At 39.9% G+C, this 288,358-nt stretch overlaps 2 protein-coding genes across 4 annotated transcripts; one reads left to right on the top strand and one right to left on the bottom strand.

Annotated features, from left to right (window-relative positions):
• The first annotated feature begins 312 nt into the window (after positions 1–312).
• LOC126248123 (ras-related protein Rab-21) lies at positions 313–132,619 on the top strand. Of its 3 annotated transcripts, none has more exons than XM_049948808.1 (5): positions 313–485; positions 32,013–32,140; positions 32,306–32,438; positions 75,263–75,418; positions 132,522–132,619. In XM_049948808.1, exons 1-5 carry the CDS (start codon positions 443–445, stop codon positions 132,602–132,604), a joined length of 543 nt encoding a protein of 180 aa, XP_049804765.1. In that variant the 5' UTR covers positions 313–442; the 3' UTR covers positions 132,605–132,619. The 3 variants fall into 3 exon arrangements, with proteins under 3 accessions (XP_049804765.1, XP_049804763.1, XP_049804764.1); XM_049948806.1 differs by lacking the exon at positions 132,522–132,619 and adding an exon at positions 80,236–80,961; XM_049948807.1 differs by lacking the exons at positions 313–485; positions 132,522–132,619 and adding exons at positions 561–677; positions 80,236–80,961.
• LOC126248124 (coatomer subunit zeta-1) lies at positions 126,580–161,888 on the bottom strand. The gene is made up of 5 exons (XM_049948810.1): positions 161,632–161,888; positions 156,557–156,802; positions 153,728–153,861; positions 127,798–127,888; positions 126,580–127,512 (listed from the first exon to the last, which is right to left on the bottom strand). Exons 1-5 carry the CDS (start codon positions 161,647–161,649, stop codon positions 127,465–127,467), a joined length of 537 nt encoding a protein of 178 aa, XP_049804767.1. The 5' UTR covers positions 161,650–161,888; the 3' UTR covers positions 126,580–127,464.
• Between the last annotated feature and the right edge of the window lie 126,470 nt (positions 161,889–288,358).

Raw genomic sequence — 288,358 nt, forward strand, 5'->3', positions numbered from 1 at the left:
ATATCTTCAAGAAAACCAAAGTATATATTTGAAAGGAGTAAGCCACGGTACCTCCCGCGATATATATAGAAATAAAGGCACATGCTGTGGGCATACTGACCCTAGAGACACCTATTGGATTTATGCACGACCAAACTCACATGCTAGTAATCCGAATACCCGATGCTAGTCTGCCCCGAAATGTATCTTCCATCGCTGTCTCACACAAGGAGGTTACAATTCTTATAACATCGATGCCACCATTGTGAATTATTATCGCTGGCTCATGGATTATCGTTGATGCGAATCAACTGGCAACTTTGACATTGACTTGTTTACCAGTAGGGGCAAGACTGTGCCCGTATGTCAAATGTGTTGTGTGTGTTAAAATGTAATTGCGTTGTACAACTGTTATCAATTAACAATAACCAGAGGTTGAAGGGCAGTGTGTCAGCTTTCCAAAATGAAAACCATCGAGGCGAAAATCGTGGTTTTGGGCGCTCAAGGTAACATGATATAGCCTTGTGCTTATGTAAGACAGTGGCATAAGAGCATTACTGTCTGAAATGTCTTTGGAATTTTCTGGAAGTCCGTGATATTCGTATTACCCGTGACATATGTTAACTAACTGCACAGCTACTAATAGATGACTCTTTTCTTCGTGGTTAGAAATTAGAAATACTTCTTGCAGTTAAACTGTACGTTGGCCACTATAAGAATATATGGAACTGATTGTTAAATTTACCATATATAAATCTGAGACATTTCATTGTTCGTGCGTTTGTTGATACAGTAACCATCAAATCTCACCACATTTTGACGTAACTACTGTTTGCACGTAGATTGAGATTCATGCAACTAACCTTGAGAGCAACAATTTGATAGTATTCCCTCATCCCGCTTCTTCATCTTTTAGGATTTCGTAGATATTTTCTTTTGCTGATCCATCAGTACACTGTACTTTGTGTGTTTCGTTTCTTTCAGTTGCCCATGACATGCGAATTGTTCCCACTTTCTTTTCTGTGGCATTGTGGAGAACTAATGGTGTGATGTAACTGCCAACAAAGCTAAATACTATGCCAGCTCTTATTATTTCCTGTTGTACGAGATTTCAGTTTTAATGTGACAGCTATGTGTACAGGAAGTATATGTTCATTTGGCTTTTTATCCAAACTCCATATGGACTGAGGAGCACACTTCCCAACTGGGAGAATTTTGTAAGCTTCTGGGTGTAATAATTGAAAAGTACTGATAGAGGTGGCACACTGATTGGGACACGCGTGGCATATTCAGGAGGACAATGGTTCGAAGCTGCATATGGGCATCTAGGTTTTTCGTGAGTTCCCTAAATCACTCCAGTAGAATGCCAGGATAGTTCCCTTGAAAGAGCATGGACGATTTCCTTCCACATCCTTGAACCATTAAGAGCTGGTGCTCAGTCTATCTTAATGTCAACGAGATGTTGAATCCTGATCTTCCTTCCTTCATGACAGGTGCCTATGACTCTCACCTGAGGAATCTGAGGATAACAACAAACAGGTTGAGCTATGTTAGTGCATATACTAAGGGAGCTGACAGGTCCTGTCTTACTGTTCTGTGTGAAATATATGTGCCAAGTTTTGAGACCATCCCTTACAATATGCTATCGTTCCTTATGCCAAGACCCATGTTGATAGTGTTATTAGTGCCATTGTTTATACAATTCATTATTATTCATGCCACTATTGATAGGTTGTTTAAAATCAAAGCATGCAGCACCACTCTTCAGGAAGAGTGTATAATAATTCTTGATGTAACAGGTACAGAAATTAGTAGCCAGGCATGTAACCACCATGTTAGCTGGCAACTTTACAAGCCCTGGTTTATTTTACCTGTTATACTAAGATTACACTGTTAAAGTTGTCTTTATTTTTAAGTAAATATTATTTTATTAATACAGATTCACAGATCCAAGTAAGGAAATGCTTTTTTGAACAAGTAGTGAACAATACCATGCAAACTGTCAGTTATGCTAAGTGACACTGTTAACAGCTTTTCGTGAGCTCTGCATCTTCATTACAACTATAATGCTATGTAATAACACATATTTTAAGTATCAAAAATATTGGAGCCTCCATGGAAATATGAGGGTTTTGGACAGGGACATTGTTATTAATGCCATGAAACAGAACTTACTGGTCAGTGGTTGGAAAATAGGGTGTTTTTCAGCAGGGACATAAAGTACAGAATGTGGAATGTATAGAAAATAGTTTTGCCATGACACATTTATTGTCTTATCAACTCAAAAACTGTCAACTTCCAGTGTGACTTACAGGTTAGTGTGTCATCCCAAGCTTCATTTTAAAAAAAAAATTAGGGATATAACTGGTCAGAGTGAGATGACAGTAAGCAAACTTCGCCACATCCCTCTGCTGCTTTGTATCTTCTTATATAGGGTCTTCAGTTTTTTTACTGCGTACATTCACATGTATGACATGGAATTGGCTCTAATGCAGAAATTGCTGGGGAAAATAGGGAAACGCAAAGAGATGCCGATCATCTGCTCTGATTTCATTGGTGCTGTAGAAGTAATAACATAAACAAAATGGAGAGAATAATTCTGAGCTTTTAAGACCATTTTTTTTTAAATTTATGGACTAAATGGGTGTGGGTTGGTGGGTAAGTGTCAGATTAAAAATCCAAACATACAGGATTGGATCTCCAGTCCTTTTTTGGATTTTTTGTGTGTCTAGTATAGCTTTTTCATCTTTGGCAATGATTTATAATATGAAAAATGCCAAGTGGCATCATGGTTTTTAATCCACAGTAAACTGTAGGTCTGCCTTTATGGAATATTCCATAATCTTTTGGGTGTGCATCCAGGACAGTAACATTTCATCTTGCAATTTTTGGCTGTTGACCATACAGCTGTCTTCAAGGTGCCTCGCCTCAAAGATTACTGTACGATTGACACATGAAATTTCAGGCGATGAAATATTGTTGTTCTGTATGCATACCCAAAAGATTATTGAATAAGGCAAAGATCACTTCAAAGTGGACCACACCTAGTAAAGTACTTTTGCTTTCGAGGCAACCTTTGTTGTGATAACAAGTTTACATTTGTAAGAGTAAGGGGTATCATTCAGGTGAGGATATTTAAGGATACAAAGAAGAAATGTTTTATCGCCACTGGATACTCACGATGAGAACACACACACACACACACACACACACACACACACACACACACACACACACACACAGAGAGAGAGAGAGAGAGAGAGAGAGAGAGAGAGAGAGAGAGCAAAAACTGAAACAAGAAAATGTCTGCTAAACTTCATACCCCAACCATGTCTAACTTGTGGAATCAGATATTGGCGTGATGCTCTAGTCTAGCTCAAAATGTGATTTCCCATGGACACTGTTTTGTTTTGCAGGAAGACCGCTCCAAAGTGTGTGTTTATCATATGTCACTTTTGGGATACTATATTTTAAGATTGTTTTATTTGCTGAGTAGGTCAGTTCCTTATTTACTTAGGGATATAACTCGATTTAGCTGGAAGAGGAATACATGTAGTCCTTATATAATCAGGCCACATTTATAAATAACTGAAGAGAGATTTTACTGTCTGTAAAGGCTCTAGTTTTAGATTTGAAATTAGACACACCATGCAGCAGAGAGACCTCTCCTCCTGCAGCCCTCCCAATAAGTTATTGAAGTTTGTTTGTCCAGTAGCTGTCACACTGTGTTTTTGCTCCGTAAATGCTCAGTGGAGTCACTCAGTTTGTCATTACATATTCATCATTGGATTCATAAAAAACCATGTTTGTGTTGGAGTGCCTATCAGTAATCAGTGTGTACAAGAGATGAGAATACATAATGGATTGGTTTTTATATGCACCCTTTTTGCTATTGCAGTCAGTGGGATGCTACCTGTTGCCACTGATTCGTGGTTTTCAGTCCCCTAAGCTCAGGACTGTATATCCTCATCCTGAAATGAATTTAGATCATAATTCTGAATTGTTGATCAATTCCAGTCCCTGTCTCTTCTACTTGATTATGTGTATAGGTGTCACACATTCAGTAGCTGAAAAATTACTGTTACAGTTAATGCTCTCCAGTTCCTCTGTAGTCACATGTGCGGACCTGATTGCACAATTATTTTATATTTTTTAAAATTTGTAATATATCCTGACTAGATTACAAGGGAAATATTGACCTTGCTGACACCGTGCATATGCTTTGATTTGATATCATGAAGTTAGCAGTCATAAACCGCTCGCTTAAATACAATATGCACAAAATATGTGCTGCAACAAGAAATCACATTTGTTGGCGTCACTAATTCACAACCAGACTGCATTATTTCATTCTAACCTATATTTCAGTATGTGTGAGAGATCAGTGTCACAATCCCTATGTTTCCAAAAATTAGTGCGTAAGGAAGTAAAATAAATATTTTAAGTATTCTGTTTTGGCTCTGTGCATGTACAATGTCACTCACTGCATCATATCATCTGTTCATGTCTGGTATCAGTAAGTTCACTGCACATGTTACAGATGTATATTATGTACATCTGCGTAGATACTCCACAAGCCAGCATGAGGTGCATTGTGGAGGGCACCCTGTAAATGGGAGCATGTAAATGTGTAACACTTTTTCTCTCTCTCATTTTAATATTGGAGTTAATATAGGGTTAGACGGAACATTTTGTCCCCCCCCCCCCCCCAAAAAAAAAAAAAAGAAAAAACAGTATACAAAAATAAAGGATCAGCTGAACCTGCTGACAACAGATGTCAGCTTCATCCCATAACATAATCAGGTGACATATGACATCATGTGTACACAAACAGAAAGAGGACATAACACTAACAATAATTCTTTTCCATCTATATTAGTTTTTGGAATGTAGGTTATGTGACATACTGATCTGTAATGTAGCGTGAGGTCTACGTTACACTAATAGTTGACAGTGTAGTTGAGTTGAAGTGGTATCAAACACTTCAGTTAATTCAAAATAAACAGCTTGTTTCTATTGAGGTATGTTAGATCACTGTTAAATGAGGTCAGGGTTTTATGGTTCTAGCTCTGCTTGCAGCTGTTTGTCGCTGGCAAGAGGACAGTCATAGTTATGTGAAAAAGAGTGGCTCAAATCTAGTAAAATAAACTTTGAATGTTTGTATAAACGGACCACTCAACAGTGGCATGTTTCCATCCAATCATTCAGACAAATTAAGATAATTTTCTTTAGTTTAGCCTCATATGAATCGTAACCCTTTCAAACATGACTATTTCCTGCATCATGAAGACACTGTATTGTAACTTAGTTGTTTGCATACTGACCTGAGTATATCCAATGGTTTGACTGGAGATATGCGCTCTATTTTGAGCAACAGTTGGGTGAATATACCACAGGTTTTAAAATTTGATGGGGAAACATGACTTACTCTCGCATACATAAAAATTCTATGTGTGGATTGCACTTTAATTCTTCAAATGATTAACACATTTCGGCAGACTGCCATCATCAGGTATGTCGTAAGACAAAAGGGAATAAACATGGGATACACATTACTTCACATATTATAAGAAAGAAGCTATACTCACTGACTGATGAAAGACACTTGCAATGTACATACATGACATGTGCACACCGAAAAATTGTATTATGTCTAGTAGTACACGGTCATACCAGGTATAAGAACATGCTGGTGGTAATGTCACAGATGAAATATTAAACTGTACATTGTGTTTGTAACACAGAGAAAGTGCACTATAATTTGAATATAAGTATAAGATGCTCAAACAGAAGTAAAATACAATTTTCATCAAAATATAAGTTCGTGTTTTCAAACTTCAGTAAACAATAAATAATACATACCTATAGATTAATTCATATACATGTACTTAGACTTTGTAAAAAGTTAGCAAATGAATTTATGTATGGATTAGATAATATGAGACACCTTTACAATAAAGAAATAAAACGTTTTTCGTACAAAACAAAATATCTGTACTTCTGTACTGCACTGAGCCCTTGAGTCAAATTGAGGTGCTACTCGCAAGTGTAGGTAACGGTTAGTTTCCTTTTTTCACCCTTAATTTTATTTTGACACTGTCTACTAAATACAACTTTCCTTGTTAAAATTTGTTTGGTTTCCCCTCCGTGCTTTTAATGTCTCTTATTTTGTTTCATTTTGTATGACAAATGTTTTATGCCTTTTCATAGTAAAGCTGTCTCATGTTCGTGTAATCCTTATGTAAATTAATGTTTAAAGTTTTGTGTCTATGAATTTATCCATATCAATGTGTTACTTATTGTTTAATAAGTATGTAAACCCAAATGTAAAATACATATTTAATGTAATTTGTATTTTACTTATGTTTTAGCCTGTTAATCTTGTAATAAAATATAGTGCACTTTTATGTGTTAAGAGTGGCACCTATGACTTTGTTATGGCAAATGTGCACCTGTACTCTGTATGATCATTTTCTGTTTTATATAATATGATGTACTGATGTTTTGAAAGTTTTTGGTATGTATGTCTCTTACCTTATACTGCAAGTTTCTCTCATCAGTTAGTGAGTACATCTTTTTAGTGATATGCGAAATAATGTTTATTCTGTGTTTTTTCTTTTTTACGACAGACCTGATGATGGCAGTCTGCTGAAGCATGTAATCCATGTGAAGAAATAAGATATAATCTAGACAAACAATGTTTGTGTCAGTGCATCATGGTCGCAGATCTGCTGATAGGCTTGCTGTCTTCTGCCTTATTCCCATATCATTGGGGCTTACTCCTTACTATTTTTTTTTTATACTGGCAGTCAGCCTGCCACATGTCTGTGGAAAGTTACAATGCTTTTATCCAGTTAATCTTCATTTCATGTAGTACTCTTTCTCTCATCCCCCTCCCTTCCTTCCCCCAAGATTCAAATTATAACATACTATTCAAAAAATTACTAATGTATTTCTGTGGTACCCTACCACAGTAACATTATTTGTAAGGAAAGGCTTCTTTCATCAATTCACAGACTACATAAGCCACATTCAGCGAGGGCTCTAATAACAAAGCAGTTGTGTGCCCTAAATTATCATATATCCAAAAGGATGTTAGTGCAGTGTTACAAAAGTGCTTTACAATGAAAGAAAATTACACTGAAGAGCTAAGGGTACAGCTGCCTAATATCGTGTAGGGCCCCCGCGAGCACACAGAAGAGCCGCAACACAACGTGGCATGGGCTTCACTAATGTGTGAATTAGTGCTGTCAGGAACTGACACCATGAATCCAGCAGGGTTGACCATAAATCCACACGAGTACAAGGGGTGGAGATGTCTTCTGAACAACATGTTGCAAGACATCCCACATATGCTCAATAATGTTCGTGTCTGGGGAGTTTGGTAGCCAGTGGAAGTTTTTAAACTCAGAAGTGTGGTCCTGGAGCCACTCTGTAGCAATTCTGGTTGTTTGGGATGTTGCATTGGCTTGCTTTAATTGCCCAAGTTGGACGGTATACACAATGGACATGAATGGATGCAGGTGATCAGACAGGATGCTAACATACGTATCACCTGTCAGTCATATCTAGATGTTTCAGGGTTCCCATATCACTCCAACTGCACATGCCCTACACCATTACAGAGCCTCCACCAACTTGAACAGTCCCCTGCTGACATGTAGTGTCCATGAATTTGTGAGGTTGTCGCCATACCCCTACATGTCCATCTCCTCGATAAAATTTGAAATGAGACTCGTCTGACCTGGCAACATTTTTCCAGTCATCAACAGGGATTAGTTCTTGCTCCACTTTAGCCTCTGCATTTGCAGAAATACCAGAAACAAAGTTAAGGAAATTTGGATACACTGATGACTGGGTACTTCAACAAAAAAAAGGAAAAAAAAAGAAACAGTGACTACACTCAAGTTGTCATGATTTATGGAGGTCCCCTGGACATTAGAAAAGGCAAGACATGGTTCTTAATAGGGTGTGAGTCCACTACAGGCAGCAGCACATGGTCTGCTTCATGCTATCATGTTGACCACAAAGTTGGCAAGGAGTTCTTGTGGCAGGGCATTCCATTCCTCCATCAACATGGTTGACAACTGCTGGATGGTCATTGGTGCATGTGGACGTGCTATAATATGTCTCCCAATGCATACAAACATGCTCAGTGGGATTTAAGTCAGGAAAATGGGCTGACCAGCCACAAAAATGAAGTCAGGCCTAAATGTTACCCTGAAAAGATGCACATGTTCAAAGATTTGGCTGTCAGTATGCCCATGCAACATTATGCTTCCCCACACCATAACACCTGCACCAACAAAACAATGTTCCTGGGTGTATTAAGTGTTCACACTTCTTGCAATATGAAGGTATATGCAGAATCACTACTCAGACTGAATATGCTCTCATCCGAGGACATGGGACGTCACTCCTTGAGAGCCCAGTCCATTTGTCCTTAGCGCATTTGCAAACAATGGTGCCAATGTTCAGGTGTCAATGTACGCAACATACTGGTCACTGGGTGAAGGAACCACCCCATGCAGTTACCATGTCACTGTGGAGTGAGAGATTGCATGCCTTGCGGTCCTGTTGAATGTGGTCGCAGTTGCACCCACTGTTCCACGTGCCTCTTGCACAACATAGCAGTCATCTCCTCCCAGGGGTTTGCCGCTATTTGGCAAGTTCGTGCTTGGCTACCACAGGGCCCCAGCCATTGTACCACATTTTCCCTTCCGTGCTGCATGTCTATCTTCTTGCTATTCTTTTTCCCCTCCCTTGGGGAACGTGTCTGGGATATTATTGGGAATGTTCTGCATTCTGTTGCTGATCTGCAAACAGTCTCAACTTTCTTTTTTTCTCATTTTTCCTTTCTTTGTTTCCCTTCTCCTCTCATTCCTCCGCTTCGATGTTTGAGGATCCTCTTTTTTCTTCTTCCTCGCTGTTCTCTCCTGAAGGCCAACCCACTTGTCTAACATGTAAAAGGTAACTGGGTAACACGTAATTCCCAGCCCCGGATCGACAGATAGCGTTCGCGTATACCCCCTGGTACAGGCCAGGCCCAGGGAGGGGTGATTGCCTGAGCTGTAACCTTCCCAGATTGCCCATTGGTCCTTTTGTCAGGTGATCTGGAGGTGTGAACAATCACATAAGGTGGGTGTGCCCCCTTGTATAGGGGGGCCCCAGTTGGAATGAGCATGCCGTTGGAGACGCTGGCAATCTTGGGGATTTCCTCGTGATGAGTCACTCATCCTCTCCATCGATGTCGATGAAACAAAAACATAATGAGGCTACCAACTTGAAGACGCTTCCCACTGCACCACGGTTCATTGTGGTATCACGTACTGAAGACGGCCAGTCCTTCGGCACGTGAAGTACTCCCAGTCCTTTCTTATTCAGAAAGGTGTTGATGCCATTGCTGGCCCTGTGAAATCCTACTCTCATTTACAGAATGGCACTTTGATTTTGGAGACGACTTCTGATGCTCAAGCACAATTACTACTTGCTGTCTCGCTTCTCCACGGCTACCCTGTTTGTGTCGAGGCACATAGAACTTTGAATTCTTCCTGTGGTGTATTTACACCAGGCTGCTTGACGGTCTAACCGAGGCTGAAATACAACCTTACCTCTCTGATCAGGGTGTCACTGTCATTCGTCTCATGAAAAAGGTCGATTCCTCCTTGGTGCCCACCCACACTCTTTTCCTCACCTGTGACAGGGTGGTGCTGCTGTCAAAGATTAAAGCAGGCTACAAAATCATCACAGTCTGGCCGTACACTCTGAATCTGATTGTCATCGGTTCAATCACACTAGAATGTCTTGTTGACACCCGGGCAAATGTGTAACCTGTGGCAGGTATGCACATGAGGGCGAATGTCTGCTGCCTCCTCCCCATTGTATCAACTGCAATGGCGCCCACGCTGTTCCTCCCAGGATTGCCCCGTGTATCTAGATGAGCGAGCTGTTAAAGAGATTCTGGCAAAGGAAAAAGTGCCTTACCCAGTAGCTCGCAAGGTACTGGCTAGTCGCAAACCCTGTGTTCTCCCGTCTGGAACTTATAGTTCAGTTCTTGTTACCTCTCGCTCCATGAAGGACATGGGTACACAGACATGTGACCTCAAATTTGGCTCTGAGGTTGTGAAGTCGTCTAGTGTCAAGGTAGCATCACCATCCCCCCGTCCCACTGTGCAACAAACTGTCAAACTCTCGCCTTGAGGGGTGAAGCTACCCACTACACAACTGGCAGGCAGGAAAGGCCAGAAGAATTACTCCCGAGAAGACTTCCTCTGTCCCTCCAGCCAAACACCACCCAAGTCTTCCTCTACCCAGAAGGGCTTGAAGAAGCCCGCTAAAGACAAACGGTCTTTCCCTTCACCAACTCGAAGTTCCTGCTCGACGGTGTCGCCATGTGGTCGCTTAGCCTGGCCGGCCTTTGTCTTACCGGTGCGCACCACCAACTGTTTTTCGTTGTTGGACTCCACCGACCAACTGCACAAGCACGCCAATGCTTGTGTGGATCCTCCTGCTTCTGTGACCTGTAGTAGCGACTCTGCACTGGCTGTCCCTCGGGGTCACTGAGTTGACACCTACATCTATTCCTCCTCATGACTGTCCTCCAATGGAACGTTCGCGGCCTTCGTTCCCACAAAGAGGATTTATGGCTGCTTCTAGCATCCCATTATCCCCTTGTACTTTGCCTTCAGGAAACGAAATTGCGCCCTCAAGACTGCTTTGAGCTTCCACATTACTTACTGATTCGTTTTGACCTTCCCCTGAGGTCGGCATCCCATCTGATGGGGGCATCGTGCTGCTTATACGGGATGACCTTCATAGTCAACCCATCTCCGTGACTACCTGTCTTCAAGCTGTTGCCATTCACCTCTTCCTTCCCCACCTGACTTTCTCCTTCTGTGCCATTTATGTACCCCCATCCTTCGATGTCACCAGGGCCGACTTACTTCGGCTTATTGGGCAGCTTCCTCCACTGTTTTTGCTACTCGGTGACTTTAATGTGCGTCATCCCCTTTGGGGTTCTCCAGGACCTGCCAGAGAGGTGCCCTCTTGGCTGACATTCTAAACCAACTCAACCTCTTCTGCCTTAAAACTGGTGCACCCACTTTCCTTTCTGACTCTTCACAAACCTATTGCCATTTGGACCTATCCTTTTGCACTGCCCAGCTTGACCATCGTCTTGAGTGGTCTGTTCTTTCTGATGTCTACTCAAGCGACCATTTCCCGTGTGCTTTCTGTCTGCTAACTCCTACCCCATCCGTATGTATGCCTAAATGATAGCTTACTAAGGCTGACTGGCAGCTTTACTCCTCCCTGGTGACCTTTGCAGAACAAGATTTCCTCAGTTGTGATGACCAGGTGGACTATCTCACAAACGCTATCCCTACTGCTGCAGAAAGTTCCATTCCTCTTTACCACGTCGTGTCCCAGTCCCTTGGTGGAGACCGCTGCAGGTTTGGGGGTTGGAATAGGCCCGCGGTATTCTTACCTGTCGTAAGAGGCAACTAAAAGGAGTCTCAAATGTTTCGGCCTATACGTGATGGTCCCCTTTCAGGTTTGACCTCCATATTTCCAAATTCTTCTGAAGAGCGAGCCAATTGGGGAAGGGTGCCTTACATGGTGCATTGTGTCCATCGTGCATTGAGACCTTTAGCCAGCTTTCTCGTTGTCGCATTGCCATCCTGCTCGTTCTCCATCTCTTGGTCGAGGATACATTCCTGGGTGCGATTTCCACCATGCACTTTGCAGTGTTGCTTTTTGCGGAGACGACGACCATATACTTCCTTGCACCTAATATCGAGCACGGTAGCTGGTCCGTTGTGGTGAGGCCGCCATGTACCCTGTTGGTTGTAGCCCCCTGGCAACACAGGGGTCGCTCTGCTGATGCCTGCACTGTTAACTCCCCATGTATGCCAAGGAGTAGACGCCTATCTCCCTGGGGCATCGGGACTCCTGGCAATGGCCATCCTGCCAGGTGGCCGTTGCTGAGGCTGGGTGGTGCCTGTGGGGACGGCCCTTGGTTGGAGTGGGTGGCATCAGGGCAGATGACCCGCAATGAAGCGTAGTACAGCATCTCTTGCTGGTGGCCATCTGCCAGCAGTCTCTGAGCGTTCTTGGGCTCAATTCAACGCTCAGAAATATGATCCCAAATCGTTCCCCTCCCTGGCCACACTGTGGGAGGAGTGTAAGGCTCAGGATGGCAGTGACACTTTTCGCCCCGGTTCCTAGTTTGTACGAGAGCTGACTGGGAGTCTTTCATGTCAACAAAGCCTCAATTCTTCGCAGAGCATTTAGAGAACAAGTTTGGGGTGGTGGAAGGCTTGTCCAAAATGCACTCTGGGTTAGTATTAATAAAAATGGTGTCCTCTGCCCAGTCACGCAGGTTACTTGCTTGTGACAAGTTGGGAGGTGTTTCAGTTATCATCACACCCCATGAGAGTTTAAATATGGTCCAGGGTATTGTTTTCCATAGGGACATTCTTTTGCAGTCTGATGACGAGCTGTGCGCCAATTAAAACATCGAGGTGTTCATGACGTCCAGCATGTTCATCGTGGCCTTCGAGGGAGATACATTACCGGAGAAGGTCAAGGTGATGGTCTACCGCTGTGATGTCAAGCCCTATATCCCTCCCCCAATACGGTGCTTTAAGTGCTGGAAGTTCTGCCATATGTCTTCCTGCTGTACTACCACCCTCACATGTCGAGATTGAGGATGCCGATCACATCCCAATACTCCATGTGCCCCGCCTCCCATCTCTGTAAACTGCGGAGACCATCATTCACCTTGCTCGGCAGACTGAAGGATCTTACAGAAAGAGCGGAAAATCATGGAATATAAGACCCTGAACTGACTGACCTATACTGAGGCTAAGAGCAAATATGAACAGCTCCATCCTGTGCGAATGACTTCCTCATACGCAGCTGCTACAACAACCGTGATAGCCCCCTCAGTTCAGCGAATTCCAGTTGGCTCACCGAGCCATACAACTCCACATGCCCCCTTGCCCATTGGGGGCACTACCCACCCTGTTGCTCCTGCACCACCTACCTCGGGAGCAACCCCCCCACCCATCAGGGACGTCCGTCTTTGCTTCTAAGCCGGAGAAGCGTCCAACTTCTTCGGATCCTCTCGCTTGCAAGGGATCCCTTGGGTCCCTCCCTCCCAGATTTCCAGGATGACGCTCAGCAGTGGCATAAGTGCTCACAAGAAGCTGGTTGTAGGGCTTCGTGATCCTCCTCCATCCCGGAAACTTAACCAGTGAAGCCCTCCCAGCCAGTGAAACCCAAGGAGCAGCGAGAAAAGTCCAATAAGAAGACCTCTAAGACGAAGGAACTTGCGGTGGCACCCACCTCACTGCAACTAGAAGCTCTGCGTTTGAGGGTGAGGTAGAGATTCTGGCGTCTGCGGAGTACCTAGATCTTGCCGGACTCTGACGCAATGGATGTCACTCGCACAAGTACTCAATCGGTGGCAGCAGGTGACCCAGCGGCGTAATCTGCCTCCTCAATCCCTTCACAGCTTTCTCGGCCATGGACACTCTTATTCTCCAGTGGAACTGCAGCGGTTTTTTTTCCATCATCTTGCTGAGCTCTGACAACTTCTCAGCCTTCACCCTTTCCTCTGCATTGCTCTTCAGGAAACTTGGTTTCTGGCGATGTGAACCCCTGTCCTCCGTTGCTATCGGGGTTATTATAGGAACCGGGCAGCTTATGAGAGTGTATCTGGTGGCCTCTGCATCTACGCCCTTCACTCCCTTTACAGTGAGTCTGTCCCTGTACACACACCTTTAGAGGCTGTCGCTGTTCAGGTGTGGACGCCTCAGGCTGTTACTGTCTGCAGTCTCTATCTTCCACTGGATGGTGATGTCCCGCAGCATATCCTGGCTGCACTGATAGCCCAATTGCCACCACTTTTTTTGTGGGGTGGATGACTGGCAATAGGCTAAGGCACCATCGTTGAGCAAGTATTGGCCCAGCTCGACCTTTCTCTTTTAAATAATGGTGCCTTCACACATTTCAGTGTGGCGCATGACACGTACTCAGCCATCGACCTTTCGATCTGCAGCTCTAATGTATTACCATCTATCCAATGGAGTGTGCATGACAACTTGTGCGGTAGTGACCACTTTCTGTCACTTCCACAGCATCACTCTCCTGGGCGCCCCTGCAGATGGGCTATGAATAAGGCTGACTGGGACTTGTTCACCTCCATTGCCACTATTGAGCCTCTTTCCAATGATGACATTGATGCGGTGGTTCACTCGGTCACGACCGGTATCATTACTGCCGCAGAATCTGCCATTCCCTGTTCTTCTGTGTCCCCTCGGCGGAGGACTGTGCCTTGGTGGTCGCCCGAGATCACTGAGGCAATTAAAGATTGCAGGTGGGCTCTCCAGCATCACAAGCGGCATCCCTCATTGAAACACCTCATTGCCTTCAAACGGCTTCCTGCGCGAGCCCACCGCCTAATTCGCCAATGCTAGCAGGAGTGCTGGGAAATGTATGTCTCCACCATTGGCCTCCATACCTCTCCATCACAGGTTTGGGCCAAGATTAGGCGACTCTATGGCTATTGGAGCCCCGTCAGTGTACCTGCACTTTCACTGAATGGAGCAGTCTGTACTGACTCCGATACAATTGCAAACGGCTTAGGGGAGCATTTTGCTCATAGCTCCACTTCTGCGAATTACCCACTGGCCTTCCACTACCTGAAAGTTCGGTTGGAACGTTGGAGCCTTTCATTTCACATACGCCACCCTGAATCGTACAGTGCTCCATTCAGTGAGTGAGAATTCCAAAGTGCCCTAGCCGCTTGCCCTGGTACGGCTCCTGGGCCAGATTGCATCCACTATCAGATGCTCTAACACCTCTCGGTGGACTGCCAGTGACGCATCCTAGACCTTTTCAACCGTATCGGGGTTGAGGGTGAGTTCCTGTCGCAATAGTGGGAAAGCATCGTAATCCTCGTGTTGAAACCTAGCAAGAACCCACTGCGGGTGGACAGCTACCGCCCCATTAGCCTCACCAACGTTCTTTGCAAGTTGCTCAAATGCATGATGAGCTGGAGGTTGAGTTGGCTCCTTCTGGCTTAGGGTGGGTTCCATAAGGGCCGCTCTGCCACCAATAATCTGGTGTGCCTGGAGTCTGCCATCCATATGGCCTTTGCCCACCGTCGGCATCTGGTTGCCATCTTTTTTGACATGCTGAAGGCATACGAAAGGCGCAGTCTTCGGCTGTTGCGCATGGCTTCCAGTTTTTGGCTGCCAAGACCTGTGTTATGCATTTCTGCCGGCGACGCACTGTTCACCCTGAACCGAGGCTTTATCGTGACGGCGAACCTCTTGCTGTGGTGGAGACACATTGGTTTTTGGGATTGGTTTTTGATACCTGGTTGACTTGGCTACCTCATATTCGGCAGCTTAAACAAACTTGCTCGTGGCGTCTTGATGCTCTTCGTTGCTTGAGTCACACCAGCTGGGGTGCCGATCGGTCTACCCTTCTACAGTCGTATCAGGTGTTAATTCAGTCCCATCTAGATTATGGGAGCCTGGCTTATGGTTCGGCATCCCCTTCCGCATTGTGGTTGCTGGACCCCATCCTTCACAGCGGGATCTGTTTCGCCACTGGAGCTTTCTGGACAAGCCCTGTCAACAGCATACTTGTGGAGGCAGGTGTCCCTCCATTGCAGTTCTGGCGCCAACAATTACTGGCCGCTTATGCTACACATGTTTGTAGCTTGCCCAGGCATCCCAATTATCGTCTCCTGTTCCCTCAGTCGGTTGTCCATCTTCTGGAATGGCGGCCCCGGTCAGGGTGTACAATCGCAGTTTGCGTCAGAGCCCTTCTCTCCGGGCTTGAGGTTTTCCATCTTCCACTTCTTTTCTGGGCCCCTCTTCGTATACCCCTGTGGTGTGTGCCCCGCCCATGCCATCGGCCGATTTGGCATGGAGCCCGAAGGAGCACAGAGCCCGAAGGACTCAGTCCCTCCTGAGGCCCTCCGCCACTGCTTTCTATCAATCCTTGCCACGTTTCAAGGTTCTGACATTTCAATGGTTGCTGGTCATGTTGGTTATGCTCTTACTCTGGGGGATCATTATGAAAAACTCATTGACGGCTGGCTGCAGTGTTTTCACTGCCAAGCTGGTCGCCATCTCTCGCGCCCTAGAGTATATCCACTGCTGCTCAGGTGAGTCCTTCGTTATCTGTAGTGATTCCCTGAGTGGCTTACAAGCTATCGACCAGTGTTTCCCTCGCTTTCGTCTGGTGATGGCTATCCAGGCGTCCCTCCATACTCTTGCCCGTTGTGGCCACTATGTGGTCTTTGTGTGGACCCTGGGTCATGTAGGCATCTCGGGAAATGAACGTGTTGACACGGTGGCCAAACAGGCTGTCAGTGCACCAGCCTTGGAGATTGGCCTTTCAGAGAGTGACCTCAGGTCAGTTTTGCGGCAGAAGCTACTTCGCACCTGGGGTGAAGAATGGCGCGCCCTTCCTTCACCCAACAAACTTCGGGCCATCAAGGAGACTACCGGTGCGTGGCGCTCCTCCATGCGAGTCTCTCACTAGGACACTGTTGTCCTCTGCCGGCTGTGCATTGGCTACACCTGGATGATGTACAGCTATTTATTGTGCCCCGAGGACCCACCTTTATGTCGCTGCGGGTCAGCTTTGACTGTGGTCCACATCTTGTTGGATTGCCCACATTTAACTCCGCTCAGGCAGACGTTTGCACTGCCTGGTACGCTTCCTGCACTTTCGTCAGAGGACGTTGCGATGGCAGATTTAGTTCAGAGTTTTATTTGTGCGGGGGGGGGTTATTGCTTGATCTAAGTGTTTATCCTTTTTATGTGTTGAGTCTGGCCTTTGGCCTATGATTTTAGACTGGGGTTTTTAGTGCGTTTCTTGTTGGCTGGCTTTTCCTTTTTTATTTCTATGGTCGGCCAGCCACTGTCACACTCGGTGTGATTTCAAGGTCTCTGTCTGTGTCTTTCTTGTCCTGTGTCGTCTCTTGTCATCTCCATTGTTTGTTTTTATTCCTTGCGGGTGTTTCAAGTTCATGGAAAAAGGGACCGATGGCCCTAGTAGTTTGGTCCCTTCATTCCCACAAACCAACCAACCAACCCTTGGTGGACTGAGACATGCCACAATGCAATTTGCGCACAGAGACATGCTCTCTGAGTTTTTAACCGCCACTCTACACTGGAAAACTGCATTCATTATAAATAGATGCTTGCAAAGTGTCGTCGAGTTCTTCGGGATAGCAAAAGATCTAGTTGGATTTCGTTCTCTAGTTCTTTCAACAATTTCACACCTTCCTCTGTTGTGTGGGCCAACCTCCAACAGCTCTCTGGAACCAAGATCCATTCCCCCATTTCCGGCCTGACAGTAGGTGCCGATGTCATTGTGGATCCTGTTGCTATCTCAAACACCTTGGGCCGCCATTTTGCGGAAGTTTAGATTCCTTCCCACTATCACCCTGTCTGTATCCATAGGAAATGAGTGGAGGCGGCTTTGGCGATACCCTTCTCTTCTCCGAGTCGTGAGTGCTACAATGCCGCCTTCACTATGAGGGAGCTAGATCATGCTCTCAGTTCATCCTGGTCCTCCACTCCAGGGCCAGATGCTATCCACATTCAGATGTTGCAGCACCTCTCTCTTGCAGGCAAGTACTTTCTGCTTAACACATACAACTGCATCTGGGCTGAGCGCACATCTCCTGGATACTGGCATGAAGCCACAGTCATACCCATGCCTAAGCCCAGTAAGGACAAAAACTTTCCTTCTAGCTACCGCCCCATCTCTCTTACCTGCTTTGTTTGCAAGATGATGGAACATATGATTCATGCCCGGCTGATGTGGTGGCTCAAATCTCACAGTTTACTCATGAATTCACAGTGTGGATTTAGAGTGCGGCGTTCTGCAGTGGACCATCTTGCTACTTTGTCCACCCATGTCATGAATGGTTTTCTGTGGAAATCCCAGACTGTGGCTGATTTCAATTTGGAAAAGGCCCACGACACCTGCTGGAGAACTGGTATTCTTCATACTCTTTACACGTGGGGCTTCCGTGGGCACCTGCCCTGTTTTCTTTGGGCATGTGTACAAGACTGAGTTTTCAAGGTGCGTAGGGTTGTGCTTTGTCAGACACCTTTATTCAGGAAAATGGCGTGCCTCAGGGTTCCGTCCTGAGCATCATCCTCATTGCTATCACCATTAACCCCATCATGGCCTGTCTCCCGCTGGGCGTCTCTGGCTCCCTTTTTGTTGATGATGTTGCATCTATTGCAGTTCTCCACAGACCTGTCTCACTGAGCACTGTCTTCAGTGCTGTCTTGATCATCTTCACTCCTGGAGCATCGCCAACGGCTTTCACTCTTCCAATGACAAAACTGTCTGTATGAATTTCTGGTGGCGCAAATGATTTCTCCCACCATCTTGGGCCTGTTGCCCTTCCGTTAATTGACACTACGAAATTCCTGGGTCTCTTGCTTGATAGGAAACACTCTTGGTCCTCCCATGTCTCTTACCTGGCAGCCCGCTGTACACAGTCCCTCAATGTCCTACGTGTCCTCAATAGTACTTCTTGGGGTGCCGATAGAACCACCCTCCTCCGTTTGTACCAGTCCCTTGTCTGTTCGAAACTCGACTATGGGTGCTATGTTTATCCATCTGCACGCCCATCTCTCTCACGCCATCTCAACACTATCAATCATCGCAGCATCTGTTGAGCCACGGGTGCCTTTTACACCAGCCCGGTTGAGAGTCTGTATGCTGAAGCTGCTGAACTACCATTGTCCTACCGCTGTGACTTCCTCCTCAGCAGATATGTATGCCATTTGTCTGTCATGCATGGCCACCCTTCCTATGCCTCCTTCTTTGATGATTCCTTAGATCATGAATATGTGGCTCGTCCCTCTTCCCTGTTACCTCCTGGCGTCCACTTTCGCCACTTGCTACTGCGGCTTAACTTCACACTGCCTGCAACTTTCCCCTTGGGTGTGAACCCTTCACCGCCTTGGCTTTGTGAAGCCGCCCATGTTAACCTTGACCTTCATTCGCTTCCTAAGGACACTACTCCAGCCTCAGTCTATCGCCTCCAGTTTCACGACCTTCACATGGAACTTGGCGATAGTACCTTTGTAAACACTGATGGCTCTCGGACTGACAGTGGGACTGGGTGTTCATTTGTCACTGGAACCCGTGTCTTTCGATATCGGCTTCCGGCCCACTTCTCAGTATTTACAGCCGAGCTTTTTGCCTTGTATCAGGCAATGGAGTACATCCGGCGACACAGCCTTCCCAATTGTGTCCTCTGCTCAGACTCACTCAACAAAAGGTGGTGTCACTTTGGCACCGCCAATGGTCCTCCCTTCACGGGAATAAGCTTCGGCTTATTAAGCCTCTCCAGGTGCCTTGGACAACCTCCTCTCGGCCCTCCCGCCGAGAGGAGATTATTTTAACTCGGCTGCATATTGGGCACTGCCTTTTTAGCCATCGTCATTTGCTCAGTGGCGCTGCCCCATCACTTTGTACACATTGCGCCCAAATTTTAACTGTCCGCCACTACCTGCTGGAATGCCCCTTTTTTTACTAATTTGTGTTCCATCTTGGGTTTCCCATCTGATTTATCAGCTGTTTTAACAAATGACGCGCGGGCTGTCGCCCACATTTTCCTTTTTATCCGGTGAAGCAATATGGTGAAGGCCATTTAATTTTTAGTTTCAGATCTCCATTTTTGTGTAGTGGCATTCTTAGCCCTTTTTCCACGTGCCTTGTTTAGATGTATCCTATTCTTTCCATTGGGACTGATGTATAGTCGTTTCCCTTGTCTCTATGTTTGTGTTCTGTAGTTTCGACTTGGGCATGTGTGACCCTCAGTTGTTTTTCGCGCCCTAAAACAAAACAAACGAACCATAGCAGTCATCTGCTATTGTAGTTGACCAGGGTCAACTGCCTCGGGTTACTTTCATCACACATTGCTCTTCTTCCAGTCTCCTAATGATTCTTTCCTCTTTGAAGTTGTCCACATGTTGTTTCTGGGCCATTTTGTAACGAAGAACACCAGCACAGTGCACCATAACTGCTCGCTGATTGACACACACTGTCTTTTCCCACTTGCCCCCTGCAGGTCTGGCAGTTAGAATAGGCCAGAGGTATACCTGCATGTCATAAGAGGCGACTAAAAGGAGTCTCACACATTTTGGCCTTTATGTGATGGCACCCTGTCATGTTTGACCTTAATCTTTCTAAATTTTTCCGAAGAGCAAGCCAATTGGGAAAGGCCGCCTTACATGGTGCATTGTGTCTTTCGTGCATTGAGATCTTTAGCCCAGTTTCTCGTCGTGGCATAGCAGTCCTGCTCATTCTCCCACTCTTGGGCGAGGACACCTTCCGGGGTGTGTTTTCCACCATGCACTATGCAGTGTCGCTTTCTTCACCGACGATGACCGTGGACTTCGTAGCACCTCATATGCAGCATGGTAGGCAGTCCGTTGTGATGTGGCCGCCATGTACCCTGTTGGTTGTAGCCCCATGACAACACAAGGATCGCTCTACTGATGCCTGCGCTGTTAACTCCCCACATATGCCATGGAGTAGATGCCCATCTCCCTGAGGCAGCGAGAGTCCTGGCAATGGCCATCCTGCCACGTGGCCCTCACTGAGGGTGGGTGATGCCTGTGGGGAGGGCACCTGGTCAGAGTGGGTGGCATTAGGGTGGATGACCCACCATAAAGCGTAGTACGTCATCTCTTGCTGGTGGTCTGCCACAAGCAGTCTCTAAGTGGGCAAAGTATAGCTCCAATGCTAAGAAATATGACCCCAAATCGTTCCCCTCCCTGGCCACATCATGGGAGGAACGCCAGGCTAAGGATGACAGTGTAGCTTATTCGCCCAGATACCTCGTATATACGAGAGTTGATGGGAAATCTTTCATGTCCATGAAACCTCAGTTTTTTGTGGAGCATTTGGAGGACATGTTTGGGGAAGTGGAGGGCTTGTCCAAAATACGTTCTGGGTCAGTCTTGATAAAAACAGCATCCTCTGCACAGTCACGGGCATTACTTGCTTGTGACAAGTTGGGGGATGTTTCTGTTACCATCACGCCCCATAAGAGCTTAAATATGGTCCAGGGTATTGTATTCACAGGTACCTTCTCTTGCAGTCTGACGATGAGCTGCACGCCAGTATAGAGCAGCGAGGTGTTCACTTCGTCCAGCAGGGTCCGAAAGATGAGGAGGTTGCCACCGATGCCTTTGTCTTGGCCTTCGAGGGTGACACATTGCCCGAGAAGGTCAAGGTGATGGTCTAACACTGTGACGTCAAGCCATATATCCCTCCCCCGAAGTGGTGATTTAAGTGCAGGAAGCTCGGCCATGTCTTCCCGCTATACATCCAGCATCACATGTCGAGATTGTGGATGTCCATCACATCCAAATACTCCATATGCCCCGCCCCCCATCTGTGTCAACTGTGGAAGGCATCACTCGCCTTGCTCACCATACTGCAGGATTTTACAGCGAGAAAGGAAAATAATGGGATACAAGACCCTGGACGGACTGACCTTCACTAAAGCTAAGAGGAAATTTGAGCGCCTACATCCTGTGGCTATGACCTTTTCTTATGCTGCCGCTATGAGAACAGTTATCACCTCATCAGTTCCTCACATTCCTGTCGCCTCTCAGAACTAGAAGACTATACCTGCCCCCTTGATGGTGGTGGTGGCGGTGGTGGTGGTGGTGGGGGGGGGGTGGCACTTCCCTCCCTGTTGCTCCTGCACCACCTACTTCTGGAGCAACACCACCCCTCCCCCCCCCCCCCCCCCTCAGCGGTCAGGGATATCAGTCCCCACTTCTGCGCCAGAGAAGTGTAAGTCTTCTTTGGCTCCTCTTGCTAGCAAGGGGTCCCTTGAGTCACTCCCTTCCCAGGTTTCTGCTAGTGAGAAAGTTGACACCCACCAGTGGCTGAAGTTCCTAAAAACAGCTGATCATAGGGCTTCACACTCATACTCAGCCCTGGAGACTGAATCAGTGAAGTCCTCCCAGCCAGGGAAACCCAAGGAGCAGCGAGTGAAATCCAAAAAGAATGTCCCCAAGACCAAGGGAATTGTGGTGCCACCCACACCACCGCTACCTACAAGCTCTGCATCTGCGGATGATGTGGAGAGTCGGGCGTTTGCTGAAGACCTAGGTCTAGCCAGACCCTCAGACTCAATGGATGTAGACTGCTCAGGCGAAAAGTCGGTAGCAGCAAGTGACCTTGAGGCATAAACTACCTCATTGAATGTTCTATGCCTTCCCAGTCTCACGATGACTTCATCCTCCAGTGGAATTGTGGCGGTTTTTTCCACTGTCTGCCTGAGTTACAACTGTTAAGCTTTACACCTGCTTTCTGCACTGCCCTCTGTGGCTATAAAGGGTACTACAGGAACTGCAGCAACTATAATCGAGTGTCAGGTGAAGTTTGCGTTTGTCCTAAACTCAGTCTGTAGTGAAATTGTGCCCCTTCACACCCCTCTTGAAGCTGTGGCTGTCAGAATAAGGACGACACAGGAAATAATTGTCTGCAATGTATATCTTCCTCCAGGTGGTGCAGTATTCCTGAATGAATTAACTGCACTGCTTGATCAACTCCGTAAATCTTTCCTACTTTTGAGGGATTTTAACACCCATAACCCCTTGTTGGGTGGCACCGTGCTTACTGGCCAAGGCAGAGGTGTTGAAACTTTACTGTATCAGTTCAACCTCTGCCTCTTAAGTACTGGGGCTGCCACACATTTCATTGTGGCTCATGGTAGTTGCTCGGCCATTGATTTATCAATTTGCAGCCCAGAACTTCTCCCATCTATCCACTGGAGAGCACATGACGACCTGTATGGTAGTGACCACTTCCCCATCTTCCTGTCACTGCCCTGGCATCAGGCCCATGGACGCCTGTCCAGATGGGCTTTAAACAAGACGAACTACAAACATTCACCTCTGCTGCCACCGTTGAATCTCCCGCAAATGGAAACATCGATATGATGGTTGAGTAGTTGACTACAACAATTTTTTCTATGGCAGAAAACACGATCCCTCACTCTTTAGGGTGCCCCTGGCGTAAGGCGTCCCTTGATGGTCGCTGGAAGTCGCTGAAGCAATTACGGAGTGTTGGCGAGCTCTACAGCGGCATAAGCAGCACCCTTCCCTGGAGCACCTCATAGCCTTTAAACGGCTGCATGCGCGCATATGCCAGCTTATCAAATGATGGAAGCAGGAGAGTTGGGAGAGATAAGTCTCAACCATTGAGTGCCATATGTCACCTTCCCAAGTCTGGGTAAAAGATGAAACGTGTTTCTGGGTACCAGACCCCAACAGGTGTTCCCTCCCGGTGTTAACATAAATGGCGTGTTTTCTACCGACACAAACGCGATTGCCGATCACTTTGCTAAGCACTATGCTTGAGCCTCTGTGTCAGAGAATTACCCCCCCCCCCCCCCCCATCCTCCTCCTCCAGCCTTTCGCACTCTCAAATGGCGGCTGGATGGGAAAGTCATCTCGTTTACTACATGCCACAGTGAATCCTATAACGCTCCATTTACAGAGTGGGAGCTCCTCAGTGCCCTTACACATTGCCACGACACAGCTCCTGGGCCAGATCGGATCCACAGTCAGATGATTAAACATCTCTCATCTGATTACAAGTGACATCTCCTTGTCATCTTCAACCAGATCTGGTGCAATGGGGTCTTTCCCTCGCAGTGACGACGCTCTACCACTGATAATGTTGTGTCCCTCGAGTCTGCCATCCGAACAGCCTTTTCCAGATGCTAACACCTGGTTGCCATCTTTTTTGATTTACGAAAAGCGTGTGACACCACCTGGCGACATCATGTCCTTGCAACATTGTACAAGTGGTGTGTCTGAAGCCTGCTCCCGATTTTTATCCAAAATTTCCTGTCACTTCGTACTTCTCCTGTCCAAGTTGGCGCCTCCCATAGTTCCCCCCCCATATCCAGGAGAATGGTGTCTTGCAGGGCTCTGTATTGAGTGTGTGTGTCTTTTTAGTGGCCATTAATGGTCTAGCAGCAGCTGCAGGGCTGTCCATCGACCTTCTCTGTATACAGACGTCTTCTGCATATTGTACTGCTCTACAAGTACTGGTGTTGCTGAACGGCGCCTACAGGGAGCCATCCACAAGGTACAGTCATGGGCTCAAGCCCGTGGTTTCCAGTTTTCGGTTGCAAAGTCATGTTTTATGCACTTCTGTTGGTGTCGTACCGTTCATCCAAAACCAGAACTTTACCTTAATGACGATCCACTCACTGTAGTGGAGACATACTTATTCTTAGGTGGTGACCCACCTCAGTGTTGGTGCGGCACCCAGCTGACAGTGGCCCATATCTTGGTGAGCTGACCTTCTTTGGCTGCCCTGCGACGGACTCTTCAGTTACCGGACTCATTGCCATTCATTTTAGCTGACAAAGCCTCATCAGCTAATTTAGTTTTATGTTTTATACGTGATGGTGGGTTTTATCATTCTATATAATTTTTAGTGCCTGTCCTTTGTCCCTTTGTGTTCTGCACTCTAATGCTTTTAGGGTGGATGTTTTAATGTGTCTCAGAGTGGCTGGCTTTTCCTTTTTATTCTCATGGTCAGCCAGCCACGGTCATCCGCTCTCTTGTTTTTACCCCTTCTACCTGTTTCTTGCTTCTCTCTCTAGTTTTCTTTTCCTGTTTTGTCCATAGTAGTTTTGGTTGTCCTTCTGTCGTTCTTCTGGTTCTTCCTTTCTCCTGTTATTGTGCTGTATGTCTCCTTTCTTTTCTTCTTTCCCTTGGGTAATTACTTTAAGGGAACAAGGGACTGATGAACTCTCAGTTTGGTCCCCTTCCCCCTTCCTCCCCCTCCCCCCATTTTTAAAACAACCAATCTTTTCCCTTTCCTGCAACTGCCTCATGTTGTAGGGTTAGTCCCATTTGGCACTACAGTTATGCTGACCTTGCACCACGTGATGTCCAACTTTCTGTGCATGACTGAGAGACCTCTGTCAACATGCTCCCACATTTTCATTCATTTCTACCAAGTTGTTTGTATATTATGTTACTTTATCTCATTCTTAAATTTTGCAGTGCAATGTACTTTCACAAATGGAGACTCATGTCAAACACCATCAAAATGAAGGTTTCCCTTTTGCATCTAAACAATAAACTCACCAGAGGAAAATTCAACATACAGTTTTAAAGCACTATACTTAGAATAAAAACACCAAAGTACCTGGGAGTAACCCTTGTAGAATTCTTTCAGAGAGCATCTAACAAAAACAGTCAAAAATGTGGAAACAAGAAACATCATCATTCAAAAGCTGTGTAGTACAACTTGGGGAGCATCTGCATTACGTCTCCGTTCTTCTTTTCTGGGTCTTTTCTCAGCTGCTGAATATTGTGCACCAGTTTGGCTAAACAACTCCTGTGCACAAAAGATAGGTGTCCAACTACAGAACACCATGAGAATAATTGCTGGTGTTACGAAGTCAACATCTACAGAATTGTTGCCAGCACTAAGCCACATTCCAGCCCCTAAACTACAACACACAAATGCTTTCACAAATGAGTACCAAAAGATAATGGGTAGCAAAATCTATCAAGATGTTGATGAATTGGGCCATAAGACTCTGCTTTAGATGATCACCGACAATAACAGCAAGGGGCACTGTTGAATATATGTTCAGCATTACTAATGCACAGACTCAAGAATGGACTGGGCATCAAAGTGATAATATGTTGTGTAACACCCAAAAACCACCTGGATTTGACTTGCCTCATAAAACATCAATACTAAACAGAATTACAACCCAACATAGCAGATATGCATATTTTTTACACAAATAGGGTAAGCAATCATTCCTACTTTGTGATTGTGAAGAACCACAGACCATCACAGAAGAATGCTGTACCAGATCATACAATGATAGAACAGAAGACTTCCCACTGGCAACTCCAAAGTCGATAGAGTGCATAAATGCCCTAGATGTTTATAAGCTTTTAAATGGTATATGTTGTGCTCTTCAATCGTATCCATTTTTTTTCCCTGTGTTTCAGAAAGCCATACGATTAATAAAATAAATAATTGTAGTCTTCCAAGTGATGAGAGGTAATTTTTCAGACAGTCCCCAGCTGGAGGCAGTGCCAGGACAAGGAGTGTTGGCACTGGCAGGGGTTAAGGGTTGAGGAAGAAGGCTGTGGATATTCTCAAATCTGGCTTGGAGCAGTGATTCTGCTTGCCTTATCAAACATTGATATTGCCACACATTCTCTCAAAATTTGCTAACTGTGTTCATGCTACATGCTAAGAGTAAGATTTTTTGAGAGAGAGAAGACTTGTCTTAATGCATGATTTCATGTTTTGTAATGGCACCAATGGCCATGCTGTTGAGTAGCCTAAACCACCACCACCATTGAAATTTTGTTCTGCTCTCCTCCCATCACACACTATTCAGTGGTATGTGGCTGACGATCACAAGCAGCCACATCTCTACCTGAATCCACCTTCAAAAGCAGTTCTCAAAAGAAAGCTGCTGATATTTTAAGAATATGGTGAGAAAATTACAACTCACTTTTGATATGATTGCCACAGCTACAGGATCTGACACACTGTATGTCCTATGGTCTATTAGCCGTAGGTCATGAAGAAAAGACAGTGCTTGGTTTGTTTCAGTTCCAAATGTGTTTCATGCAACCACAGCTTGATTACGGACATATGGTTCAGCGAAGTCTAAACATTAAGTTGGCTGAGTGAGCATTTAGCATCAGCTCTGTGCACACCCTTGCTACTGAGTACAGTGATCCATCATTTGCCTTGAGATGCACAATTTGCATTTGAACTGAGCCTACCAATACCAGACATAAGCTTTTGACTCATAACATAACAATGATGTGATGCCATACCTGGACAGACAGACAGACAGACAGACAGACAGACAGACAGAACAGTGAAAATATTTTTATTTTGCATCTAGATTATTTTTTTAGACTGTAGATTTTGGTGACAGTTTGATTAGTAGCATTGCCTGATGTCTGGGTTAGCCTGAAAGATAACAGGTTGGTTTTGAGTTGGCGAAGCCAACAAATGTGAATACGGAATCATGACCTGTGGTGAGACAAACTTTTCTGTGTAGCCAAGGTGTAGGTTTGGTTGAAAGGTGACAGTGTGGTTGTGAGATGGGAAAGTAGTATTGAGTAGGGTCAGTGTCGTAACTGCTGTCTGCGTCACGTCTGTTGTGCAGTGAGCTATGTTAATTTAAGTATTAACTGTATTTTTCTTACTTGTCACTTCTTCTTCCACATGTTTTTGCTTTTAGGAAGATTTAATTGTCGAGTGCTAGTAATAGTGTTCCATAGATTTCGTGTTTGTTTTGAATACAGTCAGAGAGAGTCCCTTTAGTCAGCCATAGCGCCAGTAGTGCTAGTGCTAGTGTTTGTTTTCAATACAGTCCAGAGACAGGTGGTGCTATTTTCATTTTTTTTCTACAAGAAGTGTCTAGTAACCACAGTTTAGTCAACTATCAGCCACCTTTAGTGAATTAGCAGTCTAGTTAAAAGTTAATTAACACTCTACAGTAAATTGATTTCTTAGGTTGGATAGGATGTGTGACTACTGTGTACAGATGCAGGAGGAGCTAGCCACTGTTCGCGAACAGCTGAACGTGTTGATGGCCGCGGTCAGCCGTCTTCAGGCTGCGGCCTCGGATTTTAACGGCAGTGGGGAGTCTGGTGCGTCGCATGGTACACCCCAGGTGTTACATGCTTCACCCACTGTCCCTGCTGTTGAAACATCTTCGCGGGTACCGGTCGTGGTTGGGCCACCCTCTCCCCAAGGAGAGTGGCGGGTTCAGCGGTGTTCACGGCGCACGAAGTGGAGGGTCAATGTGGAGGCTGGCCGTGTGGCATCACTCGCTCTACCTGTGAGTGGACATGTGGCCACTCCTTCAGCAAGGTCTGAGCAGGCACACGGGGGGAGGGGTTTATTAGTTATTGGGAGCTCCAACGTTAGGTGGGTGATGGGGCCCCTTAGGGAAATAGCGGAAAGGTCGGGGAAGACGGCCAGTGTTCACTCTGTCTGCTTGCCGGGGGGTCTCATCGCAGATGTGGAGTAGGCCCTGTCGGCGGCGATAGAGAGCACTGGGTGCACCCGACTGCAAATTGTTGCTCATGTCGGCACCAGTGACTCCTGCCGTCTGGATTCAGAGGTCATCCTCAGTTCGTACAGGCGGTTGGCGGAGTTGGTGAAGGCAGAAAGCCTCTCTCGCGGGGTGGAATCTGAGCTAACTATTTTTTGTATTGTTCCCAGAACCGATTGCTGTCCTCTTTGTTTGGAGCCGAGTAGAAGGCTTAAACCAGAGGCTCAGACGATTCTGTGGAGATCTGGGGTGCATATTGCTCGACCTCCGCAATCGGGTGGAGAACTGTAGGGTCCCCCTGAATAGGTCAGGCATGCACTACACGCAGGAAGCGGCTACAAGGGTAGCGGAGTACGTGTGGAGTGCACATGTGGCTTTTTTAGGTTAGAGAATTCCCTCCCTAGGCCCGACAAGATGCCTCCTCAGATGCGGCAAGGTAGGAGTAGGCAAAATGCAACAGGGAATAACAATATTAATGTGCTAATAGTAAACTGCAGGAGCGTCTATAGAAAGGTCCCAGAACTGCTCTCATTAATAAACAGTTACAACGCCCATATAGTACTAGGGACAGAAAGTTGGCTGAAACCAGACGTAAACAGTAATGAAATCCTAAACTCAGATTGGAATGTATACCGCAGAGACAGGCTGGACAGTGAAGGGGGAGGTGTGTTTATAGCAATAAGAAGAGCAATAGTATCGAAGGAAATTGACGGAGATCCGAAATGTGAAATAATTTGGGTGAAGGTCACGGTTAAAGCAGGCTCAGACATGGTAATTGGATGTCTCTATAGGCCCCCTGGCTCAGCAGCTGTTGTGGCTGAGCACCTGAAGGATAATTTGGAAAATATTTAGAGTAGATTTCCCCGCCATGTTATAGTTCTGGGTGGAGATTTTAATTTGCAGGATATAGACTGGGAGACTCAAACATTCATAACGGGTGGCAGGGACAAAGAATCCAGTGAAATTTTTTTAAGTGCTTTATCTGAAAACTACCTTGAGCAGTTAAACAGAGAACCGACTTGTGGCGATAACATATTAGACCTTCTGGTGACAAACAGACCCGAACTATTTGAAATAGTTAACGCAGAAAAGGGAATCAGCGATCATAAAGCGTTTACTGCATCGATGATTTCAGCCATAAATAGGAATATTAAAAAAGGTAGGAAGATTTTTCTGTTTAGCAAAAGTGACAAAAAGCAGATTTCAGAGTACCTGACGGCTCAACACAAAAGTTTTGTTTTAGGTACAGATAGTGTTGAGGATCAATGGACAAAGTTCAAAACCATCGTACAATATGTGTTAGATGAGTATGTTCCAAGCAAGATCATAAGAGATGGAAAAGAGCCACCGCGGTACAACAACCGAGTTAGAAAACTGCTGCGGAAGCAAAGGGAACTTCACAGCAAACATAAACATAGCCAACGCCTTGTAGACAAACAAAAATTACGCGAAGCGAAATGTAATGTGAGGAGGGCCATCCGAGAGGCGTTCAATGAATTCGAAAGTAAAGTTCTATGTACTGACTTGCCAGAAAATCCTAAGAAATTTTGGTCTTATGTCAAAGCGGTAGGTGGATCAAAACAAAATGTCCAGACACTCTGTGACCAAAATGGTACTGAAACAGAGGATGACAGACTAAAGGTCGAAATACTAAATGTCTTCCAAAGCTGTTTCACAGAGGAAGACTGTACTGTAGTTCCTTCTCTTGATTGTCGCACAGATGACAAAATGGTGGATGTCGAAATAGACGACAGAGGGATAGAGAAACAATTAAAATCGCTCAAAAGAGGAAAGGCCCCACTGGACCTGATGGGATACCAGTTCGATTTTACACAGAAGGAACTTGCCCCCCTTCTTGCAGTGGTGTACCGTAGGTCTCTAGAAGAGCGTAGCGCTCCAAAGGATTGGAAAAGGGCACAGGTCATCCCCGTTTTCAAGAAGGGATGTCGAACAGATGTGCAGAACTACAGACCTATAAATCTAACGTCGATCAGTTGTAGAATTTTGGAACACGTATTATGTTAGAGGATAATGACTTTTCTGGAAACTAGAAATCTACTCTGTAGGAATCAGCATGGGTTTCGAAAAAGACGATCATGTGAAACCCAGCTCGCGCTATTTGTCCACGAGACTCAGAGGGCCATAGACACGGGTTCCCAGGTAGATGCCGTGTTTCTTGACTTCTGCAAGGCATTCGATACAGTTCCCCACAGTCGTTTAATGAACAAAGTAATTGCATATGGACTCTCAGACCAATTGTGTGATTGGATTGAAGAGTTCCTAGATAACAGAACGCAGCATGTCATTCTCAATGGAGAGAAGTCTTCCGAAGTAAGAGTGATTTCAGGTGTGCCACAGGGGATCGTCGTAGGACCACTGCTATTCACAATATACATAAATGACCTTGTGGATGACATTGGAAGTTCACTGAGGCTTTTTGCGGATGATGCTGTGGTATATCGAGAGGTTGTAGCAATGGAAAATTGTACTGAAATGCAGGAGGATCTGCAGCGAATTGACGCATGGTGCATGGAATGGCAATTGAATCTCGGTGCAGACAAGTGTAATGTGCTGCGAATACATAGAAAGAAAGATCCTTTATCGTTTAGCTACAATATAGCAGGTCAGCAACTGGAAGCAGTTAATTCCATAAATTATTTGGGAGTACGCATTAGGAGTGATTTAAAATGGAATTATCATATAAAGTTGATCGTCGGTAAAGCAGATGCCAGACTGAGATTCATTGGAAGAATCCTAAGGAAATGCAGTCCGAAAACAAAGGAAGTAGGTTACAGTACGCTTGTTCGCCCACTGCTTGAATACTGCTCAGCAGTGTGGGATCCGTACCAGATAGGGTTGATAGAAGAGAGAGAGAAGATCCAATGGAAAGCAACGCGCTTCATTACAGGATCATTTAGTAATCGCGAAAGTGTTACGAAGATAATAGATAAACTCCAGTGGAAGACTCTGCGAGAGAGACGCTCAGTAGCTCGGCACGGGCATTTGTTGAAGTTTCGAGAACATACCTTCACCAAGGAGTCAAGCAGTATATTGCTCCCTTCTACATATATCTCGCAAAGAGACCATGATGATACAATCAGAGAGATTAGAGCGCACACAGAGGCATACCGACAATCCTTCTTTCCATGAACAATACGAGACTGGAATGGAAGGGAGAACCGATAGAGGTACTCAAGGTACCCTCCGCCACACACCATCAGGTGGCTTGCGGAGTATGGTTTTAGATGTAGATGGCTTCAGTGAAACCCAGTATGCTGCCTGCCCGACACTATTGCCTACTGACCAAGTGACCCTCAGGAAAACTTAACCAGTTGTGGTGTTCCTTCTTCCAGCTGTTGACATGAAGTAATTTTAACATGCTTTCCAATAGAGGTTTTTACTATAGCATAAGTGTTCCATATCCAGTAAGAAGACAAACCAGTGTCTGATACATAGATCATATGGACTTCCATATGAAACATTTTAATAACCTTTGTATTAAATCTTGGCCAGAGAAAACGTATGATTTACTGCTAGACGTGTCCTCTCTTTTACATGACATTGATATAAATGTGACGTGGTTTTAAGAGTTTGCCCTATCCATTGCCTCTAATGTGCTAGGAAATTTTAATGTTGTCTCAAGATGCCTAGCTCATTCTTTGTTGGCCATTAATATTAGCCACATGGTCATTTTAAAATATTTTAGCAGTTCCAGAACCTTACTCAAGCCAATTTTAGATAGAACAACTGCAATTTGCTTTATTACTGTGAGAGATGGGTGGAGAATGGATTAACCTCAAAAAATTTTGCCAAGGGTACCAATAACGGCTCTGCCAAGCACCTTAATTGCACAGTAATGTAATAATATATTTTTATGTTCCAGGTGTAGGTAAAACTAGTATGGTTGTCAGATATATTGGTAAAATGTTCAGCCATCACATCAGTCCAACAATTGGAGCATCGTTCTTCACATGCAAAATAAATATTGAAGATACAAGAGTAAAGCTGCAGGTATTTATTTAAAATTCAACAATACATACATCTTTTTTCTCAGTTTTCCAAATGTATTGATACACAACAAATACCCCGCAAACATTTTTGCAGATTTTAAACCTTTCACAGCTGCTAAAAGTTTTACTTTCTTAATTTAATTACATATTTGTTTCCCACTCTAAGGTTTGGGACACTGCTGGTCAAGAGAGATTCAGATCCATGGCACCCATGTACTACCGCAATGCGAATGCTGCCCTCCTTGTGTTTGACATCACACAGTATGACTCTTTCTTGTCTGTCAAATCATGGGTGAAAGGTAATTTGAACAATATAATAGAAAATATGGATTTAACTATCATGCGTATTTTGCATCACAAAATTTGAGCAACAGGATATGTGGATCTCACTGAATTAACACTGCACGCAGGGCCAATATTTCAGCATGGCAGTGCGCGCCCTTATACGAACTGCCTTTGAATGTCTTCAACCTACCAAGCTATGTACATTTAATACCATCACTGTCCAGATTTTCCTCGTGAAAGGAGTTTTGCTTCTGTTTCGATAAACACCTGTCAGTACTCGTACAGACCTCACAATTAAAGGGTAAACTGGCTTGGAAAATAGCAGGAAATTTGAAGGGGGGAGGCACTGTCATGAGTGGTAAAATACTAGTAGTTATAGGGTTCAGAAAAGACCCTTTTTTAGGGTAGGGAGGACAGGAAGAAATCAAAGTTTTAAGAGAGGTTAGGATTGAGACCAACCTTCAGTTTGAGAAAGAAACCAAAAAACCTAATTCTAGCTTATTACATCCAGCATAAACAGGTGTTGGTTGAGAATTTTCAACAATCAGCAGAAATTTTAACTCAGTCAATATGAAATGTCAGCTATCTTTATTGCATCAAAATATTTGAGGACTGAGAAAAAAAATTAATAAATCAAGTATCTGCATAGATTAATTAGTCCTCAAACCCAGCTGACATAATCTGCCTCTCTGTACATCATGTGACCTCTGGTATAGAACTTGAAAGTGTTACAGGATTTAGGTTAGCATCTCACTTTTGTAGGGCAGAAATGGAGAAAGGAAGAGTTGCCATATTCATCAGCAACTGTCATAAATTTAAGAACATAGACATTCATAAATTTTGCCTATAACAGCATATGGAAGCATGTGCAACAGAAGTAGAATTTCATAAAAAATCCTTCATAGCATTAAGTGTATATTGAGCACCTGCAAGTAATTTTAATCTGGTCATAAACCACCTTGAAGCTGTACTGGCCCATTAAACAACCAAAATCAAAGAAATAGTGGTTGCTGGTGACTTCAATGTAGATTTCCTTAAATACTCTCCCAATAAGAACTTATTTGAGTTAGTAACACTATCATTGAACTTAATTCCCACTGTAAAGTTCCCAACTAGGGTAGCCAATTGCTCACAGCCATTGATAATATCTTTATAGAAAAGTCCAATGAACAAAATTAGATTACAAAACCAATAGTCAATGGCCTCTCAGACCATGACATGCAGTTCCTTCTGTTACATGTTAATACTGAAAATGATATAAAATCTGTTAAATCTGAACTCAAGAGGGTAATCAATAAGCCAAAAATTATTTTAGGACACTCCTCAGAGACATTCACTGGACTGATGTTTACAGTGCTCATGGCATGAATGAAAAATATAACACTTTTCCTAATAAAGTGCTTACCTTATTTGAACACTGTTTCCCCCCAAAACTAAACAAGGTTAGAGGAAAGTCTATGAAGAAGCCGTGAATTACTCAAGGAATAGAGGTATTTGGTAAAACATAAAGAAAACTGTACCTGTCAATCCAAGAAATACTGCAAACTATTAAAGACTGTAATATGGATATCAAAGCAAATATATTACATTTAAAAGATAAGTCATATCAGATAACAAAGACAATATGGGATATAGTGAAGGAGACCGGTAGAACCAGACATGAAGAGGGGCAAATAGCATTAAGAATAAATGATATAATGGTGACAGATGTGTATAGTGTTGCAGAACTTTTTAACAAACATTTTATAATTGTTACTGAAAAGATGGGATTGTCAGGTTCTGTAGATGCTGCCATGGGGTACCTCAGACCAGACATTTCAAGTAACTTTCATAATATGAATTTGACCCTCACTACCCCAGCAGAAGTAATGTCCATCATAAAATCTTTAAAATCGAAAACTTCTAATGGGTATGATGAAATATCAGCAAAGTTAATTAATGAATGTGATTCTGAGTTAAGTAATGTATTAAGCTATCTGTGTAACCAGTCGTTTATCAGTGGAATATTTCCTGAATGGTTGAAATATGCTGAAGTTAAGCCATTGTTTAAGAAGGGAGATAAAGATATAGCATCAAATTTCCATCCAATTTCACTTTTGCCAGCATTCTCAAAAAATTTAGAAAAGGTAATATACAATCAGCTTTATAACCATCTAATCACAAATAACATACTGTCGAAGTCACAGTTCGGATTCCTAAAGAGTTGTGAAATTGAGAAGGCTATCTACACTTACAGTGAAAATCTACTTAATTCATTAGACAAAAAATTGCAGGCAACTGGTATATTTTGTGATCTGTCAAAGGCATTTGACTGTATAAATTACAATATCCTTGTAAGCAAATTAGAATATTATGGTGTAACAGGAAATGCTGCAAAATGATTCAAATCTTATATCTCTGGTAAGAAACAAAGGGTGGTGTTAGGAAAGAGACCTGTATTAAGCTATCAGGCACCATCCAACTGGGAACTAATTACGTGTGGGGTCCTACAAGGTTCCATATTAGGGCCCTTACTTTTTCTTGTGTATATCAATGACTTTTCATCAGTAACATTACCAGATGCTTTTTTTTTTTCCCCTGGTGATACAGACATTGCAATAAATAGCAAATCAAGTGTAGTCTTAGAAAGATTGACTAATAATATATTCAGTTCAGTGCATTAATGCGATCTTAGTAAATGAGTGTTGTAAAATGATCTTTTCATATAGTGTTCATTAAAGAGAGAGAGAGAGAGAGAGAGAGAGAGAGAGAGAGAGAGAGAGAGACAATCATTCCACTTTTGGACTGGTGGAAGGTACATTAGCGTATTTGTTTTAGTTGTAAATATTTGTCATGTATTATTGCTTTCTGCTCTACATCCTGGAGGACCTCCTCATTACGGATCAATTGGAATGAAAGTAAATCTAATCTAATCTGTCATTGAGACTGTCCAGTTTCTTTCAGCAGTTGCTTCTGAAACACCAGTCTTAAGCGTGTTGTTTCTTCATTTCGATTAAATTTGTTTTTAATTATTATGTTGAAATTTCTTTGTTTTCTATCATAAAAGTTGCTGTAAATTGAGAGACATCTTAAAATTGTTGTAAGTGAATGTGAACATTAACGCAAGTGAAGTAATGCACAATATGTAACTCATCAATTAAAAAACAACATTGCAAAATCACCAAAGCCTGTTGTAATGAATATTTGTTTCCAGATAATAAGTTTTGGTCTAGAAACCATCACCACCACATGCATATACCCAAAACTACATCAGAAGCATTGTTTGGCAAATTATTGCGGTGAACTACGGTGTGTGTCACATCTGAACATTTTCAAAGATATATAAAATGTACATGCTACAAAATTCACTGTTGTCGTATTTGTGCATGATATGAACAAAATTTCTCAAATTTTTCATAAAACAGACATGTAAATATGTTTCCAAACAGAATTTAAGCTGCACATGAACGCTACACTTTAGCAATAAAACCACACTTTTCAACAGAGGAGATGTATATATTGCTCAGTGTGGAGATCATACTTGTCACTGTATTGGTCAAACAGAACAAAAAATTGGAATTAGGCATGATTAGCAGCGCAAGGAAGGTAGTGGCCAATGCATCTGGAGATACATAATGTTTATTTGTCTAATTAAATCTGTTTTTTCACATGCCCGTGGGGGAAGGATTTTACTAGCAGTTGCATCACACCATAGCCCATATCAACTGGTGTGGAATAAATATGTGCAACCACCAGTGAGGTCCTACAAGCCAACTATCAATGTACTGACATCTGCATCTGCGTCAACTAATTTACAAAATAAGGACGGCGCAACAAAAACATGAGCTAACTCTGATTGTAGTAAATCATTTTAAGATGGAGCATTAGACTTTACAATGAGTATTACATATTCACATGCCAAATAACCTTTTGTAACCTTCTGTGCCTCCTGCCACTGCTGCCACCTCCACCACCACAATCACACTGTTTGGGCTTTGCACAAAAAAACACTACTTGCACTTCATTTGGGGCAAACTGCTGTCCTCTCCCGTAGCTCGAGTAGTTTACAACAACAAAATTCTTAGAGTGTGCACGAGAGCAGCACATGTAAAATGATCACATTCATTTGACATTACTTTTTCTTCTTCACTTTGATATAGATGGTTCCTGTGTTCCACCATTTGAGAACAGTACCATCATAAATATAGTCATTTATGTATTTGGGTTGTCATATTCTCAGCCTTCTACTCTTAAGATTGTGGTACCAATTTATTACCCCGTGTTGAGTATAACAAAGATGAAGTTGAGAGCTGTTATTTCATATCTTTTTATCTTCATTCTCAGATGTATTTATTGAGTTTGTAATTGCCATATTGTATATGCTTGGAATAGTAGTGTCCACCTTCCACCCCTCCTGCAGGCCCCAGGCGTTAGAACAGGCAGAGGTATTCCTGCTTGTCGTAAGAGGCGACTAAAAAGAGTGTCACACCTTTTACCCTTTATGTGATGTCCCCCTGTAGGGTTTGACCTCCATTTTTAAAAATTTTCCTGAAGAGCGAGCCAATTGGGGAAGGGTGCCTTACATGGTGCATTGTGTCCATCATGCATTGAGATCTTTAGCACTTCATTCTTTCTCATCATGGCATTGCAGTCCCACTCATCCTCCATCTCTTGAGTGAGAACACCTTCCTGGGTGCATTTTCCTCCACCCACTATACAGTGTTGTTTCTTACACTGACGAGAATCATGGACTTAATAGCACCTCATATCCAGCATGGTAGCCAGTCCGTTGCGATGTGGCAGCCAGGTACCCTGTCAGTTGTAGCCCCCTGACAACACAGGGATCGCTCTGCTGATGCCTGTGCCATTAACTCCCCACATATGCCAAGGAGTAGGTGCCCGTCACCCTGGGGTATTGGGACTCCTGTCAATGGCCATCCTCCCCCCTGCGGGTCCGGGGATAAGAATAGGCCCGAGGTATTCCTGCCTGTCGTAAGAGGCGACTAAAAGGAGTCCCTCCCCCTCAAGGGGGTAGTTAGCGCCTGCATCCGGATACGGACGGTTCCACGACCTCTATTTGCGGTCATTTTGCTTTTTCACTTCTTCTCGTTTCTTCCTTCCTTTGGTTGGTTCCTTTCTTTGCTCTTCTCCATCTCACTGTCTTCCTTACTCTTTCCCTTGTCTTCTTCTCCTTGCCTTCTCATTGCCTTCTTCTCCTTGCCTGGTCTGGTCTCCGCCTCGGCGTTTGAGACAGTCTGTCCTCTCTCTCCCTCTCTCTCTTCTTTGTCCTCTTCTTCCTTCCTCCCTGTGCGCGCCTGAAGGCCGACCCACGCATTCGCACGCGTAGCCGGTGACGGGGTAACGCGTAATTCCCCGCCCTGGGTAGACAAGTAAGGCACGCACATACCCCCTGGTAAAGGCCAGGCCCAGGGAGGGGTGATTGCCGGAGCTGATACCTTCTGACCATGCCGATTGGTCCCTCCGTCTGTTTCTCGGGAGGTGTGACCTGAGGTGTAAACATTCACCTAAGGCGGGAGTGCCCTCTGAGAGGGTCCCCACAAGGAAGGAGCGCGCCATCGGAGACGCTGGCAATCATGGGGGATTCCTCCGCAATGGATTTCTCTTCTTCTCTCTCGACTTCTGCCCATAAACGGAAATTTGACCAGCCACCAGTGACAAAAGTACTACCGCCTGCCCCACAGTTCCTCGTAGTTTCTCGATCTGAGGATGGCAAGGATTTTTCCTCTGTCAACCCTTTCGTTATCCAGAAGGGCGTAGATGCCATAGCCGGATCTGTCAAGTCGTGTACCAGGTTGCGTAATGGTACCTTGTTACTAGCAACTGAGAGCGCCTTTCAGGCACAAAAACTGCTTCGGGCCACACTCCTGTACACGTTCCCTGTCCGGGTGGAGGCTCACCGCACTTTGAATTCGTCTCATGGTGTGGTATATACTCGATCACTCGACGGATTGACTGACGAGGAGATTCAGTCTTTCCTCGCTGAGCAGAGCGTGACGGCTGTCCATAGGGTCATGAAAAAGGTCAACAGTGACCTTGTTCCGACCCGAACACTTTTCTTGACCTTTGAAAGTGTTCAGCTGCCGTCGCGTATCAATGCGGGCTACGAGATTATTTCTGTTCGTGCCTATGTCCCGACACCTACGCGCTGCTACCAGTGTCAGCGTTTTAATCACACTCGCCAGTCTTGTTCCAATGCGGCTCAATGTGTCACTTGTGGCAGGGATGCCCATGAGGGTGACTGTCCACATCCGTCTCCTCGTTGTGTGAACTGTCAGGGTGACCATGCAGTGTCCTCCCGTGACTGTCCCATCTACAAGGAAGAACGCTGTATCCAAGAAATTCGGGTCAAAGAGAAAGTGTCCACCTCGTCTGCTCGCAAGCTATTTGCTAGTAGGAAGCCCACGCTGCTCCCAGCGGGAAAATACAGTACTGTCCTCGACTCTCCTCGGACTACCAGGGAGGTGGCGACACAGACATGCGATCTGACCTTCGGCACCACGGTCGTCCGTTCGGCCAGTGCTAAGATCGCGCGGTCGATGTCTCCTCTTCCTCCAGTCACCCCCTCCAACACAAGCCCCTTCATCAGCTTCTGCCAAGGCGAAGACCCAGAAATCAGATGCACGGGCCTTCAAGAAGGAACTGTCCCGTGCAGACTTCCTACGTACCTCGAACTCCCAGCCGTCGACCAGTACTTCCACTAAAAGACCTTCCAAGAAGGCTCATAGGAAGCACAGTTCTCCTTCTCCGCCACGGCGCATTTCTTCTCCTGCGCCACCCAGCGGTTGCCACCCCAGACCGTCATCCGTTTCGCCTGGCTGCACCGCTGGTAGCCGAACATCTGGCCGTCCACCGGCGGAGGAAGCTCCTCCTCCCGGCCATCTTAACGAGATGGCCGATGAACCTATAGAACCAATGGACGATGACTGTCCGCCTACTGATAGCGGCGGCAGTACTTGCTCGAAGCCAGGCCCTCAGTGGCCTTCGAGGTGACCCCTTCTTTCATCTTCCTTTTCTTCTCATGATGGCACTTATTCACTGGAATATTCGCAGCATTCGCTCCAACCGAGAGGACTTGAAGTTGCTGCTCCGCTTGCACCGTCCGCTCATCGTAGCCCTCCAGGAAACGAAGCTACACCCATGCGATCACATTACCTTGGCACACTACACCTCTGTGCGTTTTGACCTACCCCCTGTGGTAGGTATTCCAGCTCATGGAGGGGTTATGTTGCTGGTCCGGGATGATATTTACTAAGATCCCATCACATTGCACACTGGCCTGCAGGCAGTTGCCGTCCGAATTACTCTCCCCACTTTTACATTTTCTATTTGTACTGTTTACACTCCATCGTCGTCTGCCGTTACCAGGGCAGACATGCAACTCATTGCTCAGCTACCTGCACCATTTTTGTTAACTGGAGACTTCAATGCCCACCATCCCCTTTGGGGCTCTCCAGCATCTTGCTCGAGGGGCTCCCTGTTAGCAGACCTTTTCAACCAGCTCAATCTTGTCTGCCTCAATACTGGCACCCCTACTTTTCTTTTGGACACATCTCGCACCTATTCCCATTTAGACCTCTCTATATGTACTACCCAACTTGCACGCCGGTTTGAGTGGTATGCCCTTTCTGATACATATTCGAGCGACCACTTCCCGTGTGTCATCCATCTCCTGCATCATACCCCCTCTCCGTGCTCAGCTAGTTGGAACATCTCCAAAGTGGACTGGGGGCTCTTCTCTTCCAGGGCGACCTTTCAGGATCAAACCTTCACAAGCTGCGATAGTCAGGTCGCACACCTCACGGAAGTCGTTCTCACTGCTGCTGAATATTCCATCCCTCACACTACTTCTTCTCCACGTCGCGTACCGGTCCCCTGGTGGACCGCAGCATATAGAGACGCTTTACGTGCTCGTCGACGTGCCTTACGCACCTTTAAACGCCACCCTACAGTGGCAAATTGTATCACTTATAAACGATTACGTGTGCAGTGCCGTCGTATTATTAAAGAAAGCCAGCTGGGCTGCTTTCACAAGCACCTTCAACAGTTCTACTCCTTCTGTTGTCTGGGGTAGCCTGCGCCGTCTATCTGGCACTAAGGTCCACTCACCGGTTTCTGGCTTGACGGTCGCAAATGACGTCCTTGTGGCCCCTGAGGATATCGCCAATGCCTTCGGCCGCTTTTTCGCAGAGGTTTCGAGCTCCGCTCATTACCACCTGTCTTCCTCCCCCGAAAACAGGCAGAGGAGGCTAGGCCACCTAACTTCCGCTCCTCGAATCTTGAAAGTTATAATGCCCCTTTCACCATGCGGGAACTCGAAAATGCACTTGCCCGGTCACGATCCTCCGCTCCAGGGCCTGATTCTATTCATATTCAGATGCAGAAGAACCTTTCTCCTGCGGGTATAGGTTTCCTTCTTCGTACTTAAAATGGCATCTGGATTGAGGGACATGTTCCCGCATGCTGGCGCGAGTCTATTGTTGTACCGATTCCTAAGCCGGGGAAGGGCAAGCACTTGCCTTCCAGTTATCGACCCATCTCACTTACCAGCTGTGTCTGTAAAGTGATGGAGCGAATGGTTAACTCTCGTTTGGTTTGGCTGCTCAAATCTCGACGCCTACTTACCAATGTACAATGTGGATTTCGTATGCGTCGCTCTGCTGTCGACCATCTGGTTACCTTGTCGACCTTCATTATAAATAACTTCTTGCAGAAGCGCCCGACCGCGGCTGTGTTCTTTAATTTGGAGAAGGCTTACGACACCTGTTGGAGGGCGGGCATTCTCCACACCATGCATGCATGGGGCCTTCGCGGTCGCCTCCCTCTTTTTATTCGTTCCTTTTTAATGGATCGACAGTTCAGGGTACGTGTGGGTTCTGTCCTGTCGGACACCTTTCACCAGGAGAATGGGGTGCCACAGGGCTGTTTTGAGCGTCGCTCTCTTCGCCATAGCGATCAATCCAATAATGGATTGCCTCCCAGCTGATGTATCAGGCTCTCTTTTCGTGGACGATTTTACCATCTATTGCAGCGCGCAGCGTACATGTTTCCTGGAGCGCTGTCTTCAGCGTTCTCTTGACCATCTTTACTCCTGGAGTGTCGCCAATGGCTTCCGTTTTTCTGCCGAGAAGTCGGTCTGTATTAACTTCTGGCGCTACAAAGAGTTTCTCCCACCGTCCTTACGACTCGGTCCCATTGCTCTCCCATTCATGGAGACAACAAAATTTTTAGGTCTTACATTTGACAGGAAACTTAGCTGGTCTCCACATGTGTCTTATTTGGCTGCCCGTTGTACCCGTTCTCTAAATGTCCTCCGTGTTCTCAGTGGTATGTCGTGGGGAGTGGATCGAACCGTCCTACTTCGCCTATATCGGTCGCTCGTCCGCTCAAAGCTGGATTATGGGAGCTTCGTATACTCCTCTGCATGGCCGTCCATCTTACGCCGCCTCAACTCCATACAACATCGGGGTTTACGTCTTGCGATCGGAGCATTTTATACTAGTCCCGTCGAGAATCTTCATGCTGAAGCTGGTGAATTGCCACTGCCCTACCGGCGCGATATACTGCTACGTCGGTATGCCTGTCGGCTACTGTCAATGCCCGACCACCCATCTTATCGTTCCTTTTTTGATGACTCTCTCGATCGTCAATACAGGTTGTATGTCTCTGCCCTGCTACCCCCTGGAGTTCGCTTTCGTCGCCTCCTTCAACACCTTGATTTTTCACTTCCTGCAACCTTTAGAGTGGGCGAGAGCCACACGCCACCTTGGCTCCAGGCTCAGGTATGCGTTCACCTTGACTTCAGCTCGCTCCCAAAGGAGGTTACCCCCGGTTCGGTATACCGCTCCCGTTTTGTCGAACTTCGTTCGAAGTTCATTAATATGACCTTCATTTATACAGATGGCTCTAAGACCAATGACGGGGTTGGTTGTTCTTTTCTTGTCGGGGCACAAAGTTTCAAATACCGGCTCCATGGCCATTGTTTGGTCTTCACAGCTGAGCTCTTTGCCCTCTACCAGGCTGTTCTTTACATCTGCCGCCACCGACATTCTGCTTATGTCATCTGCTCCGATTCCCTGAGCGCCATCCAGAGCCTCAGTGATCCGTATCCGGTTCACCCTTTCGTGCACCGGATCCAACGCTCTCTTCAGCAGCTGGTGGACGACGGTTCTCCGGTTAGCTTTATGTGGGTTCCTGGCCATGTCGGTATCCCTGGGAACGAAGCTGCAGATGCCACGGCCAAGGCTGCGGTCCTCCAGCCTCGGACAGCTTCTTGTTGTGTCCCTTCATCAGATTGTAGCAGGGTCATTTGTCGGCGCATTTTATCGCTGAGGCATGCCGATTGGGCTGCACTTACGGACAACAAGCTTCGGGCCTTGAAACCTCTTCCCGCGGCTTGGACGTCCTCCTCACGCCCCTCTCGGCGGGAGGAGGTAGTTTTGGCCCGGTTACGAATTGGACACTGCCGGTTCAGCCATCGCCATCTGCTGACGGCTGCGCCGGCGCCGTTCTGCCCATGTGGGCAATTGCTGACGGTCCGCCACATTTTCACGTCCTGTCCAGATTTTACTACACTGCGTCTTGATCTTGGCCTGCCATGTACTCTCGATGCCATTTTAGCGGATGACCCAGGAGCAGCTGCTTGCGTTCTTTGTTTTATCAAATTGACCAACCTGTCTAAGGACATTTGATTATGCTGTTTTTTTAATCCTACGCCTGTCGATCTTTTATCGTGATTTCCCTTTTAGTTGCTGTTTTAAACTTGTGCCTCGCGGTGCATTCCGAACATAGTCTGGGCGCTAATGACCGTTGAAGTTGTGCGCCCTAAGACCACAAAAAAAAAAAAAAAAAAAAAAAAAAAAAAAAAAAAATGGCCATCCTCTCAGGTGGCCTTTGCTGCAGCTGGGTGGCGCCCGTGGGGACGGCACCTGGTCGGAGTGGGTGGCATCAGGGCGGATGACATGCAATGAAGCGTAGTCCATCATCTCTTGCTGGTGGTGAAACACCAGCAGTCTCCAAGCGATCACAAGCTCAATTCAATGCACAGAAGTACAACCTCAAATCGTTCCCCTCCCTGGCCACACCGTGGGAGGAACGTCAGGCTAAGGATGGCAGCGAAACTTATTCACCCCAGTACCTCGTATGTACGAGAGCTGATGGGGCTCCTTTGTCTTGACGAAGCCTGAGTTTTTTTGTAGAGCATTTGGAGGACGAGTTTGGGGAGGTGGAGGGCTTGTCCAAAATGCAGTGAGGATCAGTCTTGATAAAAACGGCATCCTCTGCCCAGTCATGGGCATTACTTGCTTGTGACAAGTTGGGGGATGTTTTCGTTACCATCACTCCTCATAAGAGCTTAAATATGGTCCAGGGTATTATATTCACAGGGACTTTCTTTTGCAGTCTGAGGACTAAGAGTTGCACGCCAACTTCGAGCAATGAGGAGTTCATTTCATCCAGCGCATCCATCGGGATCCGAGGGCTAATTAGGATGCCACCAGTGCCTTCATCTTGACGTTCGAGGTTGACACATTATTCTGGAAGGTCAAGGTGATTGTCTAATACTTTGTTTACTACTGCGATGTCAAGCCATATATCTTTCCCCCAATGTGGAGCTTTAAGTGTTGGAAGTTGGGCCATATGTCTTCCCACTATACTTCCAGCATCACATGTCGAGATTGTGGACATCCATCACATCACAATACTCCATGTGCCCTGCCCCTACAGGAGAGCATCATTCCTCTTGCTCACCAGACTGCAGGATTTTACAGCGAGAAAGGAAAATCGTGGAATACAAGAACCTGGACTGACTGACCTACACTGAGGCCAAGAGGAAATTTCAGCACCTACATCCTGTGGCTATGACCTCCTTTTATGCCGCCGCTACAAGAACAATTGTAGCACCATCAGTTCTGTGAGTTCCAGTCAGCTCTCAGAGTTGGAAGATTACACCTGTCCCCTTGATGGTGGGGGCACTTGTCTCCCTGTTGCTCCCACACCACCTACCTCGGGAGCACTCCCAACCATCGGGGACACCAGTCCCCCACTTCTGAGCCAGAAAAGTGTAAGTCTTCTTTGGCTTGTCTCACTAGGAAGGGGTCCCTTGGGTCTCTCCTTTCCCAGGTTTCTGCTAGGGAGAAAGATAACACCCGCCAGTAGCTGAAGTGCCCAAAAACAGCTGGTCGTAGGGCTTCACATTCATCCTCAGTGCCGAAGACTGAATCAGTGAAGTCCTCCCAGCCAGAGAAACCCAAGGATCAGTGAGAGAAATCCAGAAAGGAGGCCCCCAAGACCAAGACAATTGTGGTGGCACCTACACCACCAGTTCCTACAAGCTCTGCGTCTGAGGATGAGGTGAAGATTCTGGCATCTGCTGAGGACGTAGATCTCGCCAGACCCCCTCAGACAATGGATATAGCCTGTTCAGGAAATAAGTCTGTGGCAGCAGGTGACCCAGAGGTGTAGACTACCTCATTGAGTGCTTCATGACTTCCCAGTCTCACGATCACATCATCCTCCAGTGAAATTGCGGCTGTTTTTTTTTTTCTACCACCTGGCTGAGCTATGGCAAGTGTTAAGCTTTACACCTGCTTTCTGCATTCCCCTCCAGGAAACCTGGTTCCCGACAATGCAGTCCCCTGCCCTTCCTGGCTACACGGGATACTATGAGAACCGTAGCGAATATAATAGTGTCAGGTGGAGTTTGCATTTATGTCCTGAACTCGGTATGTAGTGAACCTGTGCCCGTTCAAACTCCTCTTAAAGCTGTGGCTGTCAGGATACGGATGACCCAGGAGATCACTGTCTGCAATGTATATCTCCCTCCAGATGTTGCGGTACCCCTGAACGTATTGGCTGCACTGATTGATCAACTCTCTAAACTTTTCCTACTTTTGGGAGATGTTAACCCCTTGTGGGGTAGCACCATGCTTACTGGCCGTGGCAGAGATGAAACTTCACTGTCTCATTTCGACCTCTGCCTCTTAATTACTGCGGCCACCACATATTTCAGTGTGGCTCATGGTAGTTACTTAGCCATTGATTTATCAATTAGCAGCCCAGAACTTCTCCCATCTATCCACTGGACAGCACATGATGACCTGTGTGGTAGTGACCAATTCCCCATCTTCCTGTCACACTCCTGGCATCATACCCAGGGATGCTGGTCGCTGGAAGTTGATGAGGCAATTAAAGAAGATCGGTGAGCTACTACAGTGACATAAGCAGCACCCTTCCCTAGAGCACCTAATAGCCTTTAAGCGGCTCCATGCCCGCATTCACCTGCTTATAAAATGACGGAAACAGGAGTGTTGGGAGAGGTATGTGCCCGAGCGATTTGCCCAAGCGCTTTGCCCGAGCGCGTCCACCAACGGACTGTCTTTCGCCGGGGGCACCCTAGAGAAAGAGGGATTGCATTTTCCACCGCAGAAATTATTGTTGTAGAGACCTGCTCAATCACAATATTGATAACACCACGTGGGGGAGATTCAATGGTGACAGCAGTGGTGAAGGCTACCCAGTCTGCCTTGTTTAAAGCCCATCTGGGTAGGCATCCCTGGGTATGATGCCAGGAGTGTGACAGGAAGATGGGGAATTGGTCACTACCACACAGGTCATCATGTGCTGTCCAGTGGATAGATGGGAGAAGTTCTGGGCTGCTAATTGATAAATCAATGGCTAAGTAACTACCATAAGCCACACTGAAATGTGTGGCGGCCGCAGTAATTAAGAGGCAGAAGTCGAAGTGAGACAGTGAAGTTTCGACATCTCTGCCACGGCCAGTAAGCATGGTGCTACCCCACAAGGGGTTAAAATCTCACAAAAGTATGAAACGTTTAGGGAGTAGATCAATCAGTGCAGCCAATACGTTAGTAGACGATCACCTTGACCTTCAAGATTAATGTGTCAACCTCGAAGGCCAAGATGAAGGCACTGGTGGCATGCTAATTATCCCTCGGATCCCGATGGATGCGCTGGATGAAATGAACTCCTCATTGCTCAAAGTTGGCGTGCAACTCGTCCTCAGACTGCCCGGGCGCTCCGCCCGGGCGCTCCGCGCCGAAGAACTAACCCTTAGCCTTTCGCACCCTCAAACGGCGGATGGAAAGGAAAGTCCTCTCGTTCACTACATGGCACAGTGAACCATATAATGCCCCATTTACAGAGTGGGAGCTCCTCAGTGCCCTTGCACATTGCCCTGACACAGCTCCTAGGGCAGATTGGATCTACAGTCAGATGGATAAACATCTCTTGTCTGATTACAAGCAACATCTCCTTATCACCTTCAACCGGATCTTGTGCGATGGCATCTTTCCATCCCAATGGTGGGAGAGCACCTTCATTCCAGTGCTAAAACCCTATAAAAATCTGCTTGATGTAGATAGCTACCAGCCCATCAGCCTCACCAACGTTGTCTACAAGCTGCTGGAACGAATGGGGTGTCGGTCGTTGGGTTCGTTCCTGGAGTCACGTGGCCTACTGGCTCCATTTCAGGGCAGCTTCCACCAGTGACGTTCTACGATTGATAGTCTTTTGTCCCTCGAGTCTGCCATCTGAACAGCCTTTTCCAGCCGCCAACATGTGGCTTATGTAAAACATACGACATGACCTGTCGACATGATATCCTTGTCACATTGAATGACTGGGGTCTCCGGGGCCTGCTTCCAATTTTTATCCAAAACTTCTGCTCTGTACTTTCCGTGTCCAAGTTGGTGCCTTTCATAGTTCCCCTCATGTGGCATTCCACGAGGTTCCATATTGAGTGTATCTCTATATTTAATGGCCATCAACGGCCTAGCAGCAGTTGTAGGGCCGTCAGTCTCCCCTTCTCTGTATGTGGATGGCTTCTGCATTTCCGTATTTCTCCTCCAGCACTGGTGTTGCTGAGCGGCACCTACAGGGAGCCTTTCACAAGGTGCAGTCATGGGCTCTACCCCACGGCTTTCAGTTTTCAGCCACGAAGTATTGTGTCATGCGCTTTTGTTGGCGTCGTTCCATTCATCCAGACCCCGAACTTTATCTTAATGGCTATTCACTCACTGTAGTGGAGACGTATCGATTCTTACGACTGGTTTTCGCTTTTGACGCCAGATTGATGTGGCTACCGCACTGTCGTCAGCTTAAGAGGGAGTGCTGGCAGCACCTCAATGCTCTCTGCTGCCTGTGCAACACCAATTGGGGTGCAGATAGCTCTACGCTGCTGCAGCTCTATAGAGCCCTTGTTCAATCCAGCCTTTACTATAGGAGTCTGGTTTACAGTTTGGTGGTGCCCTCAGCATTGCGTTTCCTCAACCCAGTGCACCACTGTGGTGTTCGCCTAGTGACGGGAGCTTTTAGATCGAGTTCACTGACCAGCATCATGGAGGCTGGAGTCCCTCCATTGTGGATCCAACATGCACAACTGCTCGCCAGTTATGTTGCACACATTAATAGTTCTAATGAGAATCTGAATTACCGTCTCCTTTTCCCACCTGCGGCAGTTCATCGCCCGCATCGGCGGCCCAGGTCAGGGCTCCCGATTGCAGTTCGCATGCGCTCCTTTCTCTCAGAACTGGAGTCCATCCCTTTACCACCTCTACTTGAGGTCCATTCACGTACACCTCCATGGTGTACACCTCAGCCCCATTCACGTACACCTCTATGGTGTACACCTCAGCCAAAGCTTCGTCTGGACCTTTTGCATGGCCCTAAGGACTTCGTTAACCCCGCCGCTCTCTACTGTCACTTCCTCTCGATTCTTGATGTGTCCCAGGGCTCTGAAGTTGTTTACACCAACAGCTCAAAGGCTGAAGGTAATGTTGGCTTCAGTGAATTCGCTGCAGAGCTTGTGGCCTTATCTCATGCACATCAGTACATCCATTCCTGTTCTGGTGAGTCATTTCTTCCTTGTCCTGACTCCCTTAGCATCTTACAAACTATCGACCGGTGCTATCCTTGCAATCCTTTGGTAGCGAACATCCAGGAGTCCATCTCTGCCCTGAAATGGTGCAGTCTTTCAGTGGTGTTTGTGTGAACCCCAGGACACATTGGAATCCCAGGCAACAAACTTGCTGACAGGCTGGCCAAAGAGGCTACGCAGAAACCTCTGCTGGAGATGGGCATTTCTGAAACTGACCTACGTTCTGTCTAACGCCGCATGGTTTTTCGGCTTTGGGAGATGGAGTGGCATAACAGTATGCGCAACAAACTGTGTGTCATGAAGGAGACTGTGAATGTGTAGAAGTCTTCCCTGCAGGTTCTTGCAGGGAAGCAGTTGTCCTTTGTCAACTCCGCATTGGCTATTTGTGGCTCACACATGGTTACCTCTGTCGTCGTGAGGACCCACCTCAGTGTCATGTGGCTCCCAAATGACAGTCATCCAGCTCTGGCTGGACTGCCCACTTTAAGCTGTTTTGCGGTGGACTTTAAACTTTTCCAGCACCCTACCTTCGGTGATGGATGACAATGCCTCAACAGCAGCTTTAGTTTCATGTTTTGTTTGTGAGAATGGGTTTTATCATTTGATGTGAGTTTCAGCGCATGCGCTTTGTCCCTCTGTGTCCTCCACCCTAGGGCTTTTAGGGTGGAGGTTTTAACGTGTTGCAGAATGGCTGGCTTTTCCTTTTTTTATTCTTATGGTCAGCTAGCCATGATAATTTTCCTCTCCCTGTTTCTTGCATCGCTCTGTGGTTTTCTTGACCTGTTTTGTCCATTGTAGTGTTAGTTGTCTTTAATGGAAAAAAAATGAAATGTGAATCAATTTTGTTGAATGTATGGGGGAGGGGGGGGGGGTTGTAAATGTTACTTTTTAAATTGTTTTTGTTTCAGTCAGTACGAACTTTGTTGTAGAACCCCTTATTTACGTGTGGTAATAAAAATTCATTTAGACAGAATTAAGTACATTTAAAATTACTTGAGCTTAGTCAACCCTCTCATGCTGATAAATTCACATTAACTGATTAAGAATATTTAATTGAGAATTAAATCTTTTACATATTACGGCCTTGGCACACATTTTCTAAATGCAGTGGTTTTTTTAAATATTTACTGAATTCTTTCCCGGCGTTAGCTATGGAACACAAGACTGTCTCTGTTAGCAGAAAATGGTTAAATATTGCCAAGCCGATGTTTAATTATCATTGATAAAACACACTTCACTATACATTTAAGTTACACTCCTGGAAATGGAAAAAAGAACACATTGACACCGGTGTGTCAGACCCACCATACTTGCTCCGGACACTGCGAGAGGGCTGTACAAGCAATGATCACACGCACGGCACAGCGGACACACCAGGAACCGCGGTGTTGGCCGTCGAATGGCGCTAGCTGCGCAGCATTTGTGCACCGCCGCCGTCAGTGTCAGCCAGTTTGCCGTGGCATACGGAGCTCCATCGCAGTCTTTAACACTGGTAGCATGCCGCGACAGCGTGGACGTGAACCGTATGTGCAGTTGACGGACTTTGAGCGAGGGCGTATAGTGGGCATGCGGGAGGCCGGGTGGACGTACCGCCGAATTGCTCAACACGTGGGGCGTGAGGTCTCCACAGTACATCGATCTTGTCGCCAGTGGTCGGCGGAAGGTGCACGTGCCCGTCGACCTGGGACCGGACCGCAGTGACGCACGGATGCACGCCAAGACCGTAGGATCCTACGCAGTGCCGTAGGGGACCGCACCGCCACTTCCCAGCAAATTAGGGACACTGTTGCTCCTGGGGTATCGGCGAGGACCATTCGCAACCGTCTCCATGAAGCTGGGCTACGGTCCCGCACACCGTTAGGCCGTCTTCCACTCACGCTCCAACATCGTGCAGCCCGCCTCCAGTGGTGTCGCGACAGGCGTGAATGGAGGGATGAATGGAGACATGTCGTCTTCAGCGATGAGAGTCGCTTCTGCCTTGGTGCCAATGATGGTCGTATGCGTGTTTGGCGCCGTGCAGGTGAGCGCCACAATCAGGACTGCATACGACCGAGGCACACAGGGCCAACACCCGGCATCATGGTGTGGGGAGCGATCTCCTACACTGGCCGTACACCACTGGTGATCGTCGAGGGGACACTGAATAGTGCACGGTACATCCAAACCGTCATCGAACCCATCGTTCTACCATTCCTAGACCGGCAAGGGAACTTGCTGTTCCAACAGGACAATGCACGTCCGCATGTATCCCGTGCCACCCAACGTGCTCTAGAAGGTGTAAGTCAACTACCCGGGCCAGCAAGATCTCCGGATCTGTCCCCCATTGAGCATGTTTGGGACTGGATGAAGCGTCGTCTCACGCGGTCTGCACGTCCAGCACGAACGCTGGTCCAACTGAGGCGCCAGGTGGAAATGGCATGGCAAGCCGTTCCACAGGACTACATCCAGCATCTCTACGATCGTCTCCATGGGAGAATAGCAGCCTGCATTGCTGCGAAAGGTGGATATACACTGTACTAGTGCCGACATTGTGCATGCTCTGTTGCCTGTGTCTATGTGCCTGTGGTTCTGTCAGTGTGATCATGTGATGTATCTGACCCCAGGAATGTGTCAATAAAGTTTCCCCTTCCTGGGACAATGAATTCACGGTGTTCTTATTTCAATTTCCAGGAGTGTATTTGAAGGAACCAACAAATTGTTAAATTTCAATGTTAACTATCCGCCTATGAATGCACAAATGTGAAACTAGTAATAAATTCAGTCAGTCTCGGGATCACTGTAAAAGAAAAACATTTTCTTAATTCACTGATAATTTTTATCTGCTCCCGATAGGGGTTTGGTTAAATTTTTCTTAGCGGAACAATTTTTTAAATGTGCCGCCGCTGCAAATCGTTCGGTCGCAGCACAGCCTAGCAACACCAGCGATAATTGCTGAAAATGCTGAAAATTCTTTAAAGAAATATTATAGATGACTTGGGCAGCTAATTTACATTAGTAATACACACTTTTGATAAATTACTATGTATTTAGACCACAACAATAATTCAACTTACATTAGTTTGTAATTTCTCCTCTAATGGCGGCTAAATCTAGATACAGACAAATGAAGTCTACCCATTCATAAAATGCTACGTCACAGGTTCCTCTCTCTCTCTCTCAGCTCTCGAGGAAGAAGACAAAGAATGCACACTATGTATTCCTATTTATATCACTATCAACCGTTAATGTCTCTGCAATCTGCGGCTGTATTTTACGTTTTTGTTATCGCAGATATTGACACATTTCGTAATTACATTATGAGTGTAGAAATATTACAATCATAAATACATCGAGAATATAATTACAGAAAATATTACAATAATAACGAATGTCCTTTATACAAAATTAAATAATATTTTTTGTTAAATAATTACAGTATATACAAATTGCTTCATAGCGGCGTATATAGTACAATTAAATTTTAGTTTATTAATAGTGTGTGTGTTGCCAGGGAACGTTACATGTCCTCCTGTCGTTCTTCTGGTTCTTCCTTTCTCCTGTTATTGTGCCGTACATCTTCGTTGTTTTCTTCTTTTTCTTAGGTAATTGTTCTACTGGGAACAAGGGACCGATGACCTCGCAGTTTGGTCTACATCTACATGGTTACTCTGCAGTTCACACTTAAGTGCATGGCAAATGGTTCATTGAACCATTTTCATGCTACTTCTCTACCATTCCACTCTCGAATGGCACATTGGGAAAAGGAACACCTAAATCTTTCCCTCCGAGCTCTAATTTCTCTTATTTTATTTTGATGATCATTTCTCCCTGCGTAGGTGGGTGTCAACAAAATATTTTCGCATTCGGAAGAGAAAGTTGGTGATTGAAATTTTCTAAATAGGTCTCGCCGCAAAGAAAACCAACTTTGTTTCATTGACTGCCACCCAACTTGCGCATCATATCAGGGACACTCTCACCCCTATTGCGCAATAACACGAAACGAGCTGCCCTCATTTGCACTTTTTCAACGTCCTCTGTCAATCCCACCGGGTAAGGATCCCACACCGCTCAGCAATATTCCAGCAGAGGACAGACAAGTGTAATGTAGGCTCTCTCTGTAGTGGGTTTGTCACGTCTTCTAAGTGTTCTGCCAACAAAGCGCAGTCTTTGTTTCGCCTTCCGCACAATATTATCTACACTCCTGGAAATTGAAATAAGAACACCGTGAATTCATTGTCCCAGGAAGGGGAAACTTTATTGACACATTCCTGGGGTCAGATACATCACATGATCACACTGACAGAACCACAGGCACATAGACACAGGCAACAGAGCATGCACAATGTCGGCACTAGTACAGTGTATATCCACCTTTCGCAGCAATGCAGGCTGCTATTCTCCCATGGAGACGATCGTAGAGATGCTGGATGTAGTCCTGTGGAACGGCTTGCCATGCCATTTCCACCTGGCGCCTCAGTTGGACCAGCGTTCGTGCTGGACGTGCAGACCGCGTGAGACGACGCTTCATCCAGTCCCAAACATGCTCAATGGGGGACAGATCCAGAGATCTTGCTGGGCAGGGTAGTTGACTTACACCTTCTAGAGCACGTTGGGTGGCACGGGATACATGCGGACGTGCATTGTCCTGTTGGAACAGCAAGTTCCCTTGCCGGTCTAGGAATGGTAGAACGATGGGTTCGATGACGGTTTGGATGTACCGTGCACTATTCAGTGTCCCCTCGACGATCACCAGTGGTGTACGGCCAGTGTAGGAGATCGCTCCCCACACCATGATGCCGGGTGTTGGCCCTGTGTGCCTCGGTCGTATGCAGTCCTGATTGTGGCGCTCACCTGCACGGCGCCAAACACGCATACGACCATCATTGGCACCAAGGCAGAAGCGACTCTCATTGCTGAAGACGACACGTCTCCATTCGTCCCTCCATTCACGCCTGTCGCGACACCACTGGAGGCGGGCTGCACGATGTTGGGGCGTGAGCGGAAGACGGCCTAACGGTGTGCGGGACCGTAGCCCAGCTTCATGGAGACGGTTGCGAATACCCCAGGAGCAACAGTGTCCCTAATTTGCTGGGAAGTGGCGGTGCGGTCCCCTACGGCACTGCGTAGGATCCTACGGTCTTGGCGTGCATCCGTGCGTCGCTGCGGTCCGGTCCCAGGCCGACAGGCACGTGCACCTTCCGCCGACCACTGGCGACAACATCGATGTACTGTGGAGACCTCACGCCCCACGTGTTTGAGCAATTCGGCGGTACGTCCACCCGGCCTCCCGCATGCCCACTATATGCCCTCGCTCAAAGTCCGTCAACTGCACATACGGTTCACGTCCACGCTGTCGCGGCATGCTACCAGTGTTAAAGACTGCGATGGAGCTCCGTATGCCACGGCAAACTGGCTGACACTGACGGCGGCGGTGCACAAATGCTGCGCAGCTAGCGCCATTCGACGGCCAACACCGCGGTTCCTGATGTGTCCGCTGTGCCGTGCGTGTGATCATTGCTTGTACAGCCCTCTCGCAGTGTCCGGAGCAAGTATGGTGGGTCTGACACACCGGTGTCAGTGTGTTCTTTTTTCCATTTCCAGGAGTGTATGTGGTCTTTCCAATTTAAGTTGCTCGTAATTGTAATTCCTAGGTGTTTAGTTGAATTGACAGCCCTTAGATTTGTGTGATTTATCGTATACCCAAGATTTATTGGATTTCTTTCAGTACCCATGTGGATGACCTCGCACTTTTATTTTTTTAGTGCCAGTTGCCACTTTTTGCAACATACAGAAATTCTCTCTAGACCATTTTGTAATTGGAATTGATGGTCTGATGACTTTTGTAGACAGTAAATTACTGCGTCATCTGCAAACAGTCTAAGGGGGCTGTTCAGATTATCACCTAGATCATTTATATAAATGAGGAACACCAGAGGGCCTATGACACTGCCTTGTGGAATGCCAGATATCACTTCTGTTCTACTCGATGATTTACTATCACTACGAACTATGACCTCTGAAAGGAAATCACGAATCCAGTCACACAACTGAGACGATACGCCATATGCACGCAATTTGATTAATAGTCGCTTGTGGGGAAAAGTATCAAAAGCGTTCTGGAAATTTACACTCGTGCTCAAAAATTAAGGATAATTGCAGAATGTGGTGCCACGGAATGTGGCACTACACAAAACTGGCGCGAATAGCACAGGCACATAGGGAACACACATGGCATAGATCTGTAAGTCCACGGTATTGGTGATAAGTTGAGAAAGCCATCTGGAAACACATGTGCTACAAAACGCCTCTGTTTCCTGCGCATGTACCCCGACATCGATATGGGATGTGATCACCATGCACACGTACACAGGCTGCACAACATGTTGGCATACATTGGATGAGGTGGTCGAGCAGCTGCTGGGGTATAGCCTCCCATTCTTGCACCAGTGCCTGTCAGAGCTCCTGAAGTGTCCTAGGGGTTTGAAGACGTGCAGCGATACGTCGACTGAGAGCATCCCAGACGTGCTCGATGGGGTTTAGGTCTGGAGAATAGGCAGGCCACTCCATTCGCCTGATATCTTCTATTTCAAGGTACTCTTCCATGATGGCAGCTGAGTGGGGCCACGCGTTATCATCTATCAGGAGGAAGGTGGGACCCACTGCACCCCTGAAAAGGCAGACATATTGGTGCAAAATGACGTCCCGATACATCTGACCCGTTACTGTTCCTCTGTCAAAAACATGCAGGGGTGTATGTGCACCAATCAAAATCCCACCCCACACCATCAAACCACGACCTCCATACAGGTTTGGCATTTGGTTCCTGGTTCACACCAGATGAAAACCCGGCAAGAATCACTGTTCAGACTATACTTGGACTTGTCCGTGAACATAACCTGGGACCACTGTTCCAATGACTATGTACTGTGTTCTTGACACCAGGCTTTACGGGCTCTCCTGTGACCAGGGGTCAGTGGAATGCACCTTGCAGGTCTCCGGGTGAATAAACCATGTCTGTTCAGTCGTCTGTAGACTGTGTGTCTGGAGACAACTGTTCCAGTGGCTGCAGTAAGGTCCCGAGCAAGGCTATCTGCAGTACTCTGTGGCCGTCTGTGGGCACTGATGGTGAGATATCGGTCTTCTTGTGGTGTTGTACACTGTGGATGTCCCGTACTGTAGCGCCTGGACACGTTTCCTGTCTGCTGGAATCTTTGACATAATATTGAGATCACACTTTGTGGTACACGGAGGGCCCATGCTACGACCTGCTATGTTTGACCAGCCTCCAGTCGCTCTAGTATTCTACCCCTCATAACGTCATCAATATGTGTTCTTTGAGCCATTTTCAACACACAGTCACCATTAGCACGTCTGACATCTGCACATTTACTCGCTGCACCGTAATCTGACATGCACCAACACACCTCTGCATATGTGGACTGCTGCCAGCACCACCTTGCGATGACCGCAGGTGAAATTTCTTTCGTGAAGGAATTAAAGAAAATTGTATTTAGTAACTCCGCTTTAGTGGCACCATCATCAGTAACATTTCCATCGCTATCGCACAGTGACTGTATTGACTTTTTTTTGCCGCTGGTGTACTTTACATATGACCAGAATCTCTTTGGGTTTTCTACCATATTTTGAGACAATGTTTCATTGTAAAAACTATTAAAAGCATCTCGCATTGATGTCCACACTAAATTTTGAGCTTCTGTGAAACTTAGCCAGTCTTGGGGATTTTGCGTTCTTCTGAATTTAACACGCTTTTTTCGTTGCTTCTGTAACAATTTTCTGTCGTGTTTTGTGTACCATGGTGGATCAGTCCCGTCTCTTGTTAACTTATGCGGTATGAATCTATCTACTGCTGTCGATACTGTATTTGAGCCATATCTGGTCTACACTTACATAATTAGCTTGGAAGAAATGGAGACTTACTCTTAGGAAGGCATCAGACAGAATTTTTATCTGCTGTTTTAAATAGATATATTTTGCATTTATTTTTAGTGGTTTTGGTTGATATGGGTTTGAGCCTCGCTACAATGACCTCGTGTTCACTAATCCCTGTATCCGTCATGATTCTCTCTATTAGATCAGGATTATTTGTGGCTAAGAGGTCAAGTGTGTTTTCGCAACCATTTACAATTCATGTGGGCTCATGAACTAACTCTTCAAAGTAATTCTCAGAGAAAGCATTTAGTACAATTTCGAAGATGTTTCCCATCTACCACCGGCTTTGAACATGTATTGTCGCCAACAGATCGAGGATAGATAGAAGTCTCCACTAATTATAACTGTTGGAGGGGGGTACATATTTGTAATGAGATTCAAGTTTTCTTTGAAGCGTTCAGCTATTATATCATCTGAATCAGGGGTCAGTAGAAGGAGCCAATTATTATTTTGGTACGGCTGTTGAGTATAACCTCTGCCCATAGTAATTCGTAGGAACTATCTATTTCAACTTCACTACAAGATAAACTACTACCAACAGACACAAACACACCACCACCTACTTTATTTAATCTATTCTTTCTGAACACAGTTTGTGCCTCTGTAAAAATTTCGGCAGAATTTATCTCAGGCTTTAGCCAGCTTGCCATTCCTATAACGATTTCAGCTTCAGTGCTTTCTATCAGCGCTTGACACTCTGGTACTTTTCCAACACAGCTATGACAATTTATTACTACAATACTGACTGTTGCTTGGTTGATTCCCGTCATTTCTTTGCCCTCTACCCTTTGAGACTGGAGCCCTTTTTGATATTTCCCAAGACTGTCTAACCTAAAAAAACCGCGCAGTCCATGCCACACAGCCCCTGCTACCTGTGTAGCTGTCTCCTGTGTGTAGCGGACACATGACCTATTTAGCGGAACCTGAAACCTCCATTGATGTCATGGGTCACAGCAGAAGGGTGGAATCAGAACTTCTGGTACCGACACTTGTCAATGATTTGTATTTACTTTGACATAATTGGATGAGAAAGAGGTCAGTCAGGATCAAACTGTGAGCTCCCCTTGCTGCAGCCACTAGAAGGATAACATCATAGTACAAGGGTGAGTCAAATGAAAATCTTAAATTTGTAATAACAAATCAAAATTTTGCACAGTTATCCTTTAAGTTGGCAAGCATGCTACAAACAGCATGCAGAATGGCCTATAGGTGGCAGCATAGTGCAGATGCACACATACCGTCGCAGTATCAGTATAAACATGGCTGCCCCACTTCGACTTGCACCAGGGAAGAACAGCGTTATGTTATTCAGATTTTGCGTAGTGAAGGTGTGAAACCTATTCAAATTCATCAACGAATGAAGGTTCAGTACGGTGATGCATGTTTGTCACAGCAGCAAGCCTACAAATGGAGTAGTAAGTTCGCAAATGGTGTGACTTCAGTGGAAGATGCTCCTTGTCCAGGTCAGGCACAACGAGTTGAGACTCCACAGAACATTGCAGCAGTTGAAGCCATAGTGAAGGAAAACCGCCAAGTGACACTGAATGCCATTGCAGCATGTTTACACATTAGTCATGGGTCAGCACACCACATTGTGCATGATGTGCTCCAGTTTCACAAAGTGTCTGCAAGATGGATGCCACGGCAGCTGACTCCTGAAATGAGAGAATTACGTGTTGATGCTTGTGAAGAACTTCTTCAGCGCTTTGAATGAGAAGGTGATGGCTTCCTTGCAAGAATTGTCACTGGGAACGAAACCTGGGTTCACTTCTACCAACCGGAAACGAAGAGAGTGAGTAAGGAATGGCGCCATTCCTCATCACCAAAACCAAAGAAGTTACGAACAGAACCATCAGCATGGAAGGTTATGCTGACTCTCTTTTGGGATTAAAAAGGCGTCATTTTGGAGCATTACATGTGTAGAGGGACCAGTGTCACCAGTGCATCATACACAGTTCTCCTAAAAAATCATCTGTGACCTGCAATCAAATCAAAGCAACGTTGATTGCTGTCAGCAGGTGTCTTTTTGCAACAATCACAGACCTGCATTTTGAGTGTCTTCCTCATCCACCATACTCAACAGACCTTGCCCCAAGTGATTTCCATATGTTTGGACCACTCAAAGACGCAATGGGAGGAAAGTAGTTCTGTTCTGATGAAGAGGTATGCCATGTGGTGCATGAGTGAGTGGTTGCATGGACTACCAAAAGAATTTTTTTCCAAAAGAATTTTTTTCCAAAAGAATTTTTTTCCAAAAGAATTTTTTTCCAAAAGAATTTTTTTCTAAAGGAATTTATGCAATTAGTAAGTGCTGGAGGACTTGCATTGAGTGTGGGGGAGATTATGTTGACAAGTGATACAGCTTTGTACCACTTCTGTACAATAAATAATATTTAAAACAATATTTAAGGTTTTCATTTGACTCACCCTTGTAATACTGTGCATATGCTTATCTGTCCGAATGGCTGTGCATCTTAGTGTGCAGCTTTTGGGATTCGAGAAGGCATTCCAGTCCCCGATTGACTCTGCCCAGTAGATTAACAGCAAGGACACCTGGCCCTAACATTGCCAAATCCAAACAATTAACATTCTAACCCAAGGAAGATATGGAATAATACCCAGCAAAAAGAAGACTGTGCTCATGCCTTATGAAGGGGAGATGTATGCGAGATGTGACTACAATACAGTCAGAGATGAACCCCTGGCAGCTGGTAATGCTTTCAGCTGTGAAGCATAAATGACTTGGTGAAAACAATTGTCACCTATAGAGCAGAAACTACACTGAGGCATTTCCACAGAGATGTATACAGAATAATTAAGTTAGAGAGATCCGCTTCAGTTATAGTAATATTTGTTCAAACCATGGCCAGTTTTGAGATTTTAATATCCCATCTTCAGTTGTACGGAATTACAGTATGTGGTAACACATAATGTACAGTCAGGCCAGTCAGTGGCTTCTACACCATTATACACTGTTGGCGCCTGCACCACAATGTGCTTCCAGATCTCCAGTGTAGCCGTCCACACAGTAGTGGTTTGCGTTCCTACCATGCGGCTGCCTGGCAGCGGACGGTTTCTGCCAACATGCAGTGATTGGAGCTCTTGCACTGGCTGGCCCGACCGCATGTTATGTGTTACCAATTACTGTAATTTCATATGCCTGAAGATGGGATTTTAAAATCCTGGATCCAGTCATGGTTTGAAAAAATATTATAACTACTAAAGTGGATCTCTCTAAATTAATTATCATGCCTCTCAGTCGCAGGTGTCGTATGGAACAAACCTTGTGTATACAGAATAGTGTTACGTGGTTGGTTGAGGTAGACAGGCGAAGCAACTGTGCCGAACCCACTGCAACTCTCTGGGGCCTTATTTAGCTGACCCTGCTATACATGCATGTACAGCTCACAGCTTTTAATGTGTAAACTTTCACATCCAGAAACTTAACACTCGTTAATATATTTCAGGCAGTTATGCTGTTGTCAGATGAATTTTTTACTTAAACCCAGTGCTTAATGAGGTGTTCGAACAGCTGAATTGGATTTTTGTTTCTTCTGATATTGCAGAACTATTTAAATATTGTCTCACGACCATGTGCTTCAAGTGGACTGATGAGTTTTATGAACATATGGGTAGCGTGGCTAAGGGGGGCCACCTTAAGCCAGGTGATAGCAAATCGCTTTATGGAAAAATTCAAAGAACAAGCATTAGGCACCCTTGTGATGTCGGACGGCGGAATAGATCTGTGGTTATTTCATGCCTGTCTTAAGAGACAACTAAAAGGAGTCTTGTATGTAGTGAAACTTTCTTGTTGATGTCTTGGCCTTTATTAGGACACACATCAGTTTTAGCTCATTTCACAATCTTTCCTTCAACTTTTCTTCATGATTACTTATGGCCCCATTTTAGTGTTTGAATTCCACCTTTCAAAATTTCTCAGAAGTGTGGTGCATTTAAGGAAGGACTCCTTATGTAATGCATAATCTGTCCACTGTGCGCTGTGATCTTCTGCACTTCCTATTGAGTGTATGGGATGTATTTTTGCACCCAAAATGCAGCATAGTAGCCAATCTATCATCTGGAGTCATCCTGTACCCTCACAACTGTAGCACTCTGACAGTGCAGGAATTGATAGCTTAGCTGTAACCTCCCCATGTGTGTTGAGAATTAGGTGCCTGTCTAATCAGGCCACCGGAACTTTGAGAAGTGACTACTATGCCAGGTAGCATTTCCGTGGCTGAGTGGCACCTGTGGGGAGAGCATCAGATCAGAGTTTGTGGCATCAGGATGAATGATTAACAATGAAACTGATCCAACTCACCCATGTTGGTGGATGTTTCAGCATGGCTGTATCAGTGGATAGAAAGCAAGATTTAATGGAAAGACTTAAAGCCTCGTAGTGTGTCTGTCTTTGGCCACACTAAGGGATGAAAGTCGGGCAAGGAGTAATGGGGGTGGACAGTTTGACTAGTTCTTGGTATGCTCCAGAACTCACAGACAATATTTTGCAACAACAAAGTACTGTTTTTCATTGAAAATATTGATAATTGGATTGGAGAAGATGCTGCAATAGAAAAGCCAAAAAATGGATCTTTGTTGACACAACATTGAATGCTAAACAATGACAGGCAGCACTTCCAGTCTGTTACAAGCTCAGTGAAACACGAGTTACCATCTTTCCTCATAAGAAACTCAACAGGATTCAAGGTATCATCCTCCATTGGGATCTGACACTCCACATTAACTTAGAATAGTGTGGTGTTCATTTTATTAGTCAAATCCAGAGTGAACCTAAGGATGGTTAGGTGGACACACGAGCTTCCTTCCTAACCTTTGATGGAAATGTTTTGCATGACAAAAGTTAAGGTCATGGTGTATAGGTTGATGTCGGGTCTTATTTTCCTCCTCCTATGAGATGTTTTAGGTGCCAAAGGTTTGGACACATGTCCTCCCACTGCACCAATGAGGCTACTTGTGGAACAAGTGGAAGGTAATGCATGAGGGCTGCACTTGAGAACAAATCCTTCCTCATTCGTCAACATGTTCAGTCTTAAAGAGTGAGAAGAAAATCCAGGAATATAAAATACTTGTCAAGATGCTAAGAAAAAGTTTGAATGACTCCATCTGATCGGTATGATGTCTAACTTTGCAAGTATTATGCCAAAATCCACACCTAGCAAGATGACAAGGTCTCAAACTGCAACTCCTGTCCCTAGCCACATGTCTGATCCTGTTTTTCAGTTAGGGTAGGGGACATTAGCTCCCACAACCCCTAAACCCACAGCAGCAGTGGTAAACACACCATTAGTGCAGCAGAAGATGCCTCATCCTCCTCTGACATCATCAGGGCACCTATCAAGGTGCCTCCCTCTCCGCACAAAACAGACGAGTAGTCTATCACCAACCAGTGGTTGATGGAACCTGAGGCTGTGGGGGTGTACAAAACAGCTGTTCTCATCTGTCTCAAAAGTCAAGACAGGAAAATCCTCATAGAATTAGAAACCTCACGGAGGCAAGGATAAATCAAAAGTGAAGACTCCCACATTCTGATGGAACGTGACTCAGCAGCAAAGTAATGCCTGCTTCAGTTTCCTGTTGGCTACTTTCTCAGATCCCTGTCCGACATTCCTTCAATGGAACCTGGTTGAACTCTGTCAATTAATGGCTATTTACTGTGCAGTTGGTGTGACACTTTAGGAAACACGGATCTTAGAAATCCAACACCCTATTATTTTCAGCTACAGACCCTACAGTGAAAATCACATTTATGCGTAGAAAGCACCTGGAGGAGTCTGCGCGCTCATACACTCACTATTAGTGAGCAGGTGCTGCTGACCACTGCGAAGCTGTGGCTGTTTGTATCTGCCTGTCAGTTAGGTTAACAGTCTGTAATATCTGTCTACCCCCAGACAGATCTAGGCCATATCATGAGTTGGTGGAGTTGGTAGAACAGCTGCCTCGATCTTTCTTCCTACTGGGGGACTTCAGTGCTCACAGTCCTCTGTGGGGGCAGTGGAACCACATCTAGCAGGTGCCAAGTAATAGAGCAATTAATTTCAGAACTGGAGGTCTGCCTACTTAACAATGGCACTGCAATACATTTCAGTACAGTCCATGGAACATACCAAGCCATAGATCTTACTGTCTGCAGCCCTAGCATCTTCACCCTTCATTCAATGGTCCACCTGTGGTGACCTCTGCAACAGTGACCACTTTACTATTACTCAGACCCATGACCAATGGAACATGCACCACGTTGGCCCTTTTGGAAAGCCAACAGGCAAGCTTTCACCTCCAAAGCAACTTTTGAAACCATTCGAGAAAAGGATATCGAAGGAGTGGTACAAAATACTATTGACACAATTATGCATCCTGCAGAACCTATGGTACCATGTTCTATCCTGCCAGTAACCTGTGCCATAATGTATGAAGAAATAGCTGCAGCTATCAGAGAGCATTGAAAGGCAATCAAGTGACAACCTTCTGCAGAACATTTAATAGCATTCAAGAGACTTTTGATGCAGGCATGGTTTTTAATACAAAAGCACACCCATCATCTCAAGTATGTACTAAATGCCTCCACATTTTTGGCCACCCATTGTACCCAGTCATTCTTGCCATCTCCCTCAATGGCAACATTTCTACTGATCCCATAGTCATTGTTGAATGTTTGGTGGCACACTTTGCCAAAGTTTCCTCGGCAGTAACTGCCATCCTAACTTCTGGAAGTGCCTAGCAGAGCAAAACTACTTATTGTTCTGTGCACATGGCCTTGAAGCATATAATGTTTCATTATTGGATGGAAATTCCATATCACCTTAGCAGTGTGTCACAACACAGCCCCTGGATCCAGTAAAATACATAATCAAATTCTTAAACACATTAGCAACAACAGCATAAAACACATCCTTCAATTTTTCAATCTAATTTTGCAGGAAGGGGATTTCCCCCCCCCCCCCCCCTTCCTCAATGGCAGGAGAGTATTATATTATCCCTATTCTGGAAACCAGGAAAAAGACCCTCAGATCCTGACTAATTATCAACCTGTCTCTCTAAGGAATGGACTGTGTAGATTATTCAAACGGATGGTCAACCAGTGACTGTGTTCATGCCTGGAAACCAGAGGGCCTTATTGCAATTTCAAAATGTCTTTAGGACACTCTGCTCCCCCACAGACCAATTGATTCATCTATAATCTCCAGAGCACAATGCTTTCACATATCACGAACATCTGCTCACTGTGTTCTTTGCCTTGTAGAAGGCATACAATAGCATCTAGCACAGACCACATGACTCTGGACTTTATCCTGCCTGGGCTACGGATGCATTGCTTACGGGTTGGCAGCTCCATCAGTACTGAGCATGTTATACCCTGTAGAATGCAGTGGTTTGTGGTTGGCAAATGGAGCTTTCCGTACAAGCCATGTTGATAACCTATTGGGGAAAGCTGATATCCCGCCATTGAGGATTCGATGCTAGCAATGTTTGGAGAACTATGTGGTCATAATGTGTCAGATGCCTACCTGTCATGGTTGTTCAAACCTTGTTTCACAACCAGAAATTCAGACTGCTTACTAGTCGCCCAAAAATGTGTAGGCAGATAGGATATGGTTGGAAGCTCTATGCCAGGACCCATAGTTGGCCCCCCTCTTTTCTGAATTTGTAGTGTTCCCTCTCAGCACTCCTTGTGGTGTGTACACTGTTCTGTGTGTCAGATGGACCTCTTTAATGGCTCTAGAAAAATGCTGATCCCAGCATTTAAATGTACCTGTTCTGTTTGGTTCTCAACAATTACTCAAATTCAACATGTATCTACATGAACGGATTGAAAGTCAGTGACAGGGTCGGATTTGCTTTTGCGCACGAAAGGGCCGTGAGAAGTGTTCTCTGCCAGGTGCATGCAGTGTATACACTACAGATTTTGTTTGCTCTACAGCACTTTAAAACTCCCACCACAAAAGACTCCCTGGTTTGTAGCAATTCAATGAGCTGCTGACAAGGCATACCTCACAAGGTAATGGTCCAACCTGATATTTCGAAACCCACCCTGAAATTTTCTATGTGGAATACAATGAACGAAATGCACTGGCTAAATTTTAGTTGCTAAAACATACTGCAAGAAGCTTTTAAAAATTGTTGAAGTTACTCATTTTTGTTCCACAAGGAACCACTTATGACAGTGGTTTGTTCATCCCTTCCTGCCTAGTGTATGATCAGCCGTGATGAGAACATAGTGCTAACGTATCTGGAATGACACAAGTGAATTTGAAGCACCTAAATCGCTCAAAAATGGCACATATCATTAATGTTTTGAATAAGAGGGAGCCGTATTGACATCTTAACTGTTGCATATGTAATTCTTACAAAAGTGACTAGCAGAGGAAAATAAATTGAGGCAGTGTTTGATGTTACATTACAGGCGACTTCTATCAATTGACTTTAATTTATTGAAATGACATATTTATTACACACAAATAATTTTATAACAATTCTGATAGCACAGTTCTTATGATCATTTTTGTATGATGTATATTTTAGTGACAGTGAAACAGTTCCTTGTTTATTCCCCATGGTAATCGCAATAAAGTGAATTGTCATTTGAATGATGAAAACATTTTCCTTACACCAGGCACACCTGACAAAAGAAGAATTAATACTTTCAGGCACATCACAGTAATTACTAATTTGATTTAGACAGAATTGTGATGGCCATTGATCTAAATGGTTCAAATGGGACTTAACTTCTGAGGTCATCAGTCCCCTAGAACTTAGAACTACTTAAACCTAACTAACCTAAGGACATCACACACATCCATGCCCGAGGCAGGATTCGAACCTGCGACCGTAGCGGTCGCGCGGTTCCAGACTGTAGCGCCTAGAACCGCTCGGCCACTCCGGCCGGCACCATTGATCTGCTTATTGTGCTGTTTACCAAGCATATGTAAAGCAGTTGGTTAAATGTACCAATGCAAATGACAGAAATTTAAGGATAATGTCCTCTTGATAAACCTCAAATAATGTTGAGCACTCGGAAATTATATCATCAGACAGTTTCCTTAAAAATAGTTTCCACAGTCAAAAGAAATCCTTATATAGAGTCACATTGGTTGTTCTGGGTGGAATCTGAAAAAAATCATCAGTCATTTTGGCATCCTGAAGGACAGAGGTATCGTTATGTCCAGGCCAAAAGTCCAACAAAAGCAATGAATAAATTTCTGCAGCTCGTTAGAAACAGTTTTGAATAAAATGTTAAAAATAATTATTTCCTATTTGTCCAGATTTTGATAGGCTGTTTATAATACTTTTGTCACTAAACAGTCCTTCTTTTTTTTATTTTTGCTCCTAATATCTTGAGGTCCATGAAGACAGATATGAAGCTACCACTGCAGTAATTCACCCACAGTTATCACTGTCGTTGTTGTTTATGAATATGTCATAGCATTCAACGATCACACAATAGGCTCTGTCATTTTTCACATCAAAATGATAAAGTAAGATTTGCTCGCAGCTCTTTTACAAAACCTGACTGATCGGTGTTAAAACACAACAAATGTTGGGATAACAGCAAGCTTCATCTTCACTCTCAAGAACAGCTCTACATAGTTCATATCTCAAGAAAACTCCTCTGAAGAACTGTTGCTCCTGTTATTTATCTAAGTTTAAGGGTTGATGTTGGAGTATTAATAGGAGTAACGGGACTTTGTGGCCAACATGTACTGTAGGTTTTTTGGAAATTTTTATTTTTTCCCAACAGTTTGGAGTTTTTCATTTTGACATTTATTTTTTACTTCATGTCAGTCTTTTTTTTTCCATTTATATGGTTCATGGTCATATTTTATGAAGAAAATCCGGGTTTCCACAATGCTTAACATTAAGCGTTAAACACAATGAATATTAACTCAGTTTAGTCTCCATTGTTAACACTTATGCTACTGCAGAAGCAACTGGTAATTATTATGTATATTAAATGCATTGCAAATTTGAGTGAACAGTAACTACTGTTTCAGAGAAACTATCAATGAAAACTGAAATTCCCTTTTCAAAATATGATTATGCAGAGTCGTGCACAGTTCTCTAGTCACCTGGGCAGCTATGAATTTGGCAGTTTTCAACATTTAAAAAAAAAAGAAAAGAAAAAAAAATACTTGCAGGGCATCTTAGCAGCTAAAATTTTGACAGGATCATTATTTTGGTGTCTTCTTCCAGTATAAAAAATTTCAGGGCATGTTTCAACATGTCGGATTGTACCATTCCCATTTCTGTGCTACTCAAAAAACAATTTGGTAACTAACATCCAAGACCTATTAGTTGACCACCTCATCAACAGTAAAACAGTTACATGCTTCTAGATACTGAGCCATGTCAGTATTCCAGGAAATGGACTCACTGGCAACGTAGCATAAGAAGTAACCTCAGGAGATGAACTTGAACTCAGAGTACTGGGCACAGACTTACGGTTACGGTTGCAGTTGCGACATCACATTTCGAAAACCTGGATATGGAATTGCAGGCTACGATAACCATCAACAAGTTGAGAGTAATCAAGGACACTACCAAGGCATGGCATAGTCCTTTTTAATTCTCTTGGAAAGGTGCCATCATACTGAGTCGGCTGCGTGTCAGCCACATCAGAGTTATCCACGAGTTCTTCTTTTGTGTCAAGAGGACTTCCCTCAATACTGCGGTGGTAGTCATCTCACAATTGCCCATATTCTCACTGTGTGTGTCCAGCTGCTGATTAGAGATGAGCAATTTACCTGTCTACCTCAGTTACTTGTGGACGATGGGTTAGCAGCTGCCCAAGTCCTACATTTTCTGAGAGAATTCAGTTTTTGTAACAAAATGTAATGTACCTCCACATTTGGTGTATGGGGTGGCTTTAAGTGGAGTATCTCTCACTGCAGCACATGCCCCAAGTGGCCTCAAGCTACATTCTCCCTTCACACTATCGTGCATTATTAAACTTTTGTGTACATATTTTATTTACCCAGCTGTTTAAGCTAATGAAGACTTAGACTCTAAGTGCCAAAGTCCTGAAAATGAGAAAAGAAATACTCATAATTGCACTATTAATGCATTTTATTTGAAACTTAAGCATATTATGGATCTTGTTCCCAAAGGATATTACAAACATTGTGCTGTAACAGCATGAAAAACTTACCGAAAGTGGAAATGCAGTGAAAATCTCTAAGTGCCACAATTCAGTACTCAGCAAAAAGACAGTAAAAATTCATTCATTCTGCTTTTGTAAAACTATATATGGTCACTATTTGCCAAGTACTGCATCATTTCAATCAAATGTTACTTATTTTCTTCACATATGTGACTTGTGACATCCAGGGCAGGTAGTTGCATTTTCTTGATGTCCTGTCCTGTACTCATACATCCTCTCTCAAAGTAGTGATACCTTCCGAAGTGTCAATTTCACTCAAGCTTCTCCTGGTTTTCACTCCATGAGGTTTATGTTTGTGTAACCATAGCCACTGTACTTTGGATATGTTTAGATTTGTCGTTTTTGTATTACAGTCTGATGCTTTCTTGAAATCTAAGAAGTGAGAGGCATTCATATTACTGATGATGATAAACGGCTTCATTTGCTGTATCATGTCTTTTACATCTTCTGGAACAATACATTTGGTAACTCAGGAATAAACATTTTGTTCAGTTATGGTGTAGGTTAGCAATCAATAATGATACCTCCCGAGCTGGACAAACTTTTACAGGAATACATTTATTACTTGAACTTATGTATTCATTCCCTCCATTTTTCAGATTTTCCTTGTTGCTGCCACAGTACCTTCTCCTTTAATTCATCATTTCTTTCCACTCCAGCTGTTGTAAATGTCTGCTGCCTCCACCATTTTATCTAACACAGGAGTAAGTTTGTGTAGAGCCTTTCATATGTTAAAAGCAGTAGCTGTGAAACCGTATGCCATCTGTTGATTATATTTGGTACTACATTTTCATTTGTGGCAATTTGGGCCTTTTATACATTACTGGGCTTGTCATGTAGCTCCTATTTCACACAAAAATTTGCAGTTTCATATTTTGGCACTTGAACCTGTTTTATTTCAATGCTTCAGTTTGCTCCATAGTCTGTACTGTCTGCATTTGCTCACCCTCGTTTCAGTGTCTCACCCCAATGACCCTTCTTGGTGGATCCTTCAGTGACCAGCTAGAGTTTTAGCTGCCTGGATGTTATCTCATTTTTAACTCTCCTGCGAAAGCTACTGTCATGCGTATTTTCAAATATGGTGACATTTCTCATTTAACATCTTCCTCTGTCATTTTCCTGTGGACCAAGTGACTGATAACCAAGTAGTTTCCTCCCTTTAAACCCTTAATAATAATAATAATAATAATAATAATAATAATAATAATAATAATAAATCATCGTCAACAACAACAACAACAACAACAACAAGCATTAGTAACTGCCAACAAGAAACTGAATACATGATTCCATTACATGGATGATAAGTTTGTGTTGTGGAGACATGGCTAAGAGGAACTAGGTCATTATTGTGTGCATCTCAGTGAGATTAATCCAAAGATTCAGTTCAGTGTTGAGGAGGAGATGGTATACAGCAAATTACATTTCCATGATGTGCTAATCTTCAAGAAAGAAAATGGTAGCTTTGGCCACATGGTATATTGCCGCGCACAGGTGTGACTTACACAGAGATTCAAATCGCCACCCACAGCAGATGGGAGGTGTTATCAAAACATTAGGTGGCATCGAGGTACATCCGTGAACCAGAGCTGCTAGATGTGGAGTTGGAATATCTGACCAATGTGTTGCTGAAGAATGGGTGTTTGTCTGCTGGGATAAAAAGAGCATTAAAACAGTCACCAAAAGATCATAATGATGTACAGGTGTCTGCAGAGCCTTTGGTTTTCCTGCTGTTCATTAAAGACGTAACTGACCACATACAAGATGCTGATGAAATATAATATCACTGTAATCTTCAAACTCGCTGTACAGATACAGGAACACCTAATGTTGGCAATGGATGCTTGTAAACCACTGTAATAAGCAGGAATTTATGGGATACTGTGTAGTTGTAGATACATGTTTGTGGATACTACTAAAAAAATGGTCAAAAAATAACAGGAAGAACACAAGGGCAATTATAGATGGGGAGAAATTGACAAATTAGCTGTTGCAGAACATGCTTTGCAGCCAGAAGACCAGTGGATTCAATTTGATAAGATTTAGGTACTGACAGTCATAAGCAGATACTATAAAAAGCTACACAGGGAGGTCAGAGATTACAGAACACTTCAGTAACTTTAATCTGAATGAGGAGGATTTGACACTACACAGTATCTGGATCCCAGTGCTGGAGAAATGGGTACCAGTCTTCCACCATGGGGTGACAGCAATACCGGATGACAACAACTGACAATGGCTAACTGCACTCAAGTTTTCAAAGCATGTGATGCCATGCCTTGGTGCTGGAGCACATGGAAACAGTGTGTGCATCAGACCTTCAAAAAAGCTAAAACTCTTCTTGGAGTTGTCATCTGCAGGCAGGAACAAACATTGTGTTTCAAGAAGAAATTCATCTGACTACAGGTAATATCCCAGGATATTTTAATAAATCTGAGCTCACAACTTATCACAGGACTGAGTATTTTGAAGAAATATGCAGATCTCTGTGGGGCTGAGGTCTTCACACGTAAGCCCTGTTTTAACTTATGAAGTAATAACAGATAAGTATTGATTTGAAAAGAAACTGGAACCTGATGTCATGTGTGTAGTAAAGGGGTGCTTTCATTTAAGGGAGTGTCTGTGAGTAGGATAATTTATGTGTGTGTCAGTACAAAAAGCTTGTAGTGACTGATTACTTAGGCTGCACATTAGACTCCATTTGTGTAGTGGTGGATTTTTTTGATGTTAAGGTTGTTAATTTGTTAATTATCATGTAGATGCACTTGAATAAGGCATTTGCAGACTATTGTGGAAAGGATAGATTGCTACTCACCATATAGAGGATGTGTTGAGCTGCAGACAGACACTACAAAAAGACTACTTAACATGTTAACTTGTGATCTGTTTTAGTAGTCATTTTGTTGTGCCTGTCTGTTATTTAACATTTCCAACTATTTCCAACCAATAGCTCAAAACATAGTATTAATACTAGGAATAAGAACAATCTACATAATGACCTAAAATCACTTACCTCTTCCAAAAAGGATTCAATATTCAGGAACACACATTTTCAATAAAGTGCCAGCAACCATTAAGAACTTGGTATCAGACAAAGCACAGTTTAGAGTTTGAAAGACTTTTTGATAGGCAACTCCTTCCTCTCTATAGAAGAATATTTTGAGGAGGACTGTTAGACTAGCTTAAGTAAAAATGTCTATTAGATTTCAGTTTTGACAGCACTTGGTTACAACAGACAAGATTAGGTTTTTTGTGTGTAATAAATGTATTAAAAGTTGCATTACTAGGTTTCATTCTCACATTATATTAATTCTGTAAATATTAGCTGTTCCAGTTTGCTGTAGTGTGTTCACATATTTTGACAATCTCCTGACAAATCATTAGGGAAGTGAGTATTATATTTAAATGTTTTATATTTTTTTGTATTATACTTCTGACTTGTTCTACATCCATGAGAATCCTCTCATTTCTGTGGCTGTGGAACGAAAACTGAATCTAATCTAAACTAATATGCTGTGTGATGAGTAGCAATACCTCCTTTCATGATATTCTTGTAATTCCTGCATTTTCTGTTGTTGCATTTGCAGAATAATAATAAATAAAGAGATTTGGTATGCCAGCTGTAGGAATGTAAACAGATTCTAACACACATTTATTTTCACAGAGAAAAGGCATTTTGGGCCATGGCTGTTAAGCTCAGTTGCTCTTTCCAAATCAGTCTTGCAAAATAATTGTCTTTGCACCACTACTAATGAAATAATAAAATAACAAAATATTCATTCTGAATTAAAATCTCCCAGGGTATTTTTTAGTTATAGTTACTAAGAAGCAACCATAACATTGGTATAACAGAAATGCGTCAGTGTTTGCCATTACCAGGTGGTGTGTTCGATAAGCAGGTGATGAGGACTTGAGAAGCTGCATACTTGGGACAAGAACATGTTAGCAGGCAACAGGTTTGTGGTCAGTGGCATGTTTGCTTGTGGTCCAGGCAGGAATGAACTTCCAGCTTAGCAGCCTCCAAGCTGTTTCATCAAGGCTAGTGTTGAAGTATTTATCCTGAAATTTAGCAGTGAAGTGTCTGCTGTCTCTACTCTGTAGTCTTGGACTAAAGCTCTACCCTAGGACGATCTCTCTTCTAGTGTTCCCCAAAGGTTTGTATGGGCTTGTCCATGTATTTGATTGACCAACTGACGTTTTTCTTTTCACCAATAGAATTATTTTAAAACAATGTTCATAGATGTTGTATTCTGCCCTCTGCATTCTACACAAAAAGGCCACACATGCTCACCAAGAATGTCTTTCTCAGAAGATATTCTTTCATTATATCAAGTTGTGCATTCTCAGCTACCTGCCAAAGCACCAAATCCTGTGGCCATGTCCTTTTGTCATCTTTACATTTGAAAATCAGTGCTTTTCTTTTTGCAAATGCCTGCTTTTGCTCCAACCCCTAACAGTAGAGCTTCCACACACACACACACACACACACACACACACACACACACACACACGGTTGTGGTCTAGGCTCAGACGATGATTTAGTTTGTTGGAAAGCTTGGGAATGTTACCAGTTTTGTTTGTATCCCTCTTGATGACTCAACGCCTTGACTGTATGGCGAGTTTTACCTTCAGGATGTATTTATGCTGCCACATCAATGCTCACCAGCATTGGGTTGCAATGATGATAAAAAAAATACTGAACCTTAATTGCACATATCGCTGCTTGCCATGATTATCACCACATGATTATGTAAAAATGGTTTGTGTTTCACACTGCGACCATCACTATGTCTCATAAAGTGTTAAGCCGTGCTCGGCTGCTCCATGATCACTCTGGCAGTGCTGTGTTTCACTGTTCCTCATCACACCGATTCTTGAAAAGCGTACATCTACATCTCAGTCTACACCTATACACCGCAAACGACTGTGAAGTGCATGGCATTGGACCATATATAAGGAATGGAGCATGGGAAAGATGACTTCTTAAACATCATTATGCAAGCTTTAATAAGATTAATCTTACCTTCACGAACAGTGCAAGATCAATAGGTAAGGAGCTGTAGTAACTCCTAGATTCTTCATTTAATAGTTATACTTGAAATGTTGTAAGTGCTCTTTTGATAGATAGTTTTTATGCATAAGGTTTTTATGCATTTTGATGTTGATTTCTCATTATCAGATATGGGACCAGTGTTACTGCTCTTCATTATTTACTTTCAATCTCTGCCAAAAGTCTTATTTGGTATGGATCCCACAGACTTGAGCTATATTTAGGATGGGTCACATGAGTGTTTTATAGGCAGTCTCCTTTGTAGATTGACTGCGTTTTCCCAGCATCGTACAAATGAAACCACTATATGAGGACAGTAATGTTTTGAGATTTACAAGTGATGATTTTAAAGAGGCACACATTTCGGCCATTTGTGGATGCAAAGCTATCTGGGACCAAAGGCATATGGATCATCATAACCACTTCATTAGGTGTAATAATTTTTGGAAATTTGTTCCTCTGTTTCTCCTTACTTGCTGTTTTCTTTTTTTTCATTAGAATATCAGCACAAAAATTTACAAGTGGCAGATATAGTATATGAAGTAGATGTGGATAAGAACAGACAAAATACTACCTCAGGAGGAGTAGGTTTATGAATTTCTCTTAAACAGTAATGGCGTTAATAATTTTGGGATTGAATCTTCATATCTAAAACTATTATGGTTCAATAATAATTAAAATAAACTGGAAAATATGTTGAGACATTCATAACTGTCTGAAAAAGTGATCTGGATAATTTTTGAAATGTTGTTAGAACTTCTGAAAGTAATTGCTCGCTACTGTGGATGGTCTACATTTAGAGTGCATCCATACCCCTTCTTTTTTCTCATTTCAGTGACCACATTTTAGGCATGAATGAACCACTACTGTTGTCATCAGATGGTTCATAGAGCGTGGTTTTTGCTTCACACACTTCATGTAATCCACTCAACAAATAACGTGAATTGCTGCAGGGTAAAGGTTCCCAGTGTGAAGCAAGATGCCTGTGTGACTATTGAGCATTGATGTTACAGTGGTGAGGCTTCAGTGTAAATGTAACAGGGCTCTCAGCCAGCAGTGAGATGTGATGTTCCAGCAGCAAGCTGCCACCATAAAAGTATCTTTACCCCTTTTATTTGTATTCCACTAAGGAGTTTACATTACCATATCACATTTTTATATTTACATTTACTCAAACCTTCATATATAAATTCATTCCCACCTTCTAATTCATTTTAATGCTATTTCTCTGTGATTTTCTCCATTTATTGATACTTTCTATTAACACAAAACAATACAAACATTCTGGCCTTGTGTTCTATTCTATTGGCCATTTAATCATTAACAAATTTCATCATATCCTGAGATGGATCATTCCTATACTGGCACTGTCTCTGTCAGACTTTATACTTTGTCTGGAATTGCTTCTTTTGTCTCTGCACATCTCTCTTCTACTCTTCCATCAAGTGTTACAGTAACCATTGTGGTCATTATTGTGGACAAATCTTTGTGTACCACTATGTTTGCCTTGGGGTGCATAAGCCAGAAAATGTAACATTATAGCATTGCACCAATCTTGACCAGACATCTTTCAGTCTAGATGACCTGCAAGAATGAGTAAGTTTGAGGCATTAGGTGGCCAAAGTCAGGCTTGAATGTGCTTCATACTTTCCATGAAATATTTTAAGTGTTACAGCTGCTTGCATGAAATGCTCCAGTTTGTTCCTGACGAATTCCCCTTAAAATCTTGGTACACTGTATTATTTGTGAGGCTGCCAACCATGTGCATTATTCACTGTCTACAATTGCCAAATTACCATCATCCTCTATTCCTCATTGATTCCTTCAATAAAAAAATATGCCTAGAGACCTCTGAGGAACACTTTTGGATTGACATTTCTGTTACACCTGTATCTTGGCAGAGGCATTTCAGCTGCTGACGTGTGAAGAAGAGTGTACCTATTTTCAGGACTGTGCTTACAGTTTGTTCAGAATACTATCTTTTATCACAGATGCCTCTTGTTTCTGGCTTCTGATCACCTCATTTCATGCTACATTAATTAGTGCAAAAGCATTGTTCAGTTGACTTACATTGGCTGCAGTTTGCATATTTATATCACTTGCTTCTGTCATCACCCTCTACCCTTTTCAACCCCCAAGATGTGCTCACTTTCTCATCATTGGACTTGCTTTATTCCAAACATGTCTTTTGGAAACTCATGCATGAAGACTGGTTTGCTTCAGTCCTCCATGCTAGTCTATACTGTCCAACCCGTGTGCTTCGCCCTGACAACATATTTCCTCATGTATAAATTGCGTACTTTCATGCATTCTATAATTTTGGTGCAGTTATGGTATAATGGTGACCAAGATCAAATTGATCATGATTGGTTGTATGACCTGTAATTGATACCTTTCTTAAATCATGAGGATGGTGTGTTCTTGACCTAAACTGGTAGTTTAATAAAGAAGGGTCATACAGTAATTGTCATATCATGATTTTCTAAGACAGTTCTCTTCATTTCTGTGTGACAATGATAATTATTAGGTTAATGACAGTCTCCAAAATAGTGCTTCCTTTTTATATGTACTATTCTAATATGGATGATGATAGAAAAAGTTATGATTATTATTTTTGTCTGTGAAATACTGGATTTGTAATTACTTATATCCTTGGTAATGTCTATGCTGACTCATTCCACATGTCAGCAACAAAATCTCAGTGTAGATCCACAGAATATGTAGAAACTTTAATAGTAATTTTTTTTTTTGTGGTTTATGAAAATTGGCCAAAATTTGCCCATTCTGTGTCCAGAATTGCAGAGGAATGTTGATGAACCAATGGTGTTGAGTGTTGTTGGGAACAAAATTGATCTGTCAGATGGGAGGAAGGTATCTAAAGAAGAGGCCTCCGCATATGCAGAGTCTATAGGTGCACGGTACTTTGAGTCATCTGCTTTACAGGATGAAGGTAATATTTTGTAAAATTTTCACTACATTAAATTACTTGCAATCCAAATAATTATAAATAAGTTGCCCAAATGTATTTAAATATCTTAATTTACAGTAATCATTTTGAAATTGACAATGCTTTCTTATATTCTATTAATTGTAATACATGATTCTTCTAATTTTTAAAAATTTTGTGCAATAATGTAGGAAAAGTACAAAACTGCAGTTTTAAATTTTCTAGATCAAAATGTGAGTTGCATGTTGAGAAATATACATGTTGACAATTTTTCACAAGTTTCTATTTGTCCCTTCAAAATTTCACAATAAAATTTTAATAAAATATTTCATAGTCACGTAAGACATTCCTGAAAATTTTGGTTTGCATAAAAGGAATATACACTGCTACCCACCATCTGCTGCTGAGAACACACATTAAAGAATTTTAAGTTTGTTAAGTTTGTTTGTAAAATAACTCATTAATATTAATATTGCTAATCAAATTGTTTAAACTATCAACTACATTGCTTCAAAGGGAAGTGAGGCAGGACAGTGACATATGGTACAATACGTAGTTAATTGTTCATGGATTGCTTTCTTAGCTTTTTAATGTCCCATGGCAGAATCTCTCTCAATGCATACACAGAATTTATAATGTTGTTAGCACTTTTAAGACTGAGAAACTCTTGTTAGATCTCATGTATAGGTATTAGGCATGCAGTTTTTGAGCTTATCCTGTTGTGGTGTGATATCAGTCAGTTGTAACACTTGTGCCATCAAATCCTTGGGTAACAGAAGAAATATTGAATTTAATTGATGAAAGGAGAAAATATAAAAATGCAGTAAATGAAGCAGGCCAAAGGGAATACAAACGTCTCAAAAATGAGATCGACAGAAAGTGCAAAATGGCTAAGCAGGGATGGCTAGAGGACAAATGTAAGGATGTAGAGGCTTGTCTCACTAGGGGTAAGATAGATACTGCCTACGGGAAAATTAAAGAGACCTTTGGAGAGAAGAGAACCACTTGTATGAATATCAAGAGCTCAGATGGCAACCCAGTTCTAAGCAAAGAAGGGAAGGCAGAAAGGTGGAAGGAGTATATAGAGGGTTTATACAAGGGCGATGTACTTGAGGACAGTATTATGGAAGTGGAAGAGGATGTAGATGAAGATGAAATGGGAGATAAGATACTGCGTGAAGAGTTTGACAGAGCACTGAAAGACCTGAGTCGAAACAAGGCCCCGGGAGTAGACAACATTCCATTAGAACTACTGACGGCCTTGGGAGAGCCAGTCATGACAAAACTCTACCATCTGGTGAGCAAGATGTATGAGACAGGCGAAATACCCACAGACTTCAAGAAGAATATAATAATTCCAATACCAAAGAAAGCAGGTGTTGACAGATGTGAAAATTACCGAACTATCAGTTTAATAAGTCACAGCTGCAAAATACTAACGCGAATTCTTTACAGACGAATGGAAAAACTGGTAGAAGCGGACCTCGGGGAAGATCAGTTTGGATTCCGTAGAAATGTTGGAACACGTGAGGCAATACTAACCTTACGACTTATCTTAGAAGAAAGATTAAGAAAGGGCAAACCTACGTTTCTAGCATTTGTAGACTTAGAGAAAGCTTTTGACAACGTTAACTGGAATACTCTCTTTCAAATTCTGAAGGTAGCAGGGGTAAAATACAGGGAGCGAAAGGCTATTTACAATTTGTACAGAAACCAGATGGCAGTTATAAGAGTCGAGGGGCATGAAAGGGAAGCAGTGGTTGGGAAAGGAGTGAGACAGGGTTGTAGCCTCTCCCCGATGTTATTCAATCTGTATATTGAGCAAGCAGTAAAGGAAACAAAAGAAAAATTCGGAGTAGGTATTAAAATTCATGGAGAAGAAGTAAAAACTTTGAGGTTCGCCGATGACATTGTAATTCTGTCAGAGACAGCAAAGGACTTGGAAGAGCAGTTGAACGGAATGGACAGTGTCTTGAAAGGAGGATATAAGATGAACATCAACAAAAGCAAAACGAGGATAATGGAATGTAGTCAAATTAAATCGGGTGATGCTGAGGGGATTACATTAGGAAATGAGACACTTAAAGTAGTAAAGGAGTTTTGCTATTTAGGGAGTAAAATAACTGATGATGGTCGAAGTAGAGAGGATATAAAATGTAGACTGGCAATGGCAAGGAAATCGTTTCTGAAGAAGAGAAATTTGTTAACATCGAGTATAGATTTAAGTGTCAGGAAGTCGTTTCTGAAAGTATTTGTATGGAGTGTAGCCATGTATGGAAGTGAAACATGGACGATAACTAGTTTGGACAAGAAGAAAATAGAAGCTTTCGAAATGTGGTGCTACAGAAGAATGCTGAAGATAAGGTGGGTAGATCATGTAACCAATGAGGAGGTATTGAATAGGATTGGGGAGAAGAGAAGTTTGTGGCACAACTTGACTAGAAGAAGGGATCGGTTGTTAGGACATGTTTTGAGGCATCAAGGTATCACAAATTTAGCATTGGAGGGCAGCGTGGAGGGTAAAAATCGTAGAGGGAGACCAAGAGATCAATACACTAAGCAGATTCAGAAGGATGTAGGTTGCAGTAGGTACTGGGAGATGAAGAAGCTTGCACAGGATAGAGTAGCATGGAGAGCTGCATCAAACCAGTCTCAGGACTGAAGACCACAACAACAACAGTACTCCAGATACACAAATAACTTCATATGCCCGGGCTAAGGTAGTTGAGCACAGAACTATTGAACATGTTATCTGCAGTTCAGTGAAAGTCAATGTTCAACCTTATGTCATTATACTTGGACAGTATCCTCAGGACTGGTTCTCTTAGATATGAGAAAAAATGAGAAAATAAGTACATAGGTTTTCATATTAGTCTATTATGTGATTTTTTTTTTTGTCATTTCTGGTTTGTTTCCAGCAGACATTGTGATTTTAAACATTTTTGTGTTTGTTTATATATGAAAATTAACTACCACATGAGCCAACCCAAAACTTCGTTAATCAGTAAGATATTACACACTTTTGACATAAAACAGACTTTGTATACTTCCATGAAAGGATGGAAATCTGTCAGTGTAGGTACACAAAGAAATTCTGTAAAATTATTTGCTATCTCACAGCAATAAATCAGATTGTGTATTTGAAAAAGTACTGCAGGGACACACAATGATCAGTCTTATGATGGCTGTCCGTCATGGTAGTAATGCAGTGATTGATCACATTGTGAAATACTTGACAACTTTCTGCTAGCAATAAACATTATTGGTTATGTCTTGCAGTGTGCTTTATGATACCACTTGCATTAGAAACTATAATATAGAGATAATTATTCAACTGGAGCTGTTATCTAAATGTTTCTTTTACATTGCTATGAAGACACATTTATAGTGAGCTAACAGAGATTGTGTTTGCTTAACTGACTATTTCAAGTTTGACAAAGAATCAAAAGCTTTCACAAATTGCTTAATGAATGTTATTTTTATATGTAGAAATGGGAACAAGAATTTCTCCTAATATACAAGTAGCTACACTTCAAATTTCGTTAAAAAACTATGAACTTGTCTTGGGTTGGCCATTCAAGAGTTTGTTCCGTAGTGCCTTCCAATATACCTGCTGTCCTGTGAGCAGAGATGATGATGATGATGATGATGATGATGATTTCTATAATCTTTTTTTAATTGCGATGAATGAAAAGTTAGAATTGCTGTGTACTTCTCCCATTATGTAGAACAGTTTCTAAGCTCTTTCAGTAATTTTAAATGTTATCAATTGATTGTATTATTGGGGACACTTTCTCCATATAGGTGCCCAACATTGTCAGTAGCACAGGGTGAATAAGTGAGAGTATGTCTGTCTGGTGCATCATTCTCTTGGATACAGCATCACTTTCATCCATCACCCTCAGTATCTCATTGTTAATACCTCCTCATTTTATTTATTTAATATTTGATCTTACATTAAGTTGTTTTTGAAACTAAAATGTTATATTCTGTGTGCCCTTATAAAAGTGCTCATGATCAGTGTTCTCATCACATTTCACTGTAAGGCATCATGTTTTGTAGCGTATGGCACAGGAACCTTGTTAATATGTGCAGCAATCCTTCAAGTTAATGGAAGGCCAGGTTAGTCAGAAACACATTTTCTTCCCTTAATGGTGGTGAGGCACGCTGATGACATAAAATATTAATTTTTAAAGTGATTACTTGTTCACACTAGATCTGAGGCAGACCCAACTTTATCTGTTTCACGCTCCTCTGTATCAGGCCTCAGTAGTACACCTGCAAATTTCACAAATGACCTGAAGTGCCCATTCTTGCCTTGGTAAATGACATGCGTGCCAAAATATTTCTTGTAGGTTCATCAGAAAACGTTTACTTACTGAATTCTGTGTTTAACTACTTTGCTGAGGAATGTTTGAGGAATTGAGAAATTGTCATTATTTTGACTCTGGGACAAAAGATGAAATGTGTAAAACTGTAATTATTTAAAATGAAAATTTCATTGCTGTATATACTAAATGAAAGTATTTTTTTTTTTTTAATTTCAAACTGTCATCTTTTAAGAACAGTACAGTGTAATGTTTGATGAATTACACTCTTCATAAAATGTGGCTAAATCTAAAATGTTAACAGAAAAAGAATTAATTACATGTCCACACTATTATTCGTTATAAAGTCAGAAAGTATTGCACATTGTGGTGTACTATTCTTGCACATTAAATTTCAAAGGAAATTAATGGAGATAAATAGGGGTAAAGTCAGTTCTCGTGTACACTTTTGATATACTGTACGTACATTTTTGAGGAAGATTTTTGTTTCAGGTATTGAGGAAGTATTTTTGAATACGGCAGTGGGTCTCATACGTCTTTGTGAAGACTCCTCATGTTCCAGCCTCAGAGTGTATGACTCCTCAGAAAGAATGAGCCCACGGACCAATGTTTCTCATGATCCTGCTTCTCCACCTTCACCACCAACTGTTACTCAACCGATAGTTCATACAGATGTGCCTTTTGTACCAGCACAAGCTGAAGTAGAACGTTCTCCTTTCTGTTGTTGAATGGCTTCAGTCATGTTGCATTTTATTGTAATCAAAATGACTGATTCTACATGGTTACCCTAACATTTCACAAGTACGAAATATTAGTGAAAACTGTGAAGCAAAAAGCATTACAATAATGTTGGTTAGTGACAGGAGTAAATGTTGAATGGCATAATTATATTACTGTGAATATAATTATCCCCATGACAGGTATTTCGTATAGTGACACAATGATTAATAGGGAAGAAGAATTATTCATATGTACATGAATTTACATTTACACTTGTATTTCACAAGATACTGTGCAGAGTGTGGTGGTGGTACATACTGTACCAGTATATTGTTGAAGTAGATGAAAATTTGGGTTCTGATGTTTAATTTAGTGTTCATAATATTTTATGAACTTTTGAAGATTCAGTATTCAAAATGCTGTTTGAAACAATATTTTTTATAAAATTTAAGAAACACTGCATTTAAAATGCTTTTTATGACTATTTTATGAGATTACTAGATTGTTACTACATACATAGAGTGAGCATTTGCCCGATTGCTGTTTTTATCAGTCTTTAAACATTAATAACAAGTCTTATGATGATAAAACTAGTGCCAGATTTTTTTATAGATATTACAGAGAAGGGATCATAGCTGTTTCTGACAAAATTACATACTTTGAATTCTTACAGCCTGTGATGTTATTATTTGAACTCTTCAGTTTTCCTGTTTGCAGAAACAGACCTGTTATTTGAGAGTGGGCTTTTATCATCACATAATGTTTCAGTGCCTCTTGTAAACAACTATCTAACGTTTTTTCTCATATATTATTAAGTAAACTTGGCAGCTATATTTGTGATATGTAAGGTAATTGGTTGCTGAATTCCATTGGTCAGTTGATGATCATTCTTTGAACAGTGTTTAAGAATAATATATCGAAATGTGTAAGTGTATATATTGGGATAATGGAATCAAATGGAATTGAATCAATAAGGTATAGAGGTAACATAAATATATGAAAGAAATGTTTGCACATCCTGTGACAACTGTAAATGTCTGGGATAACACAGAAACTTTTCCTTTCCCTTCAGTTTTTGTTTTAAAGTCTCTTAGGGAGAACATTCCAGCTCATTTCTCCATTTTGGTAGTGTTTCCTATTCAACAGTGTTAAGTCTACCAGATAGTCAAGAAAGACAGTTAATTGTTGGATCTCTTTCGATATACAGATTAAGAGAGATAATGCATGCTTTACATTATGTCATATAACATCACATTGCTTATAAAGTTTTCTTAAATTATGAGGTCTTTACAGTAACACCAAAGACTTCAAATTTAGCATTTCAGTTTTGGCATATGGATATCTATTATTAAACACTGTTTTGTTAATTCTTTTTCATCATGCATTTCACGTTAACATTATTATGTTTTGTTGTTAAAATAGTAAACCTTATTTCTTAGCTGTACACCAGAGATGATTCTCAAAGAAGCTAATATTGTGTAGTTGTACTAGGAGATGTCCTTGATTTATGTGACTGTTTAGTTACATATTTTTTATCCTTGCCTGTGTTTTATGGTAGCAACAAATTGTGTAAATCATTATTCCACCCAGATACTGAAAAAATCCTTAATTAACTTTGTTAACAGTCATAGTTACTGGGGACATATTTTGGTAATAACCCTTTCTTGCCATTTGAAGTTGTGATGGTCATTATAATGCAGTTTTAACTTAATGCATGATGTCCACAGCTCATGGTCTAGTGGCTAGCATTGCTGCCTCTGGATCTCAGAGTCTCGGGTTCGATTCTCAGCTGGGTCAGGAATTTTCTCCTCCCAGGGACTGGGTGTTTGTGTTCTAATCATCATTTGGGAAAATGGTGAGACTGGACTGTGAAAAGATTAGGGATTTGTATGGGTGCTGATAACCACACTGTTGAGCACCCCACAAACCAAACATCATCAGACATCTTAATGCATGATGCTTGAAGTTAGATATGCAGTGATTACTCATATTCTGGTCTTCCTTGTTACATCAATGATAAGAACCAGTCCAGACTGATATGCTAAGAATAAATCTCCATGCAGAAATGAAATTTGATTTTAGTATTTAAAGTAGTTACCAATTAAATATTCAGCTTGGAATTGTAAAGACACCGCTATTGTTGTGTTTCAGAATTTCATGAATCATTGTTTCTGATTCATTGCCTGAGTAATATAGAAACAGAGTGTGAAATTACCATCATACCATCATTTTTCTAATGCTGTGGTAGGAGACAATTATTGAACACTAACCTATTCCAAAGGGACTTCTGCAGCTTGACCATATTTCTTCACTTTTATGTTAGTTGGTATTGCAACTTACCATGATCTTTTTCAGCTGCTTTATGATGCTATATGCTCATTGTGTAAGGATTGCATTCATGTTGCAGCATTTTTGAAGAGAAATATTCAGTTGTCTCTGCTTTTTCAGTTGGCACATTGGTTACACATTATGTAGTTGTAAGTAATGGCCATGGAAAAGGGTTAGAGTGGTGCAATATAATGATTAAATTCATCTGAGTCTGAAAGTGCATATTTGGACATTTGTATTTTGTGTGTTTTAGACTGAAGTCTTTGCTTTTATTAACTTGTGTGGAGTTCATGGAGTTCAGTCTCCACTGTTCCTCTCTGAGTAACCTGGCAGATTTTTGTGTGTGTGTGTGTGTGTGTGTGTGTGTGTGTGTGTGTGTGTGTGTGTGTTTGTTATGAATGTTAGAATGAAGCACTTCTGGGTGAGTGAGTGATCATATCATCATATTTTAACTTTTTGGCCACTACTGTTATTTGTGACTTTCATCACAGTCATGTTTTTCCCGTAAGAATATTGCTAAAAATGTTGAATTGTGTAGGGAAAGGATACTAAAAGATATTCTAAAGTCATAAGTATGACCATTTGTTTGGGACTGTTATATAAAGCCTTGCTCAGAATCTGTGATATTTTTGAGAAACATGACTTTCACTATTTTGACCACATTGTGAACCACTAGTTACTACTAAGACAACAGAACATGTCAGTGTATTCTCCATTTAAAAGTAACATGCAAAAACTCCTTACAGAATCATGCATTATGTAACTGGTCAGAACATTTGATTAGTTGTGTCCCTGGGAAATTTTCCAGCGCCAGTGTTCTTTCACTTTCTGATCAGGATTTGTTCTTATATTTTTATAGAAACTACACATATAGGCAGAAAAGTTGCTAGATATTCATAGTGTCAGTCCCATTTGAGATTGGCAGAGTTTCACTATAGAAATAAAATATGTTAATGCAGACCCACCTTTACAAAATACAGTTATATTTTTAGAAAAAAGATTTTGTCATAAGAAGATAACTGCAATTTAAATAAATATTATATACGTTTTAACTGCCACTACTGTCTTCCATTTAGAAACTGGTTACTGGTTCTCATTGAAGCCCATCTTCAGACCTGACACGATAACAAATAATGGAAAACTGAAAGACAGTCATAAGTAAAACTTTCAACAACTTGAAGGTTAGTTTCAACATTGCAACACTGGACTCGCATTCAGGACGATGATGGTTCAGTCCCACGTCCGGCCGTCCTGATTTAGGTTTTCCATGATTTCCCTAAATCATTTCAGTCAAATGCCGGGATGGTTCCTTTGAAAGGGCACAGCTGATTTCCTTTCCCATCCTTCCCTAATCCGACCTGGTGCTCCATCTCTAATGACCTCGCTGGCGACGGGACATTAAACACTAATCTCCTCCTCCTCCTCCTCCTCCTCCTCCACCTCCTCCTCCTCCTCAACACTGCATTGCTTTACAGTGTTTAATCCAATTGGAAGTGGTATGCCCTTGTCTTCTTCCAAAATTTGAACTGACTTAAAAAAGTTAGTTTTAGGGTGATTTGCAAATTAATGTTGTCTCCAGACCACAGTAAAACTTGAAATTATTCACATTTGCGAATTGTGGGTAGATATGGGGGTGGGGGTGGGACCCAGCACCAACTGAGGATCGACCTTCGTAACTTCTAATTTGTAGTCTCGTACTTGCCCACTGAGCCACACTTAACAATGTTACAAGAACCTTCAATTACGTAAGCAATAACAATAAAAAATCCTATCATAATTATGAACACATCACTAGCTATAGTAAGTAGCCAGGTGCGACACTTTGTCATACATGTGGTTCGAGGCAGTTGGATGTTATATATTTAATACTTTTCAACCTTTGTAATGTTTGATACACCACGTCAACTGTCCCATTATTTTCTTTAATAGATCTAAACGGCAAGTCAGCTGGAGATATCTTTGGTGATTGCTTTGATTGGAAAATGCTGGTTTTAAATGATTCTGTATTCTTTCCTTTCATATTTGTTTTTAGTTATGTTCCATTCTCTACTTCTGTTTCCTGGCAGTATATAATCACCGTGTGCTGAAATATTTCCTTCAAACTCAAAAAGTGAAGATTTGATTGACTGTGTACCAACACTGGTTTCATTTCTTTTCAAGAGTCTTACATGCCGTGATAGACATTCTATATTCTTGCCTTCACTTGCTTTGTCACTATTTTCCGACGCTGTATTCAATGTATTCCTAGTATAACACTGTTATTTGTATGTGGAACACAAACAGATCAAAGCAATGACATTAACAGTATTGGTTGAGAAAAAATAACTATTTCATTGTTACCCTGTAAAATGTTTTCAGTTCAGAGTCAACACAAAAAGGTTTCCATATTTACACTTGGGATGTATTGACTTACACTGTCAGTCTCAATGGGAGAAACATAGTAAGTTTTCTCTCCCACCCCCCCTCCTGTCCCTCCCCCCTCCCTCTCCTGTCCCTCCCCCCTCCCTCTCCTGTCCCTCCCCCCTCCCTCTCCTGTCCCTCCCCCCTCCCTCTCCTGTCCCTCCCCCCTCCCTCTCCTGCCCCTCCCCCCTCCCTCTCCTGCCCCTCCCCCCTCCCTCTCCTGCCCCTCCCCCCTCCCTCTCCTGCCCCTCCCCCCTCCCTCTCCTGCCCCTCCCCCCTCCCTCTCCTGCCCCTCCCCCCTCCCTCTCCTGCCCCTCCCCCCTCCCTCTCCTGCCCCTCCCCCCTCCCTCTCCTGCCCCTCCCCCCTCCCTCTCCTGCCCCTCCCCCATCCCTCTCCTGCCCCTCCCCCCTCCCTCTCCTGCCCCTCCCCCCTCCCTCTCCTGTCCCTCCCCCCCTCCCTCACCTGTCCCTCCACCCTCCCTCTCCTGTCCCTCCCCCCCTCCCTCTCCTGTCCTTCCCCCCCCCTCCCTCTCCTGTCCCTCCCCCCCTCCCTCTCCTGTCTACACACACACACACACACACACACACACACACACACACAATACTGCAAGTAAGGTTCACTTTTGCCTCACACTAGTTACATAAAATGGTATCACTCTTTTAAGGTATTCATAGAATAACTTATTTTGGCCGTTCTTTCTGCTTTTCTGCTTACCAGTTTAGAAGTATAGGATGGTTATAATTCAGCTTTTGCCATTTGAGAGGGCCCTCCATGAAAAATGAGTGATGGTTGTGCAATGAAATTTTGTGGAAACATTTGTAAAGAAATGTGGAAAAGAATTTGTGAATAAACAATTGAATGAAACACACAATTTTCACAAGAAATGGTAACATCTGTTAATTACCTACCATGTGTACATTCCAGGTGACAAACATTGCTCAATGTGATGACAGTAGGTATTCACGAAAGTATGGAACAGCACTAGAGATACCGTTTTATAATTGGTCGTAGCACCTTCTGAACCGTGGACCTAAGAATGTTCAGCTGTCGTGGCACAGCTCTTGCACTTCTTGAAGATCAGATTGTGTCCAGCATTCTCAGCCATGGCAACAGTAACTTCAACAATTTATGGCTTAATTTGCCTTTGGCCCCTCCCAGCGGCAATTCCCAAACTGCTAGTTAATTCGAACTTCTGAGTGGTGATCTTCAATCCCAGTGTGGAAAGAGGACCTCTCCGTATTCCTTCAGTGCATTTATACTCATAAAGTGCAGCAGTGCTATTGCTGCTGTTTCAATAAAACAGTTTTATGAGTAAAGCCCTGCTTGTCTTGTCAGACCCACATTGACTGACTGCATCCGATGCTTGTGTTTCAACCCTGAACCACCATAGTACCAGTACCAGTACCAGTACCAGCACCAGCATTTAATGGCAAGTTGTGACACTGACTCTGCCATCAACACAATTCCTGCAGTGCACAGCCATTCCTGTAAAGTTTGGTAATCACATGCTAAATAGTTTTCCAGTTAAAACAGCTCAAGTAGTGAAAGTTTAATTACGCTGTCCAGTCACATTGTGACCACCTGTCAAAAGCCTGAATAACCACATTTTGCAGCATGGATCACAGCGAGATGTGCATGATGAGTCAGGGAGATTCTGGAAAATACTGACTCCAGTGGTGTGGCTAGCTGCATTAGGTTTCTGAGTTGAGAATCTCTGGCACAAACAGCCTGATTGAGGTAGTCCCACAGTTTCTCAATTGGGTTCAATTCCGGATTGTTTGGTGGCCAGAGGAGTACGGTAAACTCATCCTTCTCTTCAAACCATGCATGTAAACTGAAAGCAGTGTGACATGTTGCACTGACCTGTGGTATATGGCATTGTGCCGAGGGAAAGCAAACTGCATGTAAGGGTGGACATGGTCCCCAAAGATAGAAGCATGAGTGTGTTGCTCCATTGTGCCCCCCAGAATGACAAGATCATTCAGGGAATGCCACAGAAACATTCCCCAGATCATAACACTCCCTTCTCCAGCCTGGACCCTTTGATTTCAGATGTTTCATGCCATTCATACCATTGGCCATCTGCCTGATGGAACATTAAATTTGATTAGCTGAAAAGGCCACCTGTCACCACTTACTAGACGTCCAGTTGAAGTATTAGCAGCAAATTCCAGCCTTAATGGCTGACAAACAGCAGTCAGCATGGATGCATGAGCCAGGTGCCTGTTATGGAGGCCCATATACAGCAGTGTTCGCTTAATGGCCATTGAGGAGACACTATTGGCAGCCCCTTGGTTCGCCTGGGTGGTCATTTGCCCAACAGTTGTGTGTCTGTTTGCCCATACACATTTCTGCAGCTGTCTTTTCACCCCATCAGCTATGGCCCATGGTGCACCACAGTTGCATTGGCACCAGTTTTCTATTGAGCCTTTTGCCATACACGGTATTCTTTAACCACAGTGGCATGTGAACAGTTTACAAACTTAGCCGTTTCGGAAATGCTTCCACCCTTCGACTGACAGCCAATGATCATGCCCCATTGGACATCAGATAAATTGTTCCATTTTGGCATTACGACAACAGCTGCACTGTTTCCTGTCTCCCCCCCCCCCCCCCCACTTTCCCCCCATGCGCTTTATGTACCCTCCACTGCTAGTGCTGCCACCTGCTGTCTGTGAGTGGTTATAGCACATTGACATCAAAAATAGGTGGCGGTCACATTAATGTGTCTGGACCATGTATAACTACTGTGTACTGTTGCTGCGTGTCAAAGGTGTTGAAAAATTTATGTTGTGAATGGATCAAAAGTTATGAGAAAGGGGGGGGGGGCTGTTTGTTGACAACAATTTTAAGTATTTTTTTTTTATTTTTTTTTTACTAGCCAATATTCACAGATCAGGTTTTAGTTGCTTCAGTGAGGTAACCCTTTAGCTTTGATCCCCAATTGTGGTTAAGCCTTGTTAGTGCATCATTATCCTACATGGCAACAATGCAGAATTTAAGTGTGGGTGGCTTGCTGGTTTGAGACATGCAGGATAGATACTGTGCATTTGTGCAGTTTAGAGGAACTGCTGTTGGAAAGATTCTGTATTGAGTCAAGAAATTGTTGTTATACTTGACCTAATTGTGACAAGTAGTTTGTTTTGCAGATATTAGGCATCATTGCTACAGAATTTGACACAGTCCTGTTGATGAGGATGTAATAATTAAATGTACCAGTCACAGGACTTGTGTGGGAAAGGGGTAAGTACTCTGGATAAACATTTTACTTCAGGGTTACTTGCTGGTATAGTACTTACATGATCCAAGGTACTAAGCAGTGGTGATTTTAAGTGTTGATGACACTGTTAAACTGGCTGTGTAGCAGGATGACACATAGAAAAGAGAGGTTTGTGACTAGTACCCGTTGTCTTAGATACAACTCTGTCCTTAACACAAAAAGAATTAGTCAAATCTCTGTTGGGGAGACATGATGAAGCTGTTAAAGTCTATTGTGGTACTTCATTGTAGATACCTTTTTGTGTTTTGTTGCTAGTGTTGTAGGAGCTACTAAGTTAATTGGGAGGGGGGGGGGGGTTATTATTGGGAGATTCTAGTGTGTGATTCTCTCTACATTGCATCATGTGAGTCTAAAATTCTCCTAGGTTTGAACCTTCACCAGTTCCTTGCTGGCTGCTCTTTCCACTCCTGTATCCTTGCTCCTATACTGCATTATTTTAGTCCTTTTTCATCATCTTTTATTGTTTACATTCTGACTGATACCACTTCCTCTCATCCTTAGACCTCTTTCCATTCACTGTTTTGTTCATGTTTTTCGTGTGGTTCTCTTTCTGTATGTGTGTTTAAAAGTGCCACTTTCTTCCCCTCCTATTGCCAGCTACCTCTTTATTCCTGTCTCACCCTGCTTTCTCTTCTTTCTGTGATATTCTAAGTAACTTCTCACACTCCAGCATACCTCCCTCCTCCCTTTCTCCTTTTACTTGTCCCAACTTCCACCCTTGTCGGCTTAGACTGGAACATGTAATTTATCATTTTCAGGAGTGGGAGTACATTTACAGGTTTAAACTTCCTGGTCTTGAAAAGAATTGAAATCTGAAACTTTGGCAGTGATCATTACTTGCATTTGTATCTCCCGGTGAGCACTGTCTTCCAGATAAGTGGTACTTTGCCATTGTCAGTTACATTCCACCTAAGATTTCCTTATACTGTAGTAGGTATTTTGTGACTTATTTGTTGTCCTAAATAATTCATAAAGTGCAGTATTAAAGTGTTTTTATCTAATATTGTTTTTTGAATTTTTAATTCTTCTCATTTTGTGGCTGTTACACTATAATATAGCATTATATATAAGGAGAATTATTGTTGGTGAACGAAAACTGTTGTGGGCGAATTAAATGTAATACTGGGCAAGTATGTGCTACAGCAAGAAACTTTTAAAGAAATCTGAGAAATTAAGTTATAATTTGTTTTAGTGTATCTCATTCCCTTTGTTGCTGGTTTTTGTAACAGTCAGAACTTCTGTGAATAATTTATCTTTTTTATGAAAGTTGTTTGTAGATCGATATAGAAATAAATTGTGTAGTTTACCTTGCATGTCTCTATTGATGAGTGAAGTCTTAGCACTCGTTTTTCTTTAAATGGTATGTCTTTGTTTTTGTGTGACAGGTGTAGTATGTACAGTGTCTAAGACTAGCTCTATGTAAAGTCATTCGAAAAAGTCAGTTGTTTGAAGAAACTTGTACCTTGTATTTGTTGATCTTCAGCTCAGGTTTTTAGTTTTAACCCAGGATACATTGTAGGAATTCAAACAAAATGTGAATGACATATTCCAAAACTACTTTGGGCAGCTGTTTCATTGTTTCTCGGCCAATGCAAATGCGTGTTAGTAAATAGGCAAGTGGACCACTTTATAACAGTTCAGTATATGTAATTCAAATTGCAGATATTTTTAACACTGTCTACTGTTAGCAAACACTGTAATGGCTTTTGAATGATTAAGATGTCAAGACATATTTGGCAGCTGGTAGTTGTTAAATCTTGTGGCTGGGATTGCACATTTATCTGTAAATAAATAAAATTTACAATTGAGTTACTGGTAAATAAGCCAAAAAAATATTTAAAAAACCATTTTGTTTGCTTGTGGTTTATACTTAAATGTTACATAGACAACATGTTGCAAGTTATTAGTTTTACTGTGAGCTTATGCATGCTGTTAGCTCCTGTGGACTTTTTATTTTGTTGTTACACCAGGTTTTGTGTGTGTGTGTGTGTGTGAGAGAGAGAGAGAGAGAGAGAGAGAGAGAGAGAGAGAGAGAGAGAGAGAGATTTACCACACCTGTCTGAGGACTTAAGGCAGTTGGTCCATAATTTATATATTTCACGTAGGCCATTATTATTCAATTAAATTCATTTTTAGATACTGTAATCATATTTTGTCTCAGTTGTTCAAAAGGTTTAAATGTTTTTGTGTGGTGTACAGTCTCTTTGCTGCTGCTCAAGTACCACATACCCGTATATTTCCCAAACATTTTATGTTTCGGATCTTTCACTGAGAAAAATACTACTGCAGTGCTCTCATAGATCGGGCAAAGGTCACTGATGTAAAGCAAATCATAGCCGGTAGGGGGGAAAAGGCATCAGCTATTTTCAGCACAGGATTTAACAACATGCTTGCTGGTCTAGTTGTATACTGTTTCTTAATAGCTTCCATTTGCTGTGACTGGAAACTGAAAGTTGACTTCTGTTAGGTAGGATGTCACTGTAGTTTTTCTAATGTTAGCAACTACCATAGCATGTAACTGATGTGATTTATGAGACTTAATGCCTATTTACAGGTGTCAGATCTGAAGTTAGAGAAAGCTATTACTGTCAAATGTTATAGTAATTAAAAAAACTATTTGAAGGCTCTGGCTCACATTTGTAATTTTGTGGATTGTAAGTTACAGAGCTACTCTATATTTTCATACAGTAGTTTAGGAAAAAGAATGTAAAGAAAGCTGCAGTCTCAGAGACTGAAAAAGTCCTTGTTTTCAAGGTTGAAGAATACGTATAACATTTAGTCCAGTGTAATATTTTTGTGTTTTTATAAGTGAAATGTATAATACTCAAGGCTTTGGCCATCCACTAGTGAAGAGTTTTTGAATAGATATTCACACTATATTATAGAATTTATAACAGTACAAATGTTAAATACACTAAACATAATTTGTATTTTATACTTTTTTATGTGACTGAGGTTAATGAATGATATTTAACTGAAAAACTGTTGGTGAATATTGTTGCATGTTAGTGGATGTATGTTCTAATATCTTATTGTTTGTCCTCCACTTGAAGGAAATAAAAAGTTATTTCTCCTTGCATAATTGGTCTTTTTATAAAAGCAAATTTCATAATTACTGTTTTCCCTTAACATTTTGACCTGGAAGGTTGTAAGATGGAGAACAAATTCTGCATTTTTTAAAACTGAAATTAAACTGTGTTGCATTACTTATTGAACACTCCTTTTTTGTATCTATTTCCTCCACCAATCCTATCTGCTATGAATCACAGACTGAAATGCAAGATTCAAGAATTGGTTGAAGAGGGTTTTGTAAACCATCTCTGTTTTGAGTGTATTATGCTTTCTGAGGATTCTTTGAATGGATCCCAACCTGGCAACTGCCTTACCTGCAATTAGTTTTATGTAGTTGTTCCATTTAAATTGCTCAGTACACATAGCCATAGATATTAAGGTGGATTCCAGTGATAATCCTGCGATTGTGTAATCATACAATAATTGGTATTTCTGCCTGTTTATGTACAATACATTACATTTGTTTGTGTTAAGCTCAACTGTCAATTCGTGCACCAAATATTGATTTTCTGCTGGTCTCTCTCAATTTCATTACAGTTTTCTAGCATTGCACCTTTGTGTATAATGGCAAAAATCCTCATGGTACTTCCAATGCTATCCACTATGCCAGTTATATGTATATTGTGAAAAATAATGGCCCTGAAACTATCACTTCATGCTAATAGAATGTTTATTAAGCTCACATAAAAGTACACATGGAAATGAACTTCCCACCATAAGTGTGTGCTCACAGTTATTTGTACATGAGATGTATGGAAACCACAAATGTTAAATAATTGCTGAAGACAGGAAATGAACAAATGATCTACTCATAGCCAGCCACTGACTAACTACAATGTGATGGTAGACTGTGCTGAACATTCGCTATTCTCTCCTCCTCACAAAACAACCACCTCCTGTTCCTGAGTGGACAATAGCTTCCTGGGTCCAAATCCAGTCATTGCTCCTTTGTATGGTGGGACCAGTAAATCCTTGCATATTCTGATCACGTTGTCATGTCATTGTCACTGCAACATTCAAATGGAGTGTACAGACCACACTCAATATGGAGGTGGCCTGTATCAAGGATGGGAGAGGAATTGGGTTGTGAGTGCCTGAAGAAAGTTTAGTTTGATGTGAAAACAGATGATTAAAATAAACTTGTGGTATATTCTGAAACTTACAGAGCACATGAGGGCTCATCCAGGCTGGACTGTAGAGGCGTCCATCAGTCTGGATGTTTGCAAAGTACGGAAATAGGAAGGAGAGAGAAAACTGGTTCATTTGAACTAATTGGTGGCTGGTCAGTGACAGCAGGGACGGAGGCAGATTTCACGAGGCCGTCTGCTCTGTCAGAAAGCCGGAAAGAAACTCAGGACTTGTGCTCTGTCTGGAAGCTGGACCACAAGAGAGCAAAGTGACTGCATTCTGCTCTCCAGAAGGCAGCCAGTAGCAACCACATGACAGCTTTCTCAGGCCTCCCATTGGCTGATCGGTGGCATTGGCACCTTTAGTGCATCCAGCAGAGGGCTAGAAGCATACCCAGTCAATGGCTTTTACCAGAAAGAACCACTTGTATCCTGAAGGGACAGGCCTGTTGGTCACGTAGGCTCTGCGAGAACTAATACTATGTTTCAAGCCTGTAATGTGGTTGCAGCTACATGCATGAAAGAAAATTTTAAAGTCTGAATAAATTTGCAATAAATTACACCTGATAACCGTAACTGGCTCGGTGCCCTGTACAATCCTTCCCTCTTTCATAACATCCAGGATAGTGAGGGTGTGACTCTTGTGGGGGCTTAATGCTCTGGGAGTGATCTTTTACAATTGTTTTCATTTAGTGTGAGAGATGACTTACGTGTAATCATGTTTATCATATTTCATCATATATGTAAATAGCAAAATATTAAATATTCAAATTTTGTGCAGTGATGTAATATGCTTAGTAAATCAGATTGTTCATAGCAATTGAAATCAGCATAGGATTGTAAAATAATGATTACAGTAAAATAATGCAATGAATGTTGATGAATCAAAACAATTTCTCTTAATAGTTTATGGTTACAGTGCTAAGCTTGGTGTAGTAAGAGTAGGTGCTGATGGATCTTAATCAGCGTGATCTTTAAAGAGATTTGCAGATGCCCTTAGAAGTGTATAGTTGATTGTGCTGTCTGGCAAATATTAATCTCATTGCCACATTATGCCAAAATATAAAATGGATTATTAACACAACAGAATACTTAATTCTATGATAATCAATGTATTTAGGTGACAGACACAATAAATCAGCCTTCCGCAAATCTTTTAACACCTGGCTTGGATTAGAACTGGATTAAATACATTTGAAAAAGATAAACACAGTAAAATCTTGCTACATCCTCCATCTATTATTTACAGCTAGCAGTTTCATGAAGTTCCACAGGGTACGAAATACTAATACAATTTCAGTAACATGCAGAATTCAGTTAGCAAGTTGAAGAGATAGTGTATCATAAAACACATGGAAACCTTATCTATGTCAACCTGTGTGAAATAAAGAAGTACAAAATCTTTTCTTATGCTACATGGCACATCTCCATTCAGAATAATAGAAAAAATCGTAATTGCTGGGTACAAGGTGGTGATTAATGGCATTAGAATGCCAGTAACTTATACTCTAAAATAATAGTGGTTAAGTACAGCTATAATAAAATAACTTATGAAGAATAAGTAGATTTCCCTATATGAGGGGGGGCAGTTTTGGTTTTAACATTAAAAGACAATGCAAATAGATCCCAAGGTAAACACAGTTCAAAATAGTAAGTTTAGTGGCTTTTTTATTAAAGGAGTTCAACAGCAAGACTACAAGACAAGCGTACTAACCGGACACTGCAGCAAGTGAGGAGTGATACACTAAAATTTTGGGTGTAAAGATGAGACAGCAGAACTGGTACAGCCAGAAGGGTTTAGCATAAACTACCCTTCTTAGGGAGAAGAATAGCGTTGATGACAACAAAAGGATAAGAATCAGATGGGGGCGGCAAAAATATGAACTATGTAGCCATGGATGGTGGTTGTGTACCAATATTGGCACAACAGACGATTGTGCTCTGGGCTTCTCAGTAGCATGAAGAAACTGTGCCATCATAACTTGTCCAACCACTTTCCTGTTTGGCACAGGGAAACAACACAAAATTAAAATAAAGTAATATAAATGAATGTAAAAACTGTCAAAAGGATAGGTAAAGAAGGTAAAACAGCTTTTCTCAGCTAACTGTACCACACTGTTACATGATAGAAAGATCAAGGGTTTAGTGGAATTAGTCTATACAGTAAATTCACAAATTTCTAATTAGACTGGTTACAGTTGATAGTTTGTATAGCTTGGTTAATTGTTACAAATGACATTCTGTAAGAGAAATGCTTTTAAAATGAAATAATCGTCTCGGTATATAACTCTGATGAACAAAATATTGGGTAATCAAAACACAAATAGGGAATGGAGTAGCTTCCAATCAGTTCTGAAAGCACAGAACATTCTAAAGCTTGTCAAAGTATTGTCACAATTAAGATAATGAGAAACCACTAAAGAATGTGCTATCAATAATAATTGTAAAAATAACAATAGTAGTTTTCTAAGTACTCGGTATGAAAATGTTGTTAAGGATGGCTTGTGTTTTGAGGCTAACATTTTTGGGCTTTGCACATTGGAGAAATATCTTTACTTAGGTATATTGATCCATGTCACTCAAATTTACTGTCTTCAATTGCCCTAAAATAACCCATTTGTTTGGAAATGGCAGAGGTATCTCTAATTGTTCCAAACAGTTGTCAGGACTGAAGGTCCACTGTTGCCTTAATAACTGTCTGCCTCTGGAAATATTTTGGAATTTAAAATCTGATTTTGAAATCTCTGTCTTATCATGGTGTACATTATTTGAGAAACTCCTGTGGGTCTCTTTCCTGTAGGCCACTTCCTTTCATGATATTAAACCAAATATTAGCAATGATCAAATTAAGCTTTGTGCAAAATTCTACCAGGCAGCTTCCACTTTCATTCCTTTTCCACAGTCCATGCTCTACTATTTTCTTTCTCTTTCTTTTCCTAATATCAAATTCCAGTCACCCATTCCTATTAAATTTTTTTCCCGTTAATTATCTGAATAATTTCTTTTACATCATCAAACCTTCTTTCAATCTCTTCATCATCTGTAGAGCTAGCTGGCATATAAACTTTACTACTGTGTTGGGCATTGGCTTTGTGTCTATCATGATTGTAATAATGCATTCACTAGGCTGTTCATAGTAGCTTACCTGCCACCACACTTCACTAATTCTCACGGTATCTAACTTCTACCTATCAGTTTTCCTTTTTAAATTCTCTAGCATACGTACCTGATTAAGGGAGCTAATATTCTACACTCCAACCTGTAAAATGCCAGTATTTTCTCTCCTGATGACAACATTCTCTTAAGTAGTCCCCACTCGGATATCATAATGGGGGACTATTTAACTCCAGAATACTTCATCGAAGAAGATGCCATCATTAAACCATACAGGTAGAGCTGCATGTCCTCGGGGAAAAATCATGGCTGTAGTTTCCCCTTGCTTACAGCTGTTTACGGAACCAGCACAACAAAGCCATATTGGCTAATGCTGCAAGGCCAAATCCACACTGTTGCCTTTACAACTACTGAAGAGGCGGCTGCCCCTCTTCAGTAACCACGTGTTTGTTTGGCCCCTCCACAGATACTCCTGTTTTGTGGTTCCATGTACAGTATGGGTTTTGTTGAGTATTGTTGAAGCATGCAAGAGCCACCCCACCTCAGCCAGGTACGTGGTTCATGGGGGACATTAGAGTAATAGAGAATGAAATTGCAATTTAATTATATTATTTGATATGTCATCATGACACGATGTGTGAACAGTACAAAAGGCATTATTGTTGCACTATACATACATAGAATATTACTAAATTATAGTGATTACAGGATTACATACCAGACTGCAACATATTGGAATTTTGAAGTGTATACATGGGAAGCTTGGGAGAAATTATTCATTTCAGTTTGATTTACATCACTGAGGTTAAGTGTCTTCAGGGACTGTTGTCACTGAAAGAGAGAGCTGCAACTGAGAAATGTTTCTAATGTGTGGTTACTTGCTTTCAATTTACCCAGTAGAACTGTTAATAGGGGAAACACATTTTTCGGGCATGTTGCATTCTTCTTTTTAAAAACATGGTTGCACATGCACAAACATCCAATTGCCTGTGAACTTTATCACCTAGCACAAGGTGGGAAATGCAGAAAAAGGTTAAACACATTTACACAATTGCATTCTAAAGAGGAGCATGAAGGCTTCAAATTGTAATCAATGCATTTTATAGCTATTTGCGGTCTCACTGCAGAAAAGTGGGCCTCAAACATTCAGCTAGATATCCAGTTAGGATTTTCCACAGTTTTCTCATATAATTTATGCCAAATGGTTTCTTTTAAAAAGACATAGCCTGGTGTCTTCTCTCATTCTTGCCGTACATAGGAATGAACTCAGTCTCTGTTGACTGTGACGCTGATAGAATATTAAACACAAACCTCCTTTCCTCTAGATAAAAGTGGTGCTTCTGACCACCTCAGACCACACTACCAAATTCTGAAAATGTGAAATTTGCATATCTGCATTACACACTAATCTAATATTGCACAAAACTATAAACAAAATCAAAATAAAAATTAATATAGCTTCACGGGGAAGAAAAATGTAACTAAATGGGATGCAATGAAACAACCAAATGACTGAGAACTGATATTGCATCTATTGAAGTAACTATGGTGTCAGGCAGTAGGAAACTCCACTTCATCTACCAATGTGGGAAAATATTATCTACTGCTAACAGTGCTCAGAAGCAAATAAGTAGTTCTGATTGTCTCAGAGTGTTTTTCTATGTATTGTAGCAAATTCAGGGCAATTCAGATACACATCCAAGTCACTTGTGTTAAACTGAACTTGTTCCAAGCTTGGTTGTTTCCTCACATAGGGGACAGTGGTGCCGTTACAGGAGAAGAAACCCTTTATATTCTTGTAGATTATTACTACTTTGTGACAGCAAACTCAGGTGGAAATGCATTTGTGCAGAAGGGTTCCATTTGATATCTATCATTGTTTTCGTTGTCCACAGCATTTAGATTTCCTAAAAATTTATTACTGTTAAAATGAATGTGACAAATGATTATTGCTATGATGGCTTGTTTTCTGTCCCCACTTCAATCACCCTGATTTCCTGCATTATTTCTTCCATGACAGAGACTCAACTTTCTGTCACAAGTAGATAGTAGCCATTGCTATTGACAAACTCTTCACTGTTGTTCATGATCTGTGATCTGTTGGTCCCTCCTCAAACACCCTCCCTCCCTTCCCCCCCCCCCCACCCCCATATATATATATATATATATATATATATATATATATATATATATATAGTGTGAAAACAATGGAGTAGCTGAGTGCGCAGAAACCATTCTGTATTGTCCTAGTAAAAGTTCAATTTGAAATAATCTCATTGTTGATGGAATGTGAAACCATAATCTTTCTTGCTTTAAAAAAGAACTGGGCATGAAAAGAATATGTAATTTGTTCAAAAAATGTAAGTCACTGTTTGAAGAGGGGCTTATATCTCAAACTAGTTGTGTCTAACTAAATTGTTAATTCAACAAAACCCTACCATGTGAAGTAACACAATGGTTAAGATAATGGACTCCCACTCTGGAGAACAGCAGTTAAAATCCTTGTCTGGCCATCCAGAGTTAGGTCTCTTATGCTTTCCTTACAATAGCTCAAAGAGAATGCTGGGATGGATATAGCAGATTTACTTATCCACTCATACAAAATCTGAGCTTGTGCTCCATCTCTTACTAGCTCATCATTGATAGAATATTGAATACCAATATTCTGTCCAACAAACTGTATAAATTAAGAGGATGAATCATAAATAAAGTCAACACACCTGTCTCAGTTGATAAATACACATTTTTCCCAACCAAATTCTTTAAAAATAACTGTAGTTGATGACAGTGTTAAGGCTGTACATAGAACAGAAAAATTGACAAAACTGTAAACAAATTAAAGACATTGCATAATGATCCTCATTGGATGATACAATGTTGAAAAACATTAGAAAACTCTCATGCAAGGAACCATTCACTGAAGGAGAGGACCTGTGACACTGGACTAAAGGCAATGTGCACTGAAAAAGGCTCCTAGGACAATGGAGAGGCTGCAATATTTAGGCAACACTTAACACTTCATAAACTTTCTGTATACAAATGCTGTGGGGGGTGGGGGGAGGTTTGCATTTGTTCGGTGTGCGCACTCCACATCCAGATCCCACACCCAGTGACCTACTATGAATTTCCATTAACTGTGAACTGGTTTTCTGGCTTTTGATATTAGTCTAAGAACACAGAGCAGGAGGGATATTTACAGAATACTTGTGACCAGGAACTAGATGAAAGGGTTATAACAAAAGGCATCTGATTGGGTAGTGTCCAGTAGAAATTACTACTATTAAACTAATTCATAAAATGTTCTGTGTTAAGCAATGAATGGGAAGGGTAAGAAATACCATGGAATCAAAGTTGCCACAACAACTACTAATGCTTTAGGTGTAATATCACACCTTTTGTATTTTAATTCTGGAAGTGGTAGTGTGTATAGAAATTCCCTAAGTCATAGGAAGGGTGTTGGTCAGTCATTAGACAACCATGTGTGAGCAGGCAGTTATAACCCAGCTTCTGATTAGATGTTCTCCTCTGTGGGCTGATCATACCAATTCAGCTGATTTCATTTCTGAAAGAATGGCTGCTGTCCATATCCCTTCATAAGAGCCAGATTTCAGGTTTGCTACCTACAACTATGACAGGATCATTGCCAAAAGAGTAGCAACATAGGTGAGATACTCATAAACCTAAACACTGACCAATGTGACTCGTCCCAAGAAAGTGTCTCCTAGCTACAAACCAAGCACAAGTGACCTTAACATAAGGTGAGGTGCTGTGTTCAGTAAGCTAGGATTGCATAGATGACGTTACAAGGCTACCAAGCCAAGCAAACCTCCATTAGTATGAGTGGTGAAGCATGTATAATCATAATTTAAAGTTGTGGCTGTGTGCTATTGATAATACTCTTGTTATGGGAGGGAGAGTAGGCCCAGTAGTATGCAATGTAGTGCTGTTGGTGAGTAATTGTCGAGTTTGACAGTGGTACAAGTTGGGTGTAAGTTCAGAATGTGCACATATAAACCTAATGCAGAGATGTTTCATTAATAATGGAAAGAAACATGCGAGACTTGTGCCTCTGGTATTACAACATATAAAAATATAAAATAGTATAAGTCATGACAGACATGTAAGTTCATAATGAGTTCTGACTTGTAATAATCAGCCATATCATGAAATAGTTAGGTAGAATTCAGTAGTTAAATTCTACAGTGTCTATGAAGTACTGCTATACTGGCACTGAGAATCATTACACTGATGTGCTATACATCCAAGCATTCACACAAAGTATAAAAACTTTAATTATGGAAATGTGACAATGAACCAGCAAGCTCACCATATCTGACTGTATAATGGGAAATATTTCAATGAAAGTAATAAGTTTTTGAAAACATAATGTAATTGCATAGATAAAAAATCTACTCGCCAAGAAGGTGCAGGAAAACACACTTGTAAAACTTAGTATGTATGCAAGCTTTTGGAGCCAGTGGCTCCTTCTTCTGACAGAAGGGTTGAAGGGGAAGGGAGAGGGGTGAAACAAAAGGACTGGTGAGGTATAGAATAAAGGGCAGAGTTCAGAAAAGTCACTCAGAACCCCAGATCAGAGGAGACGTACCGGATGGGATGAGAAGGAAAGACTGATTGTTGGAGACTGTACTGGGCAAATTTTGAAAACCTGAGAGCTTAAAGGTGGAAGAAAAGGTAATATGCAAGACAGAGATTACTGCTAAAACATTGCGCATGAGTTCATGAGAGTGAAAAGCTAACTGCATTCTACGTGATGGAGGTAGGAGGAGAATGGCGAAAAATGGACAGGTCAGAAAATGTAAGATGTAGAAAACTAACATGGTGTGAAGAAAGGAATAGTTCCTATGAAGAAATGCTGAGACCAAAGAAATTAACATAAATTAAGGCCAGGTAGGTGGCGAGAACCAAGGATATGTCGTAACATCATTTTTCATCTGCGGAATTCTGAGAAACTGGTGTCTGGGTGAAGAATCCAGATTGCACGAATGGTGAAACAGGCACCAAGGTCATGACTGTCATGTTATAGTGCATGATCTGCAACAGGATATTGTTTGTTGCCAGTATAAACCCTCTGCCTATGCCCACTCAACCTAACTGATAATTTGGCGATAGTCGTGCTGATGTAACAGGCCAACCTGTGTTTACATAACAGCTGATATATGACGTGTTGTTTCACAGATGGCTCTCCTTTGCATTCTTCCTGCTCACCTCAACCAACTTTATTCTTAACAGTTACTTCACCTTTGAGGGTCAGACATACAAACAGATCAGGGGTATGGCTCTGGGTAACCAGGATGGCTCCTTCCTATGCTAATCTTGTCATGGGTCACCTGGAGGGGGCTTTACTGGGATCCATAAGCCTTCAACCCCTGCTTTGGTTTAGATACATTGATGACATTTTTGCCATTTGACTCATGGTGAGGCTGAAGCATTCTCTCAATTAAATTTCACATGATCCTATTCTGAATCCTATGCCACTTTCCTTGATGTTGATCTCATCCTCACCTAAGGCCAGCAACACACTTCTGTCCACATTAAACCTACTAATGAACAACAGTACTTACATTTTGACAATTTCCAACCTTTCCATGTCAAACGTTCCCTCCCATACAGCTTTGGTATTCGAGGCAAACATATTTGTTCAGATGCAGACCACCATTATCACCTCAGCCTTCACTGGACATAATTATCCCACCAGCCTAGTTCAAAAGCAGAGTTCTGGAGCCATCACATCCAATCCTAGTACTGCTGATTCCTCAAAAAAAAAAAAAAAAAAAAAAAAAAAAAAAAAAAAAAAAAAAAAAAAAAAAAAAAAAAGACATCGTAGGAGTACACCACTTGTCACCCTGCATTATCCTGGTCTTGAATGTATTAATCAGCCACTTCGAAAAGGCCATGACTTCCTTAAATCATTCCCTGAAATCAGGTCCATTCTGTCTGAGATTTTGTCCACCACACCTAGAATAGCTTTTTGTCACCCTCCCAATCTCTACACTATCCTTGATAGACCCTATGCTCCTTCTGCACCCATTTCCCTAGCCTATGGCTCCTACTGCTATGACTGTCCCCACTGCAAGGTCTTCTCTATGCACCCTCCTACCACCACCTATACCAGCCCTGCAACTGGAAAACATACTTGTGTATTATCAAAGGGAGAGTCACCTGTGAAATGACACATCGTACACTAGCTCTTATGTAAACATTGTTTGGCCTTTCACATTGGCATGATTACCATCAAGTTATCAATTAGGATGAATGGGCATAGACAGAGGGTGTATACTGGCAACACACAATATCCTGTTGCAGATAATGCACAACAACATGACAGTCATGTCCTTGGTGCCTGTTTCACCATATGTGTAACCTGGATTCTTCCCCCAGTTTGTCAGAACTCCACAGGTGGGAACTGATGCGACAACATATTCTTGATTCTTGCCACCCACATAGCCTTAATTTACATTAATTTCTTCTGTCTCAGCATTCCTTCACAGTAACTACTCCTTTCTTCACTCGATTTTAGTTTTATACATCTTCCATTTTCTGATCTGTCTGTTTTTACTGTCCCCTCTGCCACCTCTATTATATATAATACATTTGCTTTTCACTCTTATTAACTCATGCCTGATGTCTTAGCAGTAAGCTCTGCCTTGCATATTACCCTTTCTTTCACCTTTAAGTTCTCAGGTTTCCAAATCTCACCTGGTGCCACCTCCAACAGTCAGTCTTTCCTTCTTAACCCATCTGGTAGGTCTCTCCTGACCTGGGGTTCTGAGTGAATTTTCTGAACTCTGCCTCTTTTTTCTAAACCTCACCAGTCCTTTTCCTTCACCCCTCTTCCTTCTCCTTCAACCCTTCTGCCAGAAGAATGATCCACTGACTCCAACAGCTTGCATATGTAATACCTTTTATATGTGTGTTTTCCTGCCCCTACTTGGCGAGTAGATTTTTTTATCCATCCAATTACATTATGTGTAATGTGGAATGGCTTATGCTGTGAACAATGCAGTTAGAAGAGTGTAATTTGCCTCCAGAATAGGTTTACAATATTTGCCACAATTAGTGACAATTATCTGTGAGTATATTCCATGCCATAGTGAGTAGCTATGTATGGAGTCTGAGTTGCAATACATTTGATTGTACCAGTGATGTATTGTTAAATGAAGCTGTAAGCTTAAAATATGTGCTCAGAAATGACCCATGATTGAAATTGGCCAATTGCATGGGTAATAAAAAGAATACAGCCTACTAGGACCATGTTTTCATTCTCAAAACATGTTAAGGCTGTGGACCCCCACAAAAATAAAATTTTGAAATGTTTGTAGGCAATTTCAACTCACTGTCAGCATCTGTAGACAATATACAGGGCGAACCAGAACTCCACCAATAAACTTTCAGAGGTCATTCAGAGATACCATTTGAGTATTTTGGTATAAGGGCCCTACAGTCTCTAGTGGCTCATTATAGAGTACTTGCATTTTGTTTAGCTGCTTGCCCAGATTAGCTTCAGATCTGTATTGCATTGAAAATAATGCATAACGATGCAAATGTCGATGATGTGTGCTTTGTGTCTTCCTTGTAATCAAACTTGTTCCATTCACTTATAGCACTTATTTTTGACAACAGTAATGCTCACTTTATTCTTGTTCCTCAAACTTGCATTCAGTAGGCCTGCTCAGTTCTGTCTTGGGTTTGTTTTTCAAGTTGTGTTAGTTTTATGTAACAATGATTCATAGCATTATGGATAGGTTTAGTGATGAAGAGTTGGCTGATATGCTCCTCACACATGAGATCATTGAATGCAATGGAAGAGTGGTACATAGACAATATTTTGAGTTGTTCCCATAACAACAGCTACTGTATCACAGTACTATGGCATCTGATGGTTATTTCACTGTTTTGAATTGTACATTTTGGTGTTTGCATATTACATGCTTTTTCACTGTTGTGGAGGTCTTTTCACAAGAAAAGAAAAGAAAAGAAAAGAAAAATGTTATTGCAGTAAGAAACTGAATAAATCGTAATTGCAGTATTACTCTGTAACGAGCCACCAAAGACCATAGGGCCCTTATACCAAAATACTCAGGAGGTACTCCTGAACAACCTCTGAAAGTTTGTCAGTGAAAATGCAGATGTGGCTCTGTAACACTTGCAGTGTGGTGGCAGAAACAAGTACTACGTCACCACATCTCCACTGTTATGCCATCCAGAAATTTACAGGAGACAGTGCTGTGAATTTATAATTTCATAAAAATTAGTGTTGATAATAATGACATTAGAGGTGTTGTGTGCACAGGTCATTGCAAAGATCATATACAAAAGATTATGCCACTTGCACCAACAGCCAGAACATAACATGTTGAAGAAAGTAGATAAAATATAGTGGATAACCATAACTTCTGCAGGGTTCCACTAGTAACCCCCAACCAGCATGGAGGTAGCAGTGCAGTGTTGATACAGCTTACCAACAAACTACGATATGGCAATGCTGCACCTGAACAACACAGGATGATGTCAGCAATTTATTTGCCAGCTAGCATGTGGGCAACAAAAATCAAGGAGACTGTGAAACATAAGTTATGAGGTTTTTCCTTATTTAGGGCCAGCAGTGTAATATATGTCTGATAATGACATGATTGTTAGAGTAGATACACCAAATAGCTGCATATAATAAGTAATCTTTATTTACGATAGACTGTTTCGGCTTAATCGTCATTTTCAAGTACGTCTAGATTAATGTGATGTCCATACTGCGTTGTTAGTGGACTGTTTTGTAACTGTTGCTGCTTTAATAAGATCGTAAATGTTGTCAAGATTTTGAAATTAAATGTTAATTACAATGTGACAGCAGTTTGACAACATTTATTATCTTATTAAAGCAGTGAAAGTTACAAAACAGTCCACAAATGATGCAATACAGACATCACATCAATCCAGACATACTTGAGAATGGTGATTAAGCTGAAACAGTCTGTCATAAATAAAGATTACTTATTATAAGCAGCTATTTGGTGTATCTACTCAACAATAAGTTATGAGCTGTAGCACTGCAGTAGTATTTCTAACGGCCCTCAGAGTGAAATTAACAGACACTGCTTGACTTAATGAAATGTGCTTTACTGTAAGCAATAACAGTTAAAATTTATTATGCATTGTTGGTGCATATTTATCATTTTTAAAGAGCAATAGCACAGCAGTGGTTGCCCTTTCTTCAAAAGAAACTGTTAATAAGCTACCTGCCTAGTAGGTTTAGGAAATGTTATAGTAGGCACACTGAACAGCCAGAACATTATGACCACAGATATACTAGTGGTATAAACCCATTCAGGTGATAGCATTGTCACCTGATGAGGAATAACAGCTACTCAGACACAAGCATGGTGCATGTAGTATCAGTGCGTGTGCTGTCTGTGTGCAGAATGGGGAAGGTGTGCAATCTATCTGAGTTTGACTGAGGGCAGACTGTGATGGCCTGGAGGCTCTGCATGAGCATTCTGGAAACTGCACAACTTGTAAAGTTTTCAGAGAGTCCTGTGGTGGCTGTCTTCAACACATGGAAAAACCAAAGTGAAACCATGTCCAGATGTTGTGGGGTTGGCCAGCCACCACTCATTACAGATGTCAGACTTATAGGCTGGGCAGATTGGTAAAACAGGACAGACAGTGAGCTGTGGCAGAACTAACATCAGATTTTAATGCTGGGCGCAGTGCACTGAACACTCCTAATGATGGGCTTCCACAGACGTCGACCCATGATTGCGACAATGTTAACATCGCAACATTGGCACCTACTGCTGATATGGGCACATGACCATGAGCACTCGATGTTGGTGCAGTGGCAGTGTTGCATGCTCTGATGAATCCCAATACCTTCTTCGTCATGCCAATGGGAGGGCATGAATCCATTGTTTTCCAGGGGAACAGCTCTTTGACACCAGTACTGAGAGATGGAGACGAACTGGCGGTGGCTCCACTATGTTCTGGGGAACATTCACCTGGGCACCTATGGGTACAGTGGAGCTCATGCTAGGCACCATGATGGCCAAGGAGTATCATATCTTGGTTGCAGATCACATACATCCCTTCATGATGATCATATTTTGCAACAGCTGTGGCATTTTTCAAACGATAAAACAACATGTCACAAGGCCAGGAGTGTGATGATGTGGATCGAGGAACACAGTGGCAAGTTCCAGATCTGAACACAAGGCATCAGAGCTCATCACCCATCTCCACAGAATTTATGGGAATTGGGTGAGTTGTGTGTGCAGATGCGGTACCAACACCCTCCAGCGAGCTACCAAGGCTTCATTGCTTCCATGCCATGACACATCGCCACTTTTATCTGTGCCTAAATGGGACATACCAGTTATTAGGTAGGTGGTCATAATTTTTCTAGCTGATCGGTGCATATCCGCATATTATGTAACTGTATCAGTTGTTTTGCCCTAATGAAATGGAATTTTGGCATCACAGCTCTGTCAGTGTTGAAGTTTTTATTGCTTTCTTGTGTAGTAAGTGTCAATAATAGACTGTTTTATGTTAACTGTCCAAGATGGCAACTAATGAAGTAAGTGCAGTGAGCAGATCAGTTGACAGTAGAAACAGAATTTATGCCTTTTTGAATGTGTTTCCATTCATTCTGGAAGCATTTTTTTTCCATTTTGGTGTTGGTATCTCAAAAACATGCTTTTGAAAGGATTATTCAGCTTCATGAGGTTATGAAAAAATGCTGTCCATAAATTTGTTGTTTGACATAAAAAAACAAAGAAGCTATTAGACAATAAATCAGAAGAATATGGGCAATGAGGTATTAATTTGAAGTTGTTATCTGTAACATAATCAATTGTTTGATGTGCTGTGTGACAGCTGGAATTATCACAAAGAAGAATGATGCAACATTTCAATCGTTTTTCTAATTTCATTGATGACTTGTGGCTAGCAAATTGTTGTGTGTTAGTCTGCATTATCTGCTCTTTGATCCTTTAAAGCAGAGGTGTACAGATTTGCTAGTACCGCAGGCTGCAAACCCCTTGCTTTGACTATGTAAGGGCTGCAGGTTCAAAAATATCATGCCATGAGACAAGTCATTAATCTGAATTGGGATTCCCTGTCCCAGTGCTCAGCTCAAAAGAACTAAGTTCTACAAGGTCCCTCTCTTTCCATTTTGGCAAGGAGTGAAAGATGAGTAAAAAAAGTGACAAGAACAAATGGTGAGGGGTGGGCCACCATGACTTCAATGCTGGGTCATATGCGGCATTGGTCTGTGGATCCCTGATCTAGTTGTGGGTCTAGCTTTGCTTCATCTGGAGGGAGTGGTGGGAGGGGGGGCAAGAAAATCACTATTGTACCCACCAGTGATTTGCATTTCTTTCCAACTGGTCTTTTTCTTTGCACCTGACCAGCATATTGCCTTTGATACCGATTGACTTTCTTTTTAAAGGACGTCAGCCAGATGTTATGACAAAGTGCAGTGACTGTAAATGCATTGTATCTATTTCCTGCAATAGCTTTTATGTTAGCAGAGTTTCTAATAAAAAGTAACTGTTGATACACCTATTTTCAGCAGACAAATTTAATTCTCTTTTAAGAGCTAGCAGATCTTGAGATCTTAGGCTGTAGTGAGAACTCTGCACAGCAGATTTTTAGTGTTTGTTTATTCTCCTTGTTCATATTTTGCATACATTCCAACCTCAGTAGCACCACAGCTGGGTGATTTCCTCTTCTGTGGGCATCTGTTTGTACTTCCTCAGTTACTCCTCACTGTTTTGTTCATGTTTTTCAGATCTTATTCAGACTTTTTACACAGTACGATGTGGGTAGAGACTGTGCTCATTGTGAGCAGACACTCGGAGGATTGGTTGCTGTCCGTGAACAGCTGGTGGCTGCATTGACCATGGTCAACAGAGTTTTTGCTACTGCTGAAAGCTGTGATGCCATCACAGTGCCAGTGATGAGACCTGCAGGTTGTTGCTGCATCTTTGCATATGCAGCATCTGAGAAATTCATCTTCACTCAGGAGTGAATGGCACACAGAGGCAGGTTTGCATGTCATTGGGTGGAAGGTGAAAGTGGACATGGGACACACAGCTGGCTCCTTACATCTTAGCAACAGCAGGTATGAAGCACTACCCAGTGTTGACAATACTTCTGAGCAGGCACAGAATGCATCTCCTGTTGGGCCAATGGCTGATTTTCCTGCCCAGTCCGGACAAGCACAGAGAGCATGTATGATAGTCAGTCATTGGGAGCACCAATGTTAGGCGGATCATGGAACCCCTCAGGGAAGTAGCATGCAGGGCAGAAAAAATTGGCTGTGTGCACTCGGTATGTTTGCCAGGGGGAGGGGGGAGGGCGGTGTCTTGTCTGTCATGTGGAAGAGGCTGTGCCAGCAGCTATCGATTGCACTGGGTGCAACAGGCTGCAAATAGTGGCACATGACATCACAAATTATGCCTGCCATTTGGGTTCTGAGGCAATCTTTGGTCCCGTTCAGTGAATGGCTGATTTGGTGAAGGCAGCTAGTATCACAAGTGTGGTGCAAACTAAGCTTACTATTTGTAGTGAATACCCAGGGTCAGTCATGGTTCTCTGGTTTGGAGCAGAGTGGAAGGTCTAAACCAGAGGCTCAGATGACTCTGCAACAGTATCAGAAAGTTGTCTATGATAGCAAATGCGACTAGAAGTTTTACAGGGAATGTTAAGAAAGGCAGGAAAATAGTTTTGCTTAGCAAGAGTCACAGGATACAAATTACAGAGTATCTGAGTAATCAGGATCAGATACTCAATGCTGAGGGTACAGACATGGAGCACAAATGGAAAAATTTGAAATCATCATTTAATATGCCTTAAACAAGAATGTTCTGGGCAAGGCATTAAGGGATAGGAAAGACCTACTGTGGTTTAATAGCCATGTTAGGAAACTGCTACGTAAACAAAGAGAATTTCATCACAGATTCAAGAGAAGTCAAAACCTAGCTGACAATCAAAAGCTGAACAAAGTGAAAATGAACATAAGGAGAGCAATGACAGAAGCGTTCAATGACTTAGAAAGTAAAATTTTGTCAACCCACATGAGTAAAAACCCTAAGTGGTTTTGGTCTTACATAAAATAATAAGTGGTTCAAAATCCTCTAGACATTCACTCAGTGACCATACTGGCACCAAATGGAAGGTAACAGAGAGAAGTCCGAAATACTGAATTTGATCTTTCAAAATAGTAAAACACTGCCTCCTTTCAATCATCATACGAACATAAAAAGGGCAGATATTGAGATAAGCAATCATGGAATGGAAAAGCAAGTATAATCGCTTACTAATGGAAAGATAAAAGATACATATAGGATTCTACAAAGATTATGTGAAAGAACTTACTCCCCTTCAAGCAGCAGTTTACTATAGATTGCTGGAGCAACAAAGGGTACGTAGTGACTGGAAACAAGTGCACATGATTCCTGTTTTCATAGTTCTATATCATTGATGTCTATCTATTGTAGAATTTTGGAACATGTTTTATGCTCAAGAATTATGATATTTTTGAGAATCAACATGGATTCTACAAACAGAGATGTTGCCAAACTCGGTTCACTCTGTTCCTCCATGAGATCCATAGTGCTGTAGACAATGGTGCACAGGTTGATGCCATGTTTCTTGACTTCAGAAAGACATTTGACATCATATTGTACTGCCATTTGGTGAAAAAATACAAGCTTACAGAATATTGGACCAGATTTGTGAGTGGATTCAAGACTTTCTTGAAGACAGAACTCAACACTTCACTCTTAAGGGAACAAAATTGACAGATGTAAAGGTAATTTCTGGAGTACCCCAGCAGGTGTGATAGGACCATTACCATTTGCAGTGTATATTAACGATTAGTAGAAAAGATCAGAAGCTCTTTAAGACTGTTTGTCTATAAGAAAGTAGCAATGCCAGAAGACAGTATCAATTTGCAGAATGACCTGCAGAGGACTGATGAATGGTACAGGCTCTGGCAGTTGACCTTGAATGTAAATCAATGTAACATTTTAAGCATACATAGGAAAAGAAAGCCACTACTGTTCAACTACACTAATGGTGGCAAACTGCTGGAAACAGTATCTACCATAAAATATCTAGGTAGAATGGTCACATGAAAGAAATAGTATGAAAAACAGATGCCAGACTGATATTCATAAGAAGAATTTTAAAGAAATGTAAATCATCCATGAATGAAGTGGCTTGTAAGGCACTTGTTCAACCAATTCTTAAGTGTTGTTGATCAATATGGAATCCTTAGCAGGTAAGAATGATAGAAGAGGTAGAGAAGATCTAACAAAAAGCAGCATGCTTTGTCAGAGGATAGTTTAGTTGGTGCAAGAGCATTATTGAGATGCTCAGCATACTCCAGTGACAGACATTACTAGAGAGGCATTGTGCATCATGGAGAGGTTTACTATTGAAATTTCAAGAGAGTCCTTTCTGGGAAGAGTCAGACAACATATTACTTCCTCCTCATATATCTCACGAAATGATAATAATGAGAAAATTTGAGAAATTAGAGCTAATAGAGAGGCATACCAAGAATCATTATTCCCACACACTATTCGTAGCAACACAGAAAGGGGGGGGGGGGGGGGGTCAGTTAGTGGAATCAGAAGTACCCTCTGCTGCACACTGTTAAGTGGTTTGCGGGGTATGATGTAGATGTCTTTAAAGAATATACACAGACTTTAAAGGTTCTCAGTAATTCATTTATTTTACTTAAAGAAATATGTAACTCTGTTATTTCTTCTTTTTATTTAATTACAGAGTGTGAAGTGTCTATTGTTAACTGATGCAAGAAGCTAGGGCCAGTGTTTGACTCAGAGTATTATTTGCTTTTCTTTTGCCCTCACCCAGAGCAGTGGAACTTGACCATCACAGCTGTACACTGTCAGACACTAAATTCAGGTCCCCAGTCATGAATATCATGCTGGAACATTTATAATATTAGGGGATAGTATATGCTTTCTCTGCAGCTATAAGGTGTATACAAAAAGTAAGGGCCATTCAGTGATAAAGAAAAATTATGCTCTGGAAAGAGCTGTTATTTGCAGTTTAAGTTTTGTTCAAATCTATGTAGCTTTTCCAATTGCCATTGACTTCGAAGCACATTTTGTAAAGTTGCAGAAACTTCTTCAACCCTCTGCACAGAAGTATTGTGACCAGGCAGTGATCAGTTAACAACAGTGGTATTCCGTGTCTCGTCACCATCAAACTGTAGTTCACTAACTCATTGTTTCCAAGTTCAAGATTAGGTAATAGCCACTGGGGGTGAGGTGAGGAATGTAGGGTGGATGGTCACAAAGTTCACATATAAATGGTAAATCTTATCCTCAGTACAGGCAGCAGTGTTTGAATGTGCATTATCATAGTAAAGGATTATCCTGTGTGATAATTTCCTGCACACTCAATTTTGGTGAGCATCACACAGTACATATCAGATGTTATTGTTGACCCACATTCCACGAAAACAATCAAAGACCACTCTTTTAATGCCAGAAATTAACTTGCTTGTGTATTGTATGACAGCAGGCACAAATGAGGAGTTCTGAAAGTACAGATGTTAACATTTCCACCATTTACTGCTGTCCATAGAGCGCGTTTGAATACATGTGTCATAAGGTAACGTAAGATTCTTACAGGAAATCACATGTTGAATAGTACATGTGTTTTCTTATCACTGATGTACTGTGTGTATGTTTGAAATGTATGATAAAACATCAACGCAATCATGAAAAAACAAATAAGTCTGCCTTCTCTGTCAATTAATTCAACACATAAAGCCGCATATCTGTAGATTTGAACACTTCTCTCTGCCTCTGTATTTGTTGCATAATTTCATTGGTTGGGTGCTGGACTTGCCACTCTGCTCTTCATCATGTACATTTGCATTTCCACTTTTAAAGTCACTACACCATTGCCTAATCTTCCCGTTACTCATTGCTGCAGGCCCATAAACTAGGCATAGTTCCAGATGAATTTGAGCAGCTGCAGATCTTGTTGCATACAAAAATCCGAGATATAGCATGCATTTTAGAACTGGCAGAGTAACAATTTTTGAAACCATTGCTGTTTGCTTTCACCCACAGTCAAATGACTTCTGTGGCTTTGTAAACAATCAGTATGCCTGCCAATGATGCATTTATTTATGAGAAATGGTAAACATCCCCTCCTCCAGCAGATCATCTGTAATTCCATAAGACATAAGGGGCTCAGTTTTCTAAATTCCAACGTCATTTGAAATAGTTTTTATGTGGAAGTAAGCGTAATATAAACTTGGTGCCTTATGTGAGGCCAGACAGGTGGATTGTTTAGTGCAGTTGGCAAGTGGCAACTGGTAAGTGTAGCAAGTGGGGAAGTGGTACGTGTCAGATGCAAATTCATGTTTGCACAACACATGAACATATCAACACAGATGAGAACTGTGCTGTATTTGTAGAGAAGAGAAATGTTTGAGATAAATTAACTACGGTGCTACATCAGTTTAAGAAACACAGTGAACACAAGTGATGCATAAGTTTATTACAAGTTCTGATAAATGGCACTACTGTGGAACAGTGAAATACTATTCAGTATTTAAATTCTGTAACACCACCAATTTACTCTTATGCCACTGATGAAAACCAATACACAGTCATTCTTGATTGAGCATTCCCAAAACCAGTAAGAACATGAACTATAGAAATGTTACAACAATGAACCATCAGATTTTGCTATATCCTGAGAGATGGTTGACTCTACATAGCACAATTATACCAGTGTAATTTGGTTCCCAAAACATACATGCAACATATGCCAGAATTAGTGACAATTCATTCTGTAGTGAGTAGCCAATTACAGATACTGGGTTGCAGTACACACAGGATTGTCAGTGATTTCAGTTGTATGTGATATATACCCACCAACCCTGGTGCCAAGTTTTATTTTTGAGCATAACCAGAAAGAAAGACTGTCCACTGTGCTGGTAATGTATCGATCTTTCAGCTAAAATGGAAGACACCCTAACCCTTTGTGGACTGAGTGATTTCTTATAATATAAGGCAGAATTTACTTATAGAATTACTGTATGATAGCATTCACATCAGTTTGTGACAATTTTAGAACAGATTTTCAGCTGAAACAATGGCCTACACTGAAACAATGGCCTATCTGGAAGAAAATGACATCCTGCATGGATACCGAAATCATAAATCATGCAAAACGCAACGGTCACTCTTAACTGATTTCTTCTTCCCGAGTGCCACAACCTTGATAAATAATATTATTGATTCCAAAGATTACTTCATTCGGGAGGTTTGGTCAATTTCAAATAAAGGTGGGCTTTAAAATTATCTAAGGTTGAAACTATAGAATAGTGTAAAATAAATTACTTATATCAATACCACATTTTACACATGATATCTTGATACGCATGGATAGAGCTGGCCAGATGAACTGCACAGTAATGGTATAGTCGAAAGTATAAGTAACAATATGAGACTTTTTGCAGCAGGTGATGATATTCATGAGGAACTTTATAGGACAACAATTATAGTAATGTCCAGTTGTATCCTGGTAAGTATCAGTTGCATTTACTTGCATGTTTGGACAAAAAGATATTAATGACAATTGACAACCATCTGAAATTAATTTGAAATAACAGGTGATATATCTATACCTAACACAGCTGAAGGCTAGATATTCGCAGTCACCAAATTGATTCTGAAGCATCAGTTAGAAACAGAGACTAACAACTAAATCTACATTTTGATAATTGTTAAACTGTGCATATGTATAAATGTACTAGCATTTTAATTAATAATAATGTGTAAACTATAGTTAGTCACACCACCTCAATACTTTGGAATAACATGCGAGATACAAAATGCAATAATCACAAACTCAGTTGTAGGTAAAGCAAATGACAACAACTTGGTAGGATACTGCAGTTTGTCTACAAAACACTTGTAAAGATCACACTGGAATACTGTTGAACAGTGTAGGATTCATAAAATTTTGGATTAAAGAGGATATTGAGGTATGAAAGAGGGAGCCATTGTCACAGGCATATCTGAATTACGAGAGACTAACAGAAGTGTTGAAAACTCTCAACAGGACACACACACTAGGAACAGTGCTGTAAGTCTCATTAAAGCATGCTTCAAAAATTTCAGGGGTTTGCTTTCAGGGCAGAAACTGCACATATTCTTTATTTTCCTTTGTTTTAACCCTGCAGAGGTCATGAAGATAAAATTGGATTTACAAGCATAGATTACTCCTACACTTCATCATACAATAAACAGGTATGAAAATGTACACCCAATAGTAAGTTTTAAGTCCCTTGTAATACCACAACAGTACTTTGTCGACTCCCTTTGGAATTGTTGACAAAAACTGTCTCAAGTGTAGAGGCACCACCCAATGTCACTAAGAAAATTGAATAGTTGGTGCAACGTTAATGTCAATTACTGTGGTGCTTTTCACCAGGAACACCCTCTGAGGCCATGCCTGCCAGAATCCTCCATAGAAGCCAACACTGGAAGTGCATGCCTGTCAGTCTGTTTGTTTGATTCTCACTATGGACTGGTTTACATGTGTTTACTCTTTGTGGACTCAGTAAATGGCTGAAGTCTTTGACACTGCATGAACTAGACTTTGGTTAGATTTCTTCTTAAAGCTAGCTTGTTCTGCTCTGCGGAGTGTTCTGTAATGTATTTTGATTTGTCCAATAAACCAGGACGAGTCTCGAGTTTAGACTGCCATAGCAAAATAAAGTCAAAATTATCCACCTTTTAGCTGTGAACCTGTGTACAAAAAAATTCTCCAATACTGACTCACATGCTTGAATATGCCAACAGACAAAATTCGTCCAATGTCACTAGCTTCTTTGTCCATATATATATTTTCTTTTAGTTCTTGAGCTTTTTCCAACTGACTAGCAACCAAGTTACTATTTTAGCCTCCTAATACTCTTATACAGCAAAATAGTGTCCATAAAGTTTTTCAGCTATAAACCACATCATGTTATTAAATGATGTTCTGGACTTTTAACCATTAGTGACAATGTTCTACATGTGGGTACATCATTTCCCAACATGATGCAATCTACAACCCTCCAACAAAAGTCTACAAACTTACAAAATGATTTCCTCTATTTTTTATGTAATTCAGTTTCACATCTAAATAATTTTATCTAATACTGTGTTGAATTTAACTTAAAAAACGTCTTCCTAGCTCTCAACAACCATAGGTATTTGCCTTTGTGGGAGTGTGACTCATGTTATGCATTCCACTAATTAACTGGATAACTTTTCCTTGGCTCTTTTAGGACACGAGTAGCATATCCCATTGGTAACAGCACCATTGTGAGATCTTTAAGCATTATGATGGAATCTTCTGAGCTCTGTGTTATTTTACAGCCAAGTTAACTTAAGGTTGATCATTGTACCACACTTGTACATTGTGTGGATGCCCTAACTTCATCCAGGTTGTGTCTGATGATGTATCTTCCAAATTAACACAATTCACAGTTCTCTAACTATTACTTTCCCAGTTCATTTGAAAAAAATCTTAACTTCCTACATGCAGGCTCTGGGCCCATTATGTTCCATGGTAATCCTGGACCATTTATTGAAAATGTTTTCACATTCCTCTACATCTTGGTGGGAATTCCAGTTTCAAATTGGATAGGCAAGGAAAAAACGTTAAAGTTTAAAATCCAAAATAATGAAGAAGTGCAGGTTACCACCTACTATACAGCTAAGCACATTTTGGAACTCTTAAAAACAACTTTTTTCAGCCCTACTTGCACGTAGAATCACTGCAGGTGTTAGGGAGAAAAAAAAAAAAAAATCAGTAAGCTGACATATTTTCATTCAACAATGTGATGTGGAAAAATGTTCTGGGGGAACTCATCTTCAAGAAGGAAAGTCTTTATGGCTCAACTATGTAGTGGTCACCCACAATCATCTTGTACACACCTGTTTGGGGGGTTGGACGTTTTCACTACTGCTTCCCTCACGAAGTTTGCTTTAAATAATGCACTGCAGTTCAGAAGGATCAGTACTGTACTAATTACAATACCAGAAGAAAAAACGACATTCATCACTCCACATTTAAGATGTCTTTAGCCCAAAAGTGGGCGCACAATGCTGCAACACAAAATTTTTGATCACTTACCCAGTGATATAAAATGTCTGACAGGCAGCAAGTAAAGTAAAATTTGAAAAAAGTTTCTCCTTGACAATTCCCCCTATTCCATAAATGAATTACTATTATTGTAATGTGTAAAAGGTGGTGGGAAAGATTTACTAACTCACATCTGCATATGTAATTAAAACCCTTATAAATGTACAGCATGTAGCCATATTTACAAATTGTGAAATGACTCATTCCACATCATTACAATTTATAGTGCAAATGAGGCATGGGACATGGAACTACCTATGGTTCCATGCTAAGCACTTCTGCCATGCACTTCACACTGGTTTGCAAAGCATATATGTAAATGTAGATAAAAGACAGGAGTGAATAGTGCACACTGTTTGACCTTGATTGGGAACCCAGGTCTGTCAAACCCAAAATCAGCTATTGCTGGTTCTGCTTCCCAAGGCATTTACTGTTTGGAATGTACAGCTTATGGAAAGCTGTATGTGGCAAGTACACCCCACTTTCTCATCCCAGGTAACTCTAATGAGAATTTTGAAGAAGAGAGATGATTCAGCAAGGACTCAGTAAAATATTGTGGTCCTGGAGGGGGGGGGGGGGGGGTGTAAAACCTGGAACTAAAATAACTTTAGTGCAGTCGGGAAGTCCTGCCATAAGGTGTCTTTGATAGAAATCTGTTTGGTAGGTCACTTAGCATACAGAGCATCACTTCGAAGCTGAAGAGAGTTGTGAGTCCAAAGAGCTGCTGCAAAGTCTCTGGCCTACGCAGATGCGCGCTGGTTGAACTTTTTGGGCAAGGTAACCATGCATTGAGCTGTAGCTCATGGTCAACCTTGTAAATATTGCCAGTGAATATTTCCCGCCTCTTAGACGCTCTTACACAGGTGTGAAATGACATTACAGGCAGCTCTCATTTCTACAGCTGACTTGTGATTACTGTGGTTAGCATTAGAATGATCTACCCCAACATAATGTCAGCTAAAAGTGTTCACAATGCCATCCTACAATTGTGTATGCCTAAAGTACATAATGGAGTCAGAGCCACCAAAGCTCACATGGATTATTCCTATGACATCATGGTTGCCACAAGTTTTCCAAAACAAAATTCCCTGACTTCCAGACACAGTTTTAGGATTTTTCTTGAACAAATTTTGAGATCTAAATGGCAAGTAAACATGTATGTTGACAAAAAAATGTAAGTATGTCTGTATTTCTGAACATGTTTTTAACTTTGAATGGACAGCAAATCCTTTAAAGGATTTATGATCTGAAGGTTAAATAAACAGGAATCTGTATAAATAAAAGCCTTTTAATTAAAAAAATTGTTAATTAACAAATTAACTCGACTTTGAATTAACAGCAACTTTTTGCTCCTTCTACCATACAATATGAAAGAACTTTCCAGGCGAGATAAAACATCAGATTGGACAAGAAACACAAAAGGAATATGTTGTATATCGTAACAGAAAAGCTTCAAAAATAATAACAGTAGCACTGGGATATATTTAGTGACTATTCTCTGTAAAATAATACTGCCTTTTGCCAAACAATAAAAAGTCAAACAAACACTTAAAACCAATCAATGAAAAGTATTCAAAACTCCTTTGTGAGAGAAGCGATCTCTTTGTCAATTCCACTCAGTTCAGAGACCATCTCAGTTTCCAAGACTTTTTGACCTTCAGTTCATTAACTTGCTGGATGATGAATCTCTTCCACTTAGTTCTCTTGGCTTTTTCACATTGCTTTTGTGTTAAAACCTCACCATACTGATCTTGAGCATTATGATAGTCCAGAATCATTCTCTTGTTAACATTAATCTTGAAGACACTTCCAGTCAATTTCAAGCAATCATATACTTGACGTATGGCTACCAATGACTTTTATCGTACACACTCTGTTAAAGGTAAGACCTTATTCTTTGAAGGCCTGATCATGGTTCAGAATGAGAATCTTTTGAAGAAAGCTATACAATTGACAAGTAGTATCACAATCCAATAGGGCTCTCCAAAAGAGATTGATTCTCGACACACATCTATTGTTTGCACAGTTCCAAAAAATCCTTGCTTACCAACAGGCCGCATGAATTCTTTATCAGCTTTATCAGTCACAATAATTAAGGATGGTCCACCTTTTTGCAAACACACAAATTATTTTTTTGCTTTATCACCCGAATGTGTTTCACCTCATTTGTGGCATTCTCAGTGGTTTATTTTATTATTTTCCTGAATTACTTACATACATACAGGTTATTTTTAGGTTAAGGAATATAATAAATAAGACTTTGTTGTCATTTAAATTGTATGTGCATTTTCTTTTCTTTTACATTGTGTGTGTCATGTGGCTGCCAACCAAAATCACACAGGTCTAAATTAGTACACCATCCATATCATCTGCAAACATTAGTATTGTTAGAAAATCATTTGCATTGAATTTTTTGTTTGTTATACCTTATTTAAAATGTATGTGTTGGTTAAATTCATGGCATATGCCCATTTTTACCTTACCATTGTAGTATTTTGCAAGTCCTTGGCTGTGACAAGTTTGTTTTTATGTACCAAACATGTTTTTGTGTAGTTGAGCTGAACCTGTGGCCACTGTTGAAAGTTTTGTGAAGCTTAGGCGTTGTGAACAGTTTCATGTGGTTTGTTATTCATGGATTGCTTCATATTTTGACAGTGTTTACACTCATTATCTCCTCCTCATCTGTAAATATAATATCCTATTATGTTGCTGTGGCATGGACACACATTTCACTGCACAAATTTATGTCTCTGATGCACATCAGACTTTGTTCTCTCTTTGGTTTTGGTTTGATGACTGAACTTTGAACCTGTTCAGTTTTATTTTGTGTTGTCCAATAATTCATTTAGGGTCTTTAATAGTGTTTTGTTATATAGTACTGTTTGGTTATTGATAACCGTTGGCCCTTTGTGATAGCTTTTTGGATGTGGTAATTTTCTTATACTGTTAAGAATTGGTACAGATAGTTCCTGAGCTTTAGAATTTGGATGTCTCTTTCTTTGCCACTGGGGTGGTGGTTGTTTTTAATGAGTTAGTCTGCAAATATGGAATGTGTGCTGAACTTTTCACTGCTCTGAAATGTTTCGAGTATCTTATCCTGAAATTTCTACGTCTGTCCGATGTATACTGAATCACAGTCTTTACGTTATATGATACATTTATGTAGGTCACACGGGATATGGTGGTCGATCCGCAATTAGCAGTTTTTGCTGGGCGAGTTCATTCGTTTGTTCATGAGGGGAGGCCGACACGTGTTTGCCACTTTTCAGCCAGTCGGCAATCACAGAACTGACACGCATCCACTGCAATCTTTCTCAAATGATTTTACAGAAACTATTTGGTAAAGCCTTTCATTTTTGCTTTACTTGTAGCTTTATATGTCAGGTTCATTATGATACGCCCATCATTTTGTTAATGTTCATAGTTATTGTGATGTTGACATGGATATAAGGCACTGCGCAAAATTCAAAAAAGTTTGCAATGAAAATATGGGTTGCTATGATTTTGCATTTGGTGCATATTACATAATATGTTGCTACGTGTGGAATTTATTGAATTTTTCTTTAGACTTGGATGGAGGTCTCTACCTGTCACCAATCTCGAGAAATTTGATCTGATGTAGTGCACTCATTTGCGATCGCACCACGCCAGCGATAAAGTCAGAGAGAAATATCCACAACATTCCTCATGTTTCATAAGTGGTTTGAGCTATCGAAATGAGATTTTGCAAATGATAGTAAACAAAGAGGAGAGTATTTTGCTATATGGTTATCATGCAAAACTTCATTGTCTACCATGTTATTCCACAAACTACAGACTTTCCCAAAGAAACAATGTAAATTTTAAGGGCCATCAATAGCTGGTGAAATTAGAAATACTAAGGGTTTTTGGAACAACATGAGTGAAATTATTACATGTTTATTTTGTACCGAGGATACGATTTTTCGTAACACGCTGAATTTACTTTTCCTCAGTGCCTCACTTAATAAACCACTGTTTCAGAATTCCCTCGCAATTGCGTCTGCAAAATATGTTAATGAGGTGAGACTGTAAACACCACTGAGTTTTGTCAAAAGAAGCAAATTTGAACATGACAAAAAGAGAAATGAGTAGGTTTTACTCAAAATTCCTCATTCGTGACACTTCTCTGAAAGCTACAAATGGTTAACAAACCAGGCAAAAATAAATCGCTGCATTTTAAGTGGAATTCTTTTTATATACTAACCAAAGAAGTTACAGATCTCTTTGAATGGTCACTATGCAAGTGTGGGCACGAAGGGGCCCCAATCAATATTTGCAAAAAAATATAAGTGTAGGCTTCAGTTTAGAATGGCACTTCCACTCCAACTTTTGGCATTTCTCCTACAGTGCCTGCCTGTAGCCCCCACCACTATCGCTCCCCCACTGTGCCCTGCCGTTTGCACATCTAGCGGCCATGGTACTCTGTGTGCACTATAGTTTGCTCATGTTGCTTCCTATTCTATGTGTTATTTTGTTGTAAAATGTCAGGATGTGCCATGTTTTTAGTGTATTTTGTGGTTTATTAATTTTCTGTGCCCTGTGTGTTCCCTGTTGTGTGGTTGTTGCTGGTGTGTTGTATGTGTTCTGGATCAGATGTGTTTGTATTTTATTGTTTAGTTTGTCAACAACAATTTATTGTGCCAGGTTAAAAAAATAAGTGTTGTTGACATGCTAAACCATACAATAAAAACACAACTGACACTGAACACACACAACAGTATCACATCATAGCACACCAGCAACAACCACACAACAGAGAACAAACATGGCACAGATGATGATGAACCCACAACAACAATAAAACAATGCATACCCTGATATTGGACATCAAAATAACACACAGAATAGGAAACATCATGAGGAGACAAGGTACAAATGTGGCATATAAAACAACACACTGCAGGAAAGACTAAACCACCAAACACCACCACAGATAAATTTAACAAAGTGGGTATATTACCAGCTGACCTGCGTAAAGACTGTGATTCAGTATACATCAAACAGATATGTAGAAATTTCAGGATAAGATACTCAAAACATTTCAGAGCAGTGAAAAGTTCAGCACACATTGCACATTTGCATTACATCTCATTAAAAACAACCATCATCCCAGTGGCAAAGAAACGACTCCAAATTCTAAAACTCAGTAACCACCTGTAAAAATTTTTAACAATAGAAGAAAAGTACCACATCCAAAAAGCTATCACAAAGGGCCAAAAGTTATCAATAACCAAACAGTACTATGTGACAAAACACTATTCAAGACTCTAAACGAACTAACAGACAACACAAAATAAACCCGAACAGATTCTGCAAGGAATTTGGGACTACAATCTTGCTAGTTCTTGGGCTGCTATTTATCACAGCTGGATCACAAAAGCTTCTGTATCTACAAATGCTATACATCAAAGGTCACTTCTGAAGGAAGTTTGAGCACAGATCACAAAATCCCAGCACTCAGTCCTGAATGCTAAAATATCTTTGGCAGACACTTTTACCTTCTCCTGCTCTGACCGTACATCATGACCCAAGTTTATTTTCTTTGCCAGTAATAAGACTTGCCTCATCAAGTTTCATATCGCATACCAATTTTGTGGTAGATAATACATCAGACTTAACTAATATGCACATCACATCAGCATGAATAGAAGACAAAGCACAGTACAGGATAGATGCCTTAGAGGCTACACACTGAAATTCCCTCAAAAAGGGCGTGACCTGCTCCAGAAAAAAAAATAAATAAATAATAAAATCTTTAGTTGGGAGCAGAGGATCTCAGAGGTACTTCACCACTGTTCAGTAGCTGTAAGTATTTTAACCTTGTGCTCCCTTACTTCGTCTGTGTAAGTCTTTAGTAAGGGGATCATTTTTACACGCCGATTGGCCACATCCGCTTTTCCATTCAGCGCATGAAGCAAGACTTTTTAGGTAAGGGCGGATTTTCGGGCTTATTAAATCTTTTATAATCAGCTCTACATGCAGGAACATTCTTCAACTAATTATAAATCAATTTCAGAAAAGATACAATGCCCCTTAAGGCTGCATTCTTGAAAAACTGGTGAACTGTGTGGAGACCACAAGATTCCATATCAATCAAAGTTGCTGCACAGTCCCAATTAATACTCTTCAGATCATGATGCCAGTGCTTCAAGAATGCCCAGTTGACATTTGGCCCATCCTTTGATACTTTAAGCATGTTGGTAAGATTCAGGTCAGAGGTTTCTTTCTTAAAACCTCCAGCATATTGTCAGCAGTGGTGTGGCCCGAAAATGAAGATGCGAAGTAGTGCATTTCAACCTCTTTGTTAACTTTGTATCAATATCTGACGACAACATCCATTTGCTGCAACTCAGCCACCTTGTTAAGGCTCTTGTCGAATGTGATTACAAACTGAACATCCCTTTCAGGATCTGCGAGAAAATTTTTCCTAAGTGCAGAGTTAAACCATACAAGATACCATATGTTGTCTAGGGCCCCACAAGCTGCACATTATTAGCTACATTATCATTAGAGAACATGACCTGAAGCAAAGCAGTCTGCTTGCCTGCAGTAGGAAAAGACACACAGTTTTCAACGGCCTGCAGAGTACATAATATTTTTGCCCTAGTAATTTCATCCTCGATTAGGTACTTTGAAATACGACAGTTAGCCAATACACCATTAGTGGCAGTGGTGGAGCCGACACTGAGACTTGCTGGGAGGATGACAAACTGGCTATCAACTTCGAGACCCCCTATTCACACCACCATCTCATCGAGCATCAAGAGATCATCTTTATTACCCCCAAGTAATCTTGCTAGAGGACACGGAGCACGATACAGAATTACCAGCAGTGTGAAGACAATCAAATATTCCAATAAGACAATGACATCACCCATGTGATACTATCAGGGGAACAACAGTAGTCTTCAACAGATGGGTTTCAGTGCACACCTGAAATAAAGAATGGGATTAATGAAAGCAACCCCTGTATCTAATGAGGAAGCAAGACAAACAAATATGGCAGGGAATAGGGCTGGCAGGGCATTTACTGCTGGTCCTCCCTCTTCACTCCAAAACCAATGGCGATTTTCCATAATGTCAAAACGCGGCGTTATGAAAGGGAAGGGTAGGTTACATCTAGCCGCACACAGGTAGGTCAAAAATAACACAGTCTGACAGTCACTTTCAAGTGCCACCTTGTTTGCAAGGGTTCTCAGTTCACTCGACATTCCTGTTCTCCTTGTTTACATTTTAAAGCATTATTGGAATACCCTTTTAATGATATAATGTATCATCAAAATGGCACGAGAAAAACTACAAAATCATTGAAAATAAAATACCATTAAGGTCAGCGAGGAGAATAAAGAAAGGCTCTCAGCTGGTTTAAGAAACCCTTGGACAGATTGGTTCGTTGGTTGATTTAGGTGAGGGGACCAAACAGCAAGGTCATCGGTCCCATCAGATTAGGGAAGGAAGTCAGCTGTGCCTTTTCAAAGGAACCATCCTGGCATTTGTCAGAAATGATTTAGGGAAATCACGGAAAACCCAAATCAGAATGGCCTAATGTCTGTCTGAACCATCGTCCTCCCTAATGCAAGTCCAGTGTGCTAACCACTGTACCATCTCGCTCGGTCCTTGAACTGAGGGACTACATAAATATGGGGCAACAAGAGGTGACAGCCTTATTCAACACATGTCCCCAAATGTTGGTCCTGGGTTCAAATACCAGCTCTAGAGTGGTGCTTTATCTTTCCTTGAACTTTTTACACACTCACTGACCCAAGGAGTTGTGTCACACAAGCAGCCTCTAAGAGTTAATGCATCACTTTACAACTGTAGCATTTCATTTATTGAGGACTGCTGAAAAAGATTAATGTCCACTGTCCTCCTGACCACCACAACTGCCTTGAAGTGTTTAACTTCTTCCACATGGCCGACAAGTACCATTTTCCCCATGTTGCACAGAGTGAAAAACATCCTGGGGGCTATGATGCCCTCAAACTTCTGGTCATTCAGCCATACAGCACTGAATTTCACCTTGACCATACTGAAATGAGATTTTGGCAAATGATAGCACAGAAAGAGGAGAGTATATTGCCATATGATGAACATGTGGAACTTTCTTATCTACCTCAATACACAAGGAACTGAAGACTTTTGCAATGGAATGATGTAACTTTTAAAGTCTTCGATAGCTGGTGGAATGAGAATTAGTGTGGCTTTGCAACAAGATAAGTGAAAAAATTAAACATTTATATTTATACAAAGAAAGTGATTTTTCATAAGCTTTAGACATGAACTGTCCTCAGCTTCTCATTTAACAAACCACTGTTTCAGGATTATGTCACAATTGCTGCTACATTAAGATGTTAGCAAGGTGATATTGTGCAAACTCTACTTTGTTTTGCCAAAAGCAGCAATACTTTAACATGACAACTTGAGAAGTGTAGGTGTTACTTGAAATTCGCCATTGATGAATGAGTGACAGCAAGTTTTAGTTGCTCCAAGTATAATGAAGAGGCTGGACCAATCACCACATCGAAAAACTTATACAAATGTAATGTAAAATAACTTGTTTGTGAAAACTGTTGAATGACCATTACAAAAACAAGAATGTAAGAAATAGAGCATAAAAAGAGATGATTGAAACGTTTCTAGACAGAAATGAAATTTCAGAAAAAAATCTTTGTTTGTGTGACCATATTGTCCATAGCTGCCTTACAATAACTAATGGTATTTTAAAACCATCTTTGCAACTACAGTATGAGAAACAACAGTGCCAAACAAAATTTAAAAATAGTGTTGGTAGATGGTGTTTCCTGATGTGATCGAATCAGACACAACATACCATAAGTAAGATCAATATATTTTGCAACAACCTCTTTTTACATGTAGGAAGCAAGTCAGAAAGTAAATGCGTTTCATTAGAGCATTGATGATATTTTATTTAAAAAGAGTATTTGGTGGCAAAATTTTTCTTGTAGTTCAAAGATGGTTTGAAAGTACCTTCAATAATTTCAGAAATAAGCTCAGAACAATGTAGGCCTCTTAAAAGAAATGAAAAAGGGACAGGGATGAATTATATAAACCAACATTACAGTGAGCACCAATAAAATTTTGCTTGTACTATGTTCATTACTGTAGGCTATTACCCACTGTGTTACATATATTATTTTATAGGTACAACCACTGGCAATTACCCCAAGTTTCTTCCTAGCGTCATCCATAATTTCTCTCATACACATAAACTACTTTCGAAGTCCGAACATGTACTAGAGTAAATAAAACACTCATAAAATGCTGCACTGTACAATGTACTTGTGGTGAGATACAGTTGCAACACCTGTAAAGTGTCACCCGTGGCCTCTGGCCTGTCGGGCATGCACCACAGTCCTGGGTCCATGGACAAATCACAGAAATCCACCAATATATGCCACACACAAATGGTGCCAGCCAGTGGGCAGATTGGAAAGACCAGATCCGACGTGTGGGGCTTCCAAATTAGTGGAAAATGATGGTTCTCAGATCGGTAGGCCCGATCTGTCACGTATGCCTGAGGTTTTCGGCCGTCACAGAAATCCATTCGTGTGTGGCTACCTATTCGCACCAACAGTCATGAGCCACCGACAGTGTGAGGTTTAATAGACACCATGGTGACCAATTAGTGCAACAGATGGTTTGTGCGAACACTTTGAGATCCAAACAAACCACCCCCTGCACTTCCCTGCCACTGCTCAGCTAGCAGCAAGCAGTGGTGGTGGCACTGACTGCAAGCTGAGGGGAGGAGTGAGGAGGGGAGAATTTTTCGAATTTCTGATTTCCAGAACTTGTGGTAACCCTGGATATAAATTTCTTCACGGGTCACACAGTGTTGCCATGCTTTTCACAGATGTGGAAGATACTTGGAAAGTACAGACATGAGCATGTATAAATGACCCCATACGACTGTGTTTGTAGCTATCTGAGGGTTTTACACATCATGCAGCTGTGTATAAGGACAAACGATCATAACTTAAGAGCAGTAACTGGTAGGTAACACTAAACACAAATGCAAACAAAATAGACCTATACAGTTTAATCATATGCTCAGTGACCAGAAAGTGGAATGAAAAACACATTACCTCTTCAAACATAAATCTTATGCAACCATAACAAACATTACAATTAAAGTAATTCAGGGTTACACAAAATGGTACAAAAAATCTTTTTCTTTCCCTTCTTACCACCAACAAATGGAACAGGAAAATCGGGTAGTTAGTCTATCATGAAGATGATAGTTTTTAATTATCCATCCTGTAATTTATATCCAATGAAACAATTATTTTAGTATGGTACTACACAATGACTGACAGAAAAAGTACGGTACTAAAATTTCCACAATGGTATATCAGTAAATTAGATTTGTATTTTGTCTTTTTTCCCATAAGGACCAGTGAATGATAAACCACAAATCCAAACACGTTATCACTTGCACCTATCATACAATATTCTGGGAATAATTTCATTGAAGAAATGGAATTACCAAATTTTACTTCTGATACTTCCAAATTAGGCACTTTCTTCAATCAAATTTCTTCTTGCCTATAGAGAAATAAAAAATACAAGGTCTATCTCTTTTCTCCCCCACATTTTGCTATTCTTCATGAGGTGCCTTGCAGGCACATTTTCATAATGGAAATTTCTCACTAGTATCTACACAACACTGACGAAACAGTTCTACAACCACTGGAACTTAAAGGTGAACAATGTTCTTATTATATAACAAACATTCTTTATCACAAATGTTGACACAAACTTGACTTTTTTCAATGTGTTTCATCTGATTAATTCTTCTATGCTGCTTCACGTTGCACTGTAATACTGTTGTGTACTATTAGTTATTTCACATCAAAATGGACATCACATACTCTGTCTTGAAAGCAAGTATAATGCAACTGACTCATATGATTACACAAAAAAGCAGCCGTAGCCAAAGTACTGAAAATGTGGATGGTGTATGCCATAAAACACACAATAAAATGTTACATCTATTCAATGGGATTGCTTCATAACATCTGGGCATTAAACAAAACATGAATGGTATACAATGAATGCAAAATAAAATGTTGCAAACTTAACTGGAGTAAAACACTGAGTGAGAAAGCCAAGGGGAGGATAACATCTATAAAAAATACGTTTGAGGTAATGTCTATTTAATAAGGACCCTTCAGGGAAGGGAATGGCTGTTCAGAAAAAAAAGTGTACATGAGCAACAAGTCACTCCAATTACAAGGCACCAACACTTTCAACATTACACGTTTCATCCACAAAACACCAAATGTTTGTTCACTGCAGCAAGTCTATCTCACTTCTACAAACATATACTTTTCATAGACTGTCAATCCTTTAATGCACAATCCCACTGCCTGTACACTTTCAATTTTCCTCTAATCACTTTTCATACTGGCTCTGCCAGCCTATGTCAGCCTCCATCATTTTAGAATGGGCCATTTGAACTGTTCTTTCGCTGACTGGAAGACCTGTAAGAAGTGATACAAAGCACAGTTTAACAAGTGGAAATATGTCTTCAGATTTATAGCTCAAAATTATAGACAACCGTGTATGCAATTCTTATACATGAACAATGAATAAATGTCCATCAGAGCTAATTATGTGTCAATAAACAGCCAGAAATGGCAACAGAAATTCAAAGCGACTGATGGTACTGAACCTGCAAGTTGGCAGTGACACCACTTTGTCTAACACTTACACTGGCTGATAAAGAAGAAAGGTAATTTATAACTTAATTGAAAATTCAGATTTACCTGAGAGACAGTCTGATCACCAAGAGGAATGTCATCCACTCTCAAAGCAACTCTCGAAACAAGGGCAGATGGGTCTGCTTCCATAATAATCCTGTACAGATTGAAACAATATACATAAATAAATCAGTCATTAAATATGTCAACATTTAAATGAAGCTGCTCTTAAAATAATAGCATGAAAACTTCCATCTGACTGTTGTATTAACATAAAAAAATGTTAAATTACTACATTGGCCCAAATATAAGCTGCATATTTAATTTTGAGTGGGGGAAGAGAGCACCTCAGCAGGAAAAAATCTGTCACATCATCCATTTTCAAATACAGTTCACAATTTAGTCGCTCTTAATCACATTCTTTTATGTAGCAATGCCAGTAAGTTACACAGAAATACCAGTCTTCCAATTATTCTTCACTGATGTCACTTAACTTCATGCTAGTGGTATTTGTTTCATTGTTATCAGCATTTCTGTCACTTTTTGTCCTGACTACCTTTCATGGCACTGGATATCACACTTATTGACCCTTCTGATAGTAGAATGTGATGAAGAGAGAAACCACTCACACACAAGGCTAACTGAGGGCTCTTTAAACTTGCCATATGGAGTGAGTGCATAATTTCACAGCCAACTGGAGTCCTGTTTATGGGGACTATCTTCGAATGGTATGTTTATGACATCAAGCAGCTGTAGTTTTGAAGTCATACCTCCAGGTACAACAGGTAGGTCTGTCTTCCAGAGTAAGAGTGCCAGTGCCATATTTGGATTCTCTCTCTTGGGACGTTGAGAAGTTTCTTAGTAAAATCTTCTAGCAGTCTCTCTGTTGGTGACATACTTCTCCACACAAAGGGGCCACTTCTACACATAAACCTAGAGCACCAGACAATACTCCTAGAGGGTTCTGTTGGTGGTATTTTAAGGTCTCTACAATTTCCAAGGCCCTTAACTGGATTATGTCAAGAAATATGTACACGGATTTCCCCCTATCTTGAGAAAGAATTCCCAACTTTGGCCCTCTGTTACATTTAGCTGATGAAACAGCAGTTTGCTACTTATTTTCCAACACAATTTAACACTGCACATTACATTAATCCAAGCCATAATACTGCTAGCTGTTCTACAAACACACTTTTCACACAACAAATGAATGAGTTTCAATTTTGCATGTTAATTGTGGCAAATTCTGAAGTTTGTTGATTATTTTTTTCTGACTTTACCACTCTTTGGTGAATTTTACTCTTTAGCTAGAGAAAAATTGTACCTCTTCTGTCATGTAAAATAATGGAACTGCAAGTAAGATTATAGTCATTTTTGGCACTAGTGTTAACAGTTGCATTATAATAAAAATAAAAGAAAGATAAGAGTGCTGATGATGATTCTTTGAAGCAAGAAACAGATTCAAAGTGGATACTAGATATAAGTTTCAACAAGAAGTTCTAGAAAGTAAACAAAGCATACACTGTTGGAAAAATTTCTTCAGTGCTGTTTGTGGGTATTTTCACTGAAGAGACACATGATTAACAAATTTTTAAGTAATAAAGTTTTTATACTCTACACTCGGAATGCTGAAATGTTCTACAAGCACTGCAACTGCTACTTCTTCCTTTAATAAGAATAAGCACACAAGGATTTGAATCTTGTTCCTCCCAAATGTGTCTCCTAAATATAACCACTATCACCACACTCAACCTGCTTTAAAAATATGATATAGAATAAGTGTGAAAAACTATGTGCCTCTAATTTTAGGACATCCGCTGCAGCATGTTTCAGATGATGATTGGTCATAATGACACAGCACAAATTTATACAACCAGTGCCCTTTTAGCAAACAGACATGAATCTGTACAATGCATAAAACAATAAATACAGGTGTGACATTATGCATTTATTCAATGGACTTAAAAAAAAAAAAAAAAAAAAAAAAAAAAAAAAAAAAAAAAGCTTACAATTTTGCATTCTAAGGAGGCTGTTGGTGAAGTTTGGGCCCATGGAGCGATTGTGATGATAATGAGAAGGCATTTTGAAGCAGCAGTTAATCTCATTTGCATACCACTATGAACAACCATGTCAGCATTCACAGGGAACTGCTTCATACAACATATTAACTTCAGTGCATATTATAAATCTGCTGAGGAGGAGGAGGAGGAGGAGGAGGAGGAGGAGGAGGAGAGATTTTTTTGTTTGTCTAAAATCAGTTCAAAATTTTCATCAACTATACATCGCATTATTGAAATTCCAAAACTCTTGGAACAAGGAAAACTTATTTCAAATCACAGTTTAAGTACAAAAGCTAGTTACATTCAAAGTGTAAGAATTTTATTAATTAAAATGGTGAACAACATTAACAGCTCTTCACTGTTCTTATTTCACGACCTCTCTAATATTCAACACAGGCGAAATTTCCACAAAATTATGTCCCAGAAGCTCACTTAATCAATGGAAACTATCTCTCTGACTAGGTTTTCCCCAAGGCAAGAATGAAATATGATTGGAAAAACTGGCAGAAGAGAGAGTATTGCAATGGCCTCATTATATATAAGGATCATCACTAAACAGGATAATTAAAATTACAGCTACTGAACACTGCTAACTTAGGAAAGTTTCCTGTATAGTTCCTTTCAAATATAAGTTACTGAGCCTGGTGATATCTTCTGATTTCATATTCTACCCAACTGATTACCGTTTGATATTTTGGTGCATGTACTAAAGAGACATTATTTGTTTTTAATGTGTTACATTGTGATCTTTACAGCACTGTATTAGCAAGGATATACTGCCCTTCCCCAGGGGAATCAACAATATGCAACTCAGGAAGTGAGAATGACATTCTTCACACTAGATTTATGGGGAAAGCTGAACAAAGTGTGCCATCCTACACTATTGGTCAGAGACTAGCGGCAGCCGGACTAGGGAATTACCATCTCAAGCTTAGGCTGCCATTAACACAAGATAAACAGCTGCATTTAGAGTGGTGTAACCAGGAAGCATGCACTGTTGATGAATACTATCACATTGTGTTCACCGATGTATCGCAGTTCTATAGTACCCCAGATCACCATCATCGACAAGTATGGCTGGGACCTGGGGAGAGGTCCTATCCTTCCAAAGTTTTGAAGAGGCACAATGGTGTTACTCCTTCAGTAATGGAGTGGGAAGCCATCGGGTATAACTTCAGGTCATGGCTAGTAGTGATTTTGGGAACTCTGATGCAGCAAGGGTATGTCACAGACATCCTGTGTCCTCATGCATTACTTTATTACTTGTTTCCCCTTGTGGTACAGTGCCTACTGCCATTACCAGGGAAATGGAGACATGTAGCAAGTGATCTTTAAGCAGACCATGTGCCAGCACATCATAATATCAATTTTCAAGTTGTGTGTGACTAGTGTCAGATTTCTGAAACAAGTAGTGTATGGTTCCTTCCTTGCTATTTTTGAAAGCTTGGAATATTTTAGCCATTTTTAAGAGCAAAAACAAATTCCTCAAGTTTTCAGAGGTATAAAAGAATGCCCTACTTTCAAATTACAGGAGCGGGGAGGGGGAAAGGGGGAAGATTAGTTACCTTCACACATTAAAAAAAAATCACCATTTATGATGCTTTACCAATAAAGCAAACCACATGTGGCATTTTCTTTATTTGCAATACACTTAAAACGATACTTCCCCATTTTATGCTACCATGCAATCATTCCATTATTTTTGAATCTTAAGCTAATTCACATCCTAAGCTGAAAGTGCAGACAGACCACTACATACAGAATGCACGGTAGCAATTATTAGCTGCATGTTTACACAAACAGGAAAGCTTATTTGTTTTCTTGGTTTCATACATTTAAAACCTAGACGAAGCTGATATCAATAAACACAGAGCTTTTATTGCCACAATTACACAGATTCTCACTGTGTGAAAAATTCATTTATATGTACTCCTCTCCACAAACTGCACATCTTGAGTGGAGTACAATTTATTTTTATCTCCAGGACAGCTTTAGTTCCCCTTTCTCAACTAAACTGATTGTGAAGATCAATACCACTCAGCACAAATTTATACATTTACACTATCATTCTATCTCACTCTTCTTGATAACAATACAGGGGAAAAATTACACAACTTTTGCTCAAACTCATTTGTTTGAGACTGAAATTTTAAAATCAACTCAAATAAATGACATCAGTGGATATAACTGGTATCAACTAGCTGAATTATGCACGAGTGATTTAACTGCATCATCTTTGCTACTAAAATGATGAAAAATCTAAATCCCTTCACACTCGGGATCTGAAATACCAGCTGATGCTTTGACCTAAACTGCAAATATACTGAGTGTGTGATGAAATAAAATTAATGGCTTGTACTTTGTGATTACAATTATTATTTATGAAGGAGAAAATTCCAGAGGGATCATGTCAAAATGTGCTCCAGAAGTTATGCAGCACCACCACCAGCAGCAGCAGTACTAGTAATTGCGTTGTTGCTGGTGTTTGTATTGCTGTCGTCCTTGGTGCAAGGACTTGATTCTGTTCATGCTAGTCTGTCTAGCACAAACCCCTTTAGCTCTACATAATTACTGCACTCTACATCCAGCTGAACCTGCTTACCGTAGTCTAAAAAAATGTCATTTGATGTATTAGCAGTTCAACATAAAGCACCATTTACTGCTTCAGATGGAAGGGCTTAAAAAGCTCACACAATTATTACAAATCAGTGATCTCTATATTACTTCCAGGTAGAACTCTGGTCACTGAGGACAGAACTTCAGCACACCTGCAGATTCCTGCCTGCAACGTCTGCCATTTTATACGTAGTTAGGTTTAAAAAATTACATTGTTCTGTGTGTGATCCAGGATTATTTACTTATTTCTGTTTCTGAACCTTGTGTCAACATGTAATGTAATAAGCCGATGTAAAGCAGAATAAAAAATTATTTTCTTCCAGAGTGAGATTTTCACTCTGCAGCGGAGTGTGCGCTGATATGAAACTTCCTGGCAGATTAAAACTGTGTGCCCGACCGAGACTCGAACTCGGGACCTTTGCCTTTCATGGGCAAGCGCTCTAAAGTTTGGAAGGTAGGAGACGAGATACTGGCAGAAGTAAAGCTGTGAGTACCGGGCGTGAGTCGTGCTTCGGTAGCTCAGATGGTAGAGCGCTTGCCCGCGAAAGGCAAAGGTCCCAAGTTCGAGTCTCGGTCGGGCACACAGTTTTAATCTGCCAGGAAGTTTCAATTATTTTCTTTTCGTGTCCTTGTGACACTTCATGGCAGCCATTTGTAGTTAGGCATTAATCTATATGCATGCACAGAAAATCTGTTCATTATTGTTTAAAAAACTATACATAGAGTAAACTACAAAAACTTTAAAGTAAAACAGTCAACAACTTTTCAAGATTTTTGCTAACATTTTTCTCCGTTACATATGACATAAATATTTTAAAAATATATAGCCTATGCTCATCCAAAAGTTTATTAGAATATCATTTAAAAATATGAAATAAATCAGGCAACAAATTTGAGATTAACGTGGGTATCACCTAATCCAAATCAAGGTGAATATCAGTTGGACCATGTGGCAATAACGACTCGCAACTACAAGGAAATCTTGGATGTCAGAGTGAGGAAGGACCTAAACATAGACTCAGATTATTATCTGACAGAAATGAAGACCATGTTCCAAACAAACAAACCTAAACCAAAACCAAGAATATTTCCAAGAGTAAACACTAAATTTCTCCCGCAAAAGCAGGACAAATTCTGTCATATACTAAACACAAGAAAAATGGATAATTGGGAAGAAATTAAAGAAACAATGATAGAGTCAGTTAAAGAAATGGGACAGCCACGAAGAATACCAAAACACAGATGGTGGAACGAGCTGTGTGATGAAGCAATTGACAATCGACTAAAGGCATGGATAAAATGGAACAGTAATAATAAACACGAATACTGGGAAGAGTTTAAAGAAGAAAGGAAAAAGACAGTAAAAATCATCAGATCAGTGAAAAGAAAATATGACAAAGACAGATTAGAAGAAATGGATTCTGATTTCAAAAGGAACAACACTAGAGACTTCTATAAGACTTTCAGAGAAGTTTTAACAGGATTCCAGTCACCAAGTTTACATTTTAAAGATAAAAATGGAAAAATGGTTTTAAGCAATAAAGAGAACTGCCAAATCTTAGCTGAATACTTTGAAAAGCTATTAAATTGTGAGGAGCCTAATGACAGGTTACAATTTCAAAAACCACAACATGAAAATCCACTGTCGGAACCACCTACAGTAGAAGAAATAGAAAAGATTATCAAAGCATTGAAGAATAACAAAGCACCAGGTGAGGATGGGATAGGGGCAGAAATGTGGAAACTAGGGGGCTTATCCGCATGTCAGAAAATTCACAAAGTAATTAAAGACATTTGGACAAAAGGAATCATATACAGTGACTGGAAACAAGCATTGATCCACCCTCTCCATAAAAAGGAGATAAAACAGACACCAACAACTACAGGGGCATATCCTTGTTACCAGTGACATACAAAATACTTTCTAAAGCACTTTTAAATAGAATAGAGGAACAAGCAGGACCTAATATAGGAGATTATCAAGCAGGGTTTAGAAAAGGTAGATCATGTGCAGAACAGATTCTTAATTTAAAAACAATTTTGAGAGTTTGAGCTATACAAAATAAAAATACAGTAGTTACTTTCGTAGACTTCAAGAAGGCCTACGACTCAGTTGACAGACAAACACTATTCCAGATACTTTATGAATCAGGGATAGATGAAAACACCAGAAGACTTGTTGAACAAACGCTCACAGATACAATATCAAGAATTAAGTTTCAAGGCGAAATTTCTGAACCATTCAAAATCAAAACAGGAGTTCGACAAGGTGACAGACTGTCCCCAATTCTCTTTAACTTGGTTTTAGATAAAGTAGTAAAAACATGGGAAAACACATTAAAAAACAGAGGCACAAAGGGTATAAGCATGGGCCAAGGAAAGAACAAATTTGAAGTAAAATGTTTAGCCTTTGCGGATGATATGGCATTGATAACTGAAAACCAAACAGACGCAACAGTTATGCTTGATATGTTACACGAGATTGCTGAAAAGACTGGGCTAAAAATATCCTACGAAAAAACCGAGTATATAGAACACAAACAGAATACAGAAAAGTTTATGAAAACAAAGTATGGAAAAATTAAAAGAGTTGATAGATTCAAATACCTGGGGGAGTGGATCCAAGCCAATGGACTGGATAACACAACAAATAAAGAAAGAATAAAAAAGTTGGAATTTGCATATAAATTAACACAAAACTACTACAATAAGAAATCAATATCCATACAAGCAAAGATTAAACATTATAATTCAGTTATTAGGACAAAAGCAACATATGGATCAGAGTGCCTAACATTGAATAAGAAAGGCGAATTAAGAGAACTAGAAAAAAAAGAGGGAGAAAAATATTAAGAAAAATTCTAGGTCCTGAGAAAAAAAGGAAAATAGGTGGATTAAAAGGAGAAATGAAGACCTATACAAAAATACAGAAAAGATCACAGATACAATGAGGAAGAGACGGTTAAAATTTTATGGGCATTTAAAAAGAATGGAAGAAACGCGGATTACAAAGAAAATTTTTAATTACGCTAGTAAGCTGAAAAAAACTGTAGGATGGATAGAAGCAGTAAAGAAAGACGCCAAAAAAATAGGAGTTACAGAAGAAATAATACATGACAGGAATAACTTTAGGCTACTTATAGAAAACGCAAACTATGAAGAAGATGCGCCAAAACCTCGACCCAAGAGAGTGTGGACAGATGAGCAGAGACGAGCAGTTGGCGAGAAAATGAAGAAGCACTGGGAAGAACGGAAGAAAAAGAAACACCATAAGTCTTAAGTTGTATGCGGTCCATAGCTGGCCAAATTCATAAAAAAGTAGCCTTTGTCTGTCCAAATGTTTATTAGAGTATCACACAATAATTTCAAGTAAATCAGTCTAGAACTTTTTGATTTTTCTGCAAACTTTTCACCTTTGTGTACCATATTTACATTTATATATCACATAAATTAAAGAAATATGTATCCTATGTCCATCTGAAATTTTATTACAGCATCACGTAAACATCTGAATTAAATTGGTCAAGAACTTTTGAGATTTTTGCTTACCTATGTTTCCTCTTTACATATCAAATTGATATTAAAAAAATATACAGCCTATGTCTGTCCAAATGTTTACTAGCACATCATGTAAAATTTTCAAATACACATATACGAGGTCTGTTAGAAAAGTATCTAATTATTTTTGCGAACATATGATGGATCTGAATCTAGTGCACTTGCATGAACCAACCTTCAACTTTCATGCGCTTGAGTGAATTTTTTCCTGCATGCCAACAGTGTCAGTTGTGGCAAGCAGCTGACAGCTTTCGGTGATGGTGCTATGGGTATCACACAAGAGTGTCGGGAAAATTTGTGAAGAAAGTGCTGATGGCTGAGCAGAAACAACTTTGTGCTGACATATCACAGGACATGCTGGACTCTACAAACAGTGACTCACACTTCGTCAACACCATAATCACTGGTGACAAGTCCCGGGCGTATGAGTATGACCTGGAAATCAAATCCCAGTCATCACAATGGAAGCATTCCTTGTCACTAAGACCAAAGAAGGCCTGCCAAGTGCACAGCAACGTCCAAGTCATGCTGACTGCTTTCTTTGACTCCTGCAGTTTGGTATATCATGTGTACACACCACAGACCCAACCTGCAGTTTGGTACACCATGCTTACACACCACAGAGCCAACCACCAAAGAATACTACAGGGATGTTTTGTCATTTACATGATGCTGTATGGTGCAAGACAACGCACTTGCGGTCAACAGGATACTGGCACCTCCATCACAACAATGCTACAGCACATTCCTCACACTTTGTTCGACTTTTCTGATGAAAAATCAGATTCCTGTGCTTCAACAGGCTCCTTACGCTCCTGATACGCCCCCCCCCCCCTCCCCCGAAACTTCTAGCTGTTCCCCAAATTCAAGAGGCCATTGGAAGGAACACAATTTCAGACGAGAGAACATTATGACAACAATGAAAGCTGAGCAAAACTCCATTCTGAAACAGGCTTTTTTGGCATGCTTCCAACAATGGCGGCACCACTGGTAGAAACGTGTGGAGTGCTAAGGGAATTATTTTGAGGGTGATTAGGTGTCCAATGCTACGGGTAAGCCAGTTTTTTGTTTCCCACCCAAAAGGTCTAGTACTTTTCTTCCTTCAACTTTCAGATGGACATTGATTGGCAACACACACACACACACACACACACACACACACACACACACACACACACACACACAAAGAGTGTGTGTGTGTGTGTGTGTGTGTGTGTGTGTGTGTGTTTTTTTTTTTTTTTGTTTTTTTTTTTTTTTTTAGGGCGCAAAACGGCTATGGTCATTAGCGCCCGGTCCGTGACTGAGGAAATAATAAAAACTGAAAATGGAAAACAGCAAAAATGGGAACGAAACTCAAAAAATTGGAGACACTAAAAGCAGAAACAAGGCTTAAAAGTCCACTACAGAGAGGGGTTGATGGTCCCCGATAAAACTTCAAATGACTGACGTCATTTCACTGTCACTAATAAACTGGAGAACGCGGTCGGCTGAGCGCGTGTCATCTGCTAAAATCGACGATAGATCAGGCGACAGCTGTAGACGGGAGCGTAACGGATTAAAATAGGGGCATTCAATTAAAAGGTGTCTTACCGTCCACAGCTGAGAGCAGTGGGGACAGAGTGGGGGAGGATCGCCGCTTAAAAGATGTCGATGGCTAAAAAGACAGTGCCCTATCCGGAGTCTAGCTAAAATTACCTCCTCCCGACGACGCGTTTGGGAGGAAGAGGTCCAAGCGCAAGGAAGGGCTTTCACTTCCCGCAATTTATTCCGGGGAAGTGTTGACCAATGCGCATGCCATAAATGAGCAACTTGGCGACATAAACCGCTCCGTAGATCGGTGAAGGGAAGCGACTGAATAGCTGGCCGAGGAAGAGAAACTGCAGCCTTGGCTGCTATATCAGCCGCCTCATTCCCACAGATACCAGCGTGTCCCGGGAGCCAGAGGAACGCCACCGAGACGCCCCCCAGGTGCAGCAAGCGCAGACAGTCCTGAATCCGGTGGACCAGAGGGTGCACAGGGTAAAGAGCTTGGAGACTGAGGAGAGAGCTGAGAGAATCTGAGCAGATTACGTACTGTATCCGCTGATGGCGGCGGATGTAGTGGACAGCCTGGAGAACAGCGAAAAGCTCCGCAGTATAAACCGAACACTGGTCGGGAAGCCGAAAGTGATTTGGGGCGTCGCCAACAATATAGGCACTCCCTACACCCAACGATGTTTTCGAGCCGTCGGTGTAAATAAAGGTGGCGTCCGTCATTTGTGCACATAGAGCAGCAAATGCCTGACGATAAACAAGTGAAGGTGTACCATCCTTGGGAAATTGACAAAGATCACGGAGCAGACAGATCCGGGGACAGAGCCAAGGCGGTGCTGTACCCCAAGTTGTCGAGAAGGTTTTAGGAAAGCGGAAGGAAAGAGAATGGAGCAGTTGACGGAAGCGAACTCCCGGGGGTAGTAGGGAGGAGGAGCGGCCTGCATACCCTACATCAAAGGAGGCGTCGAAAAAAGGGCCATGGGCTGGATTAGCAGGCATGGAAGACAGATGGCTAGCATAACGGCTCAGAAGGACCGCTCGCCGATTGGACAGCGGAGGTTCTGCAGTCTCAGCATAAAGGCTTTCCACAGGGCTAGTGCAAAAAGCTCCAGACACTAAACGTAATCCACGGTGGTGGATAGAGTCGAGACGCCGAAGAATAGACGGCCGAGCAGAGGAGTAGACTATGCTTCCATAGTCCAATTTCGAGCGCACTAAGGCGCGATAGAGGCGGAGAAGGACCACTCGGTCCGCTCCCCAGGAGGTACCATTCAGGACACGGAGGGTGTTGAGCGTTCGCAGACAGCGAGCCGAAAGATAGGAAACGTGGGAGGACCAGCACAGTTTTCTGTCAAACATAAGACCCAAGAATTTAGTGACGTCTGAAAACGGAAGGTTGACAGGACCTAGATGTAAGGAGGGCGGAAGAAACTCCTTACGTCGCCAAAAATTAATACAAACGGTCTTACTGGGAGAAAAACGGAAGCCGGTTTCGAGGCTCCAAGAGTGGAGGCGATCGAGACATCCTTGAAGACGTCGTTCAAGAAGGCTGGTCCGTTGAGAGCTGTAGTAGATCGCAAAATCGTCCACAAAGAGGGAGCCCGAGACATCAGGAAGGAGACAATCCATAATTGGATTTATAGCGATGGCAAACAGTACAACACTCAGCACGGAGCCCTGGGGTACCCCGTTTTCTTGAGAGAAAGTACGGGAGAGAGTAGTGTTCACCCGCACCCTAAATGTTCGCTCTGCCATAAATTCGCGAAGAAAAAGGGGCAGCCGGCCTCGAAAGCCCCAAGAGAACAGTGTGCGGAGGATGCCTGTCCTCCAACAGGTATCGTATACTCTCTCCAGATCAAAAAATATTGCTACCGTTTGGCGTTTCCGGAGAAAATTGTTCATGATATAAGTGGAGAGAGCAACAAGATGGTCAACTGCAGAGCGATGCTTTCGGAATCCGCATTGGGCAGGTGTTAAAAGACTGCGGGATTCTAGCCACCAAGCTAAACGGTAATTCACCATACGCTCCAAAATCTTACAGACACTACTCGTGAGAGAAATGGGGCGATAGCTAGAGGGGAGATGTTTGTCCTTTCCAGGTTTCGGAATGGGAACGACGATAGCTTCCCGCCATCGTCTGGGGAAAGTACTGTCGGTCCAAATTCGATTATAAAGGCGAAGGAGGTAACGCAGACTATGGGTTGATAAATGCAGCAACATTTGGACATGGATACCATCCGGTCCTGGGGCGGAGGAGCGAGAAGAAGAGAGGGCATGTTGGAGTTCCCGCATGGAGAAAACAGTATTGTAGCTTTCGTGATTTTGAGAGGAGAAAGCAAGATGTCGCACTTCCGCTGCACGTTTCTTCGGGAGAAACGCTGGCGGGTAATTTGAAGAGCTCGAAATCTCAGCAAAGTGCTGACCCAATGAGTTAGAAATTGCGACGGGGTCCACTAAGGTATCATGCGCGACAGTGAGCCCAGAGACCGGGGAGAAACTAGACGCGCCTGAGAACCGTCGAAGCCGACTCCAAACTTCCGAGGAGGGAGTGAAGGTGTTAAAGGAGCTAATAAAGAATTGCCAGCTTGCCTTCTTGCTATCGCGGATGACGCGACGGCATCGCGCACGGAGCTGCTTATAGCGGATACAGTTGGCCAAAGTAGGATGGTGACGGAAAATGCGAAGAGCACGTCGCCGCTCACGTATTGCGTCACGGCATGCCTCGTTCCACCAAGGAACTGGGGGGCGCCGGGGCGATTCGGAGGTGCGTGGTATTGAACGTTCCGCAGCTGTAAGAATAACGTCGGTAATATGTGTGACCTCATCGTCGACGCTGGGAAAGCGACGGTCATCGAATGTCGCTAGAGACGAAAAAAGTATCCAATCGGCTTGGGAAAACTTCCAGCGTCGCGGGCGCATATATGGCAGTTGAGGCTGCAGCCTAAGGACACATGGAAAGTGGTCACTCGAGTGTGTATCATCAAGGGCGAACCATTCGAAGCGCCGAGCTAGCGGAACAGTACCGATAGCAAGGTCCAAATGAGATAAATTTGTCGTGGAGGCAGACAAAAACGTGGGGGCCCCAGTGTTGAGGCAAACTAGATCCGCTTGGTGGAAGACGTCTAGCAATAGGGAGCCACGTGGACAAGGATGTGGAGATCCCCAAAGCGGGTGGTGGGCATTGAAGTCCCCAACCAGCAAATAGGGGGGTGGAAGCTGACCAAGAAGATGAAGGAGATCAGCTCGTGCCATTGGTGTGGACGATGGAATGTATACAGTACAAAGAGAGAACGTGTATCCAGAAAGGGAAAGACGGACGGCGACAGCTTGGAAGGAACTGTCTAAGGGGATTGGATGATAATGGAGAGTATCATGGAGAAGAATCATGAGTCCTCCATGGGCTGGAGTGCCTTCCACAGAGGGGAGGTCATATCGGACGGACTGAAAATGAGGGAGAACAAAGCGGTCATTAGGACACAGCTTTGTTTCCTGAAGACAGAAGATGACCGGCGAGTAGGATCGTAAGAGGATCGACAATTCATCCCGATTGGCTCGAATGCCGCGGATATTCCAGTGGATAATGGACATAGGGGGAACAGAAAACGGAGGATTGTGACCAAGGGTGCTGTCAACTCAACGACTGCTCAGAGCTTGCGACCGACAGCACGGAATGGCATTCAGCCGAAGGCAGAAGATCCTGATCCATAGGTTGGTCAGGAGCAGCTCCTGCCACCAGCGATCGACCGGTTGACCGGCCACCAGCAGTGCGCCTCGGCGACACAGAAGACGGCCGAGGGCGATTTCCGCCAGGTGGCGCTGTAGATGGGACACGCCTTGGCGGAGAAGGAGAGGAACTGGGTTTCTTTGTAGCCTTCTTGGAAGTATGAGGTTTAGATGAAGGAGGAACCGATGGTGGTGAAGTTGACGTACGTAAAAACTCTTCACGAGTATGCTCTTTCTTCGAAGACTTGGTGTCTGACTTGTGGGCTCGAGATTTAGCAGAACCCGACGAAGGGTGAGTCATAGAGTGGGCAGGTGAAAGTGGTGAAGTTGAACGGGCGATCTTTGCGCTGGCCGATCGGACGACCGTGGCACTAAAGGTGAGGTCGCAAGTCTGCGTGGCCGCCTCCTTTGTTGGCCGAGGAGAAGCAAGGACAGTGCTGTATTTGCCTGTCTGAGGCACGGTGGGCTGTCGACTGGCGAATAATTTTCAAGCAGCAAAGGTCGACACCTTTTCCTTCACTCTTATTTCCTGGATGAGCTTTTCGTCCTTAAAAACTGGGCAATCTCTAGAGGAAGCAGCGTGGTCACCCATACAGTTGATGCAGCGAGGGGATGGAGGTGGACAAACACCCTCATGGGCATCCTTGCCACACGTAACACATTTGGCCGGATTGGAACAGGACTGGCTGGTGTGATTGAACCGCTGACATCGATAGCAACGCGTAGGGTTTGGGACGTAAGGGCGAACGGATATTATCTCATAGCCTGCTTTGATTTTCGATGGGAGTTGAACTTTGTCGAAAGTCAAGAAGACAGTGCGGGTTGGAATGATGTTCGTGTCAACCCTTTTCGTAGCTCTATGAACAGCCGTTACGCCCTGGTCAGACAGGTAGTGCTGAATTTCTTCGTCAGACAATCCATCGAGGGAGCGTGTATAAACGACTCCACGCAAGGAATTTAAGGTACGGTGCGGTTCCACCCGGACAGGGAAGGTGTGGAGCAGAGAAGTACGCAGCAATTTTTGTGCCTGGAGGGCACTGTGTGTTTCTAGCAACAGGGTGCCATTCCGTAATCTGGAACAAGACTTTACGGGACCTGCAATTGCGTCGACACCGTTCTGAATAATGAAAGGGTTGACCGTGGAGAAGTTGTGACCTTCATCAGACCGAGAAACAACAAGGAACTGTGGCAACGATGGAAGAACTGTCTGTGGCTGAGACTCAGTGAACTTACGTTTGTGAGCAGACATAGTGGAAGGTGAGGAAACCATTGCGGAAGAATCCCCCATGATTACCGGCGTCTCCGATGGCGCGCTCCTCCCTTGTGGGGGCCCTCACTGAGGGCACACCCGCCTTAGGTGATTGTTCACACCTCAGGTCACACCTCCCGACAAACGGACGGAGGGACCAATCGGCACTTTCGGAAGGTATCAGCTCGGGTAATCACCCCTCCCTGGGCCTGGCCGTTACCAGGGGGTACGTACGTGTCCTACCTGTCTACCCGGGGCGGTTACCCCGTCACCGGCTACGCATGGGAGTGCGTGGGTCGGCCTTCAGACACGCACAGGGAGGAAAAAAGAGAAAGGGAAATGGAAAGGAAAGAAGAGGGGGTCTCAAACGCCGCAGCGGAGAAAAGGGCAAAGAGAAGAGGGAAGGAAAAGAGAAAGACAGAGGAAGGACAAGGACTTGCAAGCGTAGAAAGCAAGGAATTTGGAACAGTTTCGAGCGTCCGTCTCCGGACGTAGGCACAAACTATACTCCCATAGGGGGAGAAAGGGAAGGAAAGAGCCAGAGTTGGGGGGGGGGGGGGGGGGCGAAGATGGGGAACGGGGAAGGATGCGGAAAGGGAAGGTATGCAGCCCGGAAAGGAAGGAGGGCCACATTAGCTCGGGGTCCCGTGCTCGCTACGCACGTATCCACAAAAGAGTTGTGGATCCCCTGGGTGTGTGTGTGTGTGTGTGTGTGTGTGTGTGTGTGTGTGTGTGTGTGTGTGTGTTTTGCCAATCATCTGAAAGTTGATTGGTGGAGGGAGAGAAAATAAATATATATAATAAAAAAAATTGGTAGACATGGAAAGACAACACTGATTTTAATCTGACAATGGCACATGCCATGTGGGGGATCATGAATGTACTGATAATGGTTTGGTTTCAACATCATCCACCAACAGGTAGTGTAGTGGCATAGCTATGAGAGTGCCATCTGTATCTACCCTTTAATAAGGAATGCTCACAGCCAGAAGGCTCAGTGTGGTGCGGACGTGTGAAGCAAGCAGGCAACCATGCCAGACACACACTCATGTTACCTACGGCCAACTGACAGCTGGCACGCTGTGGTCTTTAGTGGTGAAAGCAGATTCCGCCCACACAAAAGTGATGGTCGTTTGTGTGTACGATGTAGACCTGGTAAGTGCTCTCTCGTGGAGTGCATTTGTCCAAGACACAATGTCTCCACCTCAGGCCTTATGGTCTAGGGTGCGATAAGTTACAACTCTCATTCACCTTTAGTGTTTCTGGAGGGGAAGCTAACCAGCACTTGGCATGTGCAGAATGTTGTTAAACCTGGTCTTGCAACAAGAAGGTGATGTGTTGGTCCTACATGATAACATTTGCCCACATACTGCCCGTGAAACTTAAGGTGCTCTGCAAGACATGCAGCAACTTCCCTGGCCAGCACTATCTCCAGACTTGTCTCCAATTGAGCATGTGTGGGATATGAAAGGACGAGAGTTGACTTGTGCGACTCGTCAACCAACAACTCTTACAGAACTCTGTGAAAAGGTCAAGCAGGTGTGCCACAATGTATCCCAGGATAGTATTCACCATCTGTAGGAGCGACTGGATGCCCAAGTCAGTACCTGCATTGCTGCCTGCAGAGGCTACACCGTGTATTAATGTGGGTGTTTCAGCATGGGTCAATACCCGGTACCACAGAACCACAGGTGCTATTGATCTGTAAATGTAATCATTTCATGTACTCGATACATACTGTTGCAACACTAAATCTCTAGTGAATTTGAAACCTCTAAAAGGGTGTACTAATTTTTTTCTGGCAGTGTATGTAGCCTATGTCAGCTTGAGTGTTTATTATAATATTGTGCAAAAATTTGAACAAAATCGGTCAAGAACTTTTTGAGCATTTTGCTAACACTTCCCTCGTGTGTTTTATATGTATATATACATTTGTGTACCACATATATTAAAGCAATATGTAGCCCATGTCTATCAGAAAATGTATTAGAGTATCATGTAAAAAATTTGAAATAAATCAGTCCTGATTTTCCATTGTTTGAAATAAATCAGTCTAGAACATTCGAGATTTTTGGTAAGAATGTTAAACTACAAATTGTCTTTATACAGTAGTACAGAAGTATAGATAGGTCAACATATCAACATTTGAATTTTGGTTTTTGTATTCCACCCCCCCACCCCCGTTAAAAAGCTGTAACGAACATTCAAAGTTCTTAAGTAACATAATGAATCATGCAATTTGACTCCCACATGCTATTCTTTTATTTGTTCTACCCAATGCACAATGCATCACACAGCATGTCTTTAAATTCAAACCATCAACGTATGAATCTCAGGACACAAGAAAATCTCATGAGATTCGCATGTTTGATATGCACTGTGAGAAAACATTGCAAATTCTGAGTAGTATTACTTTGTTTTCTTCTCACATCACTGTAATACGGGAACACTACACACATCTGTGCTAGTTCACGTGTTTTATTCTAAAGTAAAAGGTATAACTGTGCATCACCCTTTTATTATGTTATGTTGAGTATTTATTATTAGTATGTTATTTTTGTGATTAAAGAACCATTCATGTATGAAATACAATAAATAAATAAATAATAAATCACTGTTATGTTTTATTTTTGGGCATCAATATTTTAATTTTCTTGTAAATCTTTGATATAAATTGACTGAATGTAACAAGTATAATGAACTGCTATACAAGATGGACAGAAAGAGCGATACATTTATAGACAATCAAACATTGTTGGTGCATGCGAGTTTGCCTGAACGCAGAGATAGTAGCGGGTCTGTGCCATGTCAGAATATAAAGTATGCCATATATTGCAGAACACACAAATTTCATATACTGTATGGACTGTATTGCATGAAGAATGTATTCGAATGATTCAAATGGTGCGAGCTGTTTGAAATGCTACGGGCTATACTGACAACATATACACAAGAAAGTTGGGATTACTGCTTCACTAAGCTGAATTCGCTGATATGAATTGAACAGCATGAGTTTTATAATTTTTATTTGCAAGATGATATGTGATCCCTCAGGTTCTCTTGGTGTGATAAATTAGTGGTGTGCTTCCCAGGTATATAGCCAAGTTGTTGTTTGCACATTTTAAATGGATTAAGACAGTGAAAGCGCTTCTAGCAATATTTTCATGCAAACAAAACCGTGAATGTTGACAGCCAGACCGCAAGTTGGTGGAGGTCACCCATCTAGCAAAGACAGACAAACTCCATATTCATATTTTGCTAGTTGATGTGATTCCACACACTTTCTAATCTGTGAACTTGACAATAAGAATTTTGTCATAGAAATATTTGTTGTGGCTTAAATACCGACATTAATTAACTACAAGACTAGTTTCTTCTGACCGGCCTATTCATCCGAGTTGATGGATGAACGCTAGTGTCATTAAACGGATTATACACAAATCAAGAGGATGTAATGTTAATGGACCTGCTACAACTTCAGAACCACCACTAATCTGTTGTTGACTCAGAACGGCATTATCCATCAGGCACAGACAACACTACATTTTCACATCACCATATAAAGCCTTCCCTCTGCAAAGACTCTGAAAGCAGTTCAAATAATTTATATGGTAATTTTATTTTCACTGACTTCATCAAATGCTTCTCAATAAATTTATTTCCACTGTAACTCTAGTACCTATGTTCTAATTTTCCCAATACAACTGTTTGCTGACTTTACCTTCCTTTGTGTCAAAGGACGTGTTTCAACATGTGTGTTCTGTGATGTTAAGGAAATTTGCATAGTTATATGTTTTATTTTGTGAAATGTGAGCGAGCTGCAGTGTCCACCATTGTGGTTCTGACTCCAACCAGCTGGAATAAAGTAGGTTACTTCCCACTGGTGTAAGGTCTAAAGAAAGAGAAAAGGTTTGAAATCTGACAGTTGTATGATGATGTGAACTTATGTTTATGTCCTGGAACTCTTCACACTGCAACATTCCCAAAGTTGAGAGAGAGCTTGTTTCCTTTTTAGTTCTCTTTGGGCAATGTGACATGCTTGGCTTACTTAATGAAGATATTCACAGGATTTTCGTAAATTGGCGGTTTTGTTAACCAACTGCAAATGTGAATTTTACAGAACTTTGATATCGAAATGGGTTTTCCAGCTCTCAAGTGATTAAATGTTACTTCACTTAGCAAATTTACAATCGAAATTGGACAGTTTACTTCACATACAGTTTCCTAGTGACAGTATCATATTAGCAGTGCCATGTCACGGAAACTAAAAATTACATTATTTCCTTACATAAGGCTATTGAGTAACAACACTTTGAAGTTTAATCTCAACAGAGCTAATTTTGTAACAACTGTCAGATGTTTTGTACAGTGCTCTGGAACTGGGATTCCTTTGAAACTTAAAATTATTCCATTCCAAGTAGGAGATGTACTCACATTATATTTTTGGGAAAACTGAAAAGCTAGTTCACTGTACCTATAAGGTACGGTTATACACTGGTGTGTGTATTTAAGGTAAGTATGAGAATGAAAAAAACAAAAATGTAATTAAAGAAATGAAAACAACGTCTGTGGAGCCAGATGCAAGTAAGGTCTCTACAAACTTGTTGCACCTGCTAAACATTATATACTGTATCAAAATATAATGCACAAGATTAGAATATTATTTTTCTGGAATCAGATGTGCCAATGGCTTTATTAATCAGCAATACACAGAAATTCAACTTTAAGTGAAATTAACTGCACTCATCTTTTTCAACACATTTAATATTTTACCCATGTTATCTGAAAATTTAAGAATGCAACTAAGATAGTAGAACAGATAAAAACTGCTCCGAATAAGGTCGCAGTATATATCAGAATAACACTTTCCAACAACATAACTTATGTTGCATTATCTTTTCTTACATACATGCAGTTTTTTCTTAATTGAACAGGCACAATCAGTTTACTAATGTTTATATAAATGATTTGAGGATTAATAATACTTATGTATGTCACATTTTGGTTACTGCCTTGACCAAATGACAAATGCAATAATCGCTGTAGCCAAAACATGCCATATGGAATTTTTCAGCAGTGATCTTTATCACAATTTTTATTTTACGAGCAAAATGGTCACAGAATAGTACACATTATTTCTTTCCTGAATTAATAACTTGCCCAATCATTCACGTAAGAGTTGTATAAATGAATTATAACAATGCTGGCTCTGAAACGTTCAGTCATTTTGTTATATTACACATTTCACATTAAACCGAGTATTTTGAACTACAGCAAAAGCTGTACTAATAGTCTGAATTGTACTTTTAGTTAGCAGTTGTGGGACTGAAGTCTTTAAATACTATCTTCAATCATCCACACAATGCCACACTTTCCAGATATCTACAGATACAAATGTAATAGCTGTTCATCATATAACTGCATGAAATGTTAAATAGAGAATATTAGATTTATTTAACTTCTCAAAAAATTAAAAAATTGTAATGAAAAACATTACTGCAGATCAACATGAGTAGTAACCCAATAACGACCCAAGTTTCCTCACATTCTCTTCACAAGCCCATCTAAGAGACGGAAGTTCATTAGACAAAATGCAGAGGCTACAATTAATATCTCTGCCAATAAATTGTGATAGGGGCATGGTATAAGAACAGATAATTAATATCTGTTTCCTACATTAGATGACCAATTTACTAATCTTAGAAAGATCTAGTGTATAAATACTGGTACAATGTGATTTATCCAGTATTTGCATTTATGAGGAAAAAAAATTCTGTGTTGACTGCTTCTGTATCACATATTTCAAAAATTTAATTATGACACGCACAGAAGAATCTTTCACAGACACATTAAAACTATTAGTAACTCGTCTGAACTACTTCCTGGCACAGCAAGAGGACAGAAGCAGTTTTATTTGACTGGATCATATCAATCTTACCTTCATTATGATTCACTACTTAACTGCATGTTATTAGTAAAATTTCTGGCTCTGCATAAACAAATGCACATCACAGGGAAGTCAATTATTTGGACTCCGTATTTTCAAACTAATGAGTTGTGTCAACAATCATCTTCAATGACATTCCTCAATAGCAATGAACATTGCTCTGTCCCAATAATAACTCATTCACTCTATAATCATCCCTGCAGCTATGAAACTAAATAAGAGTTATATTTTTTTCCACAACTGAGCCTTTACACTAGCCCACAATTTGATAAATGAAACACAAATCAGAAGGGCTAAACTTTACAAGGAGCTTTCCACATGCAGCACCTATTCGCAGTTTAGAGTTGATGTAGGCGACGTGTTTTCATATGAACTTGGATACAGCCAACGGGAGAATATTTTGTCGTAGCCATTAATGGATGTTAACTAGATACATCTTTATGCTACTATAAACAAATTACTGATGATGTGTGGAGAGCCCTTCACTTTTTCCTTTGGCCATATATAGGCTCTTACTGATGTATACACACAGTATATTACAACAATACATGAACAATTATTATTAACGTTTTTGACTCAAAGGCAGCAGCAAGAATGTGGTGATAGGCTGAGCTGTAGTGTAGCCTGAGGTCTGATTGTAGTGTAACTGGAGGTCTAGGTTAGGATGGAAGACAACAGTTTGGGTTATGAGTTAGTGAAGCGCAGGTAAATGAAATTTCAATCTATCCTGGGTTGAAAAACTGATCTGTAGTGTAGCCCAGTCTAGGTTAAGCTGGAGGGTGACAAATTCATTTTAGATTATTTTCTGTTTACTTCAACAAAGTGTCCAACAGGATTTTAGAAATGCCATGATCTGCCTGCACTCATTATTAAATTTATTTATTTACGGTAGAGCTGTCCACACAAAGTGAGTAACTTGAATGAGTGTTTCCAGTATCACAAGTCCATATATTACATGAAGTAATTTGTATCAGTTCATCACTGAAACCAAGAAACTGTGTTTCAGATGAATTTACTAATCTTACAAGGGGAGGCCACGACATTGTGATCACAGGTTTATTTAAAGCTTTTTACACCTTTAGTGGGCCATTAAATCAACATAATGTATCTGTGCAAGGGGGCTGGTCGTAATGAGTCGTGGTGGTCAAGCAGTTAGCATCTGCTGTTTGCAAGTGGTTTCTGAGTGACACAATCGTTCGAATCCCTGCTACCACTTCCATTTTTAATCTATATTTTTTTCCATCACTGGTCACATTATTTAATTTATATGACATTTGAGAGGTAATATAACAAAAAAATTACCATTTGTATTTCCATGAAGTTTCAATTTATGTTTTCCATGTCTCTATGACAAATACAATCGTACAACATGTGATGTTGAGAGCACACCCGACAAGTAATTGTACATTACTCTTGTGGTCTGGCACATTGTGACTTATCATATTACTGATTGTGAATAACGTCATTCATATAATTATTTATCAAGGTTTGACTTGGGCTTTCTGAGCCCATCCACTGTCCTCGATAAATGAATTACAAATAGCAAATAGTCAAATATTATGAAATTCACAAAAACTTCATGAAAATGCATGTGTGTTTTCATTATATTACCTCTCATATGCCAAAAATTAAATAATGTGAGCAATGGCAAAAAAAATATAGATTAAAAAAAGTAAGTGGTAGGTGGGATTAGAACCGTTGCGTCTGCCATGAACCACATGCAAACCATGAACGCTAACTGGTTGACCACCACAACTTCTTACGACAAGCCCCTTCGCATCAGTCACATAACAGATGAGTAAAACTTCTCTTGCGATTTTCTTGGAATTGCCAGAGTATTGCACCTTACTACTTGCAAATTATGTTGCAGTAATGGCCTACTGAAGGTGTACAAAGTTTGAAGTAATCCGTGATCCCAACATTGTGGCATCCCCTCATTAGCATAAAAAGCCCAAAAAACTACATACATCGGTAATGGAAACCCCAGCATGTGACAAAGACAGAAAATTAAAACCTGAGGTTAATTTAGTTAGTGTGTGTTTATGCATATTTTCACCTGCAAACATAAGACTTTTCTATGAAAATTAAGTTTCACCTCATTCTTGCATCTGATATATCAACATTGTTATGTTACAAGTTAATATATTATTTCGTCCACTATCTAAATGAAATTATCTTGCTATGTCATTAGCTATACAAATCAGCTGTTTAATTCTTATGATTTCTTACAACTGACATTAGCAAAATAGCCTGTCAGGTAAGAGCGTGGATGGCCCACTCAAACGTTTTACTTTACCAAGAGCAAGAGTGTAAATTCAATATTAGCAAACTTTTCAATTCCTAATGATTCTTTGCCTGCTTGCTGCATGTAATTGCAGTACCATTTTATTAATTAACTTACATGTGGATGCAGAATTTACATTGCAGTTGTGTGTGTTAAATACTGACAACACAATCAGCACCTAGATATAATACAATCTTTATCATATTTATGTATATATTGGAGTATAGTACTATTCATTCCTCCTTTCATGCTAGGCACAGTGCAGCAGTACTATGGGCTAAACAAGGATGGAAAATTTATTATGAGCACTTTTCAGAAGCTGCTGTTAGGGTTGCAGGAGGGAAATCATATGGCATGGGTTGTGAAGCTGACATTTCTGATTGGCATGGTATGCTGTGTAGCATGTTTTGTCACTGACAAGTCACAACATTCCTTTGGCCACAGTTTGGTGGCAGCCATTCATATGAATAACAGCTGGTTGGTGGCCATGCCTATATACAACACTGCAGCAGATATGATAAATGATGTCGCAGCTGTTACTAGTGGCCAGAATGATTGTAATGGCAGAATTCTTTTCACTCACCACAAGCATCTGGACTCTCGTCTATTGGTGATCTAGCTTTATTCTGTTACTTGCTGGTGGCTCAGTATGTACGTACCAGACTACAGCTCAAAAAATCTAGCATTTGATCCCCGCTGGATCCACATATTTTTTCCTCCTGGATTCAATCCCTAGTACAACTTTTGATTTTTTCTGTCACTGTGTGATTGATTCTTTCACTTCTTGTAATGATCATTTAATGTACAAAATGCCCAGCTGCACTGTGAAACAGAGTCTATGTTACACTGTAGGTCTCTTCGGGCTGGCTATTTCAGTTTAAAGGTAAGAGGAAAGCCAGGGCATATCTACTCCAACAGGATCATGTCGAGTACAGCACTGAGTTGTGGGCAGCTTTATCTTTTTTTATCCTGCCTTCCCAAGCTTACTCCCCTCTAACCTAATGCACAACAGCCAACTACTTCAGCTGTACCTGTGAGAGTTTTCTCCTAGTGCAATATTCCTATCTTTCTCCCCTGCTGTCCATTCTTTTGGTCATCACTCTGACATCCACCCTGCTTACTGTATGCAAGGCAACCACTTCCTGTACAGCTCTTTATGTTGCTTGCTTAGTGAAACTTTCACTCTGCAGTGGAGTGCACACCATTTCTGAAACTTCCCAATAAAACTGTGTGCTGGATGGGGACTTGACCCTGAAACCCTGAATTTTATGGATAATGCTCATACTGACTGATCTATCCAGGCAACTTAAACTTTTTACTTAGAGTCTTCTCAGTACCATCATCACACGAAAAAAAGAGTATTGTTACCAAAATTTTGATCAGTTCTTGCTTATAATGCTTAAATTCAATTATCTACCTTCCCAATCATTTTCAAAAAGATTTTGATTTGTTTGCAGATGTTCCACATGAAAAGATTATTCATAAAAGTTTATTTTTCTTCACATCATCTACTTTTCAATCATCAATGAAGTAACAATCACCCCCCTAGACGACTAATATTTTTGTGTAGAAAAAGGTCACAAATTATGATTCTATGTACTGATTAATCACTCTGTACCTAGATATCTATCATTGATTCTAACTTCTCTCATTTTTCCAACTTTTCTTCATATGACTTTTTCCTATATGATATTCAAATTAAGCATAAGAATGGTTCGCTATGTATTAATTCCACTCCCTATGCCAGATGACTTTTGAACAAAAAATAATTGCATTAAAATACAATATTTCCAGTTTTATTTCATATTCAATTCATAAGTAGAATTCTTGGAGTCTTGTCTCCATTTCAAGTTTTTTTATTGCTCCTATTCAATATTGTGTTAATGTTCATACCTCACCAAACTGACCATGTTGTAGCTTCCCATAATAATAGATTCTTTTCTCTGATATAGCTATTTCAACGATTAACTTTTGTCAGGTCCTCCTTCAAGCACATTTTTCTCATCCTCTGTGTTTTCAGACCACGTAGATATTCTCATCTTCCAGCTTCTATCTGTCACAGTTGCCAATATTTCTGTTAGCACATTGTTTTCCACCTATGGCTTAGTTGTCAGCTACCTTTCCCCCTTTAACTATTCTGTTGCATCTCCCACAAGCAGCACAAGGCTTTCTTCCGTCATTTAACTATTCTACAAATAATTTCGAAGTTGTGTGTGTGTGTGTGTGTGAGAGAGAGAGAGAGAGAGAGAGAGAGAGAGAGAGAGAGAGAGAGGGGGGGGGGTCTTATCTTAATAAATTAATTAGGAAGACAAATATATTCTTGGCAGCACAATTTCCCCCTTTCTACACCAAATTATGATTACATAAGTAAAAGTGAGAGTCATTTTTTGTCCTAACACTGTGTTTGTTAATTCACCTACTGGACTTTTCTTTCCGAATTCTGAATGATTGCTAGTGATAAACTTTTTAATGGAGGAAATGTACTGGGAAGTTTTTAGCATGCAGCGTTGCTTAAATAGTTGTTTGTGGGAGGTTGGAGGAAATGTACTGGGAAGTTTTTAGCATGCAGCGTTGCTTAAATAGTTGTTTGTGGGAGGTTTTGCGAGTATGCCAGGTGTATTCATGTTTTGAAGGAATCCCCGTCACCTGTCAATTGCTCCCCAAGCAAATATCAGATGGCAGATATTAGAACCAACAAAATTAAACAGTTACAACAAAGTTGGGTTTATGTTTTGTGATAGGGGCAACTGCTTGTTATGGGCCAAATTTCAAGAACGAAATGTTTTTTACTATAAGCACTGCAGATCCAATATGGCACTGGATGTCATACCCTACTGTTTCATAAAGGTATCGAAACTTCATATTATTCTGAACACACCATCACAATATTTCCAGACAAAGCGCCCCAACACCGTGCAGGGGAAATAAAACTATGCTAGGCCTCAAACACCATCTTTAAAAGTCAAAACAGAACATTACTGGAACTGGAAACAAAGTTAAAGACTAATATTTCTAATAATATTTACCCTCCATCACAAATTTCATCCAGAGCCAGCATTACTATATCCAAGTTTTCCAGGACAACTCGTTTTTCCACATTTTTTCTAAGGATCTGACTGACAGCGTCATACAGGCAATTCAGTACACTCACAAGAATTAACTGAAATGATTCAAGAAATCAAGAATCAGTGAGTATGATAAAAAAAGGATAAGGTTAGTACACTGAAATACAAAAGTATTTGTAATTGTAATCAAATATATAAGGAAACTCAGAAAATGCATTTAACTATGCTACCAAAACAGAATTTTACTCAATTCATGTTTTTAGGTGTCTTATGGTTTTAGGTTACACAAAACAAAGAATGCATTAACACGCAGACAAATAGCTCAGTTTTGGAGAGGTCAATTAAGGAATAAACTGCAGCCCTGTTGAAGCCAATTTGCTGTATCTCTCACCCTGTTGCAACTAAAATATTTGTAAAATCAAGTTGGCCATAGAGAGTCCAGCAACACTGTAGCTCATCTGTCAGGAGAAGGCTCACAAACTGCAATGTTTTTATGAAATGAAACAGCTGATGGTGCACACCAATATATCAGACACAAAGGAACTCCTATAGTGTTGCAGCAAGCAAATATTTTTCTCAATATGCAGACCACATAATTTTAAGCCACTCACAAACAATAACACACAAAACTGACAATTTTTTTGCTTCTATTCTATTATTTGGAATGTAGTTTTTGACGGACTGATATGTAGTGTAGCTCAAGGCATGGGTCAGACTGGAAGGTAAGTTTGGTTGCAAGTTGTCGAAGCCAATGAATGTGATTTTATGATAACAACTATATTCTTGTTATGATAGGTATTTTACACATATTTGATTTTTGTATGTTGTTTTTGTCTGCCAATTTCACAGTATGATGCATCAACGAACTGGTGGTATCAGCAGGTTCGGTATCTCTGCAAACTATACGTACAAACGTACCCTGTTTACATGGTTCCAACATAAATGGACTTGGACTATATATAACTTTCTCAAAGAAAGTCCTACAGATACACCGATCATGGAAATTCAATGCCTGTGATGAAGAGTTGTATGTAATACTCTTGGCAGACAAGATGTGAACACGGACTGAAGCTTTTCTAGTTTCAATTCACTGTGTGCTTTTCAGACTATGCACTGGCCATAACAAGCAAGAAAAGCCTGTCTGCAGCAACCTCTTCTCCATTCAAAAATACAGTAATGATTGAGTAAAGTCACACAAAATGTGAAACAGAGTATCTGTAAGCGAGAAATGATAGGATTTGAGGTTTAAATCAGCAACTTGACAGTCGCAAATCTATCTCCTGTCAGTCAAAGAAAATGTTACTTCAACTCTTATCCATATACAGAGTTGCTCTTCAACCAATGATTTTCTATTTCCTTTAGAAGAGCCAACAGTATGTAATGTCACACAATAAAAGTGCAGCAATTATGCCAGATGTATTTCTATGCTGTTTAGAGAGTGGTTTAGCAAGTAATTTGCTTTTATGCTGCCAGTAGGAAAAGCCTCCAAAAAGTCTAAAGGAACAGACATTAAAGTATCAAACTCATGAAAATGACCTGAGAGTTACAATTTCTGTATTATGAATGTCTTCAATTCTTTTATATTTCAAGTTGTAATATACTTTTATTTCTTAATGTTTTCACTCCATTTTTATGGTCTTACTTCATGATTTTTTTTATTACACCCTGTATGTTAATTCACCACTTTTAACTATCCATTATCTTGCCAATGGCTGTATGCTCAATCTACTTTGATTCTGAAACAGTTTTGTATAAAATTAAACAGTGTAAAAAAATCTGCTGCATCCATGACTATGTTGAAAGAATTTTAAAAAATATTGTAGCTGGTCATTACATGTTAATTCTTACAAATTGAGGCATTTTGGAGGAATTGCTCAATAAAGTGAACATTTTGTCAGTAGTTCAGTAGCAGTGCTCTAGGGAAGGCAACAGAAATTATTTTAATTGTCACCTGATGATAGATCAAAGCTGCTGAAAGACACCACAATAGATAAGTAATAAAATTAATTACTGGTTATTGAGTTTTGTAGGGCAGGTATAGAGTAAAACTGGAGACACACAGTTCCCACAAAAACAAACTTGTAATTGAAGTGATTATAAACAACATAATCTAATAAATGGGAATAGGAAGTGAAAAGTTTGCAACAAAACATGGACCTAAATTAACCTTGATTAGAGATAAAACAGCGCCCAACTGGATACAATGGCTTATCTGTGTGTTTTTAAGGATGGAACCAAAGTTAGGGCTTAATGACTTGAGGCGAAGAGAGAGTAGTGGAACTCAGAAGGCCAACTTTTCATGGAAAGCTCTTGTAAAAACAAGTGTGACGATTGTGAAAAATTGGCTGAAATGATTCCAAGAATACTTCAACGTTTCTCATGCAACACACTTCTACATAATTACAGCCCACTCATGGAGTTATAACGAGATCCACTGGGTTTCCTATTTTATACTGAGGCATGTAAGACTTGAAAGTATCTTCCATTGATTCATATGCTGCATTTGCTTCTTTCATACTAATAAGTGCAAAAGACTTTGTTCCACATCCGAAAGAAAAGACATTGTAGATAACTTCTTTGTTTCCAGAGTAATAAAACAGCATTACTCATTTTCTTTATCTAGTAAAATTCAGTTTACAAAGTTAAAGTTAATTTTAGTAAGCATGAAATTATACTGATCTCTCTGGTTATATCACTTCCTTACAATTGGCAAGAGGACTGAGGATATGGTAATATCAACTTGTCTTAGAAATATAAGAAGAACTGTACCAAACAACCTGTTATACTCACCTCATTTTCTTGGGAACTGCCCATTACATAGAAAAAAAGATCAACATTTGACCTGTACACACATGTCAAACCATCCAACATTATAATTTCTGCATTAGCCCTGTGCGTTTTGGTGAAAAGATTTTTTTCAAAAGTTTTTTGCTCTTTCGCAGATGGAAATATATTTTTGTCATAGTATTTTGCAAGGATCCTATTTCCATCATTGTCAAGTATTGCAATGCCTTTCACAGTGTACAGGCTCGGTTCCTAAAAAATCAAAAGTGTCGATTAATACAAATATGAAAACAACAAAAAATTATAATTAGAAGGTAAATAACACATTGGAATAATATGTACATACACTGATGAGACAAAACATTACAACCACCTGCTTAATAGCTTGTTTGTCCATGTTTTGAACAAAATACATCACTGATTCTGCGTATCAGGGATCTGGTAGGTTTGTGGAGGTATGTGGCATTAGATGTCTACACACATATCATGCAATTCACTCAAATAATGGGCCACTGATTTGTGTACATCAAGCAAAATAGATCACCAAGACATCAAGGCAAGTTCACTATAATGTTCCTCAAAGCACTATAGCAAAGTTCTGGCTCCAAGAAAGAGACAATTATAGCAATGAAAGATGACATCACTATCAGGGAAAACATCAAGCATGAAGGGATGCAGGTGGTTTGCAGCTGTGTGTCAGTGACTTCAATTACTACCATAGGTCCCATGCAAGCGCAGGAGAATGTCTCCCACAGCATAATACTGCTTCCACCAGCCTGCACCCACGGCGCATTGCACATTTCGAGCTGCTGTTCACCTCGATGAGTGACTGTGCGTACAACAATTGCCCTCGTGATGCAAAATGCGATTCACCCAAAGAGCCGACATTTCCATTGATTAACAGTTAAATCCTGGTGGCCCTGTGGTCACTGCAACCTTAACTGGCGATGTTGTTGTGTCAATATGTGATCACATAGGGGTGGTCTGCTGCAGAGCTCCATGCTCAATGATGTATATGAACAGTGTGCTCCAAAACACTTGCGTGTGCACCAGCATTGTGATCTTTCAGCAGAGATGTCACAAATCACCATCTTTTCCACTTCACAGAGCAAACAAGCCTCCGAACCCCATGTTTTGTGATGAGCATTAGTTTCATTGGCTTACTCTTTCCATAAATGCTCACGGCAGCAGCACGTTAACATTCGGCAAGCTTTGTCGTTAACGAGATACCCTTTCACAGGCTCTGCATAATAATAATCTCCCCTTTGTCAAAGTTGCTTTCTCAATGGACCTGCACATTTGCAACCCATATCTTCGCTAGAGTGATCCCCTCTCGGTATCCGCTCCAGTTACATACTTTTCTTATGTCATGTGCTGCAATGTCAGGTGACGAGATGGCAAGAAGTCATTCGTGATCTTCTCAAAGGAACCACGCCCAGCATTAATCCTGGCACTACCAAGGAAGGGGCTTTATAGGCCCACTGATTTAATAATTACACGTTGTATGAACGTCCTTTGATAAATGAACTCTAAATCAAAGCTTGTTATCCATTACTGCATTTACAACTGAGTGATTAAAGAATTTGTTAATTAAAATTCATTTATCTGATTTTATTCTCATACACCTTAGAAGCCTCCAACCCATCAGTAACACTAGGGATAGATTTCAGGTCATTGTGGAGTATGTGGTATTAGATAAATTTAAATATTTAAAATTAAATGATCTTTTGCACTGTCGTCTTCAAACATATTTTTAAGAAACCGTTTTTTATTTTCATTGTTTCTGGTACTGTTGAACAAGTGACATGAATAGACAATGTTTATGCTATAGTTCTATTGAAGGAGTGCTTGAAGAAGTCTTGAATGAATCAGATGTAGATGAAAATGAAGTGGATGATGGTATGGAGATACACTGCCTGAGAATGAAGATGATGTTCAGCCCAACCTACCAGATGCTAATAGCAACTTTTATAAATTCATTGCCAAAAGTGGATGTGAGTATGTTATAGAGCCATCTCGATAATATCAGTGTTCTGTACAAAATATAGTGCGGGGCAGAACGAGGCTAAGACACACTAAAAAGGGAAGTGTGGACACCATAGACTACATGGCAAGACATTACAGCATGAAGAGAGAACAAGAAGATGGTTCACATCCGTCTTCTACACACACACACACTGATGCAGCAGCAATAAATACATATTCAACTTCCATCCAAACTTTCGAAATTGGAAAAAGAATTTGCTGAACCACAATAGAATTTTTCTCGGAAACTTTGGTCTTCAATAATAAGGCCTCATGTACACCTGTCTGCTTTGACCCGTGACATCAATATGGTGGAAATGCCTACTTCCAGTGTATGCAAAGGGGAATTTAGGGTAGGGACAAGCTAAATATACAAGAATGAAAAACACCCCACCATCCCAAAACAAATAATATATATAAAAAATTAATTTACAGCATTCCACTACAACAAAACCAAAGGAATATGACATTTCCCCTGGCCTCTATAGCTCAACCACAGCTATCCATATCAGAAAACCAACACCTACTACCCCAAAAAGTGAACTCTGACATTGCGCTTGCCCTAGATAACTCAACCGTAGCTACTGACACCAAAAACTTAACACCTACAACTATGGAAAGTGGAACCAAAATCCCAACAACTCAAATACCCCATATTCACTACATAAATTAAAACACAACCGGCCTACCATAAATGTACAACACACAAAATATTACAATTACTATGCAATAAAACAAAACAAAAAAATTACTTACCAACAAATGCCTCCGGCAATAACACTTAGCCCCCCCCCCCCACACACACACTGAAAACACAACATACACATGTCCCTGATCTGAGCTGCAGGCACTCTCCTCAAACTATGTTGTTGCCACAAACTTGACATCTAACATATTCAGCAATAAGACCGAACATCTGCAGAAGCTTTATGACAGACACCACATCATCGCCCATTTCAGAACACAATGACACAGTCATGAACTTCCCTGTCATATCAATACCTTTAAAAAAAGGAATAAAAAATTTCTACTTCTTTCCACACATCAAACTAATTAGATATAACAAAAAAGCCAAACACAGAAAAGCCCTTAATAACGCACTGGAAAGACATCCACATTATCACACCAACTACCTAAACTCAAAACCACGTTAGCATGATGACAACCCAAACACAAATGAACCCAATACCACACATTAAACTCAGCACGTCCACATCCACCACCAGAGGGCACCATCAAATACATCATCTACAAACACAGGGTAAAAGCACACGGGTGGATTCTTGATGCTTCTGTTGACCCTCAGAAGATGTCCAGTAACAATGGCAATGGAAAGCACCACACAACAGCACCTTGCTGCACTATGGAACCTGTGCCATAAACAGCAGAGCTAGGAACATGTGTATGGTGCCAGATATTCTACCAAGAAGCTGCATCTAAAAGGTTCAAGAACAACAAGTTGGAAAAATCAACTGTTACCTGCTTTCAGTGCCGCAAACACACCTGTGTAAAACACCGCAAGAGGACAGTGTTGCGTGAAAAATATGTCTCAGAATGAGACAGGAAATTCTGTTTGCTTCATTTAGTGGACTGAAATTACCTGGTATACAAAAAATAATGTATAAGCAGTTCTAAGTCTTTTCAGTGAGATCAGAATAAAATAAACCTGTTGGTGCTACATGTCACAAAAATCACCTAGGTAATGTTAGTGTTAACTTCAGCAAATTTGGACAAAAACCCAATCCAGGATGCATTAAAAGTTACACATCCCCTTTCATTTTTCCAGTCAATTTGTCACCACAATCATATTTCCTACTCTCAAATTCAATGGATTTGTCACTCACAACCAAACTGTCACCTTCCAACCTAACCAAGATCTCATGCCGCACTACGGATCAGTCTGTCACCACAACCATGATTTCAGAAGCAGGGAGGCAGGGGTGGGGGGTCCAATATGAAACATAATTTAGCCCAGGAAGCCAGATGATGTAAGAATCCCCTCAATCCTGAATGAGAGTCCAGTGCATTAATATGACTTAGCGCCTAACTCAGTACACGGTTATGAAAGGAAAGTGTCTACAAGGAGCAAATAGCATGCACTAGAAGTACAATCAATAATATAACTAGAATATGACACTGTTATATTACACTTCTGAAAAGTAAACACACGGACACCTCCCACATTATGTCCAGCTCTTGCAACTGAGTCCCTACCCTGAGGAGTTTTAATGTACTTCATTTGCAACAGAAAAAAATAACACCAGAAACATTATTGTGCAAAGACACACACAACATCTGGTAAAAGCTTAAAAAGTACTCAACAGTAGACGAGGGTCTAGTACTTACAAACATATTCATTTACAGTGTAGAAACACCGCTCAAATATAAATGTTCTTAGCTCTGGTCTAAAATCTGTTCCCTTCTCCCAACTTCCTCAAGCAAGTTGACAGTGCATTGTAAAGAGTGACACCAAAGTGTTCAATGTCTTTCACAACCAGTTGTGAATGTTATAACTATAGTATCACTGCTGGTTTGCCAGTCTCCCTGTTTAGATTTTGTCATCAACACAAATTTTTGTAAGTATAACGAGGGTACAGTAAACACAGCAAACCAATGAAAATCACAATTTTCTGCAACTGGCTGTACATGTAATTGGTCTACGAAAAAGTACATGTATTGTATTTATTTCTTTATATCATGATATGCTTCCTGTAATTTCAGCTCAAGTGAAGAACAGCAATTACATACCATGCTCCAAAAATATCACTAAAAACAGCTGCTACGGTGTATAACCTCACAAATACGGAAGATCCGCTGTTAGTTATATATAATTAATTACAATGCTTTGTTCGTACTTGGAAACAACAAATTAAACGCCAAATGAAAAGGTTTCTTTTGCATCAAACAAATTAACAGGGCACGACATTCACAGTAAATCCTACAGGTCGTACGTAGGTAAATAAGTAACGTCACAGATGAAAAAAACAATATGATTTCACATACATGCGGCATCTGCAAAATTCTCATAAATACTTTAAAAAAATAGGTAAACATACCAAGTACGAACAATCCATGGTGTTCTATGACCAAAAGTTCCACGTCAGTCGTGTTCGCTACAGAAAGCAACAAGACGCTAACAGTGTTATATAATGAATAACGAACTACACTTAACGTAAAAACCAGACAACGCTGAACTGCTAGCACCTTCCCAACATAAAAGTATGTTTACTTGTAGCTTATATTAGGTTTCTTCAAACTACAACACATTTGTCCACAAAAAAACCAACGATTTACATTGCCAACGTCAAGCGCTTTGACAAATCCAAAGAGGTACATTTTTATAGAGAGTTAGTTATATCAATCAAGATAAAGTGTCAAACCGACGTCTGACCAAGTATGAAACAAAATTTTAACAATAGTGTAATTCTTTACTGATTACTGTGATTAATTTCTCTTCTCTTATCCAAATCTGAATTTATGAAATAATTTAGGTTATCGTTATTGCGAGTCAGTCTTTTGTAAAAAAAATATGTTTCAATTTTCAGAGACATTTTAGCGCACAGTCTAAGAATATCTAAATACTTATTTATTATAAACGAACATAAGGCTGTTGCAGAAAACAGTTATTACAACCAACTTTATCTAATTATTTACTTGTTTCTGAAAATTTATACAGCATTAATTACTCAATCTATCAGCGGCGTGCGGATTTTTATACTAACTTTGGGAGAGCAGTTAGTTTCTTGTGTTTAGTGTTAGCAACTTGCCTTGCAAGGGAAAAATGTAAACGAAATGTCAGAGGTGTAAAGGACGGCTGAAATGATCAAGACAGTAGCTCCATAAGCGATGGCATATGGGCCATATTAATTATCTTAGAGAATTATTTGGCGAACCCTAAGATTTTAGAAATTATTTATGAATCGATATATAAACGTACATAATTTACTGATGGTCGTAACTCCTCCTATAACAGAAAATATTCAAGAGGAGAGCCACCTCACCTCATGAGAGGTTGACTGGTATGCTACGATTCTTGGAACAGGTAGAAGTTATAAGAATTTGGAATTTTCAGCCAGACTGTCCAAACAAGCACAAGGGGAACTGATGCGGAATACTTATAAACCAAAGTACATTGTCTGTGCTACGAATTTCATCAACATATACCTCAGATAGAACAGATTTCGTTGCTTAAATCTTTATGGTAAACAGTCCACAATAAAATCTTTTTTTTTATCGTTTTACTGTTTGGCACAGGGTCAACTGATCACATTTTCTCTATTAACACCTTGACTGATACGTGAACACCGGTGGACCCAGGAGCCAGACGCAGAGCGCCCTCTGGCGACCACACACACCACTCTGTTTAGCAAAGTGTATATTATAGTGCAGTACTGTGCATTCATCTGTACTTCTTGATTGAGTTGACACCCTTGTACTGGAAATTAGGCACAATATGTTGATCAAATATTTGAAATTTTTTTGTGCAACTTTATACGCCATCTAAAGATACACAGCGTCCTAAGCAGGGTGCAATTTGTGTCCACCAGCACCCAATAGGAACCAGGTGTGAACTCCAGTGGTCTCAAGACAGTCAACGTGTTAAATAATGATAAGGAGCTACCTTCTTACACCAACTGCAGTATTAATAGGATTTAATATTCTACAAACGTGAGTGCGTGCTATATATTCTCATGAATTCCCGATGAATTCTCTAGAGCACCAGTGCATATCCACCATTTTAGAATTTCATGTGTAAACAAAGTCTAGAAACACTAAACGGAACAAACAGTTGACTCAGACAAGTCTTGTGTGCCAGAATTCTAGTCCACAAGCAATGATTTGTCTGTGCAGATTTGATTTGTATCCACATATTTAAGCAGTTTTGCTCATATCTGCAATTCCAACTTCCAAGTTTGTACACATTTAATACTAGCGCAAATTTACAGTCTACACACTACGATCGGTGTGCATAGAAGTGGTGTGCACAGACTAATTGACAGTGTGGCCTTGCATTTAACTTACAGCAAATGTTTTCTGGGCAAACCGTATTGTTTGGCAGTATGTCACATGCAAGATAGAGAGGAAACAGTCTCCAGTCTCCTTAAGAGCCAATACTTTTGGCAAAAGGAATATGGATTGTTAAGGAAAGAGGGGACATAGGTGTGAAAAAAGATACAGAGACATTAATCATACCGCACTCAGAGAAGGATAGGAACCCTGTGCACTTGATGGATTGAAACGGACTGCAAATATATTCCAAAGCACATGTGAAATTCATTCACACAAACAATCAATAGAATGTCATAATCAGATATTTTTGGGAAGATTGGGAAGAAAGTTCTGGCATTGATGATGGTCATCTGTTGTTGATCACATGGCGTTGTGACCAGACCCACACCCAACGGCTCATTTCCTTTAAATACATAACCATGCATTCATTCTTCAGTTTCGTTTCTGTCATACTCGTCACATCTGTCAGAATTTTCTTGTTATTGTTACACTTCTTTGTTTTATATTGTTGATTTTTTACCTATTCATTTCAAAAACTAATATATTAAATAAAAACAACGAATTGCTAATTGAATTTGTTAGACAGAAGCCTGAGCTGTATGACATGAGCGATAGTAGTTGTTGTAACACAGAGCATGTGGAGGGGGAGATTAGTGTTTTACATTCCATCAGCAAAGGTGTCATTAGACATGGAGAACGAGCTCTGATTAGAGAAGGATGGAGAACGAAATTAGCTGAGCCATTGCGAAGGAACCATCATAGCATTTGCCAGAAGCGATTTAAAGAAATCAGGGAAAACTGAAATCAGGATGTCTGGATGTGGGTTTGAACTGTCATCCTCCCAAATGCAAGTCCAGTGTGCTAACCGCTGCACCACCTCTCTCAACAGCTGCTGTAATGCGAAAAGGAAAGAGGTATTATGGAAGAAAATATGAGACTAAATTTAATGCTCAGGTAAAAGAAGATGAAACAGATTTGTCTTAAATTTTATTTAAACGAAATTATGTGTACACAAGTTTTGATATGCATTGTAGTAGGTGGATATGGCGGGTTCTGCTCCAGGTCTCGGTCAGAGATGGGGCTTCCAGGACCATCCTTCAACTATTTCCGATTCCTGATCACACAAACCATCCCAGTTTTTTCAACAACGTTTGAGATTATTGTAAATTACATTCTTTTATAAATTTAATGAAAATGCTTTGATTATATTAATAACTAAATATGTAATAAGAATCGGAATAAGGACAAGGAAGAATCAGAAATGATCACCTTATTATAAAATAGAAAATAGTCATGATGATTTAAAAATAATGAGGATAAACCATTAAAAGAAATATTCCCATTTTCTACCAATGTGTTTGGGAAACAAAAGAATAATAAGGATAATCCATTTAAAAATATTTCCATTTCCTACCCATGTGTTTGAGAAAGAAAGAAATTTAAAAACTGTTAAACCATATTTAGTTGATACAGCATTTTTTTAAAAAACAGATTACAGACTATACATTTCAAAAATAATATATGGTCACTCGATCGTAATCATTTCTTAAATGTGACAAAACTTAAAATTATGATAGCAGTTAAGGAAAATATGAAGTTATTTTACATTTTGAATAACCATTTTAGATTATTTTGAGAGTATAGAATGCAGAAAAATATAAAATCATGGAATATAGACACCAAACTCAAAATTATAGGCATCTCAGAGAAAGTGATACAATTAGAAATTTAGAAATGGGGAAAAAAGCTATGTTAACAAAAATCGCTAATTTTCGAGTATGAGGATTGGGATGGACATTAAATAGTATTATTGGGTTACAATTAGCGATTAATTAATAAATTCTATTGAGAGGTTGGTCTTATTGGTCGAATTACCAGAAAATGAAAGAAAAAAGCTTTACTTAATGTAGAAAATAATGACCCAAAATGCTTCCTATAGGCGGTAGCTTCCACATTAAAACTAATAAATAGACAGAAATCTAAAAATCCTGACAGAGCGAGTAATTATAAAGATTTTGTTAAACAACTTGAAAAAAAGTGGATATTTCGTTCCCCATTGAAAGAAACGGTATCCCAAAAATGGACACTACAGTAAATGTACATTTTCATATTTATTCCTTCAAAGAAATAAGTCAGTCAATCAAATATATTATTATGTATAACCATTAAAAATAACAAAGTATAAAAAAGAAAAACATATTAATTTACTGTCTTTTAACAAAGAAAATAATTAACACTACTCTTGGATAAAAGACTTATCCCGACATGTTTCTAATCAAATTAATAAAAAAGAGGACCAAAGATTTATCTATGGTTTGCGATTATTACATTTTAATAATAAAGAAAAATTAGATAATCACATAAAAAACGTTTAATTAATAAACAAGAAAAAGTAGAACTACCAAATAAAGGTAAATACATACAATTAAATTTTAGAAGTTTACGCAAATGGTTCCTTCTGTTATTTATGCAGTATTTGTTATTAAAAATGGGTAATTGTTAACATGAGCTGAAAAATTCCTTACTGTAAAATACCAAAAACATTAACATACTGGTTTTTCTTATTATATTAAATAACAAATGGAAATTACAAAAACCCAGTTGACCAAATTTTTATAAATACTTTATAGAATCTATTAAAAAGAAGGTGAAGATATTGGGGAAATTTATTCTGAAACTGAAATATTAAACTGTTAGCTTCTGAAGAAAATCTAGAAATAATAAATCTAAAAAATGTTCGTAATCTAAAAATTTTATACAAAAGAAAGTAAATAAGTTCATCATCCTGATCATTTGAATGGAAGATATATAAAACCATTACTTAATAATTGTAATTTACAATTAAAACACCCTAATTTTGTAGCAAATTACTTACGTAATTTAAGTAGCTATGATTCCCATCTTATTGTGAAAGAACTTTGTTATGACAAAAAAGAAATAGATGTATTACCAAATAATGACAGTAGATTTACTACTTTTCATAAGGGAACACAAAATTTGCAAATGAGATTTATCGCTACATTAAAAAATATATCTAAAATCCTTGATATTCTTTCTCCAGACTTAAAAAAGAATTAAACGAAAAATTAAAAAATTTGCTAGAAGATATAGAAAGTTGGGGAAAATTTTAAGAAAGAAAACTTTAAAGAAAAAGGAATTTTACAATATACTGAAAGACTAGGAGATAAGTGATGAACGTTACAATCATGCTAAATTAATGTAGGAAGAATTAAGTATAATAATCTTGGTAAATACCATGATTTATATTTAAAAACAGATTTTTTATTATTAGCTGAGGTTTTTGAAAATTTTAGAAAAACCTCTTTAGATCTATCTTGGTATCTGATGGCACTTGGTTATAGTTGGGAAGCGATGTTAAATATGACTGATCAACCACTTGTATTGTTACATAATTATAATATCGTTTTGAACATTGAAAAAGGAATAATAGGTGATGTATCCCAATGTTGTAAATATATGTTAAAGTAAATGATAAATATGTGAAAAATTTTAATAAAAATAAGATATCGAATTAATTAGCATATTTAGACGAAAATAATTTATATGGTAATGGTAATGTCAATACGTAACATATCTTGAATCTGAATGTGATGTACCAAAAAATTTCCATTCTAAAATGTAAGTGAAATTTCAGACACTTGTAGAACTACTTACATTCTTCAGGTAGCTTTTGAATACAAAAAAATTTACATGATTTACACAAGGATTTACCATTATCTCCCAAAAATAAAATGGTCCCAGGAATTAAAGAAAAAAACTTAGCTAATTCAGATAATAAATATAGTTATGTGGGTCCTTGTGATAATCTCAAATTATACTTATCTTGAAAAAATGCAAATAAACAAAATACATAGAGATTCACAATTTAAAAATCTGATTTGTTGTACAAGTATATAGATTAAAATATAGAAATAAGGATGAAAGCAACAACAGATTTTGAAAAAGATTTCTATAAATTAATGATAATTCAGTATTTATGGAAACAATGAAAAATATAGGAGACAGAGTTGATATAAAGTTAGTCTCAGACCAGATAGATGTGATAAATTTATAGCTAAACCAAATTTTAAAATGGAAATATATTTAATGAAAATTCAGTTGCTATCAATATGAATAAAACAAAAATTTTCCTTAATAGACCTATTTATATTCGTGTGACAATACTAGATTTAGTGAAAGAAATAATATATAATTTTCACTATAATGTTAAGAAACCAAAATATGGAAAAAACCATAAAATAACTGATAGTTATACCTATAATACAAAAACTAAATATTTCATGAAGATATGAAATCGTTTATTGATTATTTTCATACAAGTGATGATTAGGAAAATTATATATTTATAATGTGCACCTAGTAAGTAAAAAGGAAGATAAAATGTAAGATGAATGCAACGGAAAAGTAATGGAATAATATCGTCGTTTAATAGCGAAAATATATGGTTGTAAAGTTGATGATGAGAAAGAGAAAAAATCAAAACACATCAAGAAGTCTGTCATATATGACTACATTATGCGTTTAGGACTACAAGGACTGTCTGTTCAACAATTTGAAAAATAAAGATGAATAAGAATGTTGTGAAACAAAAACGTGAAAGCTATAGAGAAATAGTCAATAAGAAGGCATTGAGTGCACACGAAAACTAGAGAGCTATCTCGGAAAATAAAATAGATATATTGCCATATGGACATTATGAAATAAATAATAAGATTTAAAAATCACATTTTATACATTTATATTCCCATTAAAAAATAAACTGCAGCAGAGACTTCCTGTTATACTCGAGAACACTTTTTTTACATTTTTTGTAATTTCTAGCCCTTGAAGTAGGAATCATGTAAAAACAATTTGAATCTTTTAATTTCTTTACAATTTGAATATTTTTGTAATTAGAGTCTGCCAAAGCAGACTTCTCATCATCATTTTTTCCACAAACACAAAGAATTTGATTTTTAATATATATATTTTATGATATTTATTTAAACAAGGTCTACACATAGCTCAATAGTCATACTTTGTAAATTGCTGTGAAGTAAAATTATCAATTAATTTCGCAGCCACACTTTTTTGCGAATCCTACATTACAGTTAATAAATATTTATATTTTCACTTATTTCTGATATTCCCTTTTAATTTTCCAGAAACAATTCTGTTAGATCAGTTTCCCATAAATCATCTATACTGAGAGAAACAGGATTTCTTCTTGTAACATTTTTTCTGATTTTTTAATGTAATTATTTATAATTTCTTCATAAATACTCACCCCACCACCTAAAAATTTTTTCAGTCCCCTGTCTTTCATTTTCAGTGGTGAAGCCTTGACGGTGGTGAGTCTCAGTAAATTTTTTGCACTTCAAGTACAACTTACATTTGTCCACCTACACAGATAAAAATTAATTAATTAATTTTATTATCATCAATTGATTCTAAAAACTGTTCACTATAAAAAATTAATATTGCGTCTACTGATACTGTTTTAATAGAATCTTTTAATTCTATGGTTAGAAAGCTTCATCAATGTTCAATTTTTATAGATATTGTAAGGTGGTGTGGTCTCATGACCTTCATTTCTTACATATTCCAACCTCACCATCGTATTCTGTGTATCAAGATGTCTCATTCGAGCACAAAGTCGATAGAGTACAGTCAATTTTTCATATTTCCATTTAATCGATATGCAAATCTAGTAAATAAATCGCAAGTGCGCACCGAGATTAAAAAGTCGAGGCTGGCGTACACAAACATTCAAGACACGCCGGCCACAGGAGTTTTTCTTCAGTGGAGGCAACAAGCCCGCTGGAAAGTCCATGGAAGGGTTAGTTAGCACGCAGCTGCACCAGCCGGCCAACTGCCCAGGGACCAAAACATTTTTGCCAGAGAAAAGGAATAATGGCCTTAAAAGCAAAACGTGCTGTAATGTTTGGGAGAGCCACAGCATATGCATTTTTGACGGACCTAGGGCGCAGTTTCAGAGTTCTCACAGGTGGAGAGTAAACGCCTAACGCAGAGCTATATATTTCTGGATTGGTCAGCTTAAACGGAACACCATTCTCCTGTTTGTAAGAGTAACGCTGATTTGCGGACTATTTCTGACGGAATGAGCGGAAGGAATGAGGGAAAGACAGCAGATGATATACCCTTTCGCTTTTTGCATGGAGAGGTGTTGTTCCAGTGAAGCACTTGAAGTGGGAACACGTAGCAGGAGCGGGTGCGCTTGTGCATGTACACAGAGGGCGAGGAATGAAGTCTCTACTCAGTACTCGACTGAGAGAGCACCTCTGGCACTAGTGAATCGGAGTGATATTCTATATTGAGTCGCTCGCGATTAAGCGTTTGTTCACTGTGTTGGCCGTGACACTTAATGTGCAGTGTGAACACAGACAAGGTATTAGTTAGCGCCTGTGAGCGAACACTGAGTGGCATCGCAGTGGCCTGATTATCTGACCAGTGTACCACGCCAATAGTTAGACTAGGGCCAGATTGGAGTCCTTGACTTCATCAAGACGTAGTGAGAGTTCGATTGGCGAAGGTCAATCCAGATAGAAAGAGATAGTATTGTTATTTTTGAGCAGTGAACAATGCAGGCAGCATGTGTCGCAGCTCACGGTATTGTGCGCTGCAGTGTAGGCAAGCCTCATCTTTCCTCCATTAGAAATAACATACTTCATTCACGACACTCCATTACATTTCTCAAGCGACAGCCTCGACCATACTCATAAAAATTCAATTGGATAATTATTCAAGATGAGTAGATGCGGCTCTCTGCCATTCTGCCAAGTAAATAACATTTTTAAAGAAAAGGGATAAAAGAACTTTCCCACACTTTGTATATAAATTTCATTAAGAGGATTCCTGTCCATAAGAGTTAACCTGATATTCCGAATAGAACCCAGAAATTTGTGTATCAGTTTATAAATACAGGGTTTCACTCTATTTTCTCAGATTTTGTAATAAATAATATTTTCCGTTCATTTAATGTTTTTCTTACACTAACTAGCAATACTCCAGTACTAAAGTATCCCACTAGTTAGTATGGAAACAGAATATTTTTGTGTCTTTTCCTTACAGCAGACGACTCCAGAAGATATTTATTGCCGAAAGTTTTTCAGGCATTTTAGGTATGTTAGGAGCATCTGTCTGACTTCTGTAGTAGTGTGGGGTGGAAATTGCTTCTTGCAGGAGCCAAAGGGTACTTGTCAGATCAATCTGTTGCACAACTCGTCAAGATAACATCCACAAACATACAGAAAATGGCGACCCTGCCAGGAGAGGTAAGATAGTTAGGTTACCAAGATAAGACAGTAGCAGAATAGGTGATAGATGATAGTTAGGTACTGCAGGTTGAAATCTTAGTAAAAAAATTGGGCATTACATATAGTTTATTGATATTTATGCAATGTCAAGTTAAGTGAGAAGCCAATAATTGTAAAGTTTTTTTTAACAAAGAAATTTAGTTAATTTGAGAAAAAAATTTTATGTTAGGCTACATTATCACTTTGAAAAATTTTCTTTCATGCCTTAAAGAGTTATTTGCAAAGATTTAGGATTAGAATAGAAACAAGTAGTGAGGAAAGCAGAATTGTAGTGGAAAGGTCTTGTGTTATTGTGTTGAAAATGTTTTGAATTTTTACGATTTTTGAGTAGCTGCTAGGGCATATGATTTTCATGTGATAGGCACAGACCCAGAGTGATGTAGAAATGCAGAGACGCAGAGTGACACAGTATTAAAATCGTTAGAATTAAGAAGTAACATTTTTACTTTCTTTGCAAGCGTACATGTGGAGACTGGAGACTACCAGAGCAGACAGAACAGTGGCCGAGAATTCACGATGTTGTTGTTGTTGTTGGTTCAACCAACTGGTACGTGGTCATACAGTTTTGTAGATAGGGTTGTGGTGTGTGGAAAGAACTTCCATGTTAATGAAAGCACAAGCCAAAAGACAGCAAAAATTAGCAGCGAAACGAGCTCAGGAAACTCGTTTGTTCGCTGCATATTGAGAGACAGAATACGTGTCAATACAGTCAATGAACCGGCAGTTAGTTAACATTCAAAGAGAAGTAGACAGTGAGGAAGAGGTGGAACATTTAGAATACGTCGAACCTCTTGTACACATTCTAAATATGCCTCAGCGACAGGGACAGAAGTCTGTGGAGTTACGGGCGCCGCGAAAAGGCACCGTAACCGACGTAACTGTACCAGCAAACATAAGACATACACAATAGAGAGGGCAGTGTGTGGTGTTGTTTACACCACGAAATGGTTCGATGACAAACGCAACTAGTCCTCAACATAAAGAGCAACACAGGGAGAACGGAAGACAGCACGGATTGTTGCAGTTATCGAACTTAGAAACGTTACAGCACAGTCCAGTAAACGACGTAATTCACCGAGTAGAAAACAATAGATCGAAAACACACAGTTCAGCAGAAGGTAGTGTTCCAGGACAGGACGCGATCATGGAGATGTTACAAAAAATGAACAATAGAACGACACAAATAGCGAAACAGAATCAGTATATTAATACACAGATAACGAAACAGAATACGAAGATGATGAAACAGTATCAGCAATTGAAACAGGATAATCAGGAATTGGGACAAAAGTTTAAGACACAGATTCAACAAGTTAAAATCCCAATGGAAAAAAGGGATCACCAGAATTGATAGTCAGATCATTCAGATAAATAAAGACGCGAAAGAATCTAGGGAAAGAATTCAGGTACTAACACAAGGTCAGCAGCAATTACGCACTGACGTGGACAAGGTCCAATTGGACATCGTAAAAGTTGACAAAAAAGTGGAACGTTTTACGAAAAAGGCCACTCGAACAGCAATACGAATTTCGAAGAAACAAGCGATTCAAAGCAAGGTCGCAAACGTTGCACTGAAAAAATATGATCAGCGGATCAATAAAATAGAACTTAACAACAAAGATCAGTCTGAAAAGCTTCGAACGGAGTTGATACGAACTATCGAAGAAAAGATCAAAACCGATTACACTTGTAGTGAAACAACTGATACGTCAAGCATTAATTCTGTAGATGAACAAGCGCCGTCTAAGAAAGTTCAAGAAGAACAAAGACCAGAAGTAATACTCGCGCAGAAATCGAAACAGAAGGCCCCAATTAAAGAGACACATGACACGCCACAGAACCAGGCACAGTGTCTAGAAAAACGGGACACATACAGTCAGCCGATACCAATGGAACGACAGGCGACTGAACCAGTAAACCTGATGACGCAATATAACTGTAGCACATGTACAGTACCGCGAACGACGAGAGTAGAGACAAACGAACAACACTTTTGTTCACCAATGTTACGATATGATGTGAATATGCAGACAGGCAGTGGATTGCCAGAGAATAGCAAGACAACACAAGCAGTGGAAGATTATTTGAGTCTATGAATCAGCCTCAACCCGGATTTATGAGTAGATACGATACAGAACACTTCTTTACAGTTAGAAAATTCCAACATTTCAAGGAAGAAGGCGGTAGCTTGCATGCACGCACATTTATAGATCAGTTCCAGGTAGGCTTGCCAAATCATTGGAGCATGGCTCAAAAACTTGACTTTATTTGTGCACACATGTCAGGGACAGTAGCGGAGGTGATGCGAAAGATCGCTTCTTACCTACAGATCAAAACAGCATTTCTCTAAAGATATTGGTCTAAGGAGGTGCAAAACAAAATTAAATACGAGTTACTTTAGATGACACCATATGAAAACTTAGGGGAGAAAACCGTTGTAAAATTCTTTGACTCAATGGACAAATAGAATCAATGCTTAGATAAACCATACAGTAATGGAGAGCTGATACGTCCATGTAGAATGAAGTTACCGGTAAAGTATCAACAGGCGACAGTAGAAAAAAATGAAAATATGGAGGAATTCAAAGAGGTCCTAAGGGAGTTCGAATTCATGTTTAAAGAAAACGAGATGAAAGAAAAAACAAAGGAAAGGGAATAGCAAAAGGAGAGGACTTGGAACGAATGTTCTAATAATAATAATACTAATCCCAATAATAATAATTTCAGGCAATTTAACAACTTAGGACAGTGGCATAATGGAGGTAATTGGCATAGAAACGGGAACCAGAATAATTGTCACCGAAATAGGAATGGTAATGGACACTCATACAGTGGTGTATATGGCTTTAGGAATCAAAATATCAATGGTCAAGGGTACTTTGAAAGAGGTCACGATGCCAGAAACAGCAACGGGCGAGACCAGGGCGCGAATAATTACAGAGGAAATCATGGTCCACAGAGAAGAACAACACAGCAAAGGAAACCAGAAATACAAGTTAGGCAACCGAATCCTGAAAAACGTAAAGATTGACGGGAAAATATGGAAGAGGTTAGGCAAACTAACGTCCACCCATTAACACAATCAAAACAGAACTTTCATTTCTTTGAAGTAGATGAATCAAAATTAAAAAAACTGACAATAGCCACAATTCAGATAAACAGGGACTTACGAAAATTTTCGATAAAGTGTCAGCACCACATAGTACCACAACTTATCCACTAATTACAGTCTTAAAAAATATAGATCCACCAGAAAAAATAAAAGAAATCATTACATTTCCAATTATTCCCCGAAAGCAACACAGACAAATCGTCACTTCTGCCTTACAGAACATTCGTTCAGCAGCAATGAGACGTAAGAGCACCCAAGACAAGTCTGCCACAAAGAAACGCTTCACCTTGGGCCAGAAAGTATTTGTAAAGACTCATTACCTTACACACAAGAGCCAAAATAAATGCCATAAATTTTTTGCAGTCTATAAAGGGCCAATGATAATTTCCAGAATCGCTCACGAAAATGCCGTAGAGCTAACAAACCCAAAAAGAGGTAAGTGTATTGGCATCTACCATGTGAGTCATTTAAAAGCATGTGAGTGAAAAGAACAGTAAAAGAAAAGAAAAGGAAAGATACAAAAAGGAAAATAAATCTCATATCTTATACTAATAACTGAATAAAAGATAATTAAGTAATCAACAAATTAACACATTAATTAAAAGAAAGGAAGAGAGATACAAAACAGACTAACAGATTTTCTTGTATCATTGAGTACTCTGCAACATGCACACAAACCATAAATGACACACAACTAATAAAAGAATGAAGAAGTGGTAGGCTATAAAAAAGACACACACACACACACGCACACACACATTTACCAAATAAAGGTAAATACATACAGTTAAATTTTAGAAGTTTACGCAAATGGTTCCTTCTGTTATTTATGCAGTATTTGTTATTAAAAATGGGTAATTGTTAACATGAGCTGAAAAATTCCTTACTGTAAAATACCAAAAACATTAACATACTGGTTTTTCTTATTATATTAAATAACAAATGGAAATTACAAAAACCCAGTTGACCAAATTTTTATAAATACTTTATAGAATCTATTAAAAAGAAGGTGAAGATATTGGGGAAATTTATTCTGAAACTGAAATATTAAACTGTTAGCTTCTGAAGAAAATCTAGAAATAATAAATCTAAAAAATGTTCGTAATCTAAAAATTTTATACAAAAGAAAGTAAATAAGTTCATCATCCTGATCATTTGAATGGAAGATATATAAAACCATTACTTAATAATTGTAATTTACAATTAAAACACCCTAATTTTGTAGCAAATTACTTACGTAATTTAAGTAGCTATGATTCCCATCTTATTGTGAAAGAACTTTGTTATGACAAAAAAGAAATAGATGTAATAGCAAATAATGACAGTAGATTTACTACTTTTCATAAGGGAACACAAAATTTGCAAATGAGATTTATCGCTACATTAAAAAATATATCTAAAATCCTTGATATTCTTTCTCCAGACTTAAAAAAGAATTAAACGAAAAATTAAAAAATTTGCTAGAAGATATAGAAAGTTGGGGAAAATTTTAAGAAAGAAAACTTTAAAGAAAAAGGAATTTTACAATATACTGAAAGACTAGGAGATAAGTGATGAACGTTACAATCATGCTAAATTAATGTAGGAAGAATTAAGTATAATAATCTTGGTAAATACCATGATTTATATTTAAAAACAGATTTTTTATTATTAGCTGAGGTTTTTGAAAATTTTAGAAAAACCTCTTTAGATCTATCTTGGTATCTGATGGCACTTGGTTATAGTTGGGAAGCGATGTTAAATATGACTGATCAACCACTTGTATTGTTACATAATTATAATATCGTTTTGAACATTGAAAAAGGAATAATAGGTGATGTATCCCAATGTTGTAAATATATGTTAAAGTAAATGATAAATATGTGAAAAATTTTAATAAAAATAAGATATCGAATTAATTAGCATATTTAGACGAAAATAATTTATATGGTAATGGTAATGTCAATACGTAACATATCTTGAATCTGAATGTGATGTACCAAAAAATTTCCATTCTAAAATGTAAGTGAAATTTCAGACACTTGTAGAACTACTTACATTCTTCAGGTAGCTTTTGAATACAAAAAAATTTACATGATTTACACAAGGATTTACCATTATCTCCCAAAAATAAAATGGTCCCAGGAATTAAAGAAAAAAACTTAGCTAATTCAGATAATAAATATAGTTATGTGGGTCCTTGTGATAATCTCAAATTATACTTATCTTGAAAAAATGCAAATAAACAAAATACATAGAGATTCACAATTTAAAAATCTGATTTGTTGTACAAGTATATAGATTAAAATATAGAAATAAGGATGAAAGCAACAACAGATTTTGAAAAAGATTTCTATAAATTAATGATAATTCAGTATTTATGGAAACAATGAAAAATATAGGAGACAGAGTTGATATAAAGTTAGTCTCAGACCAGATAGATGTGATAAATTTATAGCTAAACCAAATTTTAAAATGGAAATATATTTAATGAAAATTCAGTTGCTATCAATATGAATAAAACAAAAATTTTCCTTAATAGACCTATTTATATTCGTGTGACAATACTAGATTTAGTGAAAGAAATAATATATAATTTTCACTATAATGTTAAGAAACCAAAATATGGAAAAAACCATAAAATAACTGATAGTTATACCTATAATACAAAAACTAAATATTTCATGAAGATATGAAATCGTTTATTGATTATTTTCATACAAGTGATGATTAGGAAAATTATATATTTATAATGTGCACCTAGTAAGTAAAAAGGAAGATAAAATGTAAGATGAATGCAACGGAAAAGTAATGGAATAATATCGTCGTTTAATAGCGAAAATATATGGTTGTAAAGTTGATGATGAGAAAGAGAAAAAATCAAAACACATCAAGAAGTCTGTCATATATGACTACATTATGCGTTTAGGACTACAAGGACTGTCTGTTCAACAATTTGAAAAATAAAGATGAATAAGAATGTTGTGAAACAAAAACGTGAAAGCTATAGAGAAATAGTCAATAAGAAGGCATTGAGTGCACACGAAAACTAGAGAGCTATCTCGGAAAATAAAATAGATATATTGCCATATGGACATTATGAAATAAATAATAAGATTTAAAAATCACATTTTATACATTTATATTCCCATTAAAAAATAAACTGCAGCAGAGACTTCCTGTTATACTCGAGAACACTTTTTTTACATTTTTTGTAATTTCTAGCCCTTGAAGTAGGAATCATGTAAAAACAATTTGAATCTTTTAATTTCTTTACAATTTGAATATTTTTGTAATTAGAGTCTGCCAAAGCAGACTTCTCATCATCATTTTTTCCACAAACACAAAGAATTTGATTTTTAATATATATATTTTATGATATTTATTTAAACAAGGTCTACACATAGCTCAATAGTCATACTTTGTAAATTGCTGTGAAGTAAAATTATCAATTAATTTCGCAGCCACACTTTTTTGCGAATCCTACATTACAGTTAATAAATATTTATATTTTCACTTATTTCTGATATTCCCTTTTAATTTTCCAGAAACAATTCTGTTAGATCAGTTTCCCATAAATCATCTATACTGAGAGAAACAAGATTTCTTCTTGTAACATTTTTTCTGATTTTTTAATGTAATTATTTATAATTTCTTCATAAATACTCACCCCACCACCTAAAAATTTTTTCAGTCCCCTGTCTTTCATTTTCAGTGGTGAAGCCTTGACGGTGGTGAGTCTCAGTAAATTTTTTGCACTTCAAGTACAACTTACATTTGTCCACCTACACAGATAAAAATTAATTAATTAATTTTATTATCATCAATTGATTCTAAAAACTGTTCACTATAAAAAATTAATATTGCGTCTACTGATACTGTTTTAATAGAATCTTTTAATTCTATGGTTAGAAAGCTTCATCAATGTTCAATTTTTATAGATATTGTAAGGTGGTGTGGTCTCATGACCTTCATTTCTTACATATTCCAACCTCACCATCGTATTCTGTGTATCAAGATGTCTCATTCGAGCACAAAGTCGATAGAGTACAGTCAATTTTTCATATTTCCATTTAATCGATATGCAAATCTAGTAAATAAATCGCAAGTGCGCACCGAGATTAAAAAGTCGAGGCTGGCGTACACAAACATTCAAGACACGCCGGCCACAGGAGTTTTTCTTCAGTGGAGGCAACAAGCCCGCTGGAAAGTCCATGGAAGGGTTAGTTAGCACGCAGCTGCACCAGCCGGCCAACTGCCCAGGGACCAAAACATTTTTGCCAGAGAAAAGGAATAATGGCCTGTGTGTTCACCTTAAAAGCAAAACGTGCTGTAATGTTTGGGAGAGCCACAGCATATGCATTTTTGACGGACCTAGGGCGCAGTTTCAGAGTTCTCACAGGTGGAGAGTAAACGCCTAACGCAGAGCTATATATTTCTGGATTGGTCAGCTTAAACGGAACACCATTCTCCTGTTTGTAAGAGTAACGCTGATTTGCGGACTATTTCTGACGGAATGAGCGGAAGGAATGAGGGAAAGACAGCAGATGATATACCCTTTCGCTTTTTGCATGGAGAGGTGTTGTTCCAGTGAAGCACTTGAAGTGGGAACACGTAGCAGGAGCGGGTGCGCTTGTGCGTGTACACAGAGGGCGAGGAATGAAGTCTCTACTCAGTACTCGACTGAGAGAGCACCTCTGGCACTAGTGAATCGGAGTGATATTCTATATTGAGTCGCTCGCGATTAAGCGTTTGTTCACTGTGTTGGCCGTGACACTTAATGTGCAGTGTGAACACAGACAAGGTATTAGTTAGCGCCTGTGAGCGAACACTGAGTGGCATCGCAGTGGCCTGATTATCTGACCAGTGTACCACGCCAATAGTTAGACTAGGGCCAGATTGGAGTCCTTGACTTCATCAAGACGTAGTGAGAGTTCGATTGGCGAAGGTCAATCCAGATAGAAAGAGATAGTATTGTTATTTTTGAGCAGTGAACAATGCAGGCAGCATGTGTCGCAGCTCACGGTATTGTGCGCTGCAGTGTAGGCAAGCCTCATCTTTCCTCCATTAGAAATAACATACTTCATTCACGACACTCCATTACATTTCTCAAGCGACAGCCTCGACCATACTCATAAAAATTCAATTGGATAATTATTCAAGATGAGTAGATGCGGCTCTCTGCCATTCTGCCAAGTAAATAACATTTTTAAAGAAAAGGGATAAAAGAACTTTCCCACACTTTGTATATAAATTTCATTAAGAGGATTCCTGTCCATAAGAGTTAACCTGATATTCCGAATAGAACCCAGAAATTTGTGTATCAGTTTATAAATACAGGGTTTCACTCTATTTTCTCAGATTTTGTAATAAATAATATTTTCCGTTCATTTAATGTTTTTCTTACACTAACTAGCAATACTCCAGTACTAAAGTATCCCACTAGTTAGTATGGAAACAGAATATTTTTGTGTCTTTTCCTTACAGCAGACGACTCCAGAAGATATTTATTGCCGAAAGTTTTTCAGGCATTTTAGGTATGTTAGGAGCATCTGTCTGACTTCTGTAGTAGTGTGGGGTGGAAATTGCTTCTTGCAGGAGCCAAAGGGTACTTGTCAGATCAATCTGTTGCACAACTCGTCAAGATAACATCCACAAACATACAGAAAATGGCGACCCTGCCAGGAGAGGTAAGATAGTTAGGTTACCAAGATAAGACAGTAGCAGAATAGGTGATAGATGATAGTTAGGTACTGCAGGTTGAAATCTTAGTAAAAAAATTGGGCATTACATATAGTTTATTGATATTTATGCAATGTCAAGTTAAGTGAGAAGCCAATAATTGTAAAGTTTTTTTTAACAAAGAAATTTAGTTAATTTGAGAAAAAAATTTTATGTTAGGCTACATTATCACTTTGAAAAATTTTCTTTCATGCCTTAAAGAGTTATTTGCAAAGATTTAGGATTAGAATAGAAACAAGTAGTGAGGAAAGCAGAATTGTAGTGGAAAGGTCTTGTGTTATTGTGTTGAAAATGTTTTGAATTTTTACGATTTTTGAGTAGCTGCTAGGGCATATGATTTTCATGTGATAGGCACAGACCCAGAGTGATGTAGAAATGCAGAGACGCAGAGTGACACAGTATTAAAATCGTTAGAATTAAGAAGTAACATTTTTACTTTCTTTGCAAGCGTACATGTGGAGACTGGAGACTACCAGAGCAGACAGAACAGTGGCCGAGAATTCACGATGTTGTTGTTGTTGTTGGTTCAACCAACTGGTACGTGGTCATACAGTTTTGTAGATAGGGTTGTGGTGTGTGGAAAGAACTTCCATGTTAATGAAAGCACAAGCCAAAAGACAGCAAAAATTAGCAGCGAAACGAGCTCAGGAAACTCGTTTGTTCGCTGCATATTGAGAGACAGAATACGTGTCAATACAGTCAATGAACCGGCAGTTAGTTAACATTCAAAGAGAAGTAGACAGTGAGGAAGAGGTGGAACATTTAGAATACGTCGAACCTCTTGTACACATTCTAAATATGCCTCAGCGACAGGGACAGAAGTCTGTGGAGTTACGGGCGCCGCGAAAAGGCACCGTAACCGACGTAACTGTACCAGCAAACATAAGACATACACAATAGAGAGGGCAGTGTGTGGTGTTGTTTACACCACGAAATGGTTCGATGACAAACGCAACTAGTCCTCAACATAAAGAGCAACACAGGGAGAACGGAAGACAGCACGGATTGTTGCAGTTATCGAACTTAGAAACGTTACAGCACAGTCCAGTAAACGACGTAATTCACCGAGTAGAAAACAATAGATCGAAAACACACAGTTCAGCAGAAGGTAGTGTTCCAGGACAGGACGCGATCATGGAGATGTTACAAAAAATGAACAATAGAACGACACAAATAGCGAAACAGAATCAGTATATTAATACACAGATAACGAAACAGAATACGAAGATGATGAAACAGTATCAGCAATTGAAACAGGATAATCAGGAATTGGGACAAAAGTTTAAGACACAGATTCAACAAGTTAAAATCCCAATGGAAAAAAGGGATCACCAGAATTGATAGTCAGATCATTCAGATAAATAAAGACGCGAAAGAATCTAGGGAAAGAATTCAGGTACTAACACAAGGTCAGCAGCAATCACGCACTGACGTGGACAAGGTCCAATTGGACATCGTAAAAGTTGACAAAAAAGTGGAACGTTTTACGAAAAAGGCCACTCGAACAGCAATACGAATTTCGAAGAAACAAGCGATTCAAAGCAAGGTCGCAAACGTTGCACTGAAAAAATATGATCAGCGGATCAATAAAATAGAACTTAACAACAAAGATCAGTCTGAAAAGCTTCGAACGGAGTTGATACGAACTATCGAAGAAAAGATCAAAACCGATTACACTTGTAGTGAAACAACTGATACGTCAAGCATTAATTCTGTAGATGAACAAGCGCCGTCTAAGAAAGTTCAAGAAGAACAAAGACCAGAAGTAATACTCGCGCAGAAATCGAAACAGAAGGCCCCAATTAAAGAGACACATGACACGCCACAGAACCAGGCACAGTGTCTAGAAAAACGGGACACATACAGTCAGCCGATACCAATGGAACGACAGGCGACTGAACCAGTAAACCTGATGACGCAATATAACTGTAGCACATGTACAGTACCGCGAACGACGAGAGTAGAGACAAACGAACAACACTTTTGTTCACCAATGTTACGATATGATGTGAATATGCAGACAGGCAGTGGATTGCCAGAGAATAGCAAGACAACACAAGCAGTGGAAGATTATTTGAGTCTATGAATCAGCCTCAACCCGGATTTATGAGTAGATACGATACAGAACACTTCTTTACAGTTAGAAAATTCCAACATTTCAAGGAAGAAGGCGGTAGCTTGCATGCACGCACATTTATAGATCAGTTCCAGGTAGGCTTGCCAAATCATTGGAGCATGGCTCAAAAACTTGACTTTATTTGTGCACACATGTCAGGGACAGTAGCGGAGGTGATGCGAAAGATCGCTTCTTACCTACAGATCAAAACAGCATTTCTCTAAAGATATTGGTCTAAGGAGGTGCAAAACAAAATTAAATACGAGTTACTTTAGATGACACCATATGAAAACTTAGGGGAGAAAACCGTTGTAAAATTCTTTGACTCAATGGACAAATAGAATCAATGCTTAGATAAACCATACAGTAATGGAGAGCTGATACGTCCATGTAGAATGAAGTTACCGGTAAAGTATCAACAGGCGACAGTAGAAAAAAATGAAAATATGGAGGAATTCAAAGAGGTCCTAAGGGAGTTCGAATTCATGTTTAAAGAAAACGAGATGAAAGAAAAAACAAAGGAAAGGGAATAGCAAAAGGAGAGGACTTGGAACGAATGTTCTAATAATAATAATACTAATCCCAATAATAATAATTTCAGGCAATTTAACAACTTAGGACAGTGGCATAATGGAGGTAATTGGCATAGAAACGGGAACCAGAATAATTGTCACCGAAATAGGAATGGTAATGGACACTCATACAGTGGTGTATATGGCTTTAGGAATCAAAATATCAATGGTCAAGGGTACTTTGAAAGAGGTCACGATGCCAGAAACAGCAACGGGCGAGACCAGGGCGCGAATAATTACAGAGGAAATCATGGTCCACAGAGAAGAACAACACAGCAAAGGAAACCAGAAATACAAGTTAGGCAACCGAATCCTGAAAAACGTAAAGATTGACGGGAAAATATGGAAGAGGTTAGGCAAACTAACGTCCACCCATTAACACAATCAAAACAGAACTTTCATTTCTTTGAAGTAGATGAATCAAAATTAAAAAAACTGACAATAGCCACAATTCAGATAAACAGGGACTTACGAAAATTTTCGATAAAGTGTCAGCACCACATAGTACCACAACTTATCCACTAATTACAGTCTTAAAAAATATAGATCCACCAGAAAAAATAAAAGAAATCATTACATTTCCAATTATTCCCCGAAAGCAACACAGACAAATCGTCACTTCTGCCTTACAGAACATTCGTTCAGCAGCAATGAGACGTAAGAGCACCCAAGACAAGTCTGCCACAAAGAAACGCTTCACCTTGGGCCAGAAAGTATTTGTAAAGACTCATTACCTTACACACAAGAGCCAAAATAAATGCCATAAATTTTTTGCAGTCTATAAAGGGCCAATGATAATTTCCAGAATCGCTCACGAAAATGCCGTAGAGCTAACAAACCCAAAAAGAGGTAAGTGTATTGGCATCTACCATGTGAGTCATTTAAAAGCATGTGAGTGAAAAGAACAGTAAAAGAAAAGAAAAGGAAAGATACAAAAAGGAAAATAAATCTCATATCTTATACTAATAACTGAATAAAAGATAATTAAGTAATCAACAAATTAACACATTAATTAAAAGAAAGGAAGAGAGATACAAAACAGACTAACAGATTTTCTTGTATCATTGAGTACTCTGCAACATGCACACAAACCATAAATGACACACAACTAATAAAAGAATGAAGAAGTGGTAGGCTATAAAAAAGACACACACACACACACGCACACACACATTTACCAAATAAAGGTAAATACATACAGTTAAATTTTAGAAGTTTACGCAAATGGTTCCTTCTGTTATTTATGCAGTATTTGTTATTAAAAATGGGTAATTGTTAACATGAGCTGAAAAATTCCTTACTGTAAAATACCAAAAACATTAACATACTGGTTTTTCTTATTATATTAAATAACAAATGGAAATTACAAAAACCCAGTTGACCAAATTTTTATAAATACTTTATAGAATCTATTAAAAAGAAGGTGAAGATATTGGGGAAATTTATTCTGAAACTGAAATATTAAACTGTTAGCTTCTGAAGAAAATCTAGAAATAATAAATCTAAAAAATGTTCGTAATCTAAAAATTTTATACAAAAGAAAGTAAATAAGTTCATCATCCTGATCATTTGAATGGAAGATATATAAAACCATTACTTAATAATTGTAATTTACAATTAAAACACCCTAATTTTGTAGCAAATTACTTACGTAATTTAAGTAGCTATGATTCCCATCTTATTGTGAAAGAACTTTGTTATGACAAAAAAGAAATAGATGTAATACCAAATAATGACAGTAGATTTACTACTTTTCATAAGGGAACACAAAATTTGCAAATGAGATTTATCGCTACATTAAAAAATATATCTAAAATCCTTGATATTCTTTCTCCAGACTTAAAAAAGAATTAAACGAAAAATTAAAAAATTTGCTAGAAGATATAGAAAGTTGGGGAAAATTTTAAGAAAGAAAACTTTAAAGAAAAAGGAATTTTACAATATACTGAAAGACTAGGAGATAAGTGATGAACGTTACAATCATGCTAAATTAATGTAGGAAGAATTAAGTATAATAATCTTGGTAAATACCATGATTTATATTTAAAAACAGATTTTTTATTATTAGCTGAGGTTTTTGAAAATTTTAGAAAAACTTCTTTAGATCTATCTTGGTATCTGATGGCACTTGGTTATAGTTGGGAAGCGATGTTAAATATGACTGATCAACCACTTGTATTGTTACATAATTATAATATCGTTTTGAACATTGAAAAAGGAATAATAGGTGATGTATCCCAATGTTGTAAATATATGTTAAAGTAAATGATAAATATGTGAAAAATTTTAATAAAAATAAGATATCGAATTAATTAGCATATTTAGACGAAAATAATTTATATGGTAATGGTAATGTCAATACGTAACATATCTTGAATCTGAATGTGATGTACCAAAAAATTTCCATTCTAAAATGTAAGTGAAATTTCAGACACTTGTAGAACTACTTACATTCTTCAGGTAGCTTTTGAATACAAAAAAATTTACATGATTTACACAAGGATTTACCATTATCTCCCAAAAATAAAATGGTCCCAGGAATTAAAGAAAAAAACTTAGCTAATTCAGATAATAAATATAGTTATGTGGGTCCTTGTGATAATCTCAAATTATACTTATCTTGAAAAAATGCAAATAAACAAAATACATAGAGATTCACAATTTAAAAATCTGATTTGTTGTACAAGTATATAGATTAAAATATAGAAATAAGGATGAAAGCAACAACAGATTTTGAAAAAGATTTCTATAAATTAATGATAATTCAGTATTTATGGAAACAATGAAAAATATAGGAGACAGAGTTGATATAAAGTTAGTCTCAGACCAGATAGATGTGATAAATTTATAGCTAAACCAAATTTTAAAATGGAAATATATTTAATGAAAATTCAGTTGCTATCAATATGAATAAAACAAAAATTTTCCTTAATAGACCTATTTATATTCGTGTGACAATACTAGATTTAGTGAAAGAAATAATATATAATTTTCACTATAATGTTAAGAAACCAAAATATGGAAAAAACCATAAAATAACTGATAGTTATACCTATAATACAAAAACTAAATATTTCATGAAGATATGAAATCATTTATTGATTATTTTCATACAAGTGATGATTAGGAAAATTATATATTTATAATGTGCACCTAGTAAGTAAAAAGGAAGATAAAATGTAAGATGAATGCAACGGAAAAGTAATGGAATAATATCGTCGTTTAATAGCGAAAATATATGGTTGTAAAGTTGATGATGAGAAAGAGAAAAAATCAAAACACATCAAGAAGTCTGTCATATATGACTACATTATGCGTTTAGGACTACAAGGACTGTCTGTTCAACAATTTGAAAAATAAAGATGAATAAGAATGTTGTGAAACAAAAACGTGAAAGCTATAGAGAAATAGTCAATAAGAAGGCATTGAGTGCACACGAAAACTAGAGAGCTATCTCGGAAAATAAAATAGATATATTGCCATATGGACATTATGAAATAAATAATAAGATTTAAAAATCACATTTTATACATTTATATTCCCATTAAAAAATAAACTGCAGCAGAGACTTCCTGTTATACTCGAGAACACTTTTTTTACATTTTTTGTAATTTCTAGCCCTTGAAGTAGGAATCATGTAAAAACAATTTGAATCTTTTAATTTCTTTACAATTTGAATATTTTTGTAATTAGAGTCTGCCAAAGCAGACTTCTCATCATCATTTTTTCCACAAACACAAAGAATTTGATTTTTAATATATATATTTTATGATATTTATTTAAACAAGGTCTACACATAGCTCAATAGTCATACTTTGTAAATTGCTGTGAAGTAAAATTATCAATTAATTTCGCAGCCACACTTTTTTGCGAATCCTACATTACAGTTAATAAATATTTATATTTTCACTTATTTCTGATATTCCCCTTTAATTTTCCAGAAACAATTCTGTTAGATCAGTTTCCCATAAATCATCTATACTGAGAGAAACAAGATTTCTTCTTGTAACATTTTTTCTGATTTTTTAATGTAATTATTTATAATTTCTTCATAAATACTCACCCCACCACCTAAAAATTTTTTCAGTCCCCTGTCTTTCATTTTCAGTGGTGAAGCCTTGACGGTGGTGAGTCTCAGTAAATTTTTTGCACTTCAAGTACAACTTACATTTGTCCACCTACACAGATAAAAATTAATTAATTAATTTTATTATCATCAATTGATTCTAAAAACTGTTCACTATAAAAAATTAATATTGCGTCTACTGATACTGTTTTAATAGAATCTTTTAATTCTATGGTTAGAAAGCTTCATCAATGTTCAATTTTTATAGATATTGTAAGGTGGTGTGGTCTCATGACCTTCATTTCTTACATATTCCAACCTCACCATCGTATTCTGTGTATCAAGATGTCTCATTCGAGCACAAAGTCGATAGAGTACAGTCAATTTTTCATATTTCCATTTAATCGATATGCAAATCTAGTAAATAAATCGCAAGTGCGCACCGAGATTAAAAAGTCGAGGCTGGCGTACACAAACATTCAAGACACGCCGGCCACAGGAGTTTTTCTTCAGTGGAGGCAACAAGCCCGCTGGAAAGTCCATGGAAGGGTTAGTTAGCACGCAGCTGCACCAGCCGGCCAACTGCCCAGGGACCAAAACATTTTTGCCAGAGAAAAGGAATAATGGCCTTAAAAGCAAAACGTGCTGTAATGTTTGGGAGAGCCACAGCATATGCATTTTTGACGGACCTAGGGCGCAGTTTCAGAGTTCTCACAGGTGGAGAGTAAACGCCTAACGCAGAGCTATATATTTCTGGATTGGTCAGCTTAAACGGAACACCATTCTCCTGTTTGTAAGAGTAACGCTGATTTGCGGACTATTTCTGACGGAATGAGCGGAAGGAATGAGGGAAAGACAGCAGATGATATACCCTTTCGCTTTTTGCATGGAGAGGTGTTGTTCCAGTGAAGCACTTGAAGTGGGAACACGTAGCAGGAGCGGGTGCGCTTGTGCGTGTACACAGAGGGCGAGGAATGAAGTCTCTACTCAGTACTCGACTGAGAGAGCACCTCTGGCACTAGTGAATCGGAGTGATATTCTATATTGAGTCGCTCGCGATTAAGCGTTTGTTCACTGTGTTGGCCGTGACACTTAATGTGCAGTGTGAACACAGACAAGGTATTAGTTAGCGCCTGTGAGCGAACACTGAGTGGCATCGCAGTGGCCTGATTATCTGACCAGTGTACCACGCCAATAGTTAGACTAGGGCCAGATTGGAGTCCTTGACTTCATCAAGACGTAGTGAGAGTTCGATTGGCGAAGGTCAATCCAGATAGAAAGAGATAGTATTGTTATTTTTGAGCAGTGAACAATGCAGGCAGCATGTGTCGCAGCTCACGGTATTGTGCGCTGCAGTGTAGGCAAGCCTCATCTTTCCTCCATTAGAAATAACATACTTCATTCACGACACTCCATTACATTTCTCAAGCGACAGCCTCGACCATACTCATAAAAATTCAATTGGATAATTATTCAAGATGAGTAGATGCGGCTCTCTGCCATTCTGCCAAGTAAATAACATTTTTAAAGAAAAGGGATAAAAGAACTTTCCCACACTTTGTATATAAATTTCATTAAGAGGATTCCTGTCCATAAGAGTTAACCTGATATTCCGAATAGAACCCAGAAATTTGTGTATCAGTTTATAAATACAGGGTTTCACTCTATTTTCTCAGATTTTGTAATAAATAATATTTTCCATTCATTTAATGTTTTTCTTACACTAACTAGCAATACTCCAGTACTAAAGTATCCCACTAGTTAGTATGGAAACAGAATATTTTTGTGTCTTTTCCTTACAGCAGACGACTCCAGAAGATATTTATTGCCGAAAGTTTTTCAGGCATTTTAGGTATGTTAGGAGCATCTGTCTGACTTCTGTAGTAGTGTGGGGTGGAAATTGCTTCTTGCAGGAGCCAAAGGGTACTTGTCAGATCAATCTGTTGCACAACTCGTCAAGATAACATCCACAAACATACAGAAAATGGCGACCCTGCCAGGAGAGGTAAGATAGTTAGGTTACCAAGATAAGACAGTAGCAGAATAGGTGATAGATGATAGTTAGGTACTGCAGGTTGAAATCTTAGTAAAAAAATTGGGCATTACATATAGTTTATTGATATTTATGCAATGTCAAGTTAAGTGAGAAGCCAATAATTGTAAAGTTTTTTTTAACAAAGAAATTTAGTTAATTTGAGAAAAAAATTTTATGTTAGGCTACATTATCACTTTGAAAAATTTTCTTTCATGCCTTAAAGAGTTATTTGCAAAGATTTAGGATTAGAATAGAAACAAGTAGTGAGGAAAGCAGAATTGTAGTGGAAAGGTCTTGTGTTATTGTGTTGAAAATGTTTTGAATTTTTACGATTTTTGAGTAGCTGCTAGGGCATATGATTTTCATGTGATAGGCACAGACCCAGAGTGATGTAGAAATGCAGAGACGCAGAGTGACACAGTATTAAAATCGTTAGAATTAAGAAGTAACATTTTTACTTTCTTTGCAAGCGTACATGTGGAGACTGGAGACTACCAGAGCAGACAGAACAGTGGCCGAGAATTCACGATGTTGTTGTTGTTGTTGGTTCAACCAACTGGTACGTGGTCATACAGTTTTGTAGATAGGGTTGTGGTGTGTGGAAAGAACTTCCATGTTAATGAAAGCACAAGCCAAAAGACAGCAAAAATTAGCAGCGAAACGAGCTCAGGAAACTCGTTTGTTCGCTGCATATTGAGAGACAGAATACGTGTCAATACAGTCAATGAACCGGCAGTTAGTTAACATTCAAAGAGAAGTAGACAGTGAGGAAGAGGTGGAACATTTAGAATACGTCGAACCTCTTGTACACATTCTAAATGTGCCTCAGCGACAGGGACAGAAGTCTGTGGAGTTACGGGCGCCGCGAAAAGGCACCGTAACCGACGTAACTGTACCAGCAAACATAAGACATACACAATAGAGAGGGCAGTGTGTGGTGTTGTTTACACCACGAAATGGTTCGATGACAAACGCAACTAGTCCTCAACATAAAGAGCAACACAGGGAGAACGGAAGACAGCACGGATTGTTGCAGTTATCGAACTTAGAAACGTTACAGCACAGTCCAGTAAACGACGTAATTCACCGAGTAGAAAACAATAGATCGAAAACACACAGTTCAGCAGAAGGTAGTGTTCCAGGACAGGACGCGATCATGGAGATGTTACAAAAAATGAACAATAGAACGACACAAATAGCGAAACAGGATCAGTATATTAATACACAGATAACGAAACAGAATACGAAGTTGATGAAACAGTATCAGCAATTGAAACAGGATAATCAGGAATTGGGACAAAAGTTTAAGACACAGATTCAACAAGTTAAAATCCCAATGGAAAAAAGGGATCACCAGAATTGATAGTCAGATCACTCAGATAAATAAAGACGCGAAAGAATCTAGGGAAAGAATTCAGGTACTAACACAAGGTCAGCAGCAATTACGCACTGACATGGACAAGGTCCAATTGGACATCGTAAAAGTTGACAAAAAAGTGGAACGTTTTACGAAAAAGGCCACTCGAACAGCAATACGATTTTCGAAGAAACAAGCGATTCAAAGCAAGGTCGCAAACGTTGCACTGAAAAAATATGATCAGCGGATCAATAAAATAGAACTTAACAACAAAGATCAGTCTGAAAAGCTTCGAACGGAGTTGATACGAACTATCGAAGAAAAGATCAAAACCGATTACACTTGTAGTGAAACAACTGATACGTCAAGCATTAATTCTGTAGATGAACAAGCGCCGTCTAAGAAAGTTCAAGAAGAACAAAGACCAGAAGTAATACTCGCGCAGAAATCGAAACAGAAGGCCCCAATTAAAGAGACACATGACACGCCACAGAACCAGGCACAGTGTCTAGAAAAACGGGACACATACAGTCAGCCGATACCAATGGAACGACAGGCGACTGAACCAGTAAACCTGATGACGCAATATAACCGTAGCACATGTACAGTACCGCGAACGACGAGAGTAGAGACAAACGAACAACACTTTTGTTCACCAATGTTACGATATGATGTGAATATGCAGACAGGCAGTGGATTGCCAGAGAATAGCAAGACAACACAAGCAGTGGAAGATTATTTGAGTCTATGAATCAGCCTCAACCCGGATTTATGAGTAGATACGATACAGAACACTTCTTTACAGTTAGAAAATTCCAACATTTCAAGGAAGAAGGCGGTAGCTTGCATGCACGCACATTTATAGATCAGTTCCAGGTAGGCTTGCCAAATCATTGGAGCATGGCTCAAAAACTTGACTTTATTTGTGCACACATGTCAGGGACAGTAGCGGAGGTGATGCAAAAGATCGCTTCTTACCTACAGATCAAAACAGCATTTCTCTAAAGATATTGGTCTAAGGAGGTGCAAAACAAAATTAAATACGAGTTACTTTAGATGACACCATATGAAAACTTAGGGGAGAAAATCGTTGTAAAATTCTTTGACTCAATGGACAAATAGAATCAATGCTTAGATAAACCATACAGTAATGGAGAGCTGATACGTCCATGTAGAATGAAGTTACCGGTAAAGTATCAACAGGCGACAGTAGGAAAAAATGAAAATATGGAGGAATTCAAAGAGGTCCTAAGGGAGTTCGAATTCATGTTTAAAGAAAACGAGATGAAAGAAAAAACAAAGGAAAGGGAATAGCAAAAGGAGAGGACTTGGAACGAATGTTCTAATAATAATAATACTAATCCCAATAATAATAATTTCAGGCAATTTAACAACTTAGGACAGTGGCATAATGGAGGTAATTGGCATAGAAACGGGAACCAGAATAATTGTCACCGAAATAGGAATGGTAATGGACACTCATACAGTGGTGTATATGGCTTTAGGAATCAAAATATCAATGGTCAAGGGTACTTTGAAAGAGGTCACGATGCCAGAAACAGCAACGGGCGAGACCAGGGCGCGAATAATTACAGAGGAAATCATGGTCCACAGAGAAGAACAACACAGCAAAGGAAACCAGAAATACAAGTTAGGCAACCGAATCCTGAAAAACGTAAAGATTGACGGGAAAATATGGAAGAGGTTAGGCAAACTAACGTCCACCCATTAACACAATCAAAACAGAACTTTCATTTCTTTGAAGTAGATGAATCAAAATTAAAAAAACTGACAATAGCCACAATTCAGATAAACAGGGACTTACGAAAATTTTCGATAAAGTGTCAGCACCACATAGTACCACAACTTATCCACTAATTACAGACTTAAAAAATATAGATCCACCAGAAAAAATAAAAGAAATCATTACATTTCCAATTATTCCCCGAAAGCAACACAGACAAATCGTCACTTCTGCCTTACAGAACATTCGTTCAGCAGCAATGAGACGTAAGAGCACCCAAGACAAGTCTGCCACAAAGAAACGCTTCACCTTGGGCCAGAAAGTATTTGTAAAGACTCATTACCTTACACACAAGAGCCAAAATAAATGCCGTAAATTTTTTGCAGTCTATAAAGGGCCAATGATAATTTCCAGAATCGCTCACGAAAATGCCGTAGAGCTAACAAACCCAAAAAGAGGTAAGTGTATTGGCATCTACCATGTGAGTCATTTAAAAGCATGTGAGTGAAAAGAACAGTAAAAGAAAAGAAAAGGAAAGATACAAAAAGGAAAATAAATCTCATATCTTATACTAATAACTGAATAAAAGATAATTAAGTAATCAACAAATTAACACATTAATTAAAAGAAAGGAAGAGAGATACAAAACAGACTAACAGATTTTCTTGTATCATTGAGTACTCTGCAACATGCACACAAACCATAAATGACACACAACTAATAAAAGAATGAAGAAGTGGTAGGCTATAAAAAAGACACACACACACACACACACGCACACACACATTTACCAAATAAAGGTAAATACATACAATTAAATTTTAGAAGTTTACGCAAATGGTTCCTTCTGTTATTTATGCAGTATTTGTTATTAAAAATGGGTAATTGTTAACATGAGCTGAAAAATTCCTTACTGTAAAATACCAAAAACATTAACATACTGGTTTTTCTTATTATATTAAATAACAAATGGAAATTACAAAAACCCAGTTGACCAAATTTTTATAAATACTTTATAGAATCTATTAAAAAGAAGGTGAAGATATTGGGGAAATTTATTCTGAAACTGAAATATTAAACTGTTAGCTTCTGAAGAAAATCTAGAAATAATAAATCTAAAAAATGTTCGTAATCTAAAAATTTTATACAAAAGAAAGTAAATAAGTTCATCATCCTGATCATTTGAATGGAAGATATATAAAACCATTACTTAATAATTGTAATTTACAATTAAAACACCCTAATTTTGTAGCAAATTACTTACGTAATTTAAGTAGCTATGATTCCCATCTTATTGTGAAAGAACTTTGTTATGACAAAAAAGAAATAGATGTAATACCAAATAATGACAGTAGATTTACTACTTTTCATAAGGGAACACAAAATTTGCAAATGAGATTTATCGCTACATTAAAAAATATATCTAAAATCCTTGATATTCTTTCTCCAGACTTAAAAAAGAATTAAACGAAAAATTAAAAAATTTGCTAGAAGATATAGAAAGTTGGGGAAAATTTTAAGAAAGAAAACTTTAAAGAAAAAGGAATTTTACAATATACTGAAAGACTAGGAGATAAGTGATGAACGTTACAATCATGCTAAATTAATGTAGGAAGAATTAAGTATAATAATCTTGGTAAATACCATGATTTATATTTAAAAACAGATTTTTTATTATTAGCTGAGGTTTTTGAAAATTTTAGAAAAACTTCTTTAGATCTATCTTGGTATCTGATGGCACTTGGTTATAGTTGGGAAGCGATGTTAAATATGACTGATCAACCACTTGTATTGTTACATAATTATAATATCGTTTTGAACATTGAAAAAGGAATAATAGGTGATGTATCCCAATGTTGTAAATATATGTTAAAGTAAATGATAAATATGTGAAAAATTTTAATAAAAATAAGATATCGAATTAATTAGCATATTTAGACGAAAATAATTTATATGGTAATGGTAATGTCAATACGTAACATATCTTGAATCTGAATGTGATGTACCAAAAAATTTCCATTCTAAAATGTAAGTGAAATTTCAGACACTTGTAGAACTACTTACATTCTTCAGGTAGCTTTTGAATACAAAAAAATTTACATGATTTACACAAGGATTTACCATTATCTCCCAAAAATAAAATGGTCCCAGGAATTAAAGAAAAAAACTTAGCTAATTCAGATAATAAATATAGTTATGTGGGTCCTTGTGATAATCTCAAATTATACTTATCTTGAAAAAATGCAAATAAACAAAATACATAGAGATTCACAATTTAAAAATCTGATTTGTTGTACAAGTATATAGATTAAAATATAGAAATAAGGATGAAAGCAACAACAGATTTTGAAAAAGATTTCTATAAATTAATGATAATTCAGTATTTATGGAAACAATGAAAAATATAGGAGACAGAGTTGATATAAAGTTAGTCTCAGACCAGATAGATGTGATAAATTTATAGCTAAACCAAATTTTAAAATGGAAATATATTTAATGAAAATTCAGTTGCTATCAATATGAATAAAACAAAAATTTTCCTTAATAGACCTATTTATATTCGTGTGACAATACTAGATTTAGTGAAAGAAATAATATATAATTTTCACTATAATGTTAAGAAACCAAAATATGGAAAAAACCATAAAATAACTGATAGTTATACCTATAATACAAAAACTAAATATTTCATGAAGATATGAAATCGTTTATTGATTATTTTCATACAAGTGATGATTAGGAAAATTATATATTTATAATGTGCACCTAGTAAGTAAAAAGGAAGATAAAATGTAAGATGAATGCAACGGAAAAGTAATGGAATAATATCGTCGTTTAATAGCGAAAATATATGGTTGTAAAGTTGATGATGAGAAAGAGAAAAAATCAAAACACATCAAGAAGTCTGTCATATATGACTACATTATGCGTTTAGGACTACAAGGACTGTCTGTTCAACAATTTGAAAAATAAAGATGAATAAGAATGTTGTGAAACAAAAACGTGAAAGCTATAGAGAAATAGTCAATAAGAAGGCATTGAGTGCACACGAAAACTAGAGAGCTATCTCGGAAAATAAAATAGATATATTGCCATATGGACATTATGAAATAAATAATAAGATTTAAAAATCACATTTTATACATTTATATTCCCATTAAAAAATAAACTGCAGCAGAGACTTCCTGTTATACTCGAGAACACTTTTTTTACATTTTTTGTAATTTCTAGCCCTTGAAGTAGGAATCATGTAAAAACAATTTGAATCTTTTAATTTCTTTACAATTTGAATATTTTTGTAATTAGAGTCTGCCAAAGCAGACTTCTCATCATCATTTTTTCCACAAACACAAAGAATTTGATTTTTAATATATATATTTTATGATATTTATTTAAACAAGGTCTACACATAGCTCAATAGTCATACTTTGTAAATTGCTGTGAAGTAAAATTATCAATTAATTTCGCAGCCACACTTTTTTGCGAATCCTACATTACAGTTAATAAATATTTATATTTTCACTTATTTCTGATATTCCCCTTTAATTTTCCAGAAACAATTCTGTTAGATCAGTTTCCCATAAATCATCTATACTGAGAGAAACAAGATTTCTTCTTGTAACATTTTTTCTGATTTTTTAATGTAATTATTTATAATTTCTTCATAAATACTCACCCCACCACCTAAAAATTTTTTCAGTCCCCTGTCTTTCATTTTCAGTGGTGAAGCCTTGACGGTGGTGAGTCTCAGTAAATTTTTTGCACTTCAAGTACAACTTACATTTGTCCACCTACACAGATAAAAATTAATTAATTAATTTTATTATCATCAATTGATTCTAAAAACTGTTCACTATAAAAAATTAATATTGCGTCTACTGATACTGTTTTAATAGAATCTTTTAATTCTATGGTTAGAAAGCTTCATCAATGTTCAATTTTTATAGATATTGTAAGGTGGTGTGGTCTCATGACCTTCATTTCTTACATATTCCAACCTCACCATCGTATTCTGTGTATCAAGATGTCTCATTCGAGCACAAAGTCGATAGAGTACAGTCAATTTTTCATATTTCCATTTAATCGATATGCAAATCTAGTAAATAAATCGCAAGTGCGCACCGAGATTAAAAAGTCGAGGCTGGCGTACACAAACATTCAAGACACGCCGGCCACAGGAGTTTTTCTTCAGTGGAGGCAACAAGCCCGCTGGAAAGTCCATGGAAGGGTTAGTTAGCACGCAGCTGCACCAGCCGGCCAACTGCCCAGGGACCAAAACATTTTTGCCAGAGAAAAGGAATAATGGCCTGTGTGTTCACCTTAAAAGCAAAACGTGCTGTAATGTTTGGGAGAGCCACAGCATATGCATTTTTGACGGACCTAGGGCGCAGTTTCAGAGTTCTCACAGGTGGAGAGTAAACGCCTAACGCAGAGCTATATATTTCTGGATTGGTCAGCTTAAACGGAACACCATTCTCCTGTTTGTAAGAGTAACGCTGATTTGCGGACTATTTCTGACGGAATGAGCGGAAGGAATGAGGGAAAGACAGCAGATGATATACCCTTTCGCTTTTTGCATGGAGAGGTGTTGTTCCAGTGAAGCACTTGAAGTGGGAACACGTAGCAGGAGCGGGTGCGCTTGTGCGTGTACACAGAGGGCGAGGAATGAAGTCTCTACTCAGTACTCGACTGAGAGAGCACCTCTGGCACTAGTGAATCGGAGTGATATTCTATATTGAGTCGCTCGCGATTAAGCGTTTGTTCACTGTGTTGGCCGTGACACTTAATGTGCAGTGTGAACACAGACAAGGTATTAGTTAGCGCCTGTGAGCGAACACTGAGTGGCATCGCAGTGGCCTGATTATCTGACCAGTGTACCACGCCAATAGTTAGACTAGGGCCAGATTGGAGTCCTTGACTTCATCAAGACGTAGTGAGAGTTCGATTGGCGAAGGTCAATCCAGATAGAAAGAGATAGTATTGTTATTTTTGAGCAGTGAACAATGCAGGCAGCATGTGTCGCAGCTCACGGTATTGTGCGCTGCAGTGTAGGCAAGCCTCATCTTTCCTCCATTAGAAATAACATACTTCATTCACGACACTCCATTACATTTCTCAAGCGACAGCCTCGACCATACTCATAAAAATTCAATTGGATAATTATTCAAGATGAGTAGATGCGGCTCTCTGCCATTCTGCCAAGTAAATAACATTTTTAAAGAAAAGGGATAAAAGAACTTTCCCACACTTTGTATATAAATTTCATTAAGAGGATTCCTGTCCATAAGAGTTAACCTGATATTCCGAATAGAACCCAGAAATTTGTGTATCAGTTTATAAATACAGGGTTTCACTCTATTTTCTCAGATTTTGTAATAAATAATATTTTCCGTTCATTTAATGTTTTTCTTACACTAACTAGCAATACTCCAGTACTAAAGTATCCCACTAGTTAGTATGGAAACAGAATATTTTTGTGTCTTTTCCTTACAGCAGACGACTCCAGAAGATATTTATTGCCGAAAGTTTTTCAGGCATTTTAGGTATGTTAGGAGCATCTGTCTGACTTCTGTAGTAGTGTGGGGTGGAAATTGCTTCTTGCAGGAGCCAAAGGGTACTTGTCAGATCAATCTGTTGCACAACTCGTCAAGATAACATCCACAAACATACAGAAAATGGCGACCCTGCCAGGAGAGGTAAGATAGTTAGGTTACCAAGATAAGACAGTAGCAGAATAGGTGATAGATGATAGTTAGGTACTGCAGGTTGAAATCTTAGTAAAAAAATTGGGCATTACATATAGTTTATTGATATTTATGCAATGTCAAGTTAAGTGAGAAGCCAATAATTGTAAAGTTTTTTTTAACAAAGAAATTTAGTTAATTTGAGAAAAAAATTTTATGTTAGGCTACATTATCACTTTGAAAAATTTTCTTTCATGCCTTAAAGAGTTATTTGCAAAGATTTAGGATTAGAATAGAAACAAGTAGTGAGGAAAGCAGAATTGTAGTGGAAAGGTCTTGTGTTATTGTGTTGAAAATGTTTTGAATTTTTACGATTTTTGAGTAGCTGCTAGGGCATATGATTTTCATGTGATAGGCACAGACCCAGAGTGATGTAGAAATGCAGAGACGCAGAGTGACACAGTATTAAAATCGTTAGAATTAAGAAGTAACATTTTTACTTTCTTTGCAAGCGTACATGTGGAGACTGGAGACTACCAGAGCAGACAGAACAGTGGCCGAGAATTCACGATGTTGTTGTTGTTGTTGGTTCAACCAACTGGTACGTGGTCATACAGTTTTGTAGATAGGGTTGTGGTGTGTGGAAAGAACTTCCATGTTAATGAAAGCACAAGCCAAAAGACAGCAAAAATTAGCAGCGAAACGAGCTCAGGAAACTCGTTTGTTCGCTGCATATTGAGAGACAGAATACGTGTCAATACAGTCAATGAACCGGCAGTTAGTTAACATTCAAAGAGAAGTAGACAGTGAGGAAGAGGTGGAACATTTAGAATACGTCGAACCTCTTGTACACATTCTAAATGTGCCTCAGCGACAGGGACAGAAGTCTGTGGAGTTACGGGCGCCGCGAAAAGGCACCGTAACCGACGTAACTGTACCAGCAAACATAAGACATACACAATAGAGAGGGCAGTGTGTGGTGTTGTTTACACCACGAAATGGTTCGATGACAAACGCAACTAGTCCTCAACATAAAGAGCAACACAGGGAGAACGGAAGACAGCACGGATTGTTGCAGTTATCGAACTTAGAAACGTTACAGCACAGTCCAGTAAACGACGTAATTCACCGAGTAGAAAACAATAGATCGAAAACACACAGTTCAGCAGAAGGTAGTGTTCCAGGACAGGACGCGATCATGGAGATGTTACAAAAAATGAACAATAGAACGACACAAATAGCGAAACAGGATCAGTATATTAATACACAGATAACGAAACAGAATACGAAGTTGATGAAACAGTATCAGCAATTGAAACAGGATAATCAGGAATTGGGACAAAAGTTTAAGACACAGATTCAACAAGTTAAAATCCCAATGGAAAAAAGGGATCACCAGAATTGATAGTCAGATCACTCAGATAAATAAAGACGCGAAAGAATCTAGGGAAAGAATTCAGGTACTAACACAAGGTCAGCAGCAATTACGCACTGACATGGACAAGGTCCAATTGGACATCGTAAAAGTTGACAAAAAAGTGGAACGTTTTACGAAAAAGGCCACTCGAACAGCAATACGATTTTCGAAGAAACAAGCGATTCAAAGCAAGGTCGCAAACGTTGCACTGAAAAAATATGATCAGCGGATCAATAAAATAGAACTTAACAACAAAGATCAGTCTGAAAAGCTTCGAACGGAGTTGATACGAACTATCGAAGAAAAGATCAAAACCGATTACACTTGTAGTGAAACAACTGATACGTCAAGCATTAATTCTGTAGATGAACAAGCGCCGTCTAAGAAAGTTCAAGAAGAACAAAGACCAGAAGTAATACTCGCGCAGAAATCGAAACAGAAGGCCCCAATTAAAGAGACACATGACACGCCACAGAACCAGGCACAGTGTCTAGAAAAACGGGACACATACAGTCAGCCGATACCAATGGAACGACAGGCGACTGAACCAGTAAACCTGATGACGCAATATAACCGTAGCACATGTACAGTACCGCGAACGACGAGAGTAGAGACAAACGAACAACACTTTTGTTCACCAATGTTACGATATGATGTGAATATGCAGACAGGCAGTGGATTGCCAGAGAATAGCAAGACAACACAAGCAGTGGAAGATTATTTGAGTCTATGAATCAGCCTCAACCCGGATTTATGAGTAGATACGATACAGAACACTTCTTTACAGTTAGAAAATTCCAACATTTCAAGGAAGAAGGCGGTAGCTTGCATGCACGCACATTTATAGATCAGTTCCAGGTAGGCTTGCCAAATCATTGGAGCATGGCTCAAAAACTTGACTTTATTTGTGCACACATGTCAGGGACAGTAGCGGAGGTGATGCAAAAGATCGCTTCTTACCTACAGATCAAAACAGCATTTCTCTAAAGATATTGGTCTAAGGAGGTGCAAAACAAAATTAAATACGAGTTACTTTAGATGACACCATATGAAAACTTAGGGGAGAAAATCGTTGTAAAATTCTTTGACTCAATGGACAAATAGAATCAATGCTTAGATAAACCATACAGTAATGGAGAGCTGATACGTCCATGTAGAATGAAGTTACCGGTAAAGTATCAACAGGCGACAGTAGGAAAAAATGAAAATATGGAGGAATTCAAAGAGGTCCTAAGGGAGTTCGAATTCATGTTTAAAGAAAACGAGATGAAAGAAAAAACAAAGGAAAGGGAATAGCAAAAGGAGAGGACTTGGAACGAATGTTCTAATAATAATAATACTAATCCCAATAATAATAATTTCAGGCAATTTAACAACTTAGGACAGTGGCATAATGGAGGTAATTGGCATAGAAACGGGAACCAGAATAATTGTCACCGAAATAGGAATGGTAATGGACACTCATACAGTGGTGTATATGGCTTTAGGAATCAAAATATCAATGGTCAAGGGTACTTTGAAAGAGGTCACGATGCCAGAAACAGCAACGGGCGAGACCAGGGCGCGAATAATTACAGAGGAAATCATGGTCCACAGAGAAGAACAACACAGCAAAGGAAACCAGAAATACAAGTTAGGCAACCGAATCCTGAAAAACGTAAAGATTGACGGGAAAATATGGAAGAGGTTAGGCAAACTAACGTCCACCCATTAACACAATCAAAACAGAACTTTCATTTCTTTGAAGTAGATGAATCAAAATTAAAAAAACTGACAATAGCCACAATTCAGATAAACAGGGACTTACGAAAATTTTCGATAAAGTGTCAGCACCACATAGTACCACAACTTATCCACTAATTACAGACTTAAAAAATATAGATCCACCAGAAAAAATAAAAGAAATCATTACATTTCCAATTATTCCCCGAAAGCAACACAGACAAATCGTCACTTCTGCCTTACAGAACATTCGTTCAGCAGCAATGAGACGTAAGAGCACCCAAGACAAGTCTGCCACAAAGAAACGCTTCACCTTGGGCCAGAAAGTATTTGTAAAGACTCATTACCTTACACACAAGAGCCAAAATAAATGCCGTAAATTTTTTGCAGTCTATAAAGGGCCAATGATAATTTCCAGAATCGCTCACGAAAATGCCGTAGAGCTAACAAACCCAAAAAGAGGTAAGTGTATTGGCATCTACCATGTGAGTCATTTAAAAGCATGTGAGTGAAAAGAACAGTAAAAGAAAAGAAAAGGAAAGATACAAAAAGGAAAATAAATCTCATATCTTATACTAATAACTGAATAAAAGATAATTAAGTAATCAACAAATTAACACATTAATTAAAAGAAAGGAAGAGAGATACAAAACAGACTAACAGATTTTCTTGTATCATTGAGTACTCTGCAACATGCACACAAACCATAAATGACACACAACTAATAAAAGAATGAAGAAGTGGTAGGCTATAAAAAAGACACACACACACACACACACGCACACACACATTTACCAAATAAAGGTAAATACATACAATTAAATTTTAGAAGTTTACGCAAATGGTTCCTTCTGTTATTTATGCAGTATTTGTTATTAAAAATGGGTAATTGTTAACATGAGCTGAAAAATTCCTTACTGTAAAATACCAAAAACATTAACATACTGGTTTTTCTTATTATATTAAATAACAAATGGAAATTACAAAAACCCAGTTGACCAAATTTTTATAAATACTTTATAGAATCTATTAAAAAGAAGGTGAAGATATTGGGGAAATTTATTCTGAAACTGAAATATTAAACTGTTAGCTTCTGAAGAAAATCTAGAAATAATAAATCTAAAAAATGTTCGTAATCTAAAAATTTTATACAAAAGAAAGTAAATAAGTTCATCATCCTGATCATTTGAATGGAAGATATATAAAACCATTACTTAATAATTGTAATTTACAATTAAAACACCCTAATTTTGTAGCAAATTACTTACGTAATTTAAGTAGCTATGATTCCCATCTTATTGTGAAAGAACTTTGTTATGACAAAAAAGAAATAGATGTAATACCAAATAATGACAGTAGATTTACTTCTTTTCATAAGGGAACACAAAATTTGCAAATGAGATTTATCGCTACATTAAAAAATATATCTAAAATCCTTGATATTCTTTCTCCAGACTTAAAAAAGAATTAAACGAAAAATTAAAAAATTTGCTAGAAGATATAGAAAGTTGGGGAAAATTTTAAGAAAGAAAACTTTAAAGAAAAAGGAATTTTACAATATACTGAAAGACTAGGAGATAAGTGATGAACGTTACAATCATGCTAAATTAATGTAGGAAGAATTAAGTATAATAATCTTGGTAAATACCATGATTTATATTTAAAAACAGATTTTTTTATTATTAGCTGAGGTTTTTGAAAATTTTAGAAAAATTTCTTTAGATCTATCTTGGTATCTGATGGCACTTGGTTATAGTTGGGAAGCGATGTTAAATATGACTGATCAACCACTTGTATTGTTACATAATTATAATATCGTTTTGAACATTGAAAAAGGAATAATAGGTGATGTATCCCAATGTTGTAAATATATGTTAAAGTAAATGATAAATATGTGAAAAATTTTAATAAAAATAAGATATCGAATTAATTAGCATATTTAGACGAAAATAATTTATATGGTAATGGTAATGCCAATACGTAACATATCTTGAATCTGAATGTGATGTACCAAAAAATTTCCATTCTAAAATGTAAGTGAAATTTCAGACACTTGTAGAACTACTTACATTCTTCAGGTAGCTTTTGAATACAAAAAAATTTACATGATTTACACAAGGATTTACCATTATCTCCCAAAAATAAAATGGTCCCAGGAATTAAAGAAAAAAACTTAGCTAATTCAGATAATAAATATAGTTATGTGGGTCCTTGTGATAATCTCAAATTATACTTATCTTGAAAAAATGCAAATAAACAAAATACATAGAGATTCACAATTTAAAAATCTGATTTGTTGTACAAGTATATAGATTAAAATATAGAAATAAGGATGAAAGCAACAACAGATTTTGAAAAAGATTTCTATAAATTAATGATAATTCAGTATTTATGGAAACAATGAAAAATATAGGAGACAGAGTTGATATAAAGTTAGTCTCAGACCAGATAGATGTGATAAATTTATAGCTAAACCAAATTTTAAAATGGAAATATATTTAATGAAAATTCAGTTGCTATCAATATGAATAAAACAAAAATTTTCCTTAATAGACCTATTTATATTCGTGTGACAATACTAGATTTAGTGAAAGAAATAATATATAATTTTCACTATAATGTTAAGAAACCAAAATATGGAAAAAACCATTAAATAACTGATAGTTATACCTATAATACAAAAACTAAATATTTCATGAAGATATGAAATCGTTTATTGATTATTTTCATACAAGTGATGATTAGGAAAATTATATATTTATAATGTGCACCTAGTAAGTAAAAAGGAAGATAAAATGTAAGATGAATGCAACGGAAAAGTAATGGAATAATATCGTCGTTTAATAGCGAAAATATATGGTTGTAAAGTTGATGATGAGAAAGAGAAAAAATCAAAACACATCAAGAAGTCTGTCATATATGACTACATTATGCGTTTAGGACTACAAGGACTGTCTGTTCAACAATTTGAAAAATAAAGATGAATAAGAATGTTGTGAAACAAAAACATTAATTAAAAGAAAGGAAGAGAGATACAAAACAGACTAACAGATTTTCTTGTATCATTGAGTACTCTGCAACATGCACACAAACCATAAATGACACACAACTAATAAAAGAATGAAGAAGTGGTAGGCTATAAAAAAGACACACACACACACACGCACACACACACACACGCCTGTAAAACAAGGAAAAAAATCTACGCATCAGAGGGACATTGCCACCAACATCAATCGCCAGCTACCTCAACACCGGATGCTTCGAGATAGCAACGGAGAGGCTACAGACGTGTTGAGAAAGCACTTAGGGCAATGATAACAACGTGACGACCAATGTGATACTGGAAGTGCAGGGCAACCAGGTTGGTCTTCAGGAGGGCAACACGCGGCCCAGACATTTCATATGTCACGACGCTGCTACTCAATGGACGAGCATGAGGAGAATCATGATACGACGAGACTACAATGAAGGTACAAGAAATACTAACAAGGGAACCTTCCCATCGCACCCCCCTCAGATTTAGTTATAGGTTGGCACAGTGGATAGGTCTTGAAAAACTGAACACAGGTCAATCGAGAAAACAGTAAGAAGTTGTGTGGAACTATGAAAAAAAATAAGCAAAATGTAGAAACTGAGTGGTCCATGAGCAAGATAAGCAATATCAAGGAGAGCATAAACTGAGGAGTGCCGTGGTCCCGTGGTTAGCGTGAGCAGCTGCGGAATCTAAGGTCCTTGGTTCAAGTCTTCCCTCAGTTGAAAATTTTACTTTCTTTATTTTCGCAAAGTTATGATCTGTCCGTTCGTTCATTGACGTCTCTGTTCCCTGTAATACGTTTAGTATCTGTGTTTTGCGACCGCACCACAAAACCGTGCGATTAGTAGACGCAAGGACGTGCCACTCCAATGGGAACCGAAAACATTTGATCGCAAGATCATAGGTCAACCGATTGCTCCACAGGAAAACACGTCTGATATATTCTATACGACACTGGTGACGGCAGGTGCGTCACATGACAGGAATATGTTGTCGACCCACCTAACTTGTACACTTGACGAATGGGTAAAAAGATTCTTCTACCTTGCCCGATTTAGGTTTTCTTGTGGATGTGATAATCACTCCCAAAAAAGTGATGAAAACATAAGAGTTTGTCACATAAACTGCAACAACGGACGGACAGATAATAATTGTCAGAAAATAAAAAATTAAACTTTTACTCGAGGGAAAACTTGAATCAAGAACTTCTCCTTCCACAGCTGCTCACGCTAACCGCGGGACCACGGCGCTCCTGAGCTTTAACTATCCTTGATGCTGCATATCTTGCACATGGACTACTCAGTTTGTATATTTTGCTTATTTTTTTCATAGTTCCACACAACTTCTTAATGTTTTCTCGATTGATCTGTGTTCAGTTTTTCAAGGCCTATCCACTGTGCCAACTTATAACTAAATCTGAGGGGGATGCGATGGGGAGGTTCCCTTATAAGATCTACAAACTCATCAAATAAAATTTGGGAAAGGCAGTCAGATCCGACAAATCCTATATCTCTCCTACAGTAAAGTTCACATATTCCTAGCCCAAGAAGAACAGAAGAATGCAAGAAAGAAGAGAAGACCAGAAGACGCAAGATGAAGAAGGGCAGAAGAAAGGAAGATCCTTTTCTCACCGGATAAATTCTAGTGTCCGATACCACCCGTCGGCTTTGACCAATGACGTCATACGTAAGGCAAAGATGCTGCAATGGACAATCTATGAATGGAACCGATTATACTAGTAAACAAATGAATGTAGTTTAGCATAAAATAATACATTTAATGCGACTATTATTTACGCGCGAATTTCATCTAAACAAGTTGAAGATGACTGAAGTAAATAAGAAGACGAGAGCAATTACGAGTGCATATATTGTGTAATATAATAGAACAGCGTTGTGTAGAACCTGTAGCCAGCGATGTGGAAGGCGTAGTATACCGTTAGCAGAGCCTGTTCTATTATATTTTCCTCACGTACTGCAAAAACGATCTAAATAATGAATCGTCGAATAGTTGGAATCGGTAACTAGAAGCAACCTATGTAGGAGATTATTTCTAGTTACCGATTCCAATATTACTGTTTGTTGCGCAAAAATCTTATATCAGAATCGCGCGTAAAAAATGATCTTGTTAGTGAACTACAGAATACGACTAGACTTTCAAAAAATGAAAATCTTTACACACATTACTGCACGTGCAGAGAAATAAAATGCAAAAAAGACCAAACCTTGCAACCGATAATTATACTTCACGAAAGTCACACCAGATGCAGTAGCTCCAAATAACACTCAGTAAAATCGATACACCTGGAGTGACAGTAAAAATAAGACAAGTGTAGCAAAAACAGCAAAAAGGGAAACATAGTAGTGGCTACATAAAAAGAAACTTACCGCATATGAACTTCCAAAGGAGTCAAAGATCGTGGCTGACAAGAACGAAATAAGAACATAAGAAGAAATAATAATGTTAGAAGGTCAAACTGTAATGAAAGAAGCAAAATCGAGAATAACTAATGAAAATTAATAAGAAACACGAACCTCAGGCACGAATGAGGTACCACTCATAACATCTCTTCCCGCCCTCAATCAGACGCAAAATTTTAAAATAATAAAAAAAATGAAACCACGAGTCAACCACATAAACTCTCCGGCAAAGACATAGCAATACCCCTTGGCCCACCATTGTAACCAGAAAAAATTAAAACGACAGAAAAACCTCCCTCTAGAGAAACCAAAAAAGTAGCAGTCGCACAAAACAGTAACATAAAAAAACGCAACGTAACACAAGAAAAAAAATTCAGACCCACCAACACCTAACTAACAAAACGAGGTTCAAATGGTTCAAATGGCTCTGATTACTATGGGACTTAACATCTGAGGTCATCAGTCCCCTAGACTTACAACTACTTAAACCTAACTAACCTAAGGACAGCACATACATCCATGCCCGAGGCAGGATTCGAACCTGCGACCGTAGCGGTCGCGCGGTTCCAGACTGAAGCGCCTAGAACCGCTCGGCCACAACGGCCGACAACAAAACGAGGCCTGTACATTTTGCTGACTACTTTCATAAATGCAAGAAATAAATAATAACCTTTAGGAATACTCTTCCTCCAACAGTATTCATCTAAATGGCCTTGCAAAACTGAAATCCTTCTCTTTCCCAGCAATGACGCCCAATGAATGCAAAAATTTTATAGTTGGTTTATGGTCACTCATTTTCTGAAGCAGAATTTTCGCAGTAAAAACAACTGACTCATCCATAACGAACAGTGTGAGAAATCAAGGCCTTATAAATCACGATTACTTTCATTAACAAAAGATGACGAAAACAAATTACGAGATGAAAACAAAACAATATACATTGAATTTTTAATATACGAGCGTAACGAGGAAATCCAGAGAAATCATTTAACGTTCATCGACAGCAATCTGCAGCACAAACAAAATAACATCACACATTACGTCATTGGTCAAAGCCGACGGGTGGTATCAGACACTAGAATTGACCCTTCTCACCTATACTAAAAATTGTTACGAACATCTCTCCATGAACTATGCGGCATGGTAATTACTACAGCCATCTCTCAAAATATAAATATTGCATAGTTAAAAGAAGGCAAACAAATGTCAAACAGCATATTAATCTAGCACCAACAAACATTATCAAGAAATGGATTAAGCTAAATGAACATCATTATCCCTACCACATCAGTGAACTGCCATACTGAACCAGATGTGGAGTACCAAGATGTCACACCACATATAATGGGTGACAGTCGTTGGCAATCGTCGAACTGCCATACCTCACCAGGTGTGACAGAAAAGGAGTACAAGGACTTCACTGCATATTCATTAAACTACAGTCATCAGCAACCATTAGTTAGAAGTACCACTTCATGATGACAACATCAACAAATAAGGCCCGGCATCACATGCTATAGTGCTTCTCACATGGTTTGTGACACCCATATAAATGAATCGACGCCTTCCAGCACTTCAGTGGGGATCGTCTTGTACAGAAACTGACAGAGCAGCACAAAATGAAAAGACTGGCTGGCTGGCTCTGAGCACTATGGGACTCAACTGCTGAGGTCATTAGTCCCCTAGAACTTAGAACTAGTTAAACCTAACTAACCTAAGGACATCACACACATCCATGCCCGAGGCAGGATTCGAACCTGCGACCGTAGTGGTCTCGCGGTTCCAGACTGCAGCGCCAGAACCGCGCGGCCACTTCGGCCGGCTGAAAAGACTATTTCGAAAAAAAGAAAAAATCTCTCTATACTAAAACAACCGTAGATTTATGAAAATAATATACATTTGTAATAAGATATTTTTCTCTTTCTGTGTAAAAGTAATTATTTTTATAATATATGTACAGTCCATAATTTATAGATACCATAAAATCTTTTGTAAATAAACTTAGTTAGTATAGTTATATAATTTCACAATCTCATGGAAGTTCTATTGATTTCTTTTATATGTAAAATTAGAAAATGATTTATGCAGGATTTTTCTTCTTTAAGTAACATTCGAAAACACCTTTTTGGGGTAATAATATTAATACCGTGGATAGAATTAAGAGGAAATGGTTCTTCATTCTTACACAAAAAAAAAACAATGACACATAAAAGTCAGTTTTACATATTTCCATTTAATAGATATGCAAATGTAATAAATAAATCGCAAGTACACATCGAGATTAAGAAGTCCAGGGTGGCATATGCAAACATTCAAGACACGGCAGCCAAAGGAGTTTTTATTTGGCGGAGGCAACAAGCCTGCTACAAAGTCCGTAGAAGGGTGAGTTAGCATGCAACTGCGCCGGCCGGCCAACCGCCCAGGGATGAAACAGTTTTTGCCAGAGAAAAGGAATAATGGCCTGTGTGTTCACCTTAAAAGCAAAACCTGCTGTATTGTTTGGGAGAGCCCCAGCATATGCATTTTTTGACGGGCCTAGTGCGCAGTTTCAGAATTCTCACAGGTGGACAGTAAATGCCTAACACAGATGCTATATATTTCCGGATTGGTCGGCTTAAACAGAGCACCATTCCCCCGTTTGTAAGAGTAACGGTGATTTGGGGACTATTTCTAACGGAATGAGCTGGAGGAATGAGGGAAAGACAGCAGATGATATACCCTTTCACTTTTTGCGTGGAGAGGTGTCATTCCGGTGACGCTCCTGAAGCGGGAACATGTAGCAAGAGCGAGTGCGCTTGTGCGTGTACACAGAGGGCGAGGAACAAAGTCTCTACTCAGTACTGCACTGAGAGAGCCCCTCTGTCACTAGCGAATCAGAGTGATATTCTATATTGAGTCGCTCGCGATTAAGCATTTGTTCACCGTGTTGGCCGTGACACTTAATGTGCAGTGTGAACACAGACAAGGTATTAGTTAGTGCCTGTGAGTGAACATTGAGTGGCATCGCGGTGGACTGGTTATCTGACCGGTGTACCACTCCAATAGTTAGACTAGGGCCAGATAGGAGTCCTTGACTTCATCAAGGCGTAGTGAAAGTTCGATTGGTGAAGGTCAATCCAGATAGAAAGAGACAGTATTGTTATTTTTCAGCAGCGAACAATGCAGGCAGCATGTGTCACAGCTCATGGTATTATGCACTACAGTGTAGGCGAGCACCATCTTTCCTCCATTAGAAATAACATACATCATTCTCATCACTCCATTACATTTCTCAAGCGACAGCCTCGACCGTACATAGAAAAATTCATTGGATAATTATTTAAGTTGAGTAGGTGCGGCTCTCAGCCATTCTGCCGAGTCCATAACATTCTTAAAGAAAAGGAATAAAAGAGCTCTCCCACACTTTGTATATAAATTTCATTAACAGGGTTGCTGTCCATAAGAGGTAACCTGATATTCCGAAAAGAACCCAGAAATTTGTGTATCAGTTTATAAATGAAGGTTTCTCTCCATTTTCTCAGATTTTGGAATAAAAGGATTTATGCAGGATTTTTCTTCTGTAAGTAACATTCGAAAACACCTTTTTGGAGTAATAATATTAATACCAAGGATAGAATTAAGAGGAAACGTTTCTTCATTTTCCATTCATTTAATGATTTTTTTTACACTAACTAACAATACTCCAGTACTGAAGTATCCCACTAGTTACATAAGAAAATAGAATATTTTTGTGTCTTTTCCTTACAGTGGACGACTCCAGAAGATATTTATTGCTGAAAGTTTTTCAGGCATTTTTGGTATGTTAGGAGCGTCTGTCTGACTTCTGTAGTAGTGTGGGGTGGAAATTACTTCTTGCGGAAGCTAAAGGGTACTTGTCAGATCAATCCGTTCTGCAACTCGTCAAGATGACACCCACACACATACAATATGACATCAGTATTCACTTGATAAACTTTGCCTCAAACACTTAATTTAATATAAAAATGGTTTTGTGCAATAAATGTATATTCAACTGTTTGTTTATCATGGATTTTTCGAATTTAATCGATTTAATATGTGAAATTAACTCTGTTAATGTTTATTCTGTTTCTTTCTTTGTAAGGTAGTTGCTTAGTCACTAGCTGAAGTCAGCAATGGCTGATGCAGAGGCTGCTATGACTGACACTAATACCTGTTTGGTAATATAATTATTGAATTGTGCGAGAATCAGCATTTGTGAGAACAACTTTTCATTGTTTTTCTAAATATTGGTTTCTAACAGCTTCATAAACACTTAATGGATCTTTTCTACTGACTATTCTCCTTTCTTTGAGTTTAGTAAAGTTTGTTTAATCATATTTTCTATTTTCTAATTGAATGATTTTGTTTTTCGATTGAATGATTCTAAAGCTGATTTAATTTTTTATAATCCTTCCAATATGTCTGGTAACCTTTAGACCATGCCATATTTCCAAAAATGTCCACATATATTATATTGCGTTACTGGGTAGCTGCGTGGTCTGGGGAACTTTGCCATGGTTTGTGCAGCTCCCTCCATCAGAGATGTGAGTCCTCCCTCGGCCATGGGTATGTGTGTTACCCTTAGAGTAAGTTAGTTTAAGGTAGATTATGTAGTGTGTAATTGTAGGGACCTATGACCTCAGCAGTTTGGTCTAATGGGAAGTAGCTACAAAACATATTATATTCAAAATATCGTTACACTTACAGTTATCTGACAATAGTTTTAGCAGAAATATACACAATTTACAGCATATAATTTTTAAAAGTTTGTGTTAGCTGGCCATTATAAAACATGTCACTTGAGCCAAGCTATTAATCTAATTCTTTCCGAATATTTCCTCCAAATAAATAAAAAATGTTTTTTTTGTTTATTCTTCTTTGTTTGATATTCTATAATTTTATTTACAATAGGTATACCTAATGTTATGAGCAAATTACCACTTGCTTCCTTTCCTATCTTTCTTTTTTGTGCATCAGTTAAAAAATGTTCAATTCTATGTAACTGGTTTTTGTTTACTTCAATTTTAATTGATTTTGGTTTAGTCTTGCCACTAGGTAGCAAAGTATAATCAGTGTTGAAGTTATTTATTTATGTAGATCTAATTTTATAATACAGATATAATTTTTAATGGTTAATATTTTTTATAGTTCCCAACCATTATCATCAACATCTAAACCCGTGTCTAATTGTCTCTTTCCATACATTATTCCTCTAATTGCTGTAGCAACAAATTTTTCTCCACTAGATGGATCAAAAGCATACATTCTTTCTTTTGCAGCAGGTTGAAATTGTTTATCTGCTTCGTGTCTTCTTTTATTATCTCTATATGCAAAATCATGTGTTTTGCAAGCTTCAGGCAGTGGATTTATTCCTGGATCTCCGTGTACTAACCTTTCTTCTATGTTAGTTCCTGGATTACAGTAATTATAACCAGGGGGGTGTATTTCGAATTGTAATTTATTAATTAAAGTACTTAGTAATCCTTTTCCATATTTCCCACTTTTCCATAAAGTGTGCAACAAGCTATTCAAAAATCTAATCATATATAGTATTCCTTATGTTTGTCGATAACAAAATCAAAAAATTTATTTGTTGACGTGTGTTATTTTAAGTTTTTCATCAGGATAATTTTTTTCCAGCTATTTCTTCTCAATGGATTACTGCTAATCTATCGATTATGTCTCTAACATCATTCATCCAAATATGTTCAATTGGTTTTTCTGTAAATTTTTTATTATGCATTAACTTTTTTGCATCTGAAATATGTGAACTTGAAAGTGGTTGCCTTAATTTTGGAAAATGATTTTCAGCAATTCAGTTGTATTTAATGTGTTTCTTCAATTTTATTTTACTTGGATTCTTTTCAGAATATTATGTGTATGAATGATATAATATACACTCCTGGAAATTGAAATAAGAACACCGTGAATTCATTGTCCCAGGAAGGGGAAACTTTATTGACACATTCCTGGGGTCAGATACATCACATGATCACACTGACAGAACCACAGGCACATAGACACAGGCAACAGAGCATGCACAATGTCGGCACTAGTACAGTGTATATCCACCTTTCGCAGCAATGCAGGCTGCTATTCTCCCATGGAAACGATCGTAGAGATGCTGGATGTAGTCCTGTGGAACGGCTTGCCATGCCATTTCCACCTGGCGCCTCAGTTGGACCAGCGTTCGTGCTGGACGTGCAGACCACGTGAGACGACGCTTCATCCAGTCCCAAACATGCTCAATGGGGGACAGATCCGGAGATCTTGCTGGCCAGGGTAGTTGACTTACACCTTCTAGAGCACGTTGGGTGGCACGGGATACATGCGGACGTGCATTGTCCTGTTGGAACAGCAAGTTCCCTTGCCGGTCTAGGAATGGTAGAACGATGGGTTCGATGATGGTTTGGATGTACCGTGCACTATTCAGTGTCCCCTCGACGATCACCAGTGGTGTACGGCCAGTGTAGGAGATCGCTCCCCACACCATGATGCCGGGTGTTGGCCCTGTGTGCCTCGGTCGTATGCAGTCCTGATTGTGGCGCTCACCTGCACGGCGCCAAACACGCATACGACCATCATTGGCACCAAGGCAGAAGCGACTCTCATCGCTGAAGACGACACGTCTCCATTCGTCCCTCCATTCACGCCTGTCGCGACACCACTGGAGGCGGGCTGCACGATGTTGGGGCGTGAGCGGAAGACGGCCTAACGGTGTGCGGGACCGTAGCCCAGCTTCATGGAGACGGTTGCGAATGGTCCTCGCCGATTCCCCCAGGAGCAACAGTGTCCCTAATTTGCTGGGAAGTGGCGGTGCGGTCCCCTGCGGCACTGCGTAGGATCCTACGCTCTTGGCGTGCATCCGTGCGTCGCTGCGGTCCGGTCCCAGGTCGACGGGCACGTGCACCTTCCGCCGACCACTGGCGACAACATCGATGTACTGTGGAGACCTCACGCCCCACGTGTTGAGCAATTCGGCGGTACGTCCACCCGGCCTCCCGCATGCCCACTATACGCCCTCGCTCAAAGTCCGTCAACTGCACATACGGTTCACGTCCACGCTGTCGCGGAATGCTACCAGTGTTAAAGACTGCGATGGAGCTCCGTATGCCACGGCAAACTGGCTGACACTGACGGCGGCGGTGCACAAATGCTGCGCAGCTAGCGCCATTCGACGGCCAACACCGCGGTTCCTGGTGTGTCCGCTGTGCCGTGCGTGTGATCATTGCTTGTACAGCCCTCTTGCAGTGTCCGGAGCAAGTATGGTGGGTCTGACACACCGGTGTCAATGTGTTCTTTTTTCCATTTCCAGGAGTGTATATGCATAATGTGATAACTCAGTAACATCAAATTTTTCTTTCATGTCTTCAAAAGTAATGTGTGTCTTGGTTATCAGATTCATTAGCCCATCTGTACCTTCGTTGATCATTATCTTATCTCCTTTAAATTTTTCTAGTTTATAGGCAATATATTTAAACATACTAACAGGTCTCTATCCAAAAACCTTATCTTCACTGTGATCAATATATTCTAGCAATATTTCACTTACGTTTATTTATTTAGGGAGTTGCTTCTCTTCTATTTTCCTATCTTTAACCTTTCAATTGTATTTCTTCAATAAATTTTGTATATCTGATTTGCCTAATGTATAAGCTCTTTAATTACAGTCATATTGCTTAACTGGTGGTATGTTATTAAATTCTGGAAATATTTATAAGGAGCCATCTGCTTTTCGAATCTCTATTTTCTTGTATCACCTAAGCCTTTGGTTCCTTGTTTTACTTTTTCGATTATATCAATAATTGCCTGATCTTTTTTATGTTTTTCTAATTCTGTTCTTGGTTGTTTCTTATATTTTTTTAAATTCCTCTTTTACTTGTTCCTTTACCTTTCTACTTCTTTTAGGTTTTTTAACTACCTTTCGGTTATGCACAGAATGCATACTCAGCCCTTACAGATGATTTTGTTTAGGAAATATTTATTAAGAATAAACGACATTAATAATTTATTTTTTAACGTTTAAGACTTACGTTTAACGTTGTTTTGTGCGTATTACTATGTTAAACGTTTATGTTTAACATCTATAGTTACGTTTAACAATTATTTTTCATGTTTATATTTTTAATATTTTTTAATATTATCACTTTACTTACAATTACAAATTTTTCTTATCATTTCTTTTGTAATAAAATCAAATTTATCTCCATTCCTGCATTTACCACACATTTTTTAAAATTATCAAATGTTAAATTTCTACTGGTAAACTTGTGACAAATATGATTTAAATTTGTGTCGCATTGTTCAAAAATATTTAAAAGAATTATAATTCCTCTTGGTATTTTTGAATATGTCTGTGCTAAGTAAAAACAATCTATTTCTTTGTGACGTCCTCTAGTATATTATTCTCTAAATACATTCTGATTTTCTAGAGTCAAATCACCAAATACTACAACTCAATTATCTTCACAGTCATCTAACGATATAATTTCGTATTATTTTCGATAAACTTCGTTTTCTTCCCATTATTTTTCTCTTCAACTTTTTTACACATTTTTACAATTATTTATTTTATTCAGTTTTGCCATACTGGAGCTAAAATATAACTACCAATGGTTGATGGCACTGTTCCATATCCACTTAGTGCTATTTCTGCACATCAAATAGAGCTAGACAAGAGTTTGCCGTGTTTATTCCTTGGTCTCGTCTCTATAATTCTTATTTTTGGATCTCAGTCAGTTTTATTAATATACTATGTAATCTTTTATTAATATAAATGAATCGTTTGTTTCAATTGAGTGGCAAGTGATCTGTTCTCAAAACAAAAAAAAAGGTTGACAGTACCTACAACACATAGCTGCAGTAATGTTTCACAAGTTCATTTTTACACGACATTTCTTATGTCAAAAATCATATCGAAAAACAGTAAATTGTAATATGATGGGGTAACGATAGAATCACCTTTTGGTCAATTTAGATTGAAAAAATTAGAAAAATTTATTCACACCAAAAACTATATACTCACATTAAAAGCAGATGAAATTTTAAATAGTGTTAGTATTGAGTGTAATGTTAAATTATGTATGGACATAAAGAATGACATGGAAGTGTATTAGGATATAATAACCACATTATTGAAGCCAACGAAGAACTATTGCTAATGATGTGCCTGAAATCGTACTATTCCAATTCATCAGTATTAATTTTAATTTGGCTGATGGAACGTATGTTAAGCATGGTGATGTCTTTTTTAGAGAAACTAATATTATTGCTTCATTCAAACCCAGTGCAGAATACGGTGGATCGACAATTCATGAGCCACATTACCTAGCACTTATTCCGTTTTTTAATACTATACGTGATTTACAAACAACTGTAACTTACAAAAACGAGAATTTGATCGACTTGAATGGTGCTAGTGTAACAGTTGTTTTAGAAATATGTTAATAACTTTCATCCTTGTTAAATAAAGTAGACTGAGAGCTATCTCTTTTACTCATTCTCTGTGAATGAGAAGACTAAAAGTAATTAGATATTCCTAATAAGAAGTCAGAGATTAATATTCGTATTGGTGATGGTTGGATTCATCGTAAATGTGGACAACTGTGCGTTAGCTACAATAATATTGGAGCTGATGGTACAGATTATCCAAGATATGATGGAATATCAGATAAAAAATGGAGTGACAGCTATGTGACAAATAAGTTCGGTGTTATCACCATAAGGAAAGGGAACAATATTTTTTTATACAGTTGAGTACACTTTCATTGTTTTGTCTGTCTTTGTGCTATTGACATCAGCTGTAGCCAATGAGTTAACCATGGAAGATCATATCCTCAGTAATGCGAAGATAAAAAGTAAGGAAAATGAAGTAGTCTTTCCACTAGATTTGCTTCGTACATCCTTTAAAGACTAGAAAGAAATTTTGTGGGAGCGAGATTTAACTGTAATTTTTACATAGAGTTCTTGTGTAGACAATGACATTTCTTGATAGTCTGGCTGTAATCAAACTGAAGCTGAAATAAAAGATACACTTCCAAGGAAGGTAAAATTGTTGTGTAATCGATGGAAATTCGTGTTCCTGTGGTTGCATATGAACTAGAGTATTCACTTGTGCTGGAGCAAGAAAGACAAAAAAATCCAAAAATTCCCATATTTTATTTGAATCATAAACCTTTGACATTGCCAGATTAAGTAGAAAAATGGTTCAAATGGCTCTGAGCACTATGGGACTCAACTGCTGAGGTCATTAGTCCCCTAGAACTGAGAACTAGTTAAACCTAACTAACCTAAGGACATCACAAATATCCATGCCCGAGGCAGGATTCGAACCTGCGACCGTAGCGGTCTCGCGGTTCCAGACTGCAGCGCCTTTAACCGCACGGCCACTTCGGCCGGCAGATTAAGTAGAAAAATAAGTTTTGCATTAGATGTCAGCAACTACTAAAATTCTGCAGAAACTGATATGCCTTATTTTATTTTTGTTGTTTTTCAAACAAATCGAAAAAAATAATCAGCTGACTGATCCTTCTTTATTCAATTGTGTTACATTAGAGAATGTATACTTAAAGGATAATAGAAATGCAGTTTTTCCTCAAGCGATGTGGAATCTAGGTCCACCAACTAATGTTTTGAAGGCTCATGATGTTTTCCGAGTTTTTTAAGTGGGTTACACAATTAAACACCAATGTGAAATTAAATCAATTCAATTTCACAGAGAATTATCCTTTGTTTCTTGTAAATATGTCTAGAAGGATGAATATGTTAACTACGCAAAAAACTATTATGTAATTATGTGCCCTGATCAATGACAAAATTCTGAATGATGCAATTGTTTATATAATAACATATGGCAAGAAAAGTTTAACATTTGATACTTATAACATAATATTAACTGAAAATTTTTAAATCAGTATAAAAATTATCTTCTATTTTTTGTTATTGAGTCACAAACTTATAAAAATAGTATATAAAATTCTATATAAGCTTCTATCACATTTGGAAAATCAGAATACTCACAACATTGTTTTGAAAAAACTTAATTATCACAATAAAGTTGTAATAATGAATCATTAAGTTTTTTATGATGATTTGGAATTTCTAAAGTAATAAAAAAAGAGAAATTAACTTTTCTGTTTCTTTACAAATATATTGGTTCTGTAGAATTAAAAACAAATTCCTGATCTTCAAATTAATTGTCATCATTATAATTTAGATTATTATAAATACCCTCCTTGTGTTTCTTGTTTCTCTGTTGTTGATTAAAGGTTGTTTAAAATTGGTTTTGCAAATATTATATTTGACCTTGTTCTCTCTTGGTTTATCAAAGATGTTTTTCTCTCTTGGTTTATTAAAAATGTTTTCGTCAAATTTAAATTCATTGCACACATTAGTCATAATTTTTAGTTTAATATATCAGGAAATAGTCTTATTAGATTTTTGAAAATAAAAATTTATTAGAATTTTTAAAAATATTTTATCCATTTACTCACAAGTTTTTTTCGTGCACGAACATTTGACATTTTTTATTCAGTTAAAATTTGTAGTTAACTGATTTTCGTTAGTTTTTTGTTTGGTTAAAATTTACAATTAATTTATTCCCTTTCTTTTAAAAATCTGGGGTGGTTTGAGTGATCATGAATTGGCAGTAGTAAATGGATATTGCTGGTAGCCTCTCGCTTTGGGCAGAACAGGCTACATCCACATACTCAATATATGGCTTGATGTAGTTCCCTTCATGTAAGTGCTCCATGTCAACTATTGGTAAGAATCTATAAACACTGATCTGACACGAAATGTCAACTCTGTGGCACAACCATCTAAACTATTGAGGCTGTCAATTTTTATCAGTTCATGTACTGCATTATCTAGATGATCAGCTACAACGCTGACTGTTATATCTCCTTTTTTTCTTGTCATTGTGTCCTGCATTGGAGCACAGTCTGCATGGTTAGTAACGAATTATTAATGGCTAATTTGGTTAGTTTAAAGAATGGCTAGATGCCCTTTCTGTCACCACCACATTATCCCCCTCCCCCCCCCCCACCCCTGCCCTTGGGACAGACTATACATATGCCAACAGATTGTATTTAGTATTATTCCTGTGAAAGTCAGCAAACGTTTTTGAAATGTTTACAAATCGTGTAACAGAGGTGGGACTTGGGTAACTGCTAAGTAGTCACCTAGTGAGACGTGGAAAACGGCCTAAAAAACCACATCCAGGCTGTCTAGCACACCGACACTCGTCGTCAATCCTCTGGGTGAACTCAGTCTGGTCCCAGTGCACCTCTGTGTCCTAGAAGCAGTAGTTTAACATGCAGAACTTTTGGGCAGTGGATAATGTCTTTTACAGAATGATGCAAAACGCTTTTAACCTTTATAATTTTGTCGACGTTTTCCAGAACAGCATTTTTCCTGAGAAATATAATATAAATTTTTGTGCTATTAACCCACAAGAATTTTCTGAAACTGCGCTAGCTCAGGGATGCCCAGCATTGAAAATTTATTAATGGACTTCGATTTAGGACTTGGACAAAGCAACTATATTTTTAGAGGGAAAGCCCCATCATTTACAATTACACTGATGGCCATTAAGATTGTTACACCAGGAAATCACAGGAGATAACGAAATTTTATTTATTTTACAAATGCAGTATAGTAGGAAGGATGTATGAGTAAATTTGTAGGTGATTTGTGGGTGTACATAGTGTGAAATTTAGGATACAGAGGTGTCCCCTCTCGAAGCAGCAGTGTCTATAATCCTGCTGGGTACTGTGTCAAACTGAACTTTGATAACAGATACAGGTACATCATCCCATGCTGATTGAGCTATATGCCAGAGGTCATCAGTCGTAGTGGCTGGCAGCTGGCAGCACACCAGTCTTTTGGCAACCCATGACCAGATGTTTCCAGTTGTGTACCTAATTGTAGTATCCCATACCATCATGCCAAGTGCTGGGCTCAAATGACAATCCTGAATGCAATCATTAGTGTCCTCAGAGCCCCCACCTAATGTGTAAGTCTACTGTGATGGTATACACAGAACGAGGACTTCTTTGTTAAGATGATATGGCGCCACTCTTTTGTCCAATGTTGTTGGGTGCGCCACTCTCTGCTACAGCAATGGTTGCCATGCTGATAGTGAGTGAAGCTCCAGACGTCATTGCACTGTTTGGCCAGACATTTCTCTTGATGCAAAAAAGCCCATTCCCTAACTGAAGATACGTGATGTGCCTGTACGATTCTGCATGGATGTGTGAACAATATGTCTGTTCTATCAGGCTCCAGCTGAGGTGGGCTCTTGAGGTCCTACATATCAATGAGTATGGCACTCCTGAAGTCATCGATTCCACATTCCCATGACAGTCGTGGGACCTTGACCTATGCAAGTAGCAATCTGGTGGAATGATAAAGCATGGTCTTTATGGGCCATGATCCTGCTGTTGTCGAATTCCGTGCTAATATACTTATCAAAAAGTTTGTTAATCGGTTCTCAGCAATATACTGTTGTTATCAAACAAATTTTATGCCCTTTGTTCTTTGAATTCTGTGCATGCCTGTGAATCAAATTACAAATACTTGCTCTTCTTTTAGACTGCAAATGCCGAGTAAGAGGGATTTGATGTAGAGACCAAAAGAAAAAATAATGAATAAGATATCAACAAATGATTAGTCAGTGTACTTATTCATAGCTTGCAGCGATTATCCACAGTACTCCTTCAGGCTGTGGATGACAACCATCAACAGCCGACCGGAGTGGCCGAGCGGTTCTAGGCGCTACAGTCTGGAACCGCGCGACCGCTACGGTCGCAGGTTCGAATCCTGCCTCGGGCATGGGTGTGTGTGATGTCCTTAGGTTAGTTAGGTTTAAGTAGTTCTAAGTTATAGGGGACTGATGACCTTAGAAGTTAAATCCCATAGTGCTCAGAGCCATTTGAACCATCAACATCAAAGAGGTGTTCAGGGGCACATTCTTTGTGTTTGGCGTCCCTGCAGAAAATACACACTTTACCTTTTTCTGTTCAAAAGCTGGAGAGTGAGGGGCCACAGCAGTCTCATTGGCAGCTGCCTAGTACCTAATTGCCATTTCGATAAACTACAGCGAGTAATACACTTGCTTACAAGCTAAGTGAGTGACAGAGAATGTGCCACTGACTCAGTCACACCAAGGAGCCTTGGTAGCATGAAGACATCATGGTATTCGATAGCCTTATTTTAATCAATGGGACACCATCACAGATATCTTGTCATAACAAACTGAGGCTACACTGCCTAGTGATGACATTATGTGAGTAGACTTTGTCACTGTCAATCATTACCATTCCTTCTGGTGTAGACTTGGCATTGCCAAGTAGTGTCATGTGGAAGAGAAAGTGGGAACTGAGTAAAAGAATATTTTAACAAAGCTTGAAACACCAATTACAATATTATTTTGAGTATAACAGGTCAAGTAAGGAGGGAAGACCCACACAGGCAATGAATGGATTGCTCCAGATGAAGTTAATAAAATAGTAAGTAGGCTTAGCAGAGAAGAAGAGAACATGGTAAATTATATATCAGATTTCAGTCCCAACTATCGATATTTTGCAAATTGTTTTTTAAACAAATATTTAAAATAACATTTGGGTTCTTGTTCATAACAAGTCACTTACACCTTTTATGACGTTTGTCTTCCATTTGTTACTTGTCATACATACAAAGGATGATTTTCAAAAGCGTATCTACATTAATTGCTCTCTAACAAATCTACTATGTTGCCGCCAATACGTCATCATGTGATGTTTAATTGGAACAAATCGTTCCAAGAATGAAGTGTTTTTATAAATTTTCAATGTGCCATTACCCTGAGGTGGCATACTTTCTTCATACGTGAATTAAGATCTGAAATTACGGAATCCAGTTTGGAGCTTTAGAAGCACCCAGCAGCCTGAGGTCTTCGATAAGTACACGTGACGTCGAAATGACTTCATGTTTGCACAAGTCTTGTGAACTGTATATTACCCAAGGGGCAGTGGGGCAGTAGTGTGTGACATATATGTTGACTTCATTTTTCACAAAATGTCGGGGATCATAAATTTCTGGTTAGCAATTGCCAATTATATTTACTAGGAATGGCAATTACATAACTGCTACAATTACATAACTACTTCAATTCCGTGATATTTTGACATTTCATGCAAAATTTGCAGCAAACCGTGTTCTCTCAAAAAGTGCCTTCCTATCATTATTTCTGTCTTTATTTTTGCTCCAAAGATAAGAATATTCTACAAAACCTGTAAAGTTTTTACATGCCACTGATACAGTTTCTAAACTAGCAATACTCATTTGCAGCATATCGTTTTTTTATTATCATACAAATAGTGACATTTTATTGTCTTTCCAAGCACAAATAGTTTCTTCCACTTGCAAAATCTGAATATTCGGCACCATGGCTAATAATAGAAAGACTAGACTGGCAATTTCCACTCACATGAGTAATTTCATTGGAACTTGTCGAGAAATGCTGCCATCTGACCATTCAATGCTGCATGACGTCCCAAGGTATGAGCTTCTTCTAATAGAGGAAAGTGGAGACAATGTCAAAAATTACGCAGCAGCCACTCTTGTAAAGGATATTTATCCAACAGTGATTGAAAAGAGGGGGATAGCAAACAGTCGCTTTGTGGTGCCAGTTTTAAATTGGAGAGTCAAAGTCCGAAAGAAGATTCAAGAAAACTGGAAAAAGGCCGAAAAGGTATTACTTGGTCAGAAGAAAACTGGAAGTTAATGAGGCTTTCATAGCAACATTACACAAGCTGTTTGACATCCGCAATATCGCAACTATGAAATTACACTATGTTCGAAGTTTGGGGGTTCATGTCTAGGTGGCGCTGACTGTAAACATAAAGTGCACATCTCTTGATCTAGTTCTAAGATTATAGAACTGTGAAAGAACTAGCGGCCAAAGAGAGAAGGTTGGATCTATTGGACAGCATCAGATTGGTTTACCAGCTCTACCTGAGCACATAAGACGAATCAAAAAGCAGAAGAGGCAAGAAGGTGAATTAAGAAGAATTTCTGAATAAAAGCAGAAAGGAAGGAAGAGTTAACAACGCAAACAAATGAAATTCTTTTCTCCAAAGAAGATGAAGAGACACTGATGTTAAAGATTAAGATTCTGAGGATTCTTTGCAGATAAGATTTGTTGAGTCTGATGCACCTTCTACTTCAAGTACAAGTCAGTATAATTCCTTACAATTGCGCACTGTTGCATTGTAAGATATCAGGTATTGTGTCAGTCTATGTTCTACAGCTACATATTTAGATGCTGTATTAATTATTGAAGTAGACAGGAGACGTATGGTTGACAAGAATAAAGTAAAAAGGACCAAGGAAAAGTTAACAACCCACTTTTTGAAGAATTTCTTTCCTGATTCAGGGTAGGCAAAACTGAATGTATCTTTTTGATGGAAACAAGATTCCATTAAGTTCTGTTACAAGCAGAGAACTCAAGACATTAGTTTTGAAGCGTTGTGAAAGAATAGCATTACACTGTTTGCAGTGAGCCAGGTGGAAAGTATCTCTGTGATTTTACTCCTGAGAAAGACTTAACGAAAATAAAACCTGATGAAGTTATTGCTAACCATCTTGTGAATTTTTTAAAGAAAAACAGCATTGATAAAGTCTGCAGCATATTGATGGTGACTCAACGAATTTTAACACTGGGTGGGAAGGTGGAGTCATGCATTGGGTTGAGACAAAGCTGAATCTCAAACTCATCTGGTTGGTTTGTGCTCGTCATACTAATTAGCTACCTTTACAGTCCTTGATCAAACGGTTCGGTGACAAAACCTTGTCTAACAATAGGTGGAGTGGTAAGATTGGCAACATACTTGACAGTGCATTAGTAGGATTTGTCGCAAAAAATAAAAAGTTGAAATTAATGTGTCACTTGTCAGAATATTCTTTCCAGAATCTTTGGTTCCATTGAGTGACGCTGATGTCAAAGATCTCTCTACAGGCCAGGCTTATGGTTACAGAATAACTCATTCTATAAGAACAGGTGCATTTCCAAGTGATCTGGCATTACTAGTATTTGGTCCTGTGAGCCATGCTCAGTGGATAACAAGTACAAGTAGGATTTTTCATGTATGGATTTTAAGGGGTGGCCTTAAAGGCAAAAACTTGAATACATTACAACTGCTTATGGAATATATTGTTGGCATTTACTATGCCTGTTGGTTTACAATCAGATCAAAATTCTGTTGGGTGGAAGGACCCCACCACATTGTCTATCAACTGAAGCTCCTAATATCCCTGAAGAAGGCAGCTGAAGATATTTTTTTACCAACAATTCAACGTTCATCATGTTTCACATTTAGTGTAATGGTGCTTCAGACTTTTTTTTGCTTGGAAGACCTAGAAGAAAAGAAAGCAGTGGTCCAGTAGATAACTGAATTGAGGAATAAAGAAGATGATGCACCAGGAGACCTACCTGTTCGGCCTAGGGAAGCATTTGCAGTAAATCCTAATGCAGCGTCACTTCTGGAACTGATAGGCTTGTTAGAAATAGTATACGAACCACCACTTACATGTAAACTCAAAATATCAGAAATAAGAAAGATTATCAAGAGTCAGTGCAAGTTCCAAAGTGACAATGTCATGGACAGTCCTTAGAGAGATGTGTGAAACAAGTAACAGAGACTTCTGGTTAAGTATATACTCACAAGAAATGAGAAGGATACATTAGAAGGCAGGAGGCAGACAGAATAATGATGCCTAGGAATGATTCGAAGGAAGATTTGATGAATATTGTTGACTGAAGCATTTAAAAATTTTTAAAATGTGTTTTCAGTGTTTGGTAGAAGAGACAAAATGCAAAGAAAATTGTTTGAGTTGAATAAACTATTTTTGGAGCAAATTTTGCTGGCTCTCATATTAATTTATGCACTTTTGTCATAAATTTAAACTTACATTATAATGAAGTGTGAATTTACCAACCGAGCGAGGTGGCGCAGTGGTTAGACACTGGATTCACATTCGGGAGGACGACGGTTCAATCCCACGTCCGGCCATCCTCATTTAGGTTTTCCGTGATTTCCCTAAATCGCTCCAGGCTAATGCCGGGATGGTTCCTTTCAAAGGGCACGGCCGACTTCCTTCCCCATCCTTCCCTAATCCGATGAGACCGATGACCTCGCTGTCTGGTCTCCTTCCCCAAACCAACCAACCAACCAACCTGAATTTACCAAGCTAAATGTGTATAATAAAGAAAAATCTTTTAAATTAGGAGATTACACATTAAAATGCACATTTTTGGGCCACCTCATTCACAAAAATTACGAAAATTTATTTTTGCCCTCTGCAATGACACACCCTAGTGGGGCAGTAGCCGGCGATATACAGTACTTCCAGTGTGGTGAGCTTACAAGATCCCGCTCTGCTCATGAGTCTTGTGAGACATGTAGACACTTGAGTGCTGTTTGTCACAGTGCTAAGGCGATGAAGGAACACCTTCTATAAATGATAGCAGACGAGACATACATTCTACTAGACAGGTCCACAAGCTGAAATAGTTCCAGTACTGATAATTTCAAGCTACCAGTTGTTTAATTTTAGTAAGAAGTTGCGCCGTTTGATGTTAGATGAAAGAGGTGTCCGAGACAATGTTAACGGATTTTCCTGAAGTATCACTTGTGTACTCTTACAACTGTTTGATATAAAAGTGCTAAAGTGTTATTTTCACATGTCCTTCAGCTTCTGAACAGTGGTGCATTAGAATTATGAAAAGTGATGCATTTCTTTATTTCATAGTCTAATATATGTTCCTCATACAGCTGGAAAGCTCAGTCACAGACGAATGTTCAGGAATATTACCATGTGTGTCAGTCTCATAAAATTAAAACGAAAAAAAAAAAATTGTTGGTAATGGAGTTGGAAAAAGGGTTTCTTTGATTACATCAAACATTATGAATAAAATTTATTAATTTCCATCAAGTTTTAGCTTGGTGCCATTCTGAGACTAATAATAGCAGTATTTTCCACTTTGCTTTTTTCTTGTCCTCCAGTTTCTGAAAAATCCCGTCCTTGTTTTAAACAGGTAAGAGAAGAAGAAAGAAGCTGTATTCGGCAGAACATATGTCTATTACCGCTATTTTTAATTTCGATTAGTAGCTGTAGGGGTACTTGTGGTCCTAGGGGCTATTTTCAGTATCAAAGAGAAGGATTTAAAGCGTTACTCATATACACTGAGGTGACAAAAGTCATGGGATACCTCCTAATATCGTGTCGGGTGTCGTGCAGCAGCTCTACGTGGCATGGAATCAAGAAGTCGTTGGAAGTCCCCTGCAGAAATATTGAGCAATGCTGCATCTATAGCAGTCCATAACTGCAAAAGTGTTGCTGGTGCAGGATTTTGTGCACGTACTGACCTCTCGGTTATGTCCTATAAATGTTCAATGGTATTCATCTCGGATGATCTGGGAGGCCAAATAATTTGCTCGAATTCTCCATAATGTTCTTCAAACTAGTCCCAAAAAATTGTGACCCTGTGACGTGGCACAACGTCAACCATAAAAACTTAAGGTCATGAATGGATGCAAATGGTCTCCAGGTAGCCGAATATAACCAATTTCAGTCAATGATCAGTTTGGTTGGACCAGAGGAACCACTCCTTTCCATGTAAACACAGTCCACACTATTATGGTGCCACCACTAGCTTTCACAGTGCCTTGTTGACAACTTGGATCCAAGGCTTCGTAGCATCTGTGCCATAGTCGAATCCTTCCACCAGCTCTTACCAACTGAAATCGGGACTCTTCTGACCAGACCACTGTTTTTCAGTTGTCTGTGATACAACCAATATGCTCATGAACCCTGGAGAGGCGCTTCAGGCGATGTCATGCAGTAATCAAAGACACACGCATTCGTCGTCTGCTGCCATAGCCCATTAATGCCAAATTTCGCGGCATTGACCAAACAGATACGTTCATCTTATTTCCCACATTGATTTCTGAGGTTATTTCACATGGTATTGCTTATCGGTTGGCATTGATAACTCAACGCCAGGAGTAGAACAAAGTATGTGTGGCCCCACTCTCCATTGTTGCCAGATGAATCCAATATGGCGGCGATTACGTAATCCAAGACAGCAGCCTGCAGACTTAGCAAAAGCACATGACGTCATCCAAGATGGCGGATTTTGGTGGGAAGATAGGTCAATTGGGTTACTTCCACTAACCTAACCCACCTCCCCTTCTCTCCCCCAGAAAAATGGCGGGAAGTTCAAATTCCAACAGGATAATGCATCACACCACGGTTATCACTACTAATCTAGGAAAATCGGGGGAAAATAACTCACTTGGGCTATCTCCACTAATCTAAGTCATCTGACCATCACCTCTTCCTAGGAATTGCTGGAGAAGGGACTCAGCCTGTGCTGGACATAAGTCTTTATTTTGCAGGCTGACTTTATTTAAACAATTCGAGGCAGTAGCTCCATCCAGTGTGTTCTACACGAGGTCTGGACTCCAACTGACCTAGTACACAGTAGCACAACCAGAGAGCACTCTCATCCATGACATAATCCAAGATGGCCCCCATGAAGCGGGTACCATTATCCAAGATGGCGGGAAACAGTGAGTTCACCATGAGGTCCAAGCCTAGCACACAGTACCACCACCAGAGTGCATTGTCATCTGTTCCATGACGTAATCAGAGATGACGGTCCGGGGTGGGGGAAATGGTGGGAGAGGGACTCTGCCTGTGCTGGACGTAAGTCTTTATTTTACAGACAGTGTCTCCACCACAAGATCTAGAGTCCAACTGACCTGGTACCCAGTACTGCCACCAGAGGGTGCTGTCATCCCTTCTGTGATGTAATCCAAGATGGTGGTCTTGAGGCGGAAAATGGCACGAAAAAGACTCAGCCTGTGCTGGGCTGCTCGATAGAGTAAGGAAGGAGTGTACGTCATTTATTTTGAAACAATTTATTTAGGGACGGAGTAGGTTTATCACACTGATACAAAACACACTCTGACATGCTTGGGGTCACACCACAGAGCCCACAGATCTGTAAACTACTCATAAATAACACTCTGCAGACATGAAAACAACTCCTAAATTACCGCAATAATTACAGTATAGACATGCATCTTCTCCTAAATAATGCAAGCACGAAATCAACTTGTAAACTGTCCAATTAACACATAGCGCAGCCGACAGACCCGCTCAGAAAAGTAATGCAACAGACACGCAAACAACATACACAGACACCGCCCGCCGCCCCCTGTCCACTAGACCGCACAGGAGTCTACTGACAGCCCCATGAAGTGACATGGCCGACAGCTGCCAAACCACACACAGGTACCCCTTTGGGTCCCGAACACATGAGGCGGTGACATCCCTTTCGTACTTGATTCTGAGAGATTCCTCTCGAAATACTTGTTCTCCTAGGCACTGTTGGTGACGCGATGGGATGGGAATGAAGACTTATAGGTCGAGCGCCGGCCGCCGCCGCGGTCCACCGCTGGCCGCAAGCCAGCGCAACCCATTGGTCTCACGCCGCTGCAGGTGAAGTTGGGCCTATTTCCAGGTATACAGTCAGTGTTATACTGATGTCACAGAAGTCCAACGCGCGCTCATGCTGGTCCCATATGTGAGACATCTCTGGGCAGCATGTGTGTGTGTTTTCTGTTGATGATGTGATACCTATGGATACTGGCGTCACATTTCTATGTAAATAAGCACCACATTTTCACCACTGCTGGTGTGAACCCTCACTCTACCTGTGGAACAGTGCAGGGAGAGAAATGTTCAATGCTTTGCAGAGTAGCACAGTGTGCATTGTTCCTATCTGGTTATGCAAGCTGTGTCTAATAGTGCTTAACTGCCCAGCATGACTCACACAATGCCTGAAGTGTGCACACGTAGCAACCACCCATCGGAAGCGCATCTAACAAGGTTCTCAATCTTACACTGATGCTACGTGGCTATGTAAGATCAGAACCAAGTCGACTTCTAGGAAATTGTATACTGTCCGAGAAACAGTTAACGCTCGCTTTCTTGATGCCTCAGCTTGTATGCACGGAAATTCTTTCCCTAACAGAACCTGATTACCAAAATAGCGCAGAATAACATTGAATGCCATCTTCCTTGCAGTCCTGACATGGTACCCTGTCTATCATGTGTTACTCTTCCTGCTTTCAACACACACAAACATTCCATCCACTATGTACAGACCCTTATATCCCAGCACAGAAGAACGTCATGTGAGTGAATCAAGCATTATGATAGGCTCTTATCGAATTTTCCCTCTGCATTCCTGATGCAACCAGTATGGAAGCACCATCCGCCTTTTCTTTCTTTCTGCAGACAAGACTTTCCGTGGGAAAAAAGTTTTACACAGATAGGCATATTGCATCGAGAACTAAATCCTGCAAAGTCCCCTACATATCGTCAAATATAGAAAGATTCGTACTCAATTACACTGCGATCCCACTGGGAACAGGAGCTTGTATATTAGAGTGTGAAACTGACCTCCAACTCATTAATATATCACCGTGTACCCTACATATCATCAAATACAGAAAGACTCCTACTCAATTACACTGCTCTCCCACTGAGGACAGGAGCTTGAATATTAGAACGTGAAACCTATCTCCAACCCAACATTGTATCACCACGTACTGTGTCGATGTAGTAAACATACAATTCCTATCCTGTGCCATACAAAGGCAGCTCTTTTACATCATTTGTACATATATCGCGAAGACAAACAGCACAGTACTTATACCCGCAGCACTCGATATTTACTGCGAGGTCGGTCAGGCATCCACATCCGATGGGTTGGCTGAGCACCCTCAGTGGACCGAAGTCACTCTCAGAACTGCTCTACAAATTCGGGCTCGCTTCCCCTTGGCACAAACGCGTGACTGTTTCTGGTCCAGACTGCTTGCTTGCTTGCTTTTCTACACCCATCTCCAGACTCTCGGGTTACAAGAACACATGTATTTTCACAAGGTTTACCATAACATTATACCATTTTAGAGGTACTTTTCGATATCAAGCACACAGCAGGAGCCTACTGATCGCTCGCGCAACATAATTCCAAAGATATAGACTGGAAATTATTTCTCTACAAACCCGAAACTTTAGCGCTTATCCTGTCTGCGAGGTCCTTTATGTGAGAACTCAAAACAACATTGTATGTTAAATGCATCGACACAGTACGCGCTGATATAGTGTTGGGTTTCGGATCGGTTTCACGTTCTAATATTCAAGCTCCTGACCTCGTGGGAGAGCAGTGTAATTGAGTAAGAGTCTTTCTGTATATAACGATATGTAGGGGCACTTTGCAGGGTTTAATTGTCGGTGCAACAAGCCTATCTGTGTAAAATAGTTTTTTTCTCAATGAAAATCTCGTCTGCAGAAAGAAAGAAAAGGCAGATGGTGCTTCCAGCCCAGTCGCATCAGTAATTCAGAAGGAAAATTCGGTAAGAGCCACTCATAATACTCGATTCATTCACATGGCATTCTTTTGTGCTGGGGTATAAGAGTCTGGACATAGTGGAGGGAACGTTTGTTTGTGTTGAAAGCACGGAGGGTAACACATGATGGACGGGGTACCATGTCAGGACCACAATGCAGATTGAATTCGATATTATTCTGCGCTATTTTGGTAAACAGGTTCCGTTAGGGAAAGAATTTCCGTGCATACAAGCTGAGACATCAAGAAAGCGAGTGTTTACTATTTCTGTGACACAATACAATTTCCTAGAGGTCGACTTGGTTCTGATTCTACAGAGGCATGTGACATCAGTGTAAGATGGAGAACCTTGTTAGATGCACTTCCGATGGGTGGTAGCTACGTGTGCGCACTTCGCAGTGTTGCGTGAGTCATGCTGGGCAGTTAAGCACCATTAGACGCAGCTCGTATGTCCAGCTAGGAACAATGCACACTCCGCTACTCTGGAAAGCATTGAAACATTTATCTCTCTGCGCTGTTCCACAGGTAGAGCGGGAGTTCACGCCAGCAGCGGTGAAAACGAAGTGCTCATTTACATAGAAATGTGACATCAGTATTCATAGGTATCGCGCCATCGACAGTAAACACAGACACATGCTGCCCAGAGGTGTCTCGCATATGGGACCAGCGTGAGCGCGCGTTGGACTTCTGTGACATCAGTATAACACTGACTGTATACCTGGAAACAGGCCCAACTTCACCTGCAGTGGCGTGAGGGCAATGGGTCGCGCTGGCTGGCGGCCGACTGTGGCTCGCGGCGGCGGCGACCGGCGCTTGGCCTGTAAGTCTCCATTCCCATCCCGTCACATCAGCAATGGTGCCTAGGAGAACAAGTATTTCGAGAGGAATTTCTCAGGATCAAGTATGAAAGGGACGTCGCTGCCTCATGTGTTCAGGACCCGAAGGGGCACCTGTGTGTGATTTGAAGCCGTCGGCCATGCCACTTCGCGGGGCAGTCAGTAGACTCCTGTGCGGTCTAGTGGACAGGGGGCGGGGGGCGGTGTCTGTGTTTGAGTGTCTGTTGCATTATTTTTGTGAGTGGGTCTGTGGGCTGAGCTATGTGTTAATTGGACAGTCTACGAGTTGATTTCGTGCTTGCATTATTTAGGAGAAGACGCATGTCTGTACTGTAATTATTTCGGTAAGTTAGGAGTTGTCTGCATGTCTTCAGAGCGTTATTTAGGAGCAGTTTACAGATCTGTGGGCTCTGTGGTGTGACCTCAAGCATGTAAGAGCGTTTGTTTTGTGTCAGTGTGATGAACATACTCCATACCTAAATAAATTGTTTCAAAATGAATGAAGTACACTCCTTCCTTACTCTATCGAGCAGCCCAGCACAGGCTGAGTCATTTTCGTGCAATTTTCCCCCTCCAGACCACCATCTTGGATTACATCACAGAAGGGATGACAGCACCCTCTGGTGGCAGTACTGTGTACTAGGTCAGTTGGACTTTAGAGCTTGTGGTGGAGACACTGTCTGCAAAACAAAGACTTATGTCCAGCACAGGCAGAGTCTTTTTCCCTCGATTTTCCCCACCAAGGACCGTCATCTCGGGTTACATCATGGAACGGACGACAATGCACTCTGGTGATGGTACTGTGTACTAGACCTGGACCTCATGGTGGTCAACACACGGTTTCCCGCAATATTGGACAATGGTACTCGTGTCTTGGGGGCCATCTTGGATTATGTCATGGACGAGTGCGCCCTCTGGTGGTGCTACTGTGTACTAGGTCAGTTGGAGTCTGGACCTCATGTAGAACACACTGGATGGAGCTACTGCCTCAAATTGTTTAAATAAAGTCAGCTTGCAAAATAAAGACTTATGTCGAGCTCAGGTAGAGTTCTTTATCCAGCAATTCCTAGGAAGAGGTGATGGTCAGATGACTTAGATTAGTCGAGTTAGCCCAAGTGACCTATTTTCCCCCAATTTTCTTAGGTTAGTAGAGATAACTGTGGTGTGACGCATTATCCATCCATTTTTTGCGGGGAGGGAAGGGGAGGTGGGTTAGGTTAGTGGAAGTAGCCCAGTTGACCCATCTTTCCACCAAAATCCGTCGTCTTGGATGACGTCATGCGCTGTTGCCAAGTCTACAGGCCGCCATCTTGGATGACGTCATCGTCGACATCTTGTATACATCTGGCAACAGCTGAGAGTAATGCCACACATTAGCTGGCCGTTGTGGCCGACCGGTTCTAGGCGCTTCAATCTGGAACTGCGCGCCGCTACGGTCGCATGTGCGAATCCTGCCATGGATTTGTGTGATGTCCTTAGGTTAGTTAGGTTTAAGTAGTTCTGTGTCCTAGGGGCTGATGACCTCAGATGTTAAGTCCCATAGTGCTCAGAACCATTTGAACCATTTTGAGTCACACATACTTTGTTCTACTACTAGCGCAAACGCCGCTGTTCTCGGTCGTTAACTGATGGCCTTGGCTACTGCCTTGATCGTGGTGCGAGGTATTGCTTAAAGTTTGGTATTCTCGACCCGCTCTTGACATTGTCGATCTTGGAATATTTAACGGACTAACAATTTCCGAAATGGTATGCCCTATGCCTCTAGCACCAACTACCATTCCGCATTCAGCATTTGTTAACTCCCGTCGTGAGGCCATAATCACGTCAGAAATCTTTTTACAAGAATCACCTGAGTACAAATGCCAACTCCACTAATACACTGTCCTTTTATATCTTGTGTACACGATACTACCGCCATCCATATACATGCATATCGCTATCCAACAGAGTGTACAAGGAGAGCAGCACAAGCGTGAAAAGATGTAAGTGCAAACATTTCATACATTCGGTATCCACAATAGTTCTGGCACCTTGAAGGATAAGTGTGAGGTAAATTGTGCAAGGGATTTATGGGCTGTCAGCATTGGTAGTGGAGAAGAATTGTATGGTATTTCACAAGAACTAATCGGCACTCGTGCCAAGTACAGCACAGTGAGTGCATGAGAATTTTGACTTTTCAAAGAACTGTGTCTCAATGTACACAAGATATAGCAAATGAAAGAGAAGAGAGGTCTTGCCTAAAATAGAGGAAGCCATTGAAAAGGACGAGTGTGCTATGATGTGCAAACTTTGGACTGACAACTGTCACAAAATACATTCTCTCGCTGTCACATCCAGTAGACTCTGAAGACGGGTCTGAACGAAGAAACAATATGCTCTTCACAACAAAGTTTCCAGCTGTTACAAAAACACATGAAAATATTCTCACAGGAAAATGTGTCTCAGACAGATATATCTCCTCTGGAATTAAACAAAGTAACATTTGTATTGGGCCAAAGGCGGGACATAAATAAAGGTCTTCAACATCATGAATGCATGTCATATGCAGTCAGTTGCATAAACACAGCATTAATACACCCACTGGAAGAGAATTCCTTAGTGAAAAATTGCGACACTTATAAATCCATCAAGACAGTGAGCAGGGTTGAAGGTGTATGAAATGTTCGGGTTTGATTGCAAGATTAGAAAAATATTACATGAAAACATTGGAAATAATGGAGTAGCATCTACATCTCATTCATAAAAAAATTACACTGAGAATTTGCTTTTTGATAGAAACAAGCAAGAAATGATACCTTCATATCAGCCTGATGTAATCGATGGCATAATGAAATTCCTGGAAGTTTTTAAAGAAATCACAAATGACCTGGAGGGTGAAACAGAACCGACCCTTTCTTTTATAGTGCATTGGGAATCCAGTTTACGAGATTTGTGCCAAAGTGAAGATGACAACATAATATTTAAATTGCTGACGGGGTGTGCAGAAACATTCCTAAAAGAGAAAGTCATTAATGAAGTACAGGATTCTAATTACTTGGCTACTTTTGTGATCCATGTTTCACGGAACACATGGTCGTGTTGTTCTGTGTTGTTTTGCGTCTTTATTTACGCTCTAAAATCAAAAAGGCATTGCAACATTGCTAGTAAATATTAATATTGTCTTTTCTTTAGATTTGTAATAGCCAAATGTTTTAAAGCAGAAACTGTCTTTATAAGGAAGTTTGCACTACATGCTGAAGTCTGGGTTAAAGCCCATAGGAATTAATCAGTGACACCTCACGTTAAATACATAAACCATGAAACTCATCCCTCTCAACAACGCTGTGCGACCTGTCATCGAGCGAAAAAGGAAAGGCATGGTGACACTCCTCCCATACATCCCTACGGTGCACCACACTTTCTTCAACCGACGACTGCAAGTTTGGCTCAGGAATCTGGACCTGGACATGTTAACCCTTTGGCAGGGGTAGATGATGTGGACGGTGAAATCGAATAAACAGACATGCTCCATTAGAAAGCCCCTTGAAATATCGGCATGACAAGAATTCCATTTTAAGAAATTTCCACATTTAGAAACTACAATTTATTTATAATCCGTAGATGAATGCACTGCTGAACTATTGGACCGACTCAGTAGGTAGCATTCTAGTAATTAACAACAATAATGCAATTATTTTAACTTAATGTGTGAGAGAAAAGTGCATAATGGGAGCAATAAGTGCAGACTCACATTTACTGGGTCACATTGTGTTTATGTTTTAGAAGTAAATTGCAGTTATCTGTCTTCTGTTGTTCAGCCAGGAAGAAATTGCTGCTAATGTAGATTTTTGTACACCATGTAAGGTGTCAGGCAAATTCAACACCTTCCATGAAAACCCTGACATGATAAGCAAATCCAGTAGTATGTCACATAGCTCCGAATAAATCGTGACATTAAATTAACCAAAGTAATACGAGTAACAAGTGAGCAAATGGAATACCACAGACTAACACAAGAATGCCTAAATGCATGTCGTACCTTCCCACCGTAAGACAGACGCAGTTCCGAGGGGAGAAACGAGAACAGAAGCCGAGAGCAGAACCATGCTAAGTTGGAAGGCCCTAGGATAAGGGACGGACACCCACGTCGCCAGCTAACCGTTAGGACCACCCCCCCAGCCCATGTTAAAAGCTAGAGCCTTAGCATGAGACTTTTTCGCGTCTCTGTTACGTCAGGACCACCCCCCAGCCCATGTTAAAAGCTAGAGCCCTCCAGAAGAACAGTATAGATCTTACAATAACACAAAAAGGGCCACACCACCCGCAAGTTTTAGCGTGAGACTTTTTCGCGTCTCTGTTACGTTGCAAACTTTAAAAACATTGCCCCACCACGAAAAGTATAACGTTTCTCATTGGATGGACAGAATTTTTGTAGGCGGAACTTAAGATTAACATTGAGACCCTCATTGGTCAGATGAAAACATAGCCACATAGTTTTTTTAAACCAACTTCGATAAATTGTAGTAAGGAGAAGTTAGGAGAGAGTTGCTTCCGAGACGGCGATGTGAGCGGAGCTGTGCTGCATGTTGCCCCATGACGAACACCGACAAGGTAATGAACGCACGCGATGCCGCATAACAGCGCGTAAAGCTTCACTCAGAACTGCAGAAGTCTTATCTGTTACACCCCCTTTTTGCGTAATACTAGTGTCGATCGTCAATTATAGCTCATGGTGTTCACATTTGCCACTTGAAGTAAAAATCTGAAACGCGATGATTTTTCTGTTATTTAGTTACTGAGAAGCCACATCAGCCACTGTAATTTACGACAAGTTAGATAGGTAATTAAAGATAATTGAGGGTCACTGTAGACCATTTTGATAGTTTTCTCTCTTGTGAAACTTAATTTAAACCTAGATTATAGATGTGATATGGCATAGGTCATCCTTCGATCCATTGTAGAACTTAGAACCCACTCGGGGAATATTTGTTCACATTTTTGTTGAACGAAGTTGGTTTTTACCATCCTGTATTAAAAAATTTCCTTTTATCAATAGTGCAATTTATAAACAATGTTTTGTGAGTAGAATAAAATTTCCAATGGTAAACTTAACTGCTTTTTCGACGTTATTTTACCAGCTAACTAAAAATAGGAAAGCCTTGAACCCCTTCCACTAAATTTAGTTAGTATTAAGATTCTTTTACAGGGAGTGCAGTGGAGCTGACGCTGAAATCATTAAGTATTTGGTTATATCATCGCTAGTCTCACTGAACTCTTCTGAATTCTACATGTCATGTGTGGTCTGGCGTCTCCTTACCAGCAACAGGTCCCAGGTTCAATTTAGTCAGTTCCCTAAAAAACACGCTCAGAGCGTCATTGCGCAAAAGTGGTAGGGAGACACGATATGGAACAAACAGACACCATGCAGAATTTTAGAAAATGGCGACCCTGCCAGGATGGTAAAATACCATGATTGAAGGTCGACCACATGCCTAGGTCAGAAAAATATCCTGTTGAAAAATTTTCGTAGTAAAAAATTTTTTTTTCCCTAAAGTTATACATAGTCGAAAACAGTAGCTGCAGCGATAGATAGTAAAAGTATTCAATAGAAAGTGAGTTTGGCAGAGACAATAGCATAATTAAGTTATGAATTTTAATATTGTTAGAATTAAGTTTTCTCTCCAATGCAAGCGCACAGGTGGCGGATACATCGTTGACAAGTTGGTTCTGACCCAACAAGTAAGTGAATGGTTTGTCAAGTGTGTGAACAAAAAGTTTATGAAACGCGTGAGATCGTATGAGCGCATGTTGACTCGAAGTAGGGCGCGTGAATTGCTTTTAAAACAGAAAATAAGGGATTCGGAAAGATTAGCAATGGCAGATCGAGACCTTGAACGAATTGAGGTAGAGATCCAGCATGAAACTGGACAGAGAATAGAGGACAGTACAACAGACGCTGCAGTATCGCGAGAAATAGGACATATAACGCACCATAACGAGGATAATGTACGTCAAGGCATAGAAAACGTAAGTCAGCATATGACAGAGGAGCAGGAAAGTAGATAGACAGGCGATGAGGATTCTAACTTGCGTCTTGAATACGTAGAACCCATAGTACAAGTAATCAGAGCTCCCTCACCACAGAGTACAAGGAATGCGAGCAGAAACGTGTCACCGCACAGTTCAATGGAATCGGTTGCAATCCAACACTTGGGCGAAAACACAGAGCGTAGGACGTCGGAAGAAAACGCAATAGGACCCACCAATCTGGCTGAATTATTACAATTAATGACGGTAACCATGACAAGACAAAATAAAGAAATTGCGAACCAAATTAAAATTCAGAATGGAGAAACGACGAACCAAATTGCAGAAATCACGAGACAAATGCGTGAGATTAAAGAACAAAACAAAAAAATTCAGTTACACCTAAGTCATATTGAAGACGAGGCAAAAGAATCTCGAGAAGTGAAAGGAAATTTAATAACAGGTTACAATCAGTTGAGAACAGACATTGACAAGGTACAAGTGGACGTACAAACATTGCGTAATGACACTCAAGACGAGATCAAAACATTACGTAACAACACCCAGGGAGAAGTCAAGAAACCAAGAAACTATAGAAACAGATGAACGTAATTACTAGACAAGCAGCAGGTACAGCTCGTGAAATTGTTGAAAACAGTGTGTTACACAAACGTATCACAATAGCACCGCTGAAAAGATATGATAACCGCATAGTGAAAATAGAAGCGCAAAGGAAGCGACAATTTCAGAAATTGCGAACAGAGTTGTTGCAAACCATTGAAGAGCGTAGTGAACGGGATCGAACAAGCACAGAGTCTGCAACCACATCCGTATCTGTAACAGCACCGGAAAAACAAGCAATTAACGAAGATATTACGCATTTGCGATTCCAATCGCAGGCGGAAAGTAACATACGTGAAATCAGACAGCCTGCACAGCAACAAACACGTTTCGAAATTCTTGATGAACAAACGTCATCACAAACACATGCGGAACCACAAATGTATGTTTCAAGACAGTTTGGATCGTGCAATGAAGCAGCAAGGTTAGCCAGACAAGATACCGAACCAATACCTGACAATGGAAAGCCAGGTCGCGAATAGTACAGAGCAATGCATTCAGCTACACGTTCACAACCGATGGAAGAAAATTATTGCGTACCACTCCAACGATACTACGCAAGGGTAGGCGAAAGTTACAGTGGACAATATCCAATGGATCTACCACAATCGGAAAGAACGACGGGAGAAATGATCAGAAACAAAAGTGGCGAAGAATCGCGAATTTCATATGGAATTATGACGAAGTACGACAACGATCATTTCCTCACAGTCAGAAAATTTCAACACTTTCTAGAAGGAAACTCATTACATCCACGAACTTTTATTGATCAATTCCGAGTAGGATTACCAGAACACTGGACGCTAGCACACAAATTAGACTTTATATGTGCACACATGTCAGGAACAGTCGCAGAAACCATGCAGAATGTTGCAGCGATATGCCGATCGTACGAAGATTTCAGAGAGTTTCTCTCACGATATTGGTCCAGCGAAGCACAGAACAGAGTGAGGTACGAATTATTACAGAACCCATATTTTGAAAATTCAGGAGAGAAGAGTCCCGTGAAATTTTTCGAATTAATGGTAAAGAAAAATCAATGCTTAGATGTACCATACAGTGACGGAGAGTTGATTAAATTATGCGCGATGAAGCTACCATTGAAATACCAGCAATCATTAATAGATCGCGGAGGCAATGACGTCGAAGCATTTAAAGGTATCCTAAGGGAACTAGAGTTCATATTTTCGGAAGATGACGCAAGAAAAAGACGAAGCGCACGTGAAAACGAAAGCAAAAAGCAGTGGAATCCACAAGACACAGTACGAAGAAACAATAATTACGAACCATGTGATAACTTCGCACCAAGAAACGACAATAGATTTCAACAAAGAACCGGTTATGGATTTAGACGAGAATATGGCAATATCTATAATTCACCCAGGAACGGCAACTATTACAGAGGGAATAACGACAACCGGAACGGGTACTGGAGAACCAATAGACCGACAAATTATCAACAAAGAAACCACTATCAACAAGCTGAACAAGAAAAGAGAATACAGATAGAAGAGGTGGAGGTAAGACCATCAAACCCCGATAAACGTTAGAATTGACAGCTAAGCGCCCATGCCAAAGAGAATGACGCACTGACCCAGGACAATTGCAGCACCTTGAACAGAGAAGTAAAAGTCTTATCACGAGAAGAGAAGAAGGAAGAAACAAATCCGCAGGGACCAGATGAAAACAAAGACAAGAAAATAACAATATCGTGTTGGGACGAAATTAATTGGGAGAATACTGACGAGGAAGATGAATTACCAGAGGCATGAACAACGAATGTAGGAGGAAAGGACGAAGTAATGAGTATTGCAGAGCTATTTCAGATGGAAACCAGGGAAAGCGAATTCAATGAGGATAATGCGCAGTCGACAGAAGTTGAAAATAAGTTACGAGTCGGCACACAACCCAATGTATATAATGAAGGAAGTTATGAAGCGATAATTGGAGCATTTAGATGCGATTATGTGGAAGTAGCGACGAAGAAGGAGAAGATAGATGAGGATGAGGAAAAAGTAGAGGATGTTGAAGAAAGCGTAAATGAAGGAAGAAATAGAGAAGAGGAAATAAAAAAGAAAGAAGTAGCAGTCGAAGCTTATCCTACAGAAACTCCGAATTCACAAGGGAAATTCCTAAAAAGACTCATGTATGATTCAGTGGAGGATTCGTTGATGGAAGAAGAAGAAGAACAGAACCAACCCTTTCAAATTCAACCAATTGTGAAGGCCATGGTAAAGCATATCCCAGTCAATATTGTAATTGATAGCGGAAGTGAACTGACTGCGATCTCAGAAAATTTATTCATGCAGTGTAATGCCAATGAGGAATTGCCAGTTCTGAAAACACGTAAGATTAAAGTAAGAGGTCCTATTAGAAACAATGCTGCAGGAGTTACGAGACAAACAAGGTTAACTCTTTCGTGCTAAGGTCAAAAGATCGAAGACAACTTCGTGATTATACCTAAACTAACTGTAGATTTGATTATAGGTGCAGATTTTTTAAATGAGAGACGAGCGATAATAGATATAGGGAAAGGTAGCGTAACATTCGGGAAACGTCACACTTCTCTTTGAGCAAAAGCTAAAATTAGAAGAAATACCAGTTATAAAAAAACAATTAAGAATGACATGAGATAAAGAGAATGAAGAATTAGAATGGTATGCACAAACGGGGGAATCGCCTCAACTCATGTTAGAAGTCCATAAAGAAATAGACGAAAAATTGCAAGAAGTTCAAGTTATTTCAGTACACAGTAAAAGAGAAGTAGAGGGTATTTTACGAGATAAAGCAGAGGTACTTTTACCTAAGACTGGCACTATTAAACACTTTCAGTACAAGTTTGTAGATTAATTTTATTACTGGAAAATGATCAGCACAATATTTCAAGATTATGTTGCAGATAAGATCGTCAGAAGAAAGAAGAATGAAGAGAGAGGGAGGTGGGAAAAAGAAAGTAGTTTCAATAAAAACAAAAACAAAAATAACACCAATAATACCATAGATTAAGGTGAAGGGATAAAGCGCAGATAGTCTAACAGCATGAAATACTAAAATGCTATACACCACAACACTACACAAAAATATAAAACGAAATTGAGGTTTCTTGTAGAAGTTAAGACTCAAAATATCTTAGAATTGTAACATGGAAAGGGCGCCGAAATTTGTAAAGCTTTTTAAGAAGGCGTAAAACAATGTAGGTACTAGACATATGTTCGATGATTATAAGTAAAACTTTTTGTAAGAACCATTGTAAAAGCTCCAGCAAGGACAAGATGCAATGACCCACTAGTTGCAACGAGAGAAGTATCAAGAAAGAAAAGGACGTAATTAGCAAGACACGATTCCTACAAGGCAGAAGCATCGAGAGAAAGGAAAGGACAGCGAAACCAGCAGAAGGCCCTTGTATCGAAAGTGGGCAATAAATCTGCCCACTAGGCAGAAACCTGCTGGGACAGAACATGGAGCTGCACAGTGGCGGAGCCCTGCAGAGATGCAACGCGATGCTGAATGCCGGAAGGGTCTCTGAGAGCCCCGGCTCGGCGGAGCGAGCAAAAAACAGCCCGACGAGAAGACGGCTTGGGCAAGCCACCACCGGCAAAAAAATATGTGTAAAAGTCACACTACCGCTATTAAACAGCACGCTGATGCACGAAACTGAAGAAAACTTCCACAAAGTAAAAATGACACGCCCAAACAATTTATCAAACCGTTACTAAGAGGAGAACTTCAAAGCGACTAGTTATCAATAAATATTTCCATATCCTGCCCAGAGAAGAACCAAGAAGGAAGTAAGAAGCAGAGAAAAAGCAGGAAGAACGTAAGTTGAAGATTCGCAAGATTGAGACCAAGAAAGAAGATGGGTGAAGAATAGACGACATACCTTCCCAAATCCCTGTCCTATTGTAAAGTAGTCGTCTGTGAAGTATTACAACGAAAAACGACCTCTTTCAGCGACACATAACGATGACTTTCACGCATACAAAGCCAGAAAACCACGAGATTCTGCACTCACAGCTCCATGCCATTATGGGACCTCCACAACAGCAGCACACACTTGCAAAGCCAACAAGGAACGGCAAACGAAGCTGTACATCAAATATTTGCCCACGTCCATCTCGCTCAAGTCCATCACCTTCATGCAAAAAACATTCGCCAACTTCATGCTTAAACATTCATAGGATTGCGTGAATGTGTGAAATCAAATTATTTGATGTAGGAATTGTACAAAAGAAATGTGTGAAAAACTAAATAAGTTAAGCACACCAGACAGCTAAGAAACTACAAAATAAGAGTCATTGACTATGGACTTAAGTAAAAAATAGACCATCGATAAAAATAAGTCATTAGTTCTGAAATGAACAGTATATAAAGAACAAAAGTAAGGCATAATAAACACTAAAACTATATGCCACTTATTTTCCCCTCATAAAAATAAAAGAATAACTATATTTTACTTATTTTCTCCTTATAAAAACAAAGAATAAAAAATTATCTTGTTGGATGTTTTCCCTTTTTTTTAACATTTGTACCATTTGTTAGGATAATATCTCAATACTTGTACATGTATATTTCTTTGTCAAAACAATTCTTGGAAACAATTCTTATTTGTTAGTGTAACAATGTTGAAATGAGTGTCTAGAAACAAAAACATTTTACTTGTACATGATATTTAGAAAATGTGTTAGGAATAGATTTTACTTAATTACTACATTTATAAAAACAATATTTCTAAGAAAATAGATGTGAAAGACTCCTCACTTTCGATAACCAACTTCTTAAAAACAAACTTCACACTTAAATAAAGAAAGAAAATTAATAATAGCATAAAAATATTCTTCTCTTGTCATTTTTGAGAATAATGTGGAAGAATATAAAAATATAAATTAGTAATACACACTAGCATAGAAACAGAATAATGTGGCTGAACAGTAGGCAACAAAATTCAGATAAAAGAATAATTTTTGACTGACTTAGACAATGAGTCAATCATTGCCTAATTTCAGTCCAAAAATTAAGTTAGAAGGGTGGTGATATGTAAGGTGTCAGGCAAATCCAACACCTTCCATGAAAACCCTGACATGATAAGCAAATCCAGTAGCTCCAAACAAATCGTGACATTAAATTAACTAAAGTAATATGAATAACAAGTGAGTGAATGGAATACCACAGACTAACACAAGAATGCCTAAATGCATGTCATACCTTCCCACCATAAGACAGACGCAGTTCCGAGGGGAGAAACAAGAACAGAAGCCGAGAGCAGAAACGTGTTAAGTTAGAAGGCCCTACGATAAGGGACGGACACCGTCGCCAGCTAACCGTTAGGACCAACCCCCAGCCCATGTTACAAGCTAGAGCCTTAGCGTGATACTTTTTCGCGTCTCTGTTACGTCAGGACCACCCCCCAGCCCATGTTAAAAGCTCGAGCCCTCCAGAAGAACAGTATAGATCTTACAATAACACAGAAAGGGCCACAGCACCCGCAAGTTTTAGCGTGAGACTTTTTCGCGTCTCTGTTACGTTGCAAACTTTAAAAACATTGCCCCACCACGAAAAGTATAACGTTTCTCATTGGATGGACAGAATTTTTGTAGGTGGAGCTTAAGATTAACATTGAGACCCTGATTGGTGAGATGAAAACAAAGCCAGATAGTTTTTTTAAACCAACTTCGATAAATTGTAGTAAGGAGAAGTTAGGAGAGAGTTGCTTCCGAGACGGCGATGTGAGCGGAGCTGTGCTGCATGTTGCCCCATGACGAACACCGACAAGGTAATGAATGCACGCGATGCCGCATAACAGCGCGTAAAGCTTCACTCAGAACTGCAGAAGTCTTATCTGTTACACCCCCTTTTTGCGTAATACTAGTGTCGATCGTCAATTATAGCTCATGGTGTTCACATTTGCCACTTGAAGTAAAAATCTGAAACGCGATGATTTTTCTGTTATATAGTTATTGAGAAGCCACATCAGCCACTGTAATTTACGACAAGTTAGATAGGTAATTAAAGATAATTGAGGGTCACTGTAGACCATTTTGATAGTTTTCTCTCTTGTGAAACTTAATTTAAACCTAGATTATAGATGTGATATGGCATAGGTCATCCTTCGATCCATTGTAGAACTTAGAACCCACTCAGGGAATATTCGTTCACATTTTTGTTGAACGCAGTTGGTTTTCACCATCCTGTATTAAAACATTTCCTTTTATCAATAGTGCAATTTATAAACAATGTTTTGTGAGTAGAATAAAATTTCCAATGGTAAACGTAACTGCTTTTTCGACGTTATTTTACCTGCTAACTAAAAATTGAAAGCCTTGAACCCCTTCCACTAAATTTAGTTAGTATTAAGATTCTTTTACAGGGAGTGCAGTGGAGCTGACGCTGAAATCATTAAGTATTTGGTTATATCATCGCTAGTCTCACTGAACTCTTCTGAATTCTACATGTCATGTGTGGTCTGGCGTCTCCTTACCAGCAACAGGTCCCAGGTTCAAACTAGTCAATTCCCTAAAAAACACGCTCAGAGCGTCGTTGCGCGAAAGTGGTAGGGAGACACGATATAGAACAAACAGACACCATGCAGAATGTTAGAACCATAGTACTTTAATTTTGTTAGAAATATGTTAGAGCAAATGTAGTCAATTGCTTTACTTAGACCACGTAATAGAAGTGACACTATCTCCTTTTCGAAAGCTCTTAAAGTCTGAACAACAATTTCCAGAAGAGCTGCAGTGGTATTTTTACTTGAGCGAAATCCATACTGACTTTTGCAAAGGAGGTCATGCTTTTCGAAAGAATTTTGTAATGTGATTCAAATACCTTCAAGACTATTGGCACAATAGAAACTGGTTGGTAGATCTGGAGAAGTTGTTTAGCACCCTTATTGACTATAGGGATAAATGTTAAGATTTTTGAGTGAATCCAGAAAAACTTCACACTCTAAACGTATATTAAAAATGAAACTCAGTGGCTTACTTACCAAGTGAGCTGTTCCTTTGACAACATAATTAGACATCAGTAGCATTCCACACCTTTGGAATTAGGTAATTTGGAGACAGTTTTACAGATATCTTTGTCTTATTCCACCATTTTCTTTGTATATATTTCCTGTCTGTCCTGCTCATCATCATCTTTTCTTGTGTTCTGTAATTTGTAAACGTTTTGTATTCTGAAGTCCTTCCTGTGTTTTTGAAAAACATGTAGTTTTTTGTAACATCACAATAGAAATGTCATAAAAACACCTTCTTCCATCCTTCCTAAAATAGTGTTTGGTTAGTTTGTTTGTTATTTGAATAAGTTGCACGCGTGTGTGTTTTTTTACATTATTTATTTTGATTTGATTTTTGATATTACTTATTAGTTGATTATGGAAGATACAGTTTTAGAGAGACTTGGCATCATAGTTCCCACTAGTAAATATTGCAGCCTTCCTCGAATGTTTGTTTTGTACATAACCTCAAGTAGAATTCGTTCAGATCCAAATAAAAATGCAATATCTGCCTATTAATACAATGGATTATATTTTTCTGGACTAGAGCATGATGCACTATCTTCTTCCCTCCTAAACTAGTACGTGTTACAACATTACTGAAAAACTTGTTAAAGCATCAGGTGATGACTGTTCATTCTATGGACCACCAGTAACATAGATGCAGACTGAAATGAGAACATCTTTAACATATTTTAGGCTTTGATGCACCACTGTAATACTTAATATACATGAATCATGGAACAATTCAGATGTGGAAATTCTTAAATTGAAAATTCGATGTGCCTTACACGAAGAGTAAGCCTAAAAAATAGAATTGGATACATTCTTCCAGTAGTTGGTAGTCGTTCAGACTCCCTATTTGTGTCTGTGCTTGTCTCCTTATGACAGTCTTTTAGCCAATGTTTGTTTTCTTCAGTTATAAGCTTTGTACGGTTAGTTTTGCTACATTGTCACATTTAGGCCTAAAAATGAAATTTACGTTTGTTCTGCAGGTTATGCTTTAGCCACAAGTGTTTAGGCATTGATATAACATTGGGGCACTTAATTTAAGAGATGAAAACCATGTTGTACACAACAATTTAGACAGGAGTGTGTGAAATAATATTGTGACGCACTTCACTTTTTTTGCTGTTGGTTTATCATTGGAAACGTTTTAGTCATTGAATATACTGAGGTACAGGGTCCTTCAAGCATTGGGAAGTGTGGCTGTAAAAAATTGCGTGAAATCATGAGAAGGAATCACTTGCGAATTCCGAAGTGTTACCATGAGGCCAGATAGCACAATGACTATGCATTAGGAGTTAAGAAGAATGGGGCACAATGGTCGAGTAGCTCCTCACAAGCCACACATTTCTGTAGTCAATCCTAACTGGCGATTGAGGCGGTGTAAAGACTGATTCCACTGGACAGTGGATGATTGGAAACGAGTAATTTGGCGTTATGAATGACACTATACCCAGTGGCAATACGTTTGAAGGGTTTAGATTTGGTGAATGCCTGGAGAGCATTATCAACCATCATGTTTAGTGACAACAGTGAAGTACAGATGTGATGCTATAGTGTGAGAGTGTTTTTTATGGTTAGGATGTTGTACTATTAAAATTCTTAAGAAAACATTAAATGCAGGCGGATAGAATAGAATACAATACTTTTATTGTCGTTAGGCCACTAAGGCAATAGATAAAGTCATACATTGCAATATAATTCATACTGCAATAGAGCGATAGGTTTGTTATTACACTGTAATATTACAAATGATGAAATCCTACAAAGTCATACTTATAACAGAATATAATTCCTGTTGCAACAGATAGATTACCCTAGACAACTTACCACTATGATACTTGACATGTAGACCCCAAGATAAATTGTCATCCAAATTTTTCCCCTTAAAAACTTAACATAACTAGGATCATCAGATGGTAGCTTGTCTTTTAGACTAAATACTATCTGCTGAGTTTTATTTTCATTAAGCAAAAATCCATTTGCTTTAAACCAGTATGATGATTGAGCAATTGTCTCTGTAACACAAGTTTTAAGGCTATTGAGGTCATTACTGCTGTTCAGAAAAGTTGTATCATCTGCATATAGTACAGTTTTTGGTTTAAATCATGACGGCAGGTCGTTAATCATTATTAGGAACAGGAAAGGACCCAGTACAGATCCCTGTGGGACACCTACCTTAACTAGTTCTACACTGGACAATTCTTTGCCAACACAGACAGCTTGCTTACGGTTCTGTAAAAATGATCTTAATAGCTTAAGGTTATTACCTCTATCACCACAGAAGTCCAGTTTTTCAAATGGTAATGTATGTTCTACACAGTCAAAGGCTTTGCTTAGGTCACAAAAAGTAACTTTAGCAAAGTCTTTATCTTCAAATACCTGATGGATGTATTTTACAACAGCATCTATTGCATCAATTGTTGACTTGTTTTTCCTAAAACCATAATGAGATGCACTAATAATTCTTATATTAGCAAAGTAATCAGATAATTGTTTGTAAATTGTACATTCCAGAACTTTAGAAAAAGATAGGACTATGGAAATTGGTTGGTAACTTGAGGCAGAGTCTTTATCCCCTTTTTTATAAACTGGAACTATCCTAGACATTTTAAGCTCATAAGGAAAATATCCTACAGCTAGACATTTGTTTATACAATGTGTTAAGGGGTACACTATACTGCCTATGACTTTCTTCAGTATGTTACAGGATAAGTCATATATGTATACACTGTCTGATTTATTTAACTGTTTCACTATTCTTAATACAAAATCTGGTGAGACCTCAGAGAAACTGAAGATACTTGTATTTGTTGATGATCTAAACTATTTTTTGACAGTATCTGTGATGAGCTGATTTCAGATTTAGCAATACTACTTCCTACTTCAACAACTGTTTTAACAAAATAATCATTGAAGTTTTAGGTACAGATATTAATTGTAACATTTCTTTCATCTTTAGCAACATTATTTATTAGCTTCCAAGCAGCTTTGCTCTTGTTGGTGGATTCCTCAATACTTCGGAGATTGTGTGCTTTTTTGGCGTCTATGGTCGCTTTTTGATATTCATTACTACATATAACATAGGCTAGTTTAGCTTCATTAGTCTTCAATCTACAATAAACATCGTGCAACAACATAACTTGGTTTTTCAGAGTGGTCAGCTGTTCTGTATACCACGTATTTTGTCTTTTTGGAACTTTAGTTTTCAGGACTCGATCAGTTAGGTGTACTTTCAATTTCTTTGTTGGAATGCAGTCATTAAAGTGTGCCAAAAATACTTTAAAAAACCTATCAAATAGTATATTTGCTGCAAATCGTTACTTAAAGTATAGGGTGTGTCTCTATAACACTGGCCAAACCAGCCTCAGTCAGCAAGGGAATTACAAAATCTACGAATTTTTACATCTGAGACAGGTCTGGTGATCACAACTTTTGGGACAGGCTTAGTTATACTAGTCTTATCAGGAGGGAACCTACTTGTATAATTTAAGGTTACAGAACTATGATCAGAAAATACAAACTCTGACACATCACATTATTCGTCTGTTATTTTAAAATTCACAAAAATATTGTCAAGGCACGCTTGTTCTCTTGTGGGCCTATTATTGAGACAGTGTGAGTTGGATTGTCTCAGTAGATTTTGAAGTTCAGTGACACTACGTTTGTGTGTTATTACATCAGAATCTGAATTTAGATCACCACCTATAACAACATCATAATTTATTCATCTAGTTTCACCAAGTACATGTAACAGCTGGTCCAGTTTCTCTAGATATACACTGATGATGGCTTTAGGTTATCTATACAGGGATATTGTCAATAACTTAAAACTGTCTAAAACTATACTAGCAGCTTCAAAGTTCAGTTCATCACACAAAAAATCTAGATCCAATCTACTGATTAAACATGTAAGTGACTTGTTAACATAGATTGCTATACCACCTCTTAATTGCAATTTTCTGCAGTAGTTATTGGCTATATTATAATTATCAAATTTAACAAATGATAGGTCACTCTCAGTAGCCCAGTGTTCACTCAAATACAAAATATCAAACCCATTTTCTATTCCAAGATTATTGACAATAAGTTCCCTATCCCTCACTCCTTGAATGTTAAGATAGCATATTTTAAGATCAAACCTGTCTTTCCTCACAGATGTACCATTATGGTGGGGGGCTATTAAATCTTATGCACTATTTGCCTTATGGGCTTCTTCTCCTTGCTGTCTTAGAGTAAAAAATCGTTTAGACAGAGAGGAGGAACTGTTTTTCCTTTACCCACAACACTTGACACTGCTAGTGCTCATTGAACACTCTTCCCTTCTTCATGTTCATGTCTTGATCTCGAGGACTGGGTTCCCCATGTGGGTAGTTCAGTTGTTGCCGCAGAATGGATACCTGTACCACTTGATGGAGCAATAGTTTTTGTAGCTGAGTATGCTGCCAACCTTTCTGTTTCTGTTTTCTCTGTTCCTTGCTGTGTTGTTCCATCTGTTGTAGCTCTTAATATGCCTGCTTCTCTCCCACCACATTCTTCTGTAATCAATGTTTCTTCAAGTTGTGTTATTGTAGCAGCTGGAGTAGTTGGTAGACAAGATGCATTGCAGCTCTCCTTCACCATCGGCTATGGGGTTGGATTACATTTCTTACTTCTAGGAGAAACACTTTCCAATAATGCCTTGATCTTCTGACTGAGTAGCGATTTGCCCCATTTATTTAAATGCATTCCATGTGTAGTGAAGTGCTTTCTCTCCAGGTCATCAATGTAAAGGAAAAACGCATTTTAAGTGGCCTTGCAGATCTTTTTGTAAATCCTGTATGCTTTTTGCATCTCTGTTTCTAGTACTATAAGTTCACGATTTGCATGGTACATTTCAGTTGCGGCCAAACCTCCGTTACACTTTGTTCCACAAGAACACGAAAGGTTTTCTTGATTTATTTTCGCGAAGCAATGTGAGTGATACCGTGTATGCATCACCGAGCCAGTTCTAATACCACTTGATAGAATTTTGTCACATAATATGCACCTAAATAGACGCAAAATACTCGCAATTTACGGAGCGATTTACTGCCACATCTATACTCGCCGCCATCTTAACTGTGCGTATGAACACATTTTTCAGTGCTGTGTATTGTGTGCAGTTGAAGAACATTTCAGAGACGATGGTTGTTTTGTATCCACATGAGAATTCACTCTGTCATAAAGCGGCATCTGCGAGGCACTGGTTAATGGCCAATAACATTCTTGAAGGGGACTGACCAGTCCAGAGTCCTGACCTGGACCCAGTGGAATACCTTTAGGACGAGTTAGATGGTCGCTTTTGGTCCAACGTCACTAACTTCTCTGGTTTCGGTTCTTGAGGAAGACTGGGCTGCCATTCATCCACAGACATTCGTACACTTTATTGAAAGTGTTCCCAGAATGTGGACACACACTATATTAATGTCCACTGATAGGTGTCTATGTACTATTGATGAGATTTCACCGCAAGGCTGTTTATGAATAGTGAAAACTAATATCACACACACACACACACACACACACACACACACACACATATATATATATATATATATATATATATATATATATATATATGAAGCAAGACTGGAAGAAATTATCTCTGTAAATATTTTGAAAATTACATTTGACAGTAATCTAAAATGGAGACAACATGTAGACAATATCTGTTTGTTATGTATTAAGGACCGTAACATTCATGAAGTAACAACTTGCATGTTATGCTCAGGAACAACTTATATATACAGTGTAAAGTGGTATTTTTGGACTATACCATTTGGGGAATCTCCAGCAGCAATAATACAAAATAAAAACTATGTTGCGAAAAAGGCCATTAAGATGATAATATAAAACAAACATACTCATGCAGAACTGTCTTCCATATTCTAAAAATATTGACATTTCCATCCACTTACATACACAGTAGAATAATTTCTTGAATCAAAGGCAATATATTTTTAGAGAATATGCAAATGTTGATTCATATGACATAAGAAATAAAAACTACCTGAGAGATGTACTACGCAGACTAAGAGCTATTGCAAAAGCTCCTTGAAACTTATGTGTCTAACTTTAACAGTGTCTTGCTAAGAGTATATACAACAGTGTGAGTGAAAATATAATCCAGAAACTCCTCACAAACTATTTAATGGAAAAACAATTTTTTAGTGCATGGGAGTAAATGTGTAAACAATGATGAATGTTTTTATTACCTGTATGTATGCATTGTAATTACCTAAATATATTGTGTTCACCATATATTTTTGTATGTCTGTTCTGTAGTCACCTATTGTATTGTATGTTAATCAGGGGCCTAGAAACGACAGAGAGGCTCCATCCGAGCCGCAGCTGCAATGGTACACAACCCCACGACGACTATCACAGTCCACTTCACCCCTCCGCCTCCCCACACCAAACCACTCTTTCAGGGTTATTGTGTGGTTCGGCCACTGGTGGACCCCCCCACCCACTGGAGGGAATGTCTCACACCAGACAAGTGTAACCCCTATGTTTGCGTGATAGAGTAATGGTGGTGTATGTGTACATGGAGAACTTGTTTGTGCAGCAATCACCAACATATTGTAGCTGAGACGGAATAAAGGGAACCAGCACGCATTTGCCGAGGCAGACGTAAAACCACCTAAAAATCATTCATAGACTGGCCGGCTCACTGGACCTCGACACAAATCCACCAGGCGGATTTGTGCCGGGGACCAGGCACACCTTCCCAATCTGGAAAGCCGCGCGTTAGACGGCACGGCTAACTGGGTGGGCGTAATCACCTAAGTTAAAGCATACGTAAGTAACTTTAAGAACAAAATAAAAATCGAGCGAAAAATGAATGCCACTTCATTATCATATTATCTGATTTGATGTTTTGTATTGACATAGTTTTGTATTGACATATGTAGACTAAATATTTTAAGGCATTAGATTAAGCTGACTTGCCCAATATTTTTTTTCTTTCTGTCTGTTCGTTTAACATTATGTTAAACTAACAAACCAATCTAAAAAAACAAAAGAAAAAATCTAAAATTTTTCTAATACACTTTAAAGAAAACACATATCTTTGTTTGAGTATGTACTGCTATGGCATCTCGCATGCATGTGTCAGACTTTGGTATGGAGCTATAAAAGTGGCTCAAGAGGATTTCAAAATTGATTTTACACATTCGAAAATTATTTTCTAATGGAACGTCGTCCTCGGCAGATAGCTTCCTTATTGGTGTATTGGATGTTCCCAGATGATTCCAGCAAGATACCTACATGCGTACCCAACATTTTTGAGTTAGATTTTTCTTTGTCATAGTCGCTATAAGCTCTTTGGCTACAAGCTATGCTGTTCCTGTGTGAATAAGTTCACTTATCGGCATCTTGAGAGTGGCGTAAATAGTGTCCCCAGCAAATGGAAACGTTAACCTAGATTTAAGGGTAGATAGGGGGAAGAGGATGATGTATATGTAAGTAAATCATGCCTGTGGAAACCCAGTTTTATAACAGGGAGAGATTATTGTTAAATATCTTTTGTATAACATGTATAAATCATGAGATTCTCACTTTCAAAGAAAGAAAACGCAGTAATAGCTTCAGAAATTGTAGTGAATGTATCAACAAAAGATGTATTGAAATGATCCTTTAATTCGTATACGAGAATACTTACCACAGGTTAGGATCATTATACCATGACAACAAAGTCCTCTATTGATGCCCTTGACAAAGCCAGAGTAGAGCAACTCGTAAAGTTAAAGACGGTGGAACACAATCTGTGAGCGATTTCTGGCTTGACTATAGGAAGAATGCCGCCTTTTGTCCACCAAGTCATTCAGAGGGGGACAGTGGCAAGTTCATTGCCAAAGCTGTCTTTTACCCCTAGAGAAAACTTCTGGTACTCACGTAATAGCAGTTTGCATGGTGCCATCCTGAAATGACAAGAATGAGGAAAATCCCCACTCCTACCTATGACTGAACCTTTGACCTCCAGTCAGGCACCTAGCACACATCCTGCTAGACCGCCATGGCCAGCGCCACTCGTAAAATATATACAGGGTGTTACAAAAAGGTACGGCCAAACTTTCACGAAACATTCCTCACACACAAAGAAAGAAAATATGTTATGTGGACATGTGTCCCGAAACGCTTACTTTCCATGTTAGAGCTCATTTTATTACTTCTCTTCAAATCACATTAATCATGGAATGGAAACACACAGCAACAGAACGTACCAGCGTGACTTCAAACACTTTGTTACAGGAAATGTTCAAAATGTCCTCCGTTAGGGAGGATACATGCATCCACCCTCCGTCGCATGGAGTCTCTGATGCAGCCCTGGAGAATGGCGTATTGTATCACAGCCGTCCACAATACGAGCATGAAGAGTCTCTACATTTGGTACCGGGGTTGCGTAGACAAGAGCTTTCAAATGCCCCCATAAATGAAAGTCAAGAGGGTTGAGGTCAGGAGAGCGTGGAGGCCATGGAATTGGTCCGCCTCTGCCAATCCATCGGTCACCGAATCTGTTGTTGAGAAGCGTACGAACACTTGGACTGAAATGTGCAGGAGCTACATCGTGCATGAACCACATGTTGTGTCGTACTTGTAAAGGCACATGTTGTAGCAGCACAGGTAGAGTATCCCGTATGAAATCATGATAACGTGCTCCATTGAGCGTAGGTGGAAGAACATGGGACCCAATCAAGACATCACCAACAATGCCTGCCCAAATATTCACAGAAAATCTGTGTTGGTGACGTGATTACACAATTGCGTGCGGATTCTCGTCAGCCCACACATGTTGATTGTGAAAATTTACAAATTGATCACGTTGGAATGAAGCCTCATCCGTAAAGAGAACATTTGCACTGAAATGAGGATTGACACATTGTTGGATGAACCATTCGCAGAAGTGTACCCGTGGAGGCCAATCAACTGCTGATAGTGCCTGCTGATAGTACGGAAACAACTGGTTCTCCCGTAGCACTCTCCATACAGTGACGTGGTCAACGTTACCTTGTACAGCAGCAACTTCTCTGACGTTGACGTTAGGCTTATCGTCAACTGCACGAAGAATTGCCTCGTCCATTGCAGGTGTCCTCGTCGTTCTAGGTCTTCCCCAGTCGCGAGTCATAGGCTGGAATGTTCCGTGCTCCCTAAGACGCCGATCAATTGCTTCGAACGTCTTCCTGTCGGGACACCTTCGTTCTGGAAATCTGTCTCGATACAAACGTACCGCGCCACGGCTATTGCCCCGTGCTAATCCATACATCAAATGGGCATCTGCCAACTCCGCATTTGTAAACATTGCACTGACTGCGAAACCACGTTCGTGATGAACACTAACCTGTTGATGCTACGTACTGCTGTGCTTGATGCCAGTACTGTAGAGCAATGAGTCGCATGTCAACACAAGCACCGAAGTCAACATTACCTTCCTTCAATTGGGCGAACTAGCGGTGAATCGAGGAAGTACAGTACATACTGACGAAACTAAAATGAGCTCTAACATGGAAATTAAACGTTTCCGGACACAAGTCCACATAATATCTTTTCTTTATTTGTGTGTCAGGAATGTTTCCTGACAGTTTGGCCGTACCTTTTTGTAACACCCTGTATAAAGAGCAAAGCATAAAACCGTATAGAAATTTTTCAGTCTCGTTTACCAATACAACGACGAAAAAATAGGGTGAATCAGACTAATAATACCTGTAACTACACCACTTCCATTAGTTTCTGAACACATCTTGCATATTCATTCACTTATTCATCAGCTAACATTCTGAGAATGAAGTAGTATGAAAAGTTAGTCTTAAACATTATAAGGAATTCTAGAACTTACAGGCTATATGTTTAATAGAGGATATTTTTTAGTTTTTTGTGCTCATGCTGCCAACAACAAATCCAATACAGTTCAAGAATCCACAGGTATAACCATCAAATAACAGAAAGTAAGGAAAGATCAAAATGGAAAGCCACTAACAAATGATACCAAACTTCCTGAAAGTAGGCGAAAACGAATCAAAGAACCAGCATTCTCCTCATTTTTATACTCATACAGCCATCGTGTGCAGAGCAAAGTTCACAGATGTAGTGCTTACTGAATACTGGCACCATTAGTTTGAATGCACACTTTCATTTTGTATTGAGTAAATTATGATGTTATTGAGGTTGTCAAGGTATCTTGCTATTATAATTTTTAAATTAATTACATGACACCCCCTTCTCAAATTTTTGGAAGTATACTTTTCAAAGGCTATGTTTTTCCTAATTGCAATTTCTAGAACATTATGCTAAACCAATATTATGTTGACTGATTCTACAGAGATTGTTGTTATTACTAAATTAAAATATTTTATATATGTCATGGTAATTAAAGAATTCATTGTTATTCCAGTAAATCATTTACAACTATTATAAATTACAGCTCCCTAACACCCTTTCCTGTGTGTATGTGAAGGTTATTCTCAGGAACTACTGTAGGGATTTTGACACAGTTTTTACTAATGGAGAGACTGATTCATGAGGAAGGCTGTAATGGAATGGAGCAAAAAAATAAGGAAACAGCCAGTTTAGTGTCAGGTATTGTGGCTGTAACTAAAATTGGAATGATTATTGATGTCGAAACGTAAAGTGGTCCACAAGGCTTGGTGGGAGTTAGGAGAGACACAAATAGGTGAAAGGATGGGTTGGAATGCGACCTAATGAATTCTGTCGCCAGGCTGGCGCCAGGCTAAAAAGCCACTGACTGCCTCGTGGGCATGAGCCAACAGTCTATCGTATCTTACCTGTCAGGAAAAAAATAGTCACAAAAAAAAATAGAGCCAACAAACCAGAGCCCTAATTTTAAATAGCGTTTGTCCTGTTTACTATTAAAAGAAATTCATATATTCAAGATATACAGGCAAAGAATATTCGTTTCTCACCGAGTCATCTGGAAAGGTTAATGACTTGTGCAGTGCTACAGTTTCTATGAAATAATATTAAAAGCTTAAGCAGCATGATTGCAGGTACCAGTCCTGATTGGCCGGCACAAACACTCGTTGTATGAGCCAGAGTGGAGACAATACTGCTTGAAAATTATACTTATTCTTTCATCGACACTCATGAACTGCCAGGTAGCTTTGAGTGTAGTCGTGCACAACATTGGAAAGTGTTATATATGAATTACGTATCTCCATTGGCTTTGGGTTTCTGTAGCAGGAACCATTCCTGGCCTAATTGTTATTGTTTAAATAATTAGTGTAGTATAAATATTCCTTCCTAAAAGCAAACCAGTCATGTGTTTCAGATAGATTGTAGCTCTCCAAATGACACACATCATAAATGTAATAAGGAAAAAGAAACCAGTGGAAAAAGTAATATATCATCAAAACATGCAATATAAAATACAGCCATTTGAAGTTGAGTTCCACTCTTTAAACTGCACAGTAATTTGTTTTACTGAGCGCTGGTGTAGAAATGCAGAAGTTCAACATGTAGTATAGTCACTGTATATAAGGACAGACTTTTACTGTAGGATTACTTAAAAGCTTGGAGAATTGGAAGTCTCAATTATGAAAGTCAATATAATTTTGTGTGGAGATGTAAACATCTATACAAATTACAAAAATGAAGCTATGAGCACACTCATAAATATTCTACAATCTTTTGACATTTTCCTGTTGGTCATTACTGCAACGAAGGTTACTACAATGACTGCATCAATAATCAACCATGTCGACACAAATATGGACAGGGAAAAGTGTAATGTAGCTGTAAAAGAGCTTGGACTGTCAGACCATTTCTGTCAAATAACAACATTAAAATGGTATATGAAAAAGTCCCTCAACTGCAGAAATCAAAATACATGATTTTTCAAGACAACTAGCAAACCAAAATTGGGATGAAGTGTGTAGATAAAATAATGTAAATGAAAAATTATCTAAATTCTCAACATTGTCTGAATTGATGTTTAAAAAGTTATTTCCAAAATTACTCACATCATTAGCAATATCTCACACAAGCAAATGAATAACAACAGGTATTAGGAAGTTCTCTTAAACTGTCAAGTACCTCAGTTCCATGAAAAAGAGTCATAATGAGGCAGAATTCTTAAAGTTCTATCGTAGGTAGAAAAAAATTCCTAGGAAGATGCTGATAGCTGCAAAAATTCACTTAATGACAAAATAATATACAAAACAGAGAATAAAAGCAAAGTAGTCTGGGATATCATTAAAAAGGAAACACGGAGAGACAAACAAAGGCAGAAGAACATATTGGCAAGAAGGGGGGATAAAGTAATAAATGATCCACTCCTCCTATGTGAATAGAGCATTTCACAAACACTGCAGAGAAATTACATAAAAAATTCCCAAAAAATATATAACACCTGTAAATAACTATGCATTAAATAGAATGATGTTACGAACAATCACACAACATGAAGTCAGTACAAAATCTAAAAACCAAAAAGTCTGTAGGCTTAGATGAAGCACCAACGTGTGTGCTGAAACAATGCATACAGAATATAAAAGCTCCATTAACAATATAATAAATGAATTATTCATAGCAGAAAATGTCCAGAATATTTCTAACAGGCAAGAGTTGTACATCTGCTAAAGGAAGGTAATTCAGAAGACACAGAAAAATACCAGCCTATATCCGTAATGCCACCATCCTCAGAATCATTAGAAGCAACTATGAGAGACTGATTAATCAATTACTTGAATAAATACAACGTTCTAAGTGAGTCACAGTTTAGTTTGCAAAATTTGTAACACTTTACACCGAGTACCAATCAATTCACTCAACAATGGGGTCTGTTGTCGAGTACCAGTTCATTTGCTTGGTATCGATATTTTTTGTTGACATTTTTATCCTCTAGTTTAACGAAAATCGCTTATTATTGAAATGACCATCTTTTCATACTGTTTGTCAAACCATTTTTTTCTTAAAATCATAACAGTTGATGTATTTACCCCTATTAGCAACGGTTGTTTACAGGTCATAATTATCACCATGTTTGAAAATACGCAGTAAGCCAAAACTGATAAACTGTAAAGCAATCTAATTCACGACAGGGCTCAGTCTAGTTTAATACTGGCCATCATTTGTAAATGACCATCTAAGTTACTACATAATGGAAGCACAACTTAAATGGACAAACTTGCGAAGTTCATTGTTACAGGAAGTAATTACGTTTTTAAGAATTTATATTTTATGAGGAAGATTAGGTGACAGAGATCTAGAATATTTTTTATATTTTGTCAAACTTACTGGACTGAGGATTCACTGAACTCCGTAATATTTAAACTGCATCATAATTTACAACTTAAATTTATGAACAATACTTCAAAATTCACATTCTGAAGAAAACTAACTTACACGTATATTTGTCGAACGAGTTTCATATCCATTTCCTAGTCAAATTACTTGTACTATTAGCAGCAAAGACTGAATATATATATATTTCCATAATTAATCGCCACTACAACAATATTGCTGCGCCACGAATAGCTAGAGACGTGAATTTGAGTAATTCTTGTAAATTTCCCACAGGTATGGCTGGAAGGCTCAGTGGGCACTGTATACAAGTGTGAAGTAATCAGGGTGGCACAGGGTGCTAATATGCTGTGAAGAATACATATGTTGCAGTTGCAACAGTGATTAGTGACTTGTGTGCAGGGACCAAAGTGGGCTGAGGGATGTTGGCATAGTAATTATTAAAGAGCACTCCACTTGTCTCCTCCAGAGGAACTATGTCAGAGGCATAGGAAAAAGATGTACAAATAAGTGACCCAGGAGCCTGAAATCAGGCAGCTCTGTCACATTCTGTCTGCATCTAGAATCAGAGAGAATGACGATTGTTTGAGTTGCAAGCCAACCACAGCAACCCCTGGTGATGAATATGGGCAGCCAACTGGTCTACTGAAACTACCACCAACCTCCACTCCATGGATGCGTCATAGATGTGGTGAGGCGGGCTGTACCTTGGAGCTGCACTGGTGTGAGGAGTGAGAAGGCTGCTAGCCTCTGCTCTCTGAGTGATATCGTCCTGCAGACTGCAAGCTGCGCTGGCCGAAGTGGCCGTGCGGTTAAAGGCGCTGCAGTCTTGAACCGCGAGACCGCTACGGTCGCAGGTTCGAATCCTGCCTCGGGCATGGATGTTTGTGATGTCCTTAGGTTAGTTAGGTTTAACTAGTTCTAAGTTCTAGGGGACTAATGACCTCAGCAGTTGAGTCTCATAGTGCTCAGAGCCATTTGAACCATTTTGAACTGCACGCTGCCTCCTGCTGAGGCGGGGCCGAGAGCGAACTCGCAGTCTCCCGGATTCAGAGCTCTCTTCAGTCACTGTCCGAGCCGCCCTGTGAGGATGGCCAGAGCTGCTAAGGCTCACCACAAAGACGGCGGTAAGCTGTTTCCCTTCCACGCTCTACATGGGTTCCACGAGTTGCGCTTGTGGGAGCAGTCAGCTATGTGCTGGGCTACCGGCGCAGCCAACACACGCGATGGCCACTTAGCGGTGGCATGAGTAGAAGTGTTAAATCTACAGGGCTAGGTGGTTGGATTCTGACGTAGCTGATCCAGCATTGACATTGGCGCTGACCCATGTGTGCACGCCATGTGGCGTCATCACCAGTATCAGTAGTGCGCCAGCTGTGTACCTTCGATGCAGTAATGTAAATGACACACTTGCCAATGTTTCTCTGCCCACTTTGGTGTGAGTCATCCCTCTCTCCCAAAGATACCTCTCGGTCGTTCTGACATATTAAAATACCCGAGCTTAGGGGTTGTAACAATTTGGTATCAGGAAGTGCTCGTTCCTCTTTCTGACACATGATGTGGCAGAAAGTGTTTGTCCACGACCAAAACTCTGTTTTGGTGAAAGAGTTAGTTTTGGAGAGTGGTGAGTGAGGCAGTGGCATATAATGTAGGTTTGGAGGTACCACCTCAGCACAATGTGGTGTGGTGAACTTTCATTTATGTTATTTTTGATATTTGCTCTTTTTGTCAGAGTTAGTTGTGTGAGCTAAGGTACACGATGTTTAGAGCTACTTTTGTGTTGCCACAGGAACCTGTGGACTTACCTTCGTTTAGATGTATGGTGGACATGATAATTTATTGTCAGTGAGGTGGTCATTTTGCAGTTTGTCTGGGCACGAGTTACCATTACCAGAGCTGTAGCAGCTGTTTGTTCTGTATGCAGGTGTACTGGTCATCGGTCTAGTAGTTGTACTGAGAGTAAATGGGCGATGATTCGCCAGAGAAATTAATTTGTGATTACATTTTTTTTGTAGAATTAAAAGGAAATTGGAGTTTTGTCCTTTTTTAAAAAAAATCAAGTTCCCATTATGTGGAAGTAGAGTGCGCAAAATGATGGAAACACGTCATACTGCCTCAGATTCAGTTGCTGTTTCCACTCAGCAAGTGCAAGAATTAACAGAGCAGTTTTAAGGCATGAAACTAAGAAATTTCTAAATTAGTTGTGAGAGGCTCGTAAAAAGAGTCACAATCATTCGCCATAATAGTTACAAGAAAGTAACTCTGGACTGAGATTACCTCCTGTTCTGTATGACTCAGCAGTGATTGCATTGATTAATCCCTTCTCGGGCAAGGCAACAGAGGACGTGACATTTTTCATTAAGGGGTGTTAGGGATATTGCGGAAGCACATGGGTGATCAGATGAATATGCATTTGGCGGGGGACGCCAAGGCATATGTCTACCATGAGACATTGAGTTAAGCACACACATTCCAGAAGTGGGCCAATGGATTGTGTCAGCGTGACCAAAAACAGAACCGTGCGCGATTTTTTCGGGAGAAATAAAGTGCGTCCTCGACACAGCACAGCGTGTCTGTGGACGCATTCTTGGATAGAATCCGTAAGCTAAATTCAAAGACATATATACAGACCCAGAATGCAGAAGATAATAGGGTACTGTTACAAGAGGCAGAAAATAGAGCGGTGGATTTCTTTTTGTTTGGTATAAGCGCTGATGGAGTACCCAGAGGAATTAGAGTCAGTTCATATGATCGCAGCACTTACACAGGAGGTGGATAAGGCCACAAGGCTGAGAGTGGACCAGCACATGTTCACTTATGAAGTTAAGTGTTATAGATTTGGCCAGGAGGGGCATGTAAGGAAGTCTGGACATCGTGGAGAAGAAGAGACTGGCGCCAAAATGATATAGGTTACGTGTAGTTGGCGATAATAGGGTGGAATCATTGGGTACAGCAGAATTGGATTTTTCGGTCGGGAAAACTAAGTTCAGTGAACGCATCAGTGGCGTCTCATTATTTGGATCTTAAGATGTTAGCAAAGAAAAAGAAACTATATTATGCTTTATATCTTAGCCCTCTTTTTGTGAAAATCAGGGGAATCTCATTTGTGAGGTTGAATAGCGTTAAATGTCCTGTGTCATTTACTGCAAAACTTTTTCCCTAGTCGTGACCCAGGGTAGGTAAAAAATTGAGGTTCAAATGGGCACAGCTGGGAGGTGACATTTATAACTAAATTAAATGGACGTGGTGGTGTGTCGATTCTTCGAAAAATATACAGAGAACAACGAGTTTAACCAAAAAAACCATGTCATAGGCACTTTTAGTCTACTAACGCAGTTCATCACTGTATAATAAATAAAATGAAACAAAGAAGAAACGATTTTTAGGACAGTTGAACCTACGGGGTACTGTCAAGAACATTTATGTATGTATTGAACTGGGGACATAGAAACGACGGAGGGTCACCAGTGGATACCCCCCTTCCTCCCCTCGGACAGTTGAACCTACGGGATACTGTCAAGAACATTTTTGTATGTATTGAACTGGGGACCTAGAAACAACGGAGGGTCACCAGTGGACACCCCCCCTTCCTCCCCCCGGACAGTTGAACCTACGGGATACTGTCAAGAACATGTATGTATGTATTGAACTGGGGACCTAGAAACCACGGAGGGTCACCAGTGGACACCCTCCTTCCTCCCCTCGGACAGTTGAACCTATGGGGTACTGTCAAGAACAATTATGTATGTATTGAACTGGGGACCTAGAAACGATGGAGGGTCAACAGTGGACACCCCCCTTCCTCCCCTCGGACAGTTGAACCTACAGGATACTGTCAAGAACATTTATGTATGTATTGAACTGGGGACCTAGAAACGATGGAGGGCCACCAGATGACACCCCCCTTCCTCCCCTCGGACGGTTGAACCTACGGGATACTGTCAAGAACATTTATGTATGTATTGAACTGGGGACCGAGAAACGATAGAGGGCCACCAGTGGACACCCCCCTTCCTCCCCTCGGACAGTTGAACCTACGGGATACTGTCAAGAACATTTATGTATGTATTGAACTAGGGACCTAGAAACAACGGAGGGTCACCAGTGGACACCCCCCTTCCTCCCCTCGGACAGTTGAACCTACGGGATACTGTCAAGAACATTTATGTATGTATTGAACTGGGGACCTAGAAACGACGGAGGGTCACCAGTGGACACCCCCCTTCCTCCCCTCGGACAGTTGAACCTACGGGATACTATCAAGAACATTTATGTATGTATTGAACTGGGGACCTAGAAACGATGGAGGACCACCAGTGGACACCCCCCTTCCTCCCCTCAGACAGTTGAACCTACGGGATACTGTCAAGAACATTTATGTATGTATTGAACTGGGGACCTAGAAACGACGGAGGGTCACCAGTGGACACCCCCCTTCCTCCCCTCGGACAGTTCAACCTATGGGGTACTGTCAAGAACATTTATGTATGTATTGAATTGGGGACCAAGAAGCAACGGAGGGTCACCAGTGGACACCCCCCTTCCTGCCCTCGGACAGTTGAACCTACGGGATACTGTCAAGAACATTTATGTATGTATTGAACTGGGGACCTAGAAACGACGGAGGGCCACCAGTGGACACCCCCCTTCCTCCCCTCGGACAGTTGAACCTACGGGATACTGTCAAGAACATTTATGTATGTATTGAACTGGGGACCTAGAAACGACGGAGGACCACCAGTGGACACCCCCCTTCCTCCCCTCGGACAGTTGAACCTACGGGATACTGTCAATAACGTTTATGTATGTATTGAACTGGGGACCTAGAAACGACGGAGGGCCACCAGTGAACACCCCCCTTCTTCCCCTCGGGAACGTCTCATTCGAAACCAGTGGAACCCCATTGTTTGCATGGTAGAGTAATTATGGTGTATTCGTACGTGGAGACAGTGTCTGCGCAGCAATCGCCGACATAGTCTAACTGAGGCGGAATAAGGGGAACCAGCTCGCATTAGGCGAGGCAGATGGAAAACCATCTTAAACACCATCCACAGGCTGGCCGGCACACCAGACCCCGACACTCGTTAGACTGCATGACAAGCCGGGCGGGCATCAAGGACATACTCACAATAAATATTAATAAATAAATAAAATAAAATGAAAACAATCAATCCTGCTTAGACACCGAAGTTTTTCAACACTGGAATAAAAGATTGTTGCTTTTAAGTCTGAACTTATGTCTGTGGTACGACTACGAAAATTAATTGTATTTGGTGGGTGAGTGATATGAACTCTTCATTCCATTCAACAAACATTATAGAAGGGAAACTGATATTTTCCTCTCCGTCTCTCTCTCTCTCAGTCTCTCTCTCTCTCCCTCTCCGACTCTCCCCCTCTCTCTCTCTCTCTCTCTCTCTCTCTCTCTCCGTCTCTCTCTCTCTCTCTCTCTCTCTCTCTCTCCGTCTCTCTCTCTCTCTCTCTCTTGCGATAAATTACTATTGAAAACAGTTGAACTCTCAACAAATTATTATTTTTAAAAAAGATGATTTTACATATCTGACAGACTCATTTAAATGAACTAGAAACACAAAGTTAAAGCTGTTTGATAAATGTGAATTCACGGTTCTACAAACAAGCCTACATACCACACACTACATATCAGCAGTCACCTTATTCATTTTGTAGGCGCCGTGGCGAGGCGTGGAGACAGCTGTGCCGCGAGGTGTAAAGAGATGAGATGTCAATGGCGAGCGTGGAATTCGGCGCAGCTGTGTCGTAATCTTTCCAACAGCGATAGCTAAGTACACGGCTCTTAGGACTGGTCATGATGAACATCGGTCGGCCAGTTGGCGTTGCTATTAGGCCGCCTCCATCTTTTCATTGGAAGTACCGTTGCTGCAATTGTGAAGACAACGAAATGGCGCAAATGAATGTTTTCCACCCGCTGCTGTAATAATGAGCGTGTGTCCGTCTCCACAGTTATTGCTGGCTGAACTGGACGTCAGCATAATCTCACTTTGATGCTGGATATTGCACCAACAGGATGTGTGTCGTCCTCTCCGGCAGATGCGTTGATCAGAAAAACATATATTGAGGTCCTTGTTACATTCCAATGATTGTTGAAGCGGCGGCCGCTGTGGACGAGCGGTTCTAGGCGCTTCAATCTGGAATCGCGCTGGTGCTATGGTCGCAGGTTCGACGCCTCCCTCGGGTATGGATGTGTGTGATGTCCTTAGGTTAGTTAGGTTTAAGTAGTTCTAAGTCTAGGGGACTGATGAACTCAGATGTTAAGTCCTGTAGTGCTTAGAGCCATTTGAACCATTGTTGATGCACCAGATTCATTAAATGAGCATAGCAGTGCGTAAACAGAGCCATAGGATTTTTTCCAAAAAGTTTACTTTATAGTCCATTGAGGTGGCTACTCATGACAGCAGCGCCATCGTAGGTTTGGGCAAATTAGTTTATCCTCACAGTTATGTTGTTCCGTTATTTCATCGACATGGTCAAAAAGACCTGTTGTAATTCTGTCAGCGCTCACATCGTGAAACCCTACAAATCGTTTCACTATTTTTCTCTGTGAAACTGAAAAGTAACGGAATACAGTTGATAGCTGCGATTTATTAATAATAACTGACGTTTCATCAAGCATAATAACCACAAAATCAGCATTCTTAATTTCATTACAGACTTCAGCTCACAAAACATCAGCTACTGCATTTATTAAATTATTTTGAATGCTTGCCGAAGTGCCCCGGAAAACCGTACACGGTACTAGACGTTCTTTTAATATAGGGTCGAACTCTGCATTTGCAAGAAGAATTTTCATGTAATTTCCTTTGTTCGCACATTCTGAATTTTCCTCTTGGCCTCGAAAGGATAGTTCCTATTTCTTAAACAGCAAACAGCATTAATTAATCTCTTCAATATTTTCCTTGTACTTTCTTACTTTCTCATTGTGCAATTCTATTTCCATCCTTTCTTGAGAACTTAAAAGATCGTCAATTCTAGCAGGACAGGCAATAAATCGGTTGAGTTTTAAAAATAGAAAGGTGAATTTCAGATTTACCATATTTTTTCATTGCAGTATTAAGATGCTTTAAATCATAATACCGTTGCTTATTCCTACCTAACATAGGTAGTATGATAGTTTATTATGATAAGTAATGCAGCACTGTTAAAACACCCAAAACGTTGTTAGAATATTTTTGAACATAACGTCAATTTCCACAAAATTAACGTTGTTCAGGTACTTTTGAACATGACACTAATTTATGCAGCATTCAGATTTGTTGCATACTTTTGAACATGATAATTTGCGCAAAATTTAGATCATTCACATACTTTTGAACATGACACGAACATGATGCGAATTAAAGCAAAATTGAACATATTGCATTATGCTATCCAATAGTACCCTGAGAGGGAGGGGGGAATGGCAGTCGTCCTGTAAATTTAGCATCATAGCACCACCCAATACTATCCACAGTAATGATAGTCAGCCTGTAAACTGACCATAGCGTGCATAGTAACAGTGGTCACCCTATCAATCGAACATCATTCGTGATAGTGGATGTAGAGCACAACAATTATCAATTTAAGAGGGACAGTTCGGACCATCTTGGCAGTTTTTGTTTGGATGTTGAGTGAGATGGAGTGTTTGATGTAAGCAAAGCCGTAGTACAGATTACAATTATTGATTGACTGTTTCATTATTTTTGCTGACATACTAATGATGACATAGCTTCAACGTGAGCTCTATTTTGTATCACATAGTTGCTTATTGAGGATTTTAAGGACTTTATTTTTTCAGCTGTTGAATAAAACCAGGCATTCAGCGTAATGGTAGATATTTTGATGGAGGGTTAAAGGCAGTCACACCTTTAAATTGCCTACCATTCCCCACACAACAGTATTCGTGGTAGTGGCAGCTACCCTGTAGACTGACCATCATTGCTCTAATCTGTAAACTGACCATCACCACTCAACCCAATAGTATCGACTGGGGGTAATGGCAGTCATCTTGTAAACTGACCATCACTGCTTCACCCAATAGTATCGGTAAAGGTAATGGCAGTCACCATGTAAACTAGCCATCATTGCACTAATAGTATCCATTGTCCATTTATATGCATATACAGGGTGTATCAAAAAGGATGGCGCAAACTTACAAGGCTGAAAGTACACGACAATAGAAACACAAACATCCTAGTAAACATGGGTCTGCAAAAGAGCCTCTTGCGAGATAATCACCACTGTATGGTTCCAAGCCGCCTCTGACGTCATTGTAAACATCGTCCTAGTTAGTACACATTAATTTGAAATTTAGACTTTACTATTCGATTGTACATCGCAATTACTTCACATTTCATGTATGGGGTACCTGTTAAAGGAGGTGTTCGAAGTGTTTTCCTTGAATATGGATGCAATACTGTGTTCGTCTCTGCAATGAATTTCGAACCCTTTCGAAAACTCTTGGATCATTCCGGAATTCTTGGCAAGCATGTACAACTCTCTGCTCCTATTCTTCAATCATGTTAATGGGTGTGCTGTACACTTTGCTTTTGAACTGACGCCAGACACAAAAATCCGAAGGATTTAGATCAGGTGATCTTGGAAGCTAAGGTACAGGTCCGCGTCGACCTATCCATCTTTGGCCGTATCTGCCCGTTAGATGCCGTCTCACACCAGCAGCGAAATGTGCCGGAGCTCTATCATGCATGTAACACATACTCTGGCGTTGCTGAAGGGGAACATCCTCAAGCAATTCTGAAAGATGACACCGCGGAAAGCTAAGGTACCTCCTTCCATTAAGTTGTGTTGGAAGAATTTGTGGTACAATGAGTTGATCGCCTAGTAGCCCTAATCACACATTCAGTGAGAAACGTTGCTGATGTGACTCATGAACAGCATGTTGGTTTATTTCACACCATAAATGGGTATTAGGATAGTTAAACACACCATTGCGTGTGAATCCTACTTCGTCTGTTAATAAAATATTACATGCGAAACGAGGGTCGACTACAGCATGCTGTTGCAGCCACTGACAAAACATCACTCTAGGAAAAAAGTCCGCATCACTGAGACATTGAACTCTTTGGAGGTGGTAAGAGTACAGTAAACTGTGATGTATAATTCTCCATACACTACTGTGGCTTAGTGCAGGCACTTGTGTGTCAATTCTTCTCGTCGAGGTTTCTGGAGAGCGTTGTACTGCTTCCAGCACCATATCCTTAACCTCAGGCGCAATGCAGCAGGCCTACCTCCTGCTCTGCCGTCTGTGTTCTCTCAGTCGCTAATGGACTCTGGTAAATCTACGACTTTCGGGGTGTCTTCGATCAGGATGTGTTTCTTGCTACAAGTGTGCAGCATCCCGTGCATTTCCATTAGTCCTACCGTACATGAAATGCATGTCCGCATACTCTTCGTTACTGTATGGTTCCACTGTAACTAAAACACAGCACACGTGGCACTCCTCAGACGCGACTGCTCTTTGAGACTGTGTACTGTATCTGTCCTGTACTTTCTGACTGTAAGGTGTGACTCCAACTCCACCTCTCGTCAATGTTCCGTTGTGTAAACAGCGAACATAGAACGGCCTCAAGTGCACAAGGGGGAAACCAGACGATGTTACAAACAATGCCGTCAGTGGCGGCTTGGAACCATTCAGTCGTGATTATCTCGCAAGCGGTTTGTTTACGGACCTGTGTTTACTGGGACATTTGTGCTTCTATTATTGTGTACTTTCAGCTGTGTAAGTTTGCGCCATCCTTTTTGATACACCCTATATATACTAAGGAGCTGCCCCAGTTTCACATGGATAGTATTAAGTGTCTATGACTGAATGACCTGTCTTGCATACTGGTAATTTTCTTTATGGAGCATTGCGTATAGTTATGATTCAAAATCAGAGAACATTAGGTAACTGAATTAACAATTTTCATATAAATTTAACGATTTCATTAGCGCAAGCCATTTGCCACCATACTGTAATTCCTAAAAGTGTGAATGGATTACCCAAACACAACTTGCTAACAATACGAGCCATGCATCAAAGGTCACTCATTTGCTGTTGGGGTTGTTGCGCCAGTCCACTGTGAGTATCAAAGCCCCTACAGCTGTTTCTGAGAAAAGCCTTCACATACAGACAGAGAAAATGTGGCGGCGAACAGCAATTCATCACCATTCAGCCAATTAGCGTCTAATATATACAGATGATATAGACGAACTATCCTCATGAATCAATGTACCTATTAATGAAAATGTTATCAAAATGCCAACAGTAGTTCCTGAGATTAGCCTTCATACGAGTATACAGACAGAGAAATGCCGCTGGGGGCTTTAATTTATACCTAACACGTATGGAAGGAGGATGTATGCATAAGTATTGGGACAAGGAGGGTTCTGTGGGACTCTGCATTGTTGCCAGATGTATCCAAGATGGCGATGATGACGCCATCCAAGATGGCGGATTTTGGCGGGAAGATAGGTCAATTGGGCGACCTCCACTAACCTAACCCCCTCCCCTCCCCACAGGAAATCGTGGGAAGTTCAAATTCCATCAGCATAATGCATCACACCATGGTTATCTCTACTAACCTAAGAAAATCGTGGGAAGATAGGTCACTTGGACTACATCCACTAACCTAAGTCACCCAACCGCCACCTAGGAAATGGTGGGAAGAGGACTCAGCCTGTGCAAGACGTAAGTCTTTATTATTTTGCATGCACCAGTCTTTATTTAAACAGTTTGATGCATTACACCCATCCAGTGTGTTCACCATAATGTCCGGACTCCAACTGACCTAGTACACAGTACCATCACCAGAGGGGCCTATCATCTCTTTCATCTGTTCGACCTCTTTCTCTCACCCATGATTCTAACGGGACACGTCTGACGTGTGTAGCATGCGCACATACTGAATTCAAAGCATCTAGGCCTCGCATGCATACTGACATCACAGATCGTGTTTTAGAAATATGCTAGTGATTCTAATGGAACATGTGTGACGTGTAACTGATGCATCATGCATCTAACGAAGTTCTCAAGTCACATCACTATGTAAAAAAAGAACCAAGTCGAACTCTAGGCAATTGTATAGTGTCCCACAAATCCTTAACGTTCGCTTTCTTGATGTTTCCATAGAAAACTTCCTGCCCTGAGATAAGCTGTTTACCAAAATAGCCCAAATTTCTTTTTTTCTGTTGTACACCATTCCTAAATACTAAAAAAATTCACCATTTTCTCATCTCATCACTTTCTAAATGATTTGCTTCTGCGTTTAGGAAGCTAAGCTAATCTAACAAACACTAGTCTTAATACCAGAAATCTAGAATTACACACATATATATAGCATTCACGTTCGAAAAAAATCACTAAGCTCTCAGACTTTGAGCGAGATACAATAAGTCCTTGATCAAGAATATATGTAATTGCATCCTCCTCAGATGAGTTCGTAATATACACATAATGACTTCAGATTCAAAGGTTGAATTCAATATCATCCATTGTGTATTACAAATAGCATCTTCACTCATAGTATGAATTCTTTCGCTGTAAATCGATAAATTATCATAGGCTCAGTTCACCTCGAGGTTCTGGAACCATCTGGCTAGTTCAGCTTTCAGTCACTAAGACTGCTAGTGAGCCCCTCCCACCCTCAAAATGTTCAACACCCATTGGTTCACGCTGAGATCACGTGATACTACATCATCACATCTATATAAGGAGTAGTTCTCCAACAGTCTTTCTCACTCGTCCGCTGTTCGTCGCATCGTTCATTCGTTCATGTGTGTGTTCGCTGTTTCTTTTATCCCTGCAAAGAAGAAGAGGAGTGGAAACGGTCACGCTCCCAGTTCCGACAAGGTCAAACGTGTCCGCTCATCCTAGACCCAGCGTAAGTTATCATTATCTTTTTCTTTTGTGTGTGATCAATCTTCAGCACTTCGAACTGTAAAATCGTATTAGTTCTTGTGCGTTCGTCTGGCTCAAATTTTTATTTGTCTCTCTCCTACACTATATTTTCTCCATGTGCTTCAGCATTCGGGCTACAACATCACTCTTCATCACATCAAAACAGTGAGTCTGAAATTTTTTATCTCATGATATTGTTATTCTGTCTGTGCATCCTACTTTAGATTATATGTACAGGCATCTGATGGAGACGGCATAACCTTTCTCAGTTATTGTTTCAGAGCATGTTTGTTTAATGAACTTCCATTGCTTAATTCATGTGCTTCACGTTACAGAGTCTGTAGATCCACATCCATCCTAATCCCCAGTGCCTAAGTGGTCCGCGAAATGGCCAAGGAGCGGGGATATATTATTGTTATTATTATTATTATTATTATATCAACAAGTGTTCTATTCCTAATATAATATCGATCTTACTAATTATTACCTCCATTCTATCTTTACAGAACCACCTTCTCAGCACTTGGTATGCGCTCCTGCAGCCTCCCCAGATGCACGCAGGGTTGCGAAAGCGACAGGTCCCCGCCGTACGCGTCGCCGGCTCTCACCCTTCTGCTCGTCAGAGGTTGCAGGCGACTGCAGGCGCCTCTGCAAGTGGCTGCAGGCTAAGTGATGGTGGGGCACAACCACCGAAAAGAGCTAGCATCAGCTGCTATGCTTAACCTGTAACTGCACCAAGCCCGGACTGCTCTCACCGGGAAACGCCTACCACAGCCGCCCCTGGCACCACTGCCGTTACCCCAAGTCCCGTCCCAGCCGCCGCGGCTGCCACAGCATTGCTCTGGCGTCCAGGGGGCCGCCCTCCCTCAGGCTAGTGGGTTAGGCCTGCAGCAAACATGCTACTCGCAGCAGCCCGATTCCGCAGCGTCTCCTCCTCTGCCGTCACGTCCTCGCCATCAGCGAAAGGTGTGTGTACTTTGGCGCATACCCCTTCCTGCAGCAGATGCGCCCTCACCAGCCTCCTCATCAACAGGGTGGACTCCTGTAGCAGTAGTAATAGTAATATTGGTTATTCTATGGCTAGCGGTAGAGTTCTCCCCTGTCGTATGGATAGTAAAGGACATCAGAATAATGGTATAATGAACCCTCTAGAATACTCAGCAGTTGCTAGGACTTTTGAGGGGCGTATCTCAATCACAAGGATTAAGAATCTGGGAGGGAGGTATCGCGACCTTGTCTTGGAGACCGAGCTCCTCAAAGTCCTAGACGATCCGAGATTTAATGCCATTAAATGCAGCAAACGGTTCACGTTTATGGCCTGAAGAAGAAAAGCAAGTCAGATGAGCAAGACAAGCAGATCGTCGTCGCCCCCCTACATTTCTCAAAATTTGCAGGTGAGCGAGAGCTACAAGTAAATATGCTGCTCTTCTCTGAATGTGATAATTATCACTATGTGTGGATCAAAGACATGTTCCGACTCCTTTTGAATCAATTGTCAAAAAATAGCAATAAAAAGCATATCTGCTTAAGGTGCCTCAATTATTTTTCATCAGTTGTTAGCGATACATCTAGTAGATTGTGCTTCCAAGGACCTGGTACGTGTTATTATGGCCACAGAGGAAACTAACTTCATTAAATTTCAAAATGATCACCACCAGCAGCGATGCCTGTTAGTAGTGTATGCCGACTTCGAATGCCTGCTGGCTCCTATTACTCGCTGTGAAGGGAATCCTTTAGCCTCACATACAACCTTCACACAAAAACGCATACCTTATGCGGTAGCGTTCCAAGTTGTATGTGGATATGATTCTAAACTTCACTGTTACGAGTCTTATGTCGGGGACAATCCTGCGGTTTGGCTCCTCACTGAGCTTGAAAAACTTTCATGGGAAGTTGATAAGCTCTACAGCACCATCATTCCCATGACCAAATCAGAGGAAGATGATGAATTGTATGAAAAGGTGGTTAATTGTCATGTTTGTGGGCTGCCGTTATATAGAAAAGTGGAAACTCCCCATAGAGACCATTACCATCTTACGGGAAAGTTCTGTGGTGCAGCTTATAACACATGCTATTTGAAGTATAAGCTACCACAGCACATACCTGTCTATTTTCATAATTTGAGTGGGTATGACACTCATTTTCTGGTTGAGCACTTGGCTAATTTCGGTATGAAGAAAGATCAGGCCAGTGTCCTGTCTGAAAGTGTTGAGAAGTGCATTTCTTTCTCAAAACGAATGACACCAAGAATTATGCTCCGCTTTCGTGACCGTTTACGACTTATGCAGACTTCACTCCAGAAAACTGTTGAAACTCTACTCGATCTGCATTTCCTGATGAGGAAAAGTTCCAACTTGCGACTAGGAAAGGAGTTTTCCCATATGAGTATGTTGATAGTATGGTAAAACTCAATGAAACCAAGCTTCCCGACATATATGCATTTACCAGTACTCTCACAGGCGATGCTGTAACTACGGCAGATTATGAGCATGCCATGAATGTCTGATGGGAATTCAACATTCCCAATTTGGGAGAATATGCAAGACTATACATGCATTTGCTTGCAGATGTTTTCGAAAATTTCCGGAGTATATAGATGGTCCATGTACTCCCTGGACTCTGCCTTTTATTACACGGCACCTGGGTTGACCTGGGACGTTATTCTCAAAAAAATGGTGAGCAGCATCGAAATTTTTACTGATGCTGCAATGCTTCTATATTTTGAGCGCAGGATCCGTGTGGAACTTTGCCAACACGTCTATAGGCATGCCAAGGCAAATAACCCATGGATGGGTGTCGGGTTTAATGCATCCCTTGATTCAAGTTACATTATGTACTTAGATGTGAACAACTTATACGTCTCGCCATGACGCAGCCACTGCCGGTTGGTGGGTTTCGATGGGTGCTCGAAGATGAATTGAAGGGATTAGGTGGAAAAATAATGGGTCTTGTGGCTGATTCCGATGTAGGGTATGTGCTTGAGGCAGACATCACATATCCAAATAATTTGCATGGAAAGACAGGCGACTTGCCATTATGTCCAGAGCAACAAATTCCACACTGTCCCTAAACTGATGGCTACTGTTGGAGATAAGCAGAGGTATATTACTCATTATCATAATCTCCAGCAGTGCCTCAGCTTAGGGATGAAGCTTGTTAGAATCATCCTATCTCCTTCAAGCAATCCCCACGGTTGAAGGAGTATATTGAACTAAATACCGAAAAGAGGGCGGTCGTGACTAATGATTTTGAAAAAGATTTTTATAAATTAATGAACAATTCCATTTTCTGGAAAACTATGCAGTACGTAAGAAACGAACACGATATTTTGATTAGAACCACGTGGGCAGGGCGTTATGTCTTAAGAAAGTGTATCACCAGGCCAAATTTTAAGTGTGCCACCATCTTCAATGAAAACTTTGTTGCCGTGGAGATGGCAAAGACTGCAGTAGAGTTTATGAAGCCTGTTTATTTGGGGATGAGAATACTAGATATCTCCAAATTCTACATGTATCACTTACACTAAGAGTGGAACCAATGTTGCTCTATATGGATACTGACAGTTTTATCTACTGGATCAAGAACTGCTATCCATATGAAGTAATTAGGTGTCACGGTACAGAATTCGACACGTCTTCTTATGAGGCTGATAATCCTTACGGTATTGTTCCTAAGAACAAGAAGGTTATCAGTATTATGAAAGAAAAGGCGAATGGTTTACCGATTGTACAGTTTGTGGGATTGAGGTCCAAAATGTTTGCATAGACAGGGGCACCCAGTGGCGGGCAAAGGGTGTTTGATGTGCGGCATCTCGGGCCCTCCCAGTGGAAGACTACTTGCAGTCCTTGTACGGTCGCAGCGTTCGAGGCGCTCCTCCACATATGGTTTGGCAAACTAATATTCGATCACGAGGTCACACTGTACTGCAGTCTAAAGTCGGATTGTCTCCTTATGATGATAAAAGACTCATTTGTGAGGATGGCATAGAAACCTTGCTTGTGTGTGATGTGTGATGTGAGTGGGTGTGTATGTGTAAGTGTAAAATATGTATGAATGTGTGTGTGTTTGAGTGAGTGTAAAATATGTATGAATGTGTAAATGCATCTAGTTTATATAAGCACCATGTGCTGAAAAAAAATAAATAGAAAAATTATTTCCTTATATATAAGCACCATGTGCTGGAAAAAAATTATCGTCACATTATATATATATATATATATATATATATATATATATATATATATATATATATATAAGCACAATGTGCTGCAAAAAATATTATTGTCTCTCTTTCGTGATTCATGTCTGTGTGTTTGTGTGTGTGTGTGTGTGTGTGTGTGTGTGTGTGTGTGTGTGTGTGTGTTTGCCTTCCAGTCAAAGTAGTTTGAATTCCATTCAAATCATTTTTTTTAGTACGGCTGTTTGGGTTGGACACTTTAGAGCCACCCAATTAATTGTTATTACCAGTACAAAAAATTTAGAGCTTCTCAGTTAAGATGGAACTATCCAATTAAATGTTGTTATTAAAGTAATTCATGGGCAATGTATATTTCAAACATATATATAGAACTTGTCTCGTTAAGTTGAAGCCAGCAAATTAATTAAGTATTTCAAGGAAAATTTCTAGTTGAAAAAAAGTGTTTAAGCCATCTAGTTAAGTAGGAGAAAGTTAATTCACACAGCAGCTCGATTCAATGTAGTCTGTTTGGGTGGAATTTCATTAGTAATAGTGTTTAGCGTATAAGTTAGTCTATACCTCTGCTTTAGTTTTAAGTATGGGTCTATAAGGAAAAAAAAACACATCCAACATGTGTTTGATTCTAATAATAAGTTAAAAGTATCTCTGCATTGAACTGAACTGCATCTCAAGAACTGTAGATATTGCACATCACTAACTAAATAGTAATCTCAAGAACTGAACTGAATTGAATAAAGGGAAAAAAAACTCGTTACCCTACATCACTGTTGTTATTTTTTAAAAAAACCAAATTATTTTATTTTATTTTATTTATTTTTTTTTTTTTTGCTAAAACATGTGTGTGAACATTCTGCAGGCACATCTGCATTGCACGCGCACATCTACAATTTCAGAGAATGCTGGAATAATAGTGGCACAGGAATGTGGAAGCCTACCTATCAATAGCACAGGTACCGCTACCGCTACTCTCTTGTTGACAGTGCACAAGGCTTTGGCAAGTAGGCTACACAGCAGTTTGCAGTCGCTCGTCAACAAGATGTAGCGCCTTTAACACACATTTTCAGAGAAGTCACTGCAGGCGAGCACATAGGAATGCAGAAGCCTACCTATTAATAGCACAGGTACCGCTAGTCCCTTGTTGACAGCGCACAAGGGTGTGGTAAGTAGGTGGCACACTTCCAGTGGACTGCAGGTATAGATGCAAACAGCTATAGTATCATGGTTAAACTTACATGCTAAGGATGTAGGTCTCAAAAAAAAGTATACACTGATTGTTAAGAAAAACATTATTTATTTTCATTAATCCAATTTAAAAGTAATTTTACATTGTCATAAGCAGATACAGCAAAACGTTTTTTATACATGTTCTTGAGTCAATGGAGAGAAGGACACCTGTAGAATTCCGGGTCTTGAATAGAAGCAAACTTAAAGATTCGACGCATCCTTGAGATCTTCTCCTTCCCCTTCACATAGACGATGGTATCCGTGTTATAGAATAATTTAAGCGCAGTCACTGTATCTTTATAGGGTATGCCAGTATCATCCCAGTGAATTCTATGGTAGAAACGTGTTAACCACTTTGCACTCTTCCGTGTCTTAGCACACCTCACATACTTGAATGGCCTTGGTAATGCAATGTTTGCTGAGAATGTCTCTGTTATTCCAGCATCTTTTGTGTATGCTACAAACGCAACATCCTTAAATATGAACTGTCTACACTCACCATCATAGAAACCCTGAGTGTCCACAATGATGTTCACACCTTTAGATGTCATTGTGAAATACTCTAGGTATGGTGCAGCACCTATTCATTTATACATCTCGTTGCACAACTTTGGTGAAAGGGCAGTAGTTGATCACACAGTCATGTAGAATTAGAGCATATGCGGCAGTGTGTGCAGGGAAGTTTGTTGATGATTCATATTCAATTCGTACATCTATAGGTCTAGACTTAACTATCTCATTCTATTTCGAGCAGTCTATTACGATGATTGGCGAAAGCTCCTTGAACTTACGCAGACTGAGTGGACAATCTCCTCCCTCTCCTTTGGCAATTTCATAGTAAGAAGCACGAAAGCTTGCATACAAGTCATACGCTAGACTGTATACATTTTGATTCCACTGTAGATGTAAACTGTCATATGGGTAGAATTCTGAATTGAGGTAGACCTTGCCATTAGTTAACTTGCAGTTGTCAAACACTTTGGAATCATTTGCTGTATTACCTCTTCTATCAGTCTGAAACGCAAGTATGATGAATCTAGGTGTCTCTAGATGGAATGAGGTTTTAATAGCCCTTGTTTGTCTGCTCGCAGTCAGTAACACTGGGTACTCGAAAACCTCATTAATGAAATTTGTCCTAAATAATATATCTCTTTTTCCAACAAACAGCTCAGTGCATACATACAATACCAGGAACAAAAATGATCTGCACAAGGACTTAAAAGCACTTACTTTGGTTCAAACAGGGGTCCACTACTCAGGAACACACATCTTCAATAATTTGCCAGTAAACATAAAAAAATTTAGTTACAAATAAACATCAGTTTAAAAGGAGCCTGAAAGACTTACTAGTGGCCAACTCCTTCTACTCCATTGACGAATTTTTTAATAGAAACAAATGATGTATTGTACATATTCATACTATTAGTATTGTTATTTCAGCTTAAAAAAAATAAATTGACATGTTCCACATCCACGAGGATCTCCTCAGCACGGATCTATGGAACGAAAACTAATCTAATCTAATCTAATCTAATCTAACTCCTCCCACTAGTGAAATGTCAGTGACAGAAATGTACCTGAATTCAGGACCTTTAAAAGCTTCAAACACTCCTCATGTGATACACTGATGTGAGGCATTTTCCATATTATCTTGCTGATTGTGATCATATTATCCTCTTGAGCTCGTTGAATGTATGAGTTATTGTCCGTCGCACTCCGCACTAGAATGAGTTCTTATTTAGCGTTCATAATAATCTGTCTCATGTCCTCAAACTACCCCATAAGCATTTTTAGAGGTATGCATGCAGTAAATCTCTTGTACTCTGCAACTGTTCTATCCTCTGGATCGTCTATGAACCATCCCGCATTTTCTAAACTATAGAAATCTGTGGGTGATGTAGAGACATATGTTTTAAGGGTTGATGTTATGCCGACATTGTGTGTACAGTCGATCTTAGACCCATTGAGTTCATAGCGTATCTCTTGGAACAGGAATGCTAAAGGGTTACATGTAAGCTTGGATCCCACTGTATCGCTGCCGTCAGGTTTCTTGAATGACCCTTCCAGATATAATAATGGAAGCGTGAGTGCGTCTTGGTGCTGGATGACAATCCTGATTTCATCGTTCTTGTTAAATGTGGTTGAAGCGTAAGGTTTATGAGAGAGGTATTCCTGACGTATAATTCTCTCATCATACTCTACTAGACCGGTTATATTGAGTGAGGACGTCATTGCGAGGTTTCAGGCCAACTGATTTAAGATATGTGTAGTTCGCACGTGTTATCACTTTGTTGTTTGGTAGCGAAGTGGCATGCTGTGGATTGCGTGCACTTGTTTCATATCGTACGCCCAGCCTGCCTTAGATGTAATCGTACAATGATTTCCTCACCACGAAAGTCAACATATTGATTATTCTGGTCCACAATATGCAGCTCCAAATAGTCCAATGTCTGAGCTGTCATTTGAAGGTATATTGCATTGGCTGAGGTCTCAACAACCTTATACCCCGTTGCAACTGAGGGGAAGAATCCGTAAATAGTGTGAATCAGACTATCGTTGAGATAGGAGTTAGTTGCAATGTTAAACTCGACTCGGATTGTGCTGACGAGAAGTATGTCCACAGTCTGATCTGACTTGTAAAATTTACTTGGATCCTTCTTCAAAACCTCTCCTTTTGTGAAACCCAGCAGGTGCCCTATTGAACCTTTTTGGTTAAAGTCAGTCATTGCATTTACAGTCCTTATTTCAGATTTAAGTGAAATGATGTTTGCATGTAGTTCAATATCTTTTCCAGTCTGTTTTAAGACTTCGTTTAAATCGTCGATATCGTATGCACCCGGTTCTATTTCCAGAATATCTTTTTCACCATTGATATCAAGATGCAGTTTGTTGCTAATCTCAGTGATATTTGGAATGCCGTTGTACGTCTCCAGTCCAATCAATGCAATACTTCATTCACCAACGCTCCAACACTCAAATCAATTGGCGGGAAGTAATTTGTACGCAGTTCTTTTAACGTCAAATTTTAAGACATTGCATCCGAACCTCAATTGATGAAGGAATGTTTAAAGCTCCTCCTTATATCGCATGTTTCTTCTTCTTTGTGAACGTCAAGAGAAACATGATGCATAGATGTCCACAGAGGTGTGTATTAAAGTCCTGATAGCGTCGATAATTGTAGAGTACATGTCTTCTGTGATTGAAGTATCGTTGTAATTCTTCTGGCGGTTGCAGGTCACCAAATGAGTCGAAATAGTAGATGGTATCCGCATTTTCGTAACATATGATACCCAGTGAGTGCCGGGGCCTCCAGCAACATTTAAATTCACAATGCCGCATTCACCAGTTTTCCACATAGTGTTTGGTAACGTATCCCGCATTAACACACCACGGAATCTTGGTATCTTGAATTTGTCTCTAACAAACTTAAGAAGATCTGTATTTGTGAGTGGTCGATCTGGTAGGACCGCTAACGGTTTCTTTTTTGTTGTAATTTATGAATTGACCAAGCCCTTTCATGTTCGATTTCACGTATAGTCCTTTTCCGATGGCTGCGGCTTCCATCATGCGGTTATGTCTTATTGCCTCTACTAACTGTGCTTGGGAGTTTTGCGCGTTCTTAGCTGTTCGAGCGATAGCTGCAGCACCACCAGCGAGGGAACCTACCGCCAAGAGCGCGGAGAGGGCCGGGATGAGAAATGGAATGAAGCCGCCATATGTCTTAGGTACTGGTAGAACTCGAGGTAATTTAACCGAACCTCGTTTTCTTCTTCTTCTTCACGCATATTTCTGTTTCAGTGCCTTTTAGCTGCATACATCGATGTCGGGATACATTTCTTCAAACAGCCCTGCTTCCCACTCTTGTCCTTCTTCTTGTTTAGTGCACAACGTGCAGCATTCATAACTCGCTTGAAATTCGTCACTCCTAAACCCAACTTAATTTTTCCTCGCATGGTTTTATCAACCGCAAATGCTGCAATGTGTTGACCTGTACCAATGTCCTTTCTTCTCCATATCACCTTAGCCTTATCAGCTAAAATCCTATCTGCAATGTGACGACTTGATAGATATTTATTTGCAGCATATGCAATGTCGTGTTACATACACCCTTCGTCGAGCAGATTAACCCCCCTTATCACCTCGTGCCATGCGTTTCTGAAGCTTTGTCCCAGGTCCACAGTAGTTATACCCAGGGATGTGTAACTCCACTGGCAGTTATTCTAGAGTATCACCACCTCCTCTAATGTGTCTCCTAGCACGCATGTTATGCTACTGCGGTGGTTATAGACCATGCACTCCCATTATATAGCAAATCGTCGGCATCAATCCAACTGTTTTTCGGTAGGTCTTAGGAAAATAAGATTCATTAAGCCGAGTGTTCTCTCAAACCGCCTATCAACAATCTGTATTGCGTCATCAGTTACAGTTATAGGATGTATACCCAACATATACAGTCTTCCCCTACTAACGCCGAATGTTCTATCTGTCTGACCAGGAGCATGACGGATAATGAATTCGTCAATGGCAACACCCTCGTTATCGTGTGTTTTTGTTTTTGCTGAGAGTTGTCGGAGAGTTTCAGTAACCGTCTTAAAGGTCTCTCTTAGTGTTTGCCCTAACCTCAGCAACCGTAATTTCTCACGAAGTGCTCTCCGCGTTTGAATCACATTCTGCTTCGTAGACATGTCGGTTTAGACTAATCAGACATCTCCGCAGCGTGAGGCTTTATATATCCGGTCATTTTTTTCTTCCTCTTACGATGTACCTGCTCATCCTTCTCAACAACAAGGAACTCTACATCTATTCTCCCCTCAACAGCCTCGACCTCTTCATTGAAGTCGGCTACTTTCTTACCGACTTCATTAACTAACTCATTTAACGCATTCACCATTCTCAAAAGAGTCTGGTAATATGTCTCTAGTTCCCTGCGCATACCTCCAACTTTATGCACAATAGCCTGAATTTTCGCATACATGTACAGCCGAATGTTCTGTCTATTTACACCTATTCTCACGGGTTGAGAGCTAGACATACGCGCGAATTTGTCCATGGTGCAGCGTATACTGATGTACTAACCTCTCTTACCGTGCAATGTATGCAAAAACTCTTGAAAGTTTCGCCTGTACCTACCATCACTCAGTTTTCTTGTTTTGTCAATAACGATAAACCCATACTGTGAATGATTCCAGCAATCAGCCCATATCTTTACAAAATCATTGAACGACATGTCAGTTCCGACATATGCCTGGTAAATGTGTTTTAAATTCAGATTGCCTTGTTTGAAGGCTGTAACGAGGTCTGAATTATCCCTAACCATCTGTTTCAGGATTCTGAAATATGTCTGGCTTAGATAAAATACATCAGCACCCATACGACGACCGAAACAGAAATATTTTCGAATTTGGTTTTGGTTTTCCACAGCAACGTCGTTAAATTGAAGACAGTGTTTGACTTTGCTTTTTCAGGTGGAGGAATATCACCGCTTTCACTGAATGTCGTGTATGTAGTACTATCTACATCGCGCAACATCTCCTGGAATAGCTGATACTTAGGTTGAAACAGCGTATTTGAGAATACACAAACATGCTCAAATCGGACTCCATCTACATGCGTTAGCAGCATCATGAGGACATTAGTCTTCCCACAGTTGGATGGACCTACAATAATCGCTCGTATATTATCAGGAAAGAGAATTCCATTCTTCTTGTTCTTCTTCAGGTCTTCTTTTGCATCTTCACAGGACCAGTCACCGACAACAAAGTCCTTCTGATGAGGGTGTTCCACCCACCCTACCATACTAACTATGCCAGGTACCGACAAGTAGTTGACATAGAAAGATACATTTGAGAGGATAATAATAGTATGTGTAGCCACTATAGTTCCATTACTTAACCGACTGAGCTATATTGACTACACAGAGAAAACAACTATATATATATCGCGAGCTATTTGGCCCAGTCACGATCAATGGACCACCCTATATATATATATATATATATATATATATATATATATATATATATATATATATATATCGCGAAATAAACGTCAAACGGGAAACCAGATGGCGTTATGGTTGGCCCACTAGATGGTGCTGCCATAGGTCAAACGGATATCAACTGCGTTTTTTTAAATAGGAACCCCCATTTTTTAATTACATATTCATGTAGTATGTAAAGAAATACGAATGTTTTAGTTGGACCACTTTTTTCGCTTTGTGATAGATGGCGCTGTAATGGTCACAAACATATGGCTCTCAATTTTAGATGAACAGTTGGTAACAGGTAGATTTTTTTAAATTAAAATACAGAACGTAGGTATGTTTGAACATTTTATTTCGGTTGTTCCAATGTGATACATGTACCTTTGTGAACTTATCATATCTGAGGACGCATGCTGTTACAGCGTGATTACCTGTAAATACCACATTAATGCAATAAATGCTCAAAATTATGTCCGTCAACCTCAATGCATTTGGCAATACGTGTAACGACATTTCTCAACAGTGAGCAGTTCGCCTTCCGTAATGTTCGCACATGAATTGACAATGCGCTGACACATGTTGTCAGGCGTTGCCGGTGGATCACGATAGCAAATATCATTCAACTTTCCCCACAGAAGGAAATCCGGGGACGTCAGATCCGGTGAACGTGTGGGCCATGGTATGGTGCTTCGGCGACCAATCCACCTCTCATGAAATATGCTATTCAATACCGCTTCAACAACATGCGAGCTATGTGCCAGACATCCATCATGTTGGAAGTACATCGCCATTCTGTCATGCAGTGAAACATCTTGTAGTAACATCGGTAGAACATTACGTAGGAAAACAGCATACATTGCACCATTTAGATTGCCATCGATAAAATGAGGGCCAATTATCCTTCCTCCCATAATGCCTCACCATACATTAACCCGCCAAGGTCGCTGATGTTCCACTTGTCGCAGCCATTGTGGATTTTCCGTTGCCCAGTACCGGTAGTGCATGCTATGCCAGTTTACGTTACCGCTGTTGGTGAAAGACGCTTCGTCGCTAAATAGAACGCGTGCAAAAAATCTGTCATCGTCCCGTAATTTCTCTTGTGCCCAGTGGCGGAACTGTACACGACGTTCAAAGTCGTCGCCATGCAATTCCTGGTGCATAGAAATATGGTATAGGTGCAATCGATGTTGATGTAGCATTCTCAACACCGACGTTTTTGATATTCCCGATTCTCGCGCAGTTTGTCTGCTACTGATAGAAGCTAAAACACCTACTTGGGCATCATCATTTGTTTCAGGTGGTGACTGACGTTTCACATGTGGCTGAACACTTCCTGTTTCCTTCCTAGCCCAGTCACTATCAATGGACCACCCTGTATCTATAACCTATAAAACCACAAACACGGTTTGAGATTATACGTGTACATAAATTGTTTATTTATTTATATATCATATTTAGGGTATACAGTCTGGAACCGCGTGACCGCTATGGTTTAAGTAGTTCTAAGTTCTAGGGGACTGATGGCCTCAGAAGTTAAGTCCCACAGTGCTCAGAGCCATTTGAATTTTGAACCTATCAGATTAATTGTTTGACAATTTACAGGAGTCAAATAGATGACTTAAAACACTCACCACGACCTTACGACGATACTTCTTGCAATTAAAACATATTTTCAACTTTTGAGAATCACACACAAACATTTTGCAAATCAAGTAATTAAATTTGCGCCACGGACAGAACATAGTGCTAAATACAGGGTGTTACAAAAAGGTACGGCCAAACTTTCAGGAAAAATTCCTCACACACAAATAAAGAAAAGATGTTATGTGGACATGTGTCCGAAAACGCTTAGTTTCCATGTTAGAGCTCATTTTAGTTTCGTCAGTATGTACTGCTCAATGGAGCACGTTATCATGATTTCATACGGGATACTCTACCTGTGCTGCTACAACATGTCCTTTTACGAGTACGACACAACATGTGGTTCATGCACGATGGAGCTCCTGCACATTTCAGTCCAAGTGTTCGTACGCTTCTCAACAACAGATTCGGTGACCGATGGATTGGTAGAGGCGGACCAATTCCATGGCCTCCACGCTCTCCTGACCTCAACCCTCTTGACTTTCATTTATGGGGGCATTTGAAAGTTCTTGTCTACGCAACCCCGGTACCAAATGTAGAGAGTGTTCGTGCTCGTATTGTGGACGGCTGTGATACAATACGCCATTCTCCAGGGCTGCATCAGCGCATCAGGGATTCCATGCGACGTAGGGTGGATGCATGTATCCTCGCTAACGGAGGACATTTTGAACATTTCTTGTAACAAAGTGTTTGAAGTCACGCTGGTACGTTCTGTTGCTGTGTGTTTCCATTCCATGATTAATGTGATTTGACGAGAAGTAATAAAATGAGCTCTAACACGGAAAGTAAGCGTTTCCGGACACATGTCCACATAACATATTTTCTTTCTTTGTGTGTGAGGAATGTTTCGTGAAAGTTTGGCCGTACCTTTTTGTAACACCCTGTATATCTGATGCCTTGTATGCACCAATGTTTGACAAGCACACTCATCTACCACAACGTTTCCACTAAACATATCTGGTGAGAAAATCCTACCAATTGCAAACACCCAAGATTGCGAAGAATGCTGCGTCCACTGCCGGGCTCACAACCGCTCCACACCGCGGAGAAGCAGCTGTGCTGCTTGCGTTGACTGAATCGACAGTTGAGCACCAATCTCTTGACACTCGCATGTCTGCCTTACCATACACTCAGCGGCTGGAGAGAGTATCACCTGGACATGCAGCCATCAACTGATCAATTTACATGGGGGGGATAACTGTCCAGGGCAAACACTTGCCATACTAAATCTTCTGACGCACCAAAGAAATTCACTTTTGTCGCCACACTACCAGCATACTGGCTAGTTCACTATTCAGCTACCCAGAGGACGCTGCAAGAGCCACTGGCAGGACTTGACCCTGTAGCTGCGGGCAAGAGGCAACTAGCCGTTAACTGAAATGTTTTCTTTGTACTTGCTGGTCGCCGGAGGATAAGCTAATCTGTGACTTCCGGTCGACTGAAGCCTCATGCCCACTTGTGTCACTGGCCACAGTGCACTGTGAGACAAGCAGGAGCGGCATTTGTCTATTTCCTCGTAAGATGTCATTGTTTCGTGCATTTTCTGTCGCTGATGATCATTTTATAGGACAGATGTGAGCATAGCATAATTTCGAAGCCATAACTGGATGTGCGGAGAGCTGTATATTGCAGGGACCAGAAAGAATCCATGTTTGTTTTCGTTTGACGTAGAAGGTAGTAGTTTTATCGTCTTAAAGTTTCTCGCCATAGTGAGTGGGATAGAAAACTTTGAGGGTGAATATATGTCATGTGTTGGAAATATATTTCATGCAGTGGAGTATTATCGGAAACCACACTGATTTAACATTACACCATGCTCAAGTGCAGAACTGTCTGTGTTTTGTTGTCTGTGTTTATGTTCTACAATCATTTCTCATTTCCCTTGGAATCGATACAGTACAAAAGTTCTACAGAATTGTTAGCACAAGTGATTTACATAAAATGTTTCAAATTCCTTCTGTCTGGAGCTCCATTGCGTATAAATCATACGTTTGGTGTGGTGTTGCTTTTGGGGGAGCAGACCAAACAGCGAGGTCATCTGTCTCATCGAATTAGGCAAGTATGAGGAAGGACGTCGGTCATGCCCTTTTCAAAGGAACCATCTCGGCATTTGCCTGAAGAGATTTAGGGAAATCACAGAAAAACTAAATCAGGATGGCCGGACGCGGGATTGAACCGTTGTCCTCCCGAATGCAAGTCAAGTGTGCTAACCACTGCAAATGATACATTTCATCTTCTTCTTGATCACCTGTTATATCACCACAATACTCTCAAATGTATCAGGCTCATATCTATTATACACCAATAAGTGGTGCTAAAGCTCCTCCACATGTAAACATTTAGAGTGATTGTGTGTAAATGGATGATTGATGTGAGTAAGATTGATACAGAACAGTCTTTGCTTCACAGGACGATAGTTATGGTATTGGAATGAGAATACCGGTCTATATCACAAGCATTGGTCGGTTGTACAAGTTTGGAACACTTGTTATGCTCTTCCTGAAAGCAAAATATCACTGTGGATTGATGACATGAAACTCAGCTCGTTCTGTTTCTTAACATGACGTCGAATACGGTGGGTATAGTGCACTCCTACTTCTGGTCATTTTCAAATTAAATCGGAGACAATGTTGCTGAAAGGGTTTGTTAAAGGCAGAAGAACAGTTAGCAGATGCATAGAGAGACCATCTACAGTGTGTTACAAAAAGGTACTGCCAAACTTTCAGGAAACATTCCTCACACACAAATAAATAAAAGATGTTAAGTGGACATGTGTCCGGAAACGCTTAATTTCCATGTTAGAGCTCATTTTAGTTTCGTCAGTATGTACTGTACTTCCTCGATTCACCGCCAGTTGGCCCAATTGAAGGAAGGTAATGTTGACTTCGGTGTTTGTGTTGACATACGACTCATTTCTGTGAACGTTTGGGCAGGCATTGTTGGTGATGCCTTGATTGGGCCCCATGTTCTTCCACCTACGCTCAATGGAGCACGTTATCATGATTTCATACGGGATACTCTACCTGTGCTGCTAGAATATGTGCCTTTACAAGTACGACACAACATGTGGTTCATGCACGATGGAGCTCCTGCACATTTCAGTCGAAGTGTTCGTACGCTTCTCAACAACAGATTCGGGTGACCGATGGATTGGTAGAGGCGGACCAATTCCATGGCCTCCACGCTCTCCTGACCTCAACCCTCTTGACTTTCATTTATGGGGGCATTTGAAAGCTCTTGTCTACACTACCCCGGTACCAAATGTAGAGAGTGTTCGTGCTCGTATTGTGGACGGCTGTGATACAATACGCCATTCTCCAGCGCTGCATCAGCGCATCAGGGATTCCATGCGACGGAGGGTGGATGCATGTATCCTCGCTAACGGAGGACTTTTGAACATTTCCTGTAACAAAGTGTTTGAAGTCACGCTGGTACGTTCTGTTGCTGTGTGTTTCCATTCCATGATTAATGTGATTTGAAGAGAAGTAATGAAATGAGCTCTAACATGGAAAGTAAGCGTTTCTGGGCACATGTCCACATAACATATTTTCTTTCTTTGTGTGTGAGGAATGTTTCCTGAAAGTTTGGCCGTACCTTTTTGTAACACCCTGTATAGTTGTTCTTAGGATCCATGAATACTACAATACTTTGTGACCCCCACCCACATAGGGAGAGATAACCAATCGTAATAAAATCGTACCTAATTTATGAAGCGTTTAGACTGAGTAACGTAGTTTTTCCACCTCCTCACTGCGGATGGCTATTTAATACACTAAGAAAAAATATTTTCGTTATGTGGTGCATGCAGTGAAACAGGTTTCATGAGGTGTCCACATGTATATATCACTAGCAAAATAATGGGGGGGAGTGGTTTAGCAATGGTACAGAAATTGAGAATCATGCTGCAGTCTCATTGACTGGTAACATCAGGAGATCTACACAATGAGACGTCTTGCTGACATGACAAATTGTTGAGAATGGCGGTTTGCAACTCATATAATTGTGTAAAATGAGTTTAAATTATGGTAAATCTGGTAACGTTACAGAAATTGGTGGAAAATACATAAGACTGAGGGAAATACGAATACAATGTGGATGAATGAAGGTACTCATTTGGATATATGAAAATCATTCCATTCCTCCATTGGTGTGACTGACAACTGATGGTCCATACTATCCTTACTTTATGGCTTTAATTCCTGCAGAATACCCCCTTTCCACATGGGTTTATGCATTGTAAGCCATCAAAACGAAAGACACAGCATCCACAGATTTGATGGTTATGATGAACGTCACCTAGGTCACCGAAACAGTGATCATACACCTGGATGCGATATGCCCCGCAAATATGAGGATCAATGCTCATGGTCTCTTCGAGAAAAAAGCACTGAGGCATCTGCTACCCCGTTACTATGGAGCATTAGTTCCAATGTAGAGGTTATCGTGTTCGGAGAGCAGTTTGGAAATGCTCCACAATGCTGAAAACTCTTCCAGTTTCCATGTTTTGCGACGTCTTCCACATTTTTGTCAACAAGAAACACTTCCTCTGTCTTTTATTTCAACCATTCCCTGTGTTGTGGGAGCAGTTTAACTTACACCATGCAATGTCCAGCGTTCGGTGAGAGTCGATGGATGGAAATGTGTTAATGCTGGTTTACCACTTGACATAGACCTCAAAGTCATGGTTGGAAAACAAAATGTATGGTGGTGTACAAAGCTGTAGACATACATTGCTTGGATGCATTACAGCAAAAAACAGTATATCAAACTGCCTACGAAAGATCAACACACGATCCCTGTCTTGTGATTGATAGTCTGTGGGATCCTCCTACAGCACAGGTGACAAAACTTTGCACAGGTCTGTGCAAGCGACTTTGATCAACGGCCACTTGCTCCAGTGGGCTAACACATATATATTTAATAGGATTATCACATATGCCTGATGTCAACTCACAGACGGTATTTGTTTTCGATATATTGGAAGAGAGGGATGCTGAAATTTCTTATCGACTTCTCTGCTTCTCTACTGGGTGATGTTAGCAACCTTTTTATGGTTCATTGTTCTACTCCGTTGGGTGTTATAATAATGAGAAGACAGAGAGAGAGAGAGAGAGAGAGAGAGAGAGAGAGACTGTGCTGTCAATGAAGTCTCTGACACCATTGCACAATCGTATTTCTAACGCAGTAATCATAGGAATACGATAAAGGAGATCAGGGTATGTGTGGGGTGATATTTAAAGACTGCAATTCGATACTGATAAGTTGTAGGTGTTATGCTTCTGAATTTCCATGTATACTTTGCATGTTTATGAATTTCCTCCTGTACGTTAGTGTGCCATTTTTCTCGTTGTGATAGCTCTCTATCTAGTTAGTGACGGGTGGAGGACTATAAAGCCTTTAATAAAACAATGCTGGCGAAATGTGATGGAATTTCAGTAGATTTAGCAGAGGTCTGTGACCTGGGTGGGACATCTCTTACTCATAGAAATAATGTGGATTCAAATGCTATATATCGAAGACTGGAAGATTCGCGAGAATATGGCAGGTAAGTGATACTCTGACGAAAGAGGAAATGAGCGGTGAGCTCCATACCGCTTCTTCTAAGCGTTGTGGCCAAACATATTACAGCCTCTCACATGCGTCTCACAAAGTGGCTGCAGTGAGAAAATTGGGAGCTAATACAGAGATTTTGACTGAGAGACAATCAGCAGCAGAAGTTCTGTCTTTTGTTTTCTCGATAAATAAAAGACAACATTGTTCTGTGAGCTTTTTGTGTCTACAAATGGATGGAGGGACATCTTAAGAGGTACACTAAATTTACATTTACTTCTATATGCTTACTTCGCAAGCCATCGTACGGTGTATGGCGGAGGGTACCCTGTACCACTACCAGTCATTTCCTTTCGTATTCCACTCTAAAATAGAGCGAGGGAAAAAGACTACCTATATGTCTCCCTATGAGGGCTAATTTCTCGTACCTTATCTTCATGGTCCTTCTGAGAAATGTATGTTGGTGGTGGTAGAAACCTTCTGCAGTCAGCTTCAAACATCGGTTCTCAATAGTGTTCCTCGAAAAGAACATCCTCTTCCCTGTAGGGGTTCCCATTTGAGCTACCGGGTGTGTGTAATCAGACAGTTGGAAAAAATTACTCACTGTGCATGTGACTCTCATGATCAGCTAAATTAATCAGCCTACCAGTCTCATATCAATGACGTGGCACTGGGTGGGTGGAAGCGAGGGCTAGAGTGCCACAGCTATGATTCGGTAGTTGTA

Source organism: Schistocerca nitens, chromosome 3 (genome assembly GCF_023898315.1).
Source record: "Schistocerca nitens isolate TAMUIC-IGC-003100 chromosome 3, iqSchNite1.1, whole genome shotgun sequence".
Lineage (NCBI taxonomy): Eukaryota > Metazoa > Arthropoda > Insecta > Orthoptera > Acrididae > Schistocerca > Schistocerca nitens.

Excerpts from the sequence above, each read along its gene's own strand:
- LOC126248124 (XM_049948810.1), bottom strand. Across the intron at positions 153,862-156,556 it reads GCAGTTCCCAAGAAAATGAG|TTAATTCTTGTGAGTGTACT; the intron begins GTGAGTATAACA and ends GAATCATTTCAG. Across the intron at positions 127,513-127,797 it reads GTGATCAGACTGTCTCTCAG|GTCTTCCAGTCAGCGAAAGA; the intron begins GTAAATCTGAAT and ends CACTTCTTACAG.
- LOC126248123 (XM_049948806.1), top strand. The coding sequence starts at position 443 with ATGAAAACCATCGAGGCGAAAATCGTGGTTTTGGGCGCTCAAG. Across the intron at positions 486-32,012 it reads CGTGGTTTTGGGCGCTCAAG|GTGTAGGTAAAACTAGTATG; the intron begins GTAACATGATAT and ends TTTATGTTCCAG. Across the intron at positions 32,439-75,262 it reads TGTCAAATCATGGGTGAAAG|AATTGCAGAGGAATGTTGAT; the intron begins GTAATTTGAACA and ends TTCTGTGTCCAG.